This window comes from Pseudonaja textilis, chromosome 1, assembly GCF_049901715.1.
Source record: "Pseudonaja textilis isolate UNSWEBS1 chromosome 1, rPseTex1.2, whole genome shotgun sequence".
NCBI lineage: Eukaryota > Metazoa > Chordata > Lepidosauria > Squamata > Elapidae > Pseudonaja > Pseudonaja textilis.
In genome coordinates this window covers 239,818,169-240,048,410 of record NC_141990.1, presented here as the reverse complement: position 1 = coordinate 240,048,410, position 230,242 = coordinate 239,818,169, and the positions used below count along the sequence as shown (strand labels likewise).

General features: G+C 38.6%; 2 protein-coding genes across 10 annotated transcripts; one reads left to right on the top strand and one right to left on the bottom strand.

The window, feature by feature from the left end:
* Positions 1–68,578: 68,578 nt before the first annotated feature.
* RIC3 (RIC3 acetylcholine receptor chaperone) lies at positions 68,579–82,157 on the top strand. 4 transcript variants are annotated; one of them, XM_026706484.2, is made up of 6 exons: positions 68,579–68,792; positions 73,696–73,925; positions 75,153–75,231; positions 77,266–77,359; positions 80,096–80,241; positions 80,801–82,157. In XM_026706484.2, the coding sequence occupies exons 1-6, from the start codon at positions 68,648–68,650 to the stop codon at positions 81,289–81,291; spliced, it is 1,185 nt and encodes a 394-aa protein (XP_026562269.1). In that variant the 5' UTR covers positions 68,579–68,647; the 3' UTR covers positions 81,292–82,157. The 4 variants fall into 4 exon arrangements, with proteins under 4 accessions (XP_026562269.1, XP_087777182.1, XP_026562268.1 ...); XM_087921056.1 differs by having other exon boundaries at positions 68,582–68,792; positions 80,987–82,157; XM_026706483.2 differs by having other exon boundaries at positions 68,582–68,792; positions 80,093–80,241.
* A 13,747-nt stretch (positions 82,158–95,904) lies between these two features.
* TUB (TUB bipartite transcription factor) lies at positions 95,905–213,945 on the bottom strand. Of its 6 annotated transcripts, none has more exons than XM_026706640.2 (12): positions 213,840–213,945; positions 134,405–134,456; positions 133,442–133,604; positions 126,639–126,776; positions 114,509–114,670; positions 112,667–112,788; positions 111,016–111,207; positions 107,295–107,407; positions 106,666–106,780; positions 102,553–102,651; positions 99,359–99,530; positions 95,905–97,080 (listed from the first exon to the last, which is right to left on the bottom strand). In XM_026706640.2, exons 1-12 carry the CDS (start codon positions 213,893–213,895, stop codon positions 96,947–96,949), a joined length of 1,518 nt encoding a protein of 505 aa, XP_026562425.1. In that variant the 5' UTR covers positions 213,896–213,945; the 3' UTR covers positions 95,905–96,946. The 6 variants fall into 6 exon arrangements, with proteins under 6 accessions (XP_026562425.1, XP_026562426.1, XP_026562428.1 ...); XM_026706641.2 differs by having other exon boundaries at positions 126,639–126,773; positions 213,840–213,944; XM_026706643.2 differs by lacking the exon at positions 213,840–213,945 and adding an exon at positions 190,918–191,177.
* Positions 213,946–230,242: the final 16,297 nt, after the last annotated feature.

Genomic DNA, 230,242 nt, shown 5'->3' with positions numbered 1-230,242 from the left:
TTTATATAAACATGGTCATAAATATATGAGAAAGTTCCGACTAAAGCTTTCTGCTCATTCTTAGGTACAAAATAAAGACATCTTTTTCCAAAAAAGGAATCCAGAATAAAAATGCAATCGTGAATTTTTGTGTGAACACTGCAAATTTGCTTAATAGATACAAGAATTGAAACTCAGAATAATGTGGTTGAATAATAGCTGCAGCTCTGAAGAACAGAGAGCAAAAACCTATTTGATAGTGCTGTACTCATCACTCAGCATAAATATTCATTCAGGGAAATCAGAGCTGGGTAAATGATATTTAGTATTACCAGATAGCCCTTTTTAGTGCTAAAGATAAACCAGCTCTTATTCAGTTTAGTGACCACTAGCATGTAATGTAGTCTTTCAGCTCTTGAATCAGATCCTGCATTCAGAACAAGTGGAAGCTGCCACGGGGATTTTCTGCTTGAGCTTTAATGAATCTGCCTTTAGAGGCAATTTATAGGGGCTGCTAACAGCAGGCAAAACCAACAAAAGAAAACCTTTGCTAACTTTCTCAGGGCTAATTCAAGTGGTCACTAGACTGGAGGGATGAAGTACTCCAGAGAAAGTGAGTGAGGATTTCTAGACTTTATGAAGCTTTGAAAGATATTTAATTTATGTTTTACCAACAAAGAAATAAAGGGAGACTAGTATAGATCTATTTCAAGCTATTTATCTCATCAGCTAGCTGTACCCTTCTGGGATTCAAACCCGGGCCAGAAGGGTATGGCTAGCTGATGAGATAAATAGCTTGAAATAGATCTATACTAGTCTCTTTTTATTTCTTCTTCGATAAAACATAAATTTAGCACAAAAGCAGTTTGCTGCGAAAGCAACTGCTTGCTGGATTGAGGCTGAAAGACAAAAATGGAAGCAGTATGCTCCATCCCATAATGGGGTAGACCAGGTTGCCCTGATAGAGTAGTCTCACTAGAAAAAAAAACACTTTGAAAGTTATCCAAATTTGCCAACTGATTTAAACAAAACATCACTCTTAAAATTATCATGATGGAAAATTGAAAGTCAGGTCATGTTTTAATATATTGAATGTACTGTGTATGCTCTGCCTTTTCACCAAAAATGCCCAAAAGACAACAAAATGTTATAAAAAAAATAATGCAATTTTCATTACTTCTATTAAATCCATTGAAACACAACTAATATATAGTTGAAAACACAGACAATGTGGTATAGTAATTAGTGAGTTGAATTAGGAACAAATCTACTGTAACCACAAAAGGCCATTGATTGGATGACTTTGAGCCAATCAGTGTTTCTTATGTAAACACCTTCTTCACAGGCTTGTTACTGGGATAAATTAGGCAAGGAATCCTTCAAATTTAACCCTGGGGAGAGGGGGGGGAGTGAGAATTTTATTTTATGATGACCCCAATCCTTTCCTAATAAAATGTAGAAACATCTTGGTAGGCATCCCAGTTTAAATATTGAGTAACTATCTGAAGAACTATCTCTTTCCCTCCCTACCAGTTGAAGGACTGTAATGAGAATTGAGCTGATTTTCTTTAATCAGATACCTGGAAATTGCAACTGCCCTAATAAATAGAAATTTCCAGATTCCCAGTATGTTTTGTTGGAATATAAAAAGTTGCATTATTCCATTCAATGATACGTTCACTGATCAGTTATGGATCTCTCTCATCAGGTTGCAGCCAGAATTCTTTGGACTATCTGCCAAATTCCTGGATTCTATCAAATCCTACTGGGTGTAAAGTATGTGTTGTTTCCCTTATCCGCTTACTGGGATTTTTGCAGATTCTTTGTCTATCCTGTAGCCCCTTGGTAAGTTGGAAACTTGTTCTGGATCTGGTTCCTTTGTCGCTATTATGAGACCCTAATTAGGCATTCTTGTTTGGGAAGATAGAATCCACAGGGATCCTATTACTGGTTGCCTATGAAAGAGGGGAATACATCAATCTGCTCACCTCTTTGTGAAAAACAAATGCAGAGCCTTGCCAGACCAAAGCCAGTTTCTCTCTGAGATGTTTTGGAAAATGATGATATAGTTATAATTGATGATGTTTGGCCTTTTCTTAAATTTAGAGAAATTGCAGGAAACCAAAGCTGGGTGACTTGTCCTGAATAATGAAGAAATTGTTCTGCCTGCTTTTCTATCCTCTTATTCCCACCTCCTGGAATATCTTGTGTGTCAAAGCATTCCCTTCATTGGTCAGCCCAGCTCCAGGCAATCTTAACTCTCCTCAATTTATATCTTTCCAAAGAAGTTAATCTAATATGAACCGCAATTTGTTCCCATGCTATTAGCTTCATTTGAATTACAAAAAGCTGCTGCATTTGCAGCTCCACTTAGAGCTGTTCATTTGTAAGCTTTATCCAGCCTCGATGCTGTTAATGATCACTCACTTTGCTGAGAGCGATCCGCAGTCTCTTTGCTTCGACTGTAGCAAGTTACGTATTGCAGAGAAGGATTCACTAATTGGCCGGGTGGTGAAAGATAGTCTGAGAAACTCTTTCAGGGATGCGGGCTACAGAATGAAGATCTGTGCATCTACTGGAAACGGAAGACTCCACCGAATACAAATACAATACCACTCTTCCAGTAATACTGCTGAATAGTAGACAGCCCTTTTCCCTGGTGGCCAATGTATACAGTAAATGTCTTTAGAATGGAAATAAGCAGACATATGGGCACAACATCAAGCATGTCTAATACCCAAACAGATCCTGACGCATTTATATACTACTTCCATACTCCTCATCAACATGTGCATTAGGGTTCGCTGAGATTTATCTACTGCCAAAAGAAGTATCTGCCTTTTTTGCTAACAAACTCTTGTAAGATTGGGAGGGGAAAACAAAGAGGGATATCAAAGACAACATGTGAAAAGCTTCATAGAGATAGAAAGACACACACACACACACACACATACTCACAAATCTCACCTCAGTTCATCCTAGTCTCTGTTCTTAAAATTGTAGGAGGTAAGACAAAGGCATGGAATGGAGGGAGAAGTTTCATACACGTGGAAAAGCTCAAGAAGGAATTGCAAATGTCAATTGTGGTTGAGATAAGCAATAGGACTTAGACTTACATACCACTTCACAGTGCTTTGCAACCCTCTCTAAGCAGCTTACAGAGTCAGCATATTGTCCCCAACAATCTGGGTTCTCATTTTATCAGCCTTGGAAGGATGGAAGGCTGAGTCAACCTTGAGCTGATGAGACTCGAACTGCCGAACTGCTGGGAGCTGGCAGTCAGCAGAAGTAGCCTGGAGTACTGCATTCTAACCACTGCGCCACCATCGCTTTATCTTAAGGCAACAATAAATCTCCAATTTGCTATTAAGTTGTTAACTATACCGAATTCATGGTGAAATTTGTTGTTTTTCTTTTTTTTAAATCAAAAAGAAAATCAATACTTCAGTTATTGTGTAGTGTTCTCATTCACTACTCAATATCCCTGTTCCTGTCAAGACTTTAAAAGCCCATACTAACTATCAGGAATGTGCAGATTGGTCCAATCAGTTTCAAGTCAGTGATTCCATTTGAATTGTCATTTTGACCTGATTCAACTACTTGAATCAATTCAGGGGAATTGATTTAATTGATTTTTCAAAAATCCATTTTTCCCCAAAATTGCTTTTCTAAATCAGTTTGATGATTCAAGAAATATGATACAGTGGGATTATTTGATCTATAGTCATCAATCAAATTCAGAAAGAATCTGATTAAATTATCTTCAAGTCAGATTTACCACATTTAACTTTTACACAGCCCTACAAATTATGTCCAATGTTCACTAGCAAAATCAGTAGAAACTGCATCCAGAAAGACCTTAATAAGACAGTGCTCCTTTTATATTGCATGAATAATGACTTAATCAGTGCTAGTCAAATTGACATCACCAGAACTTAATTTATTTTGTTAGCATTGCAATTTAAATATTGAGAACACATAAGTACTTCCACATTTATTCATCCATGATGTGATGGAGATGACTTCTGAGAACTGAGTACACTGTACATAGAATGCTTATCTGTGAATGAATGCATCATAAAGCAGTGAGGGACCTTTATCTGCCATTTAGCTTTCAAAGACTTAGAAATAGAACTTTTGTATCTAATGCCAGTTTTAGCATAATCCTCTTTAAATGGGACTTTCAAAATATGCTTAACATGCTGCTAAGTTATTATTAAGAGGTAAATGTGACTGAATGAACAAATCCAAGAAATGACAGGGTTGCCACCTAGAGAACCATTTCTTAAATGTGCTTCATTCCTTGTCGGATCACTATAACTATAAGCACAACATTAGGAAATAGTCCATAAGAGCCAACTTCCTACAGAATTCTAAAATTACAAGGAAGAGGTTTATGGGTTGGTGATATCAGATATGGAACTGGATTATAGATTCAGTTGGAACTGACAGAGAATTTTTTTCCTTGTGTACAGAAGAAACATATCTCTTTAAGGAAACAAAGTGAAGATTACTCAAGAAATAGATCAAGGAACTCTGGCCACATAAAAAAAGGCTAGACAGCAGAATACAGCACATATATTATTAAGAAAAAAACTAAGAACAATTTTAAGGTCAATCAGAGTGTGGATCAGTCTCAGAGCTGAGTTAAAATGCTTATATTAAGCGTGAGTTTTCTTGAAAGATGCTTAAAATGCTGGGAGGCTGGTTTGTGCATGGAATTAGTTTTAAATATGTTTAGGATGATGTCAGGAGCTGACTATGAAGTTAATCCACAGATGGCACTACACTAAAATTACACTCTGTATGTATTGCAAAATTTCAAGACAGTGCTGGCAGGGTTCTAAGCGAGATGGTGTATATTAGCACTTTAAACAGAAATTCCTTCAGCCTTTCAGTTGAATGTTTTTGAATAAACAAGAAATTCATCACATGCCCTTTCATAAGTCATCTTGGTCTTCATTTGATGTTCACAATTTTTGAGACATATACATTGATATAATGTAAGCACACCGTACCTGGGCAGTGAAAATCCAGGGGAACTCCATGTTTCGTCTAGGTTTTGCAATGTAATGTTTGGAATTTTTGCATGTAATACCTAAATCAGGTGTGTTCAACCTGTGGCCAACAGATAGTACAAGGCTCTGGACAGCTAATAAGGAGGCCCACAAGGAGGACCCACAATCCAGAAAGAAGAAGTTTGATTCATACAAAAACACACACCCTATTATATATTTTATACATGGCCCAAGACAATTCTTCACTCAATGCAGCCCAAACAAGCCAAAGTTGGACATCCATGATCTAACATAAGACACACATTCAGTTTCCATTATCACCAGCCATAATTATAATTACAAAACACTGGAATACTAAAATACATCATTCATAGGGCCAGTACACCAATAAAGCACTTTGAAAATTATATAATGAACAACTTACTCAAACTTGAGAGCCAACATATAATCTAAATATATCTAATGTTTTAATGCAATAAAGTTGTTCTGCTCCAAAGCTATTCTTTATAAGCAGCTGGTTCACATTTGCTCTTTTTCTGTTTCATACTGTAGCTCCCAATATTTTTTTCACTTTCATCATCATCAACAACAACAGCCTCAGAGGAGTCTCAAGATAAATTCCCTTGATGGACTAAGGAGTTGACTATTTTATTGATAAGCACAGTTGGTGTATGAAGCTGTCTGTTTAGAGTCTCAATATCTCTTTGGCTCAAAAACATATGCAGATATTTTGTTTACTATCACGCAGTGCTATATAAGTTTGGGGGCATAGCTGTACAGACCTTGCCTCCAAGAGCTACACACATACGCAGAGAGAATTGTTTGTTATGAGCTTTACACTTTATAAATGGATACCTGAAATGGAAATACAAGAGTGCTTTGCTGATATTTTTGTACCCAAATCATCACCATCCTGGTTCACCGAAGTTTCTAAGAATAGATGCCAGGTGTGTATGTATGAATATTTAACCTAAATGCAATTTCAGTCCATTTTCAGATCTTTGCACTGAATTTATATGGTAGAAAGAGTGATGACATCTGATGCCAATGAGCCATTTGTGAACTGAGTTTAAATGGCTAGACACAGGATAGACGTACAGCTTGACTTGATCCTGCTGGCCAGACTTAGTTCTATATAATAAAATTCTGCTCTCAAAACCCATATATCAGTGTCAGTTTTCAGTTTCTACTAAATATAGGTGTGATAACCCTGCATCATGAACATAGCCACAGAAGATCACAGATATTAAGGTAAAACAACAAGACAGTTCAGAAGCAAAGCCAAAACCCATGTATCCGCAAGAGTTCTGTGATGAAAGGAATGGAAATTCACTTTCCTGGAAGTCAATTTGGGCAGAACAGGAAAAATCCTTCCTAGTTCTCTTAACAACAGTCTTTCATTGAAGCAAAGCAACCTGGTTGTTGGTGTTGCTGAAAAGGACAGAGAAATCTATGTCAATATGTGACACTTCTGAATAAACTTTGCTTTTCCAGCTTTCAAGATGTATTAGGCAGCCTGTACAGTTTGGATTGGACTTCCCAATGAGGTAATTGGAGTAGGAAGAATTAGTCCCAGCATCAGCTCATAGGCTACCATAATCTACAGAAGCTGCTAAGGTTGATATTGCTTGAAACCCATCATTCCCTTTTCTTGGATCATCTTGTTTCAGTGGGCTTCACTGAGCAAGCCACAAGGAAAATAAGGACATGACTACAATAATATTATCATTCATACCCCCATCCCCTTACACACTTGCATCCTGCTATCTGATGTAAAAATGTAAGTCACAGACTCTGCATAGTGAACCCACACTTATCCCTCTTGCTGCCTGTCCCACAAAAGCCCATAACTTGTTGCTTCATTCATCATTCATTCATTCATTCATTCATTCATTCATATTGCCTAGGAAACTACTTCATTTGCATATCTAGAAAGAAAATGACCCATATCTAGAAAGAAAATGCCAAAACCCTATATTTTTTAACTCAATTAAAAAATATAGATCCAAAAACAAAAGTTAACTTATACTTCTGGTGACATTCATGCAGTTTCCTTTGGAAGTAGTTGGTCATGGTCTTCTTCTTGGACTTGCCAGCACTGCTATTCCAGGTGGTTCCTCCATCTGAATACTAACCAGACCCAATTACTTTAGCTTTTCCAATTCAGTCAAGGTCAGCTAGCTACTGACTCCTAGCTAGACACTGATTTCAAAGCCTAGTTCCATAGGTTGTCAGAACCTTTGACAGAACTTTGCCAATGCTGCTGAGAATCATGCTTCCATGCATATTATGGGCCTAGATCTCAATGACGTAGCAAAGGTCCCCAGGCTACATCACTTTAGAATTCAGGAAACAGCATATCAGAAAACTAGATGCTAATGCACATTTCAAATCCAGCCAAATCTCATTCATCGAACAGGAATCATACAAGCCACTTACCATAGTGCAAACTATATATTGATCTACCATTTTGGTGAGAATTAAATCATCATTGTGGCAGTGATGTTTGATGGGTTTAATATTTCATTTTTGCAGGAAATAACCATCCCCTTTCAAACCAATGGTGATTCTTCAATACCAAACTCATTCTACGATTCAAAGGAAATTGGGGGCCTCCATTCATAAAAGTAAATTGAAGTCAGACTGACTAAATATTTTTAAAAATGAAACCCATCAACATGTTTTTCAAGTTATTAATTTTTTTTAACCTTCATTTAAAGATGGAAGTTAATGAGTAGGTGACCCACTTTATCAGGCAGTAGCAAAGCTGAGCAAATTCCAAAGGATGGCAGAAACCAAACAGAACCTGCATCTGGGAAAACATTCCACATTTAATGGTCATTTGGGAGAGTGAAATAAACTCTATTCCATTTGTATTGGCTTATTTTGGAAAGCACTCTCCCTAGCATGATGCCATTAACCTTCAAACACTTCTGGCACAAACAGTTCCTTTTTTTCTACATCTACAGAGTAATAATAATGGCAGAGATGTGCCACTATCACCACCACTCAATTATTGGCCACATTTCAATATGGCAGGCTGGTCAAGAGCAAATCTATGCAGTTAAGTATACACAGTTAGAGATATTTAGGGAACTAACCTTGTAGAATTGAGGAAAGCAAATCTGATTACAAAGATAGTTACACTAGATTCCAGTTGCCTTTGGATTCAGAACTTAAGAGATAGAGCAGCTCACAAGGAAAATCCAGGGGAACCTAAAGGAATTGTATATTAGTTTTAATATTCCTAGTTCTTCTTATATAATATAGCCAGCCTGTGTGGTTTGACAAATAGGCACTGGACTTAACACTGGGGAGAACCATGTTCAAGCCTAAATATAGCTATGGAAATTGACTGCTAGCTTTAGAGTAGTCATTCACGTATGCATGCTCAACATTACTAGCAGATCTAAACATGAGATATAGATCTTAACATAAACACAAATCATCAAATCACAAGGTTGGAAAGCCCACTGAAATCTAGTCTAATCCCTGCTCAGTGCAAGAATCCAAATTAAGATTGACAAATGGATGTATAACTTCTGCTCCCATTCAGCAAAAGGGAGTTTCCCACAGCCTTTAGTAAGTGGTAGTTCCATTGTCAACCTACCTTTGTCATTAGGAAGTTTTTCATAGTATTAAATTATAACCCGTCTTCTAGTCATGTGAGACCACACTGAGAAAACAGAGGAAAAATCTTGGCTGTTTCTTGTGTGACACATCTTCAGATACTTGAAAAATGTCATTATCCAGTTTCTGTTAAGCTCAGTCACCTTGTCACAAGGGTCAACACAGCAAGCTGATGGAGGCCTGGGGGAGACAAAACAACAAATGACACATGACACATGTGTCATGAAGCAAAAGTCATAGAATACAGATCTGCATCAATAAACATTACATTGCCTCATTTGTATAATGATATCATGAGGCGTTTGTTTTTTCAATATCCTCCCGTCTTGTTATGGACACCACTGACATAATTTCCTCCTGTGGTTTGCCTTCCATTTCCCTGATCATCCCCATTGCCTTTTCTTCCACTTCCTCCAGTTTCTCTAAATCTCTCTTAAAATGTGGTGCCTAGAACTGTATGCGCTCAGTATATTAGATCTATTATTTCCTATTGATGCAGCTTAAAATTGCATTTGACTTTGTAACAGCTATGTCACAGCTGATCAGCCACAATTCCAAAACCTTTTACACATGTGCTATTACTGAGCAAGCATCTTCAATTCTATATTTGTGCTGTTGATTTCTTTTTTTCTAATGGAAGCACTTTTCCCTTTATTAACTTTAGTAATTTTTCATTCAGGTTTTTTTCAGGTTTTTTTTCGTTTCCTGTCACTATCATTTTGAACTTACTTACTTAATTACTTACTTACTTACTCTGACATATGTAGCCACCCTTATTGTAAGAACAATCCTGGGCAATCCAAAGTAGGCATAATAGAAACCCTCAAACAATAAAATAAAAAACTGTAAATCTTTAAAAACTCACAGCAGCCCAAGGCAATACTGTCCCATACAGCTCTTGTCCCAGCTCTTTAAGCCTTTCAGAAGCATAAAAGGTGAGGGCCTACCAGATTTCTGGGAGGGGAAGGGTATTCCACTGGAAAGGGCAGCTCCAGAGAAGGCATGCTGCCTGGGTTCTGCGAGATGACAACATTTAAAGGAGAAGACCTGGTGTGGACCCATCTTCTATCTGACCTGGCAGAATGGACAGATACCTGAAGAAGAGGCTATCCTGCAAGTAGTCTGGTCTCATACCATGTAGGGTTTTAATCAGCACTTTGACAAAATAGGGAGCATTCAGAACTGTGCATGCTGCTACATTCCACATTGGTTCTAGTTTCCAGGTAATCTTGTAGAAAGCATTGCAGTAATCCAAAATGAACAGAACATGAGTAATTGTGAGTGAGGCCTCCTGGTTCAGGAACAGCCACAACTGGCACATGAGATGGATCTGTGCAAAGCCTTCCTAGTCACAGCCCAGAGAAACCCCAAATTGTGCACCAGTTCTGTCCACTCTCTGTTTCTATTCACATCAGAGGTAAGTAGTGAAACCAGTTAAAAGCCTGACTATAAAAAGGCAGGGGAAAGGCCTTGGGATCTGGTACTTTCCTAGATTTCTGATGTGAAAAGTCTTAGTAACCAGAATCAGGCCTGGGCTCCCAGTTGTCAATCACTATTAAAAACCATTATTGTTCTAATCATCCTAAAGAAGGAATCTTATATACCCACAACTAAATGGCACCAGACCTTAGGCCCTTTTATGTTAGTAAATAGGAATAGCACTTTTCAACTTCTATCTTGGCAAAGGCTGTAAACACAATTCCTTTGCAGTTTGCTATCTAAAGCCCATCTAAAATGCTTATTCTAAGTGCTAGGAAGTCAGATGGGCTTCAGGTGTTATAGTGGCAATGAATTTAAAAGGTGATAAAATTGACGCATATCACATTTATAATCAAACGGAAGGTGTGTGTTTTTTTCCCCTTTAGACAGTTCAGTATTCAGCACAAACTGATCTATCACTACATCTTGATTACATGAGGAGCAAACTATAAAATCTTGCTAAAAGTAGGGTGTGGGTTTTTTTAGAAAATTTTGCATACTTGGGAACATTTGACTTTTATACCTGATAAGTTCACCTTTTCTTTTCTGAAACTCTACTACTGCTCCACATATTCCTGCCTGTTAGCCTCCCAACTGATGGGACTATCTCATGTCTTTGATAAAAATGGTGCAAAAGTTTCCCTTTTATCATCTACATTAGAGGCCCATTCTATATAATTCTTTTTTATAACAAAAACAAAGACAAACAAATAACACCATCTTTCTGTTCAACAATATGTCGGTTGGGTACATATATCTTGTGTGCATAATAACATTATCATACATATCTTACTTGTTTATGTTTATGATCATTCTAATCAGTATTTTACATCGCATTTGTCAATTATATTATCATTGACATTGCATATATTTCATATTCATTTTCTTACTCTATCTAACTCAATCATTTATCAATTATGATAAATACTTTTATTATATATTATATATATATAAGGTATATTTATGTATACTTTTATTATATATTTCAATTTCTTACTCTTCTGTCCAGCCATTCGTAAAATAGATTCCAAATTTTATAATAATCTTTTTCTTCTTGTTCATTAGAGGCCCATTCTAATCTAGAACCACATTTGGTCTAGGATTGATCAGATGGGAGCCAGACAATAAACTGGGAGATGGGAGGAGAACAAAAACTGAACATGATGTCTTTTCATCATATTGAATTAAAAGTAAATATTGTTAATATAATTATCCTCCAAACATGCATTTAACTTTTCCTCCTTCAGCAATTAAAAACTACTTTAGAAACAGGCTCTGAAATCCTATACAGCCATATCTGCCTGAGGTTTGTGGGGCTGAATGCCTCCTAGAGCTGCTGACGCCACCTATCCTATTATCTGTAACAGTACTTGTCCTCTGGAAGGAGGTTCTCCATGAGATGAAAATGGCTCCCACCCTGCTGGTACTCCAGAGGGCCATACAGACCTGACTGTTCTCCCAGGTCTTGAGTGAAGGTGGTTGGGACACCATTTGTTGATGCATGTTGTTGGTGGGGTGGTTTACTAGATTTGCAAACTTATTCTTCTTTTTCTTTGTTCTAGTTTAGTTTTGTTGTCTGCTGTTTACTATTGTGTAATTTTCATAATGTTTAGTAATAAAACAGAAAATGAAAGATATACAGTAGAGATTAAGAGTCAGACCTGATATAATGGATCCACTTGTACCCTATGAGAGTAAGGACAGAAGTGTGCCACTCAATCTTGCAGCAAGGTATTCCCTATCAATTCAGCAACAGCATAAAAAGAAAGAATATTTAGTGATGCACAGTAATGAATTTTGAACAGTTGCTCTGTTGTTCTGCAAGAATTAACCTCACTGTTTATAAATAGCATTGTTTCAAAAACAGTTGGCATCACAACAGCATCTTAAAACTTTGACCACTGATCCCACTATTCTCAGCTGAGCACTTTGTCTCCCTCCTTTAATCCTTTCATCCAATCTCCTCTAAGTGCTTTCCCTTCCCCCAGTTTGAGTTGGTAAAATAAAAAAGGAAGAGGAATCTCCATAAAAAATGCTTCACTTTAAATGTCTCAATTCTTTGTGAACTCACATGAGGTTTAGCCTAGATAGCTTCTTTCTATCGTTGCTTTAAATTTTGCTTCTGGATGCAATGATTATTTTAAAATAATACTGCTGTTAAAGATTTCCCTAGAAAAAAAGAAAAAATGTTAGAAGAGAAGCAATTCTAAAGTGACTGAGTATAGCTGGTCAAAGGCAAACAAAACAGCATGAAATTTGGCGGTGGAAATCCTGTATACAGTGAATGAACCATCTGCACATTCACAGTAAGGACATTAAGAATGGCTGCTTCTGCCATTCCAGATGCTTTCCAGCAAACCATTCACATGAACTGAGAGCTGCAGCTGACTGTGGGAGTATTATCATCCTTGGGCAATCTTTGTTGTATTCTGTGGATGCTTTGTGGGTCTCAGAAAATAGATAGCTACCATCTGTTTCAAGAAGACAAAAAAATTGGAGGGCTATAGTACAGTCAACAAAATGGAGCCCAATGCATCAGCAGCAAACTTTCCAAAAGAGAAACAAAAGAGCTTTTTCAATATTAAATAATTCCCATTTTTAGAGGCCTCTAATTGGTTCAAAACAGTTTGAAATGTGCAGAACAAATCTTCAAAACTCAATTAACATTAGAGCTACAACTCTTAAGAGAGGCTTCCCTTGGATTAATAGCAATTGTTCGCCTCTCTTTTTCTCGCCCTTTCTAGCTTTCTAAAATATTTTTAAACTACCCTTCTTTCAGACAAATTCCAGATTCAATTGGAAATTTATATTCATGTAAGCTTTTGGGGACTTGGGTCTATTTGATCAGATATGAGAATGCTTTTTTGAGTAGCAGATATGAATACTCTTGGAAAACCAAGAAATTGGAGAATGTTAACTTCTCTGATTATATGGGAATAAAATCTTTCTTGTTTGATTTGTTTATAAATCAGACTTCCCTGTTCTTCAGTGATGCCTCAAGAATGACATTTTGTTGTTACTTCACTTGGCATTTGGAGGCCTCTGTCTCTGAGGATAGATGTTCCTAATTATGTTGACAGACCTTGTCTCTTCAATAAATATTTCTAGTCTGCTGTTAAAACCATCATAGCTATGTTGCTTCGCTATATCTTATTGGTCCTGAAATCATTCTGGAACAGGTCTAATCTGCTAACTATATGCTGGCTATTCCTTTGACAGATACCATATGGCATTTTTTATATGAAGAGGGAAACATCTAAGTAATCATCCTTTGGATTTTATCAAAAGGTTTCCTATTTAGATCATTTCCTGTAACAAAATAAAAATAAAATACTTTCTATATGCACGGTAGAAATGAGAAACTTGAAATGAAACTGTAATAGCAACACAACCTGTTCAAATCTTAACACAAGTGCACAGGGGGCTGTCCTTTCCTCATCATTAATGCTATATAGCTCAAAGTGTGGTAACATTTTTAGTAGCATCTAAATGGTAGCGGAGTGAGTTTCTTGCTGCAACTATAAAAAGCAAGTAGGGAATTTTATTAGTGGGTTGGTTGCTAACTTGTTTTTAATTTTAAGAAGCACGACAAAAACATCATTGTCCTGTAATATAAAAGGACTCTCCTGCTTTACAGCAAATTAAATATAAAGTTAATTCTTTACAGGCATTTACACCCATGTATACAAGAGACACATTTTTTTCAATTCCCATTTAACTTCTGGAGATTTGCCTAACTATGCTTACTACCTCTGCAGACAGATTTATTTTAAAGGAAGCTTCTTCCTCATGTAAAACAAGCAAACCAACAAGCCAAAAACAAAGTACGGAAAGAATTATATACTGTGGTCAGAATAAAGTGCAGTGCAGTGCAGTGGAATAAATAGGATAGGGTAGGGTAGGGTAGGGTAGGGTAGGGTAGAGTAAGGTAGTGTAGAATAGAATAGAATAGAATAGAATAGAATAGAATAGCTTTATTGGCCAAGTGTGATTGGACACACAAGGAATTTGTTCCTGGTGCATAAGTTTTCAGTGTGCCTACAAATAACAAAGTGATAAATCATAGATCATAAATCATAAGATACTATCATAAATCATAAGATGGAGCAACAATTGAGAAATCATAATATACCATAGGAGAAGGCAGTGGGAAAGATGAGAGGTAAGAAAGATGAGAAGATGAGAAGATAACAAGGATAAAAGCTATACAATGTACTACATGGGTAAATATCTTTAGCCGGGAGACAGTGCTATAGCAGTTAAGTATTTAGCAGAGCGATGGTATGGTGGAAGAAACTATCTTTGTATCTAGATGTTTTGGCATGCAATGCTCTATAGCAGCATCTCGAGGGGAGAAGTCAAAACAGTTTATGTCCATAATGGGAGACTCTGTAAAAAGACCATGTCTATCCTGATGACAAACAATTCAGTAATTCAGAAAAGTCAAAGTGTTCTTTTTTTGAACCTGGCGAAAGAAGTGTGCAACCTGAGCCTTTTTTCAGCTCTCCAAAGATATAGAGGATGAGTCAATCATACTATGAGTCAGTGATGCAGCAGTTCTGGCAAAGAGATGGGCGGGTGGGTTGCAAACCCATCCATTTCCAAACTCATCTCAGCTGCTCCACACCTGGACAGTTGACCACTTAATGTTTTCTCACACACACTTTATGACATCGACTGAATTTAATGACTCCACAGCAAACAAAAAGCATTCAGTTTAATCCTGAGGATAGAAGTGTATGAAGTACAATCTGGACAGGATCCTGAATGATACATCTGTGCCTTCTGCACTAAACTGGATTAAACCAGCCAGAGCAATTGCATCTTGTCTTCATAATGCAAGTTAAGGACAACCACATTCTCTGAAACAATTAATCTTCTCCCCACCCACAAGCAAAATAATAAAAAAAAGAACCCTTCCAAACTGTCTGTTGGCAGCTTACCTGGCCAGTGCAATAAGTACATGACAGATCCTACATGCAGAATGCCAAGTGTTTTATACTGGAATTGAATTTTTCCAACAAATGTTTTTTTTTTTTACATAGCGCAAAAAAAATCCAGGCAAAATAGGCTTTAATGCACAATCACAGCACTGATGTTGCACAGTAGATTATAGCATTGTAGGATGGAAAAGCATTCAGTACTTCTATGCCAATTTGTCTTCAAGTCAATATTGCCACATTTCTATCAAATATCTTCTGATAGGTATCATCTATTCATTTCACTTGCAAAGAACAGAAAATAGTTTTTTAAACGCATAGAAATTTACTACTTTTAGACCTAAGTATAATGATTCATAACTACAAACCTTGTTCTTCTGATCTAGAAATCCTTTCTTTATGGCCCACACAGTTATGAGAGGGGGAAGTATGTACAATAAAACACATTGTCAAATGTTGATTCTTTATTTGTGAAAGGAGATTGTGGTTATGTTTATACCAATCAAATCCCATACACTAAGGTAGCTCTCTCATCCAGCTCCTCTTAGCATGGTTGTAAGCAGACTTTGAATAAATATGTATGCATGTATGGTGCTTTCAAATTGCATCACAGAGTTCTCAAGGGGACTGATTATATGAGAACTATATAATAATATAACAGTGAAATGTCAAACATTTTTGGCATGTTTGCTAAATAGTTTCTATATAACACTACTTACTTTTGAAAAGAAGATGTTGGAACTACAATCATGTATTCCTTCATGGGCAAAACCCTTATATGGTGCAAGATTCCTTCTCATCTTCCATGCTGTTCAGTATCTTCACAAAATTGTTCTGGAAACTCATTCAGACTCCAAAAGAGTCATCATTACATACAGCTAACTCTCACAATGATTACATGAATGATTCCAGGGATTCACTCCTAGCATGTGAATTTTCTTTAAAACAGCAATAGGGGAGATTAGTTTCCTTTCTCAAATCTAGTTCAGGAAAGTATTTAAATGAATTAAAATGAGAAGAAGAATAGGATCATAAAGTATCCTAAATTACACTACTTCCGTTTGGTTGGTATTTTTTTTTTTTTTTGGCCTCAGCTGAAGGACATTTTCAGAAGGGGAAGTTGGAATTTAGAAAATATAAGATATCAAAACCAACAGGTGATGGAAATATAAATGATTATCTACTGAATCTCAGCAGTGTGGGGGGAACAGCACAATTGCTAAGACAGAGAGAGATTTGATGTTTCATCTCTTGGATCAACCAGTCCTCAGAAGTGTCCTATTTAACTGGCAAATTTATTTGGCTCTCTAAGGAAGTCCATGTTTTGAGAAGCATTGAGCCAAAATTGTGACAAGCAAGCAAGCCTCCAAGGCTGTGAAAAGTGTAAATGTGGAGTAAATAAGGTAATGTTTCTAGCTGTAGTAATAAGAAGTCAAAGCTATTGATTCTATTAATGACAATATGATTGGGGCATCTCCAGTTACCTGTGATGTAGGTTAAAGCTTGATTAGTTTTATAATACATAAATAAATACAGTACTGACAGAACAATAGATGTCCTATTATAAGCAGATTTCTTAGTTCCTTTTCAACAAGTATATTATTTAACAAAATACTTTCCTCCAAATTAGCATTCAGGGTCTGACATAAATCCTTAAGACACTGAAATTTAATTGATGTTGGAGGAAGGTGTTTTGTATTTAATTTCTTTTGTTTCTCTCGTTTTTGACAATCTTACAACTTCATTTGTCATCAAATTGGTTTGGTTTTACCCTGCTACTGGTACTGAAATGGCTTCCCTCTGTAACACACATTGTAATGTAATTGTTACACACTATAGTATATTTGGTAATTTGCCTCATAATATATTTTAACATATCCACAATGAAATTGTAGAAGGAATCAGCAATTGCATGATGCTGCAAGTGACTTCTTTCTATACTCTCATTTTGACTTTCACAGTGAGATTTTCCTAGGTAATGTTCCATTTAATGCTTATGTTTCTATCTTTCAATTGAATAGGTTTTACAAAGAATATTTAGACCAGTCCCACTCCCTAAAAATCAGCATACTAGATTTCAGATTTAAATTCTGAATTATTGTGTGAAGACACTTAAGAACATATGCTTAATATTATTATGTTTGAATAATCTTTCATATCTAACTTAATTTGAAGGAGGGGAAGGTTGATTTTATCTGCAAAGACCACTGGCCAATGCAGGAGTGTGCAATCAAGTTTGACAGGATATAAATACTCAATATAGACATTGGAAATATTATACATTGCAACTTAATACTGCTGTCTTAATTTTCAAGGTCTTGGAAGATATCAATATTTCTGAATATTTTCAACTTTGCATCACTTAAGTTAGAATATGGAGAAAAATGGATCCTTGTACAATAATAATGAATCTCTATATTAGATAAGTGATAGATTAGGCACAGCTGATGTCTGTGTAATGATGGAAACATCAAAAATGTTTTATACTGAGTCATTTCACTGGACCATTAGTAGAAGTATTTATAGCAGTATTTTTATTTGGTATACACTTTATGTAAATTCAATATGAAATCAAGAACAATCCTATAAGTTAAATTGGGCCTAAAAAGAATAACTAAGTAGGTATCTTTTATCCAAGGACCTTTTGTGGCTAAAGAACTAGAGGATGAATCTCCCAAATCATAGTCTGATATCTAAATCACTGTACCACATTGGAATAGAACTCGTTCAGAACAAGACTGGCTGATACTTGATAAGACCACACTTGGAATATTGCATCCAGTTTGAGTCACTATAATATAAAAAAGATGTTGAGATTCTAGAAAGAGCGCAGAGAAAAGCAACAAAGATGCTTAGAGGACTGGAGGTTAAAATAGATGAAGAACGTTTGCAGGAACTGGGTATGTCTAGTCTAATGAACAGAAGGACTAGGGATGACAGGATAGCACTGTTCCAATATTTGAAGGGCTACCACAAAGAAGATGGGGTCAACCTATTTTCCAAAGCAACAGAAGGCAAGACAAGAAAAAATGAATGGCAACTAATCAAAGAGAGAAACAACCTAGAACTAAGGAGAAACGTCCTAACAATGAGAACAATTGACGTCTTCAGAAGTTGTGAGTGCTTCATCACTGAAGGTTTTCAAGAAGAAATGTTCAAGAATCCATTTGTTCAAAATAGTATAGAACAGGGAGCAGGGATAGAAGAACCACAAGGTCCCTTTCAACTCATTCATTTATTCATTCATTCATTCATTAAACATATACACTACCCATCTTTCTGTTACAGGAAATCTGAGGAGGAGGGAAGCTTAGAGCATAATAAAATCAAGAATAATTTGAAACAATAAAAAATTAAGAAAGATTAAATAACAACATTTTATGATTAAGAGACAGCTACCCAACTTTATTTGGTGCACAGCTACAGTAGAATTACAGTTTTAGTGAACTGTATTACCATTTAATAGTGAATTGAATAATTTTTTTCCAAAAGTTCTGGAAAGTAACAGATTGCCTTCTATGCTGGGATGTTAGTGCCAGGTCTAACTGAGGTAGACCTTGGCCTGTTTTTTTCAGGCCAAGCAAAGACCACAGTCCTCAAAGTATAGTTTTTATGTTGAAGTCTCCCACTTATTCCTGGGCAGCATAAGACTCAGCATAAGCCACCATATCCAATTGCATTTTACTTATATATAATCAGCATATTTAGTAATTTTCCCTTCTGAATGACACTACAAATTGCCACTCCACTGTAAGTTTTGCTTCTGCTCAATGCCTTAAACATGCCATTACCTCTGCTTCAGTTTCAGAATACAAGAAACTGGCTCCCATCAAGCAGATTTTTTCATTTGTACTTGGACATAGACTTTCATGTCATATTATGTGTTACCGAAAGTACCTGAGATGCCAGGAATTAAATCTGAGTTTTCCTATAGCACTGAAAAGAATGTGATCTGTCTTTTAGTTCATGTTCCTAGGTGCCCTATCACATTTTCCACTATCCCAGTCACATGTTAAAATGCACAGCATCCCCAAGATCAATCTTGTAAGTACATTGGGCTTAGACAGAAGAACTGGCTCTAAGACTTATCGAAAAGTCATCTGTTGCTAAGGGAGGATTATAGCCTGAGACTTCCTACTCCTAATCTAACTTCTCTCTGGAGCACAAAGAAATGGGAGAAGTGAGGAATTTGGATTAAGTCATTATTTCTTGCACCTATAGTGAATTAAAGTATAGAGAAGATGTCCAGGATGCAAACTAGCACCTTTTCATCAAGATCCTTGATTTATATACAGCTCACTCAACCTTACCTGCTGAAAAGCTACAAGCTACATGATCCACCACTGTAAACAAGATCATTCTGAAATTTCAGGGTCTAATCTATTAATTTGAAGAAAAAAAAAACAAATTTTAAAGGATTATGGAGAATGACTGATTTAAAGCATCATAAAACAACTGATTCAATATATGTAGGAGTGGGCTTCAAAATTTTTAGCAAAGGGCTCTTTGCCTGGTTGCTGGGTAGACATGGCCATGTTGGGCATGGCCTAGTCAGCCTCCTGCACCATGGTGGGAGGGGTTATTTTTGCCCTCCCCGGGCTCCAGAGGCTTTCCTCAAGCTTCTAGGAGGACGAAAACTGCCTCCCGGGGCTCTGGAGGCTCTCTGAAAGCCAAAAACGGGCCCATTTCTGGCCTTCCCAATCTTCTGGGAGGTCCGTATTTCACCGTTCTCAGGCCTCCGCACATTCTCTGCACTTACTTGCATCCAAAATGGGCAATGTGGGGACTCCTGGGTGAGGAGCAGAGGTGGTATTCAGCAGGTTCTGACCAGTTCTGGAGAACTGGTAGCGGAAATTTTGAGAAGTTCGGAGAACCAGCAAATATCACCTCTGACTGGAGATTTTACAGTATCCTTCCCCTGCCATGCCCACCAAGCCACGCCCACAGAACCAGTAGTAAAAAAAAATGAATCCCACCACTGGTGGGGAAGGGTGGGTGGGGCCAGCCAGGAGTGGGATTTGGGGATTCCCCAAACTGCACAGAATCTTAGCTAGGGGCTCTCCTGAACCCCTGAGAACCCCCAGAAGCTCACCCCTGAATATACTGTATTTATCATTTTTGTACCAGGGTATATTTCCATTCAAGGATTGAAATAACTAGAATTGTTCTAAAATATTTGATTGGGGTATGTGTGAGGGCTTCCAGGTCCTCTTTTCACTTCAGGCTTGCAAGTTTATTTTATTTATTTGTTTGTTTATTTATTTATTTATTTTGTCAAGCGATTATAAGATAACAGGCATATGTATAAACATAGTTATGAATACATGAAATGGATATATATAAGAAAAATAAAAAGAAACAATAGGACAGGGATGATAGGCACATTGGTGAGCTTATGCACACCCCCTATAGACCTCTTAGGAAAGGGGTGAGGTCAATAGGAGTTCTGCATTTTTAAGCAAATCAACTTGTTCTTCACTGTGTGGATGAAAATAGAATTAGCCTGGTTTTTGCATGCCTCCCACAAAACCTGAGATGTGGTTTTCTGGTAAAATAATGCATCAATGTGCATGTTTGTATTTGGAGTTTAATTACATATCAAGTTTTATGGAAAAGAAATGTACAGAAACGAAAATGTTAAGTTTTGTCAAAATCACAATTTGACACTAATAAGAAACAATAGAACAGGTTGATAAATACAACTAAGTAATACAGACCAGAACTAGATTGTACGATCACTCCCTCAGCCTGCAAAGTGTCTCACAGTAGCCCTGCAAATTCCATCATTCACTCACAGAAGATGGCACCGCAAAGAATGAGAATAGACTAAAATGATATTGCCTCAGAATAAAACATGATAGGATGTCACCTATCTTATCCAGATTTCTCCTTCAATTAACAACATTTTCATGAAATAAAATGAGCATATTTATTTAGAGCACCCTCACACAGAATGTATTTGTATGGTGCTTTCCTGAAAAATTACTAAACTGCTGTACAAGGAGGGAAAAGAATTGCCCCAAACTCCTAACATACCCTTTTCTTTTCCTGGGTTGTTATTTATTCAAAATGGTAGTAGTTTGGGGATGTTTTGTGAGATTTAGACATTTTAGTAGTCTCTCTGCTCCTTTGCTTTACAACAATACACCATGAATGGGAACTGGGATTTCGCTTACTTCTGAAGCAGCCTGGCCTGATTATTAGAATGGATGCCCAACATCAGAATTTAACTTCCTTGGCAGAATTCTGGGGAGAAGGCTTTCTGCCACCTGCCTGTACAAGGTCCAACTTGGACTCATCAGTAACTGCTCACAAAAGACAAGGGGGGATATTAATTAATTAATGGCACAAAAGCAGAACAACCTTTAGCTATGAAAGATTGTGTGCTTCTGTCAGTACAAAGAAACAATATTTGGAAACCTATTAAAGAAAACGGGGTCTCGGCTTCTGACAAAAGGAGAGAGACGATTGAAAAAATCCCACATCTCTGAGCTCCTCTAAGATAACTTCTTTGCTTTGAGAAAATATTTCACAACACATTTTATTCTTTAGAAGATGCCAAAAATACCCCACCAACCTTCACCAACCGAAAATACAAGACTTGGCACTTTAATAAAACAAGAAAATAAAAATACTTAATCTTCTTAACTGGTAAATCTGTGAGCCAGGCATCACATTGTTGCTGTATAATAAAAGGGATTGCTTTGCAGTAATTTGGGCAGTTAAGAATTCTGTGCATGCTCAAAATCATGACATTTCAAGGACAATAAAGTTGGCTGGCTGTTAGCCCTTGGCTGTACAAAATAGGAGGGGGAAAGCTGGTTTTAGCAGCTAGTTATTCAGACGGCATTATAAAACACATTTCCAAACAGAGACTGTATGTGCTGCTCTTCCAAAAGATGCAGATATTTTTAATTTAGCATATTAACAGGAATTATTTAACAAAGGTCAGTGGATGCAAAGCACTTTCTATATATTACATTATAACTGTTCTGAATGTGACATCAAAGAACAAGGGACAAAAGATATTCATGCAGAAGCATAATTATACATTTTGGAAGAAGCAGAAATTTGCATGAAAAACGTGCTTCCATGACTTGTGTTGTGTGCCCACAGAACACAAGCAAACTGGAAGAAAGTTAAAGTTGATGGAGCCATGTTTTCATCAGAGGAACCCCAACAGAGTAGCTCGCTCTGAAGTTCAGAAGTCACAGTGACTTCTGTATAAAACTGTTCCAGGTTCCTCTAAACAATGATGCATAGAAGAGGTGCTTCCAAAGGGGTGCTTCTTTTGTTCTTGGTGCTTTCAAAAAGTACAGGAAGAAATCATCTTTAATGGCTTCCATTTGCTGAACAAAACCTTGCTTCTAGCCTTTGCGTTCTTCCTTCTGACGAAAGAGTAAGCTTTCCTATCCAATCAATGCCTGTTTACAGATTGAAATGGATACATCTATACTAAATGTCACAAAAACGATCAAATCATGGGGCAGGTTGGGATTGTAAATACAATCCTTTATAGGTTGTTCGAGATGTAAGTCTACATGTGGCAAAACCACAAAGAACAGGTATCTGTGCCTACTCAAAGGCAGACACAAAATGGGATTTTGAGCATGTAAAGGGGATATTAGAAGCTGCGAGTATAGTTTTGACTTCCCCCTTCACTTAGAGAATCTGCTGGATAATCAGTATTCCAGATCAATCAACGTAGATATGTTCCTGTGTCTATGGAACATGTTCCTTCTCAAGTACAATGCTGATTTGTGTGTGTTTGTTGCCCCCTCTTTAGTAAATTATGACACCTGTTTGTTTTTGTCACATCTGGAATCACATGGGAATTGTAGACTTTGGGGGTTAGACTAAGGAATAGTTTGATAATATCTATCACAATATTTGAGAGGGAACATTTATTTGGAGTGAAGGACTTTGTAAAAACTAGCACATTCAGAGACAACGCACATCCAGCATATCTGCTTTAGTTTGGGAGAAGAATGGTGGAAGGCAGACTGTGACAACAGCAACAATTTCTGGAGGGAAAAAGACACGCGCACACGAAGAAAGCAAGAATGGGAAGCATCAGCTTTAGATAAAAGACACACTATTTCTAATGTATGCTTATATAACTGATACATGATTATTTTTTAGCTCTGATGTTCATCTTTTCTTAGGGATGAATTACATAAAGTTGTTCACCATCAGCAGAAGATCATGAAGGAAAGAGAGAGAAGGGCCTGAGTGAGGCCTCTCTTTTACTTCCTGATGTTCCTTGTTTTACATCTGATGCTGTCATCTTTCTCCCATCTCACCAAGCAGCCCAAAACAGATGGTACTACTCGCCAGAAAAGTGATTTGTTAGATTGAAAGATGCAGGAATTGTGCTACCTCTTGTCCAGTCTTGTCCCTTTCCTACATACAACACACCGTAAATGCAAAATATATAAAAATGTGGTTGGGTTTTGATCATGAACTCACAGCTGCCATATTGACTTTTTGACATATATATATATAGGGATACCCACATAAAATAAGCTTCATCAAAGTGACATCTATCATGTTTGTAACTTCCAACATGCTGAGTCCCATTTTTGCCCGTTCTTGATTTTTTTTTAAAAGCCTTTTCCATATAAGCTTTGGTGTGTGGGGGAAATAACTCTATAAAGGTTGCTGTCTCCCATCTTCTTTTGCTCCAGTATATCTAAACCCAGCATTTTGAAGGAAAGGCTGAAATGGAAACATAATGGGGTTTTATTACCTTTCAGTCCCCTGAGGATGACAACTGTGGAACTAGGACACATAGCCTTTCTCTTAATTAAATTTCAGCGTGCCTGAATGAATAGCTGAAGCTAGATTAAATAATAGATATTCAGTCTACTATTTCACATTCGACATTCTTTTAACTCAACAGGATTCCCCTGACTTGGAAAGACTTAATTGCACGTCTTTTTTTTTTTTTTTTGCTTTTGTGCACATCAGGGACAATGGTGGGGTTCATGTTTTTCAGGCAGCAAAGCATATAAATAAAAACAGGTGAGGAAATTTTGTCCAAAAGTGTTTGGCCTTTCTTGAGCTTGAAGATTAATAAATTACAAAACGATTGCTGGGAAAAAAAATGGAAGCAGGTCCATAGGGCTTCTCATTTTGTCTCTCGCTACAAGCAATTAACTGACAGCCATTCCTTCAGTTCTCATTTTGAGAAGGCACCCAATTTCATTGACTTGATTTGCCACATAACCGTTGATCCCTTATGGTTCTTGTTGACTAGGTTTTATAAAAATGAAAGTTATCAGCAGTAAACTTGACCTGCTGATCCTTGGATTTTATTTATTTATTTGTGGAAAGGGGCAGACAGTCAAGGGAAATTAAACTGAAGCAGCTGATGTTTTGTCTAATAATACAGCACCAATAAGAATTTTCATACACACACACACACACACACACACACACAATCTCAAAACAAAGCAAAACCCTAAAGGGCACGATAGACTTATAATAACTTTCAAACCTTGGAGAAAGCATCTCTTACTTTAATAGAAAAGATTTCAGAAAACCAAAGCTAATAAAGTTTTCCAACCATTCAGGGAAAGATGGGAAGACAAAATAACTTTTATTGAAGAAATTTCACTTCCTGCTCTGACTGTTCATCTGTGCAACTCCTTACTCTGAAGTCAATCAGAGAGAGAAAAATGAGAGAATGTCACATACAGATACTATGCAACGTTGTTCAAAAGCACACAGAGAAAGCATAAAGGCATAGGTCTTGTTCCTACTTTATAAGGGACAGTGATCCTTCTGGAGGTGACTTCAAGGACTACAAATCTATTTTCAAGAAAAACCATAAGCAGGTTCTTAAAGGTGGCCATCAACTTTTAGCCAAGCAACCTTTAGATAGAGTCAAGTGCTTTCTTTCTGGGACCTTGTCCTGAGACTATTGCAGGACAAGGAATCCTCTTTTCAAAAATGCAAGTGAATGCCACAAGGGGTCAAGGATTACAGGTTTTATGAAAGGATCCCAAGATACTAGTTGTTTGCAATTTTTAATTCTCAAGGCAAATATAATTAAAACTACAAATAAATTCCCAAGTCTGTAAACATCAACCCTAAACAAAAATATAATACAACAACCTACTAAAAAACAATAGAGGCATCCCAGCATATTTTTTAAAGAATCAGAGAGTTGACCAAACAGTTGACCAAACTGGGAGATCAAACTAGACTTTGACTAATTTTGGCCATTGAAAGGAGAAATTGGTGGCAGGTGTCCCCTCTTCTGGGGAAAACATTTCATGAGGAGGGCCCAATTGCTGAAATGACCATTCCTCAGTACTTAGAGGAATCACTCTTATTATTAGGAGTCAATAATGAATAATAGAAGAAGTGATTCAGTTATGGTTGTTCAACCTTTGTTGAGCTTTTGCTAGTTAATAATAATATTTGGAACAGCCACTAGAAAGTAATATAAGATCGGTGTGACACAATCATACTACAACATTACAAAGTATATGACAGAGTCTTGTGCTGTCACAGTGCATTAGCCAAAATCTTGGTGGAAATGTTCCATTTGGATCTTTGAAAAGACAATCAAGTCAAGATGATTTTAGGATGGCTAGAATGAAGGCTATTATTGTTATTATTTGTGTAGATTTACAATTGATTGAAATAGTCTTTATAAATTATACTGAAGGGAATTATCCATAAAGATACCCAGTACTTGAAAAGAACTATATTGATATTATGTTTCCATCTGGTTAGAAAATCCAAAAGGAAATATTTGAATGAACAAATACAATTTTTTCCAGGCTTGTGTTGAGAAAATGTCCCCGAGTAACAGGTCAACAGGTTCTAAGTAACAGTGGAGTCATTTTACTTGCTACAGCTTCGTATACAGTTAAAGTAGTTGTAACAGCTGGAGGATACAGCATCATGAACAGTTGATATATTAAACATATTAGTTTAATATCTCTAAGAAAATTATTTTACCTTCCTTTTTTCCTCTGAACTATTTGTTCTAAAATTAAGTCACTGTTATTAAAATATTAGAAATAAATTATATAATAAAATTCCATTGATAAGGAAAGATGATTCCATAATACTTTGAATTGTTATAATTATGGGTTGTCCATGATTTTCGTTTGATTTCCAAACTGTGAGTTATCTATTGAAAGCAATCATCTCCATGAAAGGTCATTTAGAAAGAAAGGTCAACTTTCTTTAATTTCTTAATGTAAAACAGATGTAACTGTGAACATTACGGCATATTATTTGGACTCCATCTATAAACTAGACAGGAAGCCTAATAAATACCAAAGAATATGAAAGTGATCTTCATTCTCTGGGTGATGAACAAGGTTACAGTCTCCTCTAAAGTTTGGGGAAAGATTGGATTTGCAACTTGGAAGTGATTGTAAATCCTGCTCTGTTTCCAAACTGTGTTGGTTTCACAAAGGGTCTTCCATCACTTTGAGTAGCAAATCAGAAACTCTTTTTTTTTTTAAGATGGATTGATGTCATCTCTGCTTGATAGCTGCCACGTAATGTACTTGTGTCTACCTTTGAAAAGGGTTGGAAACTTCATGCTTTTCAAAGTACAGACATCTGATGGTTAAACTGACATTGACAATAAAAAAAAAAAACCCTACTTCCCTGGTGTTCAAAAATCCTTGCAGGGGTGGGGCAAGGGTGGGGGGGACTCAGTTCAAGGCAACTTGGCAAAGAATGAAAACAATGGGAAGCAAAAGACATCCTGTTACTTCTAAAGGTTTCAGAATAAATCTCCCAAACAAATGGTTTTTTAGTGCAGGTAAGCTGGTCTAAGGCATCCAGCAATGTTTCAAGTTATGCGTATTTCAGAGAGAAAAGGTGAGAAAGTGAGATAAATGGTAATAAGAGAGGGTTTGGGGGTGGGAATTGCAGCATTGTACAGTTCATAAATCCACATTGTGAACAGCTGAAAAGGGAGTGTCACTGGTCCTGTAAATTCCTCTGCTCAAAAGTTCAATAGATTAACTCTCCAGTCATCTCAGGTCTTTTAAAGGACTTTTCTCTTTTTATTATCCAATTAGCTCTACATGTTAATAAGACCTTTTCTTTCTTATAAAACTGTGCAAATTTCTTCCCACGTCTCGGGTGATATGACTACACCATTTCACATATAATTTCACTGCCCCGGGATGATTTGTGGGTATATATTGCCGCTGAGAAGATGATAATTTACAGGTGATTGTTTGGAGGAGTTCAAATTACCAGCACTCATATATATGGATATATGAATAAAAAATGAAGCTTCTGGAGAGATTCTGCACAAACAGTTTTCTTGGGGGAAAAAAAGAGAGCTCTCAATAAAAACAAGTCTTCTTTGTATCTCTTGCCTCAGCATAAAGTATTGATAGATTCCTTCAGACATTCATTTCTGTTCAGACATTCAGAAACGTTTCTTCTAATATTTTCTTTTCCCCGTCATCATATAAATCCTCATATAACGTAGTTCCTAGGAATAAAAACCTTCTACTGTCAGAAAGAGACTAGGTGTCTAAGCTGCGATATACCGATGTGAGAATGGGACATGGTTAGAAGTTGAGCCCAAAGTTTCTGTTGCTAAGTGAGACATTTGTTCAGTGAGTTTTGCCTCATTTTATGACCTTGTAAAATGGTTACAGTTGTTAAGTGAACCACTGCAGTTGTGGAGTTAATCACACATTTGTTAAGTGAATCTGACCGTCCCATTGACTTTGCCCGTCAGGAGGTCACAAAAGGTGATTTACATGAGACTCTGCAACTGTCATAAATATGAGTCAGTTGCCAAGTGTCCGAATTTTGATCACATGACTTGGTGGGGTTGCAATGGTGATAAGTGTGAAAAACAGTAATAAGACATTGTTTTCAGTGCCAGTGTAACTGTCATGCCCTTGATAGAGTCAGAGTCTGAGGGAGAGGAGGAACAGCTGACAGGGAGTGGAGGTGTGTCTCTGGAGGTTGAGGAGGAGGCTGGGGAAAGACAGAGGCCAGCTGGGCAGTCAGAGGAAGAACCAGGCCCATGCCCTTTGCATCCTAGGACACGCAGGGAGGAACGGAGAAGAAAACAACTTGGCTTATGAGAGAGGAAGCGGCCATGATCCTCCTCATTGGTTGCAGCTGGGGAGACTAGTATATAAGAGAGACGATTACAACACAGCATTGCCAGAAACAAACCATGTGTTATTTTGGGCTGAAGTTATCTTGGTTGGCATCCTTCTAACAGACTGTGCCTTGTTATCTCCTTGAATTTGGTAATTACTTATCCTGTCCCATTGTGGACATTTCATCATTGTAGTTTGTTTGGTTTTTTTATTTCACCTCTATCTGCTCATTAAATTCAGACTGTATTGCTTTCTTTGGAAGACTATTTTTGAGTATGTTTTATCTCCAACTGAGAATTATTAAGCAGTGAGGCCAAGTTGGAGACATTAAAGGACATTTATTTATGTTTTGGATTTTTTTATGTTTGTGTTACACTCTGGGTCATCACAGTAACTTTGAATGGTCATTAAATGAACTGTTGTAAGTTGAGGACTACCTGTACATGTTGGAAAGCTGACTATAGGAACAAACAATCAGCTGAGATTTTGAAAATGCTTAAGTACTTCAAAAAAGGATGACCACCATGGAATGTCCCAAAGAAGGCAACTCAAACTTTAGTAAGTCAGTAGGGCTGCTATAATTTGAAGTTACTTGGAATGAGGGGTGGGATGCTACTGGTTTGGCCTGGTTTGGCCGAACCAGTAGCTATGAGGATCATCTGTGAGCAAACCAGTTCACTCCAACAATCAGCTGCTGGGCCCGCCCACCTGCACCAGCTCTATAATGACCTTTATTTCCTGGTTTGAAAATCAGCTCCTTCCCGCAGCACAGCCGATTGCCGCCCATCAGCTGTTTAACACACTGGGAGAGTGCAGGATTGCAGGAGAAGGTCAGTAGCAAACCCTCTGCATGCATGTGCAAAGCGCACGTGTGCACGCAAAGTGAGCACTCATCGAACCGGTAGTAAAATATTTTGAATTCCACCACTGCTTGTAACCATATAACAACCATAGATCTCCAGGCAGATTTAGTCAACATTTTATCATCATCAAATATTCAAGAGTTATTCCCCACTAACTGCTTTCAATTCCAAGAATAATTGGAGGAATATACATGGACTTGATTTTAAAACTTTTCCATTGTTATGTGGGTTTCATTTGCATGAGAGATTACAAGGTACAGGAATAGCATTTATGTGATTTCCTATAGAAGTGTAGGGTTGGAAGGCATTGTCTAAAAAAATTGTGCCCAACCACGGCTCAAAACCAAATTTCAAGTTTAAATATTCTGCCAGAAATATGCCCATTTCAGATTTAAATATTCCAGGGAGAAAGGTGCTCAATCTCCTTGAAGATATACGGTGCAAACCCTACATGATTCCACTGCAGCTTAAAGTTATATTTCCATGGTCTCTACTGTGATGATTCTTCTGTGTGATATCCTTTCATGGACTTGAAGAAGATTGTTACATTCCCATCTTCCATGGTATAACTATTTCTAAGGATCAAGAACTAAACCAAAGAAAAATGCAAACCTTTTCACAACTCCATTTACTAAAAAGGTACACAACTTGGAATGCTGGTTGGAAAATAAAATACAGAATTAACGGGGTAAGGAAATTATTGACTTGAATTCACAGCAGGAGTAGGCAAAGTGATGCTCAACAGCTTTAACTCTATCCATTTCAGTGTTTGCCAAGGTTATCAGCCGTGATACAGCAAGGCTTCAAAATATATGGGGTATGGAACAGGGGTATCAAACTCAAGGCCTGCAAGCCAGATCAGGCCCACGGGATGCTTAGAGGTCACCCTGGAAACAGCAGAGGCCCTGCAGTGCCTCTGTAAGCAAAAGCGGAGCTCAAGAGGGCCATGAGTGGTACTCGCAGGCTCCCTTTTCAGCTGCAACTTCCTCCTGCGGCCCTCTCCTAGTGAAAACAGAGCTTGGGAGGGGTCTAAAGAAGGAAAGAAGGAAATAAAGAAATAAGGAAATTATAATGAGAGGGAGGGAAGGTCTGAAAGAAGTCCTGCCTTAGCATTAGGCCACCATAAGTTCCCCTGACACGAGTAATGTCGAGCTGGCCATGCTCACCCTAACCATGCCCCCACTCCACCCCGTGGTCAAACACAACCCTGATGCAACTCTCAGTGAAATCAAGTTTGACACCCCTGCTTTAGAACAATTATCATCCCAGAAGGGATCTTGGAGATTTTGTATCTAACTTACTGATGCGGATAAGAATAGCAAGGCATTAACAACACTAATGCATCCATGACAATGGTCCAGATTCTTTAGGTCCTGGAAGAAATGTGATTTTTTTAGGTTGTAAATCCAACAGATAAAAATGAAATAAAAGAATAAAATAAAATAAAAAGAATAAATATATTAGGATATCTTTCTAATATTTGGACAAAATCAGCTTCTCTACCAGTTGATCCAATCATTCTACTTTTTCCCTTTGGAACAAAAAGAAATTCTGATCTAACTAGCCCAGGGTTAAAGAAAACCAGTTAAGAACTCCTTCTTTGATCTCTGCTTAACCAACATGATGCAAAAGAGGAATTCATATGTCCAGAAAAAAAACCCCTCTGATTTCTGCCAGGCTTCCTGATTCACCTGATATAATTTTACATAGTTTCTTAAAAAAAGAAACTATGGCAGAAACTTGGCATTCTGCAGAGCAGATTTTAACAGCAGGTTTTTATTTAATCAGACATTGTCTTGTAAAGATGTCATAGGCATTCTTTTTAAAAAATAACAATAAAAGACAGCGGTAATCTTAAGTTTAGTTTGGAAGTTTCCTCAGGAAAAAAAGTGCTCATGACAAAAGAATCTTAGAAAATTAGAAACAATTAAATTCAGAAGAAACTTTGGAAGTTTGATTTCTGATAAAAACATGTTTTATGACTGATCACACTGGTCATTTTGTAAGAGGGCCTACAACGTATTCTCTGATTCTAAATACTGTATATTCATTGGTCTAGAATCGTCTTTCACAATCTGTGTAATTTTAAATGTGTGTATTTCAACTCCCAGAATTCCATGCTGGCTTGGACTCCACATTTCATAAAGCTTGCTAAGGATGAGAAACAGTGGTCTAAAACAATTGCCTTCCTTAAACTTAGTCCCCTTCTCCTTTTCCCTCTCTCCCCCCCTCTCATAGGCATACTAGTTTTTACAATCATTGTTTGCCTTTTTCTGTAAACATTTTTCAGATCTTCCTGGTGTTTCACATTCCCTTCATCATTGTTACAGTCGACATTCTGGGCCCACCCAGATCATTTCTCCTTTTCTTTTCTTTCCTATCTGTGAGAAATAGATTCCAGAGTTTAAAATTGACTAAATTGAGGAAATTAAGCAGCTTATTCAAGTCTGAGCAGCTTATTTTGATAGTACTATTTGTACTACTTGACTGCAGCATTGTTTTGTTTCAGGGCTGAAAGGCACACCCATATGCACACCTGCCAAATGTAACTGATTTGTTTAGTAGGGTATTTGTGTAATAATCTTTCTGACAGACCAATTTTAAGATTATTGGAATCACTGGGTTCATACTTTAAATTTATCTTTCAAAGTATGCAATCTGGGTTAACTAATTTTATATGATCCTTTAGTCCTTAAAAATGCTGAGTGCTATCATGAGCCGCACATATGCAGAGAAAGAGATATTTTTAAAGTTGATTGAAAGGGTTTCTGTTTTTCTATAAAAAATTAGCACAATCTATATGCCAGAGAAACTGTTATCTATTTGAAAAGAATATTTCTGAAGAGTGAGATTACCTGATCCATGAACCATTAATAAAGCTCAATTCAATATATGCATTCCCTGGGAGTCAGAAGTAGATTTATTGCTTTTATTGCCTATACAATCTCTTGTGACAGTCAAAAAAAAAAGAGAGGCAAGATTGCTGAGCTTGTTTTACCTAGGAGCTGGTGAGCAGAGGAAAAAAAAGTGGACAGGTTCTTCCATATCATTGATTGCCTGGTCACCAGATAATGATTCAGATTCACAGAGAGATCTGCAAAAGTCGATGGTTTATTACTGCCTTGTACCTCTATATTAACCAGCTCATTATCATCCCAAATGGAATATAAATCTGGCAGTAGCCAGTTGCTTTAATCTGCATGCTAGTTTCTCTGCCATCTTTATCCTGTAAATCTTACCCCTACATAAAATGAACAAATGTACAATTATTAGATTCTTGAACAAGGGAGATATATTTATTTGGTTTGAGGGAGGGAGGGACAAGGTATTCCTAATTTCATACTCCTGCAAAACATTTCCTTGCTTGTACAAAACATCTATTGCCACAATCACACAGGAAAGCCTGAAGGGTCAGGGAAGGATTTCAGAGATAAATTATGGCTATATATAAATATTACTATGACTCCTTTTCCTTCTCTCCTGCAGTCTTGCTTTAGAGAGACACTGGACTTGTGTATTCCAGCTCCTCTATAGGAGACTCTAAACAGCTTTCTGGGTTAACCCTTGAATTCTTGAGTTCTTTGTACTTCAATTTTAGCTTTTCCATGCAGTTCCATAGCACTGTAGGCCTTTGCCAAGAAAAAGAAAAAGGCAAAATTACATCATGAAAAGGCCAATTACATCATGACTGTCTAGAGAAGAATGGACTCCACCAGGGCATCCATAGCAAGAGGAAATTTACACCTTAATCAAAGTCCTACCCGGACCACAATAATTCTAATCCACTGGGTAAAGGAAACTTGCTTTTAATTCAGCATTGGTTTAAAATGATAATATTATAATAATATTATTTGCACAGCCAACTGAAGATGATTATGCCCAGTTATTCAGCTGGGTCTGATCAGTTCTGGAGAATCAGTAGCAGAAATTTTGAGTAGTTTGGAGAACCAGCAAATACCACCTCTGACTGGCTCCGCCCCATCTATTCTCTGCCTCCCAAGTCCCAGCTGATTGGCTGGGTCTTCATTTATTGCCCTGCACAGGAGAATGGAGCTGGAAAACAAGTTAGTGGGGTGGGGAGGGAATGGGAATTTTGCAGTATCCTTCCCCTGCCCCTCCCACCAAGCCACACCCACCAAGCCATGCTCACAGAACCGGTAGTAAAAAAAAATGAATTCCACCACTTTGCTTTCTTGAAAAACAAGATGATACCCCTCCCATTCCATATGTAAAAGTTTTTTGGGACCACCACTTGAACCTCCATTATAATTTGATGGGGCAGCCTACTTGCAGGAGAATTCTGGGACTTGAAGTCCACACATCTTACAGCCACGAAGGTTGAGAACCACTGGTTTGGAGAGTGCAGAGGAGATAGAGTAGGCCATGTAGTTTAGCTTCAACTCCTTGCTGTTAAGTTCCAGCATCTGCCTTTGGAGGCAACTGCTCCTGCTTCTAATAATGAAAATGACTATTCTGGACTGTTGAGAGGAATAGTTCAGCAAGACCAGTTCAACCCCAATCTAAGAATATAAAGCATGATTCCTGAGTGTATACAGCACTCCCATTCTACTAAGGCCTTTCCATAAACTAATTTGTCTTGTTGGGATGGACAGGCTGAGAAGAGACATTTGTCTTCAAAAAGGGAAAGGATAAATACCCAGGAATGGTTTGTGTTGAACTCCTACCATTCGACAAAGTTATTTGAACCCAATACTAAACCAGAGTATCATAATTATGGTTTATTTGAACCTTAATTTCCTAGTTCACCCATAATACTAAACCACAGTGGCTGATTAATATCCATGGGGCCTATAAAATGGCCCCCTCAGGCACCATTGCATCCATGGAAACCTCCCTGGTGACCCACAATGCTCTCTGGCTTTTAACGTATATTTATAAAACCTTTTTAATTAAATGTATGTGAAGCTGACATGCTGCAAAGCAAGGCACTAACCTCGAACATAATCTTTCATCTTGGATCTAAATGACTAGAATTGCAGAAGAATTTATTTTTTTTAATGGAACCTTCCATCCATCCAGAAAGAAGGATAGTTGAGAATTTCTGCAGCAAGGTAAAGTAATCGAGAAAACAGGACCATTCTGGTAAATTGGCATATTCCCTGTTGACACTGTACTTCAAACAGGAAAACTCCCCCATGGCAAACATTGTGCATAAACAACACCTTACGGTCTTCTTGGACGTTCCAAATATTTTTACTGGCCTTGAAAATTTGGGGGTCCTACCATAAGCCCAAGACAAAATCACATTTGTGTATGTTATTATTTCTCTGATGGAAAAACCATAGCCATGTATTATATGTGAGTCAGGACTATATATCTCTTGTGTGGCAAGGAACGTAGGTTGAAAGTTTCCCCTTTCTTTGAGATGTGTCTGTCAATTGCATATGGCCTTGATCCAGCTGAGTCTGCATCCATTTGGAATCTCCATCTGCATGGAAAGATGAATTCCAACCAACTTCAATAAGATGAACATTTCAATGTGATGTCAATGCAGTGATGTCAGTTGGAAATGCATCTTGAGAAGTACTGTTCTTCCATGTCAGTGCACGGATTCCTTTTGTTGCATGTGGAGTGGGATTTTCAAGTGGTGGATAATTTACCTTCAGTTGTTCAAGAGAATTAAGAAATGCAGCAATGCTAATTGCTGATTATATCATGTAACTGCAGCTTTATCCTGATCCTCTGTTGTTGCTATTTCTGAGTAAATATTGAGCAATATTGTTGGTTCCAGGAACATAATTCATAAGATCCACTTTTTGTTTTAAGGCTAATTTAAAGCTCTTTATGACTCAATAACTGGCATAGAAATTGCCTATAATTGATTCTTTCTGAGTAACTATTACAATTTATTCGATGCAACAATAAGCCCTGCTTTTATTTCAAAATATATCACCTAGCAATCTTTTACCTTGCAATTCAACATACCTGTCCTTATTAGAGCTGCTTCAATTTGTGAGAGAAAGTGGATCAGAATGATGTGCACCATAATTGTGATCCCTGTGGTCAAGCTTAATTTATGGTAAGTTCTTGTTTAGCCAACAGATGGTTGTTGATCAATCTGTTAATCTGCTAGTTTTGTTTGTAATTTCTTTCTCTTTTTCTGAAATAATTCCTTTTTCTTGTCAGAAAAGAGGAGGGGGGGAGGGGAGAAGAGGAGAAGAGAAAAGAAGAGAAAAGAAAGGGAGGGAGGGAGGGAGGAAAAGAGGGGAGAAAGAAAAAGGGAAAAGGAAGGAAGGAGGGAGGAAGAAAGGAAAGGAGAGGGGGAGGAAGAAAGAAAAAAGAAAGGAGGGAGGGAGGGAGGGAGGGGAGGAAGGAAGGAAAGAAGAAAGGAAGGAAAGAAAGACAGACAGAAAGGAAAGGAAAGGAAGGAAGGAAGGAAGGGAGAAAGAAAGAAAGAAAGAAAGAAAGAAAGAAAGAAAGAAAGAAAGAAAGAAAGAAAGAAAGAAAGAAAGAAAGAAAGAAAGAAAGAAAGAAAGAAAGACAAGGAAAGGAAAGGAAAGGAAAGGAAAGGAAAGGAAAGGAAAGGAAAGGAAAGAAGGAAGGAAGGAAGGAAAGACAGACAGAAAAGAAAGAAAGAAAGAAACTTCCTGGTTACTGCCTAACTATAATGCACTGCATTTCTTTTTTCCGTTAATGCTAATTAGCAAACAATTCCTATTTGAAGAGAGGCTTTGTTCCTCATTTCCCCTTTTACCCATCCACTCAGTGTTTGTATCATTAAAATCTGATGCCATGGAAATTACTCTAACATTACAGGCAGAGTATAATGAATCTATTGCTTGAAATGGTGAAAAGAGGAGAGAGATTGTAAAAATGGAGAGGCCTCATTTGAATAATGATACTCCTATGTTGCTGAAAAAGAGAAAGGAGCATGATGTTAATATTGAAATTACAGGAAACATGAATAAAATTCTACATATAAATATTAGGCAGAGATGTGCTATTTGGCAAAGAGGTTTTTTTTTTATCCTTCACTTTCCAGGTGAAGAAAAGAAACACTGGTTAAAAAATTATTCCTTTCTCAGATTAAAAAAAATGTTTTAGTAAGCTCTTTATTTTTTTTAAAAAAAGTTGATTCTCATGGAATTGTCCCTTTGTTTGCTTATAGCCCGTCCACAGCAAACTGAGATAATGTCAAAATTATGACATGCACAGGATGATGTTTTGATGTAACCTCCACTCTTATTATATAAACTATATATATAATTTAGGCTTCTTCTGTGAGCCAGAAAACAAGCTTATGACACTGGAAACATCTTCAAAGGGGCTTCTCCTGATGATCTTATCTAATAGGATGAGTTCATAATTCCCAGAAGATTAATTAATTTAGCTATTCTTCTCTCATTTTCTTGCTTGGTTTATATATGATTTAAACCATGGCTTATTTAACCCTGATTTATTGAATAAGCTACAGTTGACTTAATCCCCCCATGTTAAGCCTTAAACTATATTTTACAAAACACAGCAATTGAATCTATATGACATTCTAAGTGGACAGTAAACAATCCATATTTTCTCTCATATTGGGTTCTGCTTGGCTGCCAAACCAGGGTCAAAGTTTTACTTTTCTCCTACAAAGCCAGCTTTGGACCAGAGTATCCAATAAGGCCAGTATTACAACTGAAAATATTCTGCCTCTTCCAAGGTACATATTGATTGTAAGCATCCATGGCAGCGCATGACTATGGAACTGCAAACCAAATACAAGAGCAACACTATTTCTCACTTCCTTATTTCCCTTGTGGCTGACTAGATAGGCTCCTCCCTACTTGTATATTTTTATTCATTTATTTATAAAGTGTATATCCTACTCACATACTTCATAACTCTAAGTAGCTTATAAGTATTGTATGGCAAATTCGATTTTAAAAAGTCAATAAAACAGGTATTCAATAAAAAACCTAGTAGAATAAAAAAAATCCAGAAAATAAAGACTAAATTATAGTAAGAGAAGAAGTACATCGATATCAGTGATAATTTATTCCAAATTATGGGCCCATCAACAGAAAAAGCTGCACTAGTTTTTGTCAATCATCTCTGAAGAATCCATTAAATGAGCTACCACCACAGGGCAGACTGTATGTAAGTAGCTTTGTCTTACATCATGTAAACCTTTGTACACAATTGTGAGTACATTCAGTTGAGTGTAAGAAAACAACCTACCACCAAGGAAGTTGTTTTAAGATGAGATAATGAGCAACCTCAAGGAGTCCTCATGTTCCATCTGCAGCTGGATCCTTCGGCCATCTATAATTTCCAGACTATCTTCAAAGAACACATCCCAACACTCTGGAAAATGAACAAATGCAGATTTTTCTCCTCCAGGCAATGATGCACCTGCAAACGAAGCTGATAGAAAGCTTCCACAAGTTTTGCTGAGAATGGAATTCTGGACATTGGCCAACACTTGCAAAAAGTCATTGGGGCCAAGGATAGCTTCTTTGTTTATTTGGAATGACCTAACATGGAAATATGGCACGGACAGATCCAAGAACTTTCTCTACTTCCTCAGGAGGCAAACAATAAAACTATTTTTAAAAAAGTTTGTTTTATCTACTTACCATTACTTTAATAGTACACCACACTCTTTTCTAACAAAATGTGGCTTTTTCCCCAGGAACCTGAGCTGAGGGGAAATTTTCTCTGGGGAGGGGCATCCTCAGCTTCAAAATTCAGTGTCATAAAGTGTAAAGACACCATCATGGTTATGATCCTTGATAAATATCAACCCAAGAAAATGAAAAAAAGAAAGAAAAGGGAACAGGCTTCTCAGATGTTTTGGTTATAAAAGGCATTTCCAAGATATAAAAGAAACACAAAGGAAAGGGACTGTCACTAAAAATTCCATATAAACTGTTGCTTTGAAGAAACTTTGCCAAGAGGTTGTTTCCAGCTAATAGTAAGTATCCCATTTATCACCATTATTAATTGTCAGAATTAACAATAGCCATTCCTTTTATGGATTAAACTACTTCTTTGAAGAGCAATGCTTGGGCAAGGTTTCAGTATTGTGGATGTTTGACTACCATGGTGATGAGGGCAACACAAATTCCTAATGAGGTAGAATAGATTGGCGATAAATGGATTATGCAAAATAGTTGACTTTGCCAAAAAAAGGGAGGGGAGGGGAGGGGCTGATTTACGGCTTCATCACTAATGCTGTGAAATGTCACCTTTCCTATCTTTTATTGAGCCTTTGAACAAACCTTTGCTAAGCTGAAGTTAATTTTGAGGCAGTTTAACATACGTAATTCATCTGCAGAGTTTTGATGGCAGCTGTAAGCTTGTTAATTTCAGTATTTTGTTTTTTTCAAAAAATCAGAGAAGTAGACTGGTTATGTGTCAGAGATAGATGTGAGGTACAAGAACAAGAATCCGAGGGTTGTATTTGTTTCCGATGATGTCACTTTCATTAATACTCCTTCAAGGAAAGAGGGAGCAAAGGTGGCGGTAGACAGTGATAAAGGAAAGGAAAGGAAAGGAAAGGAAAGGAAAGGAAAGGAAAGGAAAGGAAAGGAAAGGACTGTCCCCATGCTATGGTGTGCATTTCTTAGCCATGCAGTCTCAAAATGCAGCAACCTGTCAACTTCTTACAAGCTGTTTGGCTACTTTGGATGCTTTGGATTTTGCGGTTCCAAGTATTTGAGTGGGATATTTATTTATAGCAACTGCCAAAGTTTGCATTGTTTGTCAGGAGCTACAATATCTCAGCCAGTCAGATACATCCATCTATAAGCTTATGTAAAAGCATACAAAGGAAAGGGTGTGTGAATTATGGCGGTTCTACCTACGAACTGGCATTTTCAGAGAGGAGAACATAAAAATGATAGGCGCTTGGTCAATTTGATTCTCCCTCTTCCCATTTTACTCACTTTCTTGGACCCAGTTAATTGATGCCATGCTGCCACAGACTGAAAATAGGTTGGCTACAAGACCACAAGGCAATCTGTGTTAGGCAGATGCAATCATTTCAGTGATGCCAGTGTAAGTCTCCTGGCATGGCTCGGGTGCCATAACTCTGTGGATGAGGACATGCTTTATGTATTGCAAATCCTGGCATCAATCTCAAGGCAAAGACTGGGTGGAAAAAAATAATAAAATACAACTGTTTCTTATATGAGCTTTGAGAGGCCTTTTCCTGATGCAAGTAGACAGTGCTGAGTTTAATGGTTGAACAATCTGACTTAGAAGTTTAATTTATACATTATAGAAGCCATAATTTGATCATGGTTTATTCATTAGCACAGTTTGTAAATTCCTATTTGCAGCAACTGGGAATCTAGAATCAAAGACTGAAGAGTGTGAATCCTCATTCAATGCTCCACCAAGGCTCATCTGCAAACTACTGGAAATACAGTTTTCCAATTGAGTAGTAGGACTTTAGACATCAGTGTACTTTTACTCACAAGGAGTTCCAATTTTTATATCAAACAGATGCTTTCATTCCTGGCCCCTGACTACCCTATACTCTTCCAGAGTCTTGTGGGACAATCTTTCAGAATCAGAAGGAGCGCTCTCCTCATCTGAGACATGGGCCAGGATCTAAGCCCCAGTGAGCTTCCAACGAGGATTTGTTGAGTACAGAGAAACATAGGAGATCCCTCCATGTAGTGTAGCATTCATACAGTGGATCAGGACAACTTGCCGCGGCCAACTTGCTGCAGCCAACTTGTTGCAGGACAACTCACCATGGTCAACTCACCATTGTCAACTTGCTGTTGGATCATTCAACAATTCAATTTAATTATTTAAAATGTTTTTAATTATTTTAATTTTTAGCATTCATATATTATTTTGTGCCTCCTTTTTCATCCTTTCTTTAATGACTCTATTCCACCATTTCTTTGATGTCAGTGTAACTCTTGTCTGCAGTGAATTGTGCCATGGTGAGTTGGCCATGACAGGTTGGCACAGTGACTTGGCCACTTTGAGTTGGCCCTGGCAAGTTGGCCATGATGAGTTGTGCTAGACCCTTCATGCAACGCTAACCAAGTCTGCCCATTCCTATTTCCCTTTCTCTTCTGGGACAATCTTTCAGAATCAGAAGGAGATGATGGGATGAATGCAGCCCATGCTACTTCATATCAAACTTTGTGCTAAATCATTCAAAATCCCTCCTTATACAAAGCAATTTTCTGAATAAAGAAAACAAGAGAGGCAAAAAGATCATTTCTGTGGTTTTATTAAACCTGCTTTAAAAATTTTGAGCAAGCATAGGAAGTTGGTCACTATAATTCTTTCCTTATATGTGAGGTGCTGAGGCAGAACTGACACCAATTCAGAGAGCTAAATTCAATTTATGCCATTAAAATATCCTTGCCTGAAATCTTTTCATCCTCTTCGCACTATGAAAGTCAGGGTTAGAGATTACAGTCAGATCATTGCTGGATACATCCCCAATGGTATCAAGAGATTGTGTTCCTATGCTGTATTCTCCTTTTGATTAAACACCTTTGGAAAGAGATTAAGAAGTTTTACAAGCAAGGTATACAAGAAGCAAATTAAAATTCCATAAGTATATTTTCTCTTGAAAATTTATTCCTCCCATATTCCTAGGACATCTAATTAGACACGAAGAAGAAAATGGGCCTGGAAAGGATGGGCATTTTATTCAGAATACATTTTTTAAAAATTGAGCTAAATAATGGCCTTTTTATACAACACACAATATAATTGTTCTTCTTATATTAGGGAGTAGTTATAAATTATCTAGTAACCCAGTTGTTCTAGTTGCCATGCGGATTGGCCAAACAATTGCAAAGAGAGTTACTGGCCATGTAAATCCTGGGTTTTTTGACAGCTAGACTGTTATTGTAGCTACTAACTAACCTGCATTAAAAAAAGAAAACAATGAAAATCCTCAGGAAAGAATGGGCATTTATCTAAGTGCTGACATTGAAACATTGTGAATAACTCTTTGAATCATTTGTATTATTATGAGTAGAAAGTGTAATTACCATAATCAGCCTTGAGTCTGAGGGAATGTTGTTTAAAAAATGGAGGGGGGGGGGAGAAATCCAGAACTGAACACATGAAAATGAACCTTGATAATAGAACAACCTTGAATTCAACTTCATTTATCACACTAATGGATGTCAAGATGACCTCAATCAAACATTTTGTTTTCCAGTTTCCAGCAAGAGAAAGCTTTTCTTTCCCCCTCCCAAAGAAAGCTATTCAAATGGTTTCTTTATAAAATGATCCCAGCTATTATATTACAGTAAAAGGTCACTTCTGTCCTTTGATGATTGGGTGAAGTTCCTCCTAGGAACACAAGCAAAACTTGGTCCCTGCTTCAAAATACTTTCTGCACCAAATACAACCAGGGCCTGTTATTCACAAATGACATGAAATGTTTCGATTTGGACTTCATTTGTTTATTTATTTCCTGCCCTTATTATATTTACAAATTACTCAAGGCGACGACCATATCCAACACACCTTCCTCCTGGGTTGGGCTGACAGAGAATGACTGGCTCAAAATCACACAGCTGGCTTTCATGACTAAGGCAGGACCTGAACTCGTGGCCTTCTGTTTTCTAGTCTGGTGCCTTAACCAGACTAGACCAAACTGGTTCTGAAAAACTTTCACAAGCAACTATAAAACTTCTCATGGAAAGTATCTGGTAGTCATTGTTAATAGGCCAGTTCAAAGCACCACAGTAAAACACATGTGAAAGTTGGTCTCTTTTTGTTTTTCCTCAAATATTTTTAATTAGCTGAAGTGCCAATTTACCATTCCAATATTCATTGGGAGTCCCCTAATCTCATACAGTGAATTCAGAATATGGCGGTGAATGTTGATTTAATTGTTCCAGCGATATCCTCTTTTATCTTCTATGCAATTGTATCTGATTGGAGGCAGCCTGAACAAGACCCTGACATTTTCTTGGCAAGGTTTTTCAGAACTGTTTTTTAATTTGTTTTAAATTTAGAAATTAACTGCGATTTGTGGGGATTGGGATCAATATGTGTTGAAGGGAACGAACTATTAAATAATGAAATTAATGACAAGTAATAAGTATTTTATTTTATTTTTTTATTTCTTTGAGTCAGTTTTTGTCTCCAGGTGACTGCTTGGACTAGTCCCTGCACTATTCTTGGCAAAGTTTTTCAGAAGTGGTTTACCATTGCCAGCTTACTAGAGTTGAAAATGTGTGACTGGCCCAAGAACAACTTGGCTTCATACCTAAGGTGGGACTAGATCTCGCAGTCTCCTGGTTTCTGACCTGGTGCTAGCTTCTGACTTTTAGAATCAACAGTAAGGGTATAAGCAACCAACAAATAGAAACCGGATGGGAAAAATATTGTTTCCGTTGAACTTTGGTGTTAGAGAAATGTTATGTCCTGAGGACTCAAGGAGTTCTCACTCAGGTCCACTCACTTTGTGTGGGCGTTATTCCCCCATTCCCATTGGTCAGTTCTCCCCAGCAGCCAGCTATAAAAGCAGGCTGCGGGGTCCAACTGGCTGCTGATTGCTGCGAGCCAGTTCCAGGCTTGGCAAGCACGGTCAGCCCTTTATTTGTAAAATAAAGTACTGTTGCACTCATGCTCTGGTTCAGCCTCTCATTGCTCAAACTTAACACTGGCGACGAGGATGGGATGGCTACCAGAAGCACCTTGCAACCGCTGAGTCACTAGCCACCGATCTACAGCCCAGAGAGAGCGATCGGCTGGCAACAAGGGAAACGCTGATCCGCAGCCAGAGAGAGCGGTCAGCTAGCGAAACGAGCGATCAAAAAGAGCAAACGCAGATCCGCAGCCAGAGAAAGCGGTCTGAGTCAAATAGTTAGAAGTGTCTGTAGCCGCTTGTTAGCCTCGCTACGGGGAAAGTGAAGCGCTGCGAGCCGCAGCCACTCTGCATTTGGCGCGAAATTCAAACGGGTGTCATTTGAATTTCGAGCCAGTAGGAATCACAGCACAGCGCTATAGAGAGTCACTAACGCCCACTTTTTTTGGCGCGAATCAAGACACCTCCAACGGCTAGCAGCCAACGTGGTAACCCAGAGAGAGAGAAAGAGAGGGTAGCAAAGAACCTCTCCAGAGCTGATATCACTAGTAACTCACGAGCGTTCATAGTCCCAGAGAGATTTCTCCCGCAGGTAGCCCAGCCGTTCCAGCACCATGAGTTCCAATCCAGTATTCCCGGTGTTTAAACCAGACGAAGAGAAGTGGGAATCGTATAAGAACCGTTTCAATCATTACATCGATGCGGTCGGCCTGTCGGATGCGGGAGAGCATCGGAAAAAATCCTATTTCCTAATCTACTGCGGAGCCACCGTTTACGATACCGCTGCAGCACTCGTGGCGCCGAGAGAATTAAAAACGTTCCGTGGTCCGAGTTGCTTGAGATCCTCACAAACCACTACGCTCCCAGGCCTTCACAAATCGCCAGGAGGTTCACGTTCCGAATGAGGAAGCAATCAAGTAAGGAGACCATCAACCAATATATGGCCGCCCTCAGAACAGCAGCCCTGCACTGCGGGTTTGGAACATACCTGGAGGACATGCTCCTCGATCAATTGGTTTGTGGGGTCAAGGATCTCAACCTACAGAGGCGACTGCTAGCTAAAAAAGACCTCAACCTCGCGCAAGCGGTAGAGGAGGCCCTAGCAGCCGAGCTAGCAATGAACTCAGCCACCGAAATTCAGGGCCCAAGCGCCAAGCTAGCAGCGTTCCCAGTCCATTCCGAAGAGGTGGAAGCTCACCAATGTCAGACGGTCGCAGGTAGGGGCCAAACAAGAATACACCGGTCCACCCAAGCACATCACCCTGTGCCTAGCCTGTGGGGATCACATCAAAGGGCCACCTGCAAGTTTAAAGGAGCCGTTTGCAACAACTGCCATAAGAGGGGGCACATTGCGAGAGTCTGCCAAGCCCCCAAAGCGCTGCACAAAGACCCCGTCCTCGCACTCGGGACCACAGAGGCAAGTATTAAACTGTCGCACGCACCGCCTTGCCAGGCGTACTTGCCACTCTGTTAGTAAAATTTCTCTCTCCGTTTCCCTAGAAGGTAAACCGTGCCACATGGAGGTTGACACAGGGTCAGCGCTCTCAATAATCTCGTGGAACACCCTCAAGAGACTCCACCCCAGCCTATCTACTACCCGGCTTCAGAGATGCCAGTTCGGTCTGAAGGACTACCAGGGGAAGGCCATTCCCATGATCGGCAGAGGCAAGTTCTTTGTCAGTTTTAGAGCTTTTAAAGGCCACCTACCTCTAGTGGTAGTTAACGGCAATCTACCCACCTTATTGGGGCTCGATTGGTTTCCCCACCTCGGCCTAGGGTTAACAGGAGTCCATGCTGTCTCAACCTCAGACACTGACTCCTTATTCGCTGACTACGCAGATGTGTTCAGCGAGGAGCTGGGGTGTTATAATGGAACCCCCATCTCATTCACCGTTGACCCCCAGGCAGTCCCAATCAGATTAAAACCACGTAGAGTTCCATTTGCTATTCGACCAAAACTAGACGCTGAATTGGATAAACTACTAAAACAAGGGGTCATTGAGCCAACAGATTTCGCCAAGTGGGAGACGCCCATTGTCACACCCCTCAAAAAAGATGGTAGCCTGAGAATTTGCTCGGACTACAAGACAACAATCAATAAATATTTACAAGTTAGCGCCTACCCCGTGCCCGTCATTCAGCACTTATTGCACACATTCGAACCGGGCAGTATTTTTGCTAAATTGGACATGTCTCAAGCATATCAACAGTTCCCTGTTGATAACCAAACAGCGGAACTTCAGACCATCGTCACTCACAGGGGTGCCTTCCGATGCAAGCGTCTCCAATTTGGCGTAAGTGTTGCCCGGGTATTTTTCAATCCCTCATGGAGCGGATTTTACAGGGCCTCCCTGGTGTAGTACCCTACTTGACGACATCTTGGTCTCGGCCAGGGACAGACCCCAACTCTTCCAGAGAGTGCGAGCAGTGTTAGAGAGGTTCAGACAGCATGGCCTCAAGTTAAAAAAAAAAAATGCGCCATTGCCACTAGACAGGTGGACTTTCTGGGTTATAAAATTGACGCCTCTGGCATTCACCCCCTGGAGTCCAAGGTTAGGGCGATCCACGAAGCTCCCACACCGACCTCCAAAACGGAGCTACAAGCTTTCTTGGGACTCCTAAACTTTTATGCATCCTTTTTGCCCCATAAAGCCTCAGTAGCCGAACCCCTACACAGATTACTAGACAAAAAGTCACCGTGGCACTGGGGGCACAAGAAGACCAGGCGTTTAACGCCGTCAAATCACTACTTACGTCAGAGGCAGTGCTCATCCAATTCGACCCCAACCTTCCTTTAGTACTGGCAGCAGACGCATCCCCTTTTGGAATTGGGGCGGTCCTTAGTCACCGACTCGCCAATGGCGCCGAGGCCCCCATCGCCTTTTTCTCCAGGACGCTCTCGGCCACGGAGCGAAATTACAGCCAAATAGACAAGGAAGCCCTAGCAGCTGTTGCAGCCGTGAAAAAGTTTCACGAATTCCTTTTTGGCCACTTCTTGAACTGGTCACCGACCATAAGCCCCTCCTGGGCCTACTGGCCGGCGACAAACAGACACCTCAAGTCCTCTCCCCTCGGATGACAAGGTGGACGCTTTTCCTAGCGGCCTACTCATACAAACTTATCCACCGCCCGGGCAAAACTCTATCCCACGCTGACGCACTCAGTCGCTGCCCCTTACCCGCTCCGGCTGAAGACCCAGCTCCTGTCAATGCCATTTTTGAAATCACCCAGTTGGACCTGCCCATCACCGCCCTTGACATCACCGCCAAAACCAAGGCAGACCAAAGCGCTCGCCCAGGTGCTCGACTGGGTGAGGAGGGGGTGGCCGGGAGGCAATGTTGATAACAAATTCGCACCCTTTAAGACTCGCATGCAGGAGCTGTCCAGTTTGCAGGGTTGTCTACTGTGGGGCACTCGAGTGGTCATCCCGACCTCGCTGCGTGCCGAGTCCTGGAAGCGTTGCACGAGGGACATCCCGGCATTGTGAGAATGAAGGCGTTGGCACGCAGCTACGTGTGGTGGCCGGGTCTAGACGAGGACATTGTCAATTGGGTAAGTTCCTGCAGCATTTGCCAGGAATCCCGTCCTGCTCCCCCCATCGCCACCCCTACCAGATGGGAGAGCGCCAGCCCCTTGGTCTAGAATCCATATCGATCTGGCCGGCCCCGTGCATGGAAAGATGTTCCTAGTGGTCGTGGACGCTTATTCCAAGTGGATAGACATGGCGCAGCTATCCACGACCACCACACTAGCAATCACCAACGTGTTAACGCGCCTGTTAGTTACCCATGGACTACCCGACTCCTTGGTCTCCGATAATGGCCCACAGTTCGCATCAGTAGAATTCAGCCGTTTGCAGCCAACCTAGGCATTCGCCACATTTTCACAGCCCCATTTCACCCTGCAAGTAATGGGTTGGCTGAAAGGGCCGTCAGGACCACCAAAGAGGCCCTCGCTAGGTTTGGCAGAGATGACTGGCACCACAAACTCTCACGGTTCCTGATGAGCCAGCACTCAACCCCTGTGCAGTCACCAATAAGTCCCCAGCGGAACTTCTGATGGGCCGGCGCCTGAGGACTGTATTAGATAGACTGCACCCACAATACTGCCCTGACTCTCCCTCGCTTCCACTTCGGGGTTAGACATTTTATGTTACAGGAGCCGATATTCGCAAGGAATTTCGCTGGGGACCCACTTTGGATTCCGGGCGAGGTCATCGCCGTCACCGGGCCGAGATCATATAGAGTCAGGCTGGAGGATGGTCGCGTCTGGAGGAGACACATAGACCAACTCAGAAGGCGCCTCAACAACCTCGCAAACAAGAATCCAGAGTCTCCAGTCGAAGGGGAACCGTCCCATCCGCCACCCAGCCACACCGCACCCAGTGACCAGTCTGCGCCAGCGGTCGTTCCGGTCAGCCCAAACTCGGACAACAGCGCCCAGAGAGTTGATCAACCGGATCCAACCCACGAGAGTTTGACTCCAGAAACCAACCCGGTGGTTTCCGAGGATGCCCAGTCCAGAGAGAGTGTTGGCGACACTATGCCAGCTCAACCGTCACAGACTGATACCGAACAGTCAGACAATGTTCCCGAGTTGCGCCACTCCGGGCGCCAACACAAACCCCCCATCTACCTCAAGGACTATGCGTGTTCGCATCTGGGGGGAAGGGGTGTTATGTCCTGAGGACTCAAGGAGTTCTCACTCAGGTCCACTCACTTTGTGTGGGCGTTATTCCCCCATTCCCATTGGTCAGTTCTCCCCAGCAGCCAGCTATAAAAGCAGGCTGCGGGGTCCAACTGGCTGCTGATTGCTGCGAGCCAGTTCCAGGCTTGGCAAGCATGGTCAGCCCTTTATTTGTAAAATAAAGTACTGTTGCACTCATGCTCTGGTTCAGCCTCTCATTGCTCAAACTTAACAAGAAAGCTCCTGAGAATACCAGGGACAGCCAAGAAAACAAACTGATGGATCATTGAAAAAAAAAATCAACCCAGAGTTTTCACTTGAGACACAAATGACCAGGCTTAGCTTATCCTGTTTTTGCTACAGTATGCAATGACCCAGCTCTCTGGAAAAATCAATCAATCAATCAATAATTGTAAACAATTATGCATTTTTAAATCTTGCCTGTGACCCATTTTTAGCATCTTGTTAATTGCCTCTGGTTCCTTTGGTCAACTCTGATATAGCCACTTCACCTTCTGCACTCTGTTTGAAGCTGTAGATTTGGATTCAAACCTATACTGGCCATGTTCATACAATGACAAAGCCAAAATTTAAACAAAACTGCATGATGGCTTAGCCCAGTGGTTGAAACCAGCCATTGTGACTCATACATTGAAACAAAGTCCCCCCAAAAAAGGGCTTCCTATAATGTCTTGAGAAAGATTGAGGGCAAAAGAAGAAGGGGATGACGGAGAATGAGGTGGCTGGATGGAGTCACTGAAGCAGTAGGTATATGAGCTTAAATGGACTCTGGAGGATGGTAGAGGACAGGAAGGCCTGGAGGATCATTGTCCATGGGGCCGCAATGGATCGGATATGACTTCACAACTAACAACAACACAGTGTCTTGAAAACCTGGCAGCTCTCCGGGAACTACAGAGCCTTTCCCAATCCAGAAGAAGAAGATGCAGGCTGAATCTGGACCCATTTTGTATGCAAAGACTCTGTTCTGTCTTCAGCTTCAAAATCACCACCTGTAAAGTGGAAATTATCAATGATGCCTCATGCTGGCATGGCATGGCATGGCATGGCATGGCAAGGCAAGATGGCATGGCAAGGAATAGAATAGAATAGAATAGAATAGAATAGAATAGAATAGAATAGAATAGAATAGAATAGAATAGAATAGAATAGAATAACACTTTATTTAGCTAAGTCTGATTGGACACACAAGGACACACAAGAACCCCCAAACTTGAAGGACTCTACTGTTGGAGAGAGTGGAGTCATGTTATTGCTTTTTATATCTAAATTACTTGTATATCCTGTAGCCCGGATACACCTCAGAAGTTAAACATTTAGTCTTTCTGGTTTTATCTCCTTTGATACAAATTTCAGGAATGGTTGGGCATATTGGGCATTAGATGTTATGCCTTTCTCCATTCTGCAAAATTCACTTTTATGATTTCTTCATATTATACTGCTTTTTAGTTAAAAAGCTATTACCATCACAAAATAGCACCTTTGCAGAAACAAAAAGATCCCAGGTCTGAATTTGGCAATTTTTTTTTTAAAGTGGAGTTAAAAGAAAAAGGGAAATTTTAAAACAAAACAAAAAATCAGTAATAACTCTATTTTTCCTAATATTAATATATGTTTTTCATAGTTACCTTAGAGCAAAATAACTCTTTTCTCATGCAGTGAATCAGAATGGGGTATTGAGAAAAGTTGAGATTGCTGTTAGTTCAATGTTTACCTTTCCCAAATTAAAAGCAATTATACTGTCCTTGCGTTTGCTCTCTCTTTTTCCCAAACTAAAAAGATTTGAAAACCTTTGTGGTATATCCACATTTGTGCACACTCTCTTTCTGCTTTGTGTTTGCTTGTTTTATTTTTCTGTTTCTTGTTTTGTGGGGTTTTTCCAGGAGGTTTTGTTGTTTGGGGGAGGTTTTTCCTTTCCTTTCCTTTCCTTCTTTCTTTCTTTCTTTTTTCTTTTTTTTTGCCAAATGATGCAGAAGATGTTGGCAGCTGCAAAGATTCAATTATACACAATGTAAAAAATAATTCAGAGAAAAATAATGCACACCCCCAAAAAATGCCTCTCCAGAAATTGCGTGGAACAATAAATCCGTTAATTAGCTAATTAATATTCAATTGGGGTCAGTGGGCTTAATAGAACATTTTTGTGAGACCCAAGAAATTTTCAAATCACAATGTTAAGTCTGCCCAGTTGCATTATCATCTGAGAGCAGGCAGGCCTTATCTAGCTGCCAGATGTCTTAGAACAATACAGGACCATTATCATCTCAGCACAGTGTAGAGGATACTACATGTGGATGTTGCAGGCTGGGAAGTAAAAATGCTTGAGCATTTAGCGTAATTGATATATGGCTCTTGCTATATTGTTTAGGGGGTGTTTGTTTGCTCTACTGGTATTTAAAGCAGCGAGGCAGCCGAAAGATTGATTTAGATTGGCCACTATTTTTTTTCTCCCCTCCACAAAATCAGGGACAAGCTGTCAGGGCCTGATGTTGGCCAACCAAATTAATCTAAGTAGCTCAGATGTAGCTAAGAGGCTTTTGGTAGGTCAGAATTGGGAGGCCACTCTTCTGCCTGCAGCACAATTGAACTTTGTTTAAAGACCCATTTGGAAAACAATGACATCCATTTTGCTACTTAATTTTAAGGGAAAATTACAGGAAAGATTACCTTGTTTTTCTTTTGGACTTCTGTAGCTTTTGATCTCTCTCTCTCTCTTTCCCTCCCTCCGTCCCTCCCTCCCTCCCTCTTTCTGTGTCTGTCTGTCTGTCTGTGTGACTGACTGACTGACTGTGTTTTGCTTCTGAGCTCATGTTTACAGAGCACATTCAGAGTTCTCCTGGAACAGCACAAAATAATCTTTTTGGGGAACAGACACACACAAGAAGCATCATTTCTGAATATTTCATTCAACTGCAACCATAGTGTACACTAATCTATTTCAGCTTCAGCTATTTCTGTGCAGAGAATTTTGTTCCGTTGTTCCCAGTATTTACCGTGCTAGCCAACTTTCAACTTTTAGCAAGGTCCAGGCATTGTTATTTCATTGTAAGCAACACAGAGAATTACTATTGACTTTCTGCACTTAAATTACTGTAGTACTCCCCCCACCCCCAAATGTCTGCGTCTCTAAGCTCTATCCATGTTTAAGATAATTGCATGGATGCATAGGCAGGCAAATAGAAATACTATACCTAATCATGCCATTTGATCAGTTGAGAGATTTTTTTAAAAAATCTGTTAGTCATTTCTTCTAAAACACTTTTTCATTTAATTGGAACTGTGGGCAAAAACAGCTTCAGTTTAGATAAAAAAAGAACAATGAAATAAACAGGCTGCTAAAATGACATAAATATTTTAAAATTCATTCACCATACCTACTTACATAGATGTATATATAAAATACAGTGCTAGGGAGCCAAAGTGGAGGCAGGTCAATAGTTTTCATCCCTCAAAACATCGGGATCATATTTCTTCTCAAAAAGAGTTACAAAAAGACAGAAAAGAAATATCAACTGGTTCTTCCTTTGTGCAGATTGGAGCCTAAAGAGCTGGCCTTTCAAAAAAAAAAGGGGGTTTTATGAATTCCAAGTGAAGCATCATAAGAAAAATAGAGAATAATTCAATAATAATGTGATTTAGATGCCCCTCACCTCACAAAATTGAAGGACAATTCCTTTCCACCTAAGAAAAGGATCCCCAACCCTCAGACCGTGGGCCACTACCAGGCTGCAGCCTGTTTCGAACCAGGCTGTGCAAGTGGCAGGGAAGCACATGTCTGCGCGCTGTTCCACTTGTGAGAATTGTGGGATCACATCAGTAGTGGGACCCTACCTTAATCGCTACTGGTTCAGTGGGTGATATAACGGGCACACACACGCACATGCACCCCTAATGCGCATACCCCTAACAAGCCAATCAGCTGAGAGGATGAAGAAATGAGAAGCTAGGAGTAACCAGTGTGCTTTTCGGTCTTTTATCTTCTCAGCTGAGAGGCTTTTTTTCTCCTCTCAGCTGATTGGAGGCTTTTTTTTTTTTTTACTACCAGTTTGGCTGAACCAGTCCGAATCAGTAGCATACCACCACTGGATCACATGGATGGATTCCAAATGAAAATGACATTATCTTGGTTCTCCATAAAAGAAAGCCGTGTGGACTAAGAAAGCGTTTTTCTTGAAGCATTACAACATGGAGACGTCATTCACAAACATCTGGGAACAGAAGTGCGTTGTGCAACCAGCAGTGCATGGGCAGGGGTGGGGACAAATGACAAAATGACTGATGTAACACAAGCTTTGCCCTTTTGTATGTGTCCAATATATCTTGTAGAAAGGGGTGGAGTCTATGTCCTGCACCATGACACTCTCCTTGTTATCTGGTTGAGAACGGTGGATCCTGCAAATACCTATGTTTGCATGTTGAGTTTAATTCATGTTCATAGTCATTTGAATCATAGGTTCCTTGTATGTTCATCAAAATCATGCAGAATTAGTACAAAATATAGTTGGACAAGGTTATGGCTCTATTAAAAAAAACTACAAATCTAATTTTAAACAGTTGGCACGCATTGATGCAAAATATTAAGGATCAATTAAAATTCATAAATTCATAAAACATGTGATTCTGGACAATTAAAAAGATAACAATATGTTGGTGATGTTCTGATTCTATACATGCGTTGGGACTATCATATCTGGCTAAAGAAATCCAGATAACTATTACCTGGCAACCAAGAGTCACTGTTTTTGATACCTTGATGCTGTCCTGGAGCTAGCATCTAAATTTTTGCAGCCCGTTTATGATAGCACTAGCAATTGTCATACTTTTCTGCAGGCAGGCAGGAAGGAAGTGATTTATTCAATGACCACAGGTTCAAGATATGAATTTCAGATGCCAATGTATTTATAAATGAGTTGGACCATCATTGACAGAACATCACACAAAAGACTTTCTCATAATGTTCAGATGAAATCATTTCTCATGGAGCCAATAATTCAGCTGCCACTTTATACATGTCAGATATAAAGAACTCATATGATATCCATAAATATATAAACCAGATCTATGAGTGCCACTAGCAATTAACTTTTACATCTTATTATTTAATTATTTTCTCCGGCAATTCATATTTTATTTAATTGGAGATTTATTGTATGAAAGATACTTTGTAATACTTGGCATATTACCTCTGGTAAAACATCTCTAATTTTCAATGCTTCTGATTTATAACAACGATATTCGTTAGTATTTAAATATAAATATATACATTATTGAACATATAATATTATGACCACAACCTTCAATCTACTAGTTCTATGAGCTTTTTAATGATAGCCAGGTGAAATTAAATGAAATTATAGCTATTTTGATTACTATAAACAGCAAAAAATTCTGCTTCCATGAGCTAGAATAATATAGATTGTCTCCTCAATATGCTATACTTTAAAGCTGTGTTATATTGGGAATCTATTTTTGATAAGTGTCATTTTCATAATAGATTAATAGACATGATTTCTTCCTATACATCGATGGAAGAGAGACAGACAGACAGACAGACAGACAGACATAGAGAAAAATGTCATGTGTGATACATCAGAAAATAATAATGTTCTTAGCTTGTTTTCTTGCCTAAAAATACTAACAAAGTAAGGAGTAAAAAAAATACAAATCTGAAGATTGTTATTACACTTTTTAAAGTTCACTGGAGTGTACACAATGGTTTATGATGTTTCACAAAATTTTATAAAATAGTTGAAATCAGAATTAATGTTTTTATTTAGTTGGCAGTAAATTCTGCAGGTTAGTTTAGGAAGGAATCCTTTAGGAAGGATTTAAGTCCAAGCAGTTCGACACTGTCTCCTTAAATCATTGTCACAACCTTCTGACATGTAATATACTCTTTTGATGCTTAGATTGTAAATGAAAAATACAGTCAGCATGAAGACAACCCAAAATGAACAGAATATGCAGCATTCACCATCCACCCCGTCAGTCCTTTTTGAAGTCTAATTTCAGTTCGGTATCATATATTACGCATATTGTACAGAGAAATGTGTAAGTTCATAATGATGATTCTAGGTACTCTATTTTAATGCTTTTCAAACCATTGAACAATCAGTTTATAAACAATTTCGGACATTTAGTAGACAAAACATCAAGAGCTGCAAACATTTCTTTCCTCTGTGAAAGCCAAGGATATATGCATGGGTATTTTAAAAGAAAATTATGAAAATGTATGCCATGTAACCAAAGTAGATCTGGGATTCCAGGCTAAACTTTGAGAGACAGAAGGCGGTTGTGCTGCCATTGAATCCAAAGGCTGATTTTGAGCAGTTCCCAACACCTACTGTATCACATACAGATTAAATGAAGGGAATAGTATTAATATATGGAATTCATCACCATAAGAGATAATCTACTTTAATAGGTTATGAGGAGGATTAAACAAATCTTTCAGATCCTGGACTAAAACTTCTGTTACCCCTGCTACAATTGCCAATCAGGAGGAATAGATATTGTAATCCAAAAGATCAGGAAGTCACAAGGCCAGTAAAGACAAATTCAACAAGTTTGTGGGTCCTGGATTAGGTACTAAAACTAGCATGAGGCTGGAATCGCTATATTCTGAAGTGGGTTATTTTAAGCATTCAATTTAAATATTAAATATTTGAAATGAAGTTTGGGAGCAAAGCAGTTCTTAGGGACCGTATACTGAGATCAGCAGGCCCCCAACCTTTTGGGTACCAGTTCCATGGAGAGAGGTTTTTCCATGGACCAGAGCGGGGTTGGTTTCATGTGCTGCCTGCATCCTGCAGATGGGGCTTCACTTTTTTGCGTGGCCCGGTTTCTGGCATGCTGTGGCCCAATGCCAGCACATGGACCATGGATTACGGATCCCTGACTTAGATATCATTTGTGATAGGACCGAAAAGAATTGCACTTCTGATTCAACAGCATTTCCTACATGGTTTTTTTCCACTCTATGTCCTGTAAAAATTATCAGCAGATGGATTTTTAGCAGAGATTTGTTCTTTGAGCTTGCTGCTTGGTTTCCAGACATTTCGTTACCAAACTAGGTAACATATTCACTGGGGTTTTTAGGTGAACTGTCTTGTTCATTTATATAGGTCTTGGATGGTCAATTGGTCTCATGACTGGTTGAATGACTGACTGAGTCACAAAACTGGTTGAATCACAAGACTGATTCTGGTCTTGTGACTTCTGACTGGCTGTGACTGTGAGGCACAAAATTCAACTGGTCAGTTCTGTCGTCGATTGGTGATTCGGATGGACCTCTTCCTTACTGATTCATACGCTGCTTCTATGGATGGATATTTCCTGGGCAAGAAAAAAAATAGAAAAGAGACAACCAAAGAAACAATAGAGACTAACAAAAAAATGATCTTTAACATTTGGTACTTTCAACTTATCTGCTTTATTTTTTGCTATGAAAAAGTAGGGATTACATGTATTATGAGCAAAATTCTCCTTCGCTTCTTCCGTTGTGGTCCTTTTTCATTCCTCTTAGCCCAGCCCATACTTCTAATTCTAAACTCTGGTGTTGAATTCAGCTAGAGCTTCCGTGTAATAGTTCAGAGGAGATGCCAATTGTTACTTTTCTGCTATAAAACTCGAGCAGGCAAAGAAAATGAAAAGTCCATTTTGCCTTTTCCATCAACAACAACAACAACAACAAAAGGTTTTTGAAGTATTGGGAAGCCCTGAAAGAAATTCTGTGGTTTGAAGAAGCTTCAACTTAACTGCTAATTGCAGGGGACCAGTGGGCGTAATTTTGGCACTGTATTAGCTCTTCTATTCCATGAATAATTTGCATACAAAATGCTTTATTTTGGCAATCTATTAAAGAGCTATACAGTATTTGTGGCTTATCACATCCACGCAGGATGCCGGATCCTTGGCCATCTCGTTAAATTCTGTTGATGCATAACAATTTAAAGCATGGCACAAACTGGTATGACATTTAAAAGATGCCTTCACTTAATTATATTACACAAATATTGGGTTGTTTATCCTTGGGAATAAAGTCTTTTTGAAGTCAGAGTTGGCATGTGTATAAAGGAGTAAATTTTAACTGATCCCTCAAGTGGGCCTCCTAGCTGCAAATTGGGGTGCTTGCATGTTTAAAATCATTTGTGATAAGACGAGTACATTTTTTTTGTATACAGTGGCTGAAGTTTGGGTGCTTTCCTCCCCACCCTCTCCCTTTTTCTATGGCGCAAAATATGTTACTGAAGAATAAATCAAGTCATGAAAACAAAAAATGTGGAGTATGGAACAGTAGCAGTGATTGAGTTTTTACAAACAATGCCTTCATGAGAATGAGGCAAAAGCAATGCCATTAAAAGTGTAGGTTAAAAAACTTTAAATAAGTTAAAAAAAAGTCAAAGAAAGTTTTAGCCTTTGGGCGGGCAGAAAAAGTGAGAAAATGCCTCCTCCTGCCCAAGGAAGAATTTTGAGGTGATGGAACTATTGAATAAGATCAAAAAAAAAGCTTCTAAAGGTGCTTTTTCAAGAGGCAACTGGACTTTCTGTTTTTTCTTTGAAGACATTCCGCTTCTCATCTAAGAAGCTTCCTCAGCTCCATTCCTCACCATCTAGTCAGAGCTGAAGAAGCTTTTTGGACGAGAAGCAAAATGTCTTCAAAGAAAAACCAGAACATCCAGTTTTCTCTTGAAAAAAAGCATCTTTGGGACAACCATGACCTGGATGACTGAAGAATCCCCATAGACAAAAAGCTTCTACAAACAGGTACAGTTAGGCCTTGACTTACGAACACAATTGAGCCCAACATTTCCATTGTTAAATGAGACAGTTGTTAAGTGAGTCCTGCCCCATTTTATGACCTTTCTTGCCACAGTTGTTAAGTGAATCAATACAGTTGTTCACTTAGTAACATGATTGTTAAGTGAATCTGGCTTCCCCACTGATTTCGCTTGTCAGCGAAGATGATTTGTTAAGATGCATTTAACAAATGTTTCACTCAACAACAGAAATTTTGGGCTCAATTGTGTTCGTAAGTTAAGGATTGCCTGTATATTTAGTGGGGTGGAGCTTTTCTTGAGTTATGGAGCCTCTGGGGAGGAGGGAGGAAGTACGATATCACATGTGGCCCTGTTGCATAGTAGATTTATTTTTAATTTGATAAGTGTGAGTGGCACATCCTAATATTCATTTTGGTTCACTGAGAGATTTTTCTGGGCAGAGGGGGAGGTTCAATGTTGTGGTCCTTTCTTATGCAGGCCTTATAGCCATATGGGTTTGAGATCCTTGATTTAGTGTGATATGTGAGCCCAGATCCAGAGATGGGCTGCTGGGGGTTCGCAGGGGTTTGGGAGATGCTGTAGCTAAGTTTCTGCACAGTTTGGAAAACCCCTAAATCCCACTCCTGGCTGGCCTTGCCCACCTCTCTCCTCCCCTCTCAGGAGTCCCCACGCAACCCATTTTGAGTGCAGGTAAGTACAGGGTGTGCACAGAGATGAAAAATGAGCCTCCCGGAAGTTCAGGAAGGCCGGAAATGGGTGTGTTTCCAGCTTTCAGAGAGCCTCCAGAGCCCAAGGAGGCTGTTTTTGCCCTCCCAAAGGCTCGGGGAAAACCTGCGGAGCCGAGGAGGCAAAAACGCCCCCTCCGCCATGGTGCAGGAGGCTGACTAGGTCATGCCCACCATGGCCACGCCCACCCAGCAACTGGGCAGAGAACCTATTGCTAAAATTTTTGAAGCCCACCCCCGCTCAGATCCTTTGGCTTATTCAAGCAAATCATGACCTTGTAAAAGAGCATTGCTTTGATGTTGGGTGAGAACACGGCCATTATGTAATACAAAGAGCAAACCTAAACTCTGAACAGAAAACAGGCTTTGGCTACTAATCCAGAAACATGAATAAAGTATGATGATTGTCTCTTTTCTGGCATACGTGTGTGATTAGAGTCTTGGGATGCCTTTTGACCTTGAGTTTTAATTGCTTTTGTTTGCTTGCTTGTTTTTTCTTTAATTGCTAGCACAGCACCCTCCAATCTTTAAGTGCAGAAGATTGATGAACTGATTAATTAACTGACTACTTCTGTTTTTTCCAGGACCCTATTAGTGCACAAACTAAAATCTGCAAGTCCAATGGCAAAAAGTGCTCTCAATTATCTCCGTCTGTTAGTTGTTCTGCAAAAAAAACTAAAAGCTTCCTATAGATTTGTGGCATTGTAACATTCATAGGACCTTTCTCCACTGCTGAGTTTAAATGATCTCCATCCTTCAAACAGCACACCTCAAACTTAACACAAAATCAACTGTCCCCATCCTCAATCCTAGCCTACCTCTATTGCCCCTGATCCTAGCACAACAGTTGCAACTTTGTTCTAGGTAACAAAAGTGAAACTAATTTTATCGACTGAGATTGTTTTTAGATGTTTTCAGACTATTATAACCCTGATGCAACCAAGAATAAGCCTCACTTGTTCCACTCAAGCACTGTAGGTGAGTTGAAGGCAACATCATGGAAAAATGACAGAAACAAAGCGTGCCAAGATGGATTCCGACCATGGTCAGGTGTAAGTCAAACAGAAAGACCCATCACTTAAAAGTGCAATTTTATGCATAACTGTGAGTAGCTCACTGAGAAAGCATATTCAGACTAATGATATTTTTCCAGATCTTACAATCAGCTTTCTAAGTAAGAGGGCCAAAAATCTACCAAATGCAAGTTCAGCAAGATCTTCATTTGCTAAATAACAATAGGTCTAAAAGTAGCTAAAAGGTTTCCTAAAAAGACTAGCCTTTGAAGGATTTACTTCTGGTTTGGGGATTGTCATTCCTCTTTGGAATGGTATCATAAAGCAGCTCAAGGACCTTGTGGAATGAATATATTCATGGAAGTGAGTGTACAGGTTTAATTCCGAATAACTAGGCTAAAATTGTCACGAAATATGAATTGGTATCATTTAGTTTGATATGGTGCATGCAGACTCCATAGACTGAAATAGTTGTATGTTGCATTAGAGTGTAACATAAGAAAAAGAAAAGAACAAGAAATGACAAACAGTGCAACGTTTTGAAAGAGAATAATTTAGAGGGGAAAATATTATTAAGTGATGCGAAGAGATGGGTGTACAAAAAAGAAAGAACAGAGAAAAGATTGAGCTATTTGGAGACTTAAAAATGAATGAGAAGATACCTGTGACTATAGGTCAGTGGTGGCTAACCTTTTTGGGCTCCTGTGCTGAAAACTGAGCCCGTACAAGTATGGATGCACTCACATGCCAGCACCCAGAGGGCAATACGTGTGGCCACCCCATGCTCCCCACACATGCACTTCCCCCTCCACCACGCCCTTACCTGTATTACATGCACATGCTTCCCCGCTGTTTTTCGGGCCTTTTTTTCAGCCTTCAAGAGGCTCAAGGGAAGCCTCTGCAGCCTTTGGAGGCCGAAAAACAGGCCCATTTCATCACTTCCAGTATTTCCGGAAATACCAGAAGTGATGAAATGGGCCTGTTTTTCAGCCTCCAAAGGCTGCAGAGGCTTCCCTCAAGTCTCGGGGTGGGGAGGGAAAGCCTGAAAATCAGCTGGGTGGTGCGCGCATGCACAATGAGGTAAGTTTGCCTGGGGCTCGCATGCCCGAACAAATGGCTCTGCATGCCACCTGTAATCCTTAGCTATATGTAATCCTCAACTTACAACCACAATTGAGCCCAAAATTTCCGTTGCTAAGCAAGACAGTTGTTATATAAGTTGTGCCCCATTTTATAACCTTTTTGCCACATTTGCTAAGTGAATCATTGCAGTTAATCATGAAGTGAATCATTAAGTGAAGCGGGTGGATCTTAAGTGAATCTAGCATCACCTATTGATTTTGCTCACCCAAAGCCAGCTGGGAAGGTTACAAATGATGATCACATGACCCTGGGACAGTGCAACTGTCATAAATACATGCCATTGGCCAAGTGCCCTAATTTTGATCACATGACCATAGGGAGATGCTGCAATAGCTGTAAGTGTGAAAACTGGTCATAAGTCACTTTTTCCAATCTGTCGTGACATTGAACAATCACTAAACAAATAGTTGTAAGTTGAGAACTATCTGTATGTATTTAAATAGTTTTTTTCTGAATATATAGCTAACACATAAGTTCATGCATTCATATGGAAAAGGGCAGGGATGGGATTCTACCAGTTCGCACCTATTCACTAGAACCAGTTGTTAACATTCTAAGTAGTTCGGAGAACCCGTTGTTAGAATAAATTACTGGCCTAATCCTGTAAGGAAGGCAAGAAGGAAACATTCTGGTGTTGCTTACAGAAACTGCCTCTCCATTAACCTTATTAAATTCTTGGCAGGACTAGACTTCCTGCCTCAGGAACTTCTCTGGAGTTTTTCCCCCCTCCTTTGCTAGTACTTTGTTTGTGTGGAGTGACCATTTAAAGTTACAATGGCACTGAAAAAAGTGACTTATGACCATTTTTCACACTTATGACTGTTGCAGCATCCCCACAGTCATGAGAGGCCTGACGAGGAGATGCATGCCTTGATGTGAGTGATATTGAGTTGGCCACGCCCAGCCAAAAACATGACCACCAACTAAGCCATGTCCAGAGAACTGGTTGTTAAAAAATTTGAATCCCATCCCTGGAAAAGGGATACATATAAATCTAAAAACATAAAACAAGACCAAAACTTGCCAATGGCTTACAACTAGAGCAGTAAAAAAAGAAACTAAAGGTTTGACTTTGGCTGCTCAAGAGTGAGGTATTTGAGTTAATGCAGTGAAAGCCAGAAATGAAAAATCTTCAAAACGTCTTAAAGAGCAGATTGTGCAAAGAAGCTAAAGAAATAATAGAGCATGTACTCATCTTGTACAAGAAGATTGCACAAACTGATTATAAACAAGGACATAACACAATCGCCCAAATGATTCATGGAAACATCAGTAAAAATAATCATGTGCCAGTCATGAAGAAGTGGGACTATAGAGTTGAAAAGTAATCAGACGTGAGTAGGTTAAAAAAATACTGTGGGATTTCTAAATACAAACCGATAAAAATCATGGCTCATCACACACCAGATTTGACTATGGTTGAAAAAAAGAAAGTGTGGATAATTTGATGTGGCAAAACCCAGGGATCGTAGTATAGAAGACAAGAATTGGAGAAGATCACAAAGAATCAAGATCTGAAAATTGAAAGTGAAAGATTATGATATAAATTGTGTTAGTCCCAAAGATTATTGAGTGCCATACCAAAAAGGTGACAAGTGACTGCCATTTGGAAAGTATAGATCAACTTTCTGCCAGGAAGAGAGTTTGTAAAGTTAGATTTTTATTTTTCAGCCTAGCAATTAAGAAAACATGAATGTGAATTTTTTTCTTTGTATGTTGCTTTAGAAAAGGGTAGGGTGTTCTATGGAATCTTTTGTATTTTTGTAACTTGCCATGCAATAATAGTAGTATATAGTAGAAGCAAATCATGCTTCAAAATAAATAGAATGCTTAGTAAATAGGTCAACATTGAACACAGAGTAAGATCAAAATAAATTATGTCCTCTTAGCTGTTCATTTTATTGATGGATTAATGTATATGAAATGCTTGTGGTGATATCAGAGGTGTGCTGTTTGGGGACATGAATGTATGCGTACTCTCATATGCAGATTATGATGCATTGATGGCTGAGGACCTGATTGATTTGTAGTGACTGTCAGAGTGCATTATGCAACAAGGAATATAGATCTGAAAACTGTGCTAGTACCGTAGAGCAAGGAAATTGTATGTGATGGAGTAAAAAAAAAGTAAAGGATCCCTGCAGATTTTATTCCCGTAGTTCAGGGGTCTGCAACCCATGGCTCTAGAGCCACATGCGGCTCTTTCGGCCCTCTGCTGTGGCTCCCTGTCAAATGATTCCACCACCGGTTGGCCTAGTCCCTCCCAGTCACTCCTCACCTGGCATGAGAAGATAAGGGCAACAGCAGGGGATGGAGATTTGTTCCATATTCCAAAGCGGGAGCAAACCAGCCCTGTATTTGCTTTTGCGTGGCAATAGCTTTCCTTCTTCATTTGCTTTCATGGCAGCTCTCGCCTCCTGCCGCTTTGGGCTCAGAGCTATAAGCCACTTCGGGTTGGAGTTGTTGCCACCTCCATGGCCTGCCCACTGTTTTTGCAGTGCCTTGTGCAGTACAGTGAAATTTAGTGTGTTTCACAATGGGGGAGTTGGGGTCCACCCCAATGGTGGAATTCAAATAATTTAACAACCAGTTCTCTGCCCTAATGATTTAACAACCAGTTCACCAAACTGCTCATAAAGTTAACAACTGATTCTCACAAACTGGCTGAATCCCACCATTGGTCCCCAGTCCTCCTGGAACCCATTATGATTCAGAGCCACAATGCGACCCTCTCCTACTCGCCCCTGGCAACAGCAGTGGTATCAGAGAGAGACAAGACACACAAATAGAGAGAGAGACAGAGAAAGACAGAGACAAAGAGAAAGAGTAAAAGAGTGATAGAGCCACAGAAAAAGCGAGAGACAGAGACACAGAGTGAGAGCCACAGAGAGTGAGAGAGACAGACACTATAGTTTTTTTTAATACATAGTATAAACGATATATGCAGTGTTTTCATTTTAGATGTCAAAAAGGGTTTGTGGCGTCTGGTGTTTGCTTTTCTGTGAGAAACGGATCCAAATGGCTCTTTCAGTGTTTAAGGTTGCAGACCCCTGCTCTAGTTGTTGCTGACTATAGGAACAATGCTCATCTCCATTTCAAGGCCATTGAGCCAGCACTGTCTGAAGACATTTCCATTCATGTGGTCAGCATGATGTCATGGAGCTCTATTATCTTCCCACCTATTTGTACCTATTTTTCTACTCACATTTGTATGCTTTTAGTCTGTTAGATTGGCAGGAGCTGGGATGAGGATGGGAGCTTACTCTGTCATATGGTGCTCAGGTCTCGAATCTGGGTTACCAGCTTTCCAGCTGACAAGCCCAGTGTCTTAACTGCTGAGCCATCACACCACTATGATGGGGAAATAGCATAAATGATCGTAAGTTATATATACAGGAGAAATAACTAGAGCAAAGAAAAATAATTTAAGTGTCTTTGTAGAATATTTAGCAAAGTTGGAAAGTTGGGAATTTTTAAGATATAAAATATGGGCAGAAGTAAGACCATGACCTCCTGCAAGGAATGTTTATTCAAAGAAATGAAAGGGACTGTGTGTTAAGAGTAGGTTTCTACCACTTTCATTATTATGGAAGTGGAAGTTGGTTACGTTAGGAATACATGTAGCATCTACTAAAGACACAAAGAACAAGTATTTGAATGAATGTGGATTGAATACAGAAGTAAATGACCAGAATGAAAGAAGTACCTTGAGGTGTCTTGATTATATATACAGAATAAATGAGGATTGAACTGCAAAAGACTTATATAAATAATGGAGACAAGGGGAAGACACCTGTGGCTTTATCAAGTTGATTAATTCCTCAGAAAATCAAAAGTAGTATGCAGGCATAGTTCAAGCAAAAATGGAGAGAGACTGCAAACAGCTTGAGTGTAAAATGCTAGTTATCATTATATTTCCTTTTCTTTTTTAACTTACGCATTTCTTCAGTTTACTATTTCTTACTTCTTTTTCATCTGGTCACTGACTAAAATAAATATCCCCCCCCCCATAATTTGTATAATGTTGTATATCCTGAAAGAGAATACAGTATACATTTTACAAAAATAATTGCAATTTAAAACTGCAATGTGGTTTAGTTCTGGTTTAGCACAATGCATGGACCCATCTATTGTGGTTTGCATTTGATGAAGTAGGCTGATGAAGTATGCTGTGGTCTTTCAGTTGTGTAAATTTGTTAAGCTTTAAGATTCCATAAAACATTTTTAGTTGCAAGCAATCAACACAACACGAACTAGTTCATGGCTTCTTCCAACTCAACTTTGAAGAAGCAAACATGCCAAGAGTGACAACAGCATAATTTCAGATTTTTCTTTTCCCCCCTAGCTCCCCATATTATTGCATTTACTGAAGAAAGCACATTTGCGAGTTACTAAAATCCAGCTGAAGAACATTGTCAAGGGGGGGAGGGGAGCTTTAAGTTATAATTCTTCGTAAGATTTTAATCCCCAGAGACTTCAGGACTGAGTAGCATACAAAGAAGTAAATAAATAAAATGGAATGAAATGGCATACATGTGAACATAGAGGAAGTCAGAATTGCAAAATCATGCTTCCATTTCTCTTTTATCTGAAGAACAGATACACTAGGCTGGGGGAGATGTCATCAAAGAAAAGGCAATAGTGAACTCTAACAAATGGATGTCCTATCTCTCATATTTGTTTAAAAAAATACTGCATTTCACAGAGATCAGCCACTGTTCTCATTATCATGAATATGTATGGAAAATCATGGCAATCGTAGTTCTTGAAAGCAAATGGAATAATAGAAACACCCTCATCAACTTGTTGCAATTTACTTAGCAGCATGCTTAGCATATTTGATGCTTCTGATGAAGTTCCACATTCTTCATTAATTTCTGGCACATTTAGCTGATTTTTAAAAAAGTTTTGTATACAATATTGGAAGTGCATTAGTCAATTCTTCCCTATAGAAATGAATGGTGATTCCTCACAAAATTGCAAGTGTTGTAAATAGACTGCATTGTTGAGCATAAGGTATGACAGAAATATCTCCTGGAAGATGTGTAACTAAAATTAATTGTTGATAGAAATGGCTTGTAGAATAAGCATTCTCGCCATTTCCATTTGGAAGGATTATCATATTTGATGAATTTGGGAGAAATAGGCACACTTCCGAGTTGCAAAGAGAACATCTGATAATCTCACTGAAAGACCTATATCTGATTATCTTTCGTATACATAATTGCTCTCTCTTCCTCTAATATACCAATGTTTCAGTAGCAAATGGTTACAGAACAGAAATCATTATGGGAAGTGTTCCTGGATGCTTTTCCAGATGGATGGTGCCATCTTGTGCTGCTTCTGTGCACAATCCCATGTTCAGGATTTGGCGTTTCATTAAAAGATTCTGCCATTGAGCGGTCAACAAATATAACAGAATACATTGTTGTTTGGAACCTGAATGTATTGAGTAAGAATTTTGTTAATCTGAACTGTGGTCTATTCAGCCCATCATCTCCTTTCTCCTCAGTGGATATACAGTATAGCATCAGATGCCTTGATAACCAATATCAGGAATCCTTGTAAGTAGCTTCAAAGAAATGTTATAGCTATCATTTCCAACAAATTCTCTCTATATTTTTTTTCATGGTCACATGTTCTGTCTTCTGTTTTTAAATCCTACAGTCACTCACAACTGGCCAATGAGAGTTGAAGTTCAGCAATACCTAGTACTTTATTACTTTCCCAACTAAAAGGCATTATGTTTTGTGGACAATTTTGTGCATCACGTAGATTAAATTTTAATCTAGGATGTTGGGTTTTTTTGCTGATAAAATCATCTTGTTTTATTCTTAAAATCAAACTACTGCTGTTTTCTCAAATTGTTGAGAAATTTAGATGTATCCTCATACTTCCCCAAACTGTCCGGTATGCAGAGAGCACCAGTCATTAAAGTTAGCATTATCAGATCCCTTTAATCACCTGTAACAGTATCTCAGTGATCATCAACAGTATCATTAAATATAAGAATATCCCTATTTCATAATTAACATAAATAGTGGATAAAAATGTAATTTTGCCTGGCTCCATTGGCAGATGGTATGAAGGCGGCATTCTGCGATTTCTAGTGTATTTTTAATACATCCCACAGCAGAAAGAAAAACAGTGATTATCAAAAAGTCAATTGTCATTCTGTGTCTTTAGAAAAATACCCATTAACGATAAAGCCAGTTTTAATTAGATTAAGTATCCAATTACTGTAATTACATTTTTTTAAAAAAAAATCACATCACGAGGATGACCCTTTTCAAAAGGGTTGCAAGAATAATTAGTGTATTCATATTAACCAAAATGTATTGGATAATATTTATACCCAGAAGGCAAAGTACATTACACATATTTCACCTTTGGGGAAAGCTTGTAAATGTTTTGGCAGTAGTATGAATATTTATAGGCAGGAATGTGCTTTAGTAAGATTATGTGAGAAAGCATTTATATGCTTACACTTTTTACCCAAGGGTAAAGTATACATAAAATGTAGCACAGAGATTATGTATGTGCAAAGTACAATTTAAGCCTGGGCATTTTATATTGGTTTGTTTAATTAATTGGTGCTGCCTATTTTTGATTTTTGCATCCAAAATGACCCAAGAATCCAAACTCAGGTACCTTTTTTATTCAGTGACCATGTAAACAAATTTGGCAATAGAGGACACAAAATGCAGCACAGAACTTGGGCATTACTTGAAAGCAACCTAGTGTTTAGGGATGACAAAGAACAGGAATCTGTTCTTGCTAAGAACTGAGGGGACGTCATGGCCATTCCAAGGGGTTACTGCTTGTTAAGCATTACCAATACTAGTACCACTGCCACTAGGCCAGGATACTAATGTTGTCTCTGGAGGACATATTTTAGAAGTCCCCTCAACTGATGAAACAATAAACCTTATGCATTATGGTGAAAGAAGCCTTTACATTCATATATCTTCTTCAAGGATATACAGTACAATTCACCTTGAGTATAATTGCTCAAACCTAAGGTGAGTGAATATACAAACTTGCCGAATATACACTGAAGGGAATATACAGTTATATTAACCACAAGAGCAGGGCTGTCAAATTCCCAGCCCGTGGGCCAAATGCATCATGTGCTAGTCACAGCACACCCAGCGAAGGGGGAAAAAGTCCCGATACATCACGTGATGCCATCGTGACAATGTGAATTTGACATCCCTGCACCAGAGTATTTGACTTCTGTTAGAAATGCGCTTGGAACCTGAAACTACAACTTCCAGCATTCATCCAATATTTGTCACACTGTCCAAGTCTAGTGGAATGTTTCATCAGCATTGTGAGGGACACCAAGGGTTTCCCATAATAGAACAGTTATCTTTCTTCAAATGGCAATGCAGCATGCATCTGAGAAAAGGAAAAAAGCAGAACATCATTTTTAGGAGGAATAGGAAGATGACTTGTTAGAGTCAAATCATATGCAGAAATCGTACAGCTGACTCCATCACAGATACTTGGAGTTTACATGAAGATATAGCTTTTTCAAATGTTCCCTATATCAAGTGTATAAACAGCAGAGACAACAGTACAATAAACAGAGACTAATACTAAAGATTTAAGGACAAGATGTAGCCAATAAAAAGTAAAATTGGACTTAAACAGCACAGCAAGGGCAAGGGTTCTAGGACAAGGGTTACCAGGGAAATACATGTATACAAAATTTGTAGGGATTTGGCATGGAAATGCAGATCAATGGAACATGACTTTAACAGTCTTGTTACATGATGTTGCATATCTTTTCAGAACTGGAGCCAATCATTTTGAATCTGCTCAATAAGATACATTGTGTATCAATGTTCATGCTCAGTCTGTCACTTTCCACATGCTGCCATATTTCTGTACAGGAATGGCACTAAAGAAAAGCAACACTTTCCTTTTTAATCAATCTTCCAATCCATCTGCTACTGACATTATGATGGAAAGTTCTATCAATATGAAGGTAACCCTCTTCCTGACATACTAAGGAGGTGAGAAGAGAACAATAAATAGGAGAACAAGAAGTTACATCACAACTGATTAAAAAAAAACACTTAGCAACAACTTAAAAGAAAGTCTTATTAGGTAAAAGCCTTACAATCACAAAATTTCCAACTTCTTTCATCTTTATTTCTTCCCATGAAAAATATATAAAGATGATCAAATAGAAGCAATCTTTTTCATTCAGAAGCACTTACAGCTTTCACTTACTCCAACTCTAGACTTTGGCCTCAAGACTATAATGTTATATGGAATTATCATTCACCCTTGCTGTTAATCGGGATAAAACAGGATCCTGCAAGGTAAATGCCCACTGCTACTACAAGTGTAATTCAGCAAATGAGCACTAGAGAAATCATTCTGAGTGCAAGAAAGGACATTTGATGGGGCATCCCATCTTACTGAATTATATTAAGACACCAGATACATCCAGTAAACAGAGGTGAGAAGAGGAGGGACAGAGGCTTTCTAGATGGCACAACATCATAAGATTTCCATAGCTTTCTCCTGCAGTGCCCAGGAACAGATTGTGTTTAAACAATGTTTATAAGTTGCAGTACTGGCTTGTCAATGTGTGGCTTCATATGTAAACCCTGATTATGCAAACCTAGGTTATTTGGCTTGTTTGTGGGTCAACTGAGCAAAAGCAGAAAATGGGTTCATTCAATAACCAGGTTTTTTGGTTTGGTTATTACTGGGTGATACCAGCCAATATCTACACCACCTGTCTATCGTCCTTTCCTTTTGAACTCTCTTCTGGCTATCTGGTCTTTGAATAACGGCATAGAAACTGACAGACCATAAATAGAGGCTGTGTTCGCATGCCACATTAAGTCACAAGCCAACCAACCAACTGCAAGCCTCATGTATCTTGGAAACCCAACCTATGTAAGCAGTTTGTGTCTCCCACAAGAATGAGAATGAGTCACAAAAAGTAAGCAAAGGATACAGAAGTGAAATATCCCAGGCAGCTAATACACCCGCGCAAACACGCACACACAAAGGCGCAAGAGGAAAAGAGGCTGCTCGCTTTTATCAAGTTGCTTTGATCTATTGACTTCTCACGCTGGGCTCTTCTTTCACCCCGATCACATATACCACAGAACGAAAACAAGAGACCAAGTTAGCATCAATAAACCACCATCACTTAAAAGCAGGATGCACTCGGGCTTCTCGTAAATGGCTTAGACGTCAGAGCGACTTAATATCTGCATGGGTTCAGCTCCAGGTAAGGGAAGTGCTAGGTGCTGCCACCAACTGGCCAAAACAGGCGGGGCATCCATCAATCGGACGAAGCAACCTTGGAATAGCAGCAACTGCCTTGACTCTACACTAAAAGACTCGGAGTCGCCGTCTTCTTCAAGCGCTGCCGCTACAACGGCGGCCCAATCACAGCCGAGCAATTGCTTAATATTCCCGCCTCTTCGAGTCAGTCGCAGTTTTTCTATTGGGCGGCTCCGTGGGGACTACTGAAAGCTTCGCCGAGTCTTCCGAAGCTGCTCCCGCGCATGGCCAAGACTCATACGCAAGCGCAGTAAAGGCACGCTTTGCCGCTCTTCTCTCACGACCCTGAAATTCTATGGCAACGCCGTACTTAGTTAGGGAGAAGGGACGGATGTGACGTTAAGGGGAAAATAATAAGGGGAAAATAGGCCGGGTACATCCTGTTTCCGGTTGTGGCGGGTGTGAGGTTGTTGCCATGGCGTATTCCACGTTCCGGAAAGTGGCTCTGGCTTCTTGCTTAGTGTTATGCGTATCGCTGCTCCTGCCGAAGCTTCTCCGATCGCGGGGTTGGAGGCAGCCGGAGCCCTCCACGGTCGCCCCGTCCACTGCCACGCTCGAGGGTAAGAGACAGGTTTCCCCGGGCTCCCCGAGAAGCTCCTCCCGATCTTTTCCTAAGGAGTTGCGGAAGCTGCACAGAAGACGGTCGCTCCCCATTCTGCCTTCATGCTTCAGTGCTTAGGCGTCCAGAAAGGATACAGACGACAGCGGATCCCTATTATTGTTGTTGTTGTTGTTGTTATTATTATCTTGGTTGATACCTATGCTGTTGGCTCAACCATCAGTGCCAGTCAATATTTGTGATGCATTTTTAACTTGAGTTTCATGTTTAATGATTAAGAGAGATAATAATAATAATACATAATCAGGAAAACGTTTTAAAATTGAGTCATATCTTTGATAAATCCTGAGAAAGGGTTAGGTAAAAAAGAACAGCTCATACGGTTGTATCTCTAGGCACAACCCTACATATCTCTCCCTATAAGCCCTTTTGCAAAGCCATCTATATGTATCTCTCCCTCATGAGGGGACCTTGGTGACCTTGCTGGTTTTCTTGGAGATGTTTCATTACCCAGACTAGGTAACATCATCAGTTACATCACAAACATTGATGATGTTATGTAGTTTGGGTAAATGAAATGTCTGCAAGAAAACAAGTGAGCTCAGAGAGCACCAAGGACCCCTCATGTCAACCCTGACCTATAACTATTCTTTAAATATCCCATGGCTACTTATCACACTCCTTTTCCAAATCTTCAGATTTGCGTTTAATTCCTGGAACTACAAGTCAGATTGCCTGGGAAACCTGGAAGTGGCAACTTCAACATATCCTGTTTGGGTTGCAGGTAGAAGGCTGCTGTTGCCTTTCCTAACTTTGCAGCGGTATTTTGGAAAACGTGTTGTCTTTGGGGGAAGCAAGCTCAAATGTTATAGTAGGTAGTACATTTGAAAATGTATGCTGTTAATTGGTGGATTCTTGTCAAAACAGACTAAGGAATGAGCAAACCATAATTCTCACAGGTAATATTTTAGTTTTACTCGTTTTCACAAAGCTATTAAAGTCTGCCAGTTATTTTTATCAAAGGTGCCTATGAGTTTCTAGACCAGCATAAAGATGTAAGAGAGGGGTGGGCTGAAGAATTCACCTTTTCACTGGCTTTCTCATGATTGTTTGAAGCAGTGCCACTTTAGTTGGTACAGTTGAGTTTTAGTCAAATCTAAGTAAAATTACCAGTTTGATCGGTGAATTGCTATAGGTCTTTGGGCTGTAGAACTAAAATGTTGTTACCTTAGAACTTTTTCCTGGATCCTTTGTTCTTGTTGTACATTCAAAATCTTATGTAAACAACACTGTAGGAAGTGTGAACAAAACAGTTAGTGCTAATATATCAATTCCATAAAGTTGCATTTACAGTGTTTTATCTCAGTGTTTGTGATCCTAATTAAAATAGCAATAAATTCAATATATATTTCTAAGAAAAATTGTATTTTTTTATTTTATTTTGTTTATTTGAATTATTTCATTCATTCATAAGCACTTGTTTTATCTTTCATTGCATTAGCTTTTTGTAATGATCAGTTATTGTCATTTTATGTTTTCATGTCCATTATTATTTGCTGATTATATAACATTTTAGCTGTTTTATATTAAATATAAATAAATATAAAGATTGTTCAAATGACCCTCAGTGTGTTTTCCTACTTATTGTTTTCCCCAACCCTCTATTGAACCATCAGTTTTTCTGCTCAACATACATCACTGCCATTATTCCAGTGTGTTTATTGTTGCTCCCCAAATAATTTAAAATGTACATGTACAGAGGAAATCATTATTTGTATTTTAATATAGCTTATCTGGACCCTTTGTTAGATGTCACCACCATAATCATTACTTCCTCGTGTCATCTTTTAGAGTCACATTTTTAGTACCAAAATGGAAGCAATAAATATTTTTCATTGCAACAGAAATTCAATAATGTTTGTTTCAATTGCATTTGTATAAGCCATTATTTAAACAAATTCACTCTTTCATTTTATTTATTATTTAATTTGGGAGCCTTAACAATGAATATATTATAAGATATGTTCTTTGTTCTATGTCTGAATGGCATCTATTTTGATGCGAGATTGCTTGTAATGCTTTCCCAAAACTAAAGAACTTCAAGCTCCGAATAGTTGAATAGGCAGACTGTTATAAAATGTGCATGCATTCTCCTTGAATTGATTTTATTTATTACAGTATTATTTTACCTACTGATAATAAAGCTTGGCTACAAAATATAAAGGTTAAAAAAGAGAGTCACAATCAGAACATTTGAAGAAAACTCAATTCAATCAACTATTTGCTGAAGATGTAGTTATTTATGCTTTGAATATGCCAATATTCAGTAGAATTATAGTTTGTAAATGGGGAAACCATTTGTTTGCCTGAACTTTCCCATCAAATGCACTGCATCAATGATAATGTGCAACAAGAACATTGGAGATGAATAAGTACTTTCTCCAGAATTCTTAACTGCTTACCAATTTTTTATTGGGTTTATGCAGTAGACATTCTTTTACACATTTGGAAATATCTTTAAACAGCCTACCAACACAGTAACAGAGAGAGAGAGAGAGACCTAGTGAACAACCACTTAAATATGAGCCAGCGAAGTGCTGCAGCTACCAAAAAACCCAATGTATTCCTAGGCTGTATCAACAGAGGGATATATCAAGATGGTGTGAAGTATTAATACCACTCTATAATGCCTTAGTAAGACCACACTTGCATTCAGTGTTGGTCATCATATAAACTACAAAGTTCAGACTGTAGAAAGGGTACAGAGAAGAGCCAACAAAGTTGATTAGGAGTGTAGAGGCTAACTAGCAGTGACATAATATGAGTATTCCAATATTTGAGAAGGGGGGGAGAAACAAGCACGAGAGGGCAGAACAAGAAGAAACATGGAAACTTACGAAGCAACGGTACCACCTAGAACTAAGGAGAAATTTCCTGATGGAACAATTAATGGAACATCTTGCCTCTAGAAGTTGTATTCTAGATGTTCCATCAGTAGAAGGTTTTAAGACATTTGATGGCCATTTGTCTGGAATGGTATAGGGTCTCCTGCTTGCGCAAGGGATTGGATTAGAAGACCTCCAAGGTCCGTTCCAACTGTGTTGTTCTGTTAATATGGAAACTGACTAGTATCTGTCTTGTCTTAATAGATTTTATTTCTCTAATGGAAATCATACTAAAAACATGGTTGATGCTGGGGGGGGGTTATGGACAAAAATCACTTCAACTATGTGATGACCCAACTGCACTTTTATTATTTAATGCCTGATTTGTTCTAAGTAGCCATAAATTTGAAGAGTAAATGTGAAATTAAGCTAAGAACTCCTGTGCATCTATAGTAGTCAACATCAAAACTGTCTGAGCACATTTTAGAATACATAACTAATTTCAACATAAACTGGAAAGAGAGCCAGTTTGGTGTAGTGGTTCAGACTCCAGGCTAGAAACGAGAGAATGAGTTTTATTTTTCCCTTAAGCAGGAATTCAGCCGGCCATACTCTCTCAGCCCTGGGAAGAAGGTAGCAAAACAGCAAACTGCTTCTGAAATCTTGCCAATAAGACTATTGACACAAAAAACAAACAAACAAAAATGCTGAAATGGTCCAACCTTGCAAGCTTTGAAAACCCTGATGGTCATTGACAAGCTATTCTCCAGTTTCTCCAGTGTCACTTAATGGTTGATAAAAAAAGTTTCATAACCTGGAAAACCTGAACATTTCCTAAAATGTAATTTCGATGCATGCCTTTGACCAGTTCTGGGTAATTCTATTTATATTTTAAAACATATATACATATCCTGACTTAGCAACTTAGTGACAGATTGAATTTTCGATAGGTCTCCCCAGAGATATTTGCAACCAGTTCCAGAGTTCTAATCGCCACAGGCCACATGATCACATTTGAGTGCTTGGAAACCAGCATGCATTTATGGTGGTTTGCAGCATGCCATGGTCACATGACTGATTTTTACTTCTGCTTTCTGACAAAAAAGAACTGTTGAAGAAAACGGGTTTATTTCATGACCACTACGTTCACTTTATGGACACCACAAAAAATGGTCATAAAATTGATCATGGTCATGGAGTGACACATGCGTAACAACCGCCAAGACTTACAACCATAAATTCTGAGCTCAATTACAGTCAAAGGCTATCTGTAAATTGCAAAAAGAACTGATTTGATTGATTTGGTAATGGTTGATTTGAGAGCTTTCCTCTTCATGAATAAGGGAAAGTAATAAAGATACTAATATACCTGAGGGTGCTAATGTAGTTTTTCTTTGCTTATAAGTGTTAGTTCAATATGATTTTTTCTATCAACTTTTAAACTTTTAATTTTTTTGCTACCTAAGCAGAACAGCGGTGTTTCATGTAAATTGTGAACATTTTGTTTTAAACAAGCTATGGGTATTATAGCTGATTACTGCAATTTTAAGCATTCCCAGATATATTAAACTATCCACTGTCAATTCAAAATATATGCTAGCAATTCATGGAGATATTATCATTTGGAAAAACTATTTTGAGAGCTCTGTTCAATGGCTCAATTTAGCTTACAGTATGTCACCCAAACATCTTAACATTTGCATTTCACCTATTGATTAGTTCTAAATAAAAAACAGTGTCCTATTATAGATGGATCAACAGGACTATTTGCTTTCATTAATAGCACTTTGCAATAGCATTTAGACTTATACACTGCTTCATGGTGCTTTACAGCCCTCTGTAAGCATTCTGGATCCTTATTTTACTGACCTCAGAAGGATGGAAGGCTGACTCAACCTTGAGCTGGTGAGGATCAAACTCTTGGCAGTGAGCAGAGTCAGCCTGCAATACTACATTCTAACCACTGCTTAGCTAATAAACGGCTAAGTTTATTTTCTTTATGATTTGACTTTTTTTCAGGGAAAAGCAGTAGCCACTTTCCTCCAACAGCACATCCCCAGATGTCTCCAGAAGTCAGGCCACCTGCTTCCCAGTTTCCAAGATCTCACCTCGCTGAGGCTATTGCCAAAGCCAAGGGTGGAGGCGGCGGCGGCGGAGGAGGCAGTGGTACTGGGAGAGGTCTTGTGGGACAGGTCATCCCGATATATGGATTTGGGATCCTGTTATACATTCTATACATTCTGTTTAAGGTAAGATCTTTATCTTCACCCCATTGGTGGGATTCAATATTTTTATACCACCGGTTCTGTGGCTTAGTGGGCATGACATGGCTTGGTGGGCATGGCTTGGTGGGTGTGGCAGGGAAGGTTACTGCAAAATCCCATTCCCACCCCACTAACCTGTTTTCCAGCTCCATTCTCCTGTGCAGGGCAACCAAAGAAGACCCAGCCGATCAGCTGGGACTCGGGAGGCAGAGAATAGATGAGGGCGGGGCCAGTCAGAGGTGGTATTTGCAGGTTCTCTGAACTACTCAAAATTTCTGCTACCGGTTCTCCAGAACTGGTCAGAACCTGCTGAATACCACCTCTGCTTCACCCTTAAAATTATTCTTGTATCAAGAAAATATGTTGTAAATCATGAGTCTTGAGCTCACTTTACAGGAATCTTTATGGTATAAACAATATTTATTTCTACCCTGTAGAAAATTATAGAAGAAATGGCTGAGCAACAGATACAGTCCATAAATTGCTTTTGCTTCTGTCATTGTAGGACCTAATTGGTACTATTTAAGAGCAGTTAACCAGCCAGCACAGGGTCATGTGACAGATTCTGATGTTCAGAGTTCAGGCTTTGAACTGCCAGATATTCTCTCCTATTTAAAGGAAAATAAATAAGTAAGGATTTAAAGTTGAAATTGATGCTATCCTTAGAAATGTTCCAAAGATTTGGGACGAGTATCAGAAAATCCAGAGGTTTTCCCTGTATTCTTTGCATAAAGCATTTTGATAATATAATTTCAGTGGTTTCTGTCAAGTTTTGTCAACGTTTCTTCATTTTTTTAATGGAGTTTGAAACTTCATTTTAAGGATGGCATGCAATATTGCCTAATCAGAAAGGACAATCCAACAATGGAACAATTTTCCTTTACCAAGTTTTTGGAGTGTGATTTTAAACTAGGATCAAACTATGATTTTCAAGGCTAATATATTTGTTAATTTGTAGGTTTAAGCCAGAGATTCTTCAGTTTGGTCATTTAAAGCTGGAAGAGTTTTTTTTTTTACTTTTCTTGGTATATGAAAGAGGATGGAAATGGAGTTACTAAACCCAAGACTTACAATATACATTGTATATAATACATTGATATAAATAAATTATGATTTCCAATTATGGTTGAACTGCCCTTTTTCTCATTTGAGGCTTTTTAAAGATATTATTCTCACTACTTCTACGTTAGTAACTTTTCTTCCAATTAATAGCTTTCTTCTAAGGGGATGGTCTCAACAGCCGAGCATAAATGTCCTCCTTCAACACCTGGAAATAAAAATCGGAAGATCAGTAAGTACTATTTCAAGTTAGAGATCAAATTTGTTTATGTGGCTTAAAGGACCACCTAACTCCATAAGAACTTGAGAGGCTTACTATGCTAAAAGTCAATACAACAGGAAAATATTTTGTGTGTGTGTGTGTGTGTGTGTGTGTGTGTGTGGATGATCTATGTGTGCGTGTGTGTATATATACACATACATACATACATATGAATATATATACACACACACACACACACACACAGAGGGAGAGAGAGAGAGAGAGAGAGAGAGAGAAGCAGGTAGGTAGGTAGGTAGGTAGGTAGATAGATAGATAGATAGATAGATAGATAGATAGATAGATAGATAGATAGATAGATAGATATTGTGGCAGCAGGTGTGGACGACTGAGGTCTTTGAGAGCAAGGACTCGGATGAAGGGCCTGCATGTGATGCAGGGATGCGTCCAGGACTATCGGAGAGCGGGGTGCTGCCTTTGGAGCTTGTGGAGTCTGGCAGCAGTGGTGCAGAGGATCCCAAGGAGTCTGTGGCCAGTGTGCATGCGCGCAGGGCTGCTCGAAGGAAAGAGCAGCTGCAGTAGCATGGGCAACTTGGGAGTAAGGCTGCAAGGTGATGGCCCCTCCCATAAGGGATAAAAGCCAGCCCTCAGGGGCTGGGTTCTTTGCAGGAAGCAATGAAGTTTTTTCAGCTCCAAGTTCTTGTGGAAGTCCTGTCTATTCTGGCTTGTTTTCGGAGACTTTAGGTTTTCGATATTTCTGTGCAATTAATCTTGTGTTCTTGGCAGCCTTTCACAACCTTGAAATGGCTTGCTCTTATCTAGGACAATTAGTTTTAATGACTCTTTGCTGTGAATGAACAGAATTCACAGAGATGCATTAAAAAGGTTTGCTTTTATAGATACTTTGTGTTTATTTGATTTGAATGAGGCTTGAGTCAGAACAGATATAAAGGCAGATGATATGCACAACATGTCTTCTTCCAGATCAGGGTGGGCTGTTGTACTTGGGGACAAGTGGTCCCTCAGATAACCCTGTTCCATGCCAAGAAGGGCTATATAATCAGCACCTTATACTGCAACTGAAGGCCAACTGACAACCAGTACCACCACTTGCAGAGCAGTGCTATCAAATGAGCTGATCAAGGCATGCCCATTAGTTTCCACACCATTATACATGAACCAATTACAGTTTCTGAGTGGTCTTCAAAACAACCCTGTGAACAGAATATTTCAATAATCCACTCAGGGGGTGACTAAAACATGAATAAGTGTCAGAAGAACCTCCGAGTAAAACAAAAACAAACCAGCTATTACTGGTACATATCATGAATCAATACAGTGGCCTTGTTGTCCACAGCTTCCACCTGCAAGCGATGAATCCAAGACAATCCCTGCATTCCACAAGTCTCAAATGGGAAGCCAACCACAGTTAGTTTTTTATCACCATTGTCATTGCAAATGATCCCTGTCCAAGGCACTCGCTAAATAAAGGCTACACATATACGGGCTGAATTTGTCTGAACTCTTCTACATACCAGTAGAAATGTTCTTTGCTTCCTGAAGCATAGTAGAAACCATATTTCCTGTACTTCTATTCTTGATTCACACAATCCTAGACATAATGTGTTTTAAAATAAATTTTTACCCCAGCCAGTGAGATTTGTTCTTGAGACAGGCTGTAACCTTGTTTCTCCTTCTTTTCATCCAAAATAATCATTAATGTTCTTCTTTTGCTGAATATTATCTGTGTCACTAGATTACATTTCTAACCATGATGCAGCCTTGCCTTTCTTTTGGCAATAAAAATCAGACAGTGAAGAGAAATTGAATGCATCAGATATGCTGCTTCTGGCTTTAAGGATAATCCTCTCTCCCTCTTTTTCTGTTTGGAAAGAATAAAAGATAGGTCTGCTTACTAGCATTCACGGTTTAGAACAAATTCCATTTTTTCTTGATGTACATTTAAGACAATCCATGCTTGTTTAATGGACTGAACTGTTTCAGCTGCAGCTACTGACACCTCCTGGAACTGTTTTTATATTACAGCTGACTATGAACTTGCTCAACTTCAAGATAAACTGAGAGAGACTGAACAAGCCATGGAAAAAATAATCAACAGAGTGGGCCCCAACTGTGAAAGGTATTGTTCTTTGTTGGAACCTCAGTTTTAATACTTACATCCAGAACAGGCCAATTCACGCTTTCAAATGTTAAATTTGTGGCCTTGCTCTTTCCTTTCAGAGGATGGAGGATCAGCTATCTCTGACTTAATCTGAACCGATGTGGAAGATACAGAGTGGGGATTTTTGGAGGAAAGCAGATAGATAATCGTTGGAAATTTGGTATTAAGATAAGCTAATGCTTGATGTGCTGTAATGCAATTAGTTTTCAATTTTAATAAACTTAAAGTAAGATTCCATGGCAGGAGAAGCTAATGAAAAAGAAGCAAAATTACAGTAGAGGGAATTCTTTAAAAGTAAAAATGCAAGTGCAAACAATCCCAAAGTGTTTTTTTAAAGAGAGGCAATTAAAAAAAACAATAAGACTCGACAAATAGTTGGGGAAGCTTACAGGCTTACAGAAGATGAAAAGAGGGACAATCCATCAAGGAAGACTACAACAAGTCAGGTGGACCAGATTTATAGAAATTCTAACAGAGAAAGCAAAATTCAAAATGCCTTTGAGGCAAAGGAAGGATGCCAACAACAAAATGAGCTGCTTCAAATACATTCCAAGGTGAAAAGGGTAAGAAGACAACATATCAATTTGTCAGTCCAGTGACTATGCAAAATGGTCAGCGATAACAAAAAAATGGCATAGAATTACTCAATTCTTTGGCTTGGTCAGAGAGTAGTTGAAGGGAGGCTATCTTGAGCAGTCAAAATTACTCTTTTTCTAAATCTTTTCTATCAGTCTGGCCAAATGCCACACCCCAAGTTACAGTGTCTTGAAACAGATTTATTTATGCCATTCCCTTTCTAGATGAAATAGTGAAACTAATATTCAAAATGAAGCAAACCTTACAGCTTATTCCATTTCCTTTCAGAAACAAGTGCCATGTAGCCATTTTAAAGAACAGCTCTACCATTTGGGATGGGGGATAATCAGTTGGGAGGACAGCAGTTATCCCAGCAGGCCGCTTAGCTCTTTGGCTCTGTTGCTCACTCCTGAGTATCACAATTTGAGTTTGAATTCTTTACCCGAGCAGCATTTTCCTGTGTACCCTATCCCATTATATGGCATGGTGATGCTTTTTTTTTTCCCCCTTGAAAGAAATTTGGATAAGCATTCTGAATGCTTTCTTCTTTCTATGATATTAGCATGGGAGAAAATGATGATTAAAAAAATGTAGGTCACTCAAGAGATGAACCTATCTAAAAGGTCCCTCTTTCCATTTATTTCCAAATAGCTAATGCCTTTAGGCCTATGATATAATTATTTAGCACCATTATTTTCTTTCGCAATATTGTTAGTCACTAAATATTGTAAAGGAAAAATAGATACTCAGTAATATATTTTTTAGATTTTTTTTTAAGTCCGTGCTTTTTAGAACCATGTTCTTTTTCAGTTCCATTATTTCTCTCAACTGTCACCTCTTTCACTGGAATTGTGTTGATAGAAAGGTAGCAGTAGTAATACAGGTAAGAACCAAAGTGTGACCTTTCAGATATTACTTTACCACTTTTTCAGCTATTACCCACCACTTCTTCCAATTAGTCTTATTTGCTGGGATGCTCAGATTTCATCCTAATTCTGATTTAGGATATTTACCAATATAAGAAGCCAGAGTCTCTGATTTCAGAGGATAGGAAATATTTAAATGATCATTGATATAATTACTTTGCATGTTGGTCATTGTAATAATTATATGTGGGTTGAATATGGAACAATTGAAATGTTATCTGTATCTCATCAAAATTGGAGTAACATTTATTTTGCTCCTTAAAATTAGACCACACTAGGGCTAAAATAATGGATAACAGATAATCAGAGTTGGAAGGGACCTTGTAGGTCATCTAGTCCAACCCCCCGCCCAAGCTGGAGACCCTACACCATTTCTGACAAATGGCAGTCCAATCTCTTCTTGAAAGTTTCAAGTGATGGCGCTCCCACAACTTCCAAGAGCAAGCTGTTCCATTGGTTGATTGTTCTCACTGTCAGAAAGTTTCTCCTTATTTCCAGGTTAAATCTCTTCTTGTTCAGTTTCCCTCCATTATTCCTTGTCTGGCCTACAGGTGCTTTAGAAAATCACTTGACCCCTTCTTCCTCCCTGTGGCAGCCCCTCAAATATTGGAAGACCACTATCATGTCTCCTCTGGTCCTTCTCTTTACTAGACTAGCCAATACTAGAAATATGTTTCTGGAAGTCAATTTAAACTAACCAACCAAGATTTCCTGTTTTAAAATAAGCTACGGAGAAGGCTGGGCCATCCTCTCCAACTCAATTTCACATACTACAAGATAAAAAACAGAAGCTTCTGCCTCTGGTCTAAAACCAATCAGTTTTCTCTGGCATCTGAATCTGGGAAACTGTGACTTACCTTCTACTTTGATTCAAGCAGTCTCATGACATGCTCGATGTCACACCAAAGCATCATTATTTGCAGTGCCCTTCCTATGAGAGCATTTAAAACAAATTCTGTCACCATGTAACCTCACACATTTTGCCCCATAAATCATTTCTTCTCCCAAGAATGCTTTTGTAGTGAATGCTCATTTTTTTTCTTTTGGTATTGGAATTGCCCCCAAAGACTTATGGAATTTGTTTTTGTTTTTTAATCTCCGGGAAGCTTCACTAGAACCATTCCATTAAAAATGTGTGTAAATATTGCCAGACACTGCTACTGGGTGTGTGTTAATTCCTATTCCACAGCAGGTCCCCAAATGTTACAACTGATCAGGAGAAAAGGCTTCTTCAACAACTCCGGGAAATTACTAAAGTCATGAAAGAAGGCAAACTCATTGACAGCATCTCCCCAGAGAAAGAAGCAGAAGAGGCTCCTTATATGGAAGACTGGGAAGGTTAGAGTGAGGCCTGCTCAGCTTTATATCTTACCTTTTACTCCCTTTGTAGTGAAAAGGGCAAGGTACAAAGTGAGGTGTTTTGAGGTACCACACTGCATGTCTCCATGGGTTTTGTATGCCTTCAGGTCAGTTTTACACTCACGGCAACTACCTGGGCTAGTCTCTGAAATTTTTCTTGGCAAGGTTTTTCAGAAGTGGTTTCCATTGCCTGCTTCTTAAGGCCGAGAGAGAGTGACTGGCATAAGGTCACCCATATATGTTCAAGGTGGGACTGGAATTCAGGGTATCCAAGTTTCGAGCCTGGTGCCTTAACCATTACACCAAACTGGCCCTCCTGACTCCAAGTAAACTGTGTTAATTTAGAATTCTAGCAACACTGGCTTGAAAGAAAGTGTGACCACTATTAATGTCAGGTTAATTAATTAAATGCCTTTACCACACGGCTTCCCAAAATTTCCGAAGACTGGAAACTTTTATCAGAAATTCTGATAATATTGGGAATAAGGTGTTTGGGATTCACTGTATAATCTAAGACCAGTTTATTTTATGTTTTAAGGTTATCCAGAAGAGACCTTTCCTGTTTATGATAATTCTGATTGCTTCAGGCACAGACAGGACACAATTCTGGTAGATTGCCCTGATCCAAGCCAGCCTTCTGCTGAAGAGATAGCTGAGCAAATGGAGTTTCTGGAGAATGAGGACTGTTTATATAGTGAAACTCTTTTGTCTGCTCTTGCCATAGTGAACAATGGCTCTGCAGCAGGATCTGAGAAGGACCAGCAGATCACATTCAGCGCTCAGAGTGGGACTGGCCATAACTACGAGTGCTACTGTTGCCACTATGAAGAGGATGATCCTGCTGTTCTAGCAGAAAATGCAGGATTCTTCGATAGCTGCAGTGAAACAGAAGAAGTAGTTAAAGGGGAGCTGCTGTTGGATTGCGACTATGGAAATATGGTATCTACAGAGCAAAATGATGAGGATCCTGATGAAATTGGTATCCTAAGAAAGCGAAACACAAAAGGCACTGAGTTGCTAGGACACTGAGGATTGTGTACAAACGTTTCACTTGCACAGACTTGATCTTTGCTTTTAGGACCAAGCTTAACTTCTGTTGTGTGCCCAGTTGAAATCTTGCAACAGTATTGTCTCCCTTGCTACGGCCTCCAAAGATTTTGAAAACAAAATAATTTTACATAGTTTTTCTATGCACATTTCTTCAGCCTTTGTCTTCAACGCTGCAGCTTAGATTCACTGCATTACCTAGCCCTGTAAAAAGTGCAAAAAGCAATCCAAGATGTCCTCATTTTTTTCTCAGTGTATTTATGTAATAAGAGCAAAACATGTCCTACATAAACTGATGCGGTTCATTTTTTAGTAATGTCTAAGGGCAGCAAACGATTAATATACAGTATTTAATCATTATATAAGAAATACAATTTAGATAGATTTCTTTGCTCATTTTGCTAAGAGCGAAAACCTTTCATATCTTAAAATGAAGAAATTACAGCATGCAAGATATTTCATAGGCCATTAGGTTGATGTAGTTGTTTGATTCAAATCTCCAAGCTGAATCTCTGAAGGGATGTGAAATATCAAATTTAATTGGATGTTAAGACAGTCCAATGATCTGGATTTGAATAAGAAATTTGTTGGATCACACACAAGAGTATAACACCATCCTGTGACTCATTAAAATGGCCTCATTTTTATAGGTCTGTGCAGCTGCAATCATGCAATCCTGGGAACAAATCTGATTGCTTCCCCAAACAAGCTTGCAAACAGACACGAGTTTGCATTCAGGCTCCTATGGATTAAAAAGCACTTGTGGGTCAAATCTGAAGTGTTGCACATCTATATTGGATGCTTGTGAATCAATCTGGAAAGAATAAATCCTAATTTGGAAATTTGACAAGTTTTGTGCATTTTATTTTCTAATACAATTGAAAGTGTAAATTGACTGAATTTCCCAATTAGTTTGGAAGTCTAAGTAGAAGAGGTGCCTATTTTTCAAAGGTTCCAAAATTTGAAGTGGTTCAAGGTCGAATTATATATTCCTAGTACTTCTGTGTTGCCCCGTCCCAAAAAGTATACATTGATCATCTTGCCTGATAGCCAGAATTCTCCATAATTGATTGGTTGCTTCAGTCGTTCCCAGTTGGGGCCTGCAAGATGTACTGGTTGCAATTTCTATTGCTTCCTGGCAGTTTGATGAATTGCCATTGGATGTGAAGTGACAGGAATTTTTCCCCATGCGGTGACACAGGTTGGGGAGATCTAAGTATCTTTTTCTCTATCTAATTAAAAAAGACCAGGTGGTTTCATTTTGGCAAAGATTGCTAACATATTTTTTAAAGGAAACAAGCAATCTTGCTCATCTTACCTGTAGCTCTTTGTTTGCTATCTTGCTTTCACACTGATGGTTTCTATCACATTTTGTCAAATTACACTTCGGCCTGAGTGTGTTGGACTATAATCAAGATGAAATGAAGTCAGAATAAGTTTTGCAAAAAAAAACAAAACAACCTGATAAAGAACTTGTCTTAGCAGCATTGTGAAATGAGTGGTTTATAGTTGATATTCAGGATAAAACTAGATGACGGATAAACTAAGCATCATTGTATATTTACAGAGCATTAGTAGCTTTATCGATACCAAAATATTATTTTCATTTGATGATTTCCACACTAGTGACTTATAATATTTGCCCAGCATCGCTCAGCTATCAGTGATATAAAGCCTGCCTACATTACTACCATTTTGACATAAGAGTAATCAAATGATCCTAGAAGATGCTATACATTATTGTGCAGAAACATTCTACATGTTAAAATTATAATTAGTATTGTAAATTATAATTATTTTAATTTTGCCTTCAAAAGAATATGTACATAGAAAGGGTCATATTATATTTGCTTTAGAACAGAATATTTGTAGCTCAGGGTTCAACAGTAGGGTCCTTGGTATTCTCTGAGTTTGATTGTTTGCTTGCAGACATTTCAGTGCACTGATGATGTTACCTAGTTGGGTTATGAAACACCTTCAGGCAAACTATCGAGCTCAGAGAGCACCACATATGCCATACGTCTGCTTTGTCCAACATAAATCTCTCTCTCGGTTTTCAAATAAGAATGGGAAAGACTGAGCCAAGCAATATTAGGCAAAACAAGGCTCATCAAATTGCATGAATTTGCTCCAGGTAATTATACATCACCTGCAACCTTGACTAGTTACTTGGGAAGAAATCCCTTTGAAATGGATAGTGGGGGTGGACTTATTTCTGATGGACATTCATGCAGAACCATTGTAACTAATTCCAGGTGTAATATTTGGGTTGAAGCTTTCAGAAATTATGTCAATGCACTGTTGGGAAGCTTAAGGAAATTGCCTTCGATTTTTGTCATTGCCTTCTCTTTCTGGCAATGTTCAGCTAGAAAGGAAAGAAGAACTTACTTACTTATTAGAAGAATATATTCACTTTTTGTAGGTAGAAGTTCTTTATGATCACTGATAAATGTTTTACAATGAATTTAACCCTTTCTCACAACCCTTCACCACAACCTGGTAAAATACCTGAATGATATTTTAAATTCCCAACTAGCATTGCTATTGGCTAGACACGGTGGGAACTGTAATCCCAACACATAAACAGCATCAGATTGAGAAGGGCTGTCAACAGCTTTGTGTCTGGTCAGTTTCTACTTGAGTTATCAGTTGAAAACTTAAGAAAGGCTAGTTTTCTAAAGTCCTCCCATTCAGCATAATTTCATGGGTCATGTTGGCCCCCTTATAAAAATAATAAAAATAGTACAGGTAATCTTTGACTTACAACCATAATGGAGCCCAATATTTCTGTTGCTAAGTGAGACAGTTGTTAAGTGAGTTTTGCCACATTTTACAACCTTTCTTGCTACAGTTAAGTGAATCACTGCAGTTGTTAAGCTGGTAACATGGTTTTAAGTGAACCTGGCTGCCCCATTGCCTTTGCTTATCAGAAGATTGTAAAAGGTGATCACACGACATCAGAACACTGCAACAATCATAAATGAGCCAGTTACCAATTATCTGAATGTTGATCACATGGGGATGCTGCAATGTTCATAAGTGTGAAAAACAATCATAACTCAATTTTTTCAGTGCCACTGTAACTTCAAGCGATCACTAAACAAACTGTTGTAAGACAAGGACTACTTGTTGTAGAAATGTTGTATTCTTCTTCTAAACATATTTTTATCTATGGGGATAAATCTTAAGAAAGCATTCCAGCACATTTTTTTTCTTTGTGTTTCTGTGTACAAATAGAATCAGTTTCTACTTTTTTAATGGCTGCAGTGTAACATTTTCCCATTTCATGCTTTAAAAGAATGACAGGCAGGATTTCACAAATATTTTATATAATTCAGTTGGACCAATCACAAAAATTCAACTGAAGGACGTTGGCATTTATTAGAATCCTCAGTAGAAACAGGAAATGCCAAGATTACAGTTGAGACAGTTTTTCTTAGAAAAGTAAATGATTTTAATTTACGTTCTGAAGAAGAGAGACAAATAGAAAGTGATGGATATGGCTGTTTGAAAAAAATACCACCATCCTTTGAAACAAATTCAAGTTTTAATTTTTTCTGCACAGATTTTCTGTGTTGACATATACTGTAATCTCTACAACATACACAATGTAAATTATGTGAAAATACCAAATTAGTCATACACATAAATAAATACATTTGCTTCAGAAATACCAAAGTTTTTTTAAAAAAAATTGGCATCATAAAACCACATTTTCTCAGTTTTATCTAAAATTCTATTATGTTTGAAACAAATGAAAGAATGCCTGACTGCTTAAACAGGACAAGACAGTCTTGTGCAAATTGATATAACACATTCTAAGCTTTATGCAAAAATACAACTGCTTAAATATTTGTTCTTACTCCTAATTGTTTTTAGACCCCCATATCCCTCCCTCCTTAATTCAAACACCATTTAAAACAACTTGAGACAGGAACGTGGTCAAAGTCTACTAGAATGATCATTGGTTTGTTTTAAGAAAGGCACAGTGATGAATTAGAATGTGTTAGCCATGAGAGGAAAGCATTGCTAGCAATATTTGTTCACTTGCACTCCAGGTTCTGCTTTGTACAACTGAGAAGCCAGCTGACTATATGTGTGTGTGTGTGCACACATACATATTTTTGAGAAGACAGTTGAATCTAAATATTCTGCCTTCAATGCTACACATTTGTTTGCAGCCTACTAGCAATACATTTTCTATATTTCAACAACCATTTAAGTTTGTGATGAGATGTGGACCTTCAGAGTAACTGAATATCAGCATTTTGGCCTGGCAGCTTTTGCCTCAGTCATAATTAGGATTTATAATCTACCTGTTCATCGCTTGCCATTTTTCAAGCCAAAGAACAATAGCTAACTATAATGGGGTAACTTCTTGAGTGTTGTATAGAGGTGTGTGTATGCTGATGTTCTCTACTGATGTCATCTGATATGAGGCACCGAAAAAATTATGCTCCAAATCTCACTGAATTTTGAAGGGGTGATGTGAGCAATGAGAGAGGAGGAGAGTGTAGCTATAACTTTTCCCAGGAACCCCTGAATTTTGAAAACATTTGAAAAAATGTGGAAATGCTTTTGCCGGTTTTCTCAAAATGTCTTCTAAGAGAATTGTAGGCCAACAACCTAATGGGAAGCCTGGAATGAGAAATCAAGGGCCCAGGCATGTTGCTGGCCTTGGTTAATATCCCAAATGTCCTTGTTACAGACTCTTTCCTCTGAAAGGGAACAGCCAGTATTTTACTGGCTGGCGAACTTGGCAGTATTCACCCCTGCCATGGGAGATTTGGAAGTTGTAAGATGTTGCTGGGTGTAAAACAGATGAGACTTTTATTCATTTTAATACTGGGAGTTACAAACCAGAGCATGCAGAGGACATCTGTTGTGTCGAAGTCTGGCTTAGAGCTTCAGTGCCAACAAAAAAAAAATCTTTCCAAGGTCTTTTGCCCTGATAATATTTTCTCAAATCTATAGCTAGTCCTTGAAAAAGAAATATTTTTAAATTGGCACTTCATTTGTGAAGTTTACATTTCAAAGATTTTCCATGGACAACCTACCAACCAGCCTAAATTATAAAACTAAATGCAACCAAGGCAGAATTTGGGGTGTTTGGGATTAGAGTCAAGGGTATATGCCAGTAAAGCTATAGAGCTAATGAAAGGGACAGCTCATTCTTCTTCTTCTGTTTTCCTATTCTAAATTCTCCTGAGTTAGGTTTAAGCTAGCCTGAAAAAAACACACAAAAGAGAAAAGGCAGCTGGCTTATTCAGTGCTTGTGGCACATTTGTCAATGCTCCAGAATCGGAGGGTAGGACGTGGTTGTTAAATGCCTTGCAAAGCACATCATGCAGTTAAAAAATATGTACACTTATTTCTCTGTCTCACTGATCCAATTGCAAGTATTCTACTTCTCAAGCCACAAAACAATCATCATTCTTTAGGCCCAATCAAACAAGACATCCAAATCACGCTTTCTTTGATATGGTCTTCATTATATTCTCACAAGGGGTTTAGAAACTTGTACAGCCCAAATCTGGGAATGACGGACACACTTCAATGGCCCAGAGTTAACAGAGGAGGAAAAAGAAAAGAACAGCAGTTCCATCTAAAAGAAGCAAAGATATCAGTTTCTCTTGCATGTCGTCTCAGAAGTGAGTTTTGCTGTATTAAATGTGGCTCATTTTCCCATTATGATACTTAATAAATATTATATAGACCAGGAGTACAAAACTAACAACCACTAGATGATAAAAAAGAGAAAATTCTACCTCTTTGTTGCTGTCTTGACATCACCTGAATATTTTTACAGACCAGTCATGGTAGCCCAGGATAAAACTGGGACTTTTGTCCAGAAAATTAAACAAAAACGTGCCACATTAACAGAATAGGATTAACTTCTTCTCATCCCTCTTTTTTCCAGCTAAAAATTATTTAAGGAAGCCTTTGCCTTCCCGATAAGCTGACTAGATAACTGGTGTTTTTTTTTTCTTTTTTTGCACAGGGCAGTCAAAGACAGGTCTCTTTTGATGTGAGACCAACAAATCATTCTTTGAAAAAAGGGTAGGATGACAGCCTTCTTAAATTAAGCCCCATAAACAGAATCAGGCAGCATCTGCTGAATTTGTAGTTTTGAAGCACCTTTGGAAAAAAGAGAAAAAACGTACTTCATGTGCTTTTTCCTTGGTTTAGAAAACATTAGTACAACAGCCCAGGGAAACTACATTTTTAAATTTGTTCTTCCTGTATGTATCATGTATAAAAAAGAAAGTTGGGATCTTTCATAAGTTTCCCTATACTGTTCTTTGCCAATGTGCAAGACAATGATTTATTCCTTAGAACTCAGGCACAAAGAGAATGAAAAGACAGAATGGAAATCTAACACTCTGTAGCAGGGGTATCAAACTCATATCACGTTTTGTCAGGTGACATATCGAGACTTTTTCCCCCCCTTCGCTAAACCGGGGGTAGGGGTGGCCAGCGAGTGACGCATCCAGCCCATGAGTTTGACACCCCTGCTCTAAAGGAAGTGCCGTTCTTCATTGATAACTAGATATACAATGAACAAGCTCATGGGGATGGAAGGAGGGGAATAAAAACATAAAAACCAACCGGAATTGAAAGAAAACAGGAAGTCCTTCAAAGCAAGTTCATTGATTTCTGCTGCAAATTTTGAGGGCAGAATCTTGCTTCATAATGGCACTTTGAAAATTCTGTAGGAATTTGTAATACCCAGTTTATTTTATACCTGAAAATCTCCCTCATTGATCTGCTGCTACTATATCTTGATCATTTCATGGATTTATATAACAGCATGGGCATCATCTGATCCTAGTCCTAATTTTAAAAATCCCTATTCCAATTGGCCATGTAAGTGGGACATCATGATATTCATGAATATCCTGACAATCTTGTCCTCTTCTAGCAGCTTTCTAGCAAGAGTAAAAGAAATATATTGGGAGAAGGAGTGATAAGAAACAAAGGATGGCAGAATAAAGGAGTAATTGCTTTAACCTACTCTTCACTAGAGGCAGACTTTAACAATTACTCTCAAGGAAATGTTACTAAGTCTAGCGATCGGTGCTATAGGCTCCATTTGAAGGTCATGACCTCCCAAAATTTCATACTTAAAAGATGGCAATAACAAATTGCTATTCAATACTTCTTTTTATCAGTTAAAGCTCCCATATGCTAAGGAATCCACCTAATAAAACAAGCATCTCAAAAACTATGTAACAAGTAGGGCTTGTTAAATAAATCAAGGCAGCGAACATACAACTATTCTTTCCTCCTCCTATTTTCTCCACCCTGTCAGGTAAATTGGGCTGAGAAAGAGTGACCGGCCCAAAGTCAGTCAGCTGGATTTTTTATGCCTAAGGCAAGACTAGAACTCATTCTCCTGGTTTCTAGCAGGTGCCTTAACCACTTAAATCCAAAATATAGATATTTGAGCTATGCAACCAGATTTGAAGGGCAAACATGATTTGGTGCATTTGTACCACCTCAATATGTCTTTTCCAGATTTGTGCACCTGTTATGAGAGACAGTTGCATGACCGCAGAAAATGATGCAACTGCTTTAAAGTGTTTCCATCAGGTACTATAGTATCTGCAAGCTACTTGGGCACTGAATCATACTATGCCCGTCAGAACTAAACATACGCAAAGTACCAGGAGATATTTACAATGATAGTTGTTCATGCACTAATAACGGGTTTCAAAGCAAACAGTGCTTGAATTTTCCTTTTTTTTTTTTTTTAGCAAATCAATGAAAGTCTAAACAGAAAAGCAGACACAATGCCAAACAAGGACATTACTAGGAATGTTCATGTTACTTTTGAAATACACTATAATTCAGGGACAGAATTCTGTCGTCCTCTATATGATGTTAGATTCAAAACCAAATCAGCCCCACTCAAAATGGCCAGATATTATGTTATTTTACGTTAAGCCATTTTATTCCTAACATGGCGTCAAGATTGATGTACTGCAATTCTCCAAATGCCTTTGACCCAACTATAGAGTCTCTATCCCAAAATCAGGAAAACAGTAGGCTAGAGAAAAACCTTGTGTCGGAATATACAAAGTTTGATTTTGGCTCAGTTAAAATTTAGGGATTTATTCAGGAGGACTGGATCTAAGTGAATAGTAGAAGGGCAAATATCTCTCCAGTGAAGAACTGCATTAACATTTTTAGAAGCAAAATGTTGTGGAACTAGGAAAATTGTTCTGGGTGAATTTATAACAGCCAAGATGAACCTCACCCAAATATGTTGAACTGCAATTTTCAAAATGCCTTTAACCCAACTATCTGCGAATAACAGAGTCTTTATCCCAAAATCAGGAAAGCAGTAGAATAGAGAAAAATCTTGTGTCGGAGAGATATACACAGGCACATAGTTTGTATTGTTAGCTTGATAGGATAATGTATGTGTTAAAAATAAAAAGGTTAACCAATTAATGATTAACCAATTAAAGTTGTTGCAATGGGTTTTAATTCCAATTAAAGAATAGTATCTATATGTACACCTACAAATGTAAATGCCAGCTCTCGTCTAATGAGGATTGTGGAAAGTGAAACCCAAGAAAAACGGAAGAAATTAAAATAAGAGAGCGGGGAGGGAGGAATAAACTTGAATTCCATAGGACTGCCATATTTTGCCCAAGAGAATGGATTTTTCCACATTTCCAACATGAGGAATACGATCAGTTATCACAATTTTTCTTGTTAACTAAGTAAAACAAAACAAGAAGCAAAAACAAAAAATGGAAAAGGATGCATATACATGCATACAGGTATATACTGTATATATACATAAGCTTTACACTAAGGCCAAGCCTGAAATGAAATGTTAAAAAAGAGACTTTTTAAAAAGTTTTTTTTAAAGAAACACAAACAAAAATAATAAAGAGAAATGTTATAAGAAAAACAACATTGATGGTATCAATTATCTTTAGCTTCCAAATATGCCTGCTTTGAGCAGGAGTATTCACCTCACATCAGGGCTGTGTTACTTGAATGGCAACTTCCCCTGGCATGCCAGGTCCTGCAGCACTGGAGTCAATTAATAGCACTAAACCATGGTATCATTTGTTCACTTTGGGTTTTAAGTGATGTTTAAACTAAATCTCTGGCTTCTGTTGAGGTCTAAACCATGTTGCATTAGAGAGGCTTACCTCTTAAAAAAACAAGCAGAGAACTGTATTGGGAATGTCTCTTTTGGTAAGTACCAATCTGAATTTTGACTTTTTTCTTTGGAAACAGTATCCGGAACAAGAAATTCTGTCTTGTTCTCTGGGACAGATCTTCCTGACAAAGCAGAACTAGAGTATCAATGCAGTTGTAGGAATATTTTCTCGGAACTAAGAGTATCCTTTAGGTTTTTCCCCTCTGGTTAGAATGGCAGTGTCAGGATTCAAGAAAAAGGTATGAACAAGTTGCAGCATAAACTTTATCAAACAATAATTCTTAGAACACTATCAGAAAGGGGAAATGAAATATAATTTCTCATGTGTTTTACAAGCTGCTTTTAATTTATTTGCTTTTCATTTTCATTCTGATGGTGCCGCAGCACTACGCCTTCTTAATCTTTCATATCCTGACATTTACACAAACACCTTGGTATTTCTGCAGCTGGAATATTACATGTCTACAAAGAGAGCTAAGCAAAGATAACAAATTATTCTGACTCAAAAAAGTATAGAGCCTATCTGGCTAACCTTCTTGATGTGCTTTATTCCAGTTCTACATAATATATGGAACTTTGGCAGAGTTTGAACAGTGTGGAGAAGAAGTGAAATTATACTATAGGCTTTATTCATTGCACTCTGCTTCTTGCTGTGACTAAACATAATTCCTTAACAAAAGTGCTTCTAACATTGTGGAGCGAACATCCATTTCATTTCTCATTTTTCAGTAATAGGCAAAAAATGAAACACTACACAAACTCCTTTAATTCCTAAAATTAGTACCAAGGAAGATAAAAAATTACAAAATCACGTGGAAATATTTACAAATCCATATAGGTACGTTCTGAGCATCCAAAAATACTTGTGTCTTCTTGCTTAACTCTTTTACAGCTCTTTTCCCTGTTCACATTAAAGACATTTTTCAAAATATTACTGATGTCCTACAGTATTTTTCAGTAAACTTCCAAAAGCTCAGATCAAATTGGAGGAGTGCTACTATTTGGTTGCTGACCTTGACTTGGGAGTTTCTCAAAGACTTTTAATGGGTATGAAAATGTAGCTTTTTCATGAAGTGAAGCAAAATATTGGGAAAATAATCAACATTGTTGTTTGCTACTTAAGAAGGTGCTACACTTCAACTAGAAACTATTAATACAATATGGACATTATTGTATTGTGTCTATTCAGTTGTTTTCATTTCAGAATTTTTATAAAAAATATACATATTTTTAGACATGACAATTTCTAGTACAGTAGACCCTCGGGTCACGAATGCTTCTGACCACAACCAAATCGGGTTCTGACCAAAAAATTCACAAAATTTTTGAACCTGGTCACAATACTCGGGTGGCGATCAAACACGACCCCTGACTCAGAAATTCCTGAAGACAAAACATTAGAAGACGAAGAAATCATCAAGTTATGAAACGAATTATGATCATGATCAGAGATTCGACTGTACATTGTAGCAGTTGGAACCATCTTAACTGTGGTGGAATCTGGCGCTGAGATACAAGAGGAAGAAGTTAAGAGAAGCATCAACCCAGAATCTTTGCTATGTGGAAAGTTACACAGGAGGGATCCTCCCCAATTTCTTCTCAGCATTTATCAGATAGTTATGCAGAGTCTGCTTTGGTCCGACAGGATTTTGTCTATGTGAGAACATGCAATAAAAAACTGCTTGGAATTTTTATACGTATTGTTCTCAGTTTCCCAACCCTCAAGGAAAGCTTCATCAATAGGAGAAGGGCTCATTAATAGGGCTCATGGGTGGGACAATCAGAATCCATATACTCATAAAGCCCATAAAGCTTTATTAATGGGAGGCTTTTCATAATAGAGAATGATTTCTACAAATGTCTATCTAGTAATTCTCTTAAGTATATAGCAATCAAAATTATCTACCCTAGTTGTCTTGGTCTTATAAAGAGTGATCATCCAGCTAATGCACTTTAAGATAAGAAAAAAGAATCTGCTCTGAAAGCTCTAGAAATGTTTTTATAGAAACATTAAGTAAGCTTGCCTGGCTCAGATTCAGGGTCCTTATAATCCCAAATCTCATTTTGCAAAATGATTAAGATTCAATAAAGGAGAATATTAAATATATTAAATATTCTCCTTTATCAATTAAGAATATTAAGATCCAGTTTCAAAGTTCACAAGTGGGTCATAGATTGACATTCTAGCAAGCCATTAGTCATTTGATGAATGAACATTTAGTCATGTTTTAAAATCACATTAATCAATGTTCTGCACTACAATCTATGAGAGTAACATTTGTTACATATAAGTCAGAATGTTGCTTAAAGAAATATTTGCTGTGCTGAATTAAAGACTAATCAATGAAGTGGCCTGGCCTTAACTGCCAGGAGGTAGTGGGGTTGGTGGTGAGAACATTAAATTCCATCCACTTTTTATACTATGCATGCTTTTATTCCTAGTTGCCTTAAAGAGGTGGCCCATGGAATCTGAATGTTTTATTAGAATGAACGAACAACTTTCACAAAGTCACAACATAAGCTCCATCCATTCCATACATGCTTATACAAAACATGTAAAAAAAAATTGGCAGTTTGTATCCTCAATTAAGATGCTCATTTCATCTTTTGTCCTCCTCTCCCTTTAGATCCCGATCCTGCTATGCCCTCTGGCTTGTCTTGCCCCCCAGACATCATCATCCCTGCTTTAAGATTGTCTAATGGTTGACACGATAGAGTATAGAGAGAGTTGGAAAAGCATAGAAAACAGTTTTCCATTCCCGATGTGAGTTTTCTTATCATTTGGGGAGGAAATGCATTTCTTTAAGATTAATCCAAAGTGTTTCAAGATACAAATCAGAAAATAAAGATTGCTGAGCTTGCTTCTGACATTTTTTTAGCCAAAGCAGTTACAACAGTAAGTAGGCTGCTCTACACATATATGTATCTGTGTACTGAGAAAATTATTTCTACTATTGTTTAACTCGCCTCTATGTTCATACCTTGAAATAAAAACCCATAAAGAAAGGACAAAAAATATGATAAATTTTCCAACCCTACCCCAATACAACTTTCCAACTTTCTGAAAACCATCAAACCTGCTCCCCAAATAATGTCACCATTACAATGCTTCTTCAGGGTAAAAAAAAAAACCACTGAAAAGAAAATATGTAACTCACAATCACAAGATTGCATCTCCCTCCCCCATCTAGATCACTGCAGATAGACTGGCTCAGGGAAAGGGTGCCCATTACCAATAACGGGTAGATAGGATCGCTGAGGCTATCTTCTTTCCAAAAGCGTCCAATCAAAGCAAAAAAAAAAAAAGGCAATATTTTGAAATCTTATCCATTAAAAGTTCCTTATCTCAATTTGCAAGGATTCACCAAGAGAAAAATATAACAGCATAAAATTAAAAGTCCAGATAGAGACCAAGTGAACTCTTTCAATCTTGGATGAATGTAAGCCAAACAATTGAATTTTATTTTCTTATCATATAACAAATTAGATCTTAGGCTTCATCAGATTTAAAATTGAGCCATTAAGATAAAAATGACTAAATCTTAGCTAAAGGAAGTCTGTTTGATTTCAAGGAGTTTAAATGTTACATAGCTCAAATATATGCTAATATACTCATACTGACAATACTATTTTTTATAACTAAGTCAAAAAAATTGAGGCCACAGCTTTAAATACACTTCCGAAGGAGCCATTCTAACACAGTACTCAGAGCAGATGATATTAACTGCAAGGGGTCTTATCCTCAAATAAGTTGTCCAAATGGCAGCCTTAGTTTAAATAAATCTAATTTTGAGAACATGTATTAATATACCTAAGGAAAAGATTGCTGCAAAATCTGGGAACGGATCTTCATGTATTCCATATTCTATAACTACTCAACTCTCTGACTTACACGTCTTTTCATCACAAAGTGTGTTATTATACAAAAATTGTGGTGCTGATAGATGACTTAGCTTTCTTTTAGGTTTTTCTCCATCTGACAGAGTGATCACTTCATCTTTGTCATCAATGTTCCTTGACTTGGGAGAATGGCAATTTCAAAGCATACCAAACAGATTGCATTTTTGCATAGAGTTGTTCACGTACTACAAGGGGACTGTTAATTATCTAAAACAAAAGGAGATTCACAGACGAACCACCTGCATTTCTATGTGCATATAAGCATCAGCAAAATCATAATCAGCACTGGATGCACCGGCACATTGTCCTTAGTAAGTCACAGAAAGGCAAACCTGCTAAAATTACCCCAACAGCCCTTGAAGAATCCAGTGAAGATGTAGCCAAAAAAGTCTGCCCCCTACCGCCCCCCGTAAAATCTGGTACTGCTGAGTCTTGGTATATACTATTCTATGTATACCAGTCATATTCAATATCATATTGTGGGAAACTATCACAAAACTAATGCTAAATGTTCAGATCCCCTTAAATCTGAGTCTGATTTCAAATTTTTAGTACATTTACTGTTTAAAAAAAATCCATGAAAATGAGATAAGCCAGAGCTTGCATTCTGAAATATAATGATTTGTTAGTAAAAAGGCACAAACACGCATACATAGTTATATCCAGAAAAAGTCTTCTATAGATAGAAGCATCTCCCTCTATTAGCAGGAATAGTTTGATGCAGCAGAGATTTTCTTCTGGCTGAAGAGATGAAGAGACAAGCTTATCTCTTTACTGATTCTATCTTTCCAGGTGATTCCCTTAGGCCCACCATATCCAAAATTTAATGGAGCCTCTGCAATAATGAAGGCCTTATAATTCGGGGGTGTAGAAATTGCTATCTATGTAATATTATTTTTTGCTAACCGATATCATTTTGAATAGGGGTACCCTGGTGGGCTGTTCCTTTGTTTTGGAACAAGGCACCAATAAAATAAAAGCTCTGATTCCACCCATCTGTTTAAAATCAAGAATGCATTGCAATTAATTTCTCTTTTTGGAAGCTTTCTCTGCATGCAACTTTCAGTATGGGTAGTCCTCGATTTACAACCATAATCGGGATAAGGAATTTCCATTGCTTACTAAGCTGATGCCCAATTTTATTGCTGTAGTTGCTAAGCAAATCACCACAATTGTTCAGTGAATCATGGGGTTGTTAAGCCAATCCAGGTTTCCCCCACTGATTTTGCTTATCAGAAGCCAACTGGGAAGGTCGAAAATGGCAATCACATGACTCGGGGGCAATGCAACTGTCATAAATATAGTTGCCAAGCACCCAAATTTTTATCACGTGACTCTGGAGATGCTGCAGTGTCATAAGTACAAGGACTGGTCATAAGTCTTCTTATCTTCGAATGGTCACTAAACGAATGGCTGTAAGTCAAGGACTACCTCTATTGGGGCAGAGAAAGAACAAATATCTTTCGCTATTAGTTCCAGTTATCTTCTAAACAATTTCTTAAAAGAGGCAGCTCTATCAAGACAGGTTTATTCAAAGAATTAGATGTCATTCAATTCATTTACAGCAGATGTATACACTTTGTTCAGTATCTCAGCCCTTCAATTTTTTAGTCCAATCATGTCTACCCAAAGGGCAACAATTCTCCAGGGAAAAAGACAGAAAACTGTCTTGGACAGAACATGCCACACATGGGACCTGAAACATCATATATGTTGAAGCACATTTTTTTCTTTCTTTTAGAATATTCCCCAATTTTAGTTGCTATAATGATTCAGCATTATTTCTCCCATCCATTTGCTGACCTCACATAATCAAAATTCCCTTCTTAAAAACAAGAGTGAACTGACATTAGAAAGTGAGACTTAAAACACAATCTATAAAATGACACTTTGGAGTACAAGTGAGTTGTGCAATATTAATTTGTGCTTCTGATCTCCCCCCGCCCCCATTCTATTCCCCATCAGGATTAAAAATTGGCCAGATTCCTTCCCACATAAAACAGTATCACAAATCAATTTCAGTCTTGGCTTTGAGAGTAAATGCTACCTTGCTTCTTTCTTGTAAAAAGTTTGCATCTTTCTCATGGTCTTATGTTTAAGATGAGTGACACAAAATCCTCAAAAGTGTGAATGAAATCTTGAGGTATGCTGACAGCCTCCAAATATGTCTTAAATCCAAAACTAGATCTGTGTCGTGATAGCTTTTATGGATTTAAAAAAAAGACATCATTGATCCCAATGGTGTTTTTACTTAAGCCATAATTATGTGCATCTTTATAACAGAACTGAGGACATTAAGATAGGACTTCTATTTATAGAGCTATGATGCCACTTCCAGAAAAATAGAGAATAAGCGGGAAAAACATTCCTGAAAGTCTTGAATTTTTAAAATATTTTCTCTTCATCAAAAAAGGTTGGTCCTTCAGAAAACAAATTTTACCTGCCTCATAAGAATATGTGACCACTGATGACACCAGAGAAAATATGGAATGTATGTTTTCTTCTTCCAGTGGCACATGGTTTTGGCTGCAGTGAAGTTTAGGCATAACTTGTTCACTCACAAGCTAACTTGCTGTCAAAACTGGACAGGGCAATAGCAAAGGCTTGTACTGCACACATAGGATAATTATAATCCATTGTAAAAATATCTTCTGCCACACGGCCAAACTGCATCACTATGTAGTCAGCTGAAAGAATAAAGAAACATAAAGATATATCAATTTGGCTTTTAACACGTTTTAGATTATCTGGACAGAATAAACCAAACTGTATAATTAGAAAAAAAGAAGTAACGCCTATCTCCTTAGATTAGTTGAAATCTGAACTAGGACACAATGTTCTTCAGAAAGCAATGAAATGCTGAGCAGCTGGGGAATATGAAGGCACAGTAAAATTAAAAGTGTACATTCAGAACTGAAGTTTGACTAAAATTAAGCAAGTAGGGCTTTGCCTATATATTACAAATCACGCAACTAGGCCAACTCAGATATTTAGACAATATTTAAGGGGAAAATATTTTATGTAAAGATAATAAACATGTTATTTTAATGCTTATATTTTAATCACCAAGTACAATAGTAGGGAATTTAGGATTAATATTATTTTTCCTGATTTTTTAAAAAAAATATTTTTATGTTCACAGGATCAAGGTGCATCTGTTTTAGGAAAAAATAGTAGTGACCTCTTTATAAATCTAACTTTTATTAGTGATCCTCAATTGTATCTTAAGATATTATCAGTCTACTTTAAATTATTTTGTCAATAAAATGAATTGTTTCATCAATAAAATGTTTAATTTTAAATATTATGACAATTGGTAAAGTCTGCATATTTACTATTTTTTGTTTTGTTTTATGTAGTTCATTTTTTTTGCTCCTTGAATGTTTTAAAATAGATATAAAAAAATGTTCCGATTAAAAAAAAGAATAAATGTTTCCCAGCTGTGTAATATCCGGCACTTCCGCACATGGCACGGATGTCCTTATAAATGACATTATTTATAAGTCAGGAAATAGAAAAGGATCCAAAAATGCTGGTGGGATGAATAGAACAAAATCAGAAGACAGCTGCAGTGACTGGAAAAGACTCAGCAAGCTACCCTTCTTCCTCCCACTTCAGCTTCCATATTGTTAAGCCGGCAGATTCCCCCAAATAGCTGCCTCCCAACATGCTGTGCGAACCCCACTGCTGAAAGGACAAAATTGAAGCCTGCCAGCAAACGCTTAGAGCAAGGTTAGGATGTGGTGAATGAACCAGTGATGAAGAGAAGGACTACTTCCTAAGCAGGCATTTCGGGGAGTAGGGGGGCTTTCATCAGATTGATGATGTTTCTTCCAGCACAAGTTAAAATGGTGAAGGCACACCATCTGCCCATCCCACTCCGCCATTAAATGATCGGATCAAAACTACATCTGATAACCATGGCCATTAGGATATCTTTATATATTGAATTAAAGAGGGCGAATTTTTAAAAAATATGCATCCCACCAGAAACTATGCCTCCATTATAAAGATTTCACCTCTCTCAAAAATAATTATAATATTATGGTTTGTCGCACAGTCAGCCAGATGTTCAGACTGGATTTGGCATTTTTATCCACCTATCAAGTCCTTCCCAATGATCTGGGATAGACAGATGTGGATGTTTGATGGTCTTAAATGTAATGTTGCAGGATGCAAGCTGTTTTGAGTAAAGCTGCCTTTTGCAATTGACCAATGGTCGTTTTGTCACTGGTGATAGTGTTCAAGTGATGCTCCAACCCAAGGTGCCTGTATTGATGCTACCTTTGCTTTCTTTTGCCACAGTCATTCTACTTCTGTCTGCAGGACTTTGTATCATCTCCAATTCTTCCTCTTCTATTCTGCTATCTGCAGGAGATTAAATTGTACACCACCCAGAGCCTCTCTGTGAGAATGATGAGCGGTTAAAACATTTGATACATAAATAAATACTGTCACATCCACTATTTCAACTTTTGTGTCTTTCTTATCAACAAGTTGTTACATCTGGGGTGTTATGTGGCAGGTGTTATGCAATAGGGTGGCACTCTTCAGCTAAATTAGAAGCTGTTTATGTGCTACTCTGAGAACTAGCTGTTGGTGACTTAGATATTCTATTTTATTTCATTTTACCCTTTGCCTCTGCAAGCTCAACCCAAGGTCCTTGAGTGTACAGTACACGGACTATATTCAAGTCAGAGAATAGATATGAGAGCTGAAAATAGTTGAGAACTCTTATCAAAAGCTTCATCAAAACATCAAAATGAATGACAACCATCTGAATTGCCCTATTCATTGGTATGCAATCAACATCTGAAAACAGGAAACTGCAGTAAGAGAAATACAACATGAATTTTGGTTTGAGGAAACCTAACATATCTTTAGTATTATTGTACAGAGGATCTCATTAGATTTAAGAAAAGCAATCTGTGTTCCAACAAGTTTAACTAGAGAAGTCATACTTACGATCATTGTCGTGAATAATTTGGAAGTTTTTCACTGAGGCCTGTGTTACACGACCATGGAAATTTAAAACATAAGACTGAGTATCATCATTCCAGACTGGAGTTTTGTTGTGCAGCTCAATGACACTCTCTGTGTTTTTGTTTTGCCATCTTGAGAGGAGTGTTTCATGTTCCTATCAGAACCACGGATAGAAGTTTGAATTTAGCCAGAAGCTATCTTCCACTCTTTTTATATACCAATTTCCCATTCCAATGTTCAAAATCTTCCTAAAATAAAATCCCTGGCCTTCCCAAATCAACTGCTTAGATTGTCAGAACCTGCATATTATTCTAACTCCATTTGCCATTGGGGAGCATACTGAGATCAACCAAGCAAACACTAACACTAACTCTGTTACATTCTAGGCTTATATAGTAAAGTGGTATAAGCTAGTTTGGGATCAGGTATGTTTTGATAAACAGATGAGCCATGCATATACATACACAGAGAAGAAAAATTAAAACTTGCCAAGGAAATCATAGGCATGCTCAGATCCTGTTGTAGAAGTTCATATTTCTAGAGGGGCAAGCTTTGGATTGCATTTGGGATCTATATGGCATAGCAAATGGATATAGCAGACTTGCAGGTGACCCAGTATTAAATCATCACACACATATATACTCTAAGCATTTCTATTGGTTTTAACGGGAGGCAGTGGCACCTATTATTTTGCCAATGTCAAGGAAGAATAAAACACACACACACACACACACACACACAATCTCAGGCTGAGGCAAAAATATAAAATTGAAAGAATGCAAATGACTTCAACGACACAGTCCCCAATAAAGATACAAATATGTCAACATATTTTCCATATTTGCTAAGAAAGCATTTGCTTTACTACTCAGTTCATGAAAGACCTTCATAGCTTCAGTACAGCATTCAAGTAGCAGTAAACAGTTCCTTGCAGCAAGTCATTAGTCTGGTGTTAGAAGAGAAGATCTTCTATTAGTTACTGCATGACTGCTGGCAACAGGGAGCTTTGTTGTATGGATGACTGCATCATATTATCCACAGCTCTGCTTCAAATCAGATAGAAGCATCCATAACGTGTGAAGGCTCCTTGCAGCAGACAATGCTGAACACAATCTGTTCGCTTATATTACCAGTGTAACTAGGAGAGAAGAAGGGCCTTTCCCTGCTCCTTACACTTAGATGGATGCTAAGATATCCCCGGACAGACGTATGTCTTCAGGCTTACAAAGGAATAAGCACAATAGCCTGAAGAGTGGGGGGCGGGAGGGTGGGCAACAGGAGCCAGAGAAAATGCAAAACTGGAAGAATAAATTTGTATTTCGGACTGTTTTCCTGGTTCACTTTTAAAACATGCAAAAAAATCTTTTTTTAAAAAAAGGCTGCATGTTTGTGCTATCATTTATGTTTTTCTCTCCATTCTCAGCCAGAAGGACTCCATTCTTCTGCCAGAAGGACTGTGTGAACATGTAACCCCAGCACTATCTGCAGAAGAGCTTGTGTGAACCTTGACACGAAGCATGGGGCTCTTCAAACAATCTTTAGCAGGGTGGGTAAAAATTGATGATTTTTTTAAATAAATAAATAAATAAATCAGATTTTTAAAAATTTAAATCAGTTTTTTTTAAATCGAATTTATTTTAATAAAATACTTTTGGAGTAAAAAAAATCTATCTAAGGATAGTTTTCTATTTAAGATACATTAATAATTTAGTTTATTCACCATGAAATGGAGCTTAGTTATGTAGCATGGGACTGTATATTCTTCAATATTTACATTTTGGGTAAACTCATTCAAACTCTGTAAGCTGAGATAACATGCGCTCTAAATAGGAAACCTTCAGTTTGTTTGTAAATAATAATATTAAAGATCCTAACTACCAGCAAGAATGAGTCCTTGTGTTTAAAGAGCACCTGTCATTTCAGATCCATCATGGCAGCACCTGTTAGCGGGCATCCACTCACCTGCTGCCTGTCATGTCCCTCACCTTGTTGTGTCACTGCCGCCACACCAGCCGTCTCATTAAAGTGAATGGGACTGTCGGTAAGTCAATAGCAGGTCAGAGGAGAAGCCACTGAGAGACAGAGATGACAGTTGCTCTTTATTATGATTTAAATCAACTTGATTTAAATCAAGCCTCTTTACTTGTGATTTAAATCATGATTTAAATCAACACCCTGATTTTTAGCAAACCAACTCCTGCTGTTGATAATGGCATGTTAAAAATCAACATACATAGACCTAACTCCAATGAAGTCAAATGATCTGTGGCCAATAATACTTGTGCTAGTAACTACAAATTAGCATATGTAGCCTCTGCTATATGGGAATGACTAATATATTTTATAGATCTTCAGGTACACTAATTTGGGAAGCTACTGATTCCTGTAACTGCTTATACAATATATAGAAATGGATTTCCAGAGGTCACTTGGCATTTTTTCTCCTACTTTATGGTGTTATTTTTCATTTTCTGTCTCTTTTCCCAAGCTTGACAAAAGTTTTAGATATAACAATGATAACAACAACAATTGTTGTTAGCAGCAGTCAGAGTTGTAGTAAATAGCTTTCTCTATTTTTCCCACTGAGTTGAAGGAGGATCATTTTGACAAGGTCAGCAAATCCCTGACTTCAGAACAGCCAGTTTGGGAACAAATGGAAACTAAAACCCCAAAGATCTGCCAGTCTCATTTTGACACAACAATTGGGAATTAAAAACCCAATCTATCTCATGGGGCTGCTATGGAGAAATCATTAGTAGAGGAAACACAGTTTAGGCTTCTTTCACTTTCTGGATGAATGACAGAACATAAGTCTAACTAATAAGCAGAAGAGATGGGGTGAATTTTGTATTTTTAAGAAACTTTATTTTTTCAGATTAAAACAATGATTAAAAATAAACCCTGTTCTCTCCCATTGCAAAGAATATACATTATGCCAGAATCCGGGATAATGTTATAGCATCTGCCCACTCTGCATTCAATCCCTTTTCCTCCTATCCTCTGAACTTGTACTCAATGGCTATGAAAATATTTGTAAATGAGTTCTGGGCATACTGCTTCTTCACCTAGGAAGAAGGAAATTAAAAAAACAATGTCTCCCAGGACTGACATGTAAATGTATCCTTAAACTTGGTTGAGCTAGTTTACGGTGATTGGGATAATGGTGACTGACTTACATTCCGTGGTCTGATAGAAACTCTCTCATGGTCCATATTCATTCCAGGTATGATGACACTCATTTTACGAGGACCCTTAAACCCCAAAACGTTTGTTTCCTGTATTAAGACAATAAGACAAATACTGAAAATACAATAGACTTTTATCTAAGAGGGAGGGAGGGAGGGAGGGAGGGAGGAAGGAAGGAAGGAAGGAAGGAAGGAAGGAAGGAAGGAAAAAAACATAAACATGCACAGAATTTGGTACTGGCTACACTTTTGTTGTGTGATTAATGATTTATTTTTAACAGCAGCAGTATCAACAACATACTTTAGCACTTTAAACATTTATATAGTGCTTTGATCATTCTAATGTATTTGATGCATTCCATGGTAATCTACTAAAGTAAGCCACTTTAAAGCATTGTTCCTCAGCCTGATGCTAAGTAAGACCACGTGAGTGTTCTGGAAATTAAAATCCAAAACATTTGGGGGGAACCTATATTGCATCTATCTATCAGCCAAAGTTGAGAAATAGTAGATGCCTTCATACTGATGCTGTAGAAGAAAGATGGGCTTGGCCCTTAGCTACCTAATTTTATATCTTAGAAGAGCACCCATATTGAAAAATGTGTGACAAAATAAGAGGAGAGATGTAGGGGAAGGATTCATGTTTCTTTCTTCATTTACTTCTGAGTGTAGTAAAGGAGTCTAGGCAGGGTACATTTCATTCCATAACTCCCTCCTCTATCAACTGGCAGTTAAGTGTTCAGATTCTGCTTACTGCTTATCAGAAGCAGATTTGAATGTGTCAGGACTGCAAAATCCATCTGCTTATTTTTGTTATTACACTCCTTTCAACAGAAAATTAAAAGCATTGTAGCCAGTTGGTTAATCGTGAGCTGAGCTCCAAATAACAGTTTTATGAAACTGATCCGTATTTAAATGGCCAAGAGATCAACAACAGATGGTTTCTCCTTCCAAATGCGATTGTATTTCTAATGATCTGTTTAGAATTTCTCCACCACTGCAGTTTTGACAGTGACCATTAGGTGCCGTGGCAGCTGTATTAATGATCAACTACAACAAGAAAATGAAAGCAAAATCACTGCTTAGATTGCTTTTACTTAAATAACATATAAGAAAAGTCTCTACATCTAGGATTTAATCAACAATTCAACCCTCAATGAGTATTACAATAGAATAATTTGTAAAGATGGGATGAACGTTGGAAACTTTCTATACGAATAGGAAAAGGTTTTATTAAAATGCATAATGCAGTTTTTCTTACTACCAGTGCCATTACTGTATAGTATCATCTTTTTAAAAGAATATTGGAATTTATTGTCTTTTTGTGAGCAAAAGCAAGTTGCTTGAAAAAAAATTGTGCTTCCTTCTTTCCCTCTCATTTGAACTTCCTCACCAGCATTAGCGTGGCAGAGTTGCCAAAAAAGCTGCAACCTTGACATAGGTGTGAAAGGAGACAGGTGTTCTAAAGCCACCAGCAAACTGAGTACACCAGCCAAATTAAAGGACTGTTTTTCATTCAAAAGAAGTGGGTGGTCCAAAAGATTGGGGGGGTTGGGGGGTGGAGTACAGCAGCCCAGCAACACAAAAAAGATGCAACAGCTCTACATGCTGGCCAGTAAAAGGAATCTCAGAGAGAAGACAGAACAGGTTTAAGAAAGAAATATTGATGCGTGTAATAATGCTATAGAGTAGTGACGGCTAACCTTTTCGGCACTGAGTGCCCAAAGCATGCGCATCCCCAAAATGCAATGTGCATGCATCCCCCATGCATGTGTGCACATCTCCTGTGCATGTGCCCCACCCCCATGCATATGCCCCACTCCCCACGCATGCGCAGCAGAGACCCGAAGACCAGCTGATCAGCGGGAGACGCGCGTGGATGCATGGCAGAGCTGAGCTGGGGTGATGGCTTGTGTGCCCACAGAGAGGGCTCTGCCATAGATTCGCCATCACTGCCATAGAGCATGATATATAGATAATAGGTACAAAGTACAGTATATTCAGTAGTAATAGTATAGAATATAGTAGTTGTCTTGGTAGTAATTATCATTGTAATAGTATATAGTAATAAAACAGAATGTAGAACCATACACCTATCAGTTTTATATATTTTTACAAAATAAAACATCTCCCCAACTCTTCAAGGGAGAGATAACAAAAACCACATGTCCAGCGTCCTGTGCTTTTGTGTTTCTCTTGAACCTGTGTCACTCCAATTGAGCACGGTTTAAAAATAATCTGTATCAAGGTTTTTCTCCAATTTACACAGGAATATTTTTAGAAACCTTCTTGATACCAAGCAACCCTAAAATATGTGACCTGAAAAGTATACAAGTTGCTTTATTTTGGTACTTTTTCATTTATATTACTCTTTGCTAAGATTGGATTGTCCTGAATAATATGCTCCCACAGCAACTCTATGAGGTAGTTTGCCTTAGAGAGAGTGACTGGCTGAAATTCACCTTGTGAGTTTTGTGGTGGAAGATAGTCTTGAATTTTGAATTTCCATACTGTAATCTTGAATCGTTCTAGTATTAATTTGGCACCTTTGCCATTATATTAGAAAACACTTCAGGCATTTTAAAGAATAAAGGAGGTGATTTATTATGTCAGGAATGCTTCCCCCTGGCTTCTAAAGTCAACTAAATTTTATTTTAAGAAAATGTTATTTAAAACATTTGTGGACTTTGCAGGACTGAAAAATGCTGGCTAGATACATCTAGATATTCCTCCATTATCAAGAACAAGCTTAGTCACTTCTCCTGTCCCTCAAGTTAACAAGAAATTTATGAAGATCCCAGCCTAGCAAATAAAGAAATAAATTCAGTGTTAAACTCATTATTTATTCAGACCTTGTTACCTAATTACTTCTCCTTTTCAAGAAATGTGGTTAAAGAAGATTTTGTAAGAATTTTATTGACAGGGACTTTCCCTAGAATGTATTTTGATTCTTTTTATATTTTTATGATCACATGCACCTAAAACATCAGTGAATCATTCTTGCTCCAGTGGGAAAAGTCACTCCAGGATAGAAAATTCCTAGAATGTTGGTTGTAGCTAAATGACTCATCCAGTCACCTTCATGAATCAATGGGTATATTTACCATTTTTTAGTTACATTGGGCTTAAAACCAGTATTAAGAAATCCAATTCAGTGGCACTGTAAACTGTAGATGTTTTACAGATGGTGACTTCAAAGGTATCTCCACAAATAATACTAAGAACTCCTTGTTGAACAATGCCAAATCCATGCAGCTGAAGGAGAAGAGCCTCTTGCACAAGTGACTGAATGTTAATTTCCCAGTATTTCTTAGCCTTTTATTCATTGTTTTAGCTAAAACTGAACTATGCTTCATACAATGTCATGTTAAACAGTATCATCATGCTGCCAGGCTAATATAGAAAGCAAGTAGATGCTTAATGTATTTTTCATTCATGGTGGTAGTCATGCTCTGTATTCCTGGAAATGAGAACAGCAGAGGGGATACATATCATATTAAATATTACTTGGCACAGGAATAAACCAACTGGATCAGTCTAGATGTTGCTTTTCCCCAGCAATTCCAAGTTGGATCTAGACTTTTTCCAAGATATCCATCATCCTGAATGAAAATAATTCCTTTAATATTGCACAGGCCCCTTGGATATCCTCTTATTTTGTAAGAATGATTGTTCTACAGCCTCTTTTTAAAAGAAATTATATTTTATTCTTTCACAGGAGAAGTACGTAAGAGTAGCATACATATAAATAAAGGCAATTCCTATCCATAGTATATAAAAAATAACAGGAAAAAAATGAAAGTTGGAAATTAAAATGAGAATAACACCAGAATGCCATTTTATAATGCTAGATGAATCTTATAATGTCCAATTCTAATGAAAAGTTTATGCTGTCATGGTACTAATATATCCCTAATATATAAGTGTGAAGCTGTAAACCCCTGATGCAAAGAGCATATGTATGCAGTAATTATTCTTTACGTAGAGTCCATGTATTATGTATTTTGGAATTATAAACATATTGAAGTATTTTAATACTGATTCCAACAATTGTTATTTATTCTACTAATACACGTTTTCTTTTTTGCATAGCAAAATACTTACATAGCAAATAGCAGCTAACTCCTGGCGTAGATTACTTGCCTCCAAACTTGATGCTGTTTTCACTGGGTTAACTCCATTATCGTAAACTGTAAATTTAGTCCCCATGAGATTTGACCTATTATTAAAGTAAAAAAGTAATCACTGTCCAGTACTAAATGTGGTACTTTATTTATTATAATGAAAGCTGGAATTGTGTTTCCCCTAAACCAGGAGTTAGAAATTATGGCCTTTTTATGACTTGTGGACTTCATCTCCCAGAATTCCTGAGCCAGTCATGCTGGCTCAGGAATTGTGGGTGTTGAAGTACATTTCATAAAACCTCCCATCCTTAAATCTTCTCTTTTGAGATTAAATGTATCCATTTTCTAAGTTATTAGATGTTGTATAACAAGGATATGAACTAAAACTTAGAAAATTCAAGTCTGCTTGGTGTTCTCTAAGCTTAGTTATTTGCTTACAGATGTCTCATTACACAACTAGGCAATATCATCAATGCTAGTGAGTATGAAACTTTTTCCCTTTTACCTACATACAGAGACTATGAAAGTCTACAAACATAAAGAGGTTTGAATTGCTTTAAATCTCAAACCATTCACACTTAAGCATACATTTTAGAAGTAGATGTTTACCTTAATTTTCCAATGAAACTCTCTCCTCCTCGTGACAGGTCTGTTGGGTCAATGGAGATGAGGTAATTTGAGGTTTTGCTCTTTTTCCGTTTCCTTCCAGCTAATAAAAATACCTAAAACATATATATAATTTTTAAAAGGTCAAATTCTAAGCAGAATCTGGTGGAACCATTGAAAAAAGAAATGAGGATTTTTTTCTTGACAATAAGAAAAATTAAAGAAAATGAGAATTAGCAAAAATGGGTTGAAAAAATCAGTAGAGAATTTTACTCTCTTGGATCAATTAATGATGGTTTAAATAATTAACCTAGAACATTTTGTTAAAGATTTACATTCTGCTTAAACAGTCTCCTTTTAGTGAAAGGAAAACATTTTCCAGTTCAGATCAGAATGCAGAATCCAATTGTAAATAATTTGAAGAAGCCAAACATGGAATTATCTAAGAACAAAGTAGACTTTAAACAGAGTATTTAAAGCATTTAAAGTATTTAAAGTTTATTCTCATTTACACTTTTTTTTTCAAGGAGCTTCAATTTATCAACCACTTGACATTGTACCTAGACAGCATAAACAGAGTGAAATTCACCAGGCAAGCAACAAGGGATAGATTTCAAACTTATCTTCCAAAGCATTTGCAGCACTGAATCTACATCCATATTTTCTTCTCATGGAATGTAAGATGACCCCCTCCCACTCACCTAGCAATTCATAGGTAATTATTTGCCAGAGGACGGTGGACTTATCTTCCAGTTGGGCAAATACAGTATTGTGGAGTTAGCTTTCATGAATCTAACTATCAAAATGACACAACATTTTGAATTTTTAAAATTCATTTTCAGCTTTACACTGTACTCATCTGAATGGATTGCAATGTATCAATTCACAATACAGTTTCAGCCTGTATATCAAAGCACACTGAAAGAAGAGGTGCTTAATGGCAGAGTGTGTGCTTTTGCATGCAGTAAGTTCCAAGTTCAGTCCCTGTTGGGATAGACACAAAAAATAAATATCCCAACAGAAATACTGCAATTGCCTCTGAAAATAACTTGGTGTACTGTTTATTGCTTAGGGAGTTTTCACAACATGAATATTTCCATGCAAATTGGTTAGATGACGTTATTACCAGTTTCAGAGTATCTAGAAATAATGCTCAAATGGTAATGGGTAAATACACTCTATATTGTATCCATATTTGAAACAAAAAAGTCCATCTCTGTAATGGAAAGGGTACTTCTAGCAATGATTCCCATTCAAGCATAACATACCCTATTGCCAGTCTTGCAAGGCAATCCAGGCAAAAGACCTATCCAGAAGTACTTACTCTCACTTTACTGTAAGGTTACGTTAACAGAATCTTGCAAGTTTGAAAATGCATCTCTCCCTCCACCGCCTTTACAGTCCCAGAAACTAGGGAGGGTCTCTTCTAACCCTTCTATTCCATTCCTTCTGTGGTCTCAGCTACCTCTTATTTGACAATTGTCTAGTCTGAGGCTTTTCCTCTTGTCTCCCAAAGACATTCTCACAGGCCATTACACCTATAAACCAATTCCACCTAACTCTAAAGGGCAAGAAAAAAGGAACTTGGTTAATCAAACCTTTGAACAACAACAATTTCCCCCTCCTTGAAATTAAATAGCAAAGGAGTACTTTACAAGGTATGAAGTTGGATTCGCTTGTTGGAGAAGGAAAAGAATAGATTACAGACCCCTTCCATGTTGTGATGAAATTTGTCAGGAAATGGGAACTCTTAACACACATAGACCTTTAGGAATATTAAATAAGTATAGTAAGTAAATACCATGGTGTCAGGATTTCATTTTATTTGCTTGTATCCAAGGCAAGCACCCGATTTCCTTCAAAATTTATCTTTTTTTCTGAAGCCTAATTAAATGCTACCTATTACTTTCTGATCATTTTTTCCATGTTTGCAACTTATTTTTCTTTTAGCCAAATATCCAGTTATGTTCATATCTTTGTTTGACTTTTCTAATAAACTCTATTTTTAAGAACAAATATTCCTATTGTGTGGTTGTAGTTCTTCTAGCTAGAATGCAATCTGGTAATAGGCCAGGTAAAGTTTACAGTAGGCCTCTCCAAATTAATTACCTGACCTTGGACTCAAGATGCCTGGTTTTTAGCAAAGTAGCAGAAAAAGCTGAAAGCCTTCTTTTGCTCTTACTCTACTTCTGTCTACTGCAGAAATTTACTCAATTATCCTAGACAGGCCATTTAACTAACCCATTTGAAAACTTCTAGCAGATGATAGTCCACCATTTCTCTAGCAGACTCTTGCACTGTTTAATAACTTACTAACATGAAATTCTTTTTGATATTCAGCTTCAATTTACTTTCTCAATTAGTTGATCCTTTTTCTGCTTTTAGAATCCACAAAATTCACATTCTTCTATATAATGGCCTTTTAGCTATTGTTAGTGTCATTATCTCTCCTTAGCCTTTTATTTTTGCAAATTAAACATCTCCAACTCCTTTACCAGCATCACCCCTTGGATTTCTGACCTTTTGTCATTCTAGTAGCATTTCTCCGAATTCATTCCAACTTAGAAATGGATGCAATATTTCAAATGCAGTCCAAATAGCACAAAATACAGCCACACTACTATCTTCCATGATCTGGATGCAATGATTCTACAAATGCTGTCCAAGATTGCACGGCCTTTCTTAGCAGCTGCTTACTCTTGTACATATGGTACTATTTCCAGATCCTTTTCGCATGTCAGCTGCTAAGCCAGGTTCCCCAACCTTATATGTACATATTTTACTTTCCGACTCAGATGTGGGTAGGCTTACATTTGTCATGGCTGAACGTTCTCCCGTTCAAGCCTCCTGAGGTCATTTCTTCCATTCCATATAGGTAATTAGCGTAGTCTTCTGCTAAAATTCCAAGCATAGCATCTGCCTGGCAAATAATTATCACTGCTCCCTCGTCACTCTTCATCCCTGCTCCACTGTCTAGCATCTGAAGTTAACTTGTTACTCTCCTTGCTAAAAGCCATGGAAACTCCCCTATTCTTGTCTGCTCTTCTGTTTGTGAGTTTCCAACTGTATCTCCTTTTTCTTAAGAGTTGTCATTGGGGCTGGATGAATTTATGGAAGATGGGACTTTCAGGGGCTGTCACTTATGAAGTTCAATGTTAGCTGTACGTCAGGAGCAGCCTGTCAATCAGCTGCAGGAGAACAACGGGGTTGGGGAGGAGGTATATGTGAACACTCCAGGAACACCTGATTGGTTATTGCAAGAAGCGATATGCTGGACTAAGATAGACTTTGTCCAAACCAGCAGGGAAGTTCTTAGTGTTGAGACTGAGTGTTGTGGAGGTTCAGTAATTGAATGGCTGATGTGTGATAAACAATTCAGTACTTAAACTGTAATCCTGAAGAATGTATGACACAAGGGAGGTTCATATTCCAGTTCTGCAGTGAAATCTTCTCATGAACAATTTCAACTTAATTTAATGGGACTTACAAAAAAAAAAATTGTAGCCTACAGCGTGTCCATATAGTTTTATTTTTTCTCAGGTATTCTTTCTGCTTTTCAGGACATGCTGCATTTTCATCTATATTTTCCCATCATTATAAATACTTACGATAGGGATACAACCCTCTCCCTCCCATTTAAAAACACCTATAATTATGCAAGTTCTAGGTTCTGTGTACTTTCTACTGTTACTTTTTTGACAGCCAAGAAAATATGCTTTTTGACCTTTTTGCCATCCTCCCTTTCTAGATGGAGGTAATAGGTAGGGTACATTCCACGGTCCATTCCCTTCTTGTCTCTTGTGATTCGGCATTTGACTGTAACTCCCTGAGGAGCAGGTCTCACAGCAAACTCCTCCAAATCATCCACATCTATTACAGGGTTATTGGTTGAAGGGCTGGGCCCTGATGCTGTTTCCTAGAAAAGTAAGAAAAGTTGCCTCACTTTAAAATACACAAACAGCCATTAATGTACAGATAAATCTCAATGGAAATTTGGTACTGTAGAGGTAACATTAAGAAAGCCAGAGGATACACGCATCCCAGACAGCTCACTTTCCACACAAAAGAAGACATGGGAGAATGCAATGCAATGGAACAAAGCTGGGTGTAATCTGGAAAGATGTACTGAATGTGCCTTGAAAAAACACCTTGTGTTGCTTTTCAGCCTATTCATTATCTCTTATTTAGCCTCATCAGGTATTGTAAACATCACTGGAGGTTATATGCAGTAAAGCAGCACAGTGCCTGCTTCTCTTTGATCCTGGAATCAAGAGAGGGGCATTGTTTTGCTTTTTTTTTTTTTTTGGAACGCTGACAGATGTTTCCAGTAAATGCGTCACTCAAACCTTTTTTGGAACAAAGAACACCCTTTGAAAATCTTCTTGCTGGAAGATTTAAGGATGACAACCAATTCAGAAGAATTTAATAGGATTTAGTTGGTCTTTGGTCTGCAGTCTAGCATAGGACCACATAGCTGGTAGCAGCTTAATGGACTCTCAAAACAAACCTGAAGAAAAGGAATATTTGTAAAAAAAAAATAATAATAATCAACAGTATAATAAGATCAAACTAACTTCATAATTTGAAAATTAATGATATTGACATTCTCCCTTAACTGTGATGATTATTTATATATAAGATAAAATATGGTATTTTGTAAAACATTTCATCACCAATATTTATTTATAATTAATATATTTATTACATTTAAATGCTGCCCATCTCACCATTGTTTTGCTACTTTCCAGTCTAGTTATTAAAAACCATGGATCTTGTTGGGAATAAATTTAGGAATTTTGTAGGCAACAGATCAATACTATAACCAATATTAGTCTCGCAGGATAGGGACACTGCAGTGAATTGTCCCAACACTGACTTTCTAAACTTTAGAAGATAGTCATGGACCCTCTTCTATCTTTAAGTTTCAATGCTAAAACTTTCTATTGTATATGCTATATTTTTTTCTAAGAGTATTTTTCATTGGCAGTGCCAGTTCCACCAATCATCCATCATTCACAGAATGCTATCAGTTTCTATTGTGAATTTTTTACTCTTTTATAAACAACTTTATTCAGAGTTGTATACATGAAAGAATAAATTGCAAATAATGTGTGTGGAAGCAATTTCTTGTTCCATCTTCACATCCCTGGAGTATCACACTATAGATATGGTGCTTCAGTTGCATTCAAAAAGCGAAAAGAGTAAATAAAATAAGAAATGGTCCTATACTTTAGCAAGGAGCTCAGGACGGACGTTAAATCTCTGAGGAGAAGTGTTATGAAGAATCCACACAGACAAGATAAGTCTACATTATTTTAAACGTCTGCTTTAGGTAACTCTGAGGTATTTCTAAGTCCACCACATCAATCACTCACCTTATTTGATTTCTTGCTTGTTGCAGAACCTGGTCGGGTATTACTATTTAACTGTGAGGAACTTGAACTATCTGCATCCTCCTCATCCTCCTCTTCATCAAAATTCATGCTACTTGAAATGCCTAAGAGATAGTCATTCTATTTAAAGACCATATAACTACTGCATAATCAAACTGCTTGCCCTCTCAGAATATGCATTTTATTTACTATATCAGGCCTCTCAACTCAATCAATTTCAAAGTTCTAGAAAAAGCATACCTTTGATTGCATCTATTTATGCTCTTTTATTAGTGCAGTGTAGCAGTTATCTATCAATATGATGCTTTTAAGAGCTTGTAAGAGCTACTAATTTCTGCTCATATTCATATTCTTACAATAATATTAACAGCATTGACAGTATCTAAGAAGTGGAACTTTGGTAAAATGTAACAAAATGTTATTTGTTCTTTCAGCTTGATTCATGGAGAAAGAAATAAAACCACACAGAACATTTCCTAATGCTGCTAATGATATGTTTTGGGAAGAACATTAAATGAAACATTTGGTGCATTTATCTATCAACAAGAGTTCCTAGAACTTCATAGAGAAATAACATAGGAAATAACACCAAACTCTGGTGTTACCAGCAAACATTTTAAACAGATAAATTCAATCCAGGACCAAACAATTGTAGGTCATACAAAATATCTGTCGGATATTTTTCTAATTTCCTTTGGTTGCTTATTGGATGGTATGTGGAGAGGCATTGGCATTGCAGGAATCAAACATATTTCAAATATCATTTGGAGAGGAGCTAACTGACTGCCAAGCATGCTTACTGCTAGTAGCATATCCCTGGCTTCCAACTAAGTTTTCCTATTTGATGCATTTGATCATCATAGAATACAATACAAAACATTAGTATTTTTTTTGTATGGAGGGACAGGTAAGCGTATAATGAACCTTTAGCTTTGTACATTGCATAATTTAATGGCCCTAGATAACACCTACCCATAAAGTATATGAATTCCAATCTTTTTTGTTATCTGTGTTGTGGTTCGCCAGCAGCTGGTGCAGATGGCAGCGGAATCAGACAGTGGGGAAGAAGGGGACCAGAAAGAGAGTCTGGAGAGAACTCAATGAGGATCCTGTGTCCGATGCAGGGATGGGGCCAGGACCATCTGGGAGTGGGGTGTTGCCTTTGGAGTCTGGAAGCAGCGAAGCAGAGGACTCAGGGATGCCTGTTCCCAGTGCGTGTGTGTGTAGAGCAGCTAGAAGGCAAGAGCAACTGAAACAAAAGGGGCGATTTGGGAGTAAGGCTGGGTGGTGATTGCCTCTCCCACAAGGCATAAAAGTCAGGCCTAGATGATGAAACCTTTGCAGGAAGCAAAGTAGTTTGATCGGTTCCGAGTCATCCTTGACGCTCTGTGTACTTTGGTTGGGTTTTTTTTCTTGTACTTGGGTTGGTTTCTTTTATAGTTAATTGGATACTTCTGTTTTTGGCAGCATTCCACAGAACTGAAAGGTGTATGCTTATCTTGGGGGACTGTTTAAGATTAATTCTAGCTGGAAATGAAAACAATTCCCATCATTGCAATAAAATAGGTTTTGCTTTTGAAACAACTTTGTGAATAATTACAATTTACGAAGCCTGGGTCAGAACAATCTGACGATTCTATAAGGATGTATACTGGCCCAATTCTCCAAGTGTGTGTGTGTGTGTGTGTGTGTGTGTGTTGATAACGATATGACATAAAAAAATGACATAAAAAAGCATTAGTATACTTTTGCTCTTCCCTCCTCATCCTAAAAACACCACAATGAAAAAGTCAAAAATATTTGAATAGTTCATTGAGTTCTTACCTTTTTTCTGCATTGTTACTCTAAGGTCTTGTTTGCCTTGTTGACTGGTAGCTAACACCTCTCCATCATCCTCATCATGGCAAGATTCTCCAACAGTAAGAATTTGAACCTGGCTCCCTGCTATCTGTACTTCATCTTGAAAAGCAGCTGGACCATCAATGCCTACCAACCAAGAATTGCACCAATGTCATATAAAGTATATACATATTTTTTAACAACAGGTTATCTAAGAAGTCAAATCTTTCTTCAATTATATTTGAAAATAACTTTTAAAGGAAATCTGTAATCCACTCAGGTTAAGTTTCATTAGTGAATTGATTAAAAGTATAAACAATAACATTATTGCTGTCCATATACATTTTTATAATTTGGAAAGAGGGAAGTATATTTTGAAGTAATTATAAAATATTTTGAATCTTTTGTAAAACAAACTATACACTTCTTATTCTAATGAAAGAGAAATTGCAAACCCTAAGGTATAATTGATCATGTTTTTTTTAATTTTAATATGTTAACATTTTTTCCTGCAAAAATGTACTAAAGATGGATAAATATTATCTAATTCCCTAATTTTAATTTGTTTATTTACCTTACTTTTTTGACTAGGGCACTAAATTCATTCTCACATGAATTGCACAATAAAAAATTAAAGTGCCAGATTATGTATACAACTCTTTTAGATTTGTTCAACAATTAACTGGCATCTGCCATTAATTAGTATCAATACCTACAAATTAAATTCTCACAAAGCTAGAATTTTTATATAAAGTTTTCATGAGGTTGCTTTTCTGGAAGTTAATGACAAAATCTGAAATAATGTGGGACACTGTTACTGTTGTAATTGTACCAAAATCATCATAACATAACCACAATAACAGATGCTACAACAGCCAAACTACAACACTGAAAGTCCATCCCACATGTTTAACATATGTAAATATAAGTATTTAAGAGTAATATAAATTCAATTTGACAGAAAATAAGAGTCACTGAAGGTATTGTAACAAGAAATAAGCAGAAAATGTTATTAATAAAATGATAAAATTGAGCAAAATAAATTGAGAGAGAGTTACAACTAACATCAGAAATAAGAAAGTAAGTGAATATTTTTGGATCAAAACAGAAATAAAAAGGGGATTAGAAGTGTTTGGTTTTTTTGAAAGGGTATACCTATAAAAGATAGCATACGCCTACTGGACAAACAGAAGCAAACAAGGTTCTTTTATAATGTGGCAACTATCCAAATAAGCACTAGATGGCAGCACAGATCCAGCCCAATTTTATTTATTTAGAAATTTCAGAATTATTTGTTAGTTAAGATTTTTAATCTACTTTTCCTTCAGGAATGTAATGTATATAGCACTCTATTTTTTTAATTTTTTCCTTATAACTGCTGTGGAAGCTAAACTGGATTTTAAAAAGATTGCTTTGCCTAAAATCATCTCAGAGCTTCCATGAGAGTGGACTTAGATCTGTGTCTCCAAGGTCTTACTGTATGATTTTATCTACAGTACTACAACTTGAAAAACAGGGCCAGGGCTCTAAGCGATATGAAGAGCAGAACAGACCAACAATTCAATTTCATAAATGTTAAGCTACAAGAAAAAGAAAAGTCCCCAAAAAAGCAGTAATCTTAAGACGCCAAAATGGGTCATTGGAGTTTGTTAAAAACAGAATAAATACTGTAAAATGAATTTGTTATTAAAACTGCATTATGAAATTCTACCACACACGCGCACTTCCATTTCTGTAGTTTAGGATCTGCTTCCAATTAAAACAAAAGTGAACTTGTGTAAGCAGTTTTGGTTCAGCCCTACTGCATACATAACTGCAGAATAAACAAACTAGTTTCAGCGGATGTAGAGCCGGCTGCTGCTGTTTTCCTTGGAATATTTAATATACTTAAAAGCCTAGTGTCTCCACCACGGTGACATCTGGACATTAGAATTCTAAAGCATGACTGAAAAAAAACTCCAGCCCTACTGAAAGCTGGCTCTGTAACTCTTGAAGGAAAGGTTGGATTGCTTTAAAATAAGAATGATCAGAAAATAGCAATTAAAAAAAGACGCTTTATCTCTCTTTTTAAAATAAAATTTACTTTTGTGTACAGCTTACAAGAAAGTCACTTCATCAACAAGTCTTTGATCTAATTCATATCTCTTGATTTTCAAGTGACTCATATTTTAAAATTGTAGACAGACAACAGGAGCATAGTATTTTCAAATGACATGATTTCTATAAGAACATGACTTTAGATAACTGAGGATTGTGCAAGGAGGAGGCATTTTCTGTTGTATCATCTACTGAATTTCCATAGCATTCTGCCAAAATCTGCATCTCATAATGCATGAATTTATTGGAACTTAGCAAAACAGAGCTGAACAGAGTCAAAAGGACCTTGGAGGTCTTCTAATCCAAGATCCCTGTTCAGATGGGGAGCCTTATACTATTCCAGACAACGGCTGTCCGGTCTCTTCATAAAAACCTCCAGTGTTTTGAAGGCAAGTAATTCCACTGTTTAATTGTTCTAAGTTCTCCTCAGTTCTAGGTTGACTGTCTCCTTGATTAGTTTCCATCCATTGCTTCTTGTCCTGCCCTCAGGTGCTTTGGGGAACAGGCTGACCCCTTCTTCTTTGTGGCAGCCTCTTAGATAATGGAACATTGCTATCATGTACCTTGTTTATTTTTATACAGCAGTTTGAATGAAAAGGCACGACTGAGATGCAGGAAATTCTCAAATGTTAAAGAGCTGGAGTCAAATACCAAAGAACTACATTCATTATACAACCTAATAAAATAGGTTTCTACAATAGATAGGATTAGCCTGAGATTGCAAGTCAATGCCTACAGATGTCCAAGCTATTCCTTATACTCATTCCCACATTTTAAGTCTTATTTTGACTATTTGCTGTGTATCATAAACTGGTTGCAACTTTTCTCCTCAGCTTTTAAAAAATAATACTTTATATTTGGAAGAAAACTTCCATATTGTAGGACCTACTTAGCAAATAATTATTCTGATATAAATTATTTTCAGCAGGAAATTCTTTGCATGTGGATCACAGGCACAAATATCAACCCATGTGCAAAAGACAGTGCTTTCTCTACACACATCATGTCTTTGCCTGAAGTACCTATTTTCTGAGGATTTGAAACATTTATGACTTAAGACCGCAATTGAGCCCCAATTTTTTATTGCTAAGCAAGACATTGGTTAAATGAGTTTTGCCCCGTTTTGCAACCTTGCTTGCCGCAGTCGTTTAGTGAATCACTCCAGTTGTCAAGGTAGTAACACAGTTGTTAAATGAACCCGGCTTCCCTACTGACTTTGCTTGTCAGGAGGTTATAAAAGGTGATTGATCACATAATCTCAGGACACTGCAACGGTCATAAATATGAATCAATTGAACTTTGATCATGTAATCAAATTTTGATCACAGGACCATAGGGATGCTACAACATAAGATGAAAAATGGTCATAAGTCACTTTTTCAATGCCATTGTAACTTTGAACAGTCACTAAATGAAAGGTTATAAGTCAAAGACTACCTGTATTTAATCCCATTGCCGCCACCACCAATGGTGGAATCTCAGCAAAAAAAAAAAAAATCATTCTTTCAACCTATAACTATTATATTCCACTGCCTACCCAGACCAAGTTCTCCAAGTTCAAATATAGGGGACAAATAGAAAACATATTATTTCTGTGTGACTACTGAAGTTGCACCCTTCAACATCCACTTTTCCTTTTTTTCTTTCTCTTTAGTACCCCTTCCTTTCCATTGAACTTGGATAGTCCTCAAAGCTCTGGCAGATTTGGAGGGGTCAGGGAATATCTATGCTGCCCACAGGGTCTGTCCTACCAGCAAATGCACTTCAATGAGTACCATACTTAATCTTACCATATTTCAGAAATATAAATATTAGCTATTTACATAGTTATTTGAATTTCATCCCTCCTTTATTTTGGGGTAACTCAAGATGGCATACATACCTAATACTGCTTCCTCCTCCTATTTCCCAAATCATCAATCCTGTGGGTGATGGGCTGAGAGTGAGTGACTGGTCCAAAGTCAACCAAGCAGCTTTCGTGCCTAAGATAGGCCTAGAACTCAGGCTCCTGATTTCAAGCCCAAACGTTAGGCGCTATGATACATGGTGCTGTATATTACTGTTATACATTAGTATATATTGATACATTAGTATGATATAAACAAACATTTAAACTAAGTTATTATTAACAGCTCTTCATTTCAGGCTTTTTACCCAATTTTGCTTCATTTTTAAGCAGAATTCTCTTTTTTTTAATGCAAACTAGGTATCTAAAATTAGCTTTTGAATAGACTATTTGAAAATTAAATATCCTATTAATTTCTAATAAGAGCAGATATGTAGCTCGTTGTTTGAAAAAGAAAAAATGACTGGTTTTATATTTAATAGTCTATAGGCATCTTTGGCCAGATCTGTAACTACAGTAAAAGAAAAAGTTGCATTGTAGAAGAACACCTGCAGTATTTGGCTCTGTCTCAATAAATTTATAAGAGGGTCTTTCATGAATGAGATTCGGAAAATCATTCAATGAACATTTTGTACAGTCTATTGAATTTAGAATTAGAAAATACACCAGCACTTCAGCTAAAATGAATAGCCTTCACAAAGTCAGAAATCAAATGAATGTTTGTTAGCCAAGCATTGTATAATGTTATTTCTCTGGATAACTTAAAAATTAATCAGAACACTTGGATAAGAAGGTATGTTACCTATATTTCTATTTTAGGACACGCCACAGAAGGTAGCATTTTGCAAATCTGCATGCACCTTCAGAAACAAATACATTCATACATAAGTGAGATTTGTACATTCAGCAACTTCTTGTCCAAAATAATAAATCAAAGGATGAGTTGAGTTAGCATAGATAACTTAGCAGTAATGTGAGAATCTTGCCAAATCCAGGGATGATATTTGCCACATCGTTTGCATTTGTACAACAGAATCAACATTATAATGTGAGTTGTATCACAGTCACCCCTATTCCATCATTCCTGAAAAAAATTGTATTCTTCTCAGCACAGACTATTTGCAATAGCAGAAATATGGGAATGGATTAATTCCAATATGGAAAGTAGTATGTCCAAAGAATTTAATACACAGACTTCTGGTGAGGACATGGAGCACTAGATGAAAGAATGGGGACAGCCTTTAGAATGAGATTAATGGCCGGATGCTGGATCTCTCCAGAGAAAGGAGAGATCATAAGATTGCCCACATGTGCTCCAGACAGCTGCTTCTCATAAACAGCCTACCGGAACTTTTTGCAGTCAGCTTATGAATCAAACAGCTGGAAGTCGGAGGACTGCAGCTAAGCTCACAGATGTAATGTAACCTATATGTATTCATAAAGCTCGACCAAGCCTCGTTTCTTAATCCCTTTTGGAATTACTTTTTTACTGCTTTTCAAATATTAATAACTTTTGAAATGGTAAATTTTTATTGCATTCACTGTGTGAGTCTTCTTCTTAGCAGAATAAGTTTTAAATATGATTTAAGGATTTGAAAAAAAAAAACTTTACTTTTAGGAATAAACACAAAAGGTTGTTTAAAATGTTGATTTTGGAAAGTTAAAAATGAACAACGGATCCAGATGGATTTGGATTTGAAATAAGTCTCTAAAATTAATTATAAGAATCCATCCTTTGGAATATTGCTGTTATTAGAATTCTTTAGGGAGAAAAAAATGAGAGGATGTAAGGTTGAACACTAGAGGGAACTAGATGAAACTAAAGATTACAATTAGAGGAGAAGAATACTTAAAGTTGACACTTCTCTCTATTGGTAAAGTTCACTCATTAACACAGAATGGAACAAAACATTTTAACACTGGACATTTTGAAGAATATGTGTGAACAATGGACTCATTGTATAAATGACATTACAGAAGAAGAACAAACTCTGCCAGATAAAACTGAAATGGATGTGAATATGGATTTAAAAGTGACAAAATACAATGATAGGGAAAAGATGGTACACTGGACGACAAATGAAACCGGTTGATGTTTTAATTATTAAAAGGGACGTACAAATAACAAGCCAGAATAGTGATTTGGATAATCTTTGTATACTGGAATTACTAAAGAGACCTGTTAAAATTTGAAAGGATTTTCTGAGAAGGCACAAACAAAAAAATGAAGCCATATCAAATTCTAGGACATTATTTGGAAGGATTAAAAACCACTATTATTGAAAATATAAGGAAGTAATATAAACTTTCATTATTTGATCAAGGTTAAATAGATGTGGAGCTGTCTCTGGTAACCTTTAATAGACTTTTCCTGTTCAGGAATTAATTATGAGGTTTTAGATTTTATTTATGGTTACAAGTTGAAACATGAGAAGAAGAGATCATTTGTTGTATTTTAAGAGAAAGTGATAAATCACTAAAATTGTTTATACTTGTGATGAAAAGGGAAGTTGCTTCTGTATATGTCTCTTTTTATTTCTTTTCTGTTTTTCTTTCTATTCATTTTCTGTGTTTTCTGTGTTTTCTATTTTTCTTTTATTTATTTCTTTGTTAGTTTGTATTTTTTCAATTGTAATCTCTTATAAAATTATTGTTAAAAAAGAAAAAGAAATAATTAACATGCACACATACACCATGATTCTGAAGCAGCTTGGAGACCTCTGTGTACCATCTGTTAAAGTAAAAACAATTATGCAAAGACATATTTCATTAGACATATTTCAGCTAATTTGGTCCTTGGAAAAACTAGGGCTGATCTAGCTGTGATTATGGAAATCTAGGCAAGACAGTGATTGTATTCAAAAAAATTTACTACTAGTTCTGTGGGTGTGGCTTAATTTGTGGGTGTGGCTTGGTGGTCATGTGACTGTGTGGGCATGGCTTGGTGGCCACATGGGCATGGCTTTATACATGACCAGATGGGCATGGCTTTATGGTCACATGACCAGATGGGCATGGGTTTGTGGCCATGTGACTGGGTGGGCATGTCTTTGTGGCCATGTGGGTAGGCGTGGCCAGGTGACCAGCAAACCAAATACAAGTGGTCCTTGCTTAATGACTGGTTGCTCAGCAAGTGTTCTAATTTATGACTGATCTCCCCAGAGCTACTTGACCTGTTTTGGAGTTTTGACAGCCATACACACACACACACACACACACACACACACACACACACACACTCACTTCTAACCCTGCTATTCTATGATTCTGTAAGGATCTCCTGCTGGAGGACGGGGTTGGACTAGATGACCTCCGAGATCCCTTGCAGGCCAACCCCAAATTACTGTGTGCTTCAAAGAGTCTTCTGAAGCCAGGGTTTGTGTACTTCCTTCCTCTCCTTTTTTTCTCTCTCCCTCCCTCCCCCCTTCCATGTATTTATCTACCCATCCATATATCTCATTCATGGTCTCCTCCCTCCAACCCTCTTTCTTTCTTTTTCTTTCTTTGTCCCTTCCTTCCATCTCTCCCTTTCTTTGTCTATCCCTTGTCTTCTTTTCGTTTCCTTTCTCTTTTTTCTTCCTTTCTTTTTTCTTTCTTTCTCTTTTTCTTTCTTTTCTTTGTCTCTCTCCCTTCCTTTCTCATTCCTTCTTTTCTCTTTCCCTCTCTCTCTCCTTCCCCTCTCTCTCTCTATGGGTCTTCCCCCTCTCTGTATCTCTGTCTCTCTCTCTCTCTCTCCCCTCTCTCTCTCTCTCTCTCTCTCTGCCCTTCTTATCTTCCCCTCTCTCTTCCCTACTCTCTGTCTGTCTGTCTGTCTGACTCTCTCTCTCTCTCTCTCTCTCTCAAAGCCGCGGCTGGGCCAAGCGCTCTTCGCTACTTTCAAGGGATGGAGGCAAACAGAGGAGCTTCCACAGGGCACGAACCACCCGAGTGGAAGGTTCCCCCTCTCTCCCTAACCTGAAGAAGGAGGAAAGCTGCATTGACTTGCTTTCTGCTGGTTGTTGTGCGGAGCAGGGCGGCGAGCGATGGTGTTTAGGGTGGCGGGGTGAGAGGGAGGGAGAGAGAGAGGTTGAACTTTGCAATATACTGCGAGGTGGAGCTCTGCAGCATTTGGCGGGCTGTTGAGCTTTGCAGCATGGAGTAGAAGGTGGGGGGGATTTGCAGACTACACTGGCAGGGCTGGAAGGAAGGAGAAGAGGTGAGATGGAGGGATTTGAGGGCAGTAGGGCTCAGAAGAGAGCGCGCATAAAAGCTCTTTCCATTCTTCCCAGGGCTTTTCTGCCTTCGCGGGTGGCGTCTTCCGCAGCATCAGTCCCACCACCTTTTCCTTCGCTCATCTCTTTCATGACCTGAGGCAGGGTCGGGGATTGAGCAGGTGTGGGGGGGTGGAGGGCTGAGAGGGGGCGAGCGCTGAACAGAATCGCTCAAAGGAAGGCAGCATAGGAAAGAGGCAGCCGGCCCAACCCACGCACAGAGCAAGCAGAGTGGTGGGTGGGAAGCCCCTGAAAGAGGATGCGGGAGAGGAGGAAGGAGAACTGCGGGCAGTCCGAGGCACCTTGTTTTGTGAACTCAGCTGGTTGACTCTCCCGATGCAGACAGTTTCTTTAGCTCGGGGCGGCTGATGGCTGGAGGCGGGGTGAAACCACCGCTGCTGCTGCTACCAGGACTACTACTGAGACTGCCGCTGGTTTGGCTCTGTGTGTGTTTTCCCCCCACTTTCAGCGAGTAACACCAAGGCTGACACTTGAGGAGATAGAGATCCCACGATCGGCTGCCGTCAAGGAGGTGGTGGAGGTGAAATTCAGCAAGGGGGCAGGCTGAAACAAAAACGTAGTCTTCTCCCTCATTGGGGGGGGGTAGGGTCACTGCACATGGACGGGGTGGGTAGGTGGGAATGGCAATCACACATGCGCGTCTGCCTCTGAGCAGCTGGAGCTGGAGGCACCGGTGATGTTAAATGGAAATCGATGAGACGCTTCCAGCGCAGCTGGCGATCCTTGTTCAGCCAATCCCTTCAGGCGACCCTTCTCCTCCTCCACTCATGACCGGCACACACAAAGAGACACAGAGAGTGGGGGAGAAAGAGGGGAAGATAGGGACCCAGCCACTTCGCTATCCCCTGCCATTGCCCTTACCTACTCAGGCCAGGCAAGGGAGAGGAGGGTGAGCGGCAGGACCAGCCGCTTCAGGCGAAGTGAAGAGGTGTCGACCAAGCACGGGCAAGTAGAAACCTGGTAACGGTGGCTCATGGCTAAGCCGGCCAAGGGGCTGCTGCTGCAGGCATTGGTGACCAGGGGGGCAAGAAGCCCTGGGATATCCACCCACCCACCTGCTTGCTGGCCGGGCTGGGCCGGGCTGGGCTGGAAGAGGTGCGTCCAGCGCCGGGAGAAGGAAGAAAACGTGCTCCGGGAGGGCGGGCAGGCAGGCGGATGTCCCGGGGCTGCTGCACATGTGCACATCCACCCGAGCTGCCCCATGGCCACCACATGGTACGGAAAGCTAGGAGAGCAACCGGGAGAAGCGGGCGACCGGGCAACGGGGCGACCCGGTTCAGGGGCATGGCCAGCCAGGGGTCGCCACCAGTTCTGCGACCCGCACCAAGTCACTGCTACCGGTTCTCCCAAATAGGTGCGAACCGGTTGAATACCACCTCTGTGCAAGACTACATATTAAGCAATGAAATTTCGTGAGACTCAATATTCAGCTGCAATTTAAATTCTCATATATATATTAGAAAGATCCCATCAATCTACATATCTAAATCCAAGCAAGAACATATCCTACAACAATCTTCACCAATTTAGTCACAAATGTGTTTAGACCATAAGTGAGATAGCCCAGGGAATGATAATTGGGAAACAGTATCTTATGAAATCAACCATTCTGTTAATACAACCTATCTTAGTATCCTACTATATTTTCAGAAAAGAGACCCTTTCTGATTTTCATAATTATACAACAAATACAGTAGATTCTTGGTTTACTCCCTTGTGAATAAATATGCGAAACAGCTTACAAGCTTCTTGAGAATTCTTGTCGAAATCCAAAGCAGCTCTCATAGCTAAACAGAGGTTTTTATGACAGGGTGGAAGAAAAACATTCCAGCATGAAAACATACAATTTTTTTAAAAAAAACATGTGTCATTTGCAAAGGGATTTATGGGGCTTTACATATGCAACAAGAGACACATGTATAAACCTAATGCTGTACTGAACCTTGCTCTCCCCCCCACCCCTGGTTCAAACAGGATTGATACAAAATGAAACAAGAACCAAAATGCTAGTTAAAACAAAGCTGATAAATATTGAACTAGGAGACAGGAATATAGCAGTTATCTTGATGGCTGAGAAGTATTCAATTTCTGTTGCTAAAAACAGTAAGTCTCCTGCGCAAGTAAAGGCTTCTCACCCACAAGCATTGTATATACATTGTGTGAACACAGAGAACTTATCAAGAATCATTTTTTTTTGGGGGGGGGTGTCTATATAAACAGTTGTTATGAGAATATATGCAATTTAAAGGCTTCTGCAAGAGAAACTGGACCATCTCACATACATAAGTGCAACTATTTTGACCATCATTATTACCAACACTGCCTGGCGCAACATACTTTGAACATCCTTTTGCAAAAAGAATAATTTAGCGAAAGTGTGGGTTGGGTTCAGCAAGCCCTACACATGATTATCCATTTTAGGAAACCTAGTGGAAACCAGTATGAGCATCCGTTCAAAAGGTTACAAGTTTTCCTCATTTAGTTTTAGGAAGCTGGGGTTAAGCTAACTTTAGGAAGGCAAAGAATTTTGTTAATCTGCATTATTGTGACCTTTTTATCATTGTTAGAGTGTTATGCTTTATGTTCCCAAAATCTTGCAATTTGTTTGAAGACATGCAAAAAGAGATAGACATCATCACCAATCAAAGCACAGATGACTTCAGTGGGTAACATAAATGCTATCTACTAAACGCTCTTGAAGGATGTGTAGCTTAAACAAATCAGTCACATTAAATACAGGTAGTCCTTGACTTACAATCACAGTGGAGCCAAATATTTCTGTTGCTAAGTGAAACATTTGTTGAGTGAGTTTTGCCCCATTTTACAACCTTTCTTGCCACAGTTGTTAAGTGGGGAGGGATTCAAATTTCTTAACAACCAGTTCTGTGGGCATGGCCCAATTTGTGGGTGTGGCTTGGTGGTCATGTGACTGGCTAGGCATGGCTTGTATGTAAATACTGTATTATAAATATTTATGTAAATATCACAGATTCACTCACTCATCTTTCTGCAATCTGCTACCTGAGTCTGTCACATAAAATTTGCTTGTAAGCAAACTCACAAAATTAACTCACAACACACTATGTATGTAAATATTGATTTTTTTATATAAAAAAGAGCAACTTTTACCCAAAATCAGGCAAAGCAGGCAGGCAGATTGAGTTGCTCACAGAATCACAGATTCACTCAGAGATCTATCTTTCTGCAATCTGCTACCTGAGTCTGCACTGGAAAAGAGAAGCTTCAGTCCTAAGGAAGGTTCAGCTCTACTTTTAGATTAGCCAGAAAGCAAGAAATCCAATGATTTCCTGCTTTCTATCTAATCTAAATCTCCCAGCACAGTAGAACAACTGATGGTCGGGGGGGGGGGGCATAGCAACTCATCAAATGCAGGCAAGTTCCATGGTGTGCATGCCAGGTAAGGAGTGAGTGGGTAGGGAGGGGACGGGAGGGGTCAGCCAGTGGCATGGTTTGCCAGTTCTCCAAACTGCGCAGAATCATAACAACCGGTTCTATAGAACCAGTCCAGCCAGGTAGAATCCCACCCATTGTTAAGTGAATCACTGCAGTTGTTCAGTTAGTAACATGGTTGTTAAGTGAATCTGGCTTCCCTATTGATTTTGCTTCTCAGAAGGTTGCAAAAGGTGATCACATGATCTTGGGACACAGCAAAGGTCACAAATATCAATCGGTTGACAAGTGTCTTAATTTTGATCATGTGTCCATGGGGATCCTGCAACAGTTGTAAGTGTGAAAAATGGTAATAAGTCACTTCTTTTCAGTGCTGTTGGAACTTCGAATGGTCACTAAATGAACTGTTGCAAGTCAAGGATTACCAGTACTGTTCCCTTTTAAATGATGTGTCTTGTTCTTATTCAATCATGACTAGCATGCAGCTTACCCTTTTGTTTTCCTTTCTTCTCCTTCCTGGTGCTGCTTGTTTGAAAGCTTCCTGTGGCTGCTTTGGGTTTTTTAGTTGACTTCGGAGCCTGTGGATCTGCTGCCACCTTAACATCTTCTTGCTCAGTCTCTTGTACTGCTTGAGATATTTGGGGTGATCCAGAGACAGTAAAAAAAGAGAAGAAAAAGAAAGAGACGTTACCCAGTGCATGAAGCCACAGAGAAGTAAGTGAAGCATATTGTAAAATCATTTTCTCAAGTAATTAAATGGAAAGAGAAAAATACAGAATGAACCAGAATAGGACAAAAGGATGGAGGAATTTGTAATGGAATCCTTTATGATTGGTTCTTATTCTCTGGACCAGGGGTCTCCAACCTTGGCAACTTTTGCTGGCTGAGGAATTCTGGGAGTTGAAGTCCACAAATCTTACAGCTGCTAAGGTTGGAGACCCTTGCTTTAGACAAGGTGTGGTCTATCTCCCAATTTTCTGGGCTAATTGGATAATGTAAGGTGTGGGTTTGATGTCCCCCTTAAAAGTCCACCAGCTTGCTATCTTCTTCTTCATGAAGGAGACCATATTTTCTGGGGTGATGGAAGAGCCAGAATTTCCCACCATACACTGCAAGGAATAATTCTGGCAATCACAGGCTTTTCTCCACTGGAGAAAACATGGAAAGCTGAAACCCAATGACTCTTACAGGATCCCAAAGGAACACCTATGTCTCAGGCATATCCTTAGAAACTAAAAAATGGTATGTGGCTGAAAACCACTGCTTATTTGGAAGTATATATTACAAAAAAGATAAACTAAGCTGAGAATGTAAGACTTTTTTTCTTCATAAATGATTTCATGATAGTTATTTAGTGAACTGACAAATCATTCCCATTTGCTGAGAATATCCAAAACACAGTTCCAAAAATTGCCAATATCCACATTGGTCAAAACTTTTTGGCAGTGTTTTTTGTAAAATAAATGAAAACAAAAAAGATACATTATAAATTATATTTTGCTGTACCTTCCTATATCAAAACCAAGGATATTGACCTCATCCCACTATTGACCTCACCCCATTCCTAAGAGATCTGTAAGGGGCGTGCATAAGTGCACAATCGTGCCTACCATCCCTGTCCTATTGTCCCCATTTATTCGTACCTATTTCCTGTATTCTTACTCATGTTTATACTTATATCTATTATCTTGTAAGTGATTGACAAAATCAAATCAATCAATCAATCAATAAAAATAAGAAATAAGAAATAAATATTGTATAATGACACCTTAATATGGCTAGGATTTAGTAGGTAACTTTAACACTGGCTTACTTCGAAAACATTAAGTATAGTTCCTTGTAATTACTAGTTACCAAACTATATTTAACAATGGTAAAAGGCCAAGAAGTGGGTGCATGAAGCTATTACCCTCATGGTTTACTGAACAAGCATCTGATCATTCAAACTGAAGTTACAGGAGATTATAGAAAGTATTTTCTTTATCAGTGTTCCAAAATTGAACCTGGTGAATCTTAACAAATACTAAACATTCATTACAGGATGTAGTCTGCAGACTGATTTGCATGTGATGCTACTCTGTTTATTCTAAGACATAACACTTTTTACAACTGCCCCTTGTTTTCCTATTATATCAGTAATTGGGGACTTTAATTAGTATTTAGCCTGAAGCTATTACCGTAAGCAGCAGTTTGAGGAATTAGTATTAAAGAGAAGAAATTACTTCAAAGATCATTAGATCTTAAATTTTCATATGAATGTCAGCAAGAATGTGGACAATCCACATGTCCTTTTATGATCCAAGATGGATCTTAATGATTCTATGCAAAAGAGTAGACAAATGAAATTGTGGTCCAGTCCCAAGTGTTTTGGACCACAACTCCCAAACTAAAGGTAACAATGGCAGTTGGGACCAGCATTTCTGTCTAAATGGGCATAAATCACGATGTTATATGCCCTTATCAATTAGGAACAACAATCCTGCAGTCCCAGTTGCTGTTGTAACCACAGCACTAAGTAGGTTTCTAAGTGGGAAGACATAAGAGTCCCAGGTAAGCTGGCCACAGGATGTTGCGGGAGATGCCATGGGCAGGAGCTAAAGCACAGACAAGTATCACAATGGTTGGGGTGTCACGTGTAGGTACTATGGAGTGCAGGTGGGCCAAAAGAACAGCGGGAGTGGGAGTGACTTCCTGCCAACTTCCCCACTGACTTTGCTTGTGGGAAGCTGGCAGGGAATCATCTGACTGCAGCTTGCTGCAACGTTAATTGTGAGCCAGGCACTGAACAATCACATTACCACAGGGATGTCGCAACAGTTACAACTACATAGGCCAGTCATAAGTCCCCCACATTCAGAGCCATTGTAACTTTGAATGGTCACTAAGCAAGCAACTCAGTAAATACTTATAATTAATATTTTCATGCTAGCTATAGTTTAGAGAGAGATCGTAGTTGAAAGCATTTGAAAAGCACAAAACCTTCTCTTTTGGATGTTTAAAATTACATTCTTGGTGATACAAACAACAAAACGAGGCATTCAAGTAGGCATCTGCAGGACTGGGGTGGGGAAGAAGAGGTAGGGGTATGACCAAACATCCATGATTATATCGTAATGAAACATGCTGAGTACAATGCTGTTGACCTTCTTAGCATTTCTAATGCAACGATGGATTTTGTTTATTAGCAAGTTTGTCACAGAGTCTGACATGGATTAGGGCTGAGAGGGAATGTCTGGCCAAGGCCACATAGCTGGCTTCTATACCTAAAAAAGACTAGAACCTGGCCTCTCTGCTCCTAATTCAGTGACTTAACTACTATATCACACTGGCTCTCTCACATACTAAGTACATAAACTTAACAATGAATAATAAAGAAATTTAGGGATCTGCTTCATCTTGACAAAGATTCGACCAGTTTTTTCATAGCTATTTGAATATTTCCAAATGTGTTGTACTGCATTGCTCCAATTAATAAATAGTGTTTCAGCACATATCTCACCAAAACCTTGCGTATCCCTAAATATATTAAATAAAATATTGTATCAGACATTTCCTATTTTCTCTTTAACACTATTCATTGTATAAGTTCAAATAGAATCTAAGACAAAAATGGATTTTAAAAAAGTCTATCTTCCTGACCACAGAATGAGCCACTATTAGACTGCAAATCTCTGTGATAAGATGGAAAGAGTCTATGTAATCACAGCCCAGCAATCACAGCTATTGCAACCCAGAAAAGTGGAAATAAGGCAGGAACAATTGTAGAAACAGAATGCAGACTTCAATATAAATAGTCCAATTCACAAAAATGACTTCTTATATAAGCATCTTGTAGCTTGTGTTTATCCAAAGTGCCCTTTCACATTGAATTGATCTTACCAAAGTAGCAAAACCAACTCTGTTAACTGCTAGATTAGGGGTCTCCAAACTATGATCCATGGACTACCTCTGGCCCTCGGGAAGGTTCCTTCTGGCCCACCAGTTCCTCCTATGTGCTATCCTCAGATCCATACAGGGAGAGAAAGAAATTCCCTACTTTTTGGAAAGGAAGGTAGGCTTTCCTTGATTTCTCCGGGGGACAAAGAAGGGGAAACATCTTCCCTTTTAAAATTTATGTTGGCTTTGAGACAGCTGGAAGGTTGCTTTCTTTGCTGGGTATGTGTGATCCAAGGAGTTCCCTTGGATCGTTTCTCCCGACACACACAAAAAGAAAGCCCCATCCAAACTGGCTCAGGGCCAGCCAGCCAAGGAAGACGACTGAAGGATCACCCATTGTGTATTATCTTACCCTCTAAATGAGAATGGCCCCCACTTCCATGACTTTCCAGAAGCAGGTAAAAACCTGGCTCTAATATTAATATTAGCTCTAACATATTAATCTATTTTTTTTTACTATTTGTTACTACTGGGATTTGTTTTACTATGTTGAAACATTTATCAATGAACTCTGAATAGTCTATCAAAGCAGCTTCCATAGCCAATGCAACAATAGCAAAGATACAATAATATACAGTAAAGGAGATTTACAATAAAAGTGCTTTAATCAAGTTAAATATTAGTATCTGTTTGCTACCTACAGTCTCCTATGATTCAGGTCATAGAAACATACTTAATTAATAAATATAATTGTTGTGAATATTTTACTCTGCAAGATAAAAATGCAATTTCTAGTAAAATCTTATATAACATGCCTAACGAGAAGCAAGCCCCAAATTGAATTCAGTGTGGATTCTGGCAGGTCAATAAGGAGAAAATTCTAGCCTAATGATATATAGCTTTTGAGAGTTCCTGTGGTCCAGTTTGTAACAAGCCAAAGACATTCTGAATTGACATTTCTTAATTTAGAAACCTTTCAGTACAATGCAATATAACACATAGTGTTGAAAGTGGTTTTCTTCCATGACCAAAAGAAACCCATCTGCTGATAGCTGGTGAAAATAAAGACACACAATGCAGTATCTGCCGACCCCTTAATCTGAGTAACAAAAAATCTTCTATGCATCTAGCTTTGCTGATATATTCTGAGTGAATTTTGGCAAGCTCCAAGGCAGCTAATTATTTGACAGTTTAAAAGCCATTCTTCTGAAGAGGTGGCTTTAAACCAGAGCATCAAAATGATGGAAGGAAGCAACTTGGAAGACTAATTAATGGGACTGCCAGATAAATAGCAAGAAATCCACCTATTGCTAGATTCCAGCTTCAATTAGCGTTATATTGGCAGATCCAAGAATGACAACTAGAGATACTTCTGAGTAGTTTATTGTTGTTTGCCTATAGACAGAAATATTGCTAGACTAAAGTACTTAACTGTGGAGCTATTAGATATATCCTATGAATGTCTAGGGGGAGGATCACCTTTGCCTTTTTCTATACATAAAAGATTCCAAGGTGCAATATTTTTTCCATTGCCTAGGAAGGAGCCCCTCCCTCTTGTGATTCTGGACTACATTCTACCACATATATTTTAGTATATTTTGATATCATTAAAAAAAACTTCTTTAAAAGTCAAGAATTCCTTCAATACCCTTGAACAATTTTGAGATGTGGCACAATTCCTTTAGTTGTTGAATTCAAGGAACTTTACAACAGGGATTATATGTGGTGCAGGCCTCTATCTGTTTAGAGGGATTGTTAGGAATACCAGCCTGTAATCATCCCTACCAGTTTCCAGGCCAAAGGGCTTTCAGTCTCAGGAAAGCTATGGTAGGGATTCTCCCTGTGCTTACTTCTTGATAAAGGGGTAAGTCTAAAATGGCTGAAACAGAAATGATAAACAGGGACAATATATTTAACATTACATGTTTTGACCACATCAAGAATTGTATACGCGCAGCGGTGGAAGAATGAAAACACCCCATCAGAGGACAAGACGATAAGGAAGATACTTGACTGTGCGGAAATGGACAGACTAAAAATAAACAATAAAGGAGATACAGAATACTATTTAACATGGAATAGGTTTTATCAATTGTTAGAAACATGAGGTAGAAGTTGGAAGGCAAAAGAATCAGGCGAGGGGGACTTAGAAAGAGACGCTATTTGTATTATTGACAGAGGAATGTAAGTATTAGAATGAAAGATGAGTTGACGTATTAGAATATGACGGTCAGAAACTATTGTACAACACTAGCACTGTTTAAAATAGTATATATGTTATTCTGTTTTTATTTCTGCTTTATGGTAGTTGGAATGCCATGGCCAATTACACTGTATTCAATATATCTAGATGTAAACAATTAAAATATACTTTAAAAAGAAGAAGAAATATAAACATCTGAGGCCAAAATATAGAATACTCCATCCAGACTGTTATGTAAATACTGCATATTCTAAGCCTACAAAATTTATAAACTGTCTGCATTAAGAAAAGATCCACAAAACAAATGGATTTTATTGCATTCTATTAGGTTACTGGTTGTCTTCTTCTCCTTCTTTCCTTCCATCTTTCCCAACATTACAGCATTTTCCAGAGAGCTAGGCATAATATATCTGAAGTAAAATAATGTGACCCTGGTCAATTTATATCTCGAGTTAGAATTCTGAATTGATTTGTTCAATGATCTGCTTGTTTGTTTTCAACTAGGCTATAGCTTACTAATAAAAGCAAGAAGCCTTTGTTCCCTGAGACAATTTGAGGGGAAGGTGGGAAAAGAATCTCTATGAGATGGACAGACCGCATAAATAAAACATGATTTATGCTGAGTAAATTAGTACAGAATCCAATTACCCTTTGCAGAGCAGGGTATGAATTTATATGAATTCATTCTGAACTGCATATATAAATAATGAGGCCTGTGTGAAGTGGCAATGCTTTATGAAGCTGCCTCAAGTTAGATCAAAGGAAGGATTTGATCTGGGGCAAGATGATCCACCTTAGCAGCACTCATCAAAGAAAGGTACTTTCTTTCAGATGGCTGCTTTTCCAAAACTGCTGGAAGGGGTTGTCTTTGACCTGTGCAGATTGACAAAGGCCTTCCATGAGTACCAAGTACCTCAATGTTTCATAAAGCCACCTCAAAGCCCACTTTGATGGAGGGCTTTGAACAGGCCTTTGAGACTGGTAACATCTTCAGTGCCGCTATCACCCTGCTTAACATGTATCTTTTATTTGTGCAACAAGCAATCATACGGCAGTAATAAATATTTAAATCAATTAAAGTTAAATATAACTATTATTAACTTTGTGTTAAGCCAAAATTTACTCTTATTTTTCTAAAATAATTATTAGAGGTATTTATTGGTGTAGTGTATCCTGTCAGTCCACATAACATTGTACAATAAATTGGTATATACCATGATAGATAGCGCTGCTGTTACTATTGAGGTAAGACTCAACCAGTGGTGCTTGTTCTTCAGATTGTTTCATTCTACGGGTCCTTGTACGGCTGTCTACATTGGACTGAACCATCATTGGTTCCTGACGCTTCTTCTTCTGCTTCTGTTCTAGCAATGCTCTCTATAAATAATGCAAAGAGACAAAAAATCAGTTCAAATGCTACAGCAGGATGAAAACTGCAAACATACAGTTTGCTATGTACCTTAGTTATGTACTGAAACAAATGTTATCCTGTTTGATTTTAACATCACTTTTGCTAATATCTGTGTGAAAATAAACACTATTTACAGTATTAAAAGAAAACAACTGAAAGCCAGATATTTCAAATAAAAACAAGAACAGGAAGCCCCTCAGAAGTAGATGTCGTATTGGACTGTACTCCATTACCCATTCTCAGTCATCCAGGTCATGGTTGTCCCAAAGGTGCTTTTTTTCAGGAGGAAACTAGACTGTCTTGTTTTTTCTTTTGAATATGTTTCACTTTGGGACAACCATGACCTGGATGACTGAGAATCTCTACAGACGTTTAGGAATGGATTTTCAGAGGAAAAATTGCAGACTACAGGAACCATAAGCACTATTCAGGTGACCCTGAGGACACAGATAAACCTCCAAGTGCTTCAACAACCCTTTAAAAGGATGCAAATGACCAGCTGTCTGCAAGGAATATAAATCCTTCCATTCTCCACTGTCAGAGCTGAAGAAGCTTCTTGGATAAAAAGTAAAATGTCTTCAAAAGAAAAAACAAGAAATTCCAGTTGCATTCTGGAAAAAGCACCTTTGGGACCAACATGACCTGGATGATTGAGAATCTCTACAGACTTTTAAATAAAATATATTTTCCTTATATTAGACAAGTCCAGTTAGGTAAGTTCTATTTTTCAACATGAAAAAGCACAAGCAACAATTTAAAAACTCACCTGCCTGTCAAGCTTTTGTTGTCGCAGGTTGCTGCTCTCATCATCTAAAACACTGCCAAGACAAATATTTTTAAAAAACATAAATTATTGATCTACTCACAGAAGAAATTCTTGCTATTTTCAATAAACACACACATTTATACCTTCTATTTATAGTATCTCATAATAGTCAGTCCCATTCGATTAGACTATTCCTCCCATTCTCTCTAGCCACTTTCCAGGATAGAAAAGACTGATTTATAGAAACTATGTGCATTGTATATCTGTCTGGATTCATGTGATTATCTATCTTCAGCTTGAGGAGCTTTATAAAATAGCTCTCAGCTTCAAAGAGATTTGGATTATGTATCACCTTAGTTTTTCCCTTCATGTAACAACTCCTCACCACATCACCAGGCTCATCTATACACAAGTCTATATACCACATCACTGCCATGTGAATATTTCGATCAAATACATAAGTAGAATAGAGTAGAACAGAATAGGATAATGTGGGAATTAACCATGTAAACTGGGACTAGATGTATTAAATCTATACCCTATTCAAATATTTCACAAGTTATTGAAAGAGCCAAGCAGGAACTTGGCATAAGCACACTTAAGGAAAGGTGTCAGCCAGATCCACAATTCCTAATAAGCATATCTAACAACTTCATAAAGATGTTAAGACAGCCAGACTAGGATCTTATGGTACCGCATAATATAGGGACTGAAGATGGAACAGTGTTCCCCAAATATCTCATCAGGCAACTGCCTCCAGAATAGAAGTAGAACTATACTACTCCTAGTAGTAGATAGCAGAGCCATGGCTTGCTTCTCTCCTCTCTCCTCACCCTCCCTCCAAAAAAAACCTTCCCAATGTGGTCCAGGAGGAGTCAATGGCTAATGACATCAAAATCTATAGAAATATCAAGAGCACAAACATACCCATCTTAGTCCCTCACAAGGCCAACTAATAAATCTGTATGTCTTGACTTATCTTGAAATCAAATTGAAATAGACTCAGAAAACTACACAGCTGTACTAAGAGCTAACTGACCATCACTCTCAGACCTACCTTCACTGGAAAATACGAACAACCCTGGTCTAAAGGTAGTTTAAAAAGTGTTTTTTTAAAAAAGAGTTATGTAATTATCTCCTTCAAGGCAGATGATATCTCTGCCCAATGAAAGGAAACTGCATGATCAAACATAGCATCATCTTAGTGTAGCCAGAACAGCCAAGATGGAATCTGATGTCATAGATTCATTCAAGCCAACTATTATGATCCAACAGTATCATTTATGCACAAGGGTCATTGTATGCAAACTTACAATAAAATCACAGTGGGAGTAGATTAACATTGTGGTAATCCTTCTCACCATAAAGAGAATTAAAAGAATTTGATATTACTAAAAACTCAAAACAAATAAAAATAAAACTCTAACGGCAATGAAGAGCTGAAACAACAAAACACATTTCACCTACACTCCTTGTGCAAAAGAAAAGCCTTGATCAAGCAGCAGAAAGACATCTTAGGTAATAGATATTTAGCATGGTTTAATATAAAGAGCCAATTTGGTGTAGCGATTAAGGCATCAGACCAGAAGACTCTGCATTCTAGTCCTTAGGCACAAAGCCAACTGCATTCTAGTCCTATCTTAGCCACAAAGCCAACTCATTCTCTCTTAGCCCTAGAATGGAATTAATGGAAAACCATTTCTGAAAAATCTCTCACATCTGGCTTACTTTAATCCATGGAATAATCATTTTGTTAGAAGTTGCTGGTACTTTCTACCTGTGCAATGTGAGTTTTAGTGGATAACCAAGTTTTGCATGATTAATGGGAATATTTTCATGCTGACATTTAATATCACAATCTGAGACTCTAAAGGAATATGATTGAATCAAATCAAATAATGAATCAAATAATGTTGAAACTTCCTGTTAGGAGGCTCCAATCTATTTACTATGCTATCAAATTTTGCAGCTAGTACTAGACACCTTACATAACATGATTCAGGGTTGATATAACTCACTTTTCAAAAAACAAATCCACCTTGCTAAATATCTGACAAGTTTCAAAATAATTTCCTTTAAAAGGTTATGTGTTCATTTAAAGTGCAGAAATGACAGTGGTGAAAATGAAGTTAGAATTTGGCCTAACTGCATTTATATTATTTTAATACAGGCATTCCTTGAGTTTTTTAGCAACTGTTCAAAGTTATGACAATGTTGAAAAAAGTGGCTTTCAACCAGATCTCACACTTAAAACCATCACAGCATCCTCATGGTCACTTGATCATGATCCTGGTATTTGGCAATCAGCTCACACTTATAACAATTGCAGCTTCCTGAACCTGCAACTTTTTCAACCAGCTTCTGACAAGCAACATTGAGAAAGCCAGCAGGGAAGGTCACAAATCACAGTCAGCTGTTGTCTTGCTTAACTATTATAATATTTTTTTAATGACCATGAAAAAAAAACAGATCATTAAATTGGGTGCAATCATGATGCCTAATTCATGTAACAATGAATTTTCCAGTCCCAACTGTGTTGAGGACTACCTTTAGGGCAATCTCTGTAGGAAAGTTGTCATTCCATCTGAGCTGGTGATTAATAATTTATTTCATGTATGGACTCTCTCATGCAGATCCTAACTGTTTAATAACTCATTGGCAGGAAGTTTCTCATTTTAAAATTCCATGTTTCTTATCCTAAGAAAAGGACCTGTCTTAGGCACATCTCTACAAATCTTCTACAATACTTTTTTATTCTTTTATCAGCATTTGAATGATATTTGATAATTATAGCTAGGTATGGGGAAATCTCCAGTCCAACACGACTTAGAAACACTGGCTGAATTTATTGTTACTGTTATTTTTTTATTTTTTAACCACAAACATAAACATAGAACAACAAATAAAACCATCTTTCCATTGTACAGTGTGTTGGTTGTATCTTTTGTGCACAATATCAGCGAAACGCTGACTGAATTTAGACCTCCAAGGACTCACCTGTGAGAAACAGAACATGGTACAGAAACTACTACTAAGCATATTTTAATTTTCCTGATCTGAATGAGGAGAAATTGGGTGGTTATTTCCCGTTCTTTTTTTCAGGACTGAGTACTATAAAAAGAAACAAACATAACCTTGCAGGTGATTCGGATTCCCAGGTGAAGAACAAGATCGATGCCACATTTTAAATTGGAATAATACTACATCATTGCTTTATTAGGATCTAGAAACTGCACATTTGAGTCAAGAAACAGCAGTAATGATGTCTAGCAAAACTCTTAACTGAGAAGAAAAGCGATTGCACAATTGTTCGAAAAGTAGATTTTTACAACAATCATAAAATTAGTTGCAGTCTGGCTGGATAACTCAATGAATATTAAGACTGATAGATAATATTTGTAGCTCCAACTTGTAATGAGGGGCCCTTGATGCTCTATGACAGGGGTGTCAAATGCCATTTCATTGAGGGCCGCATCAGGGTTGTGTTTGAGTTTGGGGGGGCCAGGGTGGATGTGGCCAGGGTGAGCATGGCCAGCTCAACATCACTCGTATTGGAGGCGCCTGTGGGGGGCTGAGCACTCTGCCAGCAAAAACAGGCTCCCAAACTCCATTTTTGGCTGCGTTGGCCTCCTGCAATTCTCTGTCAGTGAAAATGGATCTCGGGAGAACCTCCCATGGCCCTCCCAAGCTCCATTTACACTGGCAGAAGCACCGCAGGCCAGTCCTCCACTGTTTCCAGGGCAGCCCTGTGGGCCAGATCTAAGCATCCCATGGGCTGGATCCAGCCCAAGGGCCTTGAGTTTGACACCCCTGCTCTATGAGCTTGGTTGTTTTCTTGCAGATGTTACATTACAGATGTTTCCTCATCCAAAGTAGATAACATCATTATCTTGCAGTTGTTGTTTTTTGAAAATGTTTCATTACCCATAGTAGGTAACATCTTCAGTTATCATAAGAAAACAAGCTCAGAGAGCACAAAGGACTCCTCAATATTAAGACTTTTCTGTTTTGCCCTCTATTCCACAGCCATGGAATAGTCATGTAAAAAACTTACTATATAGCCAAGGGATAGTCATGTAAAAAGTTTACTTATAAAGTCATCTGCACTTTGCCTACACAGGCATCCATGGGAAGAATAAGGAGAAGGAAAATGATGGGACATGATTTAACAACAGTGATTTACGCATGTGTCTGACATTAGAAAGGACTTATGAAAAGATGGGGTATGCATCATGATATCACTGTGCACATAATTTTTTCAACATCTGGCCAGTTGAGTCTGACCAAGAATTTTCTTGTTATCTTCAGTTCTAGATCTCTAAGCAGTTCTAGGTTTTGTGGCTTTGTGACTGTCTGAACCTAAAGCTGATCATAGCATATGTGCACCATGCTGCACCATGTGCACTTGGAAAACTAACTCATACTTCTCCTGATTGGAATCTATCCTCTGAAAAACATAAGGTTTGATTTATACCATAGATTACTTGGGTATATTCCTAGTAGTATAAAGCACTTCTAACAGAAGAAAATTCAGATTTTTATTAAAAAATATGCTATGCTATTTCAAAGAAACTTGCATATGCTTGCAAGTCCTCTGTGCATATGTAAGGTTCTTTGAAGTACTGGAACATAATTTATTTAAAAATAAAACATCTCTCAAAATTGGATACAGCTTACAGTTTTAACTTTTGCTTTATTCCATATTTTTAACATTTATCTTCATTAGAACTTTACTCCCAGAAGTAAATAAGATATATATGTGTATGTGAATGTACATAAAAGTCTTTTCAGAAATGTCCAACAAGCACAGACAGATAAATGGCACTTATGTGACAAGTACAATATAGGGAGTGTATCCACTTCACGTTGATATTTTTCAAATCCTTTTCCACTTCACTGTAGATTTCAGACACATCCAAGAGTTTGAAATGGAGCATTTCACACTACAGTATGTAAACTCTTGAGTATTCAAAGCCAAACCTGGTTTTGGAGAACAGCTCTAAATCTATACAGAAATCAACACTTTAGACAGCAAATTATTTTGAAGCATGGGAATCAATATTAGAACGTCAAACAAAGTCAAGACAGTTTACTACTGTACCAAGACTTCTGGCAGAAATCCTTTGCTGTAAAAAATAGATACTGGTATATATACTGCAGTAAATAGAAGTAGCAAGCTTTAGAGAAAGTGGTCAGGAAGATTTTTCATTCTTTTTCCACAGCACTTTGTTTATTATTTACTGCACATCTCCCTCACAGAGGAATTTTAGAGGATGATTTATACAGGTAGTCTTCAACATACAACAGTTCATTTAGTGATGGTTCAAAGTTACAACACCACTGAAAAAAGTGACCAATAACCATTTTTCACACTTACAAACATCGCAGTTCCCAGAGTCAAAATTCAGATGCCTGGCAACTGACTCATATTTATGACCATGGCTGTGTTCCTGCATTCTCCTTTTCCAATATATTTCTATACATTTCAAATGGGAATTTCTCATCAAAATCTTCCCATGGGCAAGACTTCACTGTTGTACAGCTATAACTTTTATTTTATATCTGGCACAAGGTGTACTAAATTCTGCATTTCTGGGGTTTGGGCAAGAAAATTAAAAGCACCTTCCTTTCTATTTTCCCTAGAACTGGACTGAAGGGAGAAGCTTGTGGAAAAAGTATGGAAGAAGTCCTCAGAAGAGCAGTTAAAAACTCTCTAGCTAGAAAGATGAGGGTGGATCAAGAGGTCCAGCCTGATTGATATCTCCCCCTCCCCCCACTGGAACTTTTAAAATAAGGTGTCTGCCAATAAGGTTTGAATTACTAAACCATCCCAGCTGATAACGTACAATATAATCACCAAATTTTACTTAAGAGAAAATAGTTTGGGAAGGGCTCAGATGTTCTCATCTCTTTTTTGGAACTCTTCTGCTTTTCCCACCAATTCCTTCAATTTTGTTATACCAAAGACAATCCATTAAGAAGAAAAACAATGAAATGACATCATCTCAGGCTGTCTTTGGAGCAGCGGGGAAGGAGATGCTTCTTCCAAACTAGCCCTTTCTAGCCTTTTGGAAAATAATGCTGTATAACAGGGGTCTTCAAACTTGACAGCTTCAAACTTGACCTGTCATGTTAGCTCAGGAATTCTAGGAGTTGAAGTCCACAAGTCTTAAACTTGGCAAATTTCAAGTCCCTTGCTGTATAGGTTCCAGATCCATACTAGTCTTAACCCATGACAGTGCAGGATAGCAGAGGTTGAAAAATATTTAATAATTTGGGCAGCCCCTGAAATATCACTTGCAGATATCTTTTAAAATACTCCAAAATGCAATGGACTAAAAACAACAACAATCAGGGAGCTAAATCCTCAATCTCCTGGTTAATGAACAAAGATCAAGAAGTAAAAGGCAATGAAAGAATAATTCAGATTTATCTCTCTCTTTTTTGTCCCATTCAACTGAATTAACCATTTCAATGCAGGTACCATACTATCGCATTACCCTTGCAAAGCTATCATTACAGCACTCTACAATAACAAAAATACAATTCTACAAAGATTGATGTGCAATTACTTCATTTTCCCCCCCAAATGTTCTTAGTAAACTTTATTTCTGGGGCAACCTGAAATACTCGAAGAGAACCAGAAAGGGGGAAAGTCCCCCACCCACTCCAAGCTGTTTCCTTTTATCTCTCTGTGAGTTTCTCTTCTATTCATTTTTTTTGCACATAAATCCAGCCCTAAAATTTGACAATTTCATTGGACTTGGGAGTTTAGCACAAAAAACCATAAAATTCAAAGGTAGCCATCATACAGTTCAAAGATAAGGGTGAGCCTTAATCTCTGTACCCATTTAATTGTTGTCAAGCTTCTCAGGAAATGCAATTATCAACATAAAAATATGTTGCATCTCCACCAGCTCTGCAAGTCATTAACTATTTATTTGGCCATAAGCACCAGTTCAAATAACATTACATTAGAAACAGAAAACTTCTGTTGAAATTCGCTGGGTTCCTTCTTGTAGACTGCAGAAATTCTGTAGCATTTGGATACAAAACAGAAATGTTTGGCATTAGATGGGAGGAGTGGTGAAAACTTGTCATCTAAGGGGCGTGCATAAGCACACAATTTTGCCTATTTATACTTATGTTTATTCTTATTTCTATTATTTTGTAATGACAAATCAAATAAATAAATAAAAATAAATAAAAATAATATTGAATTGCCATGATTGTGCTTCTATTTTAGAGCCTAAAGCCTTTCATGGTCCGTAGAAAGCAGAGAATGACAACATAAATGACTATTGCACTACTGCTGCATACCTCAAATTATATATATTTTCTAAAAGAAAACTGGCAAGGGATTTTGAGACCACCATTTGTTTTTTCCACAATAAACACAAAGGCTGAATAAGTATGCTAGCTAATCTGAAATTTATTAACCTACCATAGCTGAACAGAAATAGTCTAAGAACCAGATATATGCTACAATGCATTTTTTAAATGATAACAGTTTTGGATTTTATTTACCTTTCTTTTAAGTCTACTTTTAGAACCCAGTTTCAAGAGACACATTTTTTACATTTGGTATTAGTATAAGATATTACAATGAACAATAAACCACATACATTTATTCTAATGAAGTCTGCTATGCTGCTGAGTAAGCGGATTTTATATATAATGTGTGTATTTATTTATTGTAATCCCAATACTTAAGGCGCTTTTAAAAACTGATTCAGAGTTTTATTGTCAAATTCTACAGGCTCCTTCCTGCACAGGAGAAAATGCTTGTTTCAACTAGTCATTTTATGCTAATCTGGCAGAAATTAGCTTATAAGAATCTGTCTGCATTTCCAAAATGCAATTACAGAATTGTATATGAATATGTATATGTATATACAGTCTTCTTCCATAAAGAAAAGAAGCTTTGGAATTAATTCAGGGACCCAGAAATTCTGATTTTCTTCTTTTAAAGAAGACATCTTAAAACTCTAAATGATGTATGTGCATTTTTTTAAAAAAAAAATCCTTCCCCAGATCTTTCCATAATTATTGTTTTAAGAATATTTTTTTTAATAGTTTATAACTGCTCTGCTTATTCAGACATGGAATAAAAGTTCCCCAAAGGTGCTCAAAAACACTAATAACTGAAATTATGCAATAAAACATAGCCAAAAAACAGCAGCAGCAGCAAGATGCTATGTGTCTGAACCATGAACAATGCCTTAAATTTTTAATGCTTCAATTATATATGGTGACGATGAAATATGTTAGGAAAGAGGTTTTTTCAGAATAAAAGCAAAATGATGATGATGATGATGATGATGATGATGATGATGATGATGAATGTCACCTTGTTATATGTCAACATATGTGATGAAATTACCATGAAGTTTTGATTAAGTGATGTACATATATGGTTAACCGATTACAGTGTTTGGTGTGCTCTTTGATCAGGAAGAGTTTCTACTGTACATTATTTCCAAAGCTATCCTTCCACTTTGAGCTGCCACAACTTTCTTCAACATGCTTTCCTTGGAAGCCAGCTCTGTACTAATGTTATAATACATATGGAGATTGACTAATTGGGAAGGGTAACAAGACATAACTCGGGGGCATTCTGTACCAGTTCAGTTCAATTAGCTGTGATAACAATAGCACTAGTAATAGCACTTATGTTACTGCTTCACAGTGCTTTACACTACAGCCCTCTCTAAGCGGTTTTACAGAGTCAGTATATCGCCCCCAACAATCTGGGTCCTCACTTTACCCAGGGTGGGTAAGAATGGGTAAGAAGGGTGAAAGAATGAGTCAAACTTGAGCCAATGAGACTCGAACTGCCAAACTGCTGGCAGCCAACTGTCAAGCAGAATTAACCTGCATATTGCATTCTGACCACTGCCCCACTCTTTTCATAGGAGCTTCATTTATATAGAAAGTCACAGGTGCTGCTGAGACTATTTTTCCCAAGAAGAGTCAAGCAGAAGGAGGAAGATGGACTGCAGCTAGAATTAAATCTGACAGTGAAATTGATCAGGCTGATGCCTCTGCCAAACACTGCAGAGAAAAACTGGTATTTTTATAAATACAGATTTATACGTTTTCTAAGAAACTAAAATGTTATGCCTTTGCAAATTCAACGAAATGACTAAAGAACAGTTGATTAACCAGGGTTGGTTGGTTTTTTTAAATAGAACTACAGAAAGAAGTTTGTATTAGATGCCCCCAATATGATGCAGATATTCTGTTTTGACAGTCCCACTCAATCTACAACAAAAACACATTATGCCACAATAGCATGACATTTTTAAAATACATGTCTTTGAATAAAAATAGAAGATTCTGAGTAGTGTGTGACCTACTGGATACAAGACAAGGTGCAACAGAAAAGATGTGCATCTGCTTCCCACTAGATAAAAGGGCATATCCCTTTATCTTTTCAATAATAATGAAGTCAGGTAGGGTGGGCTAAGAGAGGTTGACTGACCCAAAATAATTCAGGGAGCTCTTCGACCAAGTGAGGACCTCAGCATGAATCCTATCAATCTATATTCCATATCTTAATAATTAGGCTAAACTTTACAACTTTGTTCCCAAAGCAGCGTGGACGATCGTCAACAATGTGTGCCAATTCCAAGTACATATAAAATTACAAACATCAATGCACAGTAAAAAAAAAAAAATAGATAGTACAACAAATTTGAATTTGTCTCAGGCAATCACAGTAAACAGTGTTACAAAAATAATGATAATAATCAAGTACTTAAAATAACTCAAGGAATCCCAGATGATAATTTCCATATTCCAACTGTTTATGAAAACTGTACTAAGGGTGGCAGTGACTGCAAAACACAAGTTCATTAAAATAGCTAAAAATGCATTCATTGTACAGTTGCTTCCCAACGTCAACTGTGCTGAAAGTTTTTATGACGGCAATAGTTCAACATAAATATCTAAAGTCTTTAATGTTCACAGTCAGGAGAAACCAATAGGACTTTGGGGAAACAATGGGACTTATAGTACAATGTTATATGTCTACTTAGCAGTAAACATTGTTGAATTAAGTGAACCGTACTTTCATATTTAGGACAGAAGCTCTAAGCAATTGATTTCTACACAATATTGTTTTATTTCATCAAGGAATATAAAACCCTGATTTATTTCTGTTACATTTAATGAGGAGAAAATATCCAATCTTCAGTTTCTAAACTTATTTCCATTGATATTAAGAACATTGATTGGAATAATATCTACTGCTGCACAATCGTGTTATGATCAGATCCAGGGTCATATTTCTAAGTCTACTATTGAAAACTGCCAAGAGGTAATAGAGAAAATAAAAGGCCTACTAAATAATCTTAATCTATAATGCAGAGATGGAGAAATGTCATCCTTCATAGTATGTAAACAGACTATCTGTCTAATCATGTCTTACCTCCATTATTCCTTCAGAAATCATGCCTAAACAGCAAGCAGGAATTTTACATGGCAAGAAGGATATTTGATCACTTAAACATTTACTGAAATAACAATGTACCTGCATTTTTAATAGACTGAAGACATCTAGAGTTTTATAATACCACAAGTTACAGTCATGTATTCCTAGCGCTATTAGCTATTTCTAAACATGGTGTATTTCCCCAAATGGTATTGTTTATGGAGCCAAGTAAAATTTCCTGCTGATTTTAACTGAAATACAAAGCTTAATTCCGTGTTTGTGCTTTACAAATGACTATACATCACTATATATTCCCAGAGTTGTCTGTGAATAAGATGCTGGTGTTTACCATGAAAAGTCAGGCATAATGGGACACATTCATACATGTCAAATTAGGCTAGTCTTCCCCCTAAGGTTCCATCTCTACAAACAGCAACTTGAATCTTCAGCTATTCATTTTCACTGGAATCGACAGAACCACCTACTGTGAATGTCTTTTTTAAAAAGTCATACTGTTATTCAAGCACTACATGAATCAAGGTGAAATATTGGCATGCATGTTCCATGAAGCTGGTATAAATATCTCAGGTATCTGGGGTCATTTAATTATTTTATTCATTATTATTTTAAAATATATTTTCCCTTTTTCAAATAGATTTCATGATGCTATACAGAATAAACAATAATGACAAGTTATCAAAATTTTATTACAAAATATTACAGTTTTCATTAATAAATTTGTTAGTAATATTGCAACATTTTGTCCTAGGTTTTCTTTTTATTTTAATTAGTGAATACCTGTGCCTTCAGGCAAGATCACAAATGGATCAAGAAAGGTTGACAACTCTAGGCTGAAAGTAATTTGGTGAAAGCCAATCCAAGAGGCTATCTTGGCAATCCAAGCCAAGAAAACAAACGAATCACTGGAGAAATCAATCCAAACCTCTTACTAAAGACACAAACGATCGGGCTGAGATTATCCTACTTCAGACCCATTATCCGAAGACCTAGATTTCTGCTAAAGGATGAAAGGCTGGGGAAAATGGAAGACAAGAGAACAGGATGACCAGCAGCAAGCAGTTACAATGGCATATCAGTGCCCTGTCAGAAGACCTGAAAGACCAAGTTAGGGATAGATCACGTGGAGAAAATCTATTGATGTGGTTGCTAAGAGTCAAAAACTACTTCATGGCGCCTAATCAATAAATGAATCTAGTCTGATTGTACTTCTCCTTCCTTCCCTTTATTCATGAAAGCTAGGTCTTTGTGGGAATTAAGGAAGGTGATTGAGACATTTTCACTGGTTACATTTCAACCCTGAGTTCCATTTTTTTAAATCTGACCTTTGTCTTGATTCAGGCTCTTCCTCCTCTCCCTCAAGGTAAGTTTTTCCTCCCATGATATCTGCCAACAGTTCCAGCCATACTAGGCATTAGTCTCTATCAGTTAACTCTCTAGAAGAGGTCCTTCAAAATAAAGCGTTCCTTCCAGGTAGGGTGCATACAAGTTTAACCATTCTTCCTGACAACATAGCACTTTTTAAGGTACCAACTCTCTAAACCTGAGTCCTTGGCCCTCTTTCATAACAAAGGAAGAGATACCAAGCAGCCACCCTCTTCTTCAGCTCCCCAAAAAGTGATCTTCTTGTTCTGGACCTTGGCAAGTCTGGCTTACTGGGTTTCTGAGGCTTTGATTCTTCCTCAGGGAGGAAATATTAAACAATAGTTAAGGTGTTAGGATAGGACAGGAGGTGCCTACAATCAAGTCCATTCTCAGCAATTAAATGTCACTGGGTAACCTTGGGCAAATCACTGTCTCTTAGGGTTAATTTCACACTTTCTGTTTGCCTTGTTCAAGAATGATCCCATTATTTGAAGATGGCAGGAATATATTGTGTTACCATCAGCTCATCCTTAAACCTCTGAGAAGGTGTCCTCCCCCTGAGTTTTTTTTTTTGTTCTACCTCAAATGTAGTGTATTTCTTCCTCCAGTGGGACAAGTAAGGCTGATCCATGCACTCATTGCACTTCATACTATCTTATACAAATACTGTTTTGTAACTGGCTGGCTGTGCTTTATGCTTTGCTGGCATGCTCTCTTGCCCCCCCCCTCCCCACACACACTGTCTCCCTTTAATGGCTGTTTTGTACTGAGCTGCTATTGTGTCTGACATCATTCTACCATTTTATTTTTGTCTTCATGGTTTAATCATGGAACAGTGAAACGCTGGACATTTTGTTTGTTTCCTTTAACAGATTTAGCATAAGAATTATGAAATATGGCCTGATTTCTTTTAATTGTATAACACCGGCGAAATTAATTGCCAAATTTCTTCCTCTAGACTAACTGAGTGGGAAAATGTAAAATGGCTATTTAAAAAAAATAGGTTCAGCAGATGAAATTATTATGGCTCCATCTGATGAATCAGACTCTGAACTGGAGAAGCAAGACTTCACAACTCAGGGGTCAGCAGCCCCCTCAGATATCTGCCAAAAGGTCAGAAAGAGAAAGACCTTCTACAGCAGATGTAGAAGTTCTTTCTCAAGCTTAGCAACTTTTAAGATGTGTGGACTTCAGTTCCCAGAATTCCCCACATATCTTAAAGTTGCCAAGATTGGGAACTTCTGTTCTACATGATGAACCTGCACTTCTGGAGCAATCACATAATCAGCAGCCAAACCATAGATAGGCTGAGTCTACGGTTTCAGAGACTGGGCAGGAAAAGATCCTGAATCCTTGTACAAGATTGATGGAGTGAGTACAACAGGAATGTTCAGCAAGGTTCCTCCAAGGAAAGAGCTATGACTCAGGAAAGTAGGCATGGGCTGATTCAGTACTTGAGAGTCAAACTTACACAAGCAGACAACTTTCCAACCTTGGACCTGACTTCCTGAGTGTGTCCAGTTTCTGATTCCTTGGCTAGTTAAAAATAAAAACATTTCTTGCTAGTTTACACAGGACGGACAAGCAGTTAATGGCTGCAGTTCAGAAGAGCACTTAGCCCAAACAATTCTCATACGATCATTGTGTGGAAAATACTGGCTGCTGATGTAAGTTGTCTTGAACATCTGAGGAAAAAACAGAATATACATAATATATAAATATATTTCTCAGTTTTCTTCATATGGGAAAAAAGAAAGAAAGGGCCCTGTTTCTGTAGCAGTAAGTTATAGAATGAAAATAAAGACTGGTAGAGGATTTACAGAAAGATCATGACAGGATAAACCTCCTTCGGGGAAGTACCTATATCATTATGAATCTGTACCATTCAGTTTGACAAAGTAGCTCTAATTGTTTAAGTTGATGGTGCAGGACATCATCAACAGGACAGCTTTCGTTAAAGTAAATTCAGTCTTTAGGGAGGAATTCAGAATTAGGTAATAAAATGTCTAGCTGTGGGTGTTGCTGTTTCTTTCTGTTGCCAACCTGTACCCGTCTGCAGGTCTACAGACTGACTTATTTCTCTAATTAGTGTAACTATGATTATTGAGTTGGAAATTATTCCATTAATTCTATCGAAATATATGTTGATGCTAATTAACTTTATTAATTAGTTTTACTATATTAAACATTACTTTAAAACCTCCATTCTAAGAGGTTGAATGTTTTTTCTGGGTCATATTTTAAAGACACCCAAGAGGAAAAAAGTTTGTAAGAGAACAAGAAATCATCTCACTCTATTCCTATGAGGAAAAGGTACTGAAACACCAAGGGAGTAGATATGGATGCTCTGGGACCAGATTCGGTGAGCAGAATACATAAGAACTGCTTGCTGTTTACAAACCAGATACTAAGGTCACTATATATACAAACTTTTTTTTAAAAAAAAATCCACACTCCATAATACAGTTTAAGAAAAAGAACAGAGAAGTCAGACTTAAAACTCCAGTATAAACTACACTGTTGCTACACTACATCATTCCTAGCACAATAAAATATTTCCCCTAATATTTAAAAAAATAACTTTCACATAAAACCTGAAATACTATTGCAGTTGGGAAGATAATGAGTTCATGGGAGATCAAGCTACAACGTAGGGATGTTAGGAATAAATCTAATTGATATGTTTTCCATATGGTCAATGTAAATTTCACAATTCTTAGTACTTAGCATGAGGAAATTTTGACATGATGAAACCTTTTTTATTTACAATTAGCACAATAAGAATGCTACCTTATTATGTCAGGCTAGAAAATTTCCTTTTTTATCAGTTTTTACTTAATAACAATTACATTTTTCTTAGATGTAAGAGATGCTTACCTAAATGATAATTAATGGAAATTTAAACTGATATATAGCACAGCTGGCAGGAGGCCACACACTTCTGGCAGGAGGCATTCAAGCTTTAACAATGGAATGATATCTAAAAGTGAAGTGGGGTGGGACTGGTTAATAGTTAGAATTTCCAGCAATCAATTGTATTATCATCTTTGATACCTAAAGGTTTCTTTAAATATATAGTGTGTTGCAACCGTGCATGCAGATATGCTGTCTCTACATCCAAATGATTTACAATGTATTTCTCCTTAGCTGCCCACACTAATGCTGCCCTTAATGTAGTAGCCTTCAGACTAGGTGCAAACACCTCATTGTAGTCATTTGCTGTCTGATTGAACTCTTGTGCTACTAACCTGGCTTTATTGGTAACAGTCCCATCTACACCTGTCTTAAGCTTATATATCCATTTACACCCTATGGCATGTTTACCTGGTGGTAACTTAACATTTTCGTATACTTCCAGTCTTTTTAAAGATTTCAGTTCCTTATCCATTGCTTTCTGCCAAGCAGCCTGATCCTTAGCAGGATACAGTTTCAGTTCACTATAGTTACCAGGAATTGTATTCACTTGGCATACAACACTAGCCTGATATCTATCAGGTGGTTGTGTTACTTGGGTTGAACCTTGGTAATACAGGGCTTACTGGTGGACTTTCCTGTGCCACCTGCTCCTGTTCTTCTATTTCTTCCTGTGCCTGTTCTACTACTTCCTCCTGTTCTTCCTCTTTAATGGCTATTTGTGGTGTACTGATTTTATCTTTAGGGACTATTTGGGTGTCAATAATAATATCATTGCTGGATTCCTGTTCCAGTTTATCCCACCCAACGTGCTCGAGAAATTTTGCACTAGCACTGCAATAAACATGATCTGTGCCTTGATCCCAGAATCTAAATGATCCATGGTTGGCCTCATAACCCACAAAAAATAACTTCTTAGCTCTATGTTGCCCTTTCAGTCTTACTTGTGAGGGAATATGCACCCATGCTGGAGCTCCAAATGTTTGTAGGTAAATTAAATTTGGCTTTCTGCCATGCCAACGAGTGAATGGCAATTCTCCAATTGTTGTATTTACTACATTGTTTAAAACGTGGTTACTACACATTATGGCTTCACCCCACAGTGCTTCGGGTAAACCTGAGTCAGATAACATAGTGCGAGCCATGGCTTGTAATGTTTGTCCTCTTCATTCTATAAACGAGTTATGTTGTGGTGTGTAAGGTGTAGAACGTTTATGTTCAACACCAGCCAATTTCAACATAGTTTGGAATCTTTTGTTAACAAACTCAGTCCCATTATCAGTAACTAAAGTAATTACTTTACTTTTCATTTTTCTCTCAGCAAGCCTTAGCCAGTTAAAGAAATGGTGGAATGTTTCTGTTTTGTTTTTCATAAGATAGCAGAAACCATATCGTGAGTAATGGTCAAAATATAACAGGCACCTCCTAAACTTGGTTTCTTAGGACCAATTATGTCAGCAAAAACAACCTCTAAAGGTTCTTTGGTCTTAAACCCATTAAGTCTGTTTGCTGGAGTTACCTTACTCTTTTCTTGACTACAAGCATTACAGTTTAAATACTTGCTACAGGGTTTCAATTTTACTCCCTCTGACAATTCAACAGTTTGTTTGAGCATTTTGAAATTAATATGCCCTAAACGTTTATGCAGTAAATGTACACATTCATCATGTGGCTTAACATTGTTATAAACTGAGTTAGCCATCTTCAACTGGTCATCGTGTATTACATATAAATCATTCTCTAAAGTAGCAGTAACACTTTTACCCTCTTTCTCTATTATACAGTTATCTCCCCTAAAGGTTACTGCATAACCAATATTAACTAAAGCCCTTATTGATAATAAATTAAATTTTAGTTTAGGTACATATAACATAGTTAAATGTTCATTTATACAAGAACAATATGCAGTACCTTCACCTGCTGCCTTAATCTTCCATCCATTTGCCAATGATACATGTTGTTTACTCGTGGACATCTTTACAAACCTTTTTCTATCTTTAGTAATGCATTGCGATGCTCCACTATCAACAACCCACAAACCATGGTTTACAGTTGAATTGCTAGACATAGTTACACTATTCTTCTTAGCCTTCTGGTGTTTGCCAGTATTCTGATGTTTTCCCTTTTTACAGAATCTAGCTATATGTCCCCTAGTCCCACAGGAAAAACATTTCCTAACAGTAAAGGCAGTTGAAGACAAATCCTCTTCTTGTGGTTGCTCCTTCCTCAGTTGGTCCCTATCCAGCCGTCTTCTTGCTTCTTCTAACAACCTTCCAGTTATGTCAGTCAATGTCAGTTTATCCCTGGGCAGGACTTCCAGTAAAGATACATAATCATCATAACTTTCATCCAATGAGGAAAGAATGATGTAAACGTGATGCAGCCCTGAAAATATCAGTTCTTTTTCATGTAGCTCTTGAAAAGTTCTTTTCATGAAATTCAAATGAGCTAACATATCTCCTCCTTTCAGAAGACGTGCTCTAAACAGTTTACGTGTAAGATGTATGTGTGCACCTATACTGTCATGAACATAAATCCTCTTCAAATTCTCCCAACGCTTAGCAGCAGACTCTTCTCCACGAATATGGACTAGCTGTTGGTCAATCATTGTTAGTCCAATTATACAAAGAGCTCGTTCGCTGTTCTGTTTAAAGTCAGCAGGCTTCTTGGCATCATCCTCATTAGCTGGATCCCTAGCATTTATATCTGGTGGATCTTGAACTACATTCCATAAACCTTCTCCACGCAGAAGTAGACTGCACTTCATAGACCAGGAAACATAGTTTGTTCCATCCAACCAGGTTATCAGTGATAGACTTGTTGAAGTGACTTGTGCCATCTTTACTAGGATAGTAAACTACAATTAAACAGTAAACAGCTGTCTGTATACAGTACTGTGTATTCACACTAACTCTCAGTTATCTGAGCCTGGTATGGCCTGGGCCCATAACCAGAGCTGAGGTAATTCCCCGTTAGGAGAATGAGAGCATACAGGGAGACGTATTTGAGAGAAGTGTTTGAACAATACACACACAGTACACAGATACACTACAGTAAATGTAGGTTTTTACTTCCAGAAAGTTTAAGCAAAATTCAAGATAAGCAGTCCAAAAGTCATTCACAGGTAAATCAGTCAGTTTTTCAATCCAGGGATAATCCAAATATCAAAGTCCAGTGTCAAAAAACAGTTCAGTATCAGACTTACATTAAATCCAGGAATAACAGTTAATTAGGAAAAATGGAGGAATGGCAATACTTTCCAACAGAAAAAAACAGAGATACACTCACACTCTCTTCTGAGACTCAGACTAAACAACCCAGGTTTCTGGCTCCATCTTATGGCCATTTGAGAAACCACACCTAATTACAGTTTTACATTTTCTTAAAGATACAGTTTTAAAATGTTTATCCTGGCTTATATATTTCTAACCCAAATACCTGTTAGGTGACTTATATTCCTAACAGGAAGCCATGGACTGATGGCTAGGCTGGGTGGAGAGAATCTGGAATAAGGCAGTAGCAAACCACTTCCATATTTTTGCCCAGAAATCTACCTGCACATATTCATTAATCCATTGGAGTCAAGCGCATTAATGACTGCATAAATGGACAAGAGCATGGTAGTTAAACTGAATCGATACAAAGACTCATTTCAGAAATACAGTTAATAAATAGACACTGGGAAATGATAGTGCCTCTGTTCCACCCAGCTCTGTCTTCCCTTCAAGTCATTCATTCTTCCTAGCAATTCTTCCTTTTATTTTAATGCCTCTGTGCACTTTTAATCCATCAAATTTTAATTTTTCTGTGTAACATACTATTGTTCTTGTTCCTTAAATATATTACACCATTGTTTATTTCATCCTATTTGATGTTTTATTGCTACAAGAAGCCCAATTATCTGGCCATCCTACAACATGGAAAATTATATAAAATGTAAGTAGGATAATCACAACAGAAATATGTAATTGCAAATATCATTTCAATGTATAGGATAACTAAAATATTTTGAACAGTATTGTTCTATAGATTATGTACAATACTACTATCATTTCAGGTCGGCTTCAATGCTGTATTAGATGTCATAGCGTGGCTTCTCCCACTTCATGACATGCTGAATTTTTACAGAATGTTCTGTAAAATTAGCAGAGCTATAATGAGTAATTAAAACAATGAGGAACAGGTTCATATATTTTGTCCCACTTTCTTCCACTTCTCAGTAAGGTTTGAATAATATGAATTGTGTGTATGCTATTTTATGTACTACCATCTGCAGCTATAATGTGTGTTCATCTTATTAAAGATTGGTGGATAATTTTCTTAATGCCCAGCATATAGAGAGCATATCAGCTTACATTTCTAGGAGACATCCCTGCCCCCTACACAGAGAATTTCTATATGCCTAATGTTCCATGTTGTAATTAGCAAACAATTGTAGGAGAAGGAGAAGGAGAAGAGAGGAAAGAGAAGGAGTCAAGAGAGGAATCACCCTGGAATTAGTACATTCCCATGAGCAATCCAAGTCCAGCCTCTCTTGAATTCAGTTAACTCTTATCTCATGCCAATTTAGTACTGACCATTAATTGACTAGATTTTTGTGCACAAGCAAGAACAATAAATCAGCTTAATTGTTACTTAAAATGTGGTTGTGATGATTCCCCTCTCCCCAGACACTTCCCCAGATATGTCTCCAGGTGTTAGTTCAAAGGAGGATAAACCAGCTCCAGACGTGTCAGGAGGAGAGTTGGGCAACGGCTCCAAGCAACCGTCTGAGAAGGATTTGGCTGAAGCACAGTTGCAGCAGGACAGCCCTAAGGCTTCAGGTGAGGAAAGCATGATGAGGAAGAGGAACATTGGGCAGGGAAAAGGCAGGAATAGCTAAGGTCAACCTGATTATCTGAAAGGAGGCAAATTCACCCCTCGTGATGGGCTGCACCGAAAACTGGCTATTTAGCACTGAAGACAGATGGAGATGATGCTAGGAACAATGTATTTATTTCCTAGATGTGTGTTTCCTCATTGTTGTGACCCCTGCCTTGACTTGGTTTGTGCCTTGTGAAACCTCTTATAGTGTGGATTTAATTTTGCCTTGTGGGATTATCTTGTTTGGGAAACTTTCAAGTGTCTTCTGGACTCACTGGCCATTGCTCTGTGGACTAGCATTGGTCTGCCTTTGGCTGACTTAATTGGAACAACTCTGGGTTTTTGGTGAAGGGAATTGCTGGGGAATATTAAACCCGCTAAACCACTGAATGTGTGAGTGAGCAGGACAGCACAGCGGTCCTGATTTTTTGTGCTCGACAACAATCTTACATATGAAAAAAATAAAAATAAAACAACTGCATTAGGCTTTTCAAGCACACAAATTAGGGAACAGCAAAAAGATACTTTGAAGGAAATGATAAACATTTATTACCTTCTTTATTCATATTCTAAAGCCCTCTGTAAAATTGCGGCTGCTAAAGTGATGGCATAGGCAGTTATTTCTCTCTTGTTACTAACTTTCTGCAAATCTTCAGGATGAACATACGTTTGAGTTCATAAAACATAGAATAACAAGATTGGAAGGGACCTTGGAAGTCTTCTCATCCAATCTCCTGCTCAAGCAGGAGACCATATTCCATTCCAGACAAGTGGTTGTCCAGTCTCTTCTTGAAAACCTCCAGTGATGAACCTCCTCCAACTTCTGGAGGCAAGCCATTCCATTGATTGTTTTCACTGTCAGGAATTTTCCCCTTGGTTCTAGGTTAGACCTCTAATTATCCTTCCCTCAGGTGTTTTGGAGACTAAGTTGACTCCCTCTTCTATATGATAGCCCCTTAAATGCTGTAAGACTATTATCATGTCACTCCCTAGTCTTCTCCTTCATTAGGCTAACCACACCCAGTTCTCTCAACTGTTTATCCTACGGTTTAGCCTCCAGGCTCCTTATTATCTTTGTTGCCCTTCTTGTACTCTTTCTAGGGTCTCAATATCTTTTGTTTTCTAACTGATCTACATTTACTGGAAAATATTTTCAGTGCTACTGTATTCTTAGTACAGTATTCTTATAGTATAGCTACTGTTAAACCATCAGTTAACAGAGGTATTTATGCAAAACCTTTTTCCAGACAATTCAAAGTGTTGTCAATATGCAGAGGTTCTAGCTGATATTCTGTTCAACTCAATCAGTTAATAACTTATTGGTTTCAGAAATGCTGTTGCATTGTTTGCCATCTGACCATGTCCTCAGCCTTCTGTTTTAGAACTGAAATTGTCTCTCTCTTTTAAAAATACAGCATGCTACAATCTTTGCTTCCAAAATATTGTATACAGTTTATTTTCACTCCATGCTGAGATCTGATTTCTCACTTTGCATACAGAGTGCATTCTTTCTCTGTGGGAGATAAAAGCACTGACTAGAATGGCTATAACCATACACATAAAATTTGAAAAAATGCATTCTTGGTGCAAGCAACTATGTGCTATTTTAAATGCCTCATGAGAAAAAAAAGTGTTAATAATTGTGATTCACCCTTTTAAAATATTACATGTACCTCAGAGCAAGAAAATCAGTTACAAGTAAAAATTATATCTCTAGGTACTTCTAACAAAGGAGCCATTACAGTAATAAAAAATTAACAATGAACTATTCAGCCACAGGACAAATCTAATTTAGAATTTATTTACTTTCCACCATTGCTTATTTAGCTTATATTTTCTCTAATTCAAGTATGTTTTCACAATAAGGAACAATATTAAAAATTAATCAGAACATCAGCACACATAACAAGAAAGCATAAAACAGCAACAACCACAAACAACTGCAGGTTAAAATGAACCAGGTCTACTCAATTTTTAACTGACCTGGTTAAGTATAACATGTGAACACAGTCTAATAATAATAAACACATCAAATAATCATCTAACACTGAGTTAGGCTTTAAAGAAGAAAAAGCAGAAACTTGACACAAATCTGAACATAGGCTGATAATTGTGATTTTTTTCCTGCATGAGGGCTGGCAGCTAACACTAACTGATAATTTAATAGTTGCATTTTGGATCAATTTTCCAAAATGTCACTGGGGCTAGTTTCAGTTTGTGCCTAACGAACAGTTATTACTCAAGTAACTACATTTTAAAAATGTCTCCATAAAAGAAAATACAGAAAAACATTATAGCAATATTACAACAAATACTGTCAGAAGAAAAAGGCTATTATTTGTCCAGAACATGTATAATTTATTGACAAATGTGATTTTCTTTTAAATTCCATTACACATATATTAGAGGAAATAAAATTAAGTGTTCTCCTTTGACTTAAAAATTTAGCAGCAGCTGTTTTCCAAAAAACCTGGCTGAAAAATGCAGAGAGCCTACAAGCCAGATGTTGACCACTCTCATTCAGCAAGTTGTAGAAAGCACCAGTTTAGGAAAAAAAAAATACCCCCAATTGGCTCTTATCAATAAGCATGGTTAGTGATCATACTATAGTTAGCATTATGGATGCACAGTTTGGGCAGGTAATGTTGCTTAAATTAATAAAGTTTTTTTATGTCTATCAAGTTTTGAATGTTTTACATATTCCAAATGTCTACTGAATTTCTGGTGTGAACAGAAATCCACTTTCTCTTGTCAACTTTTTCGTTACAGCAATTTTGAATTTCCAATCAAACTAGTTTATGCCAGATTAAGGGTTTTTTTTCTGCCTGATCAGGAGGTTTACTAAGCAAGGGAATTTAGCCCTCTGTGTCAAGCACTGTTCACTTATTTCTGAGGCATGCATATATGCTTTCTCAGAAAGAAAACTAGCCGAGGCTTTGGTAGCTTATAGCAACCAAGGAACCAATTACCGACAACAGCAGCTGATGCTGCCATGGCAATTCCTGCTCGTCACAAAGACAGCAAGAATGGTGGCAGAAGTATTTGATTGCCAATACTATGTAGGAGTCCAAACAAAACAATTCGTGGAGAGAGAGGAAGAATTGAAATATCCTATGTAAAAAAACCACCTGTTTACCCATTTCCAAACCAATAAACACTGGATTAAGAAGGGGGATTTTAGTTGCTTATCTCTAAAGAAAGCCCTTTAATTTTTGTCTTTATCTAAATTTATATTTTATTTGATGATCATTGTTTCTGATCCTCTTAACCCAATAAAGGTAATTCACGGGGGAGGGGGTAAATCCAACATGGAAAACAAGATTCCTCAGATACGTTCCAAGGGAGAATAGATGTCAATCTTACCCTGAACTAGAATTTGAGTCTATAGCACAAGTTTTGTTTGGAATACTTCACACCTAAATAATTCTTTGTGTAGGTAACTACATGAAAGCTGTATGCATTTTTATATAGGATCTGTGTTTATGACAAGGGATCTATGCATTTACTACCTGTGACAAATTATTCTTGGGTTCCTCAATTTCCTACACAGAAAGAATTTAAGCTTAGAAATTAGTTTCTGAAAAGACAGCTAAGAACAGAACTGAATTTCAAATACAAGGCAGTTGTTAACCCATCAAGGATCTTGAATTACCATCAAGATTGACCCACAAAAGTCTTCTGTTCCAGAGGATAGCATGTAACCTTTAAATTAAAGAAAAGGATATTTCACAGGTGTCGTGATTATTACAATGATCTTGGAAATAATCTTGGACGTCATAAACTTTTGCAGATAAATGAAGGGAAGAAGTATGAAAACAGAATGGATGCAAATAATAATGGAGCAGCATGAGATAGCACACTGGCCTGATACATACTCAGTCCTATTACTATCTGAAGAGAAACTGGGACAGTAACAGGATATGAGAATACCCCATCATGATCTGACCAACTGAAATCAATCCAGAACCCATCACAAAAGAATCATCCTGTAGCAATCATACAAAAGCAAGAACAGAAACTGGCTGCGCATTTCAGTTCCGAAAACAACAAGATTTTCAGCCCTTCCAAAGGATCTTGATGTACGATAGAGATTAAAAATAGTTCCAGGTATCTCCAGCTTGTTATTGTTAGTGTTTCAAGGGATGCCAAAATGCAATGGCCACATCTCTTCCCAAATAAAACGAACTACTTCTATTTATTCCCCACTTTCATTCAGGAAAACTCGTCTCCTGCAGGGTTTGTTTCTTAGTTTATCCCTCAGCTTGGTGCTCTATTCCACACCTCCCAGAAGTAGGTTTATTTAATCCTTGAAAAGAATGTCAAAAGTACTTTCCTTAGATAGATAGATAGATAGATAGATAGATAGATAGATAGATAGATAGATAGATAGATAGATAGATAGATAGCATTTAATACAAACTTATTTAAAATGACACGCTTGCCTACAACACCCTTCCCGGCTTCCTTGGAAACCGCGCCCAGGGAGAAAGGTGGGGAGGTCGTAGCCCAATCTGGCGCCTTGGGAAGTACCTGTAAGGGATCCAGTCCGCCTGATGCTTTGAAGTCATCGCTCGGCGAAGGAGCTAACAACTGCGGCACGGAGAACCCCGGGGGCCGGAACGGCAGGAAAAGAAACGGCCGCCGATGCCCTGGTCGCGGCCCCGCACCGAGCAGGACAGCATCCTCTACCCGGCCTGCGAAGCAGAGCCACCGAAGCCGGCGGCAAGAACATGGGGAGGAGTTAGCCAAGCCACCCTACAGCAGCCGCGACGGCGGCGGCGGGGACAGCAGCAGCATCTTCTCGGGAAAAGGTTAGGCGGAGGAGGGAGGGAGCAGGGAACCCTCCCCGGCCGCTGTCCCTACGAGCTGCAACGGGGCCGAGAGACAACTTGCTCGGAAAGGGGGAGCGGTGGGAAAGCAAGAGGAGGAGAAAGAAAGAGGAGAAGCGGGGAGGGGTGCAGAGAAGAGAAAGAGAGAGAGAGGAGACGCGGTGGCGGCGGCTACTCCTCAGCCCGCTTCTTTTGCTGTGGTTCCCTTTCTTTAGCCGAGCCTCCGCCTATGCGAGTCCGCGCGTCCTCCCGGAGGCCGAAGGGACGCCGTTGCCCCAGTAGCGGCGAGGAAAGGCCACTGCACCGGATCAGTTTGGGCCGGCCCCTCTTTTTCACCCTTCGCCAGCCAACCGCCGCGCCCGCTGGTCTCTCTCTCTCTCTCGGTCTCTCTCTCCCCCACCCACAGCCCGTTGGTCTCTCTCGGCCTCTTCTTTCTCTCCCCACAGCCCCGCCTCGCTCCGGCCGTCTGCGTGGCTCAGGAAAGCTTCTCAGGGCAACGCGCGCGATAGGCCTCGCTCTTGCGGGAAAGCTTTGGGCGGGAAGAAAGGGAAGCTGGAAGGGGGAAGAGGAGGGAGCGGCTGAGTCGGGATGGGTTGGAAGCGGCGCGCCCTCAAGCCCTCGGGAGCGCGCGCCACAGGATTTTTATTTATTTTATTTTAAAAAAAAATCGCCTGGCAGACAAAATAATTGAAAGCTGCAGAAAATTCTTCTGGCCCGGAGTCACGCGTCACAATTCTCGCACAAGGAATTATCTGGTCGTCTTGAGGATGCTCGGTTAGTTTTGCTGCGCGGAGCAGTTTTTTTAGGGTTGTTTTTTTTTAAAGAAAAGTGAAATCGTCGCAAATAGATTTGCAAAATCCAGAGTGTAATAGCTGCATCGGAACTACAGGAAGCACGCTGTCTCCTAGGGCTCTACGGATATAATTGGCGGTCTCTGCTTCGGCAAAATAACATTTTTAAGCGGACGGTGCTTCATGCATTTACTAAAATCCGGCAGCGATCCACGTGTGGATAGAGTTGTATATGGGGGTGGTGTTTCGAGTGGAAAAGGTTTTAGTGCATTGTAGGGTTTTCCTCACTACTGCATTGAAGTCGTCTCCATCCCTCCTTGAGTCAACAGACATGAAGTTTATTGTCCGTGTTGTCTGTCCCCTATCCTGCCTCTGTTTCCAGGCTTTGCCATTCACGACTTCTTTTCAATGGAATGAGGGACAAAGCCAAACGGAGTTTATGTGGTCCTTGGGCGGTGCCATAATGGGGTGGGGTGGGGAATAGTATTTAAAGCAACTGATGTACTGGAGACCAGATAAAAGCAACATAAATGGGGACTCAGAATAAGAATGGGAGACCACAACTTCTTTGTGCTGCAGTTGGGTACAATCAGACTGTAAAGCTTAAAGGCTTTGTGAAGCTAATCCCCATTCCTGAAATGCTGAATGGATATCCTTATGGGATAAGATGAAACAAAGTGAAAGGTAAACAACTGGGAATAATGAAAAAAATTCAAATGGAATATTGTAGTATTGTAAGTATTGTACATATGGGGACACTCACAGACATCCACAGCATATGAGGGTTGCAGCAAAATGACACAACTACAGTGATTTCATGCAAACGTTGCCCTTATTCATTTGTGTGTGTGGCATGCATACCTTTGAATCAGTCTTGGCTCTTTGTGAAATGCCTGCAGTCTCTGTCATTTCCTTGGCAAGATTTTGGAAGTGGTTTGCCATTGCCTATTTCTTAGGGCTGAGAATGAGGGACTGGCCTAGATCAGTCAGCTACCTTCATGCCCAAAGTGGGACTGGAGCACATGATCTCCCAAAGGTTAACCTTTATTAATAAAATCAAGTTCACATTCTTGGGAAAACATTGCTTTATCAAAATTCTACATAAAGAAGTTTTCTATGCTTATTTCATTCAAAAAAAATTACAGAGCATGTTATACTTTTATACATAAAAATGAGATGACTTTTTTGATTCTTCGAAAACATGTTTTATAAAACATAAAGCTAAGCCCAAAAATGTTAGAGAATTCCTAGAAATCTGGCACTCAAAAAATCAGCCATCACAAAGTACATAGAGGTTAACATACATAACATTCAAAAGTGATAATAAAAAAGGAAACAAGATAAAAAAGACCTCTTCATCAGCAATCAACATCTAGATAAGCAGAGATTAACATCAAGATTAATACCAGACCAACAATCAAGCAGTAAACAATATTCCAATCAAGTAACTGCCAAATCAGACAGCCAAGCAGTAAACAACAGCCTAATCAAGGAACTACTGTACCAAGAAGAAAACAGCACTCCCAGCAACACTGAAGGGCAAGCCACGGTATATACAGAGAGAGCAAATCCACCCTCTTCTAGCAATGATGATGTTACCTAGATAGATAATGAAATGTCTGCAAGAAAATAACCAAGCTCAGAGATCACCAAGGACTCTGAGACATAACAAAAGCTAGTTTGATATTGTTTGGAGCATGGATAATTTGATCCAGATAGGGTGTAGAAATTACAGAGATAAATTGTCTAAATCAGCAGTCTCCAACCTTTCCAGCTTTGTGGACTGGCAGTGGGGAGAGGGGATGGTTCCATGTGAGCAGCAGGAGAGTGCATGCACGGTTCCATTTGTATAAGCTGCCCACTCACCTGCTCACAATAAATACTGTGTTTCTCACAAAATAAGGCCAGGCCTTTTTTTTTGCCCCCCCCCCCCAAAAAAAACAGCTAGGCCATCTTTTCAGGGGTGACTTAATTCCCCCCCTTGCATCCTTGGGTGGGCAGGCGGCAACAGCTTGGTTGTTGACCTTGGCGTTGGTGGGGCACTTTGTATCAGGACACCTTCCATCACCATTGCTTTCCCTTCTCCCTTGCTGCCGTGGCATTTAGAGCAACGCTGCGGTGTTTGGCGCAGCCATGTGCGGCCAGCCAGGGCTCCTCCCTGCAACCGGAGCCCGGTGGAGACACTTGGCTTCAGGCGCTCCTGTCGCCGCCTTCCCTATGCCTCCAAAGGTAAAGCCAATTCTTTTAAAAACGACGCCCTACTACAACAAAGCCTCCCCTGCCCGAGAGGGCAGCCCAACCCCACGTGGGGAGGCGAATCTCCCGGGGCCGCAGCACAGGATTGGCCCACCTCGGGAGAAGCGCCCAGCCACCATCCCTGCCTGGCGCCAGGCAGAGCGCTAAGAGGTTAGCGAAGGTGAGCTAACCCGAAGATGCCACCGGGCTAACCCGAAGGGTAACCCGAAGGTGCCACCGGGAGAGGCTGCCCGAGGCAGTGATAGCGCCCACCCATCCGCGGACAGGGAGCTGAGGTGATGGCAGTACTGCTTCCCTGGCCATCGGAGAGAGCCCGAAGCCCCCCCATCCTTTCCACCCCTCACCCAGCCCATCCCCACGCATCTCCAAATGCGCTGGCAGCTCCAAACGCTGCAGCGGAACAGGCATCAGGCAGAGGTGCTGACTCGGCGGGGCTCAGTTCGGAGGAGGATGCGGCGCAGGCCGTCAGCTTGCCTCCCTGTCCACTGCCTCGGGTGGCCTCTCCTGGTGGTCCCTTTGGGTTCGGGCTGGAGGGACTTGGGAAGGAAGCCAAGCTTGGGTCGGGCTGGCTCTTTCTCTTGGCAGGTGGGCGCGCACCCACGGCTTGCTTTCCCAGCTCTGCCCAGCCCTCACGGCTCTGGCGCGGCCCTGGTGGGATGAGCAGAGGGCCCGGCAGGGAGGCGCTCGATGCCTTGATGAGAGCTCTGCTGCCAGGAAGGAGGGCCTGCCTGTCAGCTGTGCTGGGCTCCCCAGGCGAAGCTCTTCGCGCTCTGCCCGGTGTCAGGCAGGGATGGCTGGGTGCTTCTCCCGGGGTGGGCTAATCCTGCGCTATGGTCCCGGGACATTCGCCTCCCCACGTGGGGTTGGGCTGCCCTCTCGGGCAGGGGAGGCTTTGTTGTAGAAGGGTGTCATTTTTAAAAGAATTGGCTTTACCTTTGGAGGCAAAGGGAAGGCGGCAACAGGAGCGCCTGAAGCCAAGTGTCTCTGCAGGGCTTCGGTTGCAGGGAGGAGCCTTGGCTGGCCGTGCATGGCTGCGCCAAACGCCGCAGCGTTGCTCTAAACGCGGCGGCAGCAAGGGAGAAGGGAAAGCAACGGTGGTGGAAGGTCTCCCGATACATAGTGCCCCATCAACGCAGGCAGCACCATATCCGGGTATGCAACAAAAGTACTTCCTAACGGCAAGCCCCCCCGCCGCCGCCATTTCCCCCCATTTCACGTTTAATATAGGCCTTAATTTGGGGGGCTTAATTTGATTTTATGTCAATTGGTGGAGGCCGTATTGTTGGAGAAACACGGTAATTATTTTCTTATTATATTACCATAGGATATGATCCATTTCATATTTCTTTGACACATTTAAATAAACTTAAGAGGGAGATATATGTGCAAAAAGGTTATTTCAGAAAGTCAGATTTGATTAATTTGAAAGACTTTAAAGCAGATGACTTGGAAAAGATGCATGAGATTCTTATGAAAATTGGGATCAACTGCTGAAGGTAGATGCTTACGTAACACAAGGAGATTTTGATAGTATGAGGACTTTAAATTCTCATCAGGCCCAAGCTATATACTAAGCCTGCCCTCTTTTATAGATGACATTTATACTTTGATAGAACATTCTTTGTGTTTGAATACTAGGCAGGGTTGGGATTCAAATTTTTAGCAACCGGATCTGTGGACGTGGCTTAGGTGGTGGGTGTGGCTTGGTGGTCATGTGACTGGGCAGACATGGCTTGGTGGTCATGTTATTGGCTGGTGTGGCCAACTCAATATCACTCACATCGAGGCACACATCTCCTCGCCTGACCTCATGACTGTGGGGATGCTGCAACAGTCGTAACTGTGAAAAACGGTCATAAGTCACTTTTTTCAGTGCCATTGTAACTTTGAATGGTCACTCCACACAAGCAAAGTACCAGCAAAGGAAGGGAAAAAAACTCTAGAGAAATTCCTGAGACAGGAAGTCTAGTCCTGCCAAGAATGTAATAAGGGTTAATGGAGAGGCAATTTGTGTAAGCAACACCAGAATGTTTCTTTCCTGCTTTCCTTACAGGATTAGGCCAGTAATTTCTTGTAACAACCAGTTCTCCGAACTGCTTAGAATGTTAACAACCAGTTCAGGCGAATAGGTGTGAACTGGTAGAATCCCACCCCTGATACTAGGTAGCACAGAAAAATATAAACTCTGCACTGCCCCGATTATTTTAACTTTACCTCTTTAAGAGAAATATGTGAGTTATTTGGAGTCAGAGATTCACAGAATTTGTGACTGAAGTTTCATTCAACAATTTAATTTATTTCTGACAAACGCTTGCCCACCCTTGCCTTAAATGATATAAGGCTAAAATACCATAAAGCTAGTTATAAAATCTGGTGGTTCAAGAGATTTTGAACTCCTAATTTCTGTCATTAACAATCAAGATTATGTTAGGAATCTGTACTACGAATCTGGAGTATTTAAATAACACCAGAGTATCCATCCCTGAAGTGCCTTCTCCCATAGACAGCAACTCTGTCATTCTGCAGTTGTGTTTGTATAATATACTATTTCCCATGGTTCTCTCAACTCAGTTACCTATATTTACAGCACACCAATTATAAACAACCACCTGGGTATCCTTTACGTAACACACTAGGCTGAAATGTGGTTGACCACTGGACTTCTGGCTGGAGCATGACAACGTAACATGTCTCTGAGTGAGCAGAGACAATGACCATGGCAAAGAATGAAGAACTGATGAGTTGATCAATTCTATGGAACCTCTCCAAAGAAGGAAAGGACAGGAGATAACCTACATATGCCCTGGACAACTGCTCTTCATGAGGAGAGTGCATGTGGTTTGTTGCAGAGTTGAGAGCCAGGAGACAAAGAGATGCTCTCAGTCGCAATGGAACTTTTTAAAGGACAGTGAAGTTTGCTAACCTCACTTAGTAATTACTTTCAGAGATTGCTTATTTAAATAGCTTAAGCATATTAGAGGTCTTCAGAACAAGAAGTTTGAAAAGCCACTTATCTTCATTCTTGAGCAAAATAAAAATTATAAGTTTAAAAATGTAAAGAATTGGGAATAAACTCAAAAAGCTAATAAGACTTTGATCTAAGAAAATTATAAATGAGAGTTCCCAAAAATTGAAATAATAAGGAATAGTTGAAGTCAAAATTAACTCAAGGTACGGACACAACCATCCATTTTATTGGCAACAGTACAGAAATACGGTAGCTTTCATTGTCTTAATTACAAGATGCTTTTCAACTTTCAAGTCTAGTCTAAAGATCTGAATTTCCTTGGTGGTTAGTCATGCAAGTACTGACCAAGCATAAAACTTACTGTCATTTAATAAAAGCCGTCATGATCTTACACACATCGTCATAACATTGTGCAAATAACTTGAGTTATAGTTTGCACCAGTGGCATAATATAAATGATATACAATGCATCATTTCACATCATGATGCAAAATATGTCATTTGCCCATTTGCCCCAGCCCTACAGATGCATATGAAAATGCTTAGTTTTGATCCCTGATAATGTTGATTAGGTACTGCTACCTTCTGAGACCTAATATTAAGAAATATTCATAAAATATATAGTGGGATAGCTTTTTGAAGCAGACAAGTTTGACATAAATTTAGTTGAGGGGCTTCAGATATCTTTGAGGATAATACATAATTAATACACTGATGTCCTAATTAAATTTGATACCAATGACTCTATGTTCCTGTTCTCATAATTTTCTTTTGACATAATGGAGGCTTTTCCAAAATAGCTAAATACTTTATTCACTCGCTTTAGTCTATTGCTTCTTGCTCTTTTTCTCAGTTCTTATTTCTCAGCCAAGCATAACTCAATACTTTGTATTGAGATACTTATACTAGAGAACAGCTGATAGACTGGAAATATTAGCTTTTCAGGTACAAATTTCCTCATGCAGCACTACTGTAAACATAATAAATTCAACATGTTCTTCCCTACAATTTTACAGTACCAATTTTACGCCATTTTTTTTCAAGTATTCATTATTCTTACAGCAGACCGGATGATCAAGCACTTAATGCAAATTGAAATCTAATTTGATAGAATTAAAACATTCTGCCCTCATGAGTAAAGGAAAAACACATAAAATGATTTCAAAATGTATAAATGAATAGCTGAAATAGTATACAAAAATAAAGCCTTACATATTAAAACAAGAAATTTAGCAGTAAATACTTTTTGTGTTTTATTCAAAAGAACAACTATATATAATGTCTCCATTTAAAAACAGTCTGAGAGCAGTTATTCAAAAACAAAACAAATTGCAAAATATTACAAAACGAGAACCAACAGATAAGACTGCAATGGAAATAAGCCTTCTTTGGACAGATCTATTCCTTTTGAATTTGAGGGAACATCAACCTTTTTATTTGGCGAATGAAGGCAAATATACCTATAATGTTGCAGGATCCAATCTGAGTTTGTTACTGAGACCAGAGGCATTTTCTTCCACGTTTTCAGACTCCTGGAGTCCTTCCTTGGGTTATTATTATTTATTATTATTCTTAATTTGGCTTTGCTTTTATATGTCCATATTTTATATGTTTATATGTTTTTTTTGTTTTTTGGGGGGTTTTTTTTTGCAGTGTTACAGAAGTCGTTTGCTGCTGCTTTCTCCCAAAATAATTGTGTTTCTCGTTCATCCACCCCCATTTTCTAGTCTGATCAACAGTCTGGAACTGCCAGGCAGTTCCTCATCCAAGGAACAGCCCTACTTAGAAAAATCAGTAATTAGCTAGCTGCTACTATATGCTGAAGCTATTAAGGTTTTATAAGCCAGCAAATTAAAATGATCCCACGTGCCCTGTTTTCTGTTATGTCTCATGTTAAGTACTTGCTTTATTCAGACCCTTGGGACAATAAGCAAAAGCTAACATGAATCATCAGCCATTCTGTTCATAGCCATTATGCAATAGGCATCTGGAATTTAAATAGTTTTCCTGTTTCAAGAATACATGCATATTTTGTCACACATTTCAATGCCAATCTGAAACAAGAAGTTGTATGGCTCTTAATTCTACTGACAACTCAAACAATGCAGTTGTATACAGTTAGATCTCTCAAAATCTATAAATACACTGCCAGACCTGTTTCAAAGTCATACTCTTCTGTGATATATAATACTGAAAGCGAGAGGGGGAAGTCTATTGGAGGGTTATCATATGGTTATAAATATTTCTCTCAAGCAATTAATAAAAGGAAACGAATATGTTGGTTTCTTTTAGAAGCCTTTTCAGCATCCTATTCAAAATTGAAGGACTAAAAAACCATAAGAGATCTCAAAGGCACAAAGTGTAACCAATAACTATTCCCCTCTACAAGTACTAAGAAATCATTGTTCACACACTCCAATTTCCCCCTCTACTGACAGTATGCTTACTTGGAGGAAAACAGCTGTGTAAGATAAGCTCTTCCTCCTTCTAAGGTAAAGCCTTCTACATCTGCACACAAGTAATTCTTAAGTCTCCTTCAATTGGTGAATATTAACTTCACATATTTTGAAAAGGAAACATAGAATCAACATAGTTGAAATGTATTTCCAAGGTTATCAAGTCTTATTCTCGGTTTGATTCAAATTACCTACATCATCTCCGAACAATAACCTTCCAGTTTCTTTAATAAATTTCTACTGAAAAAGAATTAAGTTCACATGACAATTTGTCCCATTGCACTGCAGTTTGTAGACCTGCATTCATAGTCAGGGTAAACCTATCTTTGTATTAAAATGAAAAGCTGGTGGCTATGTGGACACAACAAGGATGCTGTCTTAGCAATCAAGACAAGGGATTTGCCTTTGTCTTCTGAGATGTTTTGGCCTATAGCAGGGGTGTCAAACTGGTGGCCCGCAGGCCAGAAACTTCATGGGTAGGCCATGCCTACCCTAGCTCCGCAAATGGGAAAAACATCACATGACGACAACATGACATCACGAGTTTGACACCCGTGGCCTACAGTTTTAAGTTGTAAATAGGTGCAAGCTTGTTTAAGCATCTGATAATAAAAAACTCCATGCTTTTGGACCTTGCACTAAACACTCATGTCTTGCAGACATTCCCTAACTTTCAAGGAACTAGATAAGAGAACCATATGATTTTTGTGTAGGTTTCTCAATTTTGTTTATCAGTTTTTCTAAGGTGTTCTCTCTGCTGGCAAGTTTTCCTGTTAGGCATAGGAAATTCTATTTTCCTGAAAGGTGGTAATGAGGTTGGGGGTGAAGAAGGAAGCTGAGTAAGAAGTCTTGCTCATTCCAGTTCTGAAGTATGGAGATTTTTTTTTAGGCTTCTCAGAAAGTGCGTGAGCACCCACTCGATAAGTAAACCTGTCATCTTCCTCACATGACTTAAAGCATCTACAAAAGAAAGGAGGTCTTCTGTCAAGAAGTAGAAAAATAAAAGCTGGAGCCCTGCAAGTGTTTTACTGAAGCATTGTCAGCAAAATTCATATTGCAAAGTGAGACATTTAACGTAGGAGGATCACTATGAATTGGATCTATCAGGTGGACCTCATCAAATTGTGACTAAAGCCAGGAGTTTCCGAGAAGGAAAAGATGGGCTTTTTATTTTCCTTTTTTTAAAATCACTCTATTTTGAAATGCTACAGTTTGCAATGAAATGTCACCCTAAAAATGTCAGGAAATCAAAATTCATGGTGCATTTGGACACAATTTATAGCAGTGGAAACAGAATGCCCAAATGTATCTCCAAAGTCATGTTGAAATATTCGAACAATTTGGTCTGATTGCCAGGACAGCACTCACCATCACTCTAACATTGCCATCAGACTAATAATTCACTTTAGGTACCCTTCTTGCCAGATTCTGTTTGTATACCTTCTCTATCAGGTGAGATAAGGTATGATATGAAGACTCCACACATACATTCCTATGCATTTTAGCCCTTTTCGTCTGGAAGCAACCTCGAAGGTCTAGTCCAACCTCCTGCTTAATGCAGGAGCCTTATACCATCCCAGTCAAATGGTTGTTCAGTCTATTTTTAAAAACCTTCATTAACGACTTAGATGAGGGAATAGAAGGGGAACCTACCAAATTTGCAGATGATACTAAGCTGGCAGGAATAGCTAACACCCAAGAAGATAGGCTCAAGATCCAGATGGATCTTGACAGACTAGAACACTGGGCCGTATCTAACACAATGAAATTCAGTGTAGAGAAAAGTAAAGTCCTACACTTAGGCAAGAAAAACCAAAAGTACACATAGAGACTGGGTGAAACCAGGCTCAATAGCAGTAACCATAAAAGGGATCTTGGAGTCTTAGTGGACAATCAGCTAAACATGAGCCAGCAGTGTGCAGCAGCAGCCAAAAAAGCTAATGCAGTTCTAAATTGTATTAACAGAGGGATACAGTCAAGATCAAGGAAAGTACTAATACTGCTCGATAAAGCCTTAGTAAGACCACACCTAGAGTACTGCATCCAGTTTTGTTCACCACATTATAAAAAAGATGTTGAGACTCTAGAAAAAGTACAGAGAAGAACAATGAGGATGATTAGGGGACTGGAGACTAAAACATATGAAGAATGGTTACAGGAACTGGGCTTGGCTAGTCTAGTAAAGAGAAGGACCAGGGGAGACATGATAGTGGTCTTCCAATATTTGAGGGGCTGCCACAGAGAGGAAGAAGGGGTCAAGCTATTTTCTAAAGTGCCTGTAGTGCCAGACAAGGAATAATGGATGGAAGCTGAACAAGGAGAGATTTAACCTGGAATAAGGAGAAATTTTCTGACAGTGAGAACAATCAACCAGTGGAACACCTTTCCCTCAGAAGTTGTGGGAGCGCCATCACTTGAGACTTTCAAGAAGAGATTGGACTGCCATTTGTCAGAAATGGTGTAGGGTCTCCCGCTTGGGTGGGGGGTGTGTGGATTAGATGACAAGGTCCCTTCCAATTCTGATTATCTGTTACCTCCAGTGATGGACCTCCTCCAACTTCTGGAGCGAGCACAACCCTAGGTGGCAAACTATTCTATTAATTAATTCTCTCATCAGGAAATTTCTCCTAACGTCTAGTTGGATCTCTAACAAGCTTTCACTCATTATGTCTTGTCCTGCCTTAAAGAATAAGCCAATCCTCTCATCTGTGTGACAGCCCCTCAATTAGTGGAAGGAATCATGCACCCCACCCCCGCAATTCTTCTCTTCAATAGGGTAGACATATCTAACTCCCTCAACCATTTGTCATATGATTTAGCCTCCAGACCCTTTATCATCTTCTTCCCCTTCTCAGAACCTTTCAAATTTTAACCCCAGTCTTGTATCAACTAAACTGTCTGATTATTTTTAGCACATTCTGGCTTTGCATGCAGAATTGTGACTCCAAGTTTAATGCAGCTTAGATTGCTGGTCTTCACGGTTCCAAAACTGCTCTGACAGATAAGGATGGGATAGTCTAACACTTCTGCAGGCTAAAAGCCAGGGTCTTTTTCATTAATAATATGTTGAGAAATGTAGTAAGTACTGTATGAAAAATTCTTCTTTGTGCTTTGTGACAGTGAGAACAATCAACCAGAAATCTTTGATGGGTTTTTGTCCTCCCTAGAATGTTATACATTTATTTTGCAAGAAATGCTTTTCTTTCTGGCTTATTCTCTAGCACTGACTCTGTGTCCTTATATTTCAGGTCCGAAGCTGTAGCAACAAAGGATTGTTTCTTGAAGTATTGCATCTTGCTGTGTCATACATCATTGTAACAGCCTTCAAGATTTAAGAAATTTGCAGCAAATAGCTGTGAAGTTTTGGCACTTTAAAAAAACAAATATTTATGGAGTAGCTGCTGTTCAACGGATACTGTCAACATGTTTTATTATTCTGTCAATAAGGGCTTTGTAGAGCCATACTATTTACTGCTTTTATTTTGGGTAGGGAGCAGGACTATTTTGCCTAATCCTATGTGATTTTATACAGTATATTGTGTGGGCTCCTTTTGGGTTCTGTCAGCCATGACCACTTGATGGCACAGTTGTGTTGCAGCAAAAGTTCTCGGAGTTGATCAAGGATACCGAACAGAAAAATAAACATAGGAAGGTAGCGGGGTCAACAAATTGCATCAACTGTTGCAAGGCTGGCTAAGGAATTCTGGAAGTTGAAGTCCACAAGTTTTAAAGGAGCCATAGTTGCCCACTCCTGGCCTAGATTGTTAAAGTGCTCACATACAAAAAAGTACAAACCCACTCCCCATGTATTCCAAGTAGAAATGTTGAAATGATACTGCTGATTGTAATTGATGATATCTGGCTGCACAAGGTGAGCAATCTATGCAACTGGTTTGTACAGTTGGAAAGGTAAACGTCTCTGCCTCCCTCCCTCTTGACAGCACCGGTACCTGCTGCCCACCTACTATATTATCGTCCCAGCTCTGTGTTTCATCACCAGATTAGAACTGAGGGAGATCCCATTTGAAAGACCCTCAATTTTTGAGTTCTTCCCTAACCAAGAGTACCCTAGAAATATTGGGATTGAAGCTATTTGATTTGAAATTACTGGCTTGGAATTCCAAAAGCTGCATCTGGAAGAATTTGGGAAAACTTCATTACGCCAGAACCAGATACATGGCTGTTGCAATATCATGACACATCAGCAGGAAGTCACGTACACAGAAAACCTAATACACATATAGGGCGACATTGTGGAACAGCAACGTGCAAAACGTGAATTGGCTATAGCATAAGGTGTAGCCATATATGGCAATATTCCCTATTCCTGTCTAACTTCCTCATGTGTAACATAAACCCCCCCCCTGCTTGCTGCACAATAAAAGAGAGGTGCGTAGTACCATCTGGGCTTCCTCTCACCAAAAGAAACCTTTGTGTCGCTGTCATCTTTGCCGCTAAGAGGAGCCCGCCCGGACAGTCTGCCCGGGTGCAGGTCGTCAGCTGACTAATTCATCCCGGTAGTGGGACCCGCAACGCATCAACTGGTGACCCCGACGTGATCATCTCAACGATATGTCCCCGACAAAGCGCGATTCTTGTCTAGGAATGCACTTCCTTCACTCCTGTACTATGCACCTGGAATAGGCTCGCGCATCGTAAGTATGGGCTCCTCACTTTCTCAAGTTCAACTCAAGCATAGGGATGAACTTCTCGCTTTAATGAAGAAGGCAAATTATTTGCAGAAGGCTAACGGCACAAACGTATATCCTCTGTCAAAAAAGTATTTGGATGATTTTTTGAGTTATGTCCAACAACACTGCCCCGCGTATCCCGCGGAAGGCACTCTTAAATGTTCCTCTTGGGAACGGATGGGGAAATGGATGCATGAACCACCCAGGGCTCCGCCTCAGATTATTTGTTCTTGGAGTGCCGTTATGGCCGCCCTTAATATTCTCTTTCCCGATGATTCTATCCAGTCTTCCTCAGACCCACCTTCCGCTGAACTCTGTCCTGTTGCTGCCTTGGCACCTCCACCCTACTCCACCCCACCCCTTGACTCTTCTCCGAACCCCTCTTCTCCGTTGCCTCCTTCCGCCGTGGCGACAGATCCTCCTGTCCGTAATGCCTTTCAATCGGCTTTGGCGGAAGGAAAGCTATCTGCGGATGATCTTTCTTGTTTCCCTATGATTCTTCAAACCCCGCTGCCGGGGTAATCCTGTCCCTCATTATACCCCATTGGAGTGGACTTTGTTAAAGGAATTAAAAACTGCTGCTTCTAAGTATGGCATCGACTCCCCGTATACCCGCCAACTTTTAGCCAACATTTCTACGCATCATCTGGTTCTCGCTTCAGAATGGAAAGCTATTGCTTCTATGCTTCTCTCTCCCGCTTCGCTTGCCACCTGGCACAATGAATTTCGCCTCGGTATTAACGCTGCTGCTGCAGCCGGACTACCAGCAGGAGTTACTCTCGATCATCTCTTATGCCAAGGTACGGTGCAAAACCCCGCGCAAGAGATCACTATGGGAGCGGGGGGGTACCCGATTATGAGGGAAGCTGCGCTAAACGCCTTCAAGCGGCTCCCTAACACCTCGCAACCTACCCACTCCTTTACTTCTATCCTTCAAGGGCCCTCTGAACCCTATACCTCCTTTATTGATCGTCTCACAGATGCCATTAGCAGGCAGGTGGATAATATTGCCGCTCAGAGCAAACTTCTCATGCGTTTAGCCGTTGCTAATGCTAATGTGGACTGTCAGAAAATTCTCAAGCCCCTTCAAGCCTTGCCAACTCAAAATCTTGCAGATTATATTCGCGCGTGCCAGGAAGTAGGCACGGAATCTCACCGCACTGAGGCTTTAGCTTCAGTTCTTTCTTCTACTCTTGCTTTGTCCACCTCTCGCTTGAAAGGAAATTGTTATAATTGCGGGAAGCCTGGCCATTTTTGTTCACAGTGTCGTGCTCCGGGTGGCGGCGGCGCCCCTTGTGGGCGCGGCCAGCCCCCCGGTTCCAAACCAAAAACTGTGTGCCCGCGCTGCCGCAACGGTTTCCATTGGGCCAGCCAGTGCCGCACCAATCCCCGCCTGGCTCAGCAACAGCCGGAAAACTAGTTTCGGGGCCAACAGCTAGCCCCACTCCAAAGGCTGTACCTACTTCCTTGCCAGTCCTTCTATCCGAATCCATTGTCTATGAGGATCCTGGATCTGTCGTCACCCTTCCTCTGACAGTAGCATTTCCTGTCCCTTCACAGCACCCTTTGCTGATCATTCCTAACTCCACCCTGACTATTGAAGGAGTGGTGGCAGCCCCGTTCCTTTATGATGATCAATCTTTAGCGAATCTTTCCCTGGCCTGCATAGGGGACCGCCCCTTCTCAATGGCCAAGGGTTCTATTGTTGCCACTCTTGTCATTCTTCCTCCCCCTTCTGATTTGTTAGCTTTGGATCGCCCAGTGGAAGGAAATAAGCCCATGATGACCGTCCAATTAAATGGTCGTCTCTTTACAGGGTTAGTTGATACAGGTGCAGACGTTTCCGTCATCCGTACCTCTGAGTGGCCCCCTACCTGGCCAACCAAAGAATCCCCCTCTGTCCGGGGAGTCGGCGGTGTTCAAATGGCAAAGGTCAGTTCTAAGTGGCTTTCTGCCACTTCTGCTGGCGTCTCCACTACTGCCTACATTCAACCTGTCATCCTTCCTCTTCACGTTAATCTGTGTGGACGGGACCTTCTCTCTCAATTTCATGCCACGCTAACCATTCCTTAGCCAATGGCAACTCTTACCCCTCTCAAACTTCAACTCAAATCTTCAACTCCAGTCTGGATTGATCAATGGCCACTACCTGTAGAAAAACGATCAGCCTTACAGGGTTTAGTCAAGGAACAACTTACTTTAGGTCACCTCGAACCATCACAAAGTCCTTATAATACTCCTGTCTTTGTCGTAAAAAAGAAATCAGGGAAATGGAGGCTTCTTCAGGATCTGAGGGCCATTAATGCTGTCCTCCAACCCATGGGGGCATTACAATGCGGCTTGCCTAATCCTAATATTATTCCTCATAATTATGACCTCATTATAATTGATCTGAAGGACTGTTTTTTCTCTATACCTTTGAATAAAAGTGATCGCCTCTTGTTTGCATTTACGGTGCCAGAATATAACAATGCTAAACCTACTTCTAGATATAAGTGGAAGGTTTTACCTCAGGGCATGCTGAATAGCCCAACTATGTGCCAATATTATGTAGACCAGGTTCTCACCCCCTTTCGAGAGAGCCACCCCTCATTTTTAGTATATCATTACATGGATGACATTTTGATAGCAGCCGAAGGGCCAAAAGGCACCGTACAAAAAACCATTCCTGAACTCACACAGCAACTCACCGCTGCAGGACTTCATGTAGCGCCCGAGAAGATACAAGCCCATTATCCCTTCCAATATTTAGGCCATAAACTCTTACGATCTACTGCTTCACCAGATCTTCCTCTTATTAATCTCCCCCCTAGCCCCACACTGGTGCAACTCCAACAGTGTTTAGGTACTATCAATTGGGCCAGACCTTTCCTGTCCATCTCTACTAATGACCTTTCCCCATTATTTTCAGCTCTTACTGGCTGTCAACAGCCAGCCCAGAAAATTCCACTAACCAAAGAACAGAAAGATTGCCTAACCAAAATTAACCTGGCCTTAAGAGAACAGTGGGTTGACCACATACACCCAGATGTACCCGTTTCTCTAGCCATCCTTCCAACATGTGCTCTTTTTACAGCCATATTATTACAAGTTGTCTCCTCCCGCAAGCGTATTACGATCATTGAATGGTTGCACTTACCGCACACCCCTCGTGCAACAATCACCACAAAACCCATGCAAATGGCCCTATTAATTCAAAAAGGCCGAACACATCTCAAAGCCCTCATGGGCATAGAACCCAGCACTGTATACGTTCCCCTCAAACTACATACTTGGGAACAGCTCTTTCAAAATTCAGAGGATCTCCAATACGCATTAGCTGATTGGGTTGGATCAGTATCGTGTCATTTGCCAGCTGATCCTCGCATTCAAATTATAAAGACCATCCATCACTTTTCCTTCACCCTCTCCACACAACCTCTCTCTGAAGCTTTGACCATCTTTACTGATGGTTCCAAGACCATTGGTGCCTGTACTTGGCTGGAAGATGGCCAATGGCATTCCTGTCATACAACTCTTCAGACCTCAGCCCAAAAAGCAGAATTAGCGGCCGTCATCTTAGCCTTGGAAAAATTTTCTCACATCCCAATCAATCTTATCTCTGACAGCTTGTATGTCACTCAAGTAGTATTTCACATATATGGCTCTTACCTTTCCCCCTCCGTGGAGACTTCCCTTTTAAAACTGTTCTCTTGCTTACAGCAGCTCATTACTGCTCGTCAACATCCTTTTTTTATTGCTCACATTCGGAGCCACCAGCACCTTCCGGGATACCTCTCAGAGGGAAATGTCAGAGCCGATACTGCTTGCCAACAGGTTTTTGCTGCTCAAACACAACCTGCCCCCTTAACGGCAGGAGAAGGCCACACTTATTTTCACCAAAATAAAAAGGCTCTGGTCAAACAATTTGGCATTACCATGGCTGAAGCAATTGCTATCATCCAACATGCCCCACATGCAGTCTCCAAGCGAAAGCTATCCCTCAAGGGGTTAACCCCAGGGGACTTCAGGCGTGCGATACGTGGCAAATGGATGTTACTCAGTACCCTCCTTTTGCCCCATGGAAATATCTTCATGTTATCATTGATACTTATTCAGGATTCATATTGGCCACGACCCAAAGGGGCAAAAATGCAAAACAGGTAATCAACCACTGTATTCGAACCTTTTCAGTGCTGGGATGTCCAAAAATACTAAAAATGGATAATGGACCTGCCTACACAAGCTCCGCCTTTTCGGAGTTTTGCCATCATTGGTCCATTAACCACAAATTTGGAATCCCTTTCAATAGCCAAGGTCAAGCTATTGTAGAAAGGGCAAACCAAAAGCTTAAAAAAGCCCTTGATCGGTACACGGGGTCAAAAGGGATTAGCCCCCCCAACCTCCCGACACTGCAAAATCTGTTAAACGTCTGTTTGTATACTCCTAATTTCCTTAACCTCACTGGAAACCCTCCCTTCGTCTGCTATGTCTCATCATTTCACTAAACCCTCTCTCCCCACTGCAAGACCACTTGTCTATTACAGGCAACTCCCAGATCCAGCTTGGAAGGGTCCTGCTGAACTTATCACCTGGGGGCGAGGCTACGCTGCAATTCAGTTACCTGAAAAAGTTCTCTGGATTACTGGTTGCTGTGTGCGCCCTTGCCACACCACCCCACCTGATCAGCCACAACCCAACACAGACCCTCTGGATCTCCACTGGTTGAAGCTCCATGATGAATAACTGCCTCCTCTTCTTCACTGCATTATTTTCTTCCTTTTTCCTACAAGCGTTGCCTGCAAACCCCCTCAATCTACACCAGCCAGTGAAACAAACTTGGACAATATATGATGCCTACGATCACGTTTTATTCTCCATTAGCAACACCACTCACCCATACACCTGGTGGCCTACCCTCAAAGCTGACGTCGGACAGATATTGGTAGGCCTCACCGCCTACACCAGCACGATCGAGATACCCACACCTTCTCTGGGATTCGTCCATCGCTATCGATTTTATATTTGCCCCGGACATAAGCAGACTCGCGAGAATATTTGCGTTTGCGGAGGCCCTGCAGACGCCTTCTGTGCCGCTTGGTCATGTCTCTCCACCGATTCTATCTCCTGGTCACCACCGATCAAAGACGATTATATCTTTGCCTTCCAAAATGGTTCTTGGCATCAGGCCATTTGCCCCTCAGGGGGCACATAGACTCCATGTAATTCCATGTATATTTTGTTTTCAGCGGGAGGGAAAAGGCTGACTACATGGTGGGAGGCGGGTCTTACCTGGGGAATCCGGATCTATGCTGATGGGTACCACTATGGCAATACCTTTACCATAAAACTCGTCATTGAGTGGCCCGCTATCCAAGTAGGTCCCAATAGAAACATATCCCTGATAGAATATCATCCAGGCCATACAGTTCCTCAACCTTTGCTACGGTTAATAAACTCTAGTTACCTCCTCCTCAATGCCAGCAACCCTGCAATTACCAATGATTGTTGGCTGTGTCTTAACGCAGGCCCCCCTTACTATGAGGCCGTCGGTAGCACCACCAATTTCACTGCCCAAAACTCACCTTCATCTTGTCGTTGGTCACAAGGTACTCAAACCATTGGTAACATTATAGGGACAGGATACTGCCTGGGAAATGTACCTAACACCACAAGTCATCATTGTAACCAGACTTACTTATGGCTCAATGGTACTTCAAGAGCACTTTGGAATACCAGTGGGAATTTCACTACTGTTTTTCAGAACTTGTATTTTGTTCCGGACAACAATTCATGGTGGGCCTGTGACACAGGCCTCACCGCTTGTGCTCACGGCCCCACCATCACTCAAAGGAATGGTTACTGTGTTCTCGTTTCGATAGTCCCAAAAATAACTTACCACTCCGGCCAAACCTTTCTGCAGGATAACACCAATTTTGCTCATCCTAAGAGAGAGGTAGTCACCACCCTTACCCTTGCTGTATTACTAGGACTAGGAGCTACAGGTGCTGCTATGGGAATTGCCGGTCTAGCAGTTAGTAATAATCAATACCAAACTTTGCGTGCTGATATAGACAAAGATCTCGAACTTCTTGAACAGTCTATTTCTCACCTTAAAACATCTCTTACATCCTTATCAGAAGTTGTTTTGCAGAATCGAAGGGGCCTTGATCTGTTGTTTTTAAAAGAAGGAGGGCTATGTGTAGCATTAAAAGAAGAATGTTGTTTCTATGCTGATCATACCGGCCTAGTACAAGATTCATTAGATAAACTAAAAGAGCGGTTGGAAATACGCAAAAGGGAAAGGGAAGCAGGTAACACTTGGTACCATAATATGTTTAATTTCTCCCCATGGCTCACAACACTTCTTTCCTCAATTGCCGGACCATTAATATTGCTCCTATTGCTGTGCGCCATGGGCCCTTGTATATTCGGGAAAATAATGCAATTCCTCAAAAAACGACTGGCCATTATTGATACTGAGATTACCAACATAAACATGCTTGTAAAAATAAGGTCCGAGATCAACACTCCAGCAGAAAAAAGGTCTCTACTGGCATTCACTTCGGACTCGGAGGAGAACGAAGATGAATACCCAGAAAAAGGAGATGGCCCTCACATTCTAATATGCCGGCAGGACTTGAACTCGGAGGAGGACTAGATCTTGCAGCATAAAGGATAGAGAGGTCTCAAAATAATAAAAACAGAGGAGATGTTGCAATATCATGACACATCAGCAGGAAGTCACGTACACAGAAAACCTAATACACATATAGGGCGACATTGTGGAACAGCAACGTACAAAACGTGAATTGGCTATAGCATAAGGTGTAGCCGTATATGGCAATATTCCCTATTCCTGTCTAACTTCCTCATGTGTAACATAACCCCCCCCCCCCCTGCTTGCTGCACAATAAAAGAGAGGTGCGTAGTACCATCTGGGCTTCCTCTCACCAAAAGAAACCTTTGTGTCGCTGTCATCTTTGCCATTAAGAGGAGCCCGCCCGGACAGTCTGCCCGGGTGCAGGTCGTCAGCTGACTAATTCATCCCGGTAGTGGGACCCGCAACGCATCACATGGCAAGTCATCATTCACCGCTTTCAGAATAACTAATGTGCAATATATTTAAACATATCAATCTTATGTGTCTAATTAACCAGCTTGTTACTTCTGTGATATTCTTTTAAAATCAAATCCATTAGTACATACCCAGCCATTCCATTGTCTCTCCATCATTGCTACTTTTATGGAGGACTTGGTACTCTTTGAGCTTGGTTGGTTTTCTGCAGATGTTTTGTTATTCAGCTAGGTAACATCTGCAGTGGGGTTTGCATTCTGTTTATATAAAGTAGCTTTCCCTGTTCGTATTAATGAGGTGATGTTTTCTCCTTGATAGTTCTTTGATTAAGTATTGTTCATTGCTTGATGGAATCATAGTAGTGGAAGGGAGCTTGGGCGGTCTTGAATTAGACCACTCAAATGTATAAACACAAGTTTTCTACATTCATGTACCTTAGATGTTCTCAGACTTTATCCCTACTCTCTGCACCAGTTATATGAAGGAAGGCTAAAGAAACAACAACAGTGGGGCCTAACTTGTATGAACATCACTGGGTTCATTGCCCTTTATAAGTTTGAGGGTGTCTACAAGAGTACCCCTACTTGTATTTGAGTGCCAGGTACAAGAAACCAGGAGCCAGGTTTCAAAAGTATTATGAGTTAATTAATTAATTCTCTCATCATTAACTTTCTCCTTACTTCTAGGTTGGATCTTTAACAAGCTTTCACTCATTATGTCTTGTCCTGCCTTAAAGAATAAGCCAATCCTCTCATCTGCGTGACAGCCCCTCAAGCAGTAGAAGACAGTTATCATGCACCCCCTCCCCCAATTCTTCTCTTCAATAGGCTAGACATATCTAACTCCCTCAACCATTTGAGGGTTTATATAGTTTATATAGTACTATGAGTTCTATACACGAGAATATGAATTACTAATGGCCATGGCAAATTGACACTAGATAAGAGTCCAATGGAATTCATAGCTGGACTTAGATCTCTTGTGGGATAGCAGTGAGTCCAAACTGATGATGCATTGGACTCCACCCTTAGGTTTAGCCTGATCATCCCTTACATCAGACCTATGCATTTCAAACAATGTTTATCCAAGTTTTGAAACCAACTGTGAGATAGAGGCATTTCCTTTCTGCAAGACTTCAGTCTCAACTAGTTGGCTTTGAAAGCAAGAAGGTGAATGTGTGTTGGCTTTTCATGACTGGGTATGTCTTAAGACTTATTAAATCTTAGGAAAGGGCAGTCCTTAGAGCCATCTTCTGAAAGGAGAATTTGCAAGAGAATTGATTGAAAGGGGTGTTTGGGTAACAGTTCGAAAATAAGCTTCTGGGACATTTTTGTTTCATAACAGTTTCTGAAAGTTAGGATTAACCACTATAGAAAAAGCCAAGGCTACTGAAAGAGCTACACTTCAAGTGCAACCCTGTAAATCTCATGGGAAGGGCAGGATATAAATGTCAGTCAGATGCAAATAAATATTGAAATAAAGCATTTCCTTTCTCACAGGCTCACTGTGGCATACAGTAAATGACAATGGATAAAGTCACACACCCCAAACTCCCAAGATAATAGAACAAAGGCTGTGAAAGAGCAGAGTCTACAGAGGTTACGGTATATCTCATGTGTGTGTGTTTAAATTGTTCATTCTAATTTTCTGAAATATTTAAAATAATTTATATTAGTGCAAATCAAGGCCTTCCTAGATTCCTTTCATTCATCCATTTGCACTTCCATCCTGACCAGTTTAAAAGAAGCAGATCTGGGAAGCTCACAGCAGGGTTAAGTAAAAAGAGATCAAGAACCTCTATGGCAAAAGAGATCTCCTTACATCCCTGGTATCAATGGCTCATATGGAGAGGTGTTCAAAACAGGCAGTCCTGATTTAGCAGCCATAGTTGGGATGGGCAACTTGGTCGTTAAATAAAACGGCTGCTAAGTAAAACCACAACTGTGCTTGTGCTCTTCTGCTTTGCTTTGCTGACCATTGAAGATCATAAGTTCAAGTATTGTCTCCAAAGTTACTTTTTCCTTCAAGGCAGTTGATCAACACTGGAGATATACTTAATCAGTGTTGAGCAGAAATAGAATGGTAACCTATTTTCCTCAACTTTATGAAGACTTTTAATTTACATTTTTCCTTTTAATGAAATATTATTACTCTATGGTTTTTTTCTATTGCTTTAGGTTATAAATAAAGGTCAATACAAAAGAGTGACAACAGAAAGGACATTTAATGTTTTCTCTCAGCAAGAATTTTTTGAGGAAAAGTTCTCCCATCACATCTATTTTAAGCATACAACAACACCCTTGGTAGAGATTATTAACTTCATAGATGAGCAGAGTTTTGTATTTGAGCCTTTTAAAACCGTCATATACCATATTTTAGAGGATGTGAATGATATAAATTTGGCAGAGGAGAGGGTAAGAAAGCCACCAGTTTATAGGTGAATAATTTTCTTAGTGTTACAGTTCAATGTACAGTATGCAAGTGGAAATCATTTTGGAGGTGGATAAAAGCACTTATGTATATGAAAAGACAGGTTGCATCTTTAAAAGTAGTTTCAGAAAGTGTGAACAGATGTTGCTTAATATGCCTAGACATTTGGGTTTAATTGCTGAATTTCGTAAACATTTACCCATGTAGTATGGTTATATTACTATTATCCTTCTCATCTGTTCCACTATTTTCTCTTGTTTCATTGTATCATTATTATAATTATTATTACTTTTTATTATATTATCTCTTTTGTTCATTAAACATGAAACTCAGTTAACTAAATATTTAGAAATGTATTACAAATATAATTGACTGGTGCTGATGATTGATACAGGTTGCTGCCAGCATCCTAGGTATTTTATTGTTTTTTGTTTTGTTTTGTATGTACAATGAATGCTTATGTAGCAGAGAAAAATTCCTTCACTTGGCTAAATAAAGTATTCTATTCTAACTAGGTCAGTAACAAAAAAGCAGAATAAGTATAACAGTCCATAGACAGGCCAGTATGGATGAGAGTAGTTTCCTCAATAAATTCTTTAACTTAATTGTGTGGAAAAATGTTTACCAAATTTCACCCCCTAATTATTAGTTTGTCAAATCTTCAACTTGCTTGATGATGAATTCTGATGACACCAAAGCCTTGTATTCTTATTCTTTTGCCAGTTGTACGCATCATTGCACTTTGCATTGTAATATCTTAAATTCAGGTTTGGCATTAGGTTTTGTTTTGTTTGTAAATGTCAACTCAGATTAGAAACAAGCAGAGGAATTGTTGCATGCTTTAAACCTAAGCTATGATAGATGGTGTGTTCTAGAATCAGACTTCATCTTATTTCATGATGACCATCCTGTATTTCTTCTACCTGTTCACACTTTCTGAAGCTACTTTTAAAAATGCAACCTGCCTTTTCATATACATAAGTGCTTTATCCACCTCCAAAAAGATTTCCATTTGCTTTTCTGTAGACAAGTACTTGTCATGTCAGATCTGCTATGCACCAAGAGAAATCCCCGAGGGCTACCCTTATACAACTCTCGCTCTTCCTTCTGTGGCAGAAGATTAGTATCAGTTAAACTAATCATCTCTGGCTGAAGTGGTAATTTCTGGGAAGTTATCAGTTTTGAAATTGCTGGTTTATATAATCAATTCAGTATACTTTAAACACAAAACATATTCCAATCATTCAGTAATACTAGTCTCATCGAGCTGTTTCTTCTCCATAGACACACATCCACACTTGATTGTTAGCTCTTCACTTTGATTGTTCCAGTTCACTGACTCAAATCATTCTTCAGTTGAACCCTGCAGAATGACTTCTGGAATATAAGCTATTCAACTCTTCACCTAGGGTCATAATTCACAAGTGATTGTACTACACAATCTCCATGAATTAGAACAGCTTGAACTGTTCTCCTCAAGTATCATACATTCTGAAAAGAACAAAAGTTCATTCCTGAAATAAATGAAAAGTTGACCTGAGCATTATTATCACATCGTACCTGTACTTTGCCAGCTGCACTGACTTCCAGATCATTCAATTCAGAGCTCTGTTTTTTAACCTCTGAAATCTTCCATAGTTCACAGATGGAATGAGTGCAAAAACCTTTTGTCTGAATGGCCGCTAGCCCACCTGGATTTACTGAAGAAGCAGTCTGAGGAAAGGAGAAAAAGGGGCAGGGGTTCCACTCAGTTTCTGGGGTGGTGTCCTTGAGACACCTAACTTGACAACTAACTTGCTTTTCGGGTTCATATAGCAACTTAATGGTGTGTGTTTGTGTATTGCTTATGTATATGTTTAATTTACCAAGCTTTTTTATGTGTGTGTGTGTATGTGTATATGTATATGTATGTATGTATGTATGTATGTGTGTGTGTGTGTGTGTGTGTGTGTGTGTGTGTGTATATATATATATATATATATATATATATATATGTACTGTATATACTGTATATATGTATACATATATGCATATATATATATATATATACATGTGTATGCATATATAAATGTATGTGTGTGTGTGTGTGTGTGTGTGTGGTGTGTGTGTATATTGTATATATACCAACATAAAGTAGGAGCACTATGTTTTGACCTACCTACCACTAACACTGTGTGTGTGTGTGTGTGCGCGTGCGTGCGTGTGTGCGTGCGTGCGCGCGCACACAAAAGCCATTGTTGCTGAGCTAAGTATCCATGCACTGAAGCAGGCCATCATTTTGCTGAATGGAGGCATTTCAAAGGGCTATTTGCTCAGATACCCAATGAAGTGAAGCACCCCTTCAAAGTACTGCACACTTTAATCACCATGGCATTCACTGGCAAAAGGAAGAGAGGCCTAATCTACCAAAACAGAAAAATGTCCAACTCTTAACAATCAACCTATATATATATATTTACAGAAAAATTATTACACAGGGATTTATTTCACAATCTAGATAAGATGCGACAATGGAGGGACACTTCATAGTAATATTGCCATCTAGATTACTTTTGCCCCTTCTGCTTCTGTGCTTCCCAGAAATGGGAATGGGAATTACAAGGGGCTGCAAAGACAGAGGAGTTCCACTTGGTGGCACCCTGGATCCAGTTTCCATGGAAATATGAAAAGCCTGTATGATTGCTGTGGAGCATTTCCATGGAAACAAGCTAAGAAAAATGTGTACAGAAGAATTGACTACTTTTGTAGTGCTAGCATACATCAATAATAGAATTACTGCTACAGTACATTATTTCCCCATTTTTAATTGAATTCAGGTAAAACAAACATATACAAATGTTGATAACTATTTAAAAAAACATTAAACATACTTTTGCTCGTCAATGAGCCATTTTACATATGGGATTGTGATAATGTCATGATTTCAGCAACACTTTATGATATATAACCTCACAACAATTCTCCCAGCATCTCTCTATGGATGCTACAGCTCTAAGAAGCTACCTCAATTCGGAGACTCATTTGTAAAGGGTTTTAGCACCAGCCCTGGGATATGTCCATCTCCCATATCTCCCATTAACAACAGTTCCAGTTTCTGCTTCCTGCAGAAACACACTTTTTAAAAACAAAAACTTTATTAAATATTAAAAAGATAAATACAAAATATAAAATGCAAAACATTTCGTTAAAAATGAAAAACACTATACACACTACACATTAATTAGACTGCTTATATATCAAATATTATTCTAATACTTATTTCATATATCTGGTTATTACTCATACTTTAACCTCTTTATACTATTCCTTATTTATTTATTTACTCACTTGAGTCTCTAAGAGCTTTCAGAAGTCAGATCAAGAGTAGAATGACACTTCCAGTCCCTGCTAGGTTTTGTGGGGAATTGAATGAATGTTTTGCTCCCTGAAAACAACAACATATAAAAAAGGGGGTAGAGCCCCACCCCAATATTTTTTTAAAAACTGATGGCAGGTGTCACAGGTGTTCTCTCCAGATTGTTGTCAAGGGATAATGGGGATTTGTTCAATTTCATTAATTATTCCTGTTGAGAGCATAGTTAGCCACACATGCTCATCAGTCAGAAAGTCAAAAAAGCTATTGGGTTGCTCCCTTCTATCCTTTTCAATTTTCCTGTATAAGAATTTGCGGATCCTGAAGTTTCATAGAACATAGAAAAATAGGCTTGGAGGTCTTCAAATTCACCCCCCTGCTAAAGGCAGGAGATTTTATACCATCTTGGCCAAATGGCTATCCAGTCTATTCTTGATAACCACCAGTGATGGAGCACCTACAACTCCAGGGGACAAGCTCTTCCAATATTTAATTGTTCTCACTCTGAGAAAATTTCTCCTTCTAGGTTGGCTCTGTCTTTCAGGGAAGGGATTAGAAGCCATTTTTTTTTTTCCTAACAGCCCACAAACTTCAGAACACATTTTCTCCAGATATATAATTAGGCCCTTCTCTCCATCCATTTTGCAAAGCAGATAAAGGTATACAGGTATTAATTCACCAGGCTTTAGGTCCTGATTGAATGATTGAGGTCCCTCATGTTTATGCATGGAGGTTGTTTGGCTGATTTGTTTAGTATTATTTCCACTTTACTCTTGCTTTGTTGTTCACCCAGAATCTTAAGTGGTTCGGGAGGCCTATTAACATTGTAAAAATAAATTATAATGTAATTTTTTTCTGGCAAAAATTAAACCAGCTAAAACATTTTTTAAAAGAAATGAATGTTTGTATGTTAACTTGAAAATTACTATTCCAATAGTGAGTAAGTCTGGTTATTTTTCCACAAGCATGAATATAGAAATAATCAAAAAAAGTTTAATTAGATCAATTCAATGCTTAGATTAGGCAAAGTCAAAATCTTTTAAAAATCCCAATATCTGAAGATCTCTTCAAGCAGACTGATAAAAACAAACAAAATGAAAAAGGTAAAGAGAAAAAAAATCTGATATTATGTTGGCATTTAACTACAGTCTTTCTTAGAATGTGGAATTAGGATCATTTAATACCTTATTTTCAATTCTTTTTTGAATCATTCAAAACAGAAGAATAAGCTTTAATAGAATATTCATTTTAATGACAGCAATTGCTCCTAACAAAGATAATTTTAACTTTTTCCATCTACAAAAACCCTGCCAGTATATTTTCCAGCTGTGTAATTAGTTGCTTTTAAATAGGTTCTTAATTTTTTTTGTCAGATAAATCCCCAAATATTGAACCTTTTTAGCAGTGACATTAAACCCCATTTGGAAGATCTACCTCCTAAAAGAACTGTGTGAAAGTAGGAGATTCTAGAATGTAGCCTTCAGACCATGAAAGAATATACAGATTCTTCTGGATGACATTTATAAAATAAAGATTTATGGAAAAATAATGGGTAGCGTTCAATAAGCAAGATGTCTCTGAAGAGCTCAAGGTTGACTCAGCCTTCCATCCTTCCGAGGTCAGTAAAATGAGGACTCAGATTGTTGGGGCAATAGTCTGACTCTATAAACAGCTTAGAGAGGGCTTAAAACACTATGAAGCAGTATATAAGTCTAAGGGCTATTGCAGTTGCAATTGGGAAGCAAAGAAAAAGAGAAAGGAAGCGTTTTATTGACATGATGTGTGACTTAAATGCCTAGAGGGCATAAACCTTACACCTGAAGAATTAAATTAATTAATCACTTAATCTTTAAAAATCCAAGGGTTTGTTGTCTTTTATAGCAATAGCTGTTTAGAGTTCTTGACAGCAGTAGAAGTTTACTTGCTGTAGAATAAGGATTCTTCATTAAATCTAAAAGGTGTATATATATTTTTATATAGCAACATTTTATCTGCCTAAACAAGCGCAGTTAAAGAAGGGCAATGCAGAATTCTTTCTTCAGCACTTTAAGAGCTACCTTGGAGATGGGTCATGAGGGAACTATCTTTCAACAGGTTTTGAAATAACTGTTGAAAATACCAGTTTAGCATCTGCTGATGTGTGTTGTTGGCTTTATATGTACACCAGAGCAAAGAAAATAGATTTCTGAGGAAACGTCAGCAGTTTGGGTCAAGAAGGACAAGGTTTCTTTGCTTTTTAGAACTGACAGCTTTAACCCTTTTTGAAACAAGAAGATAAATCAGAGGTCTCCAAACTTGGCAACTTTAACACTTGTGGACTTCAACTCCCAGAATTCTCCAGCCAGCTATGCCCTTCTCAGAAATCCAATTCCAAAATGTTCCACTCACTGCGTTTTTTCCTCCTCTCCCCCTGTCCCTTCAAACATACTTTTTTTAAAAAAAAATTATTTTGCTCAAGACAAGGTTAATGCAAAATACAAAACAAAGTGACAAAGAACACAAAACAATAAAAAAGGTGCATTAACCCTGTAGTTGAATACTGATTAATATATTACTACATTACTTCCCACTCCTTGTGAAACAGGCTCTCTTTAAACTACTAAATCTATTTGCAAATTATTGACCTGTCTTCTGTATTTGTGACAAAGTAGTTAACAGAAATAATAATAATATAATAACAAGAACAACAACAACAACAAGAACAACTTGGTTGATACCTAAAATGCTGGCAGCAACCTGCATCAACTATCAGTGCCGGTCAATTTTATTTGTGATACATTTTTAAATGTTCAGTTGACTCAGTTTCATGTTTAATGAATAAAAGAGGTAATAAAACAAAGCAAAATTAAAGTTTCTCTGTTAACAAACTGTTATTGTAATCCACTCGTAGAAAATTGACCATGGCATCTTATCTATCTCAAATCATCAAACATCCTTCCTTCCCTCCCAGGCAGATTGGGAAGGATCCAGAAAAGCTGGAGAAGAATGAGGACAAATCCATTCTGTTGGTGGAAAGACCCAGTAGGATACAATTCAAGTCAGAAGTTTTCTGTCTAACCCCCAAGATAATGTTAATTGTGGTCAAAGAGGAAGTTGTTATAGAAAGAACCCATGATTGACTAATGTGTCAAAAGGAACATCAGGATCTAAGGGATTAGAAAATTATTTATTGGACATTTATTATATAATGATTACCTTGACAGCCTCAATAAGGTCACTTCTCTCATTATCTGTCAAGCAAATACTGGGAAACGGTAACTTAATATACAAGTAGCCCTCAACTTATGACCACAATAGAGCCCAGAATTTCTGTTGTTAAGTGAGACATTTGTGAAGTGAATTTGCCCCATTTGAAGTGAATTTGCCCCATTGTTCTTGCCACAGTTAAGTGAATCACTGCAATTGATAAGTTAGTAACAAGATTTCGCTTGTCAGAAGGTTGCAAAAAGGAAGCATGTGACCTTGGAACGCAACAACCATCATAAATATGAACTAGTCGTCAAGCATCTAAATTTTGATCACATGATCATAGAGATGCTGCAAAGGTTGCAAGTGTGATCATAAGTCACTTTTTCAGTGCTGTTGTAACTTTGAACGGTCACTAAATGAATGGTTGTAAGTTGAGGTACAGATACATGGGTTTTTTAGAATATTATTGAAGGCCAGGGAACCTGCAATGGGTCAAAAAAAAAGTTCATGGGAGCCCCAACCATTTAATAAAATCTTTGTCCCTTTTTAAAATGTGCAAAAAACCTCAGTCAAAGAACAATTCAAGAGTTTATTTACTTTTCCTTTTTTTTTTTACTTCTGAGATTTTCAGTGAAGGCAGCATAAAATAAGACAACATTTTATTATAGCTACTAAAATATTATTTTGTACCAAAATAAAACTGCAAACATAATTCTTTTTAAGGCAGCAGCATGTGAGGGTTGAACTGGGAAAAATACGATAACACCATTTTGAAAAATTGATATTTGAGAAATACTGACAAGGTGCCCAGAATTTAAAGCTAGTAAGGCATCCACAACACTCAACTGAACTGAAATATACTGTTTTCTGTGTAGATGTCTTATTTCTGTATAGTAAGATGGTTAGAAAAATTCCATTTCTTTGTAAGATAATTAAAGATATCTGGTGCTCTTGTGTTACTATGCTTACTTACATATATTTTATTTATTTATGATTTATTTAGTGTATGGCAATTTATATATACACTGCATAATATAAGATGAAAATTTGTAAGAGCTAACACAATCTACTCACAAAAACTGTTACTATAGAATTGAAAGCAATTCTGAAACATTATATTAGACAACTAAAGTTATAGCCAAAAAGTGATTGCATTAGACAACTGAGGTCCCTTCCACTCTACCATTCTAAAACATCCTGAAACCATTTTTTGCCATCAAATAAATAGATTATTTTATTTTTTTATGTCTGTGTTATCCCAATATAAATCTTAGAATAGCTACAAAGCTCTAGCCCAGGGGTGTCAAACTCGATTTGATTGAAGGTTGCATCAAGATTGTGTTTGACCTCAGGGGGCTGGGTGGGCATGGCCAGGGTGGGCGTGGCTAGGTCAACTTCACTTGTGTCAGGGGCACCTGTGGTGATCTGGGCGGGGCTGAGGGGGATCCATTGTTTCCAGTGGAGGAAGGCAAGACCAGTGAGAGCACCAAACCCTTGTCCTCCATCTTGCCGCCTGCTGGAGGCCAAGTGCTAAGGCAGGACTTTCCTTCCTTCCTTCCTTCCTTCCTTCCTTCCTATCTTCATTTTCTTCTTTTTCTTTCCCTTTTCATTCTCCTTTCTTCTTCCTTCCCCTCTTTCCTTCTTTTTCTTTGTCTTTCTTCTTTCCCTTTCCCTTTTCCTGTCCTTTCTTGGATGCTTAAATGCAAAAGAGGAAACATTTCTCCTTTAATTTTGTTTTGCTTTTATTTTGTTTTGCTAGCCCTCCACCAATGAAAATGGAGCTGGAGGGACCATACATGGCCCCCTCGGGCCCCATTTTTTGCCTGGACAGCCTTTTGCAGTCCTCTACCAGTGAAAATGGAGCTGGAGGGACCATGCATGCCCCCCCGGGCCCCATTTTTTGCCTGGACAGCCTTTTGCAGTCCTCTACCAGTGAAAACAGAGCCCAGAGAAGCCATGTGTAGGCCCCCTGGGTGCCATTTTTGGCCTGAATGGCCTCCTGCAGCCCTCTGCCAGTGAAAAGGATGCACATGGCCCCCCAGGAGGCCATTCAGGCCGAAAATGGGACCTGGGAGGACCACGAGCTCCATTTTTGCTGTCAAAGGCACCTCAGACTGGTCCTTTGCTATTTCCAGGGTGGCCCCATGGCCCACGGGCCTTGAGTTTGACACCCCTGTTCTAGCTCATTACAAACATTCCAGAGTGTTTTTTTTTTATCTTGGCCACTTTCTTTTATGGTAGGAGAAACTGTACTACAATTTCAATACAGATCATATAAATAGGAAATATGAAATGCCTGGTCTGCTTACAGTTAAATATCCCTTTCAATGCCTTTTCCATGGATGTATTATTTAATGGTGCTGTCCTGTGTGTGTTCACTCAGAGGTACATTCCAGTTAATTGAATTGGTCCGACAATGAAGGAAACGTAGATTGAAGGATACTACAAACATTACAACTTATTTATAGGTCTGTTTGTCACAGCTGTCAGTTTCCCCACCTTTAGACTTTAGTCTTTTATTGCAAAGCATTAATATTCATCTGATAACATTTTCTCCCTAAACCTCACTCTAGTTTCACCCTTTATACTATTCAATACTCTTCTTCACACTGACACGATTCTGCAAGAACCTTTTATATGCAAAAGAAGCATCATTTTTTGCAAGAAGATGAATTATGTGATGAAAAAAATCACAGCATATTACCATGGACCGTAAGATGAGAAAGGCAGAAAATGCTAAAACTTGTGCACATTTCAGCAGGAAGATCTCCCTTTATCAGGTATGTTAACTTATAATCTGAAAAGCTGTCAGTTGTGGCAACATAAAAGCAATGCATTTTATCACACAGCAGCAATGAAGCAATGAGGACTGGTATCTAACAACAAGATTTCATACTTACTAGTTTGTTGAATTATAAGAAGCCATGTTTGGTTCTGATTATAAATTTGAATGATTGGAAAGTTTCTGTTATAGCTTGAATGAAATCCACTGATTCAGTCTGTCTTTAGTCCTAGGGGTTGGTTGATCTCTTCATAAGTCTCTCCAATACCAAATCTATTCAGCTCAGTTCCTAAAGTAGCCAGCACAATAGTGCAAATTGTTTCTTCTCAGGGTTATGTCACACACTTGATTACTTAGTGCTCAGTCATTTTCATCAATGTTTGAACTCCTCCCATTGTAAAGTATTCTGTTTGTGTTTCCATTAGCAGCAAGGAAATTGCATCTGCATACATGAATTACCAAGACAGACGCCTTTATAAATGTAGATATTTCTTTCTTTTATATATATGTATATGTGTGTGTGTGTGTGTGTTGTGTATTCGTCTGACGAACACAATACAGAAGCCTGATGATGGCAGATGAGATTCTGCCGAACCGCTGCCACAACTTTAAAAGCACAACTATAATGATGTGGGAAAATACCCAAACAAAGCTGAATACCATATATATGTATGTATTAATGTATGTATGTATGTATGTATGTATGTATGTATGTACGTACACATACACATACATATAAAAAACCTGAACCATTTTTAGATGTGCTTATCAACAAACAAGAAGATGGAAATTCAGTATCACAAGGCCACAAACTCCCCACGCAATTGAATTTCAGCAACAACCATCCACTGTCACACAGAAAGAGTTGCATCAGAACATTGTGTCACAGAGTGAGAACCCAAGCTGAACAGCTGGAGAGTAGATACCTACATAAACAATTCAGGCCGAGTCAGTACCCACAATCATTTGTTACAAGTTGTCTCTGCAACACAGTGGGGAAAGAAAGGAAGAAACAAGGTACAAGACCAACTACACGGCACACCCTGCCATGCATCCAAAACATTTTGGAAGCAGTAGAATGCAGCTTTGAGAACTGCAAGTGGGCATCGCACACTGCCTAGAGGTTACCATATGAGAACAAATTGTGCATTGGAAACATCACTTGGAGGTGGGAGATACTTCCAGTGTAATCTATCAGATCCCCTGCATGATTTGGCCTTAAGACTATGTCGGACAGATGGGAAGGAAGCTAACCACCAGATTGCAAGAACACAAGACAGTGGTCAGATGAGGAGACCTGAACTCATGGGTAACCTCACATTGCAGTGAAGAAGAACATACAATTCCTTTTGCAGCTATTAAGACTGTTGGACAAGTAGACACAAAATCAGCCAGGGAAATGATTGAAGTCTGGGCAACAGGCCCGTTGTCAAGTCAACAGGAGTGCTGATTTACCATCAGCTTATCAAGTACTTAGGAGGCAAAGATTTGGCAGCAGGAGGAAAACAACGGCCAACAACTTAATAACCAGCTATCAACACCCCAATCAACATCTAAAAAGCCAAATACAACGGGCACCATATAGACACCACACACAGAATAGCCCAAAGCACATAAAGAGGCATTCCCTGAGGATGGGCTCCAGCACAAGTCTGAAAGCTCGAAAGTGTAAACCTCTGGTCCCAGGGACCGACTCAGATTGGATTCTGCACCATTATCCTGGGACATGTATTCATGGGACCTTCATTTGTGACTATCAACTGTATGAAAGAAAGGTATCTGTGGCCTGACTCTGATCACCAACTTCACTTTATGTCCAAAAATCAGGACTGATAAAAGGTCCCAAATGTCTAATTGTATAAGGACCTTGGGAGTTAGCCATTAAACTTGTGTAGAAGTCTGCATTCAGAGATTCTGTGGAGCATTCCATCTTTTTCCTACCGGAATATGCCACTTTAATCCTTAGGTGGCTGAACCAGAGGTGGTATTCAGCAGGTTCTGACCAGTTCTGAAGAACTGATAGAGGAAATTCTGAGTAGTTCAAAGATTCGGCAAATACCACCTCTGACTGGCCCCACCCCCATCTATTCTCTGCCTTCCGAGTACCACCTGATTGGCTGGGTCTTCTTTTGTTGCCCTGCACAGGAGAACGGAGCTGGAAAGCAGGTTAGTGGGGTGGGGAGGGAATGGAGATTTTACAGTATCTTTCCCCTGCCATGCTCACCAAGCCACACCCACCAAGCCACACCATGCCCACCAAAGCCATGCCCACAGAACCGGTAATAAAAAAAATTGAATCCCACTACTGGGCTTCACCACCATATCCAGAACACAATAAATACCACCAATTCCAGGTTTACTTCTGTTCCTGGAACAACTAGACTGACACACTCAGATAAAAAAAAGCAGAATATCCTATGCACCGCACAAACAGTTTTGCATATGCTTGCTCACCACCATGATAAGGTCACTATTTTTAATCATTTTTTTAATTCTATTTTTAAGAGATAGTCAGGTTGGTCTTTTGTTGATTTGTTTTTGCTATAAAATTGAGGGTGGATAAGAACGCTTTCCTTGTTCACCAGCAGACACTCCTTAATTGCCTGAGACATTTCTCCATTCATCTGTTGACCAGGAAGAAGATTCTATTCCTGTGACTTTGGATGTAATCCAAAGAGTTGGTTAGTCTTGGTAGCATGCTTGCATTTACATATTCTAAACCCCCCGCACAAAAAAGGAGACTTGACATCTTTAATCTAATAATCTTTGAAACAGTGGCATCTATTCTTTACAGCATGTTTCCAAACCTCCATGGAATCTTTATAGAAGAATAGCACTGTGACACAGAGCATAGATTGTATTGTGTCTCTGCACTCATTACTACTTAAACCTCTAAACAAATACGTGTATTAATAAGTTGATGCTTATTCCATTCAGAAGGAGGCGAGTGGATGTTGTTGATTTACTCTCCTTTCTACATGCTTTACCAGGGCAAAAGCCAACAAGTTGATATTTTAAATATCATCTCAAATTTTGTAGACTAATCAATTCAGGAATCTGGCAATCAAGTTTCCTTTTCCATTTTAATCAAAATAGGGCTTTTCTTAGATTTGTAAAACAAATGGGAGCCCTTTCTAAAACAAAAAAATAAAATAAAAATGATGCAACTGAAATAAAACTGCACCTTGCAGTTCCACCCAGAGGACACCAGGGGGATTTCTGAGCAGTATTTTCTTCTGAAAGGGGTTCACAGTACTTTGCAAATACTATTGCAAGTTAAAAACCAGTGTTCCACATTCCCATTACTTCCTGTTATCTGTTGTTGTTTTTTTGAATTCTTGTATTGTATAGCCATGGTTACTTTAATATTGTTTTAAAAAGAGAAAACTGGGAGCCTTTTCAAACCTTTGGGGAGCTCTGATTTAAGATCATTGTTTTAGTCTGTACCCGAACCTTTTGCCCCAGCAGCAAATCTGTGATTCATAAATAACGGATCTTTGTGTATATACTACCATGTTTCTCACAAAATAAGGCCGGGCCTTATTTCTTTTTGAGCCCCCCCAAAACGGCTAGGATATCTTTTCCGGGGTGAATTAATTTCTTTCCCCACCCCCTGCGCACCAGCGCCGTCTCCAACAACAGTATCTGAGTCGCTCCCGCTTTTCCCATGTCCCCGTAACAACAGGAAAAAAAGGTTTTGAGGTACCTGAGAGCGCCGCACGCTGCATTTTGGTTTAATCCCAAACGGCTGGGTGGGTGTGAGAAGAGCCGAGCGAGCATCTCTGCTACTGCTACTCTTGGTGCTCCAGCCTCGGGCTCTGCAAGTTTGCAAAAGTCCTGGTGCACAGCCCGTTCCTGTATTCCAAGCGTGCAGGCCAAGTTGCAGCTGTCCCTCTCTCACCAGCACCGTCTCCAATAACAGTGGCAGCAGCAGCAGGAACCGTGGAAACGTTTCAGCCACTTCTTGGATGGGGGAGCCACCTCTGTAACTTCCACAATTCCTGCTGCTGCTGCCACTGTTATTGGAGATGGCGCTGGTGAGAGAGGGACAGCTGCAGCTCAGCCTGGGCGCTTGGAATGCAGGAATGGGCTGCACACCGGGACTTTTGGAAACTTCCAGAGCCCAAGGCTGGAGCACCAAGGGTAGCAGCAGCAGAGATGCTCACGTGGCTCTTCTCACGCCCAACCAGCTGCTCAGGATTAAACCAAAATGCAGCGTGCGGCACTCCCAGGTACCTCAAAATGTTTTTTTTCCCTGTTGTTACGGGGATGGGGGAAAAGCAGGAGCGACTCAGATGCTGTTGTTGGAGATGGCGCTGGCCAGAGAGGCGCCAGCACTGGTGGGAACCGTGGAAGCTATGGAGGCCTGAGAAGCGGCTGAAACGCTGCCCGACATCCATGCTGACACCACCTGCCTGCTGACCTGGGTAAGGGAGGGGTAAATGAGCCCTCTGTGTTCCACCATGATTGGCTGTTAGGAGCGGCTGATGTTGAGGCGTAGCTGCCCGCGGGGCACTCCTAATAGCAAGTTCCCCCCCCCCACCTTCCCTCCCCCAATTTCGCATGTTTTAAACTTGGCCTAAATTTGGGGGGAGGGGCTTAATTTCATTTTATGCCTAGAAAACATGCTGGGTCTTCCTATTGGAGGGGGGCATATTGTTGGAGAAACATGGTATTTGCTTAAATCTCAGCTTTGCCAAAGCCACTTTCCAGCCAGAAGGACATTTTCTGAATAATCAAAGCATTTTGGAAAAGGAAGTCCCTCAACTACTCCTTCTAAGTATTTCTTTAACATTTCATCAATTAATAAAGGTAAATATAAAGGCTACCCACTATCAAGTTGTGTCTGACACTAGGGGACAGTGATCATCTCCATTTCTTAGCTGAGGGAGCCAGCATTGTCCCAAAACATTTCTGTGGTCATGTAACCAGCATGACTATACGCCGTGGTGCACAGAAAACTGTCAACTTCCAAACTAAGTATCTACTGGCATTAGCATACTTTTGAACTGCTGGGTGGGCAGGAGCTGATACAATAATGAGAACTCACCCTGCCATTGGATGCTCTGGTTTCAAACCTAGGCTGTCAGTTTTCTAACTGACAAGCTCGGTGTTTTTAAACCGCTGAGCCATCACGCCTCTTTAAACTCAGGCTAACAGTCTGAGTTTAAAGTCTGAGGATTTAAGACAGAGAACTTAGTCAATTTGCTTTGATTCCCTTCCATAAATGTTTAATATAAGGACACCATCCCTCACAACAGAGAAGAAAAAAAGAGCATCCACGAAGTATTTGTTGTCTACTATTTTGATCCGCTGCCCATATGTGCTTTTCAGATAGACTGATACAACTCCCAGAATTTCAGCTCATTAAATGAGCAGGTCATTAGTTATTACAGATGTTTTGTTTTGCCCTCCAACAGAAGCCTCACCATCAAGATGGTTCCTACCAGTGGTGGGATTCAAACATTTTTACTACCAGTTCTGTGGGTGTGGCTTGGTGGGCATGGCGGGGGAAGGATACTGCAAGGATCCCATTCCCTCCCCACCCCATTAACCTGTTTTCCAGCTCCATTCTCCTGTGCAGGGCAACAAAAGAAGACCCAGCCAATCAGCTGGGACTCGGGAGGCAGAGAATAGATGGGGGCTGGGCCAGTCGGAAGGGGTATTTGTTGGTTCTCCAAACTACACAAAATTTCTGCTACTGGTTCTCCAGAACTGGTCAGAACCTGTTGAGTACCACCTCTGGTTCCTACCCCTATTTAAAATCATAATGTGATCAAAACCATTACAAAACTCACTTGGTCAAATAATTGCAAATGGATAGGAGAGCATTAATAAGAGTTTCCAGTCTAAATCTTATGAAACTCAAATGCTTAACTCCCCTAGAAATCATTGCCAAAATTAGAATTGAAATGAAGTGGAGGAAAATTGATTATATATATCACTCCAATTTGTTACCAGTCTGCATGGCTTACATAATACAACAATAGAGCCAAAAACATCACACAAGGGTTTCATCACCCTCTCTAACACAAAGACTGGGATTTTAAGGTCTTATTTAAATAGAACCAGTGTGGGAGCCCTACAAATCTCTTGGGACATGATGTTCCAGAGGACAGGTATATCTAAAATGCTATGAGATTCATACATGCTTAAAACAAGTCCTTTAAACACAAGCATGCACACACCCCAGAGAGCTGTGAAGTTAAAGTGAGAAACAAAAAATACTCATTTTAACACCATGCTACATATTTAATTTCAGTCTTTGCTTTTCATGTAAGAAGGTGATGGTTTAAGCCAGATGGTGGTGTTTCAGCTCTCCAAAGATAAAAGTTGCAGAAAACTTGAGATGATTGCTGTCATCACATGAACTGTGAAATTCCAAGAATGAGGCAGACTAGAAAAAATATGTAATTTATAAGCTCTCCAGGCTGTATAATTTTTATTATGCATTTTTTCTGTGGTTATGGAACTTATGCCAATTTTATTTTTAACGGCTTTTTGGTGGCTGTGACTTATTTTATTCCTTTTCAAAAGTATTTTAAACTTTTAAAAACATTTTAAATGGTTTAACCATTTGTTACTTAGACAAGTTATGCTATATACCCATCAGTATCGATGAATAAATGTTCAATTCATTTTTTTCTTTTTTGGGGAATATAAATAAGACCCATTTTTATTTTTACTAACCAATATTAACTTAGCTGCAAATAGTACATATGCTTGTATTGAGCTACTCAAACTGCCTGCCTAGACTGAGCTGGTTAGGTTAGGTTAGGTTAGGTTGGATTGAATTGAATTGAGTTTGATTGACTTGAGTTGGGTTACATTAGATTAGGTTACATTAGGTTAAGTTAGATTAGGTTAGGGTGGGGTGGATGGAGGTGAGTTAGTTGCATTGGAGTTACTCCTGTTTTTAGAAAATAATAGTAACATCAAAAATCACTCTCCCCACAACTTAATAACCTGTTATAATTATATTAGGAAATGTAAAGTAGAAAATAAGGAGATATGGTGGCTCAGTGGCTAAGACACTGAGCTTATCAATCAGAAAGGTTGGAAGTTTGGCAGTTCAAATCCCTAGCGCCGTGTAACGGAGTGGGCTCCCATTGCTTGTCCCAGTTTCTGCCAACCTAGCAGTTCAAAAGCATGCAAAAATGCAAGTAGAAAACTAGGGGCCACTTTGGTGGGAAGATAACAGCATTCTGTGTGCCTTTGGTGTTTAGTCATGCCGGCCACATGACCAGGGAGACGTCTTCAGACAGCACTGGCTCTTTGGCTTTGTAACATCATTTCCCCATAGAGCCGGAAACGACTATGTGCATATGTGTGAGGGGATCCTTTACCTTAACCTTTAAAGTAGAAAATGAATTTACATTGCTGGCAACATTCAAGCATTGAAAACCTATTTTTAATAATCTTTTATATAGTGTTGATGAATGCTCAAGTAAAAAGAAAACAAACAAGACATTATTATTTTTTAAAAAAATCCCTCAAGTAATTGGAGCCATTTAATCAGCCTGTTGGGAATGATGATCTCTATCTGGCTGCTGTTCACTGGCTGCTGTTTGGATAGAAATGCTCAGGCCCCTCACTAAATTCTAAGCAAGCATCCTTCTTCCTCACCCTCTCCTTTTCTCCCTCCCCATCCCCAGAATAATCCAGAATAGAAAGTATGTTTAGAGATAGTTCCAAAGCACTGACCAGCCTGGGCAGATAATCACCAATAGCAACAACATAGAATTAAATATCCCTTCTTCTTGGGCCTCAGGGCAATAAATAACTAAAACAGAGGCAAGAAATAGCAGCCTTGTGATTGCACTCAGGGGGCCATTGAGAGAATCTTCTCATTAAAGACAACCTTTAATGAAGGAAACGATTCTCATTGTTGGATGGTATTAATTCTTCCGCTTTGAGAGCAATGTCTGTACTGGCAATGCAGTACAGAACCTTGTTACAATCCCTTCGATTGCCTTACCGGCAGTCGTTTGTGTAGACAAACTTCTTTAATTTTTTTTAAAGAAATCACCACTTAAACACTGACATTTGGCAACTCCAAATCTCCATCAACAAATGCTCTGTCCTACATATTGATATTAAAAAAGAAAAATCAGTATACCAAATACAAACTAGGCAGATACGACCTCGTTGATGACCCTCACTCTGTCTCTAATGATCTAAGTGCTAAAGCTCACTGTAACAGCATTGCCAAAAAGGCATTAAGAGTTGTAAATCTAATTTTACAAAGCTTCTCCTCTGGAAATCTTGAATTGCTAACTAGCGCATACAAAACCTTTGCTAGACCAATACTCGAATACAGCTCATCTGTCTGGAATCCGCACTGTATATCGGACATCAATACAATTGAGCGAGTCCAGAAGTATTTCACGAGAAGAGTATACACTCCTCTGCTTGCAACAAAATTCCCTATATCACCAGGCTTGAAATTTCAGTCTTGGACAATCTTGAACTATGCCGCCTATGGTTGGACTTAAGCGTAGTGCACAAAATTATCTGCTACAATGTCCTACCAGTCAATGACTACTTCAGCTTCAACCGCAACAATACAAGAGCACACAACAGATACAAACTCAATGTAAACTGCTTCAAACTTGATTGCAGAAAGTATGACTTCAGCAACAGGGTGGTCATGGCCTGGAATGCACTACCTGACTCTGCAGTTACATCCTCAAACCCCCACTTCTTTAACCTCAAACTATCCACTACTGACCTCACCCCATTCCTAAGAGGTCTGTAAGGGGCGTGCATAAGTGCACCATCGTGCCTCCCGTCCCTGTCCTATTGTCCCCATTTATTCGTACCTATTTCCTGTATTCTTACTCATGTTTATACTTATACCTATTATCTTGCAAGTGATTGATAAATCAAATCAAATTAAAAAAAAAAATTATACAAATTCCCATTTCATGAGCCTTTTGCCCTGTATGTTTATGTGTCTGTTGTATGTCATTTATTCACTTAACTTTTTTAAACCCTGACTTTCATTTTTCAGATCTGAAACACAGGTCATTTGCATATTCAGGTACAGCTAGTCCTCCACTTATGACCACAACTGTGCCCAAAATTTCTCTTGCTAAATGAGTCATTTGTTAAGTGAGTTTTGCCTCATTTTAGAACCTTTCTTGCCATTGTTGTTAAGTGAATCGCTGTAATTGTTCAGTTAATAACACAGTTGTTAAATGTATCTGGCTTCTCTGTTGACTTTGCTTCTCAGAAGGTCACAAAAGGTGATCATGTGACCTTGGACACTGTAACGGTCATAAATATGAGTCAGTTACCAAGAGTCTAAATTTTGATCACGTGACTGTGTGGATACTGCAACAGTCATAAGCGTGAAAAATCTTCATAAGTCACTTTTTTAAAGTTCCATTGCAACCACGAATGGTCACTAAGCAAACTGTTTTAAGTCAAGGATTACCTGTAGTCATTTAGCCACCCACAACTTGGACCAGCAAAGTGATCCCCAAGTAAAACTGTGACTGTGCTTATCTTTCTTTGGTTTTCTTTTGTTTTGTAGATATAGCAATAGCACTTAGACTTATATACCACTTCACAGTGCTTTACAGCCCTCTCTAAGCAATTTACAGAGTCAGCCTGTTTCCCCCAACAATCTGGGTCCTCATTTTACCCACCTCAGAAGGATGGAAGGCTGAGTCAGCCTTGAGCCTGGTGAGATTCGATCTGCCAAATTGCAGGCTGCAGCAGAAGTAGCTTGCAGTACTGCACTCTAACCACTGGACCACCCGGGCACTGATATATAACAGTCATAAATGTGAGGATTCAGCATAAAGTTACTCTTTCATCATTATTGTAACTGCAAACTGTCACTAAGTGAGGCAGTCGCTAAAGGAAAGCTGCCTGTACATTCAGCAAAATGACAGTTCACTAAAAGATTAAACAATAGCCTCTCTTGTTCCATAAAGGCGTGAAGACTAAACATTTTGGTCCTCTCTCTGAATGGGGACTTGCAAGATCCTGTCAAAGGATAAGTCTCTACACCAGGTAACCCAGAGTTGGTATTTAGAGACTGAGGAAAAGTGGCACGGAGAGATATATTTTCATTCTGCTTTTCATACAACTGTTTAAGATGGCTGACATGGTATCCTCTCCTATTGTTCCCACACAATCACCATCCTGTAAGGATAACTGTCCCAAAGTCATCCAAAAAACTTATGTAAACTAAAATCTGGATCCCCTTGTACAAGCTCAACACTTTAACCATACCAGCTCCATTCCAGAAGGACAAGTAAAACCTAAATCAAGAATGGAAATTTTTCGAGTCGTTTTCCAAGGTTCTAGTACTAAAATAGGAAACTTGGTTCCCAACAACATTTACCACCAACTCAATTTCTGCTGATGACACTACTGTAGATCATTTAGTATCAAAGGGGGTATTCAGCAGGTTCTGACCAGTTCTGGAGAACTAGTAGTGGAAATTTTGAGTAGTTCAGAGAACCGGCAAATGCCACCTCTGACTGGAGATTTTACAGTATCCTTCCCCTGCCACACCCACCAAGCCATGCCCACAGAACCGGTAGTAAAAAAAATTGAATCCCACCACTGTTTAGCATGATAAAAAATAAAAACAATAAAGCATGGTGAAGATCTCCAAAGGGATATTTTTATGTTATGGGAATGGACATCAAAACACTGGTTTGCACAGAACTGGATAGATTAATATTAGAACTAAAAAATAAAGAGGAGAGAGAATACTATGATACATGGAACAGATTTTACCAATGGTTGAAACTGAGAGGTGGGAGTCAGAACGTAAATAAATTAGGCTAAATAGACCCAGAATGTGACATTATATACAGGGGTGGGATTCAAAATTTTTAACAACTGGTTCTATGGGCGTGGCTTAGGTGGTGGGTGTGGCTTGGTGGTCATGTGACTGGGTGGACATGGCTTGGTGGTCATGTTATTGGCTGGGTGTGGCCAACTCAATATCACTCACATCGAAGCATGCATCTCCTCGCCTGGCCTCTCATGACTGTGAGGATGCTGCAACTGTCGTAAGTATGAAAAATGGTCATAAGTCACTTTTTTCAGTGCCATTGTAACTTTAAATGGTCACTCCACACAAGCAAAGTACCAGCAAAGAAGGGGAAAAGAACTCCAGATAAGTTCCTGAGACAGGAAGTCTAGTCCTGCCAAGAATGCAATAAGGGTTAATGGAGAGGCAATTTCTGTAAGCAACACCAGAATGTTTCCTTCCTGCCTTCCTTACAGGATTAGGCCAGTAATTTCTTCTAACAACCGGTTCTCTGAACTGCTTAGAATGTTAACAACTGGTTCTAGCAAATAGGTGCATAGAACTGGTAGAATCCCACCCCTGATTATATATGTACCAAAATGAGTATATTGGTCAAAAATAACTGTACAAAACTAGCAATATATAAATAGTAGGCATGTTATCTGTCTTTTATTCCAGTATGTATGACAGAGGAAATGCCAGGAAGGTCACATTGTGTTCAATATTTATATATGTAAATAATAAATATATATATTTAAAAAATGGCACATGTCATTCAACATAAGCAAGTGTAAAGCGATGAATGTTGGTGTCAAAAATCCTAACTACTCATAGAAACATGTGATCAGAGCTAGCCGTGACTGATGAGGTTGATGAAAATCAAGGTAGGAGGCTGACACAGGGTGCATCCACTGTTTAAAAAGTCCAATAGTGCAGGAGGCAAAATAAGAAAGAGTACTGATAATCTAGTTGCTAATATCATAAGACCTAACATAAATCCATGGTGGAACGCCATCTGTAATATGGTGTGCAGTTCTGGTTATTGCACATTTTAAAAAGATATAATACTGCTAGAGAAGGTTCCAAGGAGGGCAGCAATTTTTGCCATTCTTTACCTACTAGAAAAAGTACAGAAGTAGCTGTAAGTAACAGAGTCACCTTAGCATGGATTTGATATCAAAATGAGACACAGGCTATAAAAATAACTCTTGTTGCACAAAAGTTGTGGAGAGGGGAAAAAACAGATCCTCTTTGCTCTGGATATTTTTGGCTTCAGCATAGACTTGAGAAGAACTTCTCATATCTATCTATCTATCTATCTATCTGTCTGTCTGTCTATCTCTATCTATCTATCTATCTATCTATCTATCTATCTATCTATCTATATCATCTATCATCTATTTATTTACCTACCTATCATCCATTATCTATCTAACATCTATATCGTCTATCTATCATCTATATCTATCTATCATCTATCATCTATCTACCTAATTTATATAGTCACTCATCTCTCAAGCATGTATTGTACAATTTGTTGGACTTTTAGTTGGACTTTTAGTTTTGTTTTTGTTTTTTCAAGGAAAAGGTACACTGCATAGCAGTGGTGGGATTCAAAAACATTTACTACTAGTTCTGTGGGCATGGCTTGGGCCTGGTGGGGCCTGGTGGGTGTGGCAGGGGAAGGATACTGCAAAATCCCCATTCCCTCCCTACCCCACTAACCTGCTTTCCAGCTCCATTCTCCTGTGCAGGGCAACAAAAGAAGACCCAGACGATCACCTGGCACTCGGGAGGCACAGAATAGATGGGGCAGGGCCAGTCAGAAGTGACATTTGCCAGTTCTCCGAACTACCCAAAATTTCCACTACCGGTTCTCCAGAACTGGTCAGAACCTGCTGAATACCACCTCTGCTGCATAGGTGAAGGAGGTGCTTAATTTACTACAGTATATCTAGTAAAAAGCTATTTTTGAATCAGATTTATGTCCCAGGTTGTAATTTCCCTCTTTTCTCCATGCACTTGGCTTTAAAATGGTTGCATGACGTATGCAGTGTTTGCTGGAAATGAGACAGTATCCCAGACAATAAGCAGATAGAGAAACATTCTTTTCTAATTCTGAGTGAATCAGCTTGAGTCCAGTTGCAACCAAATTTGGATGTTTTTTAAATTCTATGTGGCATAAACAAGGATGAGAATGATACAGTGGGAAGGTTGTAAAAGATAACATGATACCTAATACCTAATTACAGTGGATGTTGAAAATATCTCAGTATTATCTAAAGGTAATTAAACAAAGTTCAGCAGCATTTTTTCCCAGAACTCTGGTATATATTAGAAAAACAATCATGTTTAATCAGAGAAATAACAGAGAAAGAGAGGCAAAACACATGCTCATTATCTTCTCAAGGTAAATATTATGTTTCAAGGAAATAACAGGGACTTTATAGGAATTATATCATAATTAGCAGATATATTTATCACCCTGTACATTTGCACTGTAATACTTTATCAGCGAACACGTGAATCATTGAATAATATATTAAAACATAAATTTTAAAATACAATGCGTGTTTGTGTGTATGCAAACTCAGCTATTTCTAGTCTAATGAAAAAAAATGACTAGGGGTGACATGGTCCAATATCTAAAAGGCTTCAGTGAAGACGTGGGGGTCAATCTATTCTCCGAAGCACCTGTAGGCAGGAGAAGAAGCAATGGATGGAAGCTAATCAAGGAAAGAAGCAACCTAAAACTAAGGAGAAATTTCCTAACAGGACAATTAACCAGTGGAACACAACTTGCCTTTAGAAGTTTTGGATGTTCTATCACTGGAAGTTTTGAAGAAGAGATTGGACAACCATTTGTCTGAAATGGTATAGAGTCTACTTCTTGGGCAAGGAGTTGGACTAGAAGAACTCCAAGGTTCCTTACAACTTTGTTATGCTGTTCTGTTATGCACATATTTGGGACTTAAAAGCTTTCCCACTTCCACCTCATCTGCCAGGTAATTGGAAGTGGACAGAGGCAATAGAGGCAGAACAGGGATTGATAATGGGTATAGCAAATTTCACCCGAATATTATTTTTGCCAACTTAAAAATGTATAGAGTATTATAACTCATTTGTGGGAAAAGGCCAACTAACACTTATTAAGTTGCTGGCTTCTGAGGATGCATTCAGCCTGCAGCTATGTGGGGATCACATATTATTATTATTATTATTTTTAAATGAAAATATTTCCATTCTGCCTTTCCAGGTTGCACTGACAAGATCATTTCAAAGAAGCAGTGGATTCAAATTTAATGGTATGTTTAAAAGGACAGCTAAAACTTAGTATAATATTAGTGTGATTCACAGATAGCTAATGGCAACCACAGAAAGATAAATGCTAATTCAACACTTATGGCAGCAAAAGCTCTCTGAAATAAGGTTGATCAAGAAAGGCAGTGACCATAGGTGGTATTCAGCCAATTCTGACAGGTTCTGGAGAACCGGTAGCAGAAATTTTGAGTAGTTTGGAGAACCAGCAAATACTGCCTCTGATTGACCCTCCCCCACTTATTCTCTGTCTCCTGAGTCCCAGTTGATCAGCTGGATCCTTTGTTGCCCTGCACAGGAGAACAGAGCTGGAAAGCAGGTTAGTGGGGTGGGGTGGGGAGGGAATAGGAATTTTACAATATCCTTCCCCTGTCACACCCACCAAGCTACCCAAATCCACAGAACCGATAGTAAAAAAAATTTGAATACCACCACTGTCAGTGACATACAAAAAGAGGTAATAATGGAGCATTTCAAAGATCCGGGACAGTGCTATGGTGTGGGATGCTCTGATCCCTGCAAACAAATGTCAAAGGTAAAGAGACATGGTGGCGCAGTGGTTAGAATGCAGTACTGCAGACTACTTCTGCTGATTTCCAGTTGCCTGCAATTTGGCAGTTCACTTCTCATCAAACTCAAGGTTGACTCATCCTTCCATCCTTCCAATGTTGGTAAAATGAGGGTGCAGATTGTGAGGGGCAATATGCTGACTCTGTAAACTGCTTAGAGAGGGCTGTAAAGCACTGTGAAGTGGTATATAAATCTAAATGCTATTGTGATTGCTACTCAGCTCTGCTCCAGAGTTTTCATTCTCTGTTGTCTTGTTTGAACTGCAAGCTTCATTACAGTTCCCACTTCCTTATCAAAGGTTAGAAAACATTTGCAGGGACTGAAAAAGAGCACACACACACACAGAGAGTGAGATCTGTAATAGCTCTTATTGTAACAATGCTTCTTGGCAGCTTCTACTCAGTTTGTTCCTGTAAGAACGGGTACTACTGGAATAGGAAATTAAGATCAATGAAAATCAAGCAGGTACCTTTTGTGCCTAGATAATAACAGCATTTATACTCTTGCCAGAAGGGAACATGGTTTCAGGAAATGACTATATGTATTCATGAAGCAGTTTGTATTTATTTGGTCAGCTTCCTGTTAATGTACTTCGAGAATGGCTCACATTAAATTCTGGAGACAGTAGAATCCACTGCTTTATTCATGTTGGGGGAAAAAAATGAACAAAATGACCTAATTTATGAGAAAATGCCCTTGGCATTCTAGGATGTACTCTTTGGTTTAGATCCAACACTTTTAGAATATGGTGAGCAATTACTACTCCTTTTTGTGATGTACAACTCTACTGGTCAAGTGGTTCTTATGTAGACAAGAGGAACAGAAGGAAAACCGTGAAGGAGAGAGATCTCTTGGAGAAGTACAGAAGTATAACAAATACCTTATCCAGAAATCAGGTGGTATCCACAGCAACTACACCATCATATTCCACCTGATTATCTCACCAACCAGCAAATGGATTCTACAACTTCACCATAGAATCTAAAGAATCCCAGGTGACTTTTTAACCTGTAGCTACAACTAAGGGTTTCAATCAGAATAGAAGGCCATCCTTTAAAAAAAAAAACTCATTTTCTGATTTTGGTCCTCTGTATCCTACACAGCCAATTCTACAGCACAGAGTTGAGAAAAGGAGGATTTTCCCTGGACTGTCGGAACCAAATCTAGCATTTCAACTCAGCAACATTCTTACATAATTCCCTTATGACATATTATGTTGTGATAAGTCAATGTAGTGGCAGGAAAAGGAATATTGCTTTTCTCATATATCCTAGTGTATTTATTTAGAATAGAATAGAATAGAATAGAATAGAATAGAATAGAATAGAATAGAACAGCAGAGTTGGAAGGGACCTTGGAGGTCTTCTAGTCCAACCCCCTGCTTAGGCAGGATACCCTACACCACTTCAGACAGCATTCAGAAGGCTGAGCTGCTTGATTCCTATTTTGGACCTGTCTTTCCACAAAAGGAAAAAGTAGTTCAACCTATTAAAAGCTGCACAACCGTCAGAAAAGAAATGCAGGTCAAACTAGATAATAAATCGATGAGAGAATAACTAAATACTGCGAATGAACTTTACCTTTCAAGATCAAATGAATTGCATTCCAGGGTGTTAAAAGAACTGGAGATTCTCAGTCATCCAAGTTATGCTTGTCCCAAAACTGCCTTTTCCAAAAGGCAACTGGACTTTCTTGGTTCTTTCTTTGAAGATGTTTTGCTTCTCATCCAAGAAGTTTTTTCAGCTCTTCAGTATTACTTCAGAACTGAAGAGGTTTTTTAGATGAGAAGTGAAAAAACTGAAATGAAAGAACTGGTGGAAATTACAAATACAGGAAACTACAGTTCAGTCAGTATTACATCTGTATGTGGGAAAACTTTATGAAAAAAAACCCCCAATCAAACAGTGGATTTGCAGGCATTTAGAAAGGGACAAGGTGATTAGTAGCAGCCACTTTGTTTTGTGAAAAGCAGACCATTCCAAGTAGTAATAATAATAATCCTCCTTCAACCGCCAATCCAAAGAAGCTGAAGAAACAGTGGACACCTGGTAAGCTGCTGAAAGAAGATTTCACAGATTGCTTACAAGGAGTGGTAAGCAGCAACAATGTTGCATTGGGAGATCTGCAAGGAATATCATTTGCCTCCAAGCAAGGACTCGTGGTACCATAAAATAGAGAAAGTCATAGAAAATGTTCAAGTTACATTGCTCTGGGAGTTTAGAATTCAAATAGACAGGCACCTGCCACAACATAAAAATTGTTGATAAGAAAGACCAAAAAAAAAGTCTGGATCGTGGACATGGCAGTGAATGGAGACAGCAGAATGGAAGAGAAAGAACTGGAGAAGATAACAATATACAAAGACTTACAAATAGAAATAGAGTGACTATTGTCCCACTTGGGTGGGGGTTGGAGTAGATGACCTACATCAGGGTGTCCAACCTTGGCAAGCTTTAAGACTTGTGGACTTCAACTCCCAGAATTCCTCAGCCAGCAAAGCAAAGCTGGCTGAGGAATTCTGGGAGTTGAAGTCCACAAGTCTTAAAGTGCCAAGGTTGGACACCCTGACCTACATGATCCCTCCCAACTCTGGTTATCTGTTATCTGTTATTGGCAAAGGCAAGCCAAGGTTAGTACCAATAATGATAGGCACCTTGGGTGCAAACCCAAAACAACAGGAGCACCAATTGAACACCATTAGCATTGACAAATTTGCCATCAGTCAATTGCAAAAGGCGGTTTTACTGGGGACAGCTTCCACCCTGCAACAATATCTATAATACCATCAAACATCCACATCTGTCTATCCCAGATTCTTGGTAAGATCTCGATAGGTAGACAAAAATGCCAAATCCAGTCTGAACATTTGGCTGACTGTGCGATGATTAACAACAACAACAACAATTCATTCCTCTTCTCCTTCTCCCTCTTCCTCTTTCTCCTGTTTCTCCTCTTCCTCTTCCTACAAGATAGGTGGATCTGGATTCACAACAGAACTTGTAGGAAAGATTTCAGTATATTGGCAGACTATAAATTAATTAAGAGCCAGCAGTGTGCTAGAAATTCCAAAGAACAATGCAATATTAGGTTAGAATGATCAACAGAAGTGATAGTTTGCTTCTTTGCTGCACTGGTCAGACTGTGTCCAGTTTTGGTCTTCACAATAAAAGAAATATGCTGAGCAACAGAAAAGAGTGCAGAGAAGAGTGTAAAAGATGATGAGGGGCATGGAAGCAAAATTCTATGAAGAATGGTTAAAGGAATATCTAAGAAGATAAGGTAAAGGGGAGACATGATAGCAGTCTTTCAATACTTGAAGGATTATCCAAAGGAAGAGGGTGTTAATTTATTTTTTCCAATGGGAGAATAAGAATCAATGGATGAGAATAGTGTGTGTTCAACCAGTTGCTCACTGAACAACCTATGAAGAACAATCAGCCCCAGGTGCACCTAGCAAATCAAGTATAAGAGTTGGCCCTGCTTTTTCATATACTTCATTCCAAGGACAAAGCAAAATGTATGTTCCTAATAATGGAGAAATAGTTCTAAGAAAAATAGAGTCGCCTTGCTGCTTTAAGATGCAGCAAATGTGCACTAAACTGTATCTTCTTCTTCAAATACTATTCAAGAATCCTCATCATCTCCCTCTAACAAAGTAGATGCAATCTTGCCATGGAGTTGTGTATAGAAGCTGACATCAAATAGCAAACCATCTGGATAATTAAGGAAAGGGGCTTGAAAAAGAATCTGTGTTACTGCAGCTTCTCTCTTCAAACCCTGATCATCATGGGGTATGACTCACCCAGGAAGAACATCAGACAATGAGAGTTTGAAATGGAACAACAATTTGAGAATGGCCTAATTCCCACTGATCTCTATTTAGGTAATCAAGTCAATACACAAGCCTGCCAGATTGCTCTGTCAAATTACCATACCAAAATTTCAAAGTGGCCTGATATTTGCATGCTGTAATATTTTGCAAACTGCACTTTGGGGAGCAAAAGTCCAGAAAAATCTCAAATGCTTATAAATCAGCAGCTATGAAAACAGCAGCCCCCGTACTTCTTTATGGTCAATTTTATTACAATCTTATTGCATTGTTTTTATCTCAGTATTCAGGTTTCACTGATTCCTTTAACTTTTGTTAGCTTTTAGCTGATCAGAAAGATGTACTCTTTTATACTGTCATCTAATTCTGCTTAAAAACTGTCAAAATCCATCAGGACTTTACTAGGAACAGTTCAATTTCACTATACTTTTGTATTTATCTCATTCCCTCTAAACTTTGTTATATTCTATTCATCTTATCTGGTTATGTTATTCAAATCTGGTCAATGATTGTAATAAAATGTTTTTTTTCTGATGCCAAATGCTCCCTTTTTAGTTCTTCATTATCCATTCCTTTAAGTTCCTCTTATAATTAATATCATTACCACCCTTCTTTTGGTATTTTTATCCATTCACCTTCCCAGATCCATGCTAGTTTTCCTTCCCTGTTAGTTTTCTTGTTTAGAAAGGAAAAAAAACATGGTGCAGTACTACAGCAGCTTTTAAAATTGTTTCCTTCTTTCCTACAGCAGACTTTTAAAAAAATAATGATCCTTAATATCTGTTTTGTGGAAATGGCTAATGGTTTGCCACTATCAAAGAGCTGAACATTTTTGATTAGTAGTATGAACGTCATTGATACATGCCCAGAAGCCTTAACTAGCAACTGTGAAATGCTCTTGAGTCAACAGTCCAAGTATGAGATAGGCCTTGTTCCACAATTGATCATTTCATATTTGAATCAAGTATATAATAAAAAAACCCCTCCTCCTCCATTTTCTGTGCATCCATAGCAACGGATATAATATTCATGAACCAATAATAATTACCACCCCACTTTTCTCAAGCACTCCTAGTACACATGTCTTTGGACTCTGAAAGCCAAGTCTTAATGGAGTCAAAAAAAGCAGCCCATAAAAATAAAGATGCTCTTGCTTTTAACAGCACTTCTAATATTTTGAAAATGCACTTTTCAAAACTATTTCCAATGCCATAAGAACAAACTTTTACAAAGTAGACACATATACATCAGTCACGAAGAACTTGGACAAATACTTAGAGAATTATGGCCTCTTATCTTTGTAATTTTTCCTTTCAATTGACAACTATTCTGATAGAAATTGGAACTGACCAATACAGAAAGGTGTATTATAAAAAAGGAGGAATAAGCAGCATGTATCACTCTGATTTAATGTAACTGCCTTAACCATCATTCATAACAACCATTCTTAATTGTATTGTTGTTCACATTTGTTCATTGAGGTAGCCAGACATTTTTCAGGTTTCTTCCTAAATTTGAAAAAAAAATGATGCTGCTGATTTAAGAATCCACTTGTTAAAAGTAATTAAATTAAAATTAATGCCTGATACTATAGGTGAGGATGGAGTGAGGGGAAAAAAGGTGAATATGTACATAGGATCCAGGAGTTAAGGCAGAGGTGGTATTCAGCAGGTTCTGAGTAATTCTGTAGAACCAGTAGTGGAAATTTAGAGTAGTTTGGAGAACCGGCAAATCCCACCTCTGACTGGTCCCCCACCATCTATTCTCTGCCTCCTGAGTCCGAGCTGATCGGCTGGGTCTTCTTTTGTTGCCCTGCACAGGACAACAGAGCTGGAAAGCAGGTTACTGGGGTGGGGAGGGAATGGGGATTTTAATACAGTATCCTTCCCCTGCCATGCCCACCAAGCCACACCATGCCCACCAAGCCATGCCCACAGAACCGGAAGTTTAAAAAAATTTGAATCTTACCACTGGGTTAAGGTAAATTCCTTATAATGGATTTTCCCTCAATATAGTCATGGAGCTTTTTGTTTATTTGATGGTTATAGAATGTAGATTGTTGCTATATGTACTAAACACTGAATGAAAGAATCAATAGGAAAAAAGAAAGTGAGGATAGCAGTCAATAAGAAGCAGTAACTAAATGAGAAAAAATGGCATTGGGCTAGCATTAAAATTGTGCAAATATTTGGCTAGTTGTGTATTTCTAACTACCACTACCATTACTACTACTACTACTACTACTACTACTACTACTACTACTACTATCATTTTGCTTGATTAATGTGCTAATTTTTGAATTAAGTCTAAAAAGCAATGGAGAGAGAAGGGGAGGTGGGGAGAACATGTGCTCCGATTTAATATCAAAGTCAAAGATGGCTAATAGATGCCAGTCTACATTTCAGACAATAAATCAGGGATGTATAACTTCTGTCATCAGAGGGTTCCACTAGGTCTGAATGACATTTCAAATGCCACACTTCAAAAGTGGACCCAAGTGGGCTCAATGTTTTGAAGCTATGGAGATTGAAAAAGTGACATTATTCTAGGGGCACTAAAAAAGTATTTGTAGACCACACTTGGCTTATATGCTACCCTTGTTTCTCTGCAATCAATATTTAACTGTTATGAAATATATAGAAAATATACAAGTATTTATCTGCAAAATCTATGTAACATTAACAAGCAAAATGCCTACTTCTGAACACCTTGAAAATGTTTTTGACAGAAATATCCAAGAGTAAGATTATTGCAGTGGACAACTCTCAATCTACATAAGAGTAAGCCAATCTATTTAGAAAAAAGAAATCTAAACAACTGTATAGCTAGCTATATGTGGCATGTGTAATATAAAATGTAACTACATCATTTGCACTTGAGGTATCTGTACGGTCTTCTAGACAGAGGAAAAAATAACATGAGACCTTGCAGACAAATATCCCGAGTAACATTAACATCTTCCACATCTGCTGATGCTTTAACAAGCTTGGAATCTGCTTATTCCTTGTAGTAAGTACTTCAGTGCTAATGCAGATACTCTTCCATTAACATGAAGATCTTATTATTCAAGATGCAACATGTTATTTGAGTTCCCATTGCTACAGCTATCTATCCCAGGCCTTTGGGAGGCCAGTTGTTATTAGTAGTGGTGAATCATAATAATTGTAGGAAAATAATTTTAATGAGCAACAAAAAGCTCTCTACAATTCCTCAGCCTCGCATTATTTTAGAGTAATTTAGGATCATTCTCAATCTGTCTGGAAATTGTTGGAGTTAATCCCAAGACTTGAAACGAATCGGCAAACTAGGAGCTGAAAGCAAGCAGTCCTGACCTTCACAACAAAGGTGGGTGATGGAAGGAGAAATAATGTTGTTCATATTTCAGCCAGTATCAGTTGTGACAGTAAATGAACATGTTGAACTTTAAAGTACTGTTAAATAAAGGCTACTGCTACAATAAAACACGTTTGTGTGCTGCTGTTATCAACTAGCTGTTTATCAAAAGGAATCAGTTCATACAGGATATAATGGAACAAGACTCCAAGAAGCATCGGCTACTATGTATTTTCATTTACTTTTTTTAATTGCACAAAATGTTTGTTGCCAGGTTTTGTATGACCACCAAGCCCACATTCGTCAATCCAGACACACAGCAATTAGTGCTTCCATGTTCAGATTTTGCCTTTTACGGTCCATCAATTGCTTGTCCTTTGGGGATAATAACATGTAGGCATATCAACCTAATACACATACGCAATTACGTTTTTTAAAAGGAGTCTGACACTTCATAAAGCTTGCCAAGGTCTTGCAATTCAATTATTTGTATGGTTCAACTTGTACCCACATTATTAACTATAACCGAAAAATGACGCTGGAATAATGCAGTAGGAAGGAAACCAATTGGGGTGGGCGGGGGGAATGATAGCTTGTTGCAAGATAATTAACAGTCTCCAAAAAGAAATGTGGTTAGTGTTTGAGGGGGAGGTCACCTTAATGCTTCAAGGAGACTTTGCAAAAGGATCACGAAGAAAATCTCACCAACCTGTCCCCTTTGAGTTTGCCTACAGATGACTTTCTAATTAAATGCTATAACACTTTTCACAATTGAGCATGCAGCGTTTCTTTACACTTAGTTCTGGGGAAGCCACTTCTGTGGGATAATAAAAACAAGCACATCTCCAGGAACTTTCCAATCTCTGATGGACCTGGCTGAAGAGGGTGACTTTCCCATGGAACTACAAGTTGAAAAAAACAGGGAATCTGGTGTTGCCAGCTCCTGTTAATGTCCAAAGCAAAGGAAAGAAGGAAGGAAGGAAGGAAGGAAGGAAGGAAGGAAGGAAGGAAGGAAGGAAGGAAGGAAGGAAGGAAGGAAGGAAGGAAGGAAAAGTGATAACCTTCCATTACTAAACCCAGAACTGCTTCAGTAGGACAGCTGCAGAAGACTTGAACCTTTGCTAAGGAATGACCAACTATCAATATCAAACCTTCTTCCCCGGTGGTGGAAGAAGGAGGTGGGAGGGAACGTAAAGATTGCGATGCACAGTACCTGTCGTAACTCCATCGACTGTAGGACATAGTCCTGTTGCCACCGACGCCATCCATCCTCTGCAGCTCAGCTCTTGCTTGTGCTCCTGGGCAGTCTTCCTGCTTGTCAAATGAGGCAAATAGCTGAATGAGCTGTTGTGTCTTGTGGTTCTAATTATTTAGAAACTGAGAGGCCCCTGTCTCTGAAAACCTGGGCTAATTGGAAAGATGCTGCACAGGACCTGAAAGCTCTGAAAGATGGGACTAGTATTAAACGCACAGCAACCAATTTAGTGGAGGTTCATAATCGGAGGAATGTACCACTCTCTTTTCCAGAGCAGGGGATTCTCTTTGAGCTCTAATTCACACATGCTGTGACAGCACCAGGAATATGACTGCAGTTTTTTTTTTTTCTGGGGCAGAGCTCAGGCTGGTGGCAGACTTCAGCTTTATGTAGAGATGCTTTCAAGCCATTGTGTAGATGTGTAGCAATCGATTTGAAGGATGCATCTCCTGCTAGAAGCTGCCTTTGTTATTTATCCTTGTTACCACAGATACAGCTCCATCTCATTTACATCACTTTTCTTGGGCCAATCACACCAACCCTCAATCTTTCAAACATCTCCTACCTGAAGATGGAGTTGTGATCCTGGAGTCCTCTGCTTGTAACTGAAATTAACCACAATCCAAGATCAACTGGTTCCGTGGTTTTGCTTGATGAAGATCCTTGTTCAAAAAGAAAAGTTCGTCCTCTTTCGCCTATATTCAGAGCTCTCTCTTTTTTAAAGAAAGTGAGACATCCAAGGCATTCTGGATTCAGTCAAACAAACCTCAAAAGCCAATGCATTCCTTCCACCACTTCAGTGAGAACTAGAAAGTCATATACTGTAGCACAAAGAAGAGGAAAAAGAGAGAACAGAGATGTGCATAGCCTAATACACCACACATAGATAGTGCAAATTTTAAAGTAATGAACACTAAAACATAAAATGTGTAACTATGTTATACTTCTCAGAGTAGTGGGAAGATGTTGACCTGTGTGCCTGCTTGGTCCGCTGTCCAAGATCCAAATACTGATTGGGCCTTGGTGTTGACTCTTCTGAAGATTTAGAATTTTTTTCCAAGTAGATTTGGACAGAGCAGTCCTTCAGAGTGAAGACTATCTTCTATTAAAGAGGGTCCATAAATGACTCGAATAAGGACCCAGAGAGAATATTGCACATGTTCGGTGTTTGTTTCATATGCATTTATTTATTGATCTGCTCAAAATAAATGTCCTGAGGGCTCCTCCTTAACAATGCAAGCACATATTTTTGTTTCTCTACTTTGGAGGCAATACTATTTACAAGGTAGAAATAAGCAAATGTCTGAGATGAACTGAAAGTTTTATAGTTAAAACTTCTAGCATTTAAAGAGCATAGCAGGTGAGAATGTGGCCAACAGAAAATTGTGTTCCAGATTTGGAGTTCTCCAGGTTTTTACTGGACAAGGAAGCAAACATGCAAGGTACAGAGGGAGAAATCTAGTAAGTAAAATAGTGGCTATTGTTGGCCACGAAATCTGCAAAGATCACAGTTTTAAGAGGAAAGAGGGAAGGAACTGCAGAAACTCGGTTTTTATGCTTGACCAGCCACTGTGATGATTTTAGCTTACATCTAGGATAATTGGCATGCAAAACAGTGGCTCCCCAGAGCATTTCTGAATGAAAACCAGAAATCCACTTTGCATCTGGAGCCAAAGAAAACAAGCACAAGCAGAATTGGATCAATCTGCCTCCCAATGCAAGGCAAAGCAGGCAGCGATTTAGGCACTAAGAATTAAAGTGGAAAAAACATGTTACAACATTCCTTTATCATAAAGGAAGAATTATAGAGACCAGAGGCTGGGATCTTTTCTGTTATTGTACAAAGGTACTGAAGGCAGATATATCATATGAGTGCCGGATATAGATGCATCATTCAGAAGATTACACTTCACAGGCAAATCATAGTAAAAAAAATTGCTGATGTCTTCACATTAAAGTTATCTGATATTTTGAGATTAAATATTTTTATAGCCTTTGAAATTATTTTTCTTTTTCTTTTAGAAGGAGTGGACTATATATCATTTATTCTCATTATCCTATTATTCTGTTTGCAACCATCATGCTTGGAATATATATCCAGATACATTTAAATACAATTTTTCAATATTCCTCATTCTGTAAATAACAATGTAATAGAAGCTCTCCACTCGCCACCCATTTTCATTTTTCATGTGTTTTGGTTCTTTTCTCTGTGCAGCCTTGCTTTATTCCCCTGGACAGCAGGTTACTGTCTTTCCAAAAGGGTTGTGATAGTCGAACCACATTTTATGAACATGAAGCTTCCTAGAAAATTAACTTTTGGAGTTAAACTCTTTTATTGTATTGTATCCAGAAGGAAATAACAGTAACAGAATTCAGTTCCGGAAAGAGGGTTACTGATAGAATAAAGTACCGTAGAATATGTGAAGTGATAGCAGAGACAAATCTGCCAATATTACAATAGAAGATCTCTTGGAAGGTGGCAAATTAAATTGGGGTCATTTGGAAAAAAATAATGCTAGATGATGGCACTTGCAAATTCTTTTTTTGTACCATTTCCAAGGAAATTACTCATATATGTCCATAAAACCACAAGGAGCAGAACTCGACTTTTAAAGATGTCATTTTTAAATATAACAGAAATCATAATATATATTTCAGACAACTTTTCAAAAATGAAGAAAGGGTGGGAAAGATATGGAGAGAAAATTGAAGTGGTATAAAGCTTTCAATTTATGGGTGGAAGGAATCTTTTGTGTGCCACTGTGCATTAACGGACAGCAAACACCACACTCACTCAGCAGTGATGATGTTAACTTGTCAGGTAACTAAAGGTCTGCAAGCAAACAATCAAGCTCAGGGAGCAGCATGGACTCCACAGATAACTCTGCACATGTTAAACAAGTAACAGAGACACTTCATATGCAAACCATTTCTATATGCCAGGATATATTCTATATCGCCTCTTTCACACTCTACACCTAGAGCTTTACTATTTTAGCCTTACTATTTTTCAATATTCTCACAGCATTCACAACTTTCATCATTTTGGCTACTACTATTATAACATTCCCTCAGCTGCAATCTTCAGCACATCACTATCAGTTCCATGCAATTTTCTAAAATGTTCCTTCCAGTATTGCTTCATTTCAGTTTTATTCCAAATCATTGTATTGTGTTTATTTTAAAGATCCTTCTCTCTGCTGCAAGCCCCTTACTTAGCTCTTTTTATCACTTCCAAAAATTATTTTTATTTCCACTGAAATAGTTTTAAATTTTCTCTGCCTCATCTTACATTAACTATTTCTTGCTCTTTGACTATGTACTTTGCTATTTACTGTATCTTTTTCATACTGCAGACATTTGTGCATTAATTGTTCTCTTATATGTACTGTTTTTCATCCTCTTTTTTCATGTAATCATTCCATTAGGCATCCTTTTACATACTTCTCAGTATTTTAACTCAATACACTTTTTTATTTTGATTCTGTTCCCAGTCGTAGTTTAATTGTCTTTTCTTACGTGTATGTTCTATTCCATTCTACTGAGGGTTAATCTGTCTTCTGATTAAGGAATAGACTATTTCTTTCAACAGTGAGTCACTCCTGTTTCTTTTACACACACACACACCCAGATCAATAGTTGACACCACACACAAATTGTCCTTCATTCTGAACATCTCATCAACCTTTGACTCTTTCATTAATTGTTTTAGTCTTTCATAATAAAGTTAAATCAGTCATACATTTAGATTTTTATTCATTGCCTATCAATATGTACAGGTGAATAAATTCATTCTTCAGCTATAGTAGTACTTTGGTACTCCTTGCTAATTGGTTCCGGGAAGTGAGATGGGTACCAGAAACAGTGAGCACCAAACAATTTTTTCCCATAAGAAATAATGTAGTGAGCTCAAGGCAATTGATGCCAACAAGTTCTAGCTTGTGCAATGAGTACCAAACAAACAATGAGTATCAGGATAAAATTTTCATGTTAAAATGCATTGAATACCAAATTTGATGCATTTCAAAGCAGTTGAGTATCAAGGTGCCAGTTTTTTTTCCTAAACAAATATCTAGTGGTTCTCATTCCTCTTAGGTCTCTGAATAACTCAGGCACTTCTGTGTACCTTCTCCTTTTATCTCCATTTAAAATATTGCACTGGGTTTTTTTTTCCCCTAAAACTTATGTTTGGTCAGTATTTCTAAAATGTTACTCAAACCAATTCTACTACAGTCTTCTCCTTGCTTGCTATACTGTGCAATTCTAGATTTCTAATCCAAAAAGTTCCAGCAAGCCACTGTACTGTTTCCTGCATCTCTGCTGGAGTAAATCAGAAACGTTACCCAAACCAATGTTATTACAGCCTTCTCCTAGATTGCTATACCGTGCAATCTAGGCTTCTAATCCATAAAGTATTCTTCAAGCCAGTATACTGTCTCCTGCATCATGCTATTTTAAAAATGTATGCAGTATACTGAGATACATTCAGGGTAAATATATCACACTTTGTTTGAATTTAATGGCATATTTTTGTTTCTCTCATTTCAATTACTAATTTGGGCTCTTTATTTTGTTTAAAGATTCCTAGCTGTAATCTACCATAGTCATCCTCACCCATCACATTAATTTTGAATAAGGTAAAGCAGGTGTAGACTAGTCCTTCAACTTTAGTTTTAATGGGATTGATCCAATTCCCCTCAGTGACACACTGCTATCTGTGTCATTGAAGAAAGAGACATTCCTTCTCTGTTGCAACACCTGTTCTAAGTAGATAGCTTCACCTTGTCAGCCTTCTGGAAGATTGAGAAACCTGATTTTTTTCCTCCACAGTTATTAGGGCTGCCTTGTTAGCACAGCTTGATATAGATGAAACTGTGATTAGGGAAAAAGTATGAGAGATCTCAAGCTTTTGGGTTTTGTATTGAGTGTGTTTGTTTGGATTTGAATGTATGCTATTTTTATCCTTTGGCACCATGAGTCACCCAGAGGTATTTGCTTAAGGTGAGCAGCCATATAAATTTCATAGATGAATAAATTGCCAAGATTCGTGCAACTGTACTTCAGTTGCCAGGAACAAATTGTGGCAAATTTTTTTAAAAAAGTATCACATGGGATAACATGCATTTATCAAACTGCTTGGGCTGGCTGAACCTAATAGAGTAGATTCTGAATAGATTTTTATTTTTCTTATGGCTCTGAAAGAAACTGCTTTTCTCAAAGATAGCAGATAGCAAACTTGCAAAACTATTCATAGATATCAAGTTAATTTTTCTATTTTTAGCAACTGTGGAGGAGTTGTCATTCCAACTTATTTTGTTTGCTTGGGCACAAATATGCTTTAAGCAATCAAGAGATACGGACTGGAGCAATAAGATCAGAATGCGTTTTTCTAAACAGATCAAACCCCAGGGACATCCAATTTTCTTTTCTTTTTTTTGTTATCCTTCATATCATGTTGGTTGGTTGGGCTAGAAATGACATTATTTATCAGTGATTGTATCTCTAATTTCAATGTTCATCCTTGTAACATTCAGTCATTAACTTAGCCTTCCTTTGAACTTAAAAGAAAAGCCTCTGTTTTCCATATCAGTAATTGTTACCATTGATAATCCTGAATGAGATTGGGAGAAAATGTGGCCTTTCCTTCAGCACCAGATAAAACATGATCCACAATACTTGTCATCTGGTACATCTTTGACAAACAAATCAAATAAAAATAAAATAAATAAATAAATAAAATACAATGCTGGGAGTTGTAGTATAACTTCTCTTGGAGAGAAATAGGTTGTCTGTTCCTTTTTTAATTTTTTTTTTTATCTCCATATAAAATACAGAAATAAGAAAAGTAGAAATGGGAAATTAGGGGAAGGAAAAAGAGGGGAAAAGAAAATGTAAGGTACAAGGGAAAAAAGAAAAAAAAGGCATTGACTTCCAACTCTTCTTAGCACTGTACAAGATAAAAACACTACAGCCTCAACTTTTTGCTTTTATGCATATAACTAGCCAATTCTATAATGACAAATCTATCTAACTAACATAACCAAAGTCAAAGTTTCATTTTTTTTTTCATCACAAGCACAAAATCCAGAAGTGATATCCAATTTGGATAATACTTCAGATTGTCCGTTCCTAAACAACAAGCGATATTTGGAAATGAAATGTTTTTTCTAAAAGTTGTCCTTCAGACATATTTTACACAAATATGCTTTAAGCAACCAAGAGATGCATACTATAGTAGCGAGATCTTGTACATCTGCAAAAGAAGTTGACAGAATAATCCTGGTATCACTCAGCAATCCATAATCAGTATGTTGCTCTGCTTTCGCATCATTTTCACGTTGATGTGTCGTCGGTATAGCAATTACTTTATGAGTCTAGCTTATTGAAAAAGGTGCATTTGTTCTATTATCAGAGATGGAATGGCAGTTAGACAACAGTGAAAAATCCAAGGAATGTTATTATAAAATTGGCTTTTCAACTTATCGAAGGTTTTCTTTCGCTAATGAAAAGAGCTATTTTTCTGAGGACTTTTTTTTTTCTTTTGCATTACCCTTGGAAGTATTTTTCAGATAACTTGGTTTATATTGATATCATGTTTACTTTACATTAATTTTATCCAGTCTTGGCAACTTATATCATCCTCCTAATGCTATTCTTGTAGAAATGGTGCATGTTACATAATTTGCATCAATTTATATCAATTGCCTAACACCTTTATTGTACATAACATAAAAACACTTAGTTTACATTTTAATCAATGTTTGAAATAATAGACACTCTTTTCTACTTATGAATGCATGCATGTAAGCATGCCTTCAAATCTCTGTTGATTTCTGACAGCTGCCTGGAGTAGTTCCTTTCCTAAATACTCCATTAAACCAGGTTTTCACCATAGTGACCAACTTGAGAAAACCCAGTAGAACAAATTTTCTCATGATGGGTTCCCTTAGAATTTAATTAAAATGTATAAAATTGCTGAAATTGCTGACTGTACAATCAAAGACAAGGTTGCACACAAATCCATTATCTACTTTGAAATAAGTTCCAGAAGACCACATTCTATCCCAGAAGAACTTCTCCAAAAAGCTCATCTTTGAAAGAACTGAATAAACAATCATAAGAAAAAAATAGATTAATTCTTAGAACATAGAACAACAGAGTTGAAAGGGATCTTGGGGGTCATCTAGTCCAACTCCCTGAACAAGCAGAAGAGTCATTTCAGACAAGTGGCTCTCCAGTTTCCTCTTGAAAGCTTCCATTGATGGGACACCCACAACTTCCGAAGGCAAAGCATTCCACTGGTTGATTGTTCTCACCGTTAGGAAATTACTCCTTAGTTCTAGTTGCTTCTCTCCTTGATTAGTTTCCATCCATTGGTTTTTCTGCATGGCCATGTGGTAGGAGAAGGTTCCCCCTCCCCCCTGTGGATGGTTGCACTCCCTTAATGGTAGCATGACAGAGAACTCATCTTACAGAATACAGAATAACAGAGTTGGAAGAGATCTGTTACTTCAACAGATTGTTACTTTGTGATGGAGAAATCCAAAGCAGTTAGGCTAGAGCTAAAAAGGAAGATAAATCATTGTTTCTTCTTCTTTTTCTCCTCTTGCCTTCCCTCCCTCTTTTTTCTTCTTCTTTTTCCTTCTCTTTCTATTGATCATTTTTCCAGCCACTCACTGCTGAGGGATCAGAGGCAATTGTAAGAAGGGGCAAAAAATGAAGATGGCAACCATGCATGTATATTAGCCAAAGCTACACACACACTCACAAAGGGGGCAGGGCTTCTCTGTCATAATTACTGTCATAGCTGCCATTTTGACTTTTGATCCCTGCTGCAGACATTGCTGGGAAGGCCACTTTCACCAGGATCTAAAATGCATCACTTTCATATACCTTTTGAAATTAAAACTGCACGAAATGAATCTGTGGGCTGTGGGCATGTCTACTCTTGATCTTCCCCGCAATAGCAAATGGTCTCTTCCAAAAGGATTTGAATAATAATAATTATCATCATCATCATTTGTCAAATCATTGTTACCAATGTAGCTGTTGTCAAGGCAATTGTTGATTTTTAAGCCACTTTTTTTTAAGTGACACATTTTCCACATTTATTTATTAAAACTGATATAAAACAAAACCTGTAAAAAATACCGGTTGTTTGGGGCTTTTTTAAAATAACAGATATAAAGAAGTTATCTCTTGGACCCCCTCTTCCTCTTCCACATAGTTGTCCTCTTCCGCGTGCTCTTCCACGCCCTCTACCTGCAACTGCCTTCCTTTTTTTGGATTTGACTTTTGGTTCAACATCCAAGGGGCAAGGGGGCAAACTGTCTGGCAAAATAAAATATCTGATATTATTGCTCGAATGCTCACTGCCTCCAACTAGACAGGTTCTCTGTTCTTCAGAGTCATCTTTACAGCTTTAAGATGGGTATTCATTTAAGCCATTTTTGCATGCTTGCCACTCAAGAGGGAAGTAACAATGCTTTTTTAACAGAATATTTATACTTGCCTTTTCATTTGTGATTCTACATTTGTTGCCTTGTTCTATCAGCAACATCTGAAAAAGCTGGAAAGTATAAAGATGTATAAATGTGTCAGAACAACCCCATAGGTGTATAAGGCCTAAACGTAAGGCCTAAATACTGGTTGGGTTAAATTTTCTTGAAGCATCTCATTCCACATATGTTTTATTTATTTTTATTTATTTTATTTTGTCAAGCGATTATAAGATAACAGGTATAAATATAAACATACTTATAAATACATGAAATGGATACGAATAAGAAAAAAAGAAAGAAACAATGGGACAGGGATGGTAGACACGTTGGTGCACTTATGCACGCCCCCTATAGACCTCTTAGGAAAGGGGTGAGGTCAATAGTAGACAGTCTAAGGTTATCTTTGTTGTCTGTTGTAGTGGAAAGATTGCTAATGAGTTACGTTAAAAACCAATCAAATCCTTTCGTGGTATGACACAGACTTCCCAAAAGGGAAGGGAAGGGATGGGATCTGATGGGATCCAGATGTTTGGGGCTATAATTGGCTGTTGATTCAATCCCAAGTGAAATCCTAAAATTTCTGGAGGACAGCATATTGGTGAAAGCTGGCATAAACTATTCTATAGTACAGTGCATAATTATCCCTTTTGAAGCAGCAGATCTCCAAGAAAACTTCACCAGGAGGGTTCTGGTTTCAGTTCTGGAATCAAGCCAGAATAAAGAATTAGAGAAATCCAATGTGAAATATAAATTAGACACATTTCAAAGGAGCCAGAGCAGGAGCACCGATAGTGTGAAAAATAGTAACATGGTCATACTAATCAGGAAGAACAGTGGAAATCAGCATAAATGATTTATTGAAGCTATTCTGTGCTCGTATTTTCCTCTGACTGCCAATCTATACATAGGTTTGGGGATTTATTTTCTACCTCTAAAACCAGGGAGGGTTTGTTTGGTGTTTTTTGTTTGTTTGTTTGTTTTTCCTGTTAATGCTTCTATAACTCTTTCAAAGAATTGGCAGTAACTAAAATCCCACACATCTGAATCAATCGCATTTCTATAAAATAAGGAGCCTTTCTTTGCATTCTGGCCAGAGGAAAAAGTTTCCACAGGTCTCTGCAAAGTTTTCTCCTTCATTTTTAGACTTGATTTACCTGAAACAATGAACATGGGAAAGCACAAGCAACAATATCGTCTAGGGTGAGGAATGGTGAGAGTTTTAAAGATGGGATGCAATTATTACTTCAAACATGATGTTAGGCCCTGGGAAGAGATTTTGAAACTAAGCCTGTTATGCCTTGGTCCCAATGATAACAGATAACAGATAATCAGAGTTGGAAGGGATCTTGTAGGTCATCTAGTCCAACCCCCCCACCCACCCAAGCGGGAGACCCTACACCATTTCTGACAAATGGCAATCTAATCTCTTCTTGAAAGTCTCAACTGATGGCGCTCCCACAACTTCTGAGGGCAAGCTGTTCCCTTGGTTGATTGTTCTCACTGTCAGAAAGTTTCTCCTTATTTCCAAGTTAAATCTCTCCTTGTCCAGTTTCCATCCATTATTCCTTGCCTGGTCTTTGGGTGCTTTAGAAAATAGCTTGACCCCTTCCTCTCTATGGCAGCCCCGTATGAATTGTATTTGGCTCTAGAAAAATGTGACAGCTCCTCCTTTCTCATGTTTTATCCATTTCTGCCCTGCATAGCAAAGTACCTATCCTCACATTGGCACAACATTCAGTACTGTAATACAGTACAAGCACCAATATTCAAATGTTATAGTGAGGGGGGAAATGCACATAATAGAAGTATGGGGCTGTGATAAATAAATAATGAAGATAGGTTTGATTCAGTGTTCTTCCCATTAGTGACAATAGTCTCCCCATTAATGACGCAAGAACAGAGCAATTTAGATCTGTTAATGGAAAACCAAGATTCTAATCTTTTCTTCTGGCCAACCTTTCTAGACACTTGATTGCTTGCAAAAAGTAGCGGAAAATATGACTTGATTGCTTGCAAAAGTGGACGGATTATTTGGTGTGTTGTGGATGCTAATACTCTATGATCTGTTTTCTTTCAAATATGACACTTCCCCCCGCCCCCACCTAGGTCCAGGCAGGAAAGAACAAGCAGAGAAATAATTGTATTTTCTATCCCAATTTCCACAGTAATTGAGTACATTTTTTGGGAAATACTTGTGAGAAAAGTAATTACCAATTTTCAGTAGAGTAAAGGGGAGAAAAATTCAATCAGTCAAAATGTTATAGAATTTGAAATTGAACAGAATAATTAACAAAACAGAAAATCAGGTACATTTATTTTCTTTAAATGATAGTGGTATGCTTGCAGAAAATAGCTTATGGAAGAATATAGTGTTTTGGTGTTGCTTGAATTCTTGTGAGTATTGAAGGCTTTCAAAATCCCATCGTCTCGATTTACACATTAAACAAAGGCAAAAACATGACTTGTTTGACCTAGCAATTTGTGTAATCCTAACCACTGCATCTTGTAAACTGTGATTATGGCTAGTATACTGGGCAAAGCCACCCAATTATGATTTGAGAATCTATCCTTAAAACATGTTTTGCATGATAAGTGAACGCAATCTAGCTACTTTTGAATTACAGGATGAGGACCTGATGAACAGAATCAGCCATTCTAACATACAAAAGGCAAAAGGACTAGCAAACTCAGACTCATTCCTGCATCTTCAACATATTGTAAAAGAGGTTGCCCTGACTCAAAAGTTGTTTAGAACAAAATCATAACCAATGGCATCTAGGGTGGGTATACCCAGATGACACACCATTAAATGGAAGATGAATTGTTTGTACTTATAAAAAATAAAAAAAAACTTTTATTTTTTTTAAAAAAGAATCTCTTCTGTCTTAACCCTGTTTCCTCCTCTAATTGTCTTGCTGCCTCCTCTGTTTTCGAGGCCTATTCAGCGTCACAAAAACTCATGATGCAAACCTCATATTTTTGTATGTGCATCTTGATGTTGGCTCTAGGCACGAAATATGCAGCACTCTGTCCCTGGGACAAGCAGACGGCCCAGGAAATGGCTAGCATGTGTGCTGCTTTCTTCCTGTCTCTTTAAGCCCTCTCCATAGCAGCGGCATGCTGGCTATAAAAGCTTTGCGGTGAAACAGCCGGGAGGGAAGGCGGGGAAGGAGGTGTCTGTGCAGTGTTTCTCTAGCAGTGCTCACAAGCAGTCGTAGTAGCAATAGTGGAAGTAGTAGTAGCAAATGGGAAGAGTGGATAAAGAGTGGATAAATTTATCTTATCTTATCTTATAAAAGTAGTAGTTAACAGTATATGTGTGTATGTTGTCTAAGGACTTGTGTTGTCATTAGCTCTCTTGTGTCTTGAGCTCAACAAATTGGGTATATATTTTAAAAGAACCTGGGAGAAAGTGGTGGCAATGGTGGTATTTCCAAAAGAGAGTGGGATAGTTATAAAAAGGTGGCAGCCACACAGATGTATTGGCTCAGGACTTGATAAGTTCTCTGTACGGAAAGAAAGCAAACATGAGCTGCAAAGGGGAGTTTGGCCCTCCCAGAGCTCAGCCTTTGTTTGCAATAGCCAACATCCTGTGGGAGAAGCCACACCTCTCACTTCACCAAACAAACAGAGATGAAAAAAGGCAGAAGGGCCGGATTCTCCCTCAGACATAGAAGAGGCTACTACTTGGTAGAGATAGGTAGTAAGTTAAAAACAAAACAAAACGGAGCAGCCAGAAAAGGGGCTAAACTCAGATACTTAAAACATCATTACAGAAATGTTGAAGCAACAGCAAGAGGAAAAGCTTTGATTAGCCCCAAGTTTAACAGGAAAACTTCTAAGAGTTCTAGCAATGTTCCAACTAGAGAAGTAATGGATTATTACTAGGTTAAAGAAGTAATCCTATACAGGTATGATGTCACTCTTTATACCTATAGACAGAGGTTTAGTCATGAATCCCACGACAAACATAAAGGGATTCATGAATTGCCCTGGGGAGGAGGCCAGGTGAAAGGAGCAAATAGAAAAATAGCAGAGGAAATACTTTTAGAACACTTTCTACATGTACTTCCTAGTGTGGCATTTTGGATTGGAAAGGTTATAGGAGAAAAGCTGTAAGGAAGCCCAAATGAAAGGAAGGCATTGGAAAGCTGGAGAATTTGGTATCTCTCTAAGGAAAAAAACATATTTGTCAAAAAACTGTAAAAGTCAGAGAACAGAAATATCTGCAGTAGTACAAACAACACTGGGGAGAAAAATCATAACCCTAGCAAAAGTTAATGGGCTGACTGTTACAGATCTATTAGACACTGGGAGTAGATGGATACTGATAGGTCTTCATTTAGTTTTTTAAAAAGAGGCAACATCTTTGGGAAAAGAGCCCCTTGCTAGTATATTTGGGCAGACTGCAATGGTCCCGTTTGCTAAAACCATAGTAGAGCCACAGGAAAATGAACAGTTAATAGTGGTAGGAATAATCTGTAATCTCCCATATAACCTAATCATAGGGACAGATTTTCCACTTACAAAGAGTTGGACTCAGGCTAAGATAGTGGAAGTAATCACAATAACCCAACTGAAGGCAAAGATGAGGATGAAGCTGAAGCAGGAAGGGATGGAACTTGGGATCCTTCCTGGTCAGACTGATTTAATAGAAGGATGTTCTGGAAAGGAGAAAGCCTTATGAAAGGCCAGCAAAGCTAAGGGTAGATAGAGATGCCTAAATGGGAAATTCACTTAGGATCCTTTCAGAACAAAGGCCTAATGTTAAGGCCTTGTTAGTGGCAGGAAAAGAGAGAAACAAGGAAACAATAGCCAGATTACAAGAAAAATCAGAGTTGCTGTTCTGAATTAGGCTTCATCCGTATTCAAAGAAGAAAGTTGAACAAATAGTAGATCCTCAGAAATATTGCAAGGTTATATTGGAACTGGTCCACGAAAATCCATGGTCTGAACATTCAGAATATTAGGTAGACTTTATTGGCCAGGGATTGGGAAACATGTGGCCCATTACTATAAATCCTGTCCCATTTGTCAAATAGTGAAGCCAAAAGGGGAACATGGATAAACTAATAGAGAGAGAGGGAGAGAGAGAGAGACTTTCATCCCTATTCCTTTTTCTAAAATAACCATGGACATTGTAGGCCCTCTGCCACAACGCAGTAGAGGGAATGACTATTTCCTCATTGTCTGTGATTTGCAATCCAGCTCCTTGAAGCAATTTCATTAAAGGAATATGACAGCAAAAGGAATAGTAGAGGAGCCGATAAAAATATTTAATAGGCTAGGCATATGATCAAAGGATGTTCTCACAGATCAAGGATCTAATTTCCAATCAGCTCTGCTTCAATATCTTTATCTTTAATAATAACTTTAAGTAGACTTGGAAATAAAAGGGTGCATGCCAGTCCAACCTGGTACCCTTATTGGTGTCCAAACTTTTAACTTGCCTGGGCTGCATCGAGAGAAGAAAAATTGTCTTGTGTCAATATAAAACATATAATATAGTTAATAGCAGGGGCGGGATTCACATTTTTAACAACCGGTTCTGTGGGTGTGGCTTGGTGGTCATGTTATTGGCTAGGTGTGGCCAACTCAATATCACTCACATCGAGGCACGCATCTCCTCGCCTGGCCTCTCATGACTGTGGGGATGCTGCAACAGTCGTAAGTGTGGAAAATGGTCATAAGTCACTTTTTTCAGTGCCATTGTAAGGCCCATGGGTCACTGATTGGACAGTCCTACTCTTACTAAAAGGATAAACCACACCCTAAAAATTATGCTTAGGAAATAAGCAAACCCAAAACACTGGGATACATAAAAGCCTTTTCTATTGTTTACATACCCTAACCTAATCCTTTGAGTTAATTTATGGGAAACAACCTTGAGGGGTTTTATTTATTACTGGGAAAGGCTGGTGCAAAAATGAAGAAGGCCTTAAAAACTCAGAGGAATAAATTATAAAGCCCTAGAACTCATGCCCAGGAACATTTAGAGGCAGCTAGGGAAGGTCAAAGGAGTAAGACATTATAGTAAGGGTTTAAAGTCAAGGCAATTTAATGTAGGAAACCACATATTGCCTAGTAAAGAAAGTAAAATTATGGGCTGAGTGGCAGCATCCATACATACCACAGTAAAGAGAAGAATTGGGCCAGTGAATTATAAAATGGAACTGAAAAATGAAAAAAAAAAATGTCATCATGCTAATCTGAGGAAATGGCACAATAGTTCTGAACCTAGGATGGCTTTGCTTATACTGAAAGAAACACACATTGGGTATAGTTTAAAATAGAAGTCCCCAGGCCGCAGTGGTGGGATTCAAAAATTTTTACTACTGGTTCTATGGACATGGCTTGGTGACATGGTGTGGCTTGATGGATGTGACAGGGGAAGGATACTGTAAAATCTCCATTCCTTCCCCACTCCACCAACCTGCTTTCCAGCTCCGTTCTCCTGTGCAGGGCAACAAAAGAAGACCCAGCCTATCAGCTGGAACTTCAGGAGGCAGGGAACAGATGGGGGCGGGGCCAGTCAGAGGTGGTATTTGCCAGTTCTCTGAACTACTCAAAATTTCTGCTACCGGTTCTCCAGAACTGGTCAGAACCTGCTGGATACCACCTCTGGCAGACCGGCAGCAGTCTGCAGCCCACTAGAAATGGGCTGCACAGGCAAGCGTCATCCATGCCCATGTGGGATCCAGGCAATGTGTGAAACCATGCCACCTGAGTCCATGGAAAAACTGTCCTCCACAGAACTGGTCCCTAGTGCCCAAGAAGTTGGGGGCTACTGGTTTAAAAGATCTCATGATAAGCTCTTTGTTTTGATGAAAACAGTAAAACCCACTGGATGCCATGGCTGTAATTTAAAACCTCTTGGTGTACATCCAGTGGCACTTGACTGACTACAAGAAAGAAAAATAATACCGGTAGTTTGGGCTTTATTCTGACTTTGGGCTTTATTCTCTTGCTCTATTGCTAAGTGCCATTTATGAGTTATCAATGAGATAACTCATTGGAGATCACTTCCTTCTGCTTTTTCTCCCAGGCCCATACAAATGCTCCTGAGCTCTCCTCCCACTAGGATATGGCAAGCAAAGCGCTAGTCTTTTGCCTCTCCCTATCCTTTATATCCTTTATTAGTTATGAGCCACGGTGGCACAGTGGTTAGAGTGCAGTAGTGTAGGCTACTTCTGCTGCCTGATGGCTGCCTGCAATTTGGCAGTTCAAATCTCACCAGACTCAAGGAAGCCTTTCATCCTTCCAAGGTGGGTAAAATGAGGACCCAGATTGTTGAGGGCAATTTGCTGACTCTGTAAACTGCTTAGAGAGGGCTGTAAAGCACCGTTAAGTGGTATGTAAGTCTAAGTGCTATTGCTATTGCTAAAGCCTGGGTCGCTAATCATCGCCCTGGTCATAGTCCAACTCTTAGGAATGCTCTCAAGCACATATAATGCTTCAGTCTCCTTCCAAAAGAAAGAAAGAAGAACTCCAGCTCTACCAAATTTTGAATAAATCAAAATAGTGACACACACACACACACACACACACACACACCTGTACGCATATTTTGAAAGAGATGTTTTATTGCCCACGGTAACAGCTTCCCTTACGGGGGCAACGTTGTGATCATGTTAAGGGTTGGTTATTTTGTTGCTTAAAAAAGGAATGGCAATGGGTGTGGAATGAAAGTCAAACTGAATCCAGAATTTCTCTCAACATGTGCAGGTTTATAAATAATGCATCAAGCTGGAAACAGAACCAGCACATTTTGTGTTTTCTCATGATATGTGACACACATTTGTTTTCTATTTCTGCTGATGCCTGTCAGAAAATAAAATAATTTTTGTTTTCCTTTCA

Excerpts from the sequence above, each read along its gene's own strand:
- RIC3 (XM_026706483.2), top strand. The coding sequence starts at position 68,648 with ATGGCGTATTCCACGTTCCGGAAAGTGGCTCTGGCTTCTTGCTTAGTG. Across the intron at positions 77,360-80,092 it reads GTGGGCCCCAACTGTGAAAG|CAGGTCCCCAAATGTTACAA; the intron begins GTATTGTTCTTT and ends CCTATTCCACAG. Across the intron at positions 80,242-80,800 it reads TTATATGGAAGACTGGGAAG|GTTATCCAGAAGAGACCTTT; the intron begins GTTAGAGTGAGG and ends TTATGTTTTAAG.
- TUB (XM_026706640.2), bottom strand. The coding sequence starts at position 213,895 with ATGGATGGCGTCGGTGGCAACAGGACTATGTCCTACAGTCGATGGAGT. Across the intron at positions 112,789-114,508 it reads AGTAACAATGCAGAAAAAAG|GCATTTCAAGTAGCATGAAT; the intron begins GTAAGAACTCAA and ends ACTATCTCTTAG. Across the intron at positions 99,531-102,552 it reads TTTCTATCAGACCACGGAAT|GAACATGAAACACTCCTCTC; the intron begins GTAAGTCAGTCA and ends TGGTTCTGATAG.